Source organism: Globicephala melas, chromosome 14 (genome assembly GCF_963455315.2).
Source record: "Globicephala melas chromosome 14, mGloMel1.2, whole genome shotgun sequence".
NCBI classification, from domain to species: domain Eukaryota; kingdom Metazoa; phylum Chordata; class Mammalia; order Artiodactyla; family Delphinidae; genus Globicephala; species Globicephala melas.
In genome coordinates, this window is record NC_083327.1 from 49030500 (window position 1) to 49318857 (window position 288358).

The following is a 288358-nucleotide window of genomic DNA, read 5'->3' on the forward strand; positions in this document are numbered from 1 at the left end:
ACATATACATATGTCCCCATTTCTCTTCCCTCTTGCATCTCCCTCCCTCCAACCCCTCTAGGTGGTCACAAAGCACCAAGCTGATCTCCCTGTAGTATGCGGCTGCTTCCCACTAGCTATCTATTTTACGTTTGGTAGTGTATATATGTCAATGCCACTCTCTCACTTTGTCCCAGCTTACCCTTTTCCCTCCCCGTATCCTCAAGTCCATTCTCTAGTAGGTCTGTGTCTTTATTCCCTTCTTGCCCCTAGGTTCTTCATGAGCATTTTTTTTTTTTCAGATTCCGTATATATGTGTTAGCCTACGGTATTTGTTTTTCCTCTTTCTGACTTACTTCACTCTGTATGACAGACTCTAGGGCCATCCACCTCACTACAAATAACTCAATTTCGTTTCTTTTTAGGGATGAGTAATATTCCATTGTATATATGTGCCACATCTTCTTTACCCATTCATCTGTTGATGGACACTTAGGTCGCTTCCATGTTCTGGCTATTGTAAAGGGAGCTGCAATGAACATTTTGGTACATGACTTGTTTTGAATTAGAGTTTCTCATGGTATATGCCCAGTAGTGGGATTGCTGGGCTGTATGGTAGTTCATTAGTCATTAGAGAAATGCAAATCAAAACTAAAATGAGATATCATCTCACACCGGTCAGAATGGCCATCATCAAAATATCTACAAACAATAAATGCTGGAGAGGGTGTGGAGAAAAGGTGGGAATGTAAATTGATACAGCCACTATGGAGAACAGTATGGAGGTTCCTTAACAAGAGATTTTAAAATAAATACTATTACAAGAGAAAAAGAACGACACTACACAATGATCAAGGGATCAATCCAAGAAGAAAATATAACAATTGTACATATTTATGCACCCAACATAGGAGCACCTCAATACATAAGACAAATGCTAACAGCCATAAAAGGGGAAATCAACAGTAACACAATCACAGTAGGGGACTTAACAACCCACTTTCTCCAGTGGACAGATCATCCAAAATGAAAAGAAATAAGGAAACATGAGCTTTAAATGACACATAAACAAGATGGACTTAATTGATATTTATAGGACATTCCATCCAAAAACAACAGAATACACATTCTTCTCAAGTGTTCATGTAACATTCTCCAGGATAGATCATATCTTGGGTCACAAATCATGCCTTGGTAAATTTAAGAAAATTGAAGTCATATCAAGTATCTTTCTGACAACTATGCTATGAGACTAGATATCAATTACAGGAAAAAAATCTGTAAAAAATACAAGAACATGGAGGCTAAACAATACGTTACTAAATAATCAAGAGATCACGGAAGAAATCAAAAGGGAAATAAAAAAATACATAGAAACAAATGACAATGAAAACATGATGGACCAAAAAATATGGGATGATGCAAAAGCAATTATAAGAAGGAAGTTTATACCAATACAATCTTACTTAAAGAAACAAGAAAAATCTAAAATAAACTACCTAACCTTACAGCTAAAGCAATTCGAGAAAGAAGAACAAAAAATCCCGAAGTTAGCAGAAGGAAAGAAATCACAAAGATCAGATCAGAAATAAATGAAAAAGAAATGAAAGAAACGATAGCAAAGATCAATAAAACTAAAAGCTGTTCTTTGAGAAAATGAAATTGATAAACCGTTAGACAGAATAAGCAGGAAAAAAAGGAAGAAGACTCAAATCAACAGAAATAGTAATGAAAAAGGAGAAGTAACTGACACTGCAGAAATATGAAGGATCATGAAAGATTACTACAAGCAACTATATGCCAATAAAATGGACAACCTCGAAGAAAAGGACAAATTCCTAGAAAGGCACAACCTTCTGAGATTGAACAGGAAAAATTGAAAATATAAACAGACCAATCACAAGCACTGAAATTGAAACTGTGATTAACAATCTTCCAACAAACAAAAGCCCACCACCAGATGGCTTCACAGGTGAATTCTATCAAACATTTAGAGAAGAGCTAACACCTACCCTTCTCAAAATTTTCCAAAATATAGCAGAGGGAGGAACACTCCCAAACTCATTCTACGAGGCCACCATCACCCTGAAAACAAAACCAGACAAAGATGTCACAAAAAAGAAAACTATAGGCCAATATCACTGATGAATATAGATGCAAATATCCTCAACAAAATACTAGCAAACAGAATTCAATAGCACATTAAAAGGATTACACACCATAACCAAGTGGGGTTTATCCCAGGAATGCAAGGATTCTTCAATATACGCAAATCAATCAATTTGATACAATATTAACAAACTGAAGGAGAAAAACCATATGATCATCCCAATAGATGCAGAAAAATCTTTCAACAGAATTCAACACCTATTTGTGATAAAAACTCTCCAGAAAGCATGCATAGAGGGAACCTACCTCAACATAATAAAGGCCATATATGACAAACCCACAGCCAACATCATTCTCAAAGGTGAAAAACTGAAACTATTTCCTCTAAGATCAGGAAGAAGACAAGGCTGCCCACTCTCACCACTATTATTCAACATAGTTTTGGAAGTTTTAGCCACAGCCATCAGAGAAGAAAAAGAAATAAAAAGAATCCAAATCAGAAAGAAGATGTAAAACTGTCACTGTTTGCAGATGACATGATACTATACATAGAGAATCCTAATGATGCTACCAGAAAACTACTAGAGCTAATCAATGAATTTGGTAAAGTAGCAGGATACAACATTAATGCACAGAAATCTCTTGCATTCCTATACACTAACGATGAAAAATCTCAGAGAGAAATTAAGGAAACACCTCCATTAACCATTACAACAAAAAGAATAATATACTTAAGAATAAACCTACCTAAGGAGACAAAAGACCTGTATGCAGAAAAGTATAAGACACTGAAGAAAGAAATTAAAGATGATATAAATAGATGAAGAGATATAGCATGTTCTTGATTGGAAGAATCAACACTGTAAAAATGATTATACTACCCAAAGCAATCTACAAATTCAATGCAATCCCTATCAAACGACCACTGGCATTTTTCACAGAACTAGAACAAAATATTTCACAATTTGTATGGAAACACAAAATACCCCAAATAGCAAAAGCAATCTTGAAAAAGAAAAACAGAGCTGGAGGAATCGGGCTACCTGTCTTCAGTTTATACTATACAGCTACAGTAATCAAGACAATATGGTACTGGCACAAAAACAGAAATATAGATCAATGGAACAGGATGGAAAGCCCAGAGATAAACCCATGCACATATGGTCACCTTATCTTTGATAAAGAAGGCAAGAATATACAATGGAGAAAAGACAGCCTCTTAAATAAGTGGTGCTGGGAAAACTGGACAGCTACATGTAAAAGAATGAAATTAGGACACTTCTTAACACCGTATACAAAAATAAACTCAAAATGGATTAAAGATCTAAATGGAAGGTCAGACACTGTAAAACTCTTAGAGGAAAACATAGGCAAACACTGTATGACATAAATCACAGCAAGATCCTTTTTGACCCACCTCCCAGAGAAAGGGAAATAAAAACAAAAATAAACAAATGGGACCTAATGAAACTTAAAAGCTTTTGCACAGGAAGGAAACCATAAACAAAACTAAAAGACAATCCTCAGACTGAGAGAAAATATTTGCAAATGAAGCAACTGACAAAGGATTAATCTGCAAAATATACTAGCAGCTCATGCAGTTCAATATCAAAAAAACAAACAACCCAATCCAAAAATGGCCAGAAGACCTAAATAGACATTTCTCTGAAGAAGATATACAGATTGCCAACAAACACATGAAAGAATGCTCAACATCACTAATCATTAGAGAAAGGCAAATCAAAACTACAATGTGGTTTCACCTCACACCAGTCATCATCAAAAAGTCTACAAACAATAAATGCTGGAGAGGGTGTGGAGAAAAGGGAACCTTCTTGCACCGTTGGTGGGAATGCAAATTGATACAGCCACTATAGAGAACAGTATGGAGGTTCCTTCAAAAACTAAAAATTGAATTACCATATGACCCAGCAATCCCACTCCTCGGCATATACCATGAGAAAACCATAATTCAAAAAGAGTCGTGTACCACAATGTTCATTGCAGCACTATTCACAATAGCCAGGACATGGAAGCAACCTAAGTGTCCATCGACAGATGAATGGCTGAAGAAGATGTGGCATATATACACTATGGAATATTACTCAGCCATAAAAAGAAATGAAATTGAGTTATTTGTAGTGAGGTGGATGGACATAGAGTCTGTCCAACAGAGTGAAGTAAGTCAGAAAAAGAAAAACAAATACTGTATGCTAACACATGTATATGGAATCTAAAAGAAAAACATGGTTCTGAAGAACATAGGGGCAGGAGAGGAATAAAGATGCAGATGTAGAGAATGGACTTAAGAACACGTGGAGGGGGAAGGGTAAGCTGGGACGAAGTGAGAGAGTGGCATGGACATATATACACTGCCAAATGTAAAACAGATAGCTACTGGGAAGCAGCTGCATGGCACAGGGAGATCAGCTCAGTGCTTTGTGATCACCTATATGTCAGCTCAGTGGGATAAGGAGGGTGGGAGGGAGATGCAAGATGGAGGGGATATGGGGATATATATATGCATATGGCTGATTCTCTTTGTTGTACAGCAGAAGCTAACACAACATTGTAACGCAATTATTCTCTAATAAAGATGTTAAAAAAATAAATAAAAAATAAAAACACAACCATTAGAACTGAGAGCCTGGGTACTCTCTCTTCTGCCTCTCCACCTTTAAGCTCCTAGGCTTTTAGATTACAAAGTGGAAGGTCAACCTCCTCCCAATGTCGTTTATGCCAAAGAAAAGCCCTCACTTCAAAAGAGGCTTATTAGAAAGATAAATGGCAAAGATTACCCATTGTCTCGGGGAACCTAGTGCTTGTGTCTTAAGGCTTCTCACCTCCTTTATTCTCAGTTTAACTAAAGGGGAAGCACATTAGGTCTGGCCTTTGCACTTCCCCAATACATCTTACCATATACAGAAGCCAGTATCTCCAGGTGATACAAATGCACAGGCCAAAACTGTACTGAGCACAATTATCTCAAAAATATTACAATCTGAAAAAATACACTATCTGAAATAGAACTAGTAGAACAGATGGACTTGGTGTCTTAAATCAACTTCCTCAGAAGCAGAACCTGAGATAAAGAGTCTTGTGCAAATGATTCTCAGGAAAAAAACTGGTAAAAGAGTTGGGGAAGTGGGACTTCCCTGGTGGCGCAGTAGTTAAGAATCTGCCTGCCAATGCAGGGGACACGGTTTCTAAGCCCTGGTCCAGGAAGATCCCACATTCCGAAGAGCATCTGAGCCCCTGTGCCACAACCATAAGCCTGTGCACTAGAGCCCGCGAGCCACAACTACTGAAGCCTGCAGGCCTAGAGCCTGTGCTCCACAACTAGAGAATCCACCGCAATGAGAAGCCTGCCCACCACAATGAAGAGTAGCCCCTGCTTGCTGCAACTAGAGAAAGCCTGCACGGAAGACCCAATGCAACCAAAAACAAATAAATTAAAAAAAAAAATAGTTGGGGAAGTAATAAGGTGTGGTGTCAGGCAAAACACTGTAGATTGTAGCTTCAGTCTGATCCTTTGAAAGTCACCACACCTCAGAGTCCTCCTGACTCAAGACAAGGCAGAAGGACCTTTTATAGTCACATCTTTTATGGGGAAGGAGAGAGAGGGAAAAGGCAATTTGTACCTCATCTGGCTCTCCATAGGCAATGGACTCGGTATCTAATAGCAGTCCTCTGAAAAAGAACTGTGGATGCTGCCTGTTAGAAAACTTGCCAAATACGAGGGGATCTGAGTGGAGCGCTAACATTATGTACTTAAATTCTCCTCTTGTACCATTCAGATACCCTTGCATCACACATTACATTTACTCCATCCTGTCATGGATTGAATGTTTTTTTAATTTTTATTTTATATTGATGTATAGTTGATTAACAATGTTAAGTTTCAGGTGTAAGGTGATTCAATTATACATATATATGTATCTACTCTTTTTCAAATTCTTTTCCCATAGAGGTTGTTAAGAATATTGAGCAGAGTTTCCTGTTCTATACAGTAGGTCCTTGTTGTTTTTCTATTTTATAGATAGTAGTGTGTATCTGTTAATCCCAAACTCCCAGTTTATCCCTACCCCCCACCTTTCCCCTTTGGTAACCATAAGTTTGTTTTCTAAGTCTGTGAGTCTGTTTCTGTTTTGTAAATAAGTTCGTGTCTTTTTTTTTTTTAGATTCTGCATATAAGCAGTATCATATTTCTTTCTCTGTATGACTTACTTCACTTAGTATGATAATCTCCAGGTTCATCCACGTTGCTGCAAATGGCATTACTGCATTCTTTTTAATGACTAATAGTCCATTGTACATATGTACCACATCTTCTTTATCCATTCATCAGTTGATGGACATTTAGGTTGCTGCCATGCCTTGGCTATTGTAAACAGCGCAGTGAACACTGGGGTACATGTATTCTTTCAAACCATGGTTTTCTCCAGATATATGCCCAGGAGTGGGACTGCTGGATCATATGGTAGCTCTATTTTTAGTTTTTTAAGGAACCTCCATACTGTCTCCACAGTGGCTGTACCAATTTACATTCCCGCCAGCAGCGTAGGAGGGTTCCCTTTGTTCCACACCCTCTCCAGTATTTATTGTTTGTAGAATTTTTGATGATGGCTATTCTGACTGGTGTGAGGTGATATCGCATTGTAGCTGTGATTTGCTTTCTCTAATAATTAGCAATGTTGAGCATCTTTTCATGTCCCTCCTGTCTATCTGTATGTCTTCTTTGGAGAAATGTCTATTTAGGTCTTCTACCCATTTTTTGATTGGGTTGTCTGTTTTTTTTTGATATTGAGCTGCATGAGCTGTTCAGGGTCCAACCACATAGTAATTTGAATAGGGTGAGACAAGAATTATTCATTGTAATAGGGGATTGGGATAACAAAGGATTGGCTAGTGGAAGCAAAGAGAATACTAAATAATATAGGAATGCCAAAAATAAGGAATAGCTACTACCACCAAGGCTGAGATAGAGCCCCAAGGAAAATCCTACTTAATATAAATTCATGAGCATTTGGGAGAGGATAAGGAAGAACTAGACACATTTAGAAAATAATAAACTGCTTTGTTAAAAGAGATATAAATATTAATTTTTAAATAGGCAAAAAAGTAGAAAAAACAGGAAGAATGGGATAAATTAAAATAAAAATGTAAGATTACAAATATGCAAATACATAATCATTGTCAGTTTACACTGATTTAATTAAAAAGCTCATGCTGTCAGATGGTATTTTTAAAAATCTAGCTACATGCTCTTTATAAAAGATACATCTAAAACATAGATTATACAAAAGTTGAAAGTTAAAAAATGGAAAAGTATGTATCAGGAACAAATGAACAAATCATGCTGCCCTACTAACATAAGAGAAAACAACTTTAGATCAAAAAACTTCATTAGAGTCTCTAAATAATACTAAAATATTTAATTCACTGAGAATATATAAAACTTTCTAAATATGCAGGCATAAAATAAAATACCCTCAAAATATAATAAGCAAAAATTGAATTATAGGAAGAAATTAACAAATCTACCATCATGGTGGGTGATTTCAACATAGCTCTAAATTACTGATGTGTCCTAAGAAGATATATAAGGAGATTAAAAATATATTTGTAAACTACTAACAAGCATAATTTTATACACACACATTCACAAGTATGAATCACATTCTCTAATGACAACAATTGAAGTGGAAGTTAATAACAAGGTAAGTTTTTAAAAGCTCTATGTATATTTAAGATTATAAAAACTTAAAAACTCAGTAATCAAACTATTATAATGTAAATTTAAAAATCCACATAAATAAACGATAATGAAATACTAACATACCACATCTTTAAAGGTACAGTGATAGCAGACCTACAGGGGAAAGTTTTATCCTTAAATGTACATTTTAAATAAGAAATTCTGAAAATTAACAAACTAAGTATCTCACTTATAACTTAATAAAATAAAAAAAGAATAAATTTGAATAAAAGAGAAGGAAAGAAACAATATAGTTAAGAGCAGAAATTTTTTTTTTTTTAAATTTTAGAACAGGTTTAGATTTACAGAAAAACCACAAAGATAATACAGAGAATCCCTATATACTCCATGCCCAGAAGAGCAGCATTTTTTTAAAAATTGAAAACAAAGACACATTGCAGATGATCAACAAAGTCAAAAGTTGGTTCTTTGAAAAGGATAATACACTAGACAAACATCTGGTAAAATCTTATGAAAAAAAAAAAGAGAAGAGAGAGGAGGCACAGATAGCATTTTAATGCAAAAAGAGAGATAACTATAGAAACAGAAGAATATTCTTTTTTAAATAAGAGAAAACTACTAACTATTCTAGTACAGTTAAATGCTTAGTAAAATGGACATATCTCTTTAAAATATAACTTAACAACTTACAAAAGAAATAATAGAAAGCAGTCATTACAAATTTTCCCCAAAGAAACCACCTAACAATTACAGAGGCAAATTTTACCAAATTTTCAGGGAAAGAGCATTTCAATTTTGTACACTTCCAAAAAACAGATAAAAATAAGTTTCAGTTATTTAATTAATCCAGAATAATCTAACAATCTTAATTCAAAACTGAAAAAACACATTATAAGAAAGAAAAAGTCCTGACCAATCTTTCACATAAATATAAATGCAAAATCACAAACAATATTTTGGCAAACCAAGTACATATATTTATTGAAAGAATAATATGTATGCCCAGTAGGATTTATTCCAGGAATTCAAGAATGGTTTAATATTAAAAAATAAAACAAAGTAGTTCTCCAGATTTACAGTATTAGGGAAAAAAAATCCATCAATTGATGAAGTAGAACTTAATAAAATTAAACCTTATTCATGATTTTTAAAAAAAATTGCCCACTAGGGGAAAACATGAACTTCTTTTAAACTGAAAAAAAATATATCTACAAAATCCTACTGTAAATATTATACTAAATAGTGAACATTTAAAAGATTTACTTTTATAATCTGAAGCAAGACAAGGATCTCCACTGTTGCATGTTTTATTCAGCATGATACTAGGTGCTCTAGCAAATTATACTAGATATCCTAGCAAGAGTGTAAAAAGAAAATAAATAAAAAGTCTGAAGATTGGAAAGTTAAAAATGAAATTTCAGTTCTAATCATATCAAAGATGATTGTGTATAAAGGAAATCACCCCCCCCAAATACACAGATAAATTATTAGGATAGATTGCTGGATAGAAGGTTGTTTTGCACAAATCATTTGCATTTTTACATACTGGCAGGAAACAGAAAACTAAATTCAAAAAAGATTTCGGGTAATGTGAAAATATTAAATACCTAGAAATAAACAGATCAAAAGTTGTGTGAAATCTTGATGCAGAAATTTATAAAAACTATTGAGATTAAGAGAAAAAACTCCTAAAGAAATGAAGCGATTAGAAGATTCAATATTATGAATATGTCTCTTCCCCCCAGATTGATCTATCCATTCAGTGCAATGCCAAACACAACCTTATCGGATTTTCATGTTGGGACTGGGATAGAACTGGTAAGTTGATCCTGAAATTTGTATGTAATGCAAAGAACTAAAAATATCCAAGAAACGCTTGAAGAACAAAGTCAGATAAAATTACTTGCTCTACTCCATATCACACTTTTTTTTTCTTGATGATGAGAAACAATGCCGTATTTTATTTTATTTTATTTTTTGCGGTGCTGGCCCCTCACTGTTGTGGCCTCTCCCGTTGCAGAGCACAGGCTCCGGACGCGCAGGCTCAGCGGCCATGGCTTACGAGCCTAGCCACTCCGTGGCATGTGGGATCTTCCCGGACCTGGGCACGAACCCGCGTACCCTGCATCGGCAGGCGGACTCTCAACCACTGCGCCACCAGGGAAGCCCCATATCAAACATTAAAGTATAATAACTAAGTCACTGTGGTATTGGTGCAAAAATGGGCAAATATTCAAGAAGCAAATAGGGAGCCCAGGAACAGACCATAAACATACAGAGCACTTGATAATTTATGAAAATGTCACTTTAGAGCAAAACAATTTCTATAAATCAATAATAAGATATGCAACCCAGTTGTAAACAAAAAAAAGGGCAAGAGGCTTTAACACACAATTTACAAACAAAAATATACACACAGCCAGTAAATACATGAGAAGTTTTCCAACCTCAATAGTAAACAGAGAAATAAAAATTAAAACCTTAATATACAATTCCAGTTTTGGGGTTAAGTAAATTAAGCACACTCCACTCTGTCTCTCTCAATGAATACAGCTATAAAAGGTTGGTAGACTATGTGGAACAGCAAGACACATAAAATTAAATATCAGAGGAGGATTGCAGAAGAAGACCAAAATTAAAAGTGCTACTGAATTGTCAGTGAGTTTGACATTTTGTTCTTCCAGTATTCCCTGACTTGAACTCAAAGCACTGACAACCCCCAAAATGGGCACCTGTTGAGAATCTCTCTGGTTCTGGCTCAAGGAGCTGGAAAAGGAACTCCTAATGCTCAGAGACAGGGCACAGCACTGTTTTGTTCTGTTTTTTTTTCTCTTTTATCTCAACCGTTGTTTGGTATTTCAGCCCCCAAGCACTACCATGGTGATGGTGTTGGTGTCAGTGACTGGTAAAGAGAATTCATAGGAAACAAAATTTGATAATAGGTAACTTCCTGTCCAGTTGGTGAAGCTGGGGTTCCAAGAAAATGGAGCCAAACCCCACTGTGTATTTTCTCTCTCTGTCCTCCCTCGATCAATCACTTGGCCCTAGATGTGAACACAGTTGTGAAATTACCCAGTGGAGGGGATTGTTAGTTAAACCCCAGACTCCTAGCCAGAAGACCAAAAACAGTACTTGACTACCAATAGCAAAAGTAGTAGCAATGTAGTAAAATGTGTGGCAACATTCTAAGAAGGATGGGAGGAATTGGGAATATATGGTCATAAATTCTTATACTATATGTGAAGCAGTATATTATTGGAAGGTAGGTTGTGATTAAAGATAAAAGATACATAAAACTACTATATATATAGTTATATATAATATAGTTATATATGTATATATACTGATATATATAAAACTAATATGACAATATTATATATATATATATATATATATATATAACTATATATACTGCTATGTAAATAATAATGTGACAATAGTGGAGATAAATAAAACATGAAAAATATTCAATTAACCAAAAATAGGCAGAAAAACAGGTAAGTTAAAGAATAGAATAGAAAAAACTAGCAAGATGGTAGGTTTTCATCTGATTATATCAATAATTAGATTAAATATACAAGAGCTAACCACCAACTGAAAGAAAGTTTGGATCGAAAGCAGGACTCACCTACATGCTGTCTACTAAAACCTCCCATTAAATACAAAGACACAGATAGGTTAAAAGTAAAAAGAGAGAATAAGATATACCATGCAAAACTAATCTAAAGGGAGCTGGTATTTCTATACTAGTAAAAGGCAAGGTAGACGTGAGAACAAAGAATGTTATCAGGGATAAAGCGGGATATTTCATATACATAATGGGGCTAGTTCACCAAAAAGACATAAAAATCCTAAATGTGTATGCATCTAACAACAGAGCTTCAAAATTCATGATAGAATTAAAAGCAGAAATAGGCAATGTAGAAGTATAATTGTAGATTTTATCATTCTAGCTCAGTAATTCATAAAACAAGTAGATAGAAAATCAGATGGTATATAAAGACCTAAACAAGACTATGAACCAAATTGACCTAATTAGTATTTACAGGACACCTCATCCAGCAGCATCAGAGTATACAATCTTAAAAATTGTACATGAAACAATCACCAAATAGTCCATATACTAGGCCTTTAAAAAGGCTTAACAGATTTTAAATGATTAACATAAAAGATGTTCTCTGATCATAATGAAATTAAACTAGAAACTAATAACTGTAAAATATCTGGAAAAATCCCCACATATTTGGAAATTAAACAGCACAGTTCTAATTAATTCAAGGGTCAGAGGAAGGCAAATGGAAATTAGAAAATACTAATTTTATTTCTTGAGCTGGGTTATGGTTACCTGGAGTTTCTCTTTATGAAAACTCATAAGCTGTACATTTTGTTTTGTGCACTTTTCTGTATGTGTGTTATATTTCTCAATAAAATGAAATAAAAAATGGGCAGGGCTTCCCTGGTGGTGCAGTGGTTGAGAGTCCGCCTGCCGATGCAGGGGACACGGGTTCGTGCCCCAGTCTGGGAAGATCCCACGTGCCGCAGAGCGGCTGGACCCGTGAGCCATGGCCGCTGAGCCTGTGTGTCCGGAGCCTGTGCTCCGCAACGGGAGAGTCCACAACAGTGAGAGGCCCGAGTACCGCAAAAAAACCCAAAAAGGACAAATTCCTAGAAAAATATTATTTAGCAAAACAAAGTCAGGAAGAAATAAAAAGGGAAGTTGGAGCAAGACTGAAAGCTATAGTGGGCAGCCTCGTTGGGTAAACTCCCAAACCTCCTCAGAATCCAAGTAAATAAGATAGCAAAGAAAAAAATCCACAGACAAAAGCTAAAAACAACAAACTAAATGACTTATCACCACAGACTCCAAAATATAAGTAGGTGCAGCAAAACAGCTACAGCAAGACAAGTGTGTTATTAGTGAAATGCCCAACAAAAAACAAAGGTAAAGCAAAAAGACTTCTAAGAATCCCAGAAACTAAATTGTTAGCATGTATTCACTTCTAAAGCAGTGTCTCTACTCTACAGAGAAAGCTCAGCTGACTGATCTGAGAGGAGCAGACATATCTATAGTAGAGCTAATGGGTAAAAGCCAGTGGAACACAAAATTAAATTCAGGTGGTGGTGGAGTGATATGGGTTGTAAGAACTTTTGAAATTAGCCAAGTGAAGCTCTCTTCTAGGACAAAGCCCTACAAACAGGAGAGCTTACTCAGAGAATCTAAATTGAGCAAGACAGAGACAAAATGGCTAAGAAAAGGGACGTTACAGATAAAAATGGGGAAGGAGAGGAGACACATCTCCGAAAGGTCATGCTTTTGAACACCTCAGAATAACCACAGGAGAGGAAGCCGGAGAGAGCCGTGAAGCTAGGAGCGTCTCCTTGCCCACACTTCACTACTGAGTACAGGGAAATCATCTTGCTTATACTTGAACAACAGAAAAAGATGATGGCCAAATCCTGAACAGAGCTATGTAACAAAGTTATGTAAAAGTCTCCCTTTTAAGAAGACTAGAAAATTATCAAACCAAGGCCTTTATTAAGTGGTAACAATTTATTGTGTTATAAGATCATATGACACAAGAGAATGATGATGTGTTGTGTGGAGCTTATTAGCATCCACTGTTCTCAAGTTTTGGCAAAAAAAAAAAAATACTAATATAACTACCATAATATACATAAAACTTAGAGAGGTAGAATTTTTGCTCGGTGATTTCTCATAGTTAAAACGCATCACTGGGTCCGTAAAATATCTTAAAACTTAAAGAAACTTTTCATGATAGTAGAGAAGATAGAAGATGTTTGCACAGTGATGGATGACAGCATAAACCTAGATATATTAAATTCAGGAACGTGCATCACTAATGACAGTAATTATTTCAAGCAGAGGAAAAGTGATCTGAGCCACTACAGAAAACAACATAGCAATAGCTTCTGGCCATTATACAGATTTACAACTCTACACACACTCATTAGTTTCGGCTTTTCTGTTTTCTTCAAACACCTATGGTGAGTATAATGAAATTGGACTAAACAGCCAAAAGAAATAGGCACACACTGGTAGGGGCAGTTATAGGCAGAGTTCAGGTTTTGATTGAATATGAAGCCTTTGACTGTGTTTCCAGCCATGCCCTATTGAACTTCCATTTTTCCAGGCTCAACTTCTGAAATTTTCAGCTTACTTTTTGCTTTCCTCTTAAATTTTGTTGGTTGGTGCATCTTTATTAAAAAAGGTATTCCTTTTTGTTAATTGCACGAATATGAGTCTATCTGGTGTGACTGCAGCACTTATGTAACTGCCAAAGACAGTCTTGTCAAAATAGATGTTTGAGATAATTATATAAACTTAGATATCAAAAATATATTTAAAATATTTAATATGCTAATAAAAGCATAGCATCAGCAGTAACATTTTCAACTGAGAACAGATGATATCTGTTTTATATCTGATATAAAAAATGATTAAATCCAGTGATAAAAATTCTGAAATAATGACTCACTGTTAAGGTTTTGATAAGGTATTAAGTTACTCTTTGTAACTTTTTTTTATCGTTTTACTTTTTCCAATTCCAATTTTCCTTTGATATATTAAAATAAAAACTTTTTATTTCAAATAAAAAAACAGAAAAGCAAAATCTTTTGGCTTGGACTACTGAAGTAGCCTATTTAATCTCCTCACCTCCGTTTCTGCCTCTGCTCTACACTTGACCACCATCTATTCTGTTACCAATATAAGGTATCTTCCTGTCATATTTATTATCCCTCCCTCCAAAATCGCATCAAAATAATAGCAAATGGGTAAAAAAAAAAATTTAGTCCGTAACAGTTTTGTGGATTGGATTTGGGAATATCAGAAAACCAAAGGATCAAGATGATTTCTGCAAGATGAAAAGAAGGGACTATTGAGAGATAAGCCAGGGTTGTAGGTAAATCTCGGATACAGAGAAAGATGGATTCATCGAAAAAGCTATTCCTGATCCAGTCATCAGGTATGGAGGGCAAGTTAGGCAACTGGAACATTGTACTCAGGAAGAGCTAGGGCTCCTGGGTTGGGGGCCAGGTGTTAATGCATAGTCAGTCTACCTGCTTGGTTCATACTTGCACAAAGTAAAATCTGCCAGTGGACAATCTTAATACATATTTGTTAAACAAATTAATAAACAAATGCAGAAATATTACTTCTATTATACACTAGCCATAAGGAAAATCACTGACCTGAATTGCAATCCTGGAAGCACTCAGCTCCAGACCCACCGTTAGAGAAATTTCAACTCCACTCACTCCTTAAATGAGACTGGAAAAATCAGGAGAAAATCCTCATCAACAACCTTTTCTGAGGGTTCATATTATCTCAGTCCCCAATATCAATTCACTATTGCTCCTAACCTTCTACTCCCCCGCCTCAGGCATTACCGCTGTAGTAGTTTATGACTCCTCTCCAGTTGCTCCTAATTGTTCATTGTTGTAGGTGCTACCATCCTTCTCCAACGCATGCCCTGGGAACCATAGCTCCTTCCACTCCAACAGAGAAATTTCTCTCAATGTGACACTGATTTCAGTCACCTTAGGCAATTGGATTTCTAAGTGATGAAACTCTTTTTTCCACCCCAAGTAGCTATATTCTTTTAGGAAGTTATGTCACATGCCTCAAGAACCAGGCTTGAGCTGTGTAGAGTACTTTGCCCTGGTCTTGGCCAAACTTTATTACCCAAGACCCTTAATCCTGATATTTGCACACATGATCATCAGTTTTAGTCTTTCCTTCACTGTTTCTTCACACTGCCTAGTGAATCTTACGCACAGAGAATTCCAGTGACCTGCTAAGATGACGCAGATTTCCTGAAATGAATGGTCCCTCTAAGGTAAATTAAATAGTTATCATTACCATTGTCTACTCCAGGTGTTTGGAAGTCTTCCATTTGAGTAGCCTGCTAACTATATAATTTTCTCAATGACTAGAACTATTTTAGTATCTGATAGAAGATGTTTTCACATATTGAGGCATAGGGAAGTTATTCTGGATTATACATGATATAACTTAAAATTTATGCTTATTAGAACAGCCTGTTTTGTGGCTTATTAAACATGCATTGTACATCTGCTTTAACCATTAAATAAAACAATGCATTTAAAAATCAAAATGGAGTAACTGTGGTTCAGGCATTCAAAATGGATCTAGGTGGCCATTGTGGATGTGATTTGAGACATATTCCTGTATCACTGAGAATCTGAATTTTCTGAACTACATCATACTCAAGGACACCACCAGCCATTCTCAAAATGATATCTGCTAGTATAGCTGCAAGCTGCAACATTATGGTCTCAAGTTCTCCCCTAGGAACTACATAACCATTTCAAACCCCGACTGATCCTTGCTTAACATGCACTCTTAATTCTTGCCAGATCCAATCTTAATTCTTGACACACAATTTATGTAATTTTGTGGTTTTTGCCTTTATAAGACTCCCCCATTTTGTAGTCTGGTGGAACACAATTCAGGTGCTTCTTGAATCTGTGTCTCCAGGGCTACAGTCCTCAGTTTGGCTCAAATAAAACTCTTTTCTATTCCTATTACAGATTGGTTTATCGATTATTTTCATCGACATATCGATTACTTCTTTACTCTTGAAAAACAATTATATATTATGAATGTAATTAGTCTGGCTTATTCACTTGAAGATATTGGTTCCCTTTCTTTTTAGTCATACCATGTTATTTTGACCTCAGATCTCCCATTGCCTTCCTTTATCTCACTTATCTAATTTTTTTCACCATGTTCCAAAGGTTAACATTTGTCAAGCCAAACTGATCGTGGCCGATAATTCTCAGTGGTTTAACATTGGTCAGTCAAAACAGGAACTTTTATAACTTAAAAACTTGCAAGAATATCTGTGAGAGAAACTTGAGCCAAAAAATAAGAGTTGATGCTGTGAATTTTGTGTTTCTTGATTTTTTATTCTGCTGCTAGAGACTTTTTCACCTTTTTGTTTTTCCCTTCCATGCATATCAGAATCCCTGCACCCTCCACCACATTGATGCTAACAACGTAGGTTGTATTTTTCTTTGTGTTCATATAACAATTTACACACACATACATGTATACGCATACAGGTTTTGTTTAAAAAAATAGGTTCATACACATATTTTCGTGCATCTTGTTTTTTTGCATTCAAGAATACTTTATGAAAATCCTTTAGGTTAGCTGACAGAGCTCTAAGTCATTCATTTTTTAATGGTACAGTGTGTAGTTGCACTGTGATTTAGTTAGCCCTTCTTCTGTTGATGGGCATCTGCTTTGTTTCCAGTTTTTCATCATTAGAAACAATGCTGCCATAAATATCCTTGTACTAGTGTCTTTCACATGGGCACCTTTATTTCTGTGAGAATCAACTCCTAGGAGAGGAATTGCTGGGTCTATAGGTATAGGTATTTCTAATTTTAATAGATGTTGCCAGATTGCTTTCCAACACTTTGCTTCTCTGCCAACTATACACAAAACGTATTGCTCTAAAGGTTTTCCTTCTTTCAAAGTACAAAATTTTAAATTTCTATCTCATTAAACTTCAAATGTTCAATATTTTTAAAGGATGAATTGTTACTGATATTGCTTTTCATTAAACATGGTTTAATATAAAATTTATGAATCTAAGTACTATAGTTTCTCTTAATTTTCCAACCTTATCTGCATTAGCAATTTTGCCATCAAATTTAGAAAAGCAAAGGGGACTACACGGATGCTCTTTTCTACTACTTTCCTGGGCGCTCAATATCCTTAAAATTCAGTTTACTGCCAAAGTTACTCTAATGGTTTAAAATCTTGCCTTGCAGGATTCAAGTAAAGAATTAGCTCCCCTCCCTATCTCTATGCTAAAAATGGTTTTCCTGTTGATTAGGGATTTTATTTAAACTGAAATTAAGGAGAATAGGAATAAGATGAGGCCACATAATAACATCTCAGTCACAATGTATTCTCAATATAAGGGATTCTAACTGGCAGAAGTTTTTCACTGTTGTCTGTACCCAAAGGCAAACTGTTTTAAGACAGTCTTTCTTGCTTAATACCTGGGTATCATTTTTGAAGTGTCAAATGCCCATTAAGTACTGGTTAATTATAATTATAGACCAGATTCAAAGAGAATACAGATTTGTTTCACTGATATATCTGTAGAAAAAGAGTAGCTCAGAACTATCTTATTCTCACAAATTATCTTAAAATGTTTTATTTAAACTAAAAAATATATACGTATTTATGTAATAGGTCAAGTTTCCATGACTGCACAATAAAGATATCATCTCTGTCAGTATTCTACATTACTTATAATTCTCGAGTTTTTTTTAAAAAACAAGAAACAACTGAGGAAATCCATATTTTAGTACCTAGTATGTCCACAACCCCTACTGTTTTATAATCTCACTTGATGTTCTTTTTTTTTTAATGTCAGTGGAATCTGGGAATGAGACCACTTGAAACTTTGATCAGCAATCTGTGCCTCACTATTAACTAAGCTTCAGTAACATGGCACAGAATATTAGAACCAAAAGTTAGACTAGGATGACCCCAAGAAATCATGTACCCTCGTTCTACACCAGAAGAAATGAGGTCCACAAACATTAAGGTACTGAGATGACCTGGTTAGTTGTTTATGGTACCAAGACTAGAATACATGCTTATTGATATTTTGTCCTAGTGTTCTTCATTGCACAATGTAATATGATGAAATATGAAGAGGTTAAAGTTAGGTAAAGCTCTAGACTGTGAAATATAGAACAGAGGTGACTTAGAAGGAGAACTGATAGGATCAAATTAGTTGGTTCCCTTAGGAAAATTACTGGCAAAGAGGTGGAAGGGTGATGGAAAGAGGTATTGATAAAAAATTTCCTAAGTGACAGCTTTGTCCAGGGCCAATGCTGCAGACATATAGCATTTTAAATCAGCATTAAACCTACTATAAAGACTCTCACAAGTAAAAATAGTATGCATGGTGGTCTTTCAAGGTTACATCCTTTCATCTACTCTCTATGGCTGTTTTACAGCACTCAAGAGGATTCTGTACAGTGCTTTATTTTAGCTTTGCTCTCATTAAGGACCCATAAACTTAATTACTTAATATTCCTTAAGAAACACAGCTTGAAATAATTACTTCATTAGAGAAATTTAGCAGTGTTCAGACTCTCTTGAATAGATTCTTGCTCTAGAGTTGCTGAAGGTTTTATTTGTCCTTTCGTTTTGAATGCAAACTTTTTAATCTTCATATCGCCTGTACAATTGCATTTCAAATACCATTTAAGGAGAAATTTTTTAAAAACCTGCAGTAAGTCATTTTGAAGGATGTTCCTTATTAGCATAAACCACAGCTTAAAAAGTTCTAGAGATGTGAACTATTGGTAACTACTATGAGCTATATGGTATATGGTAAAAGAATAAAGAAAAAAATTGGTTTTAAATAAATGGTTTTAAGCATAGCATTTCATTTATAATGGATTGATATATTTAATGAAATTTGTGGAATAAGTAAAATACTACATCATGTTACTCTACTGCTGAAAAATCTTCAGTATTACTTACAACCTACAGGAGAAAGTCTGAATTATTTGGCCAAGCTTACCTTCCAGTATTTTTCCTTAAACAAAACCTCCACTCTAGCCAGAGGGCTCTACTGAAACCTCCACTGCTCCTTAAGGCTCTCGCTGCTCAGGCTACTCTCAATACGCCCTCTGCAGCTCCATCCTGCGCGCTCCCTGCTGTTTTGCTTTATTCCTATCCCTTCCAGATGAAAATCCTGCCCCTCCCATGATCAGCTCAAGGTATTGCCTCCTCCCTCTGAGTCTTTCTACCACCTATTGCTCTTGATATTGCTCAGGATTTAAAAAATAGGAACCTGTACACTTGCCTTTTCTGTTGTATGAGTTTTACGACTCTCAGTCATAAGCACTTGAAGGAAGAGACTGTCTTATACTTGATGTCTGAGAGTAGACTCTCAAATACTCATCAGTTTGAAATTTATTTCATTACCAAACAATCCTATAATATGGAAGTAAATAATTTCCATGTACAGCAGGTATGAGTTTAAATATTGATCACTGCTTATATTGTACTATTAATAAAAATAAACAAGGAATTTTAAATGATCTATATAATATGATCACAATTTTGTCCATATATAAAGATTACATTTCACTTCATGAGAAATATTGGAGATATGTATATATAACGTTAAAAGAGATATATTTGGGTGGTAGAGTTGTTATAAAGATGAAATATGCATACAGGTACCTTGAAAACAATAAATCACTATACAAACTTACAGAGTTTTTGACACTTTTTTCTTGGAGTTATTCTGTCTTTTCAGTGATGATATTAGATGTATTCTGTATACTCTTCTAAACTTGTCACTTCTGTTTCCTCTTTTTTTTTTTTTTTTTTTTTTTTTGCATTTAGCTCTTTGGGAATTGGGCTTTCTGAAATCCTGGTGAGCCTAAGGCTGTGATGCTGCTCAAGTATGTCTGAGCCCTGATTCAGCTTTCTTCCCTAGGATGAGGATGTAGCCTGGATGTAGAGTTTGGGTCAAGGACCAGCAGAACCAAAGACTGTAAACAATTTCTTTAACCAGAAGAACATGAATAGTTTGAGCAAGCTCTTTCTGAATAATGATATGAGCTCCAAGAATAAAATAATGGTAACAAAAGAAATTGAGCTTTTTGGAATCTTAGACCACATTTTGCAGATTTGCTGGCAGATAAGCTTCTCTTGTTATTGACTTAGGGGTAAAGAAAGTAGAATTAGGTTATATATACTAAAAAGTTATCATATAGAATAAGATTCAAAATACCTAACTCTGGTCAAATTTGAGTTCACTGATGAGACTGATACCCTAATGGCTATCTTTAGATGTCCCAGCCTTCATCTATAGAAACAAGGCTTCCTTGATAGTACACATATCTGCTAGTCAAATGGTATCTATTATGTCTGCAAAACTGTTTGCTGATTGCTAAAAATATCAATGAAGGGTATGATGAAACTTTCTTAATTGCTTTTGTGCTAGACAATACACTTAGATTTTCAATATGAAATCCCATAAAACACTATGAAATTAAGAATATACCTATCTAGGATCATCAAAAATTATTCCGAAAGGGGAGCAGAAATGGGGAAACTCAAAGAAGCTGACAGGGTATTTAATGCTAGATACCATTAAAAACAAACAAACACACAAACAAAAGCATGTGATTTCAGTCACTTAACGCAAGGTTGATTTTTTCCTCTGGTCACAGTCCAATGACCGTTGATAGGGAGGTTTTGTTCTTCACAAATTTAAGCATCCAGGCTCTAGGGGCAAAGAGAAAGAGAGCTCATAGAGAAGGCACACCTGTCCTTTATGCTTTGGTCTGCTCACTTAACATTGGTTAAGCTGATTAAATGACCTGAAATATACTTAACCCAGAAAGAGGAAACCGATTGGTGAACATTAACTAGTCTCTGCTGTACCCATCATCCATTCTAATGAATTTTTTTTCAAGTCAAAATAATTTGATAGCAAAATGATGGTAAGCAAAATACTAATTTGAAATTTTTTCTCTAAGGAAAATAATAAGAAAAACGTAGGCAGTTATGGAGATAATTTTGGTTTGGAGCATTTTGGTTTTCATTATCTGATGATTTACAGTGAAACTGTAGTTAATTTTATTTGATGTTGTAAGAGGAATGATTACATTTTAGAGGTGCTCTGAAAAGGATGAACTTTAGCATTTTAGGAAAAGGCTAAATGTAAATGTTATTCAATAAAGAACAGCTGACACATATTATAATGAGAGCAGATAAATGCTTAAATCCTGGATTAGATGATCAAATGTTAACAGCCAACATTTTAATAACTGTCTCCCCCAATGTATCTCAAAAGCACTCTATTAGCAAACATGACAGTCCAATTATTTCCATGGTGCTCAGTATTTCATGGTGGCCTATTGCCAATGGTAGAATATGGGGTGGGCAGTGTGTCAAAGAAGTGATTTTAAAAGGTAAAATATTGCTAGTGCTGAAAATTCAGGGTTTATGTGAGGCTAACCGTCCTGACCCTGTTTAAACTCATCAGATAAGTAAATACATCAGCACCTACTTAAGTAATAACTCTTTTAATATTCTGCGGAAAAAAATGTAGGTAAGTCAATTTTGCTACAAAAAACATGTCAGTAAAATTTTATGTCACAAAAAAGGAAACATTTGTTTTACCTGAAGATAAAACAATTCAAAAATACATTGATAATCCCTTATACATTGATCTGGTCTATACTGCTACATCTAGAGTATAAAAAATTTAACCTTTCAAAACAGGAAAGAAATATAGGAAAATGGAATAAACTACAAAAATGTGTCATCTTGGATTGTATAGAACTTTTATTTCTTTCTTGCCATTTTATAACTAATAAGGAAAACATAAATAGGAAAATATAATGTTACTCTTGGAAAAGTTTGAAGGAGGGAAAAGATTAGAACCATACCTAACAGAGTGCCTAATCTACAGTAGGAATTTAAGAAAGGTATACTGAATGACTAAATGAATGAACAAATAATAAGAATTGAAAGAGAACTGAACTTGAAGTCTGAAGAATTAGGCTCAGGCTATGCTACCACCAGCTAGCCACACAAGAGCATATAATAATAGCTATAACTTATTGAATGCTTACTAAGGAGTTCTTACAAACACATGCATTACATCATAATCCTATAAGGCAGGTACTACAGCTATGCGCATTTTACCAAGTAAACTGAGGCACAGAGGAGTTAAATAACTTGATGATGAAGACAGACATGGGAACTAAATTCAAGCAGTCTGCCTCCTGAACTTTCATTTTACCCACTGCCTTACATTTCCCTTCTATATGATCTTGGGAATTCCTCATCACTTTCTGAGTTACAGCTTCATCATCCATGAAGCTAACTAGGTTATACCATCTAACATGGATTTGGAATTATATGTGTAATTAGTACTCTAAACCAGAGTTGGCAAAAGTTCCCTGTAAAGGGTTAGATAATAATAAATATTTTAGGTTTTTCAGGCCATACAGTCTCTGTCACAACTCTTCAACTCTATCATTGTAGCACAAAAGCAATAGATAATAAACAAATGAGCACTCTGTCCCAAAAAAACTTTATTTACAAAAATAGGCTGTAGTTAGTCTCATGTCTAAAGTATCATATGTAATAAAAGAATAGTAAGGCAAGATCTAGCAAGAACCTAGCATTGTGCTAGGAGAGATCTTGACATCTCAGATATTTAAGTCTTCTGCCTTTAGAACTATGTCATTTAGGCATATAACTATCTGTCCCTCTGATGGTTTCTAGGAAGAGAGACTATACAGATTCAAACACCAAATTCATCTGTCAGTTTCTGTAAATACAAGATAAGAACACATTTGCAAATATGATGTATTTCAAAAAGGTGTAGTCTGGTTTCCAAATCATGGTTAGATTCTCAGGCTAGGTCTCAGAAGCTTATCAGACACAAGTTATAGCCAAAACAATACCCGTAGGCAATAATACCCTCAAACACATGCAAACACTCATGTGCACACATACAGAAGGAAAACTCTTATACAGAACACATTTTAGTTACAACCTTTGCTAAAGAGAATTTAGTGAACTATTATTTCTACTAAATACACATTCCACAGTAAACAGAAAACATATTTGCACCAAGAATGTTGTATGTTATTTCCTCCCTGCTGTACTGAATCAAGGATCTGTGGGGGAAATTTGGTTTAATATCTCTAACTCTGTTTTTTCTGTATCAATGTCATAATTCAAAATAACTTTTATATTTCATTCAGCAAATAGTCTGAAACTCTGCTCTGTGCCTAGCACTAGGCTACAATTTCTGGGAGATAGGAATTAATCAACTTTGTCTCTATCCGTAGGATGCTTACACTACATACATGCACCCATATGTTCATAGCAGCACTATTTACAATAGCCAAGACATGGAAACAACCTAAATGTCCATCGACAGATGAATGGATAAAGATGTGGTATATATATATATATGTGTGTGTATATATATATATACACACACACATATACACATATATATATACACACACATATATACATATATATATACACACACACATACACACAATGGAATCTTAGCCATAAAAAAAGAATGAAATAATGACATTTGTAGCAACATGGATGGACCTAGAGATTATCATACTAAGTGAAGTAAGTCAGAAAGAGAAAAACAAATACCATATGATATCATTTACATGTGGAATCTAAAATATGACACAAGTGAACTTATCTATGAAACAGAAACAGACTCACAGATATAGAGAACAGACTTGTGGTTGCCAAGGGGGAGGGGGGAGGTTGGGGAAGGATGGACTGGGAGTTTGGGATTGGCAGATGCTAGTTATTATACATAGAATGGATAAATAAAAGAATCCTAAAGTCCTACTGTATAGCACAGGGAACTATATTGAATATCCTGTAATAAACCATAATGGAAAAGAATATGAAAAAGTATATATATATATGAAACTGAATCACTTTGTTGTACAGCAGAAATTAACACAATATTGTAAATCAACTATACTTCAATAAACTAAATTTTAAAAAATCAATGAAGGGACTTTCCTGGTGGTCCAGTGGTTAAGAATCCAACCAGCAATACAGGGGACGCGGGTTCAATCCCTCTTCAGGGAACTAAGATCCCACATGCTGCGGGGCAACTAAAGCCCGTGCGCCACAACTAGAGAGCCCGTGCACCACAACTAACGAGCCTGCATGCTCTGGAACCCACGTGCCACAACTGCAATGAAGAGCCCATGTGCGCAACGAAAGATCCTGCATGCCACAACTAAGACCCAATGCAGCCAAAAACATAAATGAATAAATATTTTAAAAAATCAAGGAAAAGGAAAACTTCAAAAACAGGAAAAAAAGTTTATACTTAATTTTGATATGGCATTCCCAAAGAAAAGTGTTTATTAATGATACATTTTTGGAATAATAATGCTGGCATTAAATAACAATGAGAGTTAAAGCTTTTTTTAATTATTATTTTCAAAAAAAGAAAAGAAAGAAATACATCTAATAAACTAATGAAGGACATAATATGAAATCAACTAAAACATTCAATTAATCCAAAAGAATGCAGAATAAAAAACAGGGAACAAAAACATCTGGGACAAATAGAAAACAAATAGCAAGATGATAAATGTAAATATAAAATATGAACCCCCAAATATCAATAATTACATGAAATGTAAATGGTCTAAACATCCTAATTAGAAGGCATGATTTGCCAAATTTGGGGGGGGGTGGGGGGGGTGGGTAAGGGAAACCCAGAGCTAATTCCTTGCTGTTTACAATAAAAATCACCTTAAATATAAAAATACATAAGGGTAAAGTAAAATAATGGAAAAAGGTCATGCAAATCCTGAACAAAAAACCAAAAACCTAAATATCAAGTAGATTTTAGAGCAAAAAAAATTACTAGAGATAAACACAGTCACTTCATAAGGATAAAGAAGCCAATTCATCAAAAGGATATAATAATCATAAAAGTTTATACACCTAATATTGTAAATTTGAAATTGAGTTTCAAAGTACATGAAGTAAAAACTGATAGAACTAAAAGGAGAAACAGACAAATGCACAATTATGGTTAATCTCAACATTACTCACAATACTTGCTAAAACAGCCAGAAAGATCAGTAAAAATATACAAGCAACAGTATCAAACAATTTGATCTAATTGAGATTCATAGACCACTCCACACAAAAACAGCAAAATATATACTCGTTTTAAGTATACATAAACCTTTTACAAGGTAGATAATATTCTGGGACACAAAACAAGTTTCAATAAATTTAAAAGGAATAAAATCATATAAGGAATGTGTGACCACAATGAGACTACATTAAAAATCGATAACAGAAGTAAACTTGGAAAATCCCCAAATATTTGGAAACTAAATTACATACTTCTAAATAATCCACAGATCAAACAGAAAGTCAAAAGGTAAATTATAAAGTATTTCTAACTAAATGAAAATGTATAAACAACATAACAAAATTTGTGGATGCAGCTAAGGCAAGTACTTTACAGGGAGTTTTATAGCAATGAACACCTATACTAGAAAAGAAGGATTTCACATAAATGACTTTAAGAAACTAGAAAAACAAGAGCAAATGAAACTGAAAGTAGAAGAAAGGGAATAATAAAGTTCCGAGTGGAAATCAATGCAACAGAAAAATAGAGAAACTGATGAAACTAAAAGCTAGTTCTTTGAGAACATCAATAAAATTCATAAACTTCTAGCCAGACTGAAAAGGAAAAAAAGAGAAAATACAAATAAACAAAACCAAAAATGAGAGTGGTGACATCACTACAAATTCTACACGTATTAAAAAGGGTAGTAAGTTTCTATTACGAATAAGATGATGACAATAAATTTGACAACTTAATGAAACGAACAAATTCCTTGAAAGAAACAAACAAAAGCTTACTTAACAAAAAGAAACTTTGAATAGCCATGTATCTATTAGGGAAATTAATTTTGTTAGAAATCTTATCACAAAGAAAATTCCAAGCTTCACTGGAAAATGCTACCAAAGCTTTAAGGGAAAAATATCATTTATACACAAACTTCTAGATAATAAAAGATAAATACTTCTCAACTCATTTTATGAAGCCAGCATTCCCTGATATCAAATCAGAAAAAGAAAACTACAAATCAGTATCCCTCATACACATATATACAGGGCTTTGCTGATGACACAGTGGTTAAGAATCCACCTGCCAATGCAGGGGACACGGGTTTGAGCCCTGGTCTGGGAAGATCCCACATGCCACGGAGCAACTAAGCCCTTGCGCCACAACTACTAAGACTGCACCCTAGAGCCTGCAAGCCCCAACTACCGGGCCCATGTGTCCTAGAGCCCATGCTCTGCAACAAGAGAAGCCACCACAATGAGAAGCCCACGCATCACAACAAAGAGTAGCCCCTGCTTGCCGCAACTAGAGAAAGTCTGTGTGCAGCAACAAAGACCCAACTCAGCCAAAAATTAATAAACTTAAAAAAATAGACATAAAAATTCCTAATAGAATTTTAACAAATCGAATCTGACAACAGGTAAAATTGATAAAATATCATGACCAAGTAGAGTTAATCTTAGGAATGCAAGGTTGGTTTAACATTTGAAAATGTCGGTAAGTCATCATATTAACAAACCAAAAAAAAAAAACAAAAAAAAGAAAACTCATGGTTGTTTTAATATAAAGTATCTGATAAAAATTATTTTACAGTGGAAATTCTATTCCTGCGACTCCCACAAAAATAATAGAAAGGATCTTCACCTACCTGATTAAGGCATCCACGAAAAACCTACAGATAACATAATAGTTAATGCTGAAACTCTTCCATTTTAAACTGTCTCCTCTTCTGTTACTTTGAATGAAGCGTCCATGTTCCAGGCAAAGGCTAATTCCAAAAGTTATTAACTAGATACCATTCCCCTACCACTTATCATGACATTCACTCTAGCATTTCTCTTTTCAGCATCATCAGTTTTTCCTTCCTTACTACATCATTTCTACCCACATGTTTCCCTTTCCCATCTTTAAGAAGTCTTTTGATCCCATGCCTACTCTAGCTACCACATGCATTCTCTTTCCCTGTAACAGCAATACTCCTAGAAAGAGCAGTTTCCAAAATCTTTTCCCTCAGCATCATTTAAACCGGCTCCAAACTTTTGCCCTCACTACTCCATCAAAACTACTCTTATCAAGTCAACAAATTCAAAGGTCAATTCTCATTTATCTTTATAACTGTATTTTCAGTTTTAAAATTATTCACCTTCACACAAAGACAGTGGACTCTCTGAATGGAGGTGCTGTATCTCATTTATCCTACCTTGAATATTAAAAATATTTCATTATATGTGTAATACTCACAATATGTCTGTATAATGAATGACCAAAGAAATTTCCTTAACATCTTGGAACTGGAAAATCAAACTAGAGCACACCATAATTTAATAATCATAAATTTAGGTAGAATCCTGTTAGCAAGTTTAGATGAATTTCTGAGACTTACTTTACTTTCACAGATTCTTTAGATGCCTAAACATGCAGAGGCAGAACTACAAAGATGCAATTTTGAAAACAGATATTCGAAGATGTATATATGAACACTTAAATTTTTCACAAATTTGTTTACATTGTATTATAAAATATAACTATAATAAATCCTGTAAAATGTATAAAGTCCTCCTTCACAAATTAGAAATAAGTCCTAAGAACTTACACTTTAAATAATTAAAAATAAAATGGAGAAGCAAGACAGGGCTGTATTTATTTCTACTCTAAAGAGTATTCTTAAAATAAAAATAGGTACAAAAATAATTCACAATGGTAGCTACAAGAACTACCATATTTTATAATGTTATTTCACCAAATTGCTAAGTCATTGTTCATAACATATTTATCAAATGAAAATGAAAGCCTTCTGGCTCCAGCTGAAGTCACTTTTCCACAATGTAATGATTATCTAGATCTTGCTTCAGTTTTCAATCAAAATCACCAATGAATATTATAAAATTAAGTTATAGTTCCTTCTCCATTTGTATTTCCAATTACCATGTAAGACCTTTTAAAAAGAAATAAAGCTGCAAGTTTCTCAGGACCAATAACAACGTCTCAGGAACAGAATGGGAAAAAACAGAAACAGGTACTACAGGTTCTGTGGAACAAGCTTTTCAAAATTAAGTTTGAAAGTAGACAAAACTTGGTGTTTTGAGTAACCTGGGGTTTTCTTACTTAACTCACATCAGCCAGAGCTAAAGTGAGCAATATGTCAAATTAACTTGCCCAATTTTCTTTTCTTAACTTTTTCAGTGCCCTTTAGGAACACCATTACTGAGAAGCTGCTGTTGGCATTTACAGCACAAAAACTGATTTTGGAAGGTTGATACTACAATCGCCTAAATATCACAAAACTGAAAACTGTATGGTACCAGTTATTTCAACATACTAAAAGGAAAAATAGAGTCTGTAGATAAGCCATTTTTGGTTGGGGGAAAAAAAGGCTCCAGAATGGTTTTAATGGTTGATTTATATTTAAATATAAGCAATGAATACAAAATGACCTCTACCTATAATTTTTAAAACTTGTTGAAACTGCTGACTGAAAAATTAATATTTTTGTGTCTTATCTTTCATATATTAAATGTGATGGTTACAAGAAAATAGAGCCTAGCATATTAATCTCACTGGAGCAGAGCCTTCTATTTAAATAAAACACTGTGTTGGTCATTTAAAATAATTTACAAATCTATTCTCTTTAATGTTTTCAAGTTCAGTACAAATCAAATCTATCACTGAGTAAACCACATAACAAACGAGAGTCAAATGCGTATCAGTAAGAAATAACCAATCTATCTTTTAAATGAACCATGTAGAGACTATATTTCATATGAAAAATTATAAATTGATATAGGTATCAAAAGCAATTCCTAGAAAAACAATTATGTCTGACGACGACAATTTTCCTACTACTTGCCATAATATCATTTGTTCCTCCATATGTAAAATAAGCAGTTATGGTTTTGCCTATTTTCCTTTATATGTAAAGACATAGAAATGAAGAAAACAATTGTCTTCCTTGTCTCTATGGAATCTCTCTGGCTGGTCAATTATTTACAATACTGCTGCTACTTTCCAAACTCATTGGAAAAAAATATTTTAGTCATCCTGGGAAGAAGGAAATGTAGGTTAAGACTAACTCTTAAACATAAAGAAGTATAAATAAGCTAGATTTGATTCTAAAACAACCTTACACAACAACAAATTTACAAAAATGAATTCACTTCAATTGAGCCGATAGCTACTGGAATATATTATTATATTCAAAAACTCTCAGTACTGATTTACAATACTGTGTATTCACAAAGCATATGTTGTTATAGACACAGACAGAAAAGTCAAGTCCCTCTGTCTCCTTTAAAAATAAATAAAACATAAAATTAAATTGCGTGTTCCATGATCTATGTGCTTTGCACTCTAATGTTCCACATGTCTCTCAGCAGCACTGGTCGGTAGTTTTGTTCCAAAATTTCCATGTATTCAAAGTAATCACTCACTCGAAACCCATGCAGTGATTCTTCCTGTCAAAAAATAGAAAGAGATGTTCATTCGCTTGGGTAAAGACACACAATTCTAAGTTAATGTGTTTTAACCAGTTAATGTATCATTTTTTTTCAGCTATAGATGGGGGTTTTATGTTTCTAATAAACGTGTAACTGCTTTTTTATTTAGTAGGCTATATGTATATGATAGCAAAAAACCATGTCCCTATGAAACAAGGTTGCCTGTTTTCAAAACCAAAAATGTTTTACCGCTAACAAAAAAACAAGATAATGAAATCTTCCTAATATTTAAGATATAATAGTTTCAATTACAGAATGATTGTTCACATTTGTAATTAGTAAAGACTCTGAAGCTTATCAAAGGATACTTATAATGTAAGAAATATCAGTTCTACAGCTACTGTTCATAAAATCTCCAACAGTCTGCAGTTCATAATGTTGGTACTATGCATGTCTATACTAATTTGGAATTTAATGGTTAGTGTCCCAAATAAGGCACTCAAGAATGAAAAATAGTAGGAGCATCCATTTAGACTCTTAGACACTTTTAGGAAATTTTATGACTATTTCTTTTAGTATCTCCAAATACTCGCTATGCAATGCCTACCCTTCAAGGTAACAACAACAAAATTCTGCAAAAGAAACATGATCCCTTAAAAAAAAAAAGAAAAAAGAAACATGATCCTTGATTCAATGTAATGTATTATGTTAGAAGTTTTGGAGGTTATAAAAAATTTGGAGCAATTCATGCCTTTCTGGAGAAAATAGCTTAAAGGCAAAAGCTACTAACAATAAACAATTCAAAGAATAAAATATAAGATATTATCATATACCAAATATTGTGTCAGAGACAGTCTGTAGATGAGAGACATCAGTGTAGGGCAGTTAGGAAAACACCACAAATTCTCAGTAAGAATGGATGTTTTTAAAGGCCTCAGATGTCGCTAGTCACTACTAGATTAGTAGTAGTTCACAGCTTGCACATAATGGGAGAACAGTACACTTACTTGCCACATACCACCTGAAATCTGGGTAATTTGGGGGAAAAGTTAATTGGTACTTTAAAAAAAAGTATTATTACTGGTCTACAAGGCTGATACTATAATTAAGAAAACTAAATGATGTTAAGTTATATGCATAAGATTACACCTTTAAGACTAGAGCTAATACCCTCGAACATAAAAATTTGAACTTTACTCTTAATTTTAAAATACTTGTGACGTTATCCATTTCTTCATTTCTTCATTCATTAATCTCATTCATTCCCTTATTGTATGTAAAGTTCTTGGTTATACAGTGAAGACCCAAAGATGAATGAGACGGGTCTCTGTCCTAAAACATTAACAACTGAAGTATATATCATATCTCCAGTTTTATGTATAAGCAACTGAATCAAAAGGAAGATGTTCATTTTATGAATAGCAGAAATACTATGTAAATTTCTCTCTATCAAACATATTTCACTTTGTTCTTTGGGCAAAAAACAGGATTGAAGTAAGACCAATCTTACTGTTCAAGAATTCACTTTAAACGGTTAGAGTTGTAGTCACGGAACTATTTATGAAGTTATGCATTCTCTTCATTCAAATTATATGTGATTTGACATTAATCACCCTTTCACTAAAACTATACCTAACTTGGAAAAGAATTATAGTAACGTGTTATTCTAACCAGAAGAAAAAAAACCTAATGCCAGAAAAATTGTCTTAGTACATATTCATGATTTTTAAAAGAATGCTTATTGTTCATTAAATGTGAATTACAATAGGAGATGACAGCATTTGAACAATACCTCTAATAATTCTTTCTGGGCAAAAATAAGCAAAACCTATTTTAACATCTTTTAATTATTGCTCCACTTTAACTTAAAAATAAAAACTACCTATGGAGAACCATAGCTATTACTTGGTTTAAAAATACTTTTTTCCTTAAAACATGTTTTTTGAATTATGGCTTCCATTTTGGACATTAATTTTAAAATAAAGAGAAAATACTCTGATAATTATACTGAAGACACACCCATAAAATGGCAAGTAAAGTTGAGGTCTTATTTCATAAGAGAAAGATAAGGCTATTAAGGTCTTATTTCATAATGAATTAAATATTCATTTTAAAAGGAATGTTTTTAAATTATACAGATTATTTAAAATTCACAGGCAATTTTAACTCTGAATAAAATTTTAGAATCTCTGAATTCCACTTTGTCTTCAAAGTGGAATATGTTTCCTTTTATCTGAAATGTTCTTATAGCCTTTTCAGTGAATTAATTTTCTTTGTAATTATGACCATTTAGACTGCCAGCTTATCATTCAAGTTATAAAGGACCATTTCCTCAGAATACTGCTTTATTATCATTTCATTTACAGACATAAGTATATTGGACTCTAAAAAAATATGAATTCCCTTATTCTTTAAATAGGTAGGCATATGTAATTATATAAGGTAACATTATTCCATTTTATATAAACAGTGCACTATTTGTTCAAGTTTTGTTTTAATAAGTAGTTTGTCTTGGTTGGGAAGTCCATAATGAGTATACTGCATTTTCTTTTTCTTCCTAGTGGCTTTTCAACCAGTGTGCCTTCAATGATTTGCTTTTTTTCATTAATGTTGGGTTTCAAATGTTGAACCATCAGAAAAGCATTAAAAATCACCATCTTAAACCACAATGCTGTGTGTGTATTCAATTATATAATATGACATATACACAGTTTCCCTCTCTCCTTTGTACCTAGAATCTAGTTTCAAGTATGTATCCACTGGTTTTCTTTTACTACTGAGAGCACTTAATTAGAAGTTCCACTGAATTTAGGATTTTTTTTTTTTAAAGTAAACAGACTGGTCAATAATACACTAGAAAGATCACAGGATTTGGATTCAGACCAAAAAAGGGTAAAAACTCACCTATATTAGTTACTAGATGTATGAACCTGGGAAAGTTTACAGATTCTCTAAGCCTCAATTTTACAAAGGCTGAATAACAGCATAAATTATGTTGTCTGAACTCTTTACCATGAATTATAAAGCCTTATGTGATCTGACTCCTGTCTGATCTCCGACCATTCTTACTCCCTCACCTCGTTTTGGCCACAATGGTCATCTTGACACTTTCTAAGTGGGCCAAGCTCATTCCAACCTCTGAGCCTTTGCACTTGTCTTTCTTCTCATGTAGAAGGATTTTGTACAGAAATCTGTGCATTGCTTTTTTTCCTTTGCTTTATTCAGGTTTCTGATTAGCCTCACTGGGCTAATTAGCCTCAGAGTAGCCTTCACTGGGCTCTTTATCTAAACAGCACCTATGACTCTCCCTCTCTGACTCCCTTACTGTGTTTGATTTCTTTATAATAAGATCTATCAATACCTGAAATATTATATATTTATTCACATATTATTTATCTACTGGTAGAATGTTAAGGTCAATTTGGCAAGGCCATGGCCTATTCTTGTGACTACAATGATGCCTGGGACACAGATGCTGGACGATGGTCAATGAGTAAATGAGCAGTACCTGTTACTCCCTTTGCCGAGTGCCTGGCATTCAATAAGCACTCACAGTATTAACCGTGGTCATAATAACGTTTTTATTAACCTTTCTCTGAAATGGCTGAGCTAGATTTTCTTGATTGAACTGCCAATTTGTAACGTTAAGTGTGGACAGGCCCATTAAAGATTATTGACTCTAGTCTCTGCTCTTCAACCCCTTACCAAAAATGTAAGAGAACAATTCACTTAAAATATTAAGCTATTACTGTCCTTTCTTGCAACTTCTCAAGAATATGCCTATTATGGAAATCAAGCTATACCTATAATTTCAATCATCATTTTTATCAAAGTTTTCAAAAACAGTTTCCAGCAGAAATGTTTTTAGACCTACTGCAAGCCCTGTAAATTTGGAATTTGAATTGAAGATAAGGACTTTCAGGGTGGTAAATAGATACAAAGCATGAAAAGATGAAGTGTGCTACCACGACATGCCCTAGTTTTAAGATTTTAGGACCAAGTTTAGGTATTTTCTGATATACCGTTTCCCTAATATTTAATTATTAATGCATTCAAAAGGTGATTTTAAAAAAAGATAATAGCTCTTTAGAGCGTATGGAGGAAAAAAAGTAAGATACATCACTTTGGGTTAAATAGGAACAAAGACTCAACTAATTAATAATCACCAGGAGGCATATAAAATAATTTTGCCACAAAAGGTATATAGAACTTACTATCCACTAACTTAACAAAGGATCCATATTAATGTCATCTCTCACATAGGAAGCACCAAATTATACAGTTAGAGTTACATAAGAGAAGGGGTTTTGTGAACTTAGTTCTGCTCTTTACCCTTGCTGGAGATGACCTCTTGTGTGTTATGTCTGAACTATGATATAAAAAAGGATCTTCCTTCCTGGTCAAAGCGGTAGAAACACAAACAACCTGTAAGTCACATTTCTTCTAGTATATTCTTCCTAGAGTGTTTGGTATAATTAGAAATTCCTGGACCCAATATTTCCCAAACTTCTGAATCCCTCGTGTTCAACCTCCAAAGGTAACATTTTCACATATTCTAAAGGTTGCAAGCTACTTGAGATTTTATACTAAAATGTGACAACGTAGTTCTCTGTCATGAAAACTCTGTCTTAGTAGGTCTGGGAGGAATCTAGGTATATCAGTTTTAATAAGGACCCTAGTGATTTTTAAGATCAGGAAAGTTTAGACAGAAAGTGTAGTTCTGGAGAGAACACGATGTTCTTAAATATTTAGGATAAAGTATGCATTCGTAAAGACTTTAACTCAGCTGAGGGGTACATGGCATATGTGATGACTACAGAGATGATTAAATTTTGGCTGGGTAAATGAGGGAATAGGCCTTGATCAGATACAACATAAGAGAATGTTCCTGACATAGATCTGCAGTACATGCCTGGTATTACTACATGATGTAATACCAAGATGTCTCAGGAGCTGGAGAAGAAAATGGGAGCAAAACTATACAGTCTAGCAATGGATCCAGGAGAAAATCCTGTTTCCTTTGCTGTGTTGTTTGCACATTTTTTAAGTAAAAAAAAAAAAAATACAAGAGAAGGATGAACAGGGATGTAGAAACTCAAATAACTGCTACTTTTTTTTTTAAAGCACTTGCAATGTGTCAGATAATGTTCTAGAAGTATTTTACAGATATCATCTCATTTAGTTCCTCAACAACTCTATGTGATAGGTATTATTTCATGCCCAATTAGACAGATGAGAAAACTGAAGCATGGAGAGGTAAGCAACATGCCCAAGCTTACACAGAGTGGCAGAATTTAACTTGAGGTGGACTCAAGTGATATAAGGTCAATGCAGAAAACATAACTGAAAACCACAGTTGAATAATACTGAGCTTGTTGTGTCTGATCCTTTGGATGGTGAATTATTTTTAATACTATAAACACTTTTGTCTTTTGAGAGCTTAGAATACAATTATTATTATTATTTTCAGTCTGATCTCCATTTCTTACCCTGTCAACATGCTCAGGTAACCACAGCTGCAATAGTAACAACAACAAAAAAACCCTCTTGACAATTTACTGATGGGTTGAAATTAATCTTATTTTTACATAATTGTAAATTGATTTTGCCATAATATGCAGGATTTAGTTGAATCATTTTAATTAAGTATTTTGAGTCTTCACAGACTGATTTTCACTGGAAGGCAATCTTCTCCTAGCCCGGCATTTCAGTGATGTTTGTCCCCAGGCTGAATTCATAAACTAAAACCTAGATCACTGTCAGCCTATTACCATGCAGAGGAATGCAATACAGCCAGTCTGGTAAAACAGTGGGTCTTCTGAAGTACTATCAAAGTAATTCTCCCTACACTTGGTGCTTGTGTGTGTGTGGGTGCATGAGTGAGAGAGAGAGAGAGAGAGAGAGAGATCCATCCATCCATTAAAAATAAACCAACCCAACTTTAGACTTTCAAGTCTGAGATATTTGAGAATATTTATTTTGTCAGATGATGTTTTTGTTTCTGGATGTTTGATGACTACAGATTTTCTGAACCATCATCTGTCACAGAAAAACATTAGGTCCAAGGACTAAGCTCTTCAGCACACCTTTAGAAGTTGCCTTCTAGGTCAGCACTAATCTATCAGTCACCACAGTGTGGGAATAATGCACTTAGCTGCTCTATTATCCAACCCACATTCTTGTTGTGCCTAAAAAGATATTGTGAAAAACTCAGATAACACCTTGCTGATAAACTTATACCCATGGCATTCATCTAATCTTTTAGTGGTTTAATCAAATGAGGAAACATAAACAAGTTTTATTGCTTGCTTTTTTTAGTAAACCTGAGTTAAGAAATTTCAAGTCATCTTTTTAATATACTGATCAGGAAGAATTGTTCAGTGGCCTACCAGAAATGCAAACACTGAGTCTAGATTCAATTACCTGATTTAAAATCTTGAGCCTAAACCAAAATGAATACAGAATGGGTTGGTATTTTGTCTATACTACATGCTTCAGAAAGATTTTTATTCCTAAAGTAATATTTCCAACATGCCCCTTCTGTCAGTGCATGAAACTTAAAACCGGGAAAAGAACTCCGTATTTTCAATTCTGGAATCATCTCATTATCTCAAGTTTCTCAGGATAACTGATAATACTGTAACTGAAAACATGCTTGTGGTTTTTCAGTAGTTTGGAAACTAATTCAATTGGGCCTGATTATTTGAACTTATTTACCACAGTCAGATGCTTGTTCTATCCATTTTTATATAATGATTAATATCTTCCTTTTAAAAAGTAGTTTTATTACAAAAGAAGCACGGTCCCATTATTTAAAAAAAAAAAAAGTCCACATAAATATACTCAATAAAAAGTAAAAGTCCCCTGTTTTACTCTACCTCCTCTTTCCTCTCAGAAGCAGTCATTATTAAATATGTAGAGTCAGGGCACAACATGTAATCTATGTAAGAATATTATTATGGCTGTGGTATGTAGTTATATGGAGAATTATTGATAAGTATTTTTCCTTTTGAACAAGTCTGAGATTTTGGATCAGATATAAAACATAATTTCCAAGGTTTAATCTCCCTAACTGTAGTTTAATGAGGACTTTTAAAATCATATATCTTTCTGACTAGGGGGATCTTTTGAGGGGAGGAAGAATAAAAATCACTTCCTTAATCAAAATTTCATGATTGGGTAATATGTGAATAAGTGAAAAACAGTATACATATGTTTACATACTTTGCAAAGAAGAGATTATAACAGGGCTTAATGGAGTACTTAAAGGGGTATGTAAATGCATATTTCAAAATTAACTACATTGGAATTTATCTCACAAGAAAAATACCCACCAAAAGAAATCAGTGACCGTGAGACCTACCTGCTGAAAATAAAACAAAAAATACAGTGAAGTCACGGTATTAGAAAGGTATTAGAAAGGCATTTTTCCTAATACCTCAGATGAATGCAAATAGGAGGAGTAAGAAGTAAGGTTAGTTCCAGGACAAGTGCTAAAATTAATTCTTTGCCAACATGTTCTTAGTTTGGATTTAAACCAATTCAACTAATATTTTAGTAATTTAAATAGGACTTAGGTAGTAAAGATAATCTTTTTACCCTCACTTTAAAATTCTTTAAATTTAAGTTTTAAATTGACAGCATTATGCTCAGAACACAACAGAGTTTGGGAAATATTTAAAGAGGTCACCATTTGTAAACCCTATTATAATTTTTCCTGGCAGTAATCAAGAAAGGGATGAAACTGCAATAATCACCAACATCAATCAGATTTAAAGGTCATGAAATATAAGGATATCCTTCTGGTAGAAAGGAAGATGTTAGTAATGTTTGTTATTCAATGCGAATAAAAACTAAGTTCATTCATCTTTCCCTTTATATTTATTTACATTCTTTGTTTACTCTATCCACAAGTATTTATTGAGCACTTGCTCTGTGCCAGGTGCTGTTCAAGGCACTGAAAAATACATTAGTAAACGAGATAGACAAAATCACAATCCTTGTGGAAGATTACACATTATACTGGGGAAGACTGACAAAAACATATCTAAAATAATTTCAGCCAGTGACAAACACTATAAGAGAAACTAAAGTAGGATAAGAGGTTAGATAATTATAAGTTAGGAGATATAAAAATATAAGAGTTTGGGGAAATTTCAGACTGAAATCTCTATAACTGACCACTGCAACTAATGAAAATGTCCCTTACTGAAAAGGAACCCACATTTTGTCCTCAACATAATTCTCATTTACTTAACCATCCCTGTTCTCCAAATTACCTCTTACAGACCACTTTTTTCTTTTTCTACCTAAGTTTTCCTTCTACATGTATGACCATTGTCTTGTTATACTTTATTTCATTAAAAATGTTTCTAAGATCATAATTCTATTGATGTATGTAGAAAGTTTGAGACCTTTTGAATTCAGTATTTATGAAGTAAAAATGCTTGATAGTTTCGCAATCTTAAATGATCAATAACATGTACTTAGAAAAAATCATCATTAAATGAAAAATAACTGATAAGTATCTAATGGTAAAGAATAAAGATAAAATTAATTCACGTAGCAATTATCTGTCCACCTAGAAAAAACCTAATATTGGTTTTGGTGTATGTATGCATATGCGTGCATATGGTGTCTGAGGGTAGCAGGGGGAGGGAAACATATTTTAAATTCAAGGAAAGATTTTAACTTAAAACAAAAAGTTGGATTTCCAGGAAGAATCACACATAGAGATATATTTATATATCTTGCATTTTCTAAAGTCCAGAGCTTCAAAAGTCCCATTATTGTGAGAAAGAAAGCAGCTATATCTTGCTTTAAAATATTAACTTATATATAGTAGTGACTTTTTTAAAAAGAGTGTTATGATAGAATCTTTCATGGAAAGCCTTTTATAAAAATATTTGATAGTTTAGAAAAATACGAAGGTATAGGCAACTACATTAAATGTTTTTAAAAAGTATCAAAGCTCTGTATTAACACACAGTAACTTGAACTTTTATTGACTAAATAAGATATAGGAATATCCAAAAAAAAAAAAAAAAAAAAAAAAAAAAAAAAGCCCTTTTGGCACAGCATACTGGCTGAAAGCAAAATTTTGTAGCCAGGCAGCTTAACTTCATATCCCAGGCCCACCACTCTCTAGCACCACTCACCAGCTGTAAAATCTTGGGTAATTTACTTAACTCAGTGCCTTGGTTTCCTCATCTCTAAAATAAAGATAATACCTACCTCTCAAGGTTGTTTTTAGGATTTCATGAGTGTCTAGAAAAATATCTGGCATTAGACACACCATCAAAGTTGACCATTAACTTTCAGCCAAAATTTTTCCTCTAGAAGTAAAGTTACTTACTTTTAGGAAAACCTGCAGATCTTGAATCTGAGTGTGCTGTAGAATGTCTTGTTGTAGATGTTTGAATATAGCTATACAGATATACACTTGATAATCAGGACCAAGGAAAATACAAGTAGCAATATAATGGCAGATTTCTATCCAATCTAAATAATTCCAAAAACACTGAGTTATCCATTGCAGGCAAATCTAGGGAAAGAAAAAAAAAAGAATTTAGTTCATTAGAAAGCTTATAAAGCCATATTTGACTTTTAAAAAACAGTACCCAATAACTCACACAAAACCAATGAAGAGCTTAGCATTTAATCAAAATAGAAAGACATTTTGCATACAAGAAGCCTAATAAGGATGCTTCACCTATTTGCCTAATGTGTGAGAAGTTTCATGGCCTAGGGATTCAGGACTTAGGGGTAACTGTATGGTGTTCACACTGTTCATATGCTATTGCTAAATGCCTTCTTTAGTCATATTTTCCTCCTCTTACCATAACACCAGTCTGCTCTCTACAGATAACAAATGCTGAGACTATTTTAATTCAGCGATGGGAGCTTTTTCTATCCTACCTATAATCACAGCTGTATAATTATGCAGATGATGATTGCTAAATATGCATATGGACTCTTGGTGAATCAGAAAACAATTTAAACCAACTAGAATTATACAACATAAAAACTGAGAGCTAATGAATAGAATTCAAAAATGAGACTTTTTACAAAAATCATTTACTTTACTTTCTGAATAATATTTTTCAGATTATAAAAGTAATACATACCCATCACAAAAACAAACAGAAAACTTAAAAAAATACAGTGATTAACATTGTTAATATTTTGGTACATTAATGTTGCAGGTGGAATTGTGTCTCCCCCCCAAAATATGTCAAAGTCCTAAACCCCAGGACCTATGAATATGACATTATTTGAAAACAGAGTCTTTACAGAGGTAATCAAGTTAAAATGAGGTCATTAGGGTGAACCCTATTCCAATATGACTGGTATCAAGGAAACTGAACAATCTGAACACACACAGAAGGCAGAAGTTGAAAGGACACACATGGAGAATGTCACGTGAAGACAGAAGATTGGAGTGACGCATCTATAAGCCAAGAGATATCTAAGGCTACCAGAAGCTAGGAGAGAGCCCTCAAACAGTTCTTTCCCCAGTGCCTTCAAAGGGAACAGAGCCTTGCCAACACTTTTATCCCCCAAAACTGTGAGATGATAAATTTGTTGTTTTAAGTTACTGACTTTGTAGTACTTTGATACTACAGTCCTGGGAAACTAAGACACTTTCCAATATTTTTAATTTATGGTTTACAATTTACCACTGAGGAAAGATTTCTTTGATTGAACCTCTCTTCCCTATAGTTTTGTTCTTTAGAGGTGGGAAGGAACGGAGGAGATATGGAGGCTTATCTCACTTTGTCATAGATAAAGTACACATACACAAATTTTCCTTTTTTGTTCCACTGTTTTGACCTTTAAAAAGTATATTATTGAACAGTTTCTAAAATTTGCTTTTATTTCGCTGATTCAGTTTAGAGGGATGCTGCTTCTGCTTTTAACTGCCTTTATCAAGGTGTATTGGTTTGCTGAGGTTGTTGTAACAAGGTAACAGACTGGGTGACTTAAACAACAGAAATTTATCTTCTCTAGATTTTGGAGAAGCCCACGGTTAAGGTATTGGCAAGGTTGGTTTCTTCTGAGGCCTCTCTCCTTGGCTTGTAAATGGCTGTCTTCTCCCAACGTTTTCACATGGTCTTTCTCTTGTACGTGTCTGGTGTCCAAATTTCTTCTTATAAGTACACTGATAATATTGGATTCAGACCCACCCTAATGACCTCATTTTAACTTAATTACCCCTTTAAAGACTCTGTCTCCAAATACAGTCTCATTCTGAGGTACTGAGGGTTAAGACTTCAACATATGAATTTTGCAGGGGGGGTGCAGGGAGGGAAGGGCACAAACCAGCCCATACCAGATGGTATCATAAAATTTTTGTTTTCCATACATCATTACTCATGTCAACCATTAACCTTTTAATTTCAGGCTATTATAGGCATATCTTTTCATCTCATTTTCTGGTCATATTTCTTATTATTGATAATGCCAACTATACATGACCAAATATTTTCTTTTTTTATTTTTAACTTTAATTCTGTTTCAGGTATCGGATTTTCCTTTACAAATATTATGTTCCCTTCTATTATGTTTCAAAATCTTTTCATAGAGCCCATGGGTTAACTCAATATTGAATTAAAATATATCTGTGAACATCCAATATTTGTCAACAGGAAGGATATATTTAATTTCCTTTGGGCACAACTTTACTTTTCACTTGGCAGCAACAGGATTCTTCTCCTAGATCTTGACCTGGAGGGAAGGTTGGTATGCAAAGCTCATCACCAACTTCCACTGCCTAATCAAGTATCCACACAGTATAGCTCAGCTGCCCTGGGGAGGAAATATATCTCTTGCTCCTACTTGACTAGATGGCTTGAAAGAGTCAGTGGTTCTTTGACTAGAAGCAAAATGTTTTTAATTCCCTAATGCACTGCTGCCAGGCTTCTGTCTGTTCTTTGCTACAGATGCTAATACCAATCAACTTAGGGCCACGCTTTGTTAATGAAAATGAGAGACTCTGGATAAATGAAGAAGGAGAAACAACCGAAGAGTGAAAATTAATACAAATGATCCAAGTAGCCAGAGAAAGCAGTTCCCATTCAGTTGTCAGCTTCATAGGTGACTAGCAAGTCGACAGTAATGAAGGGGTAACGGTTTCTATCTTCTTTCTAGTTGGCCTATTCTACAGGTTGAATGGTGTGGAACTGTTGATCGTCAGCTCATTTTGACCTTTATGCCTAGCAATTTTATATGATTCAAACAAAGATATCCGAAGTCAAAATACTTACTTATCCATAAAGCTTTACCCATATTGGTTAAAAAAAGTTGCCCCTAAATCTGCAATTACTTATTTATTTACATAGTTTCTAATGCAGTGGCAATTTTCTGGCATTTACGCAACATTCATGCAGTGTTTTCTATACAATGTCTATTTTTTTCCATTAAATGGAGAATAATACCAGCCTTTTCTACAGATGGGAAATTTAGGAAAGGAAAAAGAGAGATTATAATTGAAAGCACTCTGAAAATATATCAAGTGCTATGTAAATGTTTTTCTATAACAAAGGTACAAATGTTTATTATTTAACGAACATTTATGTACCTAATCTACAAGTGTTATAATTCTTCTGTGAACAAAAGACATTTAGTTCCTGCTCTCATGGGACTTATATTTAAAGAGGAGACATACACTTTTTAAATATATGACCTTCTTCACTTGGTAGGAACTGTATCTGCTATTGCTATTATATATGTAAGATACTCCAGAATTATTAAATTGTAATAGAATTCTAAAACACTATTTCCCTGGAAGAATGCTGAACCATGAGTTAAGGAAGTAACTTCTCTATATTTATAAAATGAAATAGTCCGTGAATCAGCTGACAGTCTAGGACTCCAACAGGACAAAAGAAATAGTATGTGTCCAAATAGACATGATGAACTTTTTTCTTTAACATTTTTATTATGGAATTATTCCAAATATACATAAAAGGAAAAAAGCAGTACATGAACCAGACTCATCAAAGCTTCAAAATTCTGACTGGCTGATATGTCTGAAGTCCATTTTCCTGTATAGGTTTCCCCTCTTTAAAAATTTTAAGATAAAACACATCGTAAATTCCTATATGTTACATCTGTGTTTGCTTTAAAACAAACTGAGTTAAGTTTTCATTTCATTTACCACACATGACAAAAATAACAATCCAGAATAATAATACTAACATGACCACAAGCAATATAATTACTTAAAACAGTAGTATTTTTGCTGTTTTATTTGTCATTTAGACAATGTATTACTTGGCATGTACAGTCAAATTACTGTGCTTTAAATTGCCTTTTAGGGTGTGGAGAAAAAGAAACCCTCCTATACTGTTGGTGGGAATGTAAACTGGTGCAGACCCTATGGAGAACAGTATGGAGGTCCCGTAAAAACTAAAAATAGAGCTACCATATGATCCAGCAATTCTACTCCTGGGCATATATCTGGAGAAAACTCTAATTTGAAAACATACATGCACCCCGATGTTCACTGCAGCACTATTTACAATAGCCAAGACATGGAAGCAACCTAAGTGTCCATCGACAGATGAATGGATACTGAAGATGTGGCACATATACACAATGGAATATTACTCAGCCATAAAAAAGAATGAAATAATGCCATTTGCAGCAACATGGATGGACCTAGATATTATCACACTAAGTGAAGTAAATCAGACAGAGAAAGACAACTATCATATGGTATCACTTATATGTGGAATCTAAAAAAAACGATATAAATGAACTTATTTACCAAAACAGAGACTCACAGACATAGAAAACAAACTTATGGTTACCAGAGAGGATAACAGCAGGTGTGGGAGATAAATTAGGAGTTTGGGATTAACATATACACACTACTATATATAAAACAGGTAAATGACAAGGACCTACTGTAGAGCACAGGGAAGTATATTCAATGTCTTGTAATAACCTATAATGGAAAAGATTCTGAAAATAACATATATATATACACGCACACATATATATGTATGTATAACTGAATCACTTACACAACATTGTAAATTAACTATAATTTAAAAATGGTTAAAAAAAATAAAGTGCCTCATAAGGTTATACTATCAAGTGGGTACTGTTAGGTTCATTTAATTATATGTGTTTATATTATTATATGAACTATTTAAATGACTCCAAAGTAAAAAGACAAAGTAAGGTATATTTCCTGATTCTTCAGCTTATTCTTTTCCCTATCCCTATAAGAAATCGTTTAACAAAATATGATACATTCTTTCATATTTTTAATATAAGGATATTTGTACATGTATTTATATCTCCACCCTTTCTCATACAAATAGTAATGTACTAAACACTCTTTTTTGTCTCCACCTTTTTCTCACTTAACAAAAGATCCTGTATATCACTCCATGGCAATATACAGAGGTACTTCTCATTCATTTTTATAACTGCATAGGGCTACCCTGTGGATAAACCATAACTCATTCAAGAATCCCGTTTATGGACACTTGCATTATTTCTAGTCTTTTGATACTATATGCTATAAAAACATATTTGTACACATACATTTTCAAAATTTTTGTCCGTGTATCTCTGGGATAGATTTCTATAAATGAGACTGCTGGATGAAAGGGTAAATGCACATATGTTTTTGCTAGATACTGCCAAATTCCCTCTTATAAGTCTCAAAAATACACTATATTTTCAAAACCAAGCAGTTGAGGCCTTACAGTCATTGAGAAAATATTATTAGTAGTTTATGGAATAGGTTACAAAGAAAGTGAAACAAACTAATTATGTTTTTATAGTAAACCAATGTTCCTTACACTGAATTATAATTTGAAACATTTGAATGTCTTTTTAGGATAAAGAGGGAGGAAAATCACTTATACAATATGCATCAAAACGTACCATAGCCTTCCTAGAAAATTTTGCTCCTTAATCATACTTAAGCTTATGCCAAAGCACATTAAGATGCAACACTAAGACAAACATAATTATTTTAGCTGAGGTAAATTATTCTCACTTGTATCTAGATATAAAAAAAAATCTTCAAAATATTTACTTAATTCTTAAGTAAAAACATTGGTTAGAACAATTACTTATGGATACCTGATTAAGTCAAAATAGGTATGCTCTAAATGATCAAGTTTTATGATACAAAGACACTTTTTAACAGCTCTTCTGGCATTATTTGTTCATCATAGAAAGAATATTAGTAAAGTAAGATGTGGTTTAAAGTGAAGTACTCGCTATCAGGGTGATATCAGTAAGTCAATTAACTCACTTCACTGATCCTGAATTTCTCCATTTATCATGAAGTTAAAATTTTAAATGAAATAAGATCTGGAAACACACTTTTTATACTGCAAAAAGTTGTTATAAATAAAAAGGTAGTATTTTTGTTGCACTTCTAGACAAGACACTGTGTCAGACACTTAAAGGACTTGAAGATAGGTCAGGCACACGTACCTTTAAGGAACTTCAACTAGTAAGAAAGAGGTAAACACACAAATAACGATTCCACAAAGAAAAAGATATATTTCTACCAGAAGAATAATACAGAAACTGCATACAAATTCAAAGCAGAATCATCTACTTGTAGGTGATCCAAAAAGCTTCCATTTGGACAGATATCAAGGATAAATACCTGACAAGTAAAGATGGGGCACAAGGAGGGAGAAGGTATCATTTTAAGTAGCAACATCAACAATGTGAGCAAAGGGGAAGCTTGGGGACATGCACATTTAAGAATGTGACTGAACAAGGGGCATTCCCAGTCTTGAAATTTAGATTTACATTTGTATAATTTTGCATTTTACAAAAGCACTATGTCACAAAATATGAAATAATAAAACAGTTTTCTTTAATCCTGCTTTCATGGTGGGGGTAAATATATTCAGAGGATTATCCATGTTAGCCCACTTGCTGACACAGTACAGTACAATAATCACTGATACGCAGAATCATGACCCCAAGGAAAAAAAGATAAATCATTAAAGATAAAGGGTACTTCTTAAAGCACGAAAATTACTAAAATACAATAAAGGTTTTTTTTAACCAAAGAATAAAATTGGTCAAAAAGTTAGTTAGAACATGTGATTTTCTGTTCATTTAAAAAGAAAAAATATATATTTGAATTTTGATTTTCCTTCCAATCTCAGTTACTCAAACTCTAATCAACAAATATATATTTCTAACTACATTTAATTTTTTGTATTCTAGTTAAGCTTATTATTTTTACTGTAGAGATCTGTATATTTTATTTAACAACCTGATCACAAATTCCTTCATTAATCAACCAATTCCTTAGTGTCTATAAATACGCAACTTCAAAAACCACCGCTCCTAATTAGATGAGAATAAATAAGCTTTGAAATACAAAATTTGTACCCAAATAATTACTTAACCACATATACCTAGTTACTTAAAAGCTGTTCTCATAGTTCATAATTAGCAATAAAATGGCAAATAATATAAACAAAGCAATGATACACACTTAAGGCACAAAATGATTAGCTCACATAAGGAGCCATTAGAAAGGCATTTTTACATTAGATAAATTTAAGAAACATACTAACATTACTACTCAGAAATAATGCAGTAGTTTTTATTAGGTAAACCTGCTACATGTATGCAGTTTCAAATTGATAAACATATATCAAATTGTTAAAGAGATGCCAAAATGATAAAGAGGTACCAAATTCATATAGTGGGGCCTTAGGTATTGAAAGTTTTTCCCCACAGTTTTTAGTAGTCCATTCTTAAAGGTTATATGTTAGCAATTTAATAAATGATTGGAGATATTAGACAATATACATCATATTAATCAAGACTAGAATGACACAAGGAACTCTCAGGAACATACTGCCCCCCGGCTTGAATTATTAAAAAAAAAATAGAAAGAATGGATTGTTGAGCTTATAGTAAATATTTAAGTAACTACTTCCAAGCAGAATTAAACATTTTCTGTTTCAAAATTCTCAGAAGTGTTTTAGGTACATACACAGTAAGAGCTAGAATTGGCACAGAAAGAATTGGCTTTTCCACTACATGCAATTCCTCTGTTATATTTAGACTTCTTATTAAACTTCAGGAAATTTAAAATTCAGCAGGCAGAGTAACCTGATGCAAGTAGATGTAATAAATGACATAAGGTCTCTTCAAAATAAGTATAAAGGCACATATCATAATGTCAGGAACTATACTGTCTAGTTAAAAGAAAAAGACCTCCAGTAGGACAAATCCAAAGGAATGCAAAGATAGTTTACTATTAAAAAATCTATCAACATGTCCTATAAACAGGTCAAATAAGTTCCAAGATCAAGATAATCTTAACCATAAAGGAACTTGACAAAATTCAACATTCTCACGTGATTAAAGAAATCAAAATTCAATACCTTACATAGACTAGAAAGATTCTTCCATAGCATGACAGGGAAAAATACTCTCCATAAATAGTTACTACTTAATGGTGAAATGCTGGATGAACTCCCAGTAATCATTCAAGTCTAAAACAAGTAAGCCACTATTACTTAGTATTATACTGGAAAATTTTCCAAAAATTTTCTGTTGAAGTATAGTTGACTTAAAATGTTATATTAGTTTCAGGTGTATAACACAGTAATTTGATATTTTTACAGATTATACTCCATATAAAGTTATTCTACAATACTGACTATAATTCCTATGCTGTAATCAACAAATATATATTTCTAACTACATTTAATTTTTTGTATTCTAGTTAACCTTATTATTTTTACTCTAGAGATCTGTATATTTTATTTAACAACCTGCTTACTTAGTCGTGTGCACTTCTTAAACCCCTTCACCTATTTTGCCCCTCCACTCAAACCTCTCCCCTCTGGTAACTACTAGATTGTTCTCAGTATATGTGAGTCTGCTTTTGATTTGTTATATATGCACCTTAATGTTCATATTCAGCACTATTTATGATAGCCAAGAAATGGAGGCAAAATAAGTGTCCATCAACAGATAAATTGGATAAAAAAGATGTGGTACATATATATACAATGGAATATTATTCAGCCATAAAAAAGAATAAAATTTTGCCATTTGGGACAACATGGGACGGACCTGGAGGGTATTATGCTTAATGAAAAATTACATAATTAAAAAAAGAATGAAAGAGAAATAAAGTATATTAGAAGGTTGGAGGAAAAAATTAACAAAAATCTAGAAAAAACATATAACCAAATTAACATACAAAAGCTAATGACTTTACTAGTTATTAATAATAACCAAAGAGAAAATAGAACTGAAAAAGAGATCAAGCTAAACTAATTAGAAATATCTGTAATGAGAAATGTACTACACCTCTTTGGAAAAAGCTTTACAACTTTAGTAAAATATAACATAAAGAAAATAAATGTCAAAGCTTACCATGTTCCTAGATAGGAAAGTTGAGTAAAGTGAGGATCTATAGTTTAACATAATAGCAGTCTAAATTTCAAACTCAAATGCCCACTTTGAACTGGGAAAAATTACCTTAAAGTGCACATAGAGGAACCATTAGGTAGAAATAGCTAAATTAACTTTTTAAGGACAGAGTTAGGAAGGAAATGATAGGCTTACTCTTACCCCACTTTAAGACACAATATAAAGTTACAATAAGTAAAATACAATAGTAAATAAGTAAATGGCCAATATATTACAAAAGTAAATACGTAAAATATTTATTACTCAACAATTGAAGAGATTTGGATAGTGGTAGTTACATTTAAAGACTATTTACAAGTTAATAGGAAACACTAAGACAGGTGGGCAATTAATAAAAAGATACATCTAATTAATAAAGCTGTGGAATTATAATCAACCTTATTAATGTTTAAAAAACTCCCCAAACCTCCCAAATTTTAAAAATTTAGCAATTAGCTTTAAAAAAGCCAAATACATGGTCCTGAAGGACAGAAAGTCTCTTCATTTTTCTTAGAAGAAAAATCAAAGCAATTTGATAATATGCATCAAGAGCCTTAAAAGTGTTCATATCTTTTTGATTAAGTATTTCTACCTTCTGGGACTCTGACCTAAAGATTCTAAAATTAGAAAAAAGGTTTAAGTTCTACAATATTAAACTTGAGCCTGATAACATAGTGAAGAAACAATCCACACTCCACCAATGAAGGACTAACCATGCACAGGAGGGAGACATCTGTGGCTACTGCATATGACATTTCCAATTCCAGGCCCTCAAAAAATCATTAAACCTTCCCAGTACCCCAAAAGCAGAGACAAGAACGCTAATTGTTAGATAAGATACAGTATCTCACATACCAGATACACAGTGGTGATGAGAATTCTTGCCCTTAGTTACCCTACTTAATCCTTACAGAAGCCTTATGGAGGAGATATTATCATCGCCATTAAAAATGCAAATGGAAATCAAAAGAAAGCTGGAGTAGCAATTCTCATATCAGACAAAATAGACTTTAAAATAAAGACTATTACAAGAGACAAAGAAGGACACTATGTAATGATCAAGGAATCAATCCAAGAAGAACATAATAACAACTGTAAATATTTATGTACCCAACATAGAAGCACCTCAATACATAAGGCAAATGGTAACAGCCATAAAAGGGGAAATTGATAGTAACACAATCATAGTAGGGCACTTTAAAACCCCACTTTCACCAATGGACAGACCATCCAAAATGAAAACAAATAAGGAAACATAAGCTTTAAATGACACACTAAACAAGATGGACTTAACTGGTATTTATAGGACATTCCGCCAAAAAAACAACAGAATAAACTTTCTTCTCAAGTGCTCATGGAATACTCTCCAGGAAACATCATATCTTGGGTCACAAATCAAGCCTTGGTAAATTTAAGAAAATTGAAATCATATCAAGTATCTATTCTGACCACGCTATGAGACTAGATATCAATTACAGAAAAAAATTTGTAACAAATATAAACACATGGAGGCTAAACAATACATACTAAATAACCAAGAGGTCACTGAAGAAATCAAAAAGGAAATCCAAAAATACCTAGAAACAAATGACAATGAAAACACAATGACCCAAAACCTATGGGACACAGCAAAAGCAGTTCTAAGAGGGAAGTTTATAGCGACACAATCCTACCTCAAGAAACAAGAAAAATATCCAATCAACAACCTAACCTTACACCTAAAGCAGATAGAGAAAGAAGAACAAAAAACCCCAAAGTTAGCAGAAGGAAAGAAGTCATAAAGATCAGATTAGAAATAAATGAAAAAGGAATGAAGGAAACAATAGCAAAGATCAATAAAACTAAAAGCTGGTTCTTTCAGAAGATAAACAAAATTGATAAACCATTAGCCAGACACATCAAGAAAAAAAGGGAGAAGACTCAAATCAATAGAATTAGAAATGAAAAAGGAGAAGTAACAACTGACACTGCAGAAATACAAAGAATCATGATACATTACTAAAAGTAACTATATGAAAATAAAATGGACAACCTGGAAGAAACGGACAAATTCTTAGAAGAGCACAATCTTCTGAGACTGAACCAGGAAGAAATAGAAAATATAAACAGACCAATCACAAGCACTGAAATTGAAACTGTGATTAAAAATCTTCCAACCAACAAAAGCCCACCACCAGATGGCTTCACAGACAAATTCTATCAAACATTTAGAGAAGAGCTAACACCTATCCTTCTCAAACTCTTCCAAAATACAGCAGAGGGAGGAACACTCCCAAACTCATTCTGCGAGGCCACCATCACCCTGATACCAAAACCAGACAAAGATGTCACATAGAAAGAAAACTACAGGCCAATATCACTGATGAACAAACATGCAAAAATCCTCAACAACATTCTAGCAAACAGAATCCAACAGCACATTAAAAGGATCATACACCTTGATCAAGTGGGGTTTATCCCACAGATGCAAGGATTCTTCCGTATATGCAAATCAATCAATGTGATACACCATATTAACAAACTGAAGGAGAAAAACCATAGGATAATCTCAAACGACGCAGAAAAAGCTTTTGACAAAATTCAACACCCATTTATGATAAAAACGCTCCAGAAAGTAGGCATAGAGGCAACCTACCTCAACATAATAAAGGCCATATATGAAAAACCCACAGCCAACACTGTTCTCAATAGTGAAAAACTGAAACCATTTCCACTAAGATCAGGAACAAGACAAGGTTGCCCACTCTCACCACTATTACTCAACATAGTTTTGGAAGTTCTAGCCACAGCCATCAGAGAAGAAAAAGAAATAAAAGGAATCCAGATCAGAGAAGAAGTAAAGCTGTCACTGTCTGCAGATGACATTGATACTATATACAGAGAATCCTAAAGGTGTTACCAGAAAACTACTAGAGCTAATCAATGATTTGGTAAAGTAGCAGGATATGAAATTAATGCACAGAACACTCTTGCATTCCTAAACACTGACGACGAAAAATTTGAAAGAGAAATTAAGGAAACACTCCCATTTATTACTGCAAAAAAAAGAATAAAATACCTAGAAATAAACCTACCTGAGGAGACAAAAGACCTGTATGCACAAAACTATAAGACACTGATGAAAGAAATTAAAGATTAGAAAAACAGATGGAGAGATATACCACATTCTTATATTGGAAGAATCAACATTGTGAAAATGACTATACTTACCCAAAGAAGTCTACAGATTCAATGCAATCCCTATCAAACTACCAATGGCATTTTCCACAGGACTAGAACAAAAAATTTCACAATTTGTATGGAATACACAAAAGACCCCGAATACCCAAATCAATCTTGAAAAAGAAAAACAGAGCTGGAGGAATCAGGTTCCCAGGCTTCAGACTACACTACAAAGCTACAGTAATCAAGACAGTATGGTACTAGCACAGAAACAGAAAAACAGATCAAAGTTACAGGATAGAAAGCCCAGGGATAAACCCACGCACAGTATGGATACCTTATCTTTGATAAAGGAGGCAAGAATATACAGTGGAGAAAAGACAGCCTCTTCAATAAGTGGTGCTGGGAAAACTGGACAACTACATGTAAAAGAATGAAATTAGAACACTCCCTAGCACCATACACAAAAATAAACTCAAAATGGATTAAGACCTAAATATAAGGCCAGATACTCTAAAACTCTTAGAGAAAAACATAGGCAGAATACTCTATGACATAAATCACAGCAAGATCCTTTTTGACCCACCTCCTAGAGAAAGGGAAATAAAAACAAACATAAAGAAACGGGACCTAATGAAACTTAAAAGCCTTTGCACAGCAAAGGAAACCATAAACAAGACGAAAAGACAAGCCTCAGAATGGGAGAAAATATTTGCAAACGAAGCAACTGACGAAGGATTAATCTCCAAAATATACAAGCAGTTCATGCAGCTCAATATCCAAAAAACAAACAACCCAATCCAAAAATGGGCAGAAGACCTAAATAGACATTTCTCCAAAGAAGATATACAGATTGCCAACAAGCACATGAAAGGATGCTCAACATCACTAATCATTAGAGAAATGCAAATCAAAACTACAATGAGGTTATCACCTCACACCAGTCAGAATGGCCATCATCAAAGAGTCTACAAACAATAAATGCTGGACAGAGTGTGGAGAAAAGGGAACCCTCTTGCACTGTTGGTGGGAATGTGAATTGGTACAGCCACTATGGAGAACAGTATGGAGGTTCCTTAAAAAACTACAAATAGAACTACCATACGACCTAGCAATCCCACTACTGGGCATATACCTGGAGAAAACCATAATTCAAAAAGAGTCATGTACCACAATGTTCATTGCAGTATTATCTAAATAGCCAGGACATGGAGGCAACCTAAGTGTCCATCGACAGATGAATGGATAAAGAAGATGTGATACATATATACAACGGAATATTACTAAGCCATAAAACTAAACGAAATTGAGTTATTTGTAGTGAGGTGGATGGACCTAGAGTCTCTCATACAGAGTGAAGTAAGTCAGAAAGAGAAAAACAAATACCGTATGCTAACATATATATGTGGAATTAAAAAAAAAAAGGTTCTGAAGAACCTAGGGGTTAGGGCAGGAATAAAGATGCAGGCATAGAGAAAGGACTTGAGGACTTGGGGAGGGGGAAGGGTAAGCTGGGATGGAGGGAGAGAGTGGCATGGACATATATACACTACCAAATGTAAAGTAGATAGCTAGTGGGAAGCAGCAACATAGCACAGGGAGATCAACTCCGTGCTTTGTGACCATCTAGAGGGGTGGGATAGGGTGGGTGAGAGTGAAGCGCAAAGGGAGGGGATACGGGGATATATGTATACATATAGCTCATTCACTTTGTTAGATAGCAGAAACTAACACACCATTGTAAAGCAATTATACTCCAATAAAGATGTTGAAAAAAAAAAAGCTACATGTCATAGACTTTCAGAATGTCTATCTCTTGAATAGCTGAAACAGAACTCAACATCCGTGAATGCCAGGGATCTACAATAAAGCAAACCTATATGTTATAAAAGACCTGGGGGAAAAAAGCCAGTTTAAAGATTTAAACACATAGAGACGTATGACTACTTACAAAAATGACGTGATTAATTTCAATGTATTTCCTATATTTGATGAGAATGTAATTTTCTTTAAATACACTGAGATCTTGGAGTTGAAGAAATACTATTTCCTATGGATTACCTGTGATGGTGCAAAACCAGACATGTGAAAAGCTGAAAATACAAGTGGCACCTCTGCTTTCAGTAGCATTTCAATATAGTGAGTGCTGCAAAAATATACTGGATGAATGCCAGATTCTATAGTGTCAATAGGTAGGTACCTCTGCATAAAAGAGAAAAATTGAGAATTAATGAACATGCAGCTAATTTAAAACCAATCAAATTCATCTAAATCTTTTGCTCTAAATTGCTACTTCAAAATTATCATGGTGGCATAACAAGCTACTGCAAATTTTATGTAAGTTAAAAAGTTAGAACATTAAACACTATAGAAAGATAAAAACTCGATAAAGGCAGTATGATATACCTTCCTTCCAAGATAAAGGAATAAAATTAACACTTTGTAATTGTGACATATTGAATCCCTTATGGAATAATGGAGATGGATGTTGCATGAAAGAATAAATACATGGATGAGTACATGAGTAATAAATGCTTTACATTTTAAAACTAAGTATATTTCAATACGCTTATATATCCTTGGATTTAGTCAATGACTCTAAAACATCAAAAAGGTTTATTTAGTCTGTCAGCTCTTGGTATTTGCCTAATCCACTTTTTCTAAGTTAATGTTAAATAACCCAAATCTAAGCTCTAGTTACTAATAAGTGAAATTGGGAAATCCATAAGAAATTCATATCTAAAACTGTGATGCATTCCCATCAAAGTACTCAGGCTATCTATTTACAAATATATAAAATTTATTTCATATATTTTTATATTTATTTATATGTCTATGTATACATTATATACATGTATAGATACATATACACATATATTTACAAACTTGCATTGCATTTTTCAGCCATTTCTTCATAAAGTCGGTTATTTTTTCAATTTAGTTCTTGGGTACAATTTATCATGAATGCTCAATGTTTTAATGAGTGTTACTTTAAACCCAACATCTAACCACAATAAATTTTTTAAACAAAGAATAAACCTGAAGATGTACTTTTGTGTCAAGAAAAACTATTAGACTAGCAATTATATCCTACAGACTTATAATAAACATTGATACTCAAATTAGATCTGACTTCTAGAGAGCCCTTTTAACGTTTTTACCTTTACTGGGCAACTCAAACTTTTTTAATAAAAGAAAGTTAATACTTTAAAATCAAACTCATATATGACAATTACATAAGAGTTAAAATAAGGAGGATTTTTTCAAACTTTATACTGCTAAACCGTCTTTAAGGATTTAGGTTTGAGTAATATATGAAAATTTCTGAAATCAGTGAGTTGATTTATCAGTAGTTTTTGTGTTTTATCAGTATGATAAATGGTTTACCATTTCACATTGTAGAAATATATATTTGTGGGAACATATAGGTACAAATATATATTTTATGATAGGTTCTTAGGGAGATATCTCACAGTACACAAAAAAATATTATATACTGACAACTGAAGACATACATAGCATATTAAATGAACATCTTGTAGTCAACTTCAGATGGATGTGCAGACAAAAAATTACTTTTATTAAGTAGTTAAGAATAATAATATGAACTGAATGAGAATTAGTACCCTTTGATTTATCTTTTGTTGAATACACAATATGTTTCACTAATTACTATTTGTAGAGTAGAATTAATGAATCTAATAAATATATGTAAAAGCAAAATAAATCAACTTATACATACGTAATACTTTAATTTTCAATGCAAACTTAGCTAATAATTTTCTGAATATATATATATAATAGTGTAAGAATTGTATATATTGGAAATATTTCTTACACAGTGTTCTCTAATTTGCATTAAAGACAACATATTTAGAATAGGTTTGTATAGAGATGGAGATAATAGACTAATTAATTACCTTCTCAAAGAAAATAAAACATTATTATGTAATGGATTCCCAAAGATAAGGCAAGAATTCTTCTACTCTTATGAATTATACTCTGTTAGAAGAAATTATGCCATAAATTTTGGTAACCAACACAGCTCCTAGCGCCAAGCCCTGCACAGAGTAGCTACTCAACAAATTGACTGAATGACAACAACATACTAATGATTGCACACTGTAATCACAGGAAACTTTCTTATAATAAAAGTTTTGTTAGTTGGCCTATTATTATTTCATAACTCTAATTTATAGGAAATGGTATTCATAAAATCAAATCAATAATGACAGCTCTGAGTCACATGAATATAACAAGGAATCTTCTGAATCATCAAATTATAAATTATGTTTGTTATACTTTCAGTGTTTTGGTATATTTTGGTTAGTCATAACTCTTGGAAAGCATGGTAATGCTTAATAAAAGGTAACTCTAAATAAAATTCAGAATATAGGATTAAGCAGGCCACATATAGGATCACAGCGCTTAATAGATCACCTAAGTAACATATACCCTAGGCCAGTATCATGCAAAAAATTATCAGTATCAAAATGTTCATGTTATGCCACTTCTTAGAGTATTTGGCTTTAATGATTAAAAATGAAAGATATGTGCTTAAAGAAATGAAACACAGTAAGCAGCCTTAGTTTTTTTCTTCCACTAGAGGTAGTTCTGATGAGTCATTTTATTCCTGACACTAAGAAAAATCTATGGAAATTAAATAGAAAGACCCTATTAGAAAAGACAAACTCTCCAAACCAATCCAAACTGATCCAATCCAATCCAGTCCAGCCCTCCACTCTAGGGTCCTGTGGGCAGAGAACAGGCCGTGTTTCATTGGCAGTGCTGCAGTGACTCTGTGCAGCATGGCATCATGCACATCGTGCAGAGGGGCGAACAGAAAACTCTGGAGATATCTTTTTAAACTTTGATTCTATAATTCTAAAAAACAAATCTTTCTCCTCTCAGGGAAAAAGAAAACACATAGGAAAATGGAATCTTCAAATATGATTAAGATTTAAAGTCGCATGTAAGAAAGGGAAGGGGTTTTGACACCTGTCCTCTTTCCAAGCAAGTGACTGGTTACATGACTTAACCATTGCTAATGCCCTGCAAATGGATTACAAATGTGCCATGACATAATGGTTGTAAAATTAAAATCAAATGAGTATTTCAATGCTATTAGAATTTTTAACTCCAAACTTCCCGCGTTAGGTAGTTATTACTTTATTTTATGAAGAGGAAGATATAGATATTCGCACACGCTCTTATTTTATCTATATAAATAATATAATGTATATAAAGTAAGTGTCCCATGATACCTTCCTGTTGAACTACAGTACTTCATTCAAATGCCACTTCAGCCTGGTTTATCATCAATGGAGTTTTGGTTTTATGTGCATTAAAATACTTCAGTTTTTATTTCAATTTAATTTGTTCTATTTCATATGTTTCTACTAACAGAGAAGGCATATATAACTGTAACTTTTATTATAATTATTGTTTGAGATTAGGTATTCCTCCACGGAAATAACTGATTTCTTGATTTTTCTTAATCTATATTTATTAACAGCTTTGATGTTAACAATTAGTCAAACTGATTCTTGATGAAATTCCATAAAAAATGATTATTTTTATCATTCAGGAAGGATTTTCTTAAGGACAAATAAAATTGGAAGATAATTTAATTAAATCAATACATTAAAGAGTTCTTCTGGTCTAAACAGCTTAAGGACACATTTTTCAAATTATTTTTATCTCACAATAATAGTAATAGTTTATAAAATTTTGAGAACTTCAAATTAATATTTCATTATGTCCTATACTGTTTATCCTAGGCCAAATTTTTAAATCTTTTTGGTGCAATTTGCTTACAACACTTTTACAAATGTAGAGGAGCTCTCTTAAATACACTTCCTAAAGTAATAAAAAAGCCTACTGTCCTTTACAAATTTCTATTTAAATATTAATTCATATATTCAGCACATTTACTAAATAATTATGATGGGACATAGTTTGGGACATGTCAGCAAACAAAACCCTGCCCTCAGAGAGCTTATGTTTAAGTGTATAAATAATAAACAAATACATAAATTAAGAAGCATAGTGGGAATTGATGTAGGCTATGGAACAAAAGGAAAAAAATAGAACAGGGTAATGAGGTAGGGGAATGGGGGACTGGGGGAACAGGTTGAAGCTTTTTTGAGGTGGATTACAAAAATGTGGTATTGTGCTAAAGATGGTGGACAAGTCTGTGCTATTAATGGCTAAAGCTAAAGTGTCTTTAACATGTCTTGTGGCAACTGCAGATTTGCTTAAGTTGTCAACCTGCATAGAAAGTGTCAGTGTAATGTCTGAGGCCAATGGAACAAGCATAATAGAAAAGGACCACTTTTTAAGTAATATATTAAAGTCTATTACTGCATGCAGTAACAAGGAAAGTGGCACAGCAAAAACACCAATCCAAAAGATTACTAAATCAAAAACATTTAAACTATGGAGTACTGACTATATGGACATTAGTAACTGCACTTAGCTAACAGTTCTAGATAGAATCCTTGAAGAGGAATGTTTAGCAGAATGTTATTTGTTTTACAAAGAAACAGTAAAACAAACTACTGGTAATAAAATAAATAAAATATTCAACTTGGTATATTTGTACTTGAAAAGGAAAAGAAATGATACTACAGAAGGCACTGCATGAGTCTTCACTGATGATACAGATGCACCAACAGAAAGGTGTCAAGGTTTTACATCGAGAGCTCATTCTAAAACCCCTGAGGAATAAGTCACTCCATTCCATTCACGGATCTATATTCCATATTAAATTGATGCTATCAAAATGGCAAATCTGATAAACTCAAAGCTGCTAGAGTCCTGCCTGATTTCAGTTTTATAGGAAGAAATGCTAGTGGAGCACATCACTCTTGTTGTGTTAAAAATAAAATAATGTGTGAGAAAACTAGGTTTATAGCGTCAAGGCAGAAATGCAACTTTACAAAATTATGGTTGAAAACAGTTCATTGGTGATGTCTGACTGTGTCACACTCTGAACACTAAAGTAGAATACTTAAGACTAGTGGCATGTAGGTATCATTTTAAAATACTTGACATGAAAATGTGTGATAGACTTAAAATTCATACTTATTATCAAAAGAATGTTCAACATTACATTTGTAAATGAAAGAGTGAAAGACCTTTAAGATATTTTAAATCTTCACGTACAATTTAAAGAATTGTTCAAACTCTGGTTAACAGAAGGAAAACAGTTCCATTGATTGGAGAAAAGCTAGTACATAGCTTTTTGCCTTTTGCTTCCTGCTATTCACGTGAGCAAATTTCTCATTATGGTGAAGTATTATTCAGGAATTACATACAGCTATTTCAAGCATAAAATCATAAAATTTCAATATTTAATGTACTCCTTGGTGCTTTCTTTTCTTTATCACAAATACATATTGCAAAAGCATGTCATAAATGCTTTCATTTAACTTGACATTGATACTCTCTAGCCCCCTTAACAACTTATCCTTGGGTACCGTGTAATTCTGTTGTCCAAGGATAACATGTCATGAAAAAGGTTTGGGAAGCATTAGCATGGCTTATTTTAATGGACAGTTTCCCCAAGTTGGAGGTCTTAAATGCAATAAGTACATAAGTAAAACAAAATACAGAAACTTTAATAGAGGGATGCACTTACCTTTAAACTTGGATCTCATGGAACTAGTAAAATCTTTAAAAATACACTATACTACCTTAATCAAAACTCATCATAGATTTCCAAAGTTAGTGTGATTTTCCTCTATACAATATGGATACAATTCCAACTTATTATTTTCTCATACTATAATTTAACCAGAGATTCTTTCTAACAGAACAAGAATAAAAATATCCATTCAATAGTTTTCTTTTTATATATGGAACTTTATAATTTACTAAATGACAAGTTTAAAATTTAATAATGCACCTATTATCACTAATCTTTCATTCAGTTACCATTAGGTAAGACAGCAAGTATTCGAGAAAATGCCAAATCTATATCTTCAAAAGGAATCGCTCAAAATTGCATTCAGATAGAAAACGAGTACATAGCGCACTCTACAAATAAAATAATAAGATCCCAATGAATTTAAATAGGATTTTCCTTAAAATTTAAAATACTCCTTTAAAAATAGACTAAAAAGTCTTACAGAAATATGTAGTCTTGGCAACCAAAGGAAAGCAGAAGTCAGAAGCCTGGAGAACTGCTGAAGAAATCGGAATGTTTTGTCTTTGTCCCCCAACATTATTATGAACAAAGAAGATACAAACCAGTCATGGCCAGTGTAACTCCCCTGCAAGCAGACTGAAAAGCACAGTTAAGGAACTTTTATAATAGTTTATCTTAACATGGTGAGATATAAGAACTCCATAAATATTCATTTCTAGAATCTCAGGAAAGAGATATTAAGGACAGTTAGTTCTTTTGTCTTCAACCAATTTATAAGCTATTGATATAAAATCAAACTTTATTAATAAATCACTTGCACAGTGACTATTTTAATGTTAACATGTGTGCTGACATGCCCAGTGGAGGCCAACAGCACCAGCAACTGGAGGAAAAACTATCTGTTCCGTGGAAACACACTGTTCAAGTCACTAACACAATAGTACCATCCTTTCTCTAGTTTAGGTTATCTGCCAAATTATTAGCATAATCAAGTATAAAAAAAAAATCCACATATGTTGAGAATTCAGTAATGCAAAAGATCTGTATACACTTTTTTCTTAAAGTCAAACCCTATTTCTGAAAGATAACCAATTCAAATAAAATAAATGCATGTTTTATTCTTATTATAGATTTACTAAATCTAGAGTATTATTGATTTACTAAACCTAAAACTTCCTTATATATAACTGAAAATACATTCTAATAACTTTACTTATTTATTTAAGATTCAACTAATAAAATTTAATAATTACTACTCAGTCTAATAAAGTACATATTTAAAATATAAAATTAAATACCATAAAGGTGTATCGTAACAAATCACTAATATAGGTTAAAGTATTCTTTTCCTATTAATGTATTAAAGTACCCCATCAAAGGATTCTGAAAAACATATGAAGAGAGCTCAAGTACTGTCAGTTATTTGAAAAGGATACGAAGAGAAGATTTTACAGAAGCTTGCTGCTGTTTCAGGAATCTCTCACAATGCTTTAAAACCAAGGTAAGATCATTTTCTGCATCATCTCTTAACAGATTGAGGAACTTGCCATACCTGTAAAAGCCCAGAAAACATAATGAAAAAATGTCAGGCCCTGCATTGTAAATTCATTTTTTAACATTCATCAAAGTGTAGTTCTCTTGAGATCTCATGGTTTTAAGTTTTCAAATTTCTACTTTTAGCGTAACTAGTTATACAAAGCACTTATGAAAGAATAACACTCAATATATGTACCTGATACTTATGATCTATTGGAATTAGCAGTATTCATCTGGTAAATACAACAACTTTAAAGGAAAATGAAATGGTAGTGAAAGAACAAAACATGGATACTATAGATGAGTAGTAGAATATAAGCATTTTTTCCTGAACTTAATCTAAAACATGGAATGTTCATAGGCTAGATTGACATAATGTTAAGTTTAGAAGCAATTTTAGAGTTCATATAGCCCAATGGTCCTATATGAGGGTGGCACCTCCCCCAGGGGCTAGTTTGGAAATTTACGGGAGTGCTTTTGATTGTCATAGTGACTGGGGGACTACAGATAGTTGCTGAGTAAGGGCCAGGAGGTTAGACATGGGACAGTCAGTCCTGCACAGTAACAACTTGTAAATGCCCTGCTTGTCATTTGCATAGATGAAAAATCTATTTATAATTATCTGAAACTAATTCTGTTTCATATAAAATCATAAAATATTAGTCATATATTTTATTATACACTGAATGAAACCATGTGTAAGTTAGGGAAAGATAGTTCTTTTGCTTTGCTTGAAGCCTTACTAAGACTTGTTCACCATTTTGCAAAGTCACTTTGCCAGTGGCAACCCTCTTGTAATATATGACGCACCAAAATAAAATCAGTCCATTCATAGCTGCCACAGCTACAATGATTCTAAATGGGTGCCAGCTATTGTCTCACTACTGGCACCGCAGTAGTATACAAACGTTTCATTATAAATCACTTCGGTTATCTCTTAACAGTAAGACATTATGTTGAATTAAAAAAATATATGTGACTAGACTGCTCATATTATCTATGGTTTCCATTTCAGAATGGAAATAGGTCATTACAATATAAAAGGCGGGTGCAGGGTCACAAAACATAATCAATGGGTTATATACCCTATGTGATATAGGTGGGTGAGCTAGAATTACTATCATAGTTTTTGTTATAATGCTATGGATTTACAGAGTCTTTTTCATTTTTATTTTTATTATTATATATATATTTTTTGCTGTGTTGGGTCTTCGTTGCTGCACGCGGGCTTTCTGTAGTTGTGGTGAGTGGGAGCACTCTTCCTTGCGGTGCGTGGGCTTCTCATGGCGGTGGCTTCTCTTGTTGTGGAGCATGGGCTCTAGGTGCATGGGCTCAGTAGTTGTGGCTCGCGGGCTCTAGAGCACAGGCTCAGTAGTTGTGGCGCACGGGCTTAGCTGCTCTGCGGCATGTGGGATCTTCCCGGACCAGGGCTCAAACTCGTGTCCCCTGAATTGGCAGGCGGATTCTTAACCACTGCGCCACCAGGGAAGCCCCAAACAGTCTTTTTTAAAAGCTTTCACATGCATCTTTTTTACACTTGATTCTGAAGATGACCCAATGAAGTAGACAGAATGGGACTATCAAGATTCCCATGTAATAATCAAGAAAAAGAGGAGTTCAAGGACTCAGACCTTAACTCCCAGTCTGTTCTGCTTGTCCATTTCTTTTGAAAATTATAATTTCAGTACAAAAAATTCAAACTACTATAATTGGTTTACTCATTTTAACTTCTGCATCTACATTAAGGTACTTTTGTACTCATAACTATATCCTGACAGTAAAAACTAAACATATTTTAGAAAATGGTATGATTGTGCTACCAATGTGCTGATTTTTAAAATGTTGTTTTTGGAAAAAACCTGACAGTCATAGAGACTTAAATACGTTGTAGTTAGCCTATGAAGTAGTAATGAACTGTAACTGATTTACCTGCAAGGGTAATTCAATCATATGCCAATATTCTAAAAACAAAGTTATTATTTTCTGAATGACAAACTCTGCATTTAAAGCATACAAAATAGTTGATTGTTAAATTAAATACTATTAAGCACACATCAGCTAGACAAAACAAATTCTAGAAATGCACAGGGAGATATTTCCCTATAATATACCTGACAGTCATTTTAACGCCAAGCTGTTGCACAGATGAAAGATTTTCATTCTTCACACTTGCATCAGTAGCTATAAACAACAGAACACTGGGTTATAAAAATGTATAAAACTCTGCATAATAATCACATTTTAATTGAAAATTGATGACAGCAATATTTTTACATATTTTAATGTAAATTTTGAAAACACACTGATGAATCCTGTTCTTTTAAGAGCTGTCAGTTACATTTTTCAAAGGAATTAACAGGAAACTTTTTACAAAATACCTTTTCTCTTAAAAAAAGCATTTAGAAGTATATTAAGTACAAAACAAATAATCATAGTTTTAAAGCAATCTACTTTTACTTGGTTTTCAGGACACAAAAGCTGTTAACACAAAAATGGTCTAGAATACTGTACTCTCATCAAGCAATGCATATATAAGATTTTGAATTACAAATATAGATAAGTATGTCTGTTTACTTCTTAAAGATTTACACGTGAGTGTCAGGAAGGAATAATTGATATTATTCTACATATAACGTACAGCAATGTACGAGGGTGGACTGAACAAGTTTCTTCCCGCAGGCAGATTTTCTCTGTGAGGTATGAAGTGTGATCATGTACCAAAAGTGAAGGGGTTGCACAGTACAGAGGACTACAGGAGAGGCTGAAAGTTTGGATTAGTCTTTGACAACACTGGATGACCAAATTAAGCATGAACACTCAAAAGCATCACTAGATAACAAGGCGGATCTAGCTGAAACTTTCCATTTTTGCCTGAAGAAATTATAGTGTGTGCACAGTGTGTGTGTGTGCGGATACACACACACACAAATAAGGAAATTGTCCAAAATCACAGAGTTATCTAGTGATAGGGAGGGGCAAAAGCTAGGTTTTCTGAATTCTGTATCAGCAGTTTTTTTTTCCCATTACACACTGGTACATCTCATATTATTAACAATATACCTACTTAACTCATGAATTTATTCATTACTTTTAATAAATCCCTTCTTATAAAGTGTGGAGCACCACGCTAGAATCTATGAGGGATAAAAGATAAATCATACATCATGCCCTAAAAGAACTTTGCCTGTAGTGTCAGAGATAAAATGTGTATATAGATAACTCTGACAAAGATGTTTTAAAGCACAAAGTGGAACAAGAGTGGTACAGATAAAGAATTACATGAATTCACAGGAGGCAGAGATTGGGAAGAAGTGGCATTGAAACTGAACCTTAAAATATGGGTAGCCTTGAGATCTGCAGAGATAGGGAAGAACAAAGTAAACATCACGGTTATCAAACATCTACTCTTTAAAGCAACAATAATTTATCTTTCAGCACTCTTGGTAAAGGTAACCTACTTCTAGTTTGCCTAGGACTTGCATGGTTTTAGCACTTAGTCTCATGCCCCAAGAACCCCTCACAGTCCCAGGCAAACCAGGCTGGTTGGTCACCTATCTAGCCTAGAGGGGTGATTTCTTAAAGAAAAATAAATAAAAAATTTAAAAGATAGGTGTCAGTTAGTTTCTTGATAAGCTACATCTGAGTTTTACTTATCTAGATCAGAATACGATCTCAGCAATATTGCTGAATTTCACCTATAATGATAATAATTAAGCTACAGTTCATATAGCTTAGAATTCCTTGCTATTCATAACTCTTACTCTGCTAACAGATGTACCTTCTGTCCCTAAGGAAGAAGGATACCAATTTTGTCCTTCTCCTAGCAACAGGCTGAGCAATGTCTTCTCCAGATTTTTCAAACTAGCGTGAAGATGGTATTCCCCCACAATGCCCTCGCCTTTAACTACAGGGCTATGAGTACTCTGTGTCTCCAGTAGAGAAAAATGAATCCAATATATTCAATACAAGGAAAGGGAGAGACATAGAAAGGAGACAAATTGCTAAGGACAGCTTTACACTATTACTGAATACTATGAGCCAAAGATTCTGCCTCTTTTTCTGCTTAGACAAAAAAAGAAAAAAGTCTGATTTGGGTTTCTATCACTTGGTACTAAAACATATACCACAAATTATTCTCACTCACAAAATAATGACCAATATTTAAAAACTATTAATCATCATTCATATGCTCACCATAATTTCAAGTTCTTAGTTTCCTAAGTTGAAATAATGTAAAACTTTAGTGCAGTAGTGTCAGTGACATTGGCTGATTTTGCAAAATTTCAATAGTTTCAATAAAATAAACATTGACTTTATATATTGCTAAAGCCATGGAACAGACCTACTTATCAACTATCATAATGTGATATAATGACGAAAGTGATTTTATAAGCTACTACCAGACAATGTTAAGTTAGATTAGATGATAACACTTAGAATGTAGTACACATAAAATTAGATTATTAAGCATAAGAAATATCTTTGTTAATATGTAGATTTGTATGCTTAAAATAATACTTATGTTTCCCTTTTGGAAAGTAGAATACATATAGATATCTTCACAATAGAGGAGAAGTATGCAGTGAACTAAGAGTGCTAAGAATGGGCATTCCCAATGTCATGGATTCTATAGATCAGAGTACCTTCTACCATTACAGTAAAGAATGGAATAAAGTCAAGAATCAAGATGAGAGAATTTGCCCAAAAAGACTATGACACTGAATATTTACATAAGGTTCAAGTTCTTAGTTCTTCACCATGGAAGAATAGCGTCTTTCCAGAGTGGCCTAGCTGTCGGCCTGAGATGACAGATAAGTTTCCTGATGTTGTAGGAATAATTTCCCAAGTCCATTCCCTCTAAAAGCTTATGATTCTGTACCTTCAGAGTAAAAACTTAACTCTGCACATTTCAACAGGTAATGTTTTCCAGTTGTGGCTGTATATCAAAATCCTCGGAGGAGCATTTTAAAAGTGAAAATAAATACTCCAGACTACTGAACAAGATTGCGGAAGGTGACTGTTCAGTCATTTGTCTTTTTAGAAGACCTCTAACAGCTTACTTCTTGTGCATTGAAGTTGAGATCCACACTTAAAGGAATAAAACTGAACTTTAGAGACAGTTATAATTGGACAGTGATACCTTGCTCCACACATTTCACTTTAAAGAAGGTATCAGTTAAATCTCCAAAAAGACTTTTAAAGGAGAATATATGAGGTATTAAGCAGACCAAAACAAATATCAAATATCCACTCAAAAAATCACTAATCTGATACAGATGTAGGTGACTTGAGAGTGAATAAAATTCCGTTAGAAAAAGAAGAAATGAAAAGTTTCTTGAAGCAGTAATGAAGTCAGAAAATGGTTCACAGGTATATATTAAAAAAGAGGCTTCATATTTTAATCTGTATTTGACATACAATATGACAACCTGACAAGTAGAAATGGATCTTGGGCTACAAAAGTTCAGTGAAATAATCTTTGTTACATTTAATCTGGACTAAAAACAACTTATGAAGCAGAAATTAAAATCTTCAGAAATAAAATTGATGGAGCAAAATGATTAAGTAAAATTTAATGATAAAAATGGATGTTTTCAGGGGACTCTGATGCATCACTGGTAACCAGTGATTTACTGAAATGTGCACAATAGTGTGTGGGATATGTAATAAGTGCTTAACAAACACTGAGTGAATGAATGAGTAGATGAACGAATAAATGAACAAACATCCAATGAACAACAAAAATTGTGCTTTACGTATCAAACTAGAAGCAAGGTGGAGATGGAAATAGATATGAACTTAAAAATTTTTTCTGGGGCTTTCCTGCTGGCGCAGTGGTTAAGAACCCACCTGCCAGTGCAGAGGACATGTGTTTGAGCCGTGGTCTGGGAAGATCCCACATGCCGAGGAGCAACTAAGCCTGTGCACCACAACTACTGAGCCTGTGCTCTAGAGCCTGTGGGCCACAACTACTGAAGCCTGCGCGCCTAGAGCCTGTGCTCTGCAACAAGAAGCCACCACAATAAGCCAGTGCACTGCCAAGTAGAATAGCCCCCGCTCGTCACAACTAGAGAAAGTCAGCATGGAGCAACGAAGACCCAATGCAGCCATAAATAAATAAACAAACAAACAATTTTCTGTATATTGAAATCAAGAAACAAAAGGATACCCCAGAGTCACTGTGAAGCACAATAAGTTACTGAATAAAGGCCAACCAATGACACCTATAGCATCAGACTTACCCTACTCAACAATGCCTAATTCAATCTCAGCATTAATTATTTGCAATAACCAATCATTTTAATTATAAATATAATAGTCTCAAAACAAAATGAGTTGAAAAAATTAACTGAATATTGACTGAAATCACTCACTTTGGTAACACATTCTGTTCTACTTTTAACTTGGAAAGCTAGCACACAGAGCAGTGGTAGAAGAAATTAAATCTATTCTGCCTGGCACTTGGCTAATAGTGCAAAACTAAATAATTTTTCAGAATAGTAAACCATATCTCCCGACAAATCCAGTATTAGAGAAGCAGTTACAGCTTGGCTGTTGACTGACTCTCCTGAAGCCCTGCTATATCAGTAGTAAAGCCAGAGAACTCTCACCACCCAAAGAAACCAACCAGTCAGTCCATTTCTTCCTACCTTCCTCCTTCCCCAAAGTAAGCCTGAAGGTTCTGTTGCTTCTTTTTTAACATGTGGTTGTTATCTATCCATTTTATTCAATTTTTACTGCCATAAAATTTAATTCCTTACGACCAGTAAACTAGCCTAAGTCTCAGCATCCTACGTGATATAGTCAGCACTATTTGGAGAAAAGCATTACTCTTTTCCACGTCTTTGATTATACAATTGCCCTTGCCTGCAAGACTCTTCGCCTCTCCTATTTCTTTCAGCTGTAATGGCCCAGGAGGCTTCACTAGTGCCACTCCTCTTGCTCTATCATTGCTTCCTCCCCTAATCTTCCATAATGGCATTAGTCAACACTAGTCACTCTTTCCACTGAACACCTGTGGCACATACCACACAACCCCTCATTTGACAAAACCTCAATTCAAATAGCATACTTAAAGGCTCTAGCACATTGCCTGAAACAAAGTAGCCAGCTGAAAAATGTCAGTTCTCCATTTCTTTATTTTCTATTTTACCATACGCTGCAAATTATTTAATTCATCATTTTAGGTATATGTCCTATTTCCCCTCCTTGAGGACAGGGTCATTCATATTATATACCTCCTTGCCAATTATTGACCATACTCACAAACACGCTCCATAAATGCAAAACAGAAAAGAGCATATTTGCTGAATACCCAAAGGAAGTATAATGGATATTTAACTGTATATATTAATCAAAAGATGAAACAATGATATTCTGATATTTTTTCCAACCTTTTGATTAATAACATAAAGAGAAAAAGGATAAAATTAAAATATTTACCACCCTGAAAGGACTACTTAATTTATCATTTCAAAGAAGCAACTGCAGAAGAAAAAAACCTCCAACTCATCCCAGGGAAATGAGCTGACAAATGGTTAGTGTCTGTTAGGATTTGGAAAGATACTTGTATGGAGTTACAAACTGCAAGTGTGCAGAACTTTATCTGTTTGTCCTCTTTCTTTAAGGTGATAAACAGCCAAACTAATTTGATTTTTCCAGAATTTGCAAATTTTATAATGGATTGAAATCCTGAGGGAGCTAACAACAGATGGATGACTGTGTTATTCTAATTTCAGCTACCTTAGGGTTTAGCAAGCTGTCATGTTTAAGAAGCCAATCAATTTCTCATTTCAAGAAACAAGAAAAAACATTGAATATATCTATCCAGTGTCTGCTTTGAAACATCTTTTATATCAAAACATGGTTTTTGGTTATTTAAAGTAAATAGAGTGAAATTTTATAATAGCAAACCACTGTTCCACCAGCCAAAAAGTAAATGATAAAGGGTAACAATCAATCAACAGGAAGCCACTTTATTTTCATCTGTGCTCTACAACGCCAGTGGAGAGCTGTTCCGCTGGAGCCTTTAAAGGATTTAAATTCACATTCAGGGTTTATCTGTCTAGTTAATACATTCAATGAAGCCAACATCTGAGATCTCCCTCAGCATAATTTAGAAATATAACAGAGGGTAGTAAATGCATGCACACTGAGCAATCAGCCTTGTTGAGTATTTAGATAACATATACAACATAACGTTAATTTTAAATTATCTATAGAAAATACGACCCAATAGAACAATGTGCCAAAGAGAGCTGCAGAATTTGAAGACCATCATACTGAAGACGAGAGATACCCACTTTTTTTTTTTTTTTTTGCGGTACGCGGGCCTCTCACTGTTCTGGCCTCTCCCATTGCGGAGCACAGGCTCCGGACGCGCAGGCTCCGCGGCCTGTGGGATCTTCCCAGACAGGGGCACGAACCCATGTCCCCTGCATTGGCAGGCGGACTCTCAACCACTGCGCCACCAGGGAAGCCCGATACCCACTTTGGCCATGCAAATCTCCATGATCACCACTTCTTACTTGTTTCCTTTCTTACTCACAGACTTGATCATTAATCCCTGTATGTTTTTCACACTCTTTTTAAGGTTTGTTCATAAAGTTGTAACTTTCTTCACAGACGCTTTTCCTCAAAATTCTCTTGACAATTTCTCTTTTCTTCCCTCTGAGCCTCAGTTTCCTGATTTTAAATGTGATGAGTAGGCCTACTTCAGAGAGTACAGCTGACCCTTGAACAACACAAGGGTTAGGGCGCCAACCCCATGCAGGCAAAAATCCGAGTATAACTTTACAGCTGGCCCTCTCTATCCTCAGTTCGGCATCCAAGGATTCAACAAACCATGGATTGGTAGTACTGTAGTATGTATTTATTGAAAACAATCTGCCTGTAAGGGGACCTGCACAGTTCAAATCCATGTTGTTCAAGGGGCAACTGTAGTTACAGGGTTGAATGACATGATGCACATCAGGTGCCCCAGCACTCTATTTAATTCACAAGCAGTGGTCAATAGTTACCAATGCCCTTCGCCTACCTTAATCTCTGTTTAATTCTGCCTTGTATTTTCCTCTCATTTCTTTGCTTTCATTTTCTTAGGATCACTTTTATCCCTTTCCCAAATCTGCATTAGATGTCACTGTGATTTAATTAGGTACATGTTCCTATGTATTTTTGTAAATCCCAATAGCTTTAGGATTGTTATACGAATGTACTGTGTGAATATGGACGCTATGTGACAGTATGTACATGTAACCCAATAAAAATATCTCAAATGCCATATTAAAGATACAGAGGCATTTGAGACCTAATGAAATAATTTAAGTTAGCCATATACAATATAATAAATATCAAAATGGTAGTTTAATGTGAATGCAACAGGAGCACAGAGGAGGGACTTCTGACTGGGAATAAGAAGGTAGGTGACATTCTAGCTGCAACTTCACAGTGCAGTTGGACATTATCATATGGGTGTCATGGGGAGGAAAAGGTTTATCCAGAGGGAACAGTAGGAACAAAGGTTCAGTGATATGAATGCACAGGATGTACTGGGGCAGTGATGAATAACAGAGCTAAAAAAATTAGTCTGAGCCAGACTGAAAATGTATCTTTAAAGTTTTTTTCTTTTTATGGAGATTTGACACATTGTGTCTAACTTGAATAAATAACACATATTTGAAGGATGGTTTCTTTAGCAAACAGAAAAGTCATGTTACCCTTATGAGGAAGAGGGGCAATATCCCATGATGATCTATTATCATGAGCCTATGCTACCTCTCTGCTTTTTCTTCACTGTGTCTTCATTTACTGAGCCCCAGGCACTGGATATTCACCTTTGGGAAATTTTAGTTCTTCACCCTTTACACAGTTACTAAATTCATTGTCCTAAGGCACAAGATGAATCAATGCTCAGAAATCTTAAATGTTTTAATTTTAACAGACAATAGAGTAAACCAACTGGTTGACACAGTATACAAAGCTTTTATCCTTCATTCTTCTATCCATTTTTTCCTTTATTTTTTATTTATTTATTTATTTTGCGGTATGCAGGCCTCTCACTGTTGTGGCCTTTCCTGTTGCGGAGCACAGGCTCCGGACGCGCAGGCTCAGCGGCCATGGCTCACGGGCCCAGCCGCTCCGCGGCATGTGGGATCTTCCCGGACCGGGGCATGAACCCGTGTCCCCTACATCGGCAGGCAGACTCTCAACCACTGCGCCACCAGGGAAGCCCCATTTTTTCCTTTATTTGTCAAACATTTATTGGCACTGTTACTCTAGGTGCAGAGGATACGACAGGTAAGACAAGGAAACTACCTTACAGGAGTGTGCTGTCACGTGAGGAATTAGACATTAAGTCAGAATATGAGAAAAACATGACAAAGAGATGTGTATTGGCTTTATATACTAAGCTGATGATTTAGTAATTTGTATTTTCAGCCCTACCTTCTCCCTAAGTTCCAGATTCAAACAGCCAACATGTACAGAGCATGTCTACTTAAATGTGTAATAAGTATTGGAAACATAACATAAAAGCAAGCTCCTAATCTCCTCTCTGAAACCTATTCTTTACCCATTCTTCGCTATCTCAGTGTTTGGTAATCCCATCCTTCCAGTGGCTCAGATCAATAACTTGGGTCTTTTGACTCCTTTCTCTCCCACCCCATATTCAGTCTGTTACTCAATTCTGTTGGTCCTATTTTCAAAATATACCTAGAATCCAAGTACTTCTAACTCCACTGACATCCTCATCCAAGCCACTGCCATTTCATCTTTTCAATAGCCTCCTAACTCATCTCCCTGCTTTAGCCCTTTGTTCTTCAGTCTTTTCCTGATACAGCAGCAATAGTGATCTTTTAAAAATGTAAATCAGAGCATGTCACTCCTGTGTTCAAGACCTTGCAATGACTTTAAAAACCCTAGATCAGGGAGTTCCCCAGCAGTCCAGTAGTTAAGACTCCGTGCTTTCATTGCCGAGGGCACAGGTTCAATCCCTGGTTGGGGAGCTAAGATCCCACAAGCCACGCAGTGTGGCCTAAAGAAAAAAAAAAAGAAAAAACAAAAAACCTATATCATCCTCTCCTCTCTAACTTCAACACCAACAATCCTTCCCCCATACTCCTTCTGAGCTGTACTAATCTCCTTCCTAGTCACTTGTTGGAAGTCTCTCCCTCTGGAAACATCCATGTATCTTGCTCCCAATTTCTGCTGGTCTGAACACTATTTAACACTGGAACCGCCACCCCCAACTAGCACTTCCTAGACCCCTTCCCTGCTCTGCATTTCTCACTTACCACCATACCACTTGACATACTGAATCTTTTTACTTATTTATTGTTTGTCTTCCAATCAGAAGGTAAACTCTGTAAAGGCAAGACTTTTTTTCTCTTTTGTCCACTGATGTGTCCAAGTGCTTACAGCAGTTCTATTATACAGCAGAGGAAAATATCCATTTGTTGAATAAATGAATGTGTATTTGGAGAAGAGAGGGTGAGGTTGGCAATGCTGCTAATAGTTTAGTGCCCCTGAAAAACAAATATGAGGCGTGGAGAGAAAGGGATGATGCTAGAGAAGAAAGGAGAAGAGCAACATAAGGCCTTGGGTACTATGATAAGAAGATTAAACTGTATGCAGTGGTCAATGGTACGCTTCTAAGAGGTAGAGGAAAGAGCGGGTCAGATTTACACTTCACAGGTCACTCTGACAGCAGCATAAAGAATACCTCTGAAAAGATGAGACTCCAATTAGAGACATCAGGTAAAGAGAATGTTGTAATAACCTAGGCAAAAAGTAATGGTGGCCTAAACTAACATAAAGAAGAGTAGAGATAGATATAAGTAGATAAATTTGAGCTATATTAAGAACACAGAATACAGTTTGGTGACTGGGGGGGAACCTGGCTTAGATGGACAGATGATTGCACTGCCCACAAAAATAGACAGTGTAGGAGGAGGATGTATCTCAGTGACGTATGAGAAGGTGGACATTTTGAGCTTGAGGGTTCTTTAGCACATCCAGGTGATGTTTACCAATTAAGCATCTGGAAATATGAGAATGAAGCTTATAGATCTTTGCGTAGAAGAGGTATATTTAGAAGTTATCAATATATAAGGTGGGTAGAACAGTACAAGCAGATGAGATCACTAGGAAATCATCTCCTAGTGGATAAAAACAGAAGAGTAAAAGACATTGGAAGATACTGCCTTAAGGAAAAACAATTTTTAATGGGTAGACAGAAAAAAAAAAAAGAGCTCAAAAACGAAGCTAGAAAGTTACAAGGAAACCCAGACATTTGCACAGAAAAACTGAAAGATATCTGGAATGTATATGGCACAAAGGGAGAGATTTTTTAGGGTGAAAAAACCTTGTGCATATTTGTGTCTAATTACACTCCTCTATGAAACATTATCTATTTGCACACTGAGCACTTTCCAAAATACAAAAATGTTTAAACTGTACCTGTATATTCCACTGAGGGGAAGTAGCATTCAGATGGGCTTTCAGAGAGATGAAGGACAAATTTTTCAAGTAATTCTACTAAAGCTGTAATAAACAAGAGAATAATTAGGATGTTAAAGTCATCAGAGCTTCTTCACAGTTATGCTCTTAAGGGGGGCCAATTCAAAACATTATTTTAATATTCATAACAATGTTTCCAATGTAAACTAAATTTTAATAGCTTCACTGAGAACCTATTCAATGTAAAACTGGAAAAGAATCGTCTGTTATCTTTAGATCCTCTAAGGATTACTTCAGAATTTGCTAAATGATTTCAATTCAGAAAAAAATCACAAACTAGGCTATAATATCTTACCATCATCATTCACACATGCAGAAAAAAAATCATGTGAGCTCCAAGACCAGAATCAATGCATAGCTCACATCCCTTTCAAAGCAGGACATATTATGTGTTTTATGTACTTTGCAACAGACAGTATCTGTTCAAGGCAAGCAGATCAAAAGTAGGCTTGTCAGGGGTTGGGGAGAGGGAAGGATGAACAGGCAGAGCACAGTTTTACGGCAGTGAAACTCTTCTGTAAGACACTACAATGGTGGATACGTGTCATTACTATGACACTTGTCAAAATTCATAGAATGTGAAACATCAAGAGTGAACTCTAATGTAAACTTTGGACTCCTGATGATAATGATATGTCAGTGTAGGTTCATCAGTTGTAACAACTGTACCCCTCTGGCGTGAGACGTTGATAGTGGGGGGAGGGGTTGTACATATGTAAGGATAGAACTTATGTGAGAACTTTCTGTACTTTCCACTCAACTTTGCTGTGAATCTAAAACTGCTCTAAGTTTATTAAAGAAAAGTTGAATGTAAATAGTCAATGTAATAGTATATAAATAATGCCACAGTATTTGCACATATTACTTCCCAAACAGATATAACCAGGTGGATTATAATTAATATGCAATCTAGAATTATTTTTGCTGGAAAGAAATATATCTGGAGGGTAACTGATATGCTTACACTTACAGAAAGTAAGTTTTAGTCACCTTTTAAAATTGTGCCCTAGTTATATTCAGGATTCTGACTATGGCCTGTATTAACTGAATGCACCCTTTTTCACATCCAAGTGCATTTTAAAGATATAATTCATGAAGGAAAATTAGTGTTCAACATGTCAAAAATATAAAGTCAAAGAAGAATAACATATGCTTTCCAACAACTATAGGTCTAACAAGCTACATCTCATGATATAGCTTGAGCTATATCTCAAGATAAAAATGAAATTTTTTATTCATGGAACTCTATTCATATTCTGATTTCAAGTTGAAATGAATATTTAAAAGTATGAAAATGCAATAGTCGAGGATCAGAAAGGACACCAGTATTGTAGATTATTTAAACTTATAGTTGTTTAGATTGGTTCTATCTTCACATACATAGGCACAAATTCTCCCACTCTTAGAGAAATCTTTCAAAAGTTTTTTTCTATGAACCTATATGTAAATAATGGCCCTTAGGTGAGAGCTTTCAACTTCTACATGTTTGTTTATAAGTCACCTACTGCTGTCTCTTGAGATTATAATTTTTCAGAAAGAGTGTGTCGATGAAATTTAGATACAATCATTCCTAATAAGGTGTGAGATATACATTAGTAACAAAGATTATATAAAAATTTTAAGTGGAAATGTCCATTTAAAACTCAACTATAATTATTCTCATTTTAGCACAACCATATGTTTGTTACAAATTATGGATTTAAGCAAAGTGGCTGAGTTAATGGGAAAAGTCACAGCACACTGCTGAACAGTTATTTGAATCCAATGCCTGAAATCAGGTTTAGCCATCAGACAGCTAAACATATGTTAGTGAAGACAAAATACACATCTTTGAAGCTGCTAAAACGCAATATGATTTGAAACTTAAGAGTCACCAGACTAACTGCAGACTTTGCAAAGCATACTACTTTCCAGCAAGCACTGATCTTGAAATATGAAATTATGTTATTAGATCAATATATTGGAGGCTTATGAAGTAATTCTATGCATCCTATATAAGGATGACATCACTGAACTACCTAGAGAAGGTTCTGAATCTCTGCTGATTCCAATATTTTTGCTTTTCCCAGCAACCCATATGAACGGCACTATGCACTTCCAAATATTTTGAGGGATGAGCTAAGCCATGGAACAATGTTAAAAACCAATCCATATATGGTAATTGAAGCCATGGCTACAATTTACTGGTATCATCTTTCTAACTAACCAAATGTAAGTGTAGCTAAACTGCATAATTACTACAGTGGCTGTCTCAGTATGACTGTCAATTCACTAAAAATTCCATTATCTGTGACTCAAGGAAATTAATTCACATAAAACATTTCTTAACTTCAAGAGAAAATTAACTCCAGGATATTACTATCCAGAAAGTAAACCTCAGAATATTGTTTTAAATGGATTTTTATTTTAAATGACAGACCTGGAATTTCAAAAGGACTTTAAATTAGGAGATGTCCTTTTAATTATACTTATTCCCTAGGGTTGGACTATGACATTAGTAGACTACGAGACCAAGGTTTATAATACGTATATAATAAAAGAGGACACGGGTTTTACTGATGAGGAAAAACTGAAGGCAGCTTATTCAGGGATACTTGGATATTGACTGTTTTCTCCCTTGGCATTGCCATCACAACAGCAGCTGGTTCCAAAAAGTTCAATGTTTGAAAACATAAAAAATTTCTCCAGGATTCACTCTTTAATTCTTTCATCTTTTATCACTGCTGGCACATCACCAGATCACAAGACAATTACATTATGCGTGCAATTTTTTCCCAATCACCATCCTTCATGTAACCACCAGATGTTTGTTCCTGAACACTTCAGTATTCAGAACTTACAATTCTCATCTCTCTACCCTCCATGAAGTCAGAACTCTACTAATGTGTTTCAAGCACTTTACAATCTCACCACATCCAACTATGTTCACTTTTTATACAAATTATAAGCACAGACTATTTTTCTCAATGTTCTCAAGTAGTTTATATTCATTCCTTGTTTTTAAAAGAAAGTTTGTACAATTATAGATGAACAGGAGGTTGCAGGAACATGACAGAGGTAGAAAAATTCCTTTATTCCTTTATTTAGGGTAGGTCTGCTGGTGACATATTTTTCACCTGAGAATGTATTGATTTCCTCAATATTCCTGAAGGCTACTTTCAAAAAACACAGAGCTCAGGTTGACAGCTCTTTGCCTTCAGCTCTTGAATAATGTCATGCCACTTCCTCTGTCCTCCATCTTTTCTGGGGAGAAGTCCACTGTCATTTGCATTGATTTTCCCTTGTAGCTATGGTGTTGTTTCTCCCTCTCTGCTTTCAAGATTTGTCTTAAATTTTCAGAAGTTTGACTATACAGTTGACCTTTGAACAACAAGGGCGGATTGGGGTGCCAACCCCCTGCACAGTCAAAAATCATGTATTGGGTTGGCCAAAAGTTTCCTTCGGTTTTTAAAGTAAAAATAAGATACATTTTTCATTTTCGCCAAGAACTTTATTGAGCAACATATTCACCATTTTGTTCCCCTACCGTCTGCCATTTTTCAGGCAGCTTCATAATTCCATCTTCCCCAAACTTTTTATCTTTTTGAGCAAAGAACTCTTTCATGTGCCTTTTACAGTCTGCCAGGGAATTGAAAATTGATCCATGAAGAGAATTTTGTAAAGACCAAAACAAATGGAAAGCTGAAGGTGCAATGTCTGGTGAATATGGAGGATAAAGCAGAACTTCCCAGCCAAGCTGTTAACAGTTTTGTCTGATCATCAAAGAAACATGCAGTCTTGCATTACCCTGATGGAAAATTATGTATTTTCCGTTGACTAATTCCAGATGCTTTTCTTTGAGCGCTGCTTTCAGTTGGTCTAAATTGGGAGCAGTACTTGTTGGAATTGTTTGGTTTTCTGGAAGAAGTTCATAATAGAGGACTCCCTTCCAATCCCACCATATACACAACATCACCTTCTTTGGATGAAGACCAGCCTTTGGTGTGGTTGGTGGTGGTTCATTTTGCTTGCCCCACGATCTCTTCCGTTCCACATTATTGTACAGTGTCCACCTTTCATTGCCCATCACAATTTGTTTTAAAAACAGAATGTTTTCATTACATTTAAGTAGAGAAGCTCACGTGGAAATACTGTCAAGAAGGCTTTTTTCGCTTATGTGGAACACAAACATCAAAGCGATTCACATAACCAAGCTGGTGCAAATGATTTTCAACGCCTGATTTGGATATTTTGACTATGTCGGCTATCTCCCGTGTGGTATAACATTGATTGTTCTCAATTAATGTCTCGATTTGATCGCTATCAACTTCAGCTGGGCTACCAGACCCTAGAGAATCGTCCAGAAAAAAATCTCCAGCATGAAACATCGCAAACCACTTTTGACACATTCCATCGGTCACAGCACCTTCTCCATACACTGTACAAATCTTTGTTTGCATTTTGGTTGGGTTTTTACCTTTTGTGAAATAAAGCCGAAGATGTGGCTTTTTTCTTTCATCTTCAATATGAAAATGGCTACACAAAAATTCATCAATTTTGATAAGTTTTGTTTTTAAATGCATGCTGATGTGACAGCTGTCACAATACAGTCTAACAAAATTGTTTCAAATGAAGTTAAAGACAACTAAGTGCCACTGGAACTATCTTATGGAAAAAACCAAACAAACTTTTTGGCGAACCCAATATAATTTATGGTCAGCCCTCCTTATCCTCATTCACAGATTCAACCAACCTCAGATCATCTAGTACTGTATTTACTACTGAAAAAAAGTCTGTGTATAAGTAGACCTACACAGTTCAACCTTGTGTTGTTTAAGGGTCAACTGTATTGTGTCTTGGTGTGGACTTCTTTGGGTCTTTGGTCTTTGAGGTTCTAGAATCCACAGGCTTAGGTCTTTTGCCAAATTTGGAAAGTTTTCAGCCATCATTTTTTCAAATACATTTGTAGCTCCAACCTCTTTCCATGACTCCAATGACGCAAATGTTAGATCTTCTGTTATGGTTCCACAGAACTTTGGGATTCAGTCTATTTCCTCTCTTAATATCTTCAAGTTCACTGATTCTTTCCTCTGTCCCCTCTATTTTATTGTTGAGCCCATCCATTGAGCTTTCTATTTTGGGAATGGAATTCTTCAGTTCTAAAATTTCCTTTTGGGTTTTCTTTATATATTTCTTTGCTGACACTTTGTATTTTAAAATTTGTTTCATGTGTGAAACAAATACATGTGTGGAGGGGAAGGAGAGACGGTGGCCTTATTACCATTGGGTGATGGTGAAATTCCTAACTCTCTACCTAGGTCTCCTCTGATACCATCCTACCAGGGAGAGGCAGGGGTGCCTCATTACTGGCAGCTGAGAACAGAAGTCCAGGCTGAACCCCAAGTCTTGTTGGCAATATTTTCTAAAGTGGTGTTTGTCTCGATTAAAGTGGTCACTATCTACAAATTTTGCCTTGGTAGACTGCCCTTTTCCTGGTCCTTTGGTTAGAGAGAGCAGGCTTTTACTGCCCAGCCCTCATTTTTCTTCCTGCATCTGTTGGCAATCTTAATTACTCAGCCTAGGATATACAAGGCAAAAAGAAAACCCAAGAAACATCACCTCTGAGTTGTTCCTTAGGTCCCAAAGTCCCTAGCCAGTCTGCCTTCTCTCCATCTTCCAGAGTCACATATAAAACATAAGATGATATCCAGAAATCTTAGCTGTACACAGGATGAGGGAAAAGGGAAAGATCATCTACTCCATCTTTTAAAAGTAGAAATCATCTCTGTACTTTTTTCATTATGAATGTTTAGACTCCTTAAAGGCTGGATGTAAGTTCCATCATATAAATTAGACAATCACACGTAAAATTTTTTTATTCTTAGCCTATTTGAAATCATTCTTTATTCTTATATTATTCATGTGATTAATATTGAGTCTTAGTGAATTATCTGCTTGTACCAAGTACAACTGCTTTATAACCATAAGTAGATAGAAGACAGGCCAATTTAAAGTCCATGGGTACAAAACAACTTTGAGTTGTTATGGTATAGCTGAAGCACAGAAGGATTCAGAAGGTGATGGATTAGAAATTGTGCTGAATTCCTCTTTCCCTTGGTTAATTATGCCAAGAAGAGGGTGGATGAAAAAAGGAGCTTTGGTAAAAGAATCACACGATGGGCAAATACCACAGGAAGAATGCCATTAAGGCTAGACCAATAACGATATATGATGGTGCTCACAAGGTTAAAGTGAGTGGAAAAACAAAGGAATTGATGCTTTTGCCCCTTTAGCATCAGCCATTAGGGATCCTCCTTTCAGGCCTCAGGCTTTTATCATCATAGCACCTCTTATGCTTTCTTTCATGAGCTTTAATGTCTCTGTTTCTGCTTATAGCAGGCTGTATATGTCTTTTTTTTAAGTGATTTACTAGTGCTTTGATATTATCAGATAATCTAAATTATTAAAGATTTTGGTCTCATTACTGCATATTTGAAACAGTAACTGGCTAGGATCCCAGGAGGTCAACTGAGATAAAGGAAAGTGTTATAGGAATCAGATCCATAGATAAATGAGTAGACTGACAAAGTGAAAGAGTGGCATGGACATATATACACTAACAAATGTAAAATAGATAGCTAGTGGGAAGTAGCCGCATAGCACAGGGAGATCAGCTAGGTGGTTTGTGACCACCTAGAGGGGTGGGATAGGGAGGGGGGGAGGGAGGGAGATGCAAGAGGGAAGAGATATGGTAACATATGTATATTTATAACTGATTCACTTTGTTATAAAGCAGAAACTAACACACCATTGTGAAGCAATTATACTCCAAAAAAGATATTAAAAAAATTACTTTGTATAAGCACATTCACTGACATGGAAAATTCTGTACAACACTGTATTGAGTGAAATGGCAAAAGAAAATAGTATGGTAGGTATTAAATCTTTTTGGCTAAAAATAACTTAGTGCTAACCTTATCCTTCAGAGATTACAGGTAAATTTAACTTTCTTCATTTTGTTTATAATTTCTAGTTTTCCTAAAATGATCATGTATTTCACACAATAATTTAGTTGCTAAATGATTAATACTTGAATTAAAGTAGTAGCAGAGGACATGGATGAGAAAGAAAGATTAAAAAAAAATTAAGAATAAACTCTAAGACATGGTAACCAAGTACATGAGAGTCAGAGGATGAAAGAAAGAGAGAAGTCAAAGGGAACCAGGCTGTTTCTTTCAATTACTGTACTAGGTATATACTAGTGACAGCAGTCAGAAAAGAGAATGCAAGAAGAATACACTTTAATACTTTCCATGGCATCTCATATAGATAAAATCTAAATGGCAGGACAAAATGAGAAAACTAGATTAAATGCTCAGAGGAAAATTAAAAAATATATATAGCCAGAAGTAAATTTGAAACAAAAATACAGCCCCCACTTTTTTTTGTTGTTGTTGTTTAAAGAGGACACTTGACTCATGTCATCTTATCCTAAGTGATTATGTGGAGGCACCTAATGCACACTGTTGCTCAAATTTTGCCCCTAATGTTATTCTCCCCACTGAAAGGAACCAGAATCCCTTGAACTATGTTTAGGAGCTGAAAAAGTGAGTCTAGATGACCTCATTGCTGTTACTATGCCAGGATTCTTTCAGAGGAAAACAGAAAAAATAAATTAAAATTTAAAGGACAAAGAGGCCAACTTAAACAAAAACTCTTAAGAGTCCAAGTTGTGATAATTTGAGCATTTGAAGTATACAGTTATACAAAATGTATTATAGTTATAAAGCATACCAGTTTCCAACACTGTCTATCAGACATGTTGTACATGTTATCTAGTGACCAACTCAAATTATATGAATCCTACACTAGAATTCCAGTTATAAACTATATTATCAATATTAGAGAACAGAAATAGGAAGAACATACTTGGAACCTATTTAAAATTGTATATTTAATTATTAGGTCACAAATAAAAGATTAGTGGAAAACAATGATTAGAAGATAATGTGAGAAATAGAAGCTTTTTTTAATACGGAGACAACTCTACAAAGACAGATATAAGAGTAGAAATTAAACGTGCAATTGATGATGGAATCCAATGTTTAGAATGGATAGACAACAAGAGGCTAGGTTAGTAAATTCAGGGGAAACTAGAAGTCAATCAGACCTACAGAGACCTTCCTGACAAGAAACTATGTTCTCTCCCAGAGCTGAATGAAATAAACACATGAAAATGAAGGAAATTTATAGAGGTTCAGGGAACATGTCCTCGTTAGTTCTATCCTAGGAAAAAGGTCTCAGATATAGTTGGGGGTAGGGTGGAAAATACTCACAGACCAAAAATAAGGTCATGAAAAGGAAAAATCTGACTCATGTTTTAAAAAATTAACTTCGGCCTGTGAGCTCTAGGTCATATAATCTATTGCTTCTCCGAGTGACTCATTACAAGTGAGTGCAGGAATGTTAGGCAATTACACATCTACATTGTCTCACTTGTTCTTAAAAGCTAAAACCCGGGAAAGAAAACTCTGGAAACAGCAGGAGCTCAAGCCAGAGAAAGTTGGAAATTTTCTCTCCTGATAGCTGTTTAGATGCCCTGGGTTTAAATCAATTTGGGAAGACTACTGATGGATTGTTCGCCCCCTCCTTACCATTACCTACAAAGGACAGTAGCTGCCCATAGTGGGGAGCAGAACAGGGGGTCAACAAGTAGGTTCTCAATAAGTTTCTTGTTAACTGAATTTCCTTTGTCTACCTCCTTTTGGATTCAGATCGTATAATTTATAGAGAGGTTAAGACTAATTCATTCACTCAATATTATAATTATGAAAAAATATTAATGAAGGTACATGGTATTTATTGTGCACTGCAGAGTCTTACGTAGAGATTTTGGGGAGAAAATGCAGCATAGGTAATGATAATTTTAAAATCTTTGGTTCTTGATAACTGTAGATTGCTTGTATTTAAAACCCAAGTTGACCGAGACTTTCAAGACGACAGAGGAGTAAGACATGGAGATCACCTTCCTCCCCACAAATACATCAGAAATACATCTACATGTGGAACAACTCCTACACAACACCTGCTGAATGCTGGCAGAAGACCTCAGACTTCCCAAAAGGCAAGAAACTCCCCCATGTACCTGGGTAGGGCAAAAGAAAAAAGTAAAAAACAGAGACAAAGATTAGGGATGGGACCTGCACCTCTGGGAGGGAGCTGTGAAGGAGGAAAAGTTTCCACACACTAGGAAGCCCATTCACTGGCGGAGAGTGCGGGTGGCGGAGCCGGGTAGCTTTGGAGCCATGGAGGAGAGCGCAGCAACAGAGGTGCGGAGGCCAAAGCGGAAAGATTCCCGCACAGAGGATCGGTGCCGACCAGCACTCACCAGCCCGAGAGGCTTGTCTGCTCACCCGCAGGGGCGGGTGGGGGCTGGGAGCTGAGGCTCAGGCTTCGGAGGTCAGATCCCAGGGGGAGGACTTAGGTTGGCTGCGTAAACACAGCCTGAAGGAGGCTAGTGCACCACAGATAGACGGGAGAGAGTCCGGGAAAAGGTCTGGACCTGCCGAAGAGGCAAGAGACCATTGTTTCAGGGTGTGCGAGGAGAAGGGATTCAGGGCACCACCTAAACAAGCTCCAAGGCTATCAGCTTGGACAGCAGAGATGGGCATGAGATGCTAAGGCTGCTGCTGCTGCCAACAAGAAACCTGTGTGCAAGCACAGGTCACTCTCCACACCTCCCCGCCCGGGAGCCTGTGTGGCCCGCCACTGCCAGGGTCCCGTGATCCAGGGACAACTTCCCCAGGAGAACACAGGGTGCACCTCAGGCTGTTGCAACGTCATGCTGGCCTCTTCTGCTGCAGGCTTGCCCCCCATTCTGTACACCTCTTTTCCCCTGGCCTGACTGAGCCAGAGCCCCCGAATCAGCTGCTCCATCAACCCTGTCCTATCTGGGTGGGAACAGACACCCTCAGGCGATCTACACGCAGAGGCGAGGCCAAATCCAAAGCTGAACCCCAGGAGCTGTGCGAACAAAGAAGAGAAAGGGAAATCTCCCAGCAGCCTCAGGAGCAGCGGATTAAATCTTCACAATCAGCTTGATGTACCCTGCATCTGTGGAATACCTGAATAGACAACGAATCATCCCAAAATTGAGGTGGTGGATTTTGGGAGCAACTGTAGACTTCGGTTTTGCTTTCTGCAGCTAATTTGTTTCTGGTCTCATGTTTATCTTAGGTCAGTATTTAGAATTTATTATAATTGGTAGATATGCTTATTGATTTGGCTGCTCTCTTCCTTTTGTTTTTAATATAGAGATATGTATTTTTCCTTTTTCTCTTTTTATCAGTGTGTATGTGTATGCTTCTTTGTGTGATGTTGCCTGTATAGCTTTGCTTTTACCGTTTCTCCTAGGGTTGTGCCTGTCCTTTTTTTTTTTAGTATAATTTTTAGCGCTTCTTATCATTGGTGTATCTGTTTTTTCTTTGGTTGCTTCCTTCTTTCTTTTTTTTTCTGTTTTTATTACTTAAATTTTTATTTTAATAACTTTATTTTTATTTTTTCTTTCTTTCTTTCTCCCTTTTCTTCTGAGTTGTGTGGCTGGCAGGGTCTTCGTACTCTGGCCAGGTGTCAGGCATGTGCCTCTGAGGTGACAGAGCCGAGATCAGGACACTGGACCACCAGAGACCTCCCAGCTCCGTATAATATCAAACGGTGAAAGCTCTCCCAGCAATATCCATCTCAATGCTAAGACCCAGCTCCACTCAAAGACCAGCAAGCTACAGTGCTGGACATCCTATGCCAAATAACTAGCAAGACAGGAACATGACCCCACCCATTAGCAGAGAGGTTGCCTAAAATCATTATAAGGTCAAAGACACCCCAAAACACACTACTGGACATGAGCCTGATGACCAGAAAGACAAGATCCAGCCTCATCCACCAGAACAGAGGCACCAGTCCCCTCCACCAGGAAGCCTATACAACCCACCGAACAAACCTTAGCCACTGGGGGCACACACCAAAAACAATGGGAAATACAAACCTGCAGCCTGAGAAACAAGACCCCAAACACAGTAAGATAAGCAAAATGAGAGGACAGAGAAACAAACAGCACATGAAGGAGCAGGGTAAAAACCCACCAGACCAAACAAATGAAGAAGACATAGGCAGTCTACCTGAAAAAGAATTCAGAGTAATTATAGTAAAGATGATCCAAAATCATGTAAATAGAATGGAGGAAATACAAGAAATGTTTAACAAGGACCTAGAAGAACTAAAGAGCAAACAAACAATGATGAACAACACAATAAATGAAATTAAAAATTCTCTAGGAGTCAAAGGAAGAATAACTGAGGCAGGAGGACAGATAAGTGACCTGGAATATAAAATAGTGGAAATAACTACCGCAGAACAGAATAAAGAAAAAAGAATGAAAAGAATTGAGGACAGGCTCAGAGACCTCTGGGACAACATTAAACGCACCAACATTTGAATAATAGGGGTCCCAGAAGAAGAAGAGAAAAAGAAAGGGACTAGAAAATACATGAAGAGATTATAGTTGAAAACTTCCCTCACGTGGGAAAGGAAATGGTCAACCAAGTCCAGGAAGCGGAGAGAGTCCCATACAGGATAAATCCAAGGAGAAACACGCCAAGGCACATATTAATCAGACTATCAAAACTTAAATACAAAGAAAAAATATTAAAAGCAGCAAGGGAAAAACAACAAATAACATACAGGGAGTCCACAAAAGGTTAACAGCTTATCTTTCAGGAGAAACTCTGCAAGCCAGAGGGAGTGGCAAGACATATTACAAGTGATGAAAGGGAAAAACCTGCAACCAAGAATACTCTACCCAGCAAGGATCTCATTCAGATTCGACAGTGAAATTAAAACCTTTACAGACAAGCAAATTCTAAGAGAATGCAGCACCACCAAACCAGCTTTAAAACAAATGCTAAAGGAACTTCTCTAGGCAGGAAACACAAGAGAAGGAAAAGACCTATAATAACGAACCCAAAACAGCGAAGAAAATGGTAATAGGAACATACATGTCGATAACTACGTTAAATGTAAATGGGTTAAATGCTCCAACCAAAAGACATAGACTGGCTGAATGGATACAAAAACAAGACCCATATATATGTTGTCTACAAGAGACCCACTTCAGAGCTAGGAACACATACAGAAAGTATGGGGAAGGAAAAAAGATATTCCATGCAAATGGAAATCAAAAGAAAGCTGGAGTAGCAATTCTCATATCAGACAAAATAGACTTTAAAACAAAGACTAGGGCTTCCCTGGTGGGGCAGTGGTTGAGAGTCCATCTGCCAATGCAGGGGACACGGGTTCGTGCCCTGGTCTGGGAAGATCCCACATGCTGCAGAGCGGCTGGGCCCGTGAGCCATGGCTGCTGAGCCTGCAAATCCAAAACCTGTGCTCCGCAATGGGAGAGGCCACAACAGTGAGAGGCCCGCGTACCGCAGAAAAAAATCCCGCCCAAAATCCCCCAAAAAACCAAAAAAACCCAAAGACTATTACAAGAGACAAACAAGGACACTACATAATGATAAAGGGATCAATCGAAGAAGAAGAAATAACAATCGTACATATTTATGCACCCAACATAGGAGCACCTCAATACATAAGGCAAATAATAACAGCCATAAAAGGGGAAATCGACAGTAACACAATCATAGTAGGGGACTTCAACAACCCACTTTCACCAATGGACAGATCATCCAAAATGAAACAAAATAAGGAAACACAAGCTTTAAATGATACATTAAACAAGATGGGCTTAATTGATATTTATAGGACATTTCCTGCCAAAACAGCAGAGTACACTTTCTTCTCAAGTGCTCATGGAACATTCTCCAGAATAGATCATATCTTGGGTCACAAATCAAGCCTTGGTAAATTTAAGAAAAGTGAAATTGTATCAAGTATCTTTTCTGACCACAACACTATGAGACTGCATATCAATTACAAGAAAAAATCTATAAAAAATACAAATACATGGAGGCTAATCAATACACTACTAAATAACCAAGAGATCACTAAGAAATCAAAGAGGAAATCGAAAAATACCTAGAAACAAATTACAATGGAAACACGATGACCCAACACCTATGGGACGCAGCAAAAGCACTTCTAAGAGGGAAGTTTATAGCAATACAATCATACTGCAGGAAACAAAAAGCATCTCAAATAAACAACCTAACCTTACACCTAAAGCAATTAGAGAAAGAAGAACAAAAAAATCCCCAAAGTTAGCAGAAGGAAAGAAATCATAAAGATCAGATCAGAAGTAAATGAAAAAGAAATGAAGGAAACAATAGCAAAGATCAATAAAACTAAATGCTGGTTCTTTGAGAAGATAAACAAAATTGATAAACCATCAGCCAGACTCATCAAGAAAAAAAGGGAGAAGGCTCAAATCAATAGAATTAGAAATGAAAAAGGAGAAGTAACAACTGACACTGCAAAAATACAAAGCATCATGAGAGATTACTGCAAGCAACTCTATGCCAATAAAATGGACAACCTGGAAGAAATGGACACATTCTTAGAGAAGCACAACCTTCCAAGACTGAAACAGGAAGAAACAGAAAATTAAACACACCAATCACAAGCACAGAAATTGAGACTGTGATCAAAAATCTTCCAACCAACAAAAGCCCACCACCAGATGGCTTCACAGGTGAATTCTATCAAACATTTAGAGAAGAGCTAACACCTATCCTTCTCAAACTCTTCCAAAATATAGCAGAGTGAAAAACACTCCCAAACTCATTTTACAAGGCCACCATCACCCTGATAGCAAAACCAGACAAAGATGTCACATAGAAAGAAAACTACAGGCCATTATCAGTGATGAACATAGATGTAAAAATCCTCAACAAAATACTAGCAAACAGAATCCAACAGCACATTAAAAGGATCATACACCATGATCAAGTGGGGTTTATCCCAGGAATGCAAGGGTTCCTCAATATACACAAATCAATCAACGTGATACACCATATTAACAAACTGAAGGAGAAAAACCATACAATCATCTCAATAGATGCAGAGAAAGCTTTCGACAAAATTCAACACCCATTTATGATAAAAACCCTGCAGAAAGTAGGCATCGAGGGAACTTTCCTCAACATAATAAAGGCCATATATGACAAACCCACAGCCAACATCATCCTCAATGGTGAAAAACTGAAACCATTTCCCCTAAGATCAGGAACAAGACAAGGTTTCCCACTCTCACCACTACTATTCAACATGGGATCTAATGAAACTTGGAAGCCTTTGCACAGCAAAGGAAACCATAAACAAGACGAAAAGACAACCTTCAGAATGGGAGAAAATATTTGCAAATGAAGCAACTGACAAAGGATTAATCTCCAAATATACAAGCAGCTCAATATCAAAAAAGCCAACAACCCAATTCAAAAATGCACAGAAGACCTAAATAGACATCTCTCCAAAGAAGATATACAGATTTCCAACAGACACATGAAAGGATGCTCAACACCACTAATCATCAGAGAAATGCAAATCAAAACTACAATGAGGTATCACCTCACACCAGTCAGAATGGCCATCATCAAAAAAATCTACAAACAACAAACACTGGAGAGGGTGTGGAGAAAAGGGAACCCTCTTGCACTGCTGGTGGAAATGTAAATTGATACAGTCACTCTGGAGAACAGTATGGAGGTTCCTTAAAGAACTAAATATAAAACTACCATACGACCCAGCAATCCCACTACTGGGCATACACCCTGAGCAAACCATAATTCAAAAAGAGTCATGTATATACACATACATATAGGTGATTCACTTTGTTATAAAGCAGAAACTAACACACCATTGTAAAACAATTATATTCCAATAAAGATGTCTAAAAAAAAAAACCCAAGTTGAACCAGATTATAGAGCCAGATGTACATGTGCATGCACACAGACAAATAAGCATGCCTGCCTTACAAAAGCATTTATTTGTTCAGTATTTCTGCAGCTTACCCCCCAAATTAGTTCATCTTAGCTTATAGACAGAAAACAAGTATGCTATGAGACTGGAGATATTAAAAACTTTTATCATCTTCTATCTCAATCAGTATTACGCTCACCTGGGTTTACTTAATAAATGTTGTTTGCCTCCCACGTGGAAAATATTAGGTAGTAAAGAGAAGGTGCAAAGAGGTAGTATCGAAAACTGATACTAAGCACGAGTTTTGGATTCAGATTGCTTGAATTCACTTCTTGGGTCTGCCACTGTGAACTGAGCTGGTTATCTAACATTTCCTGGCTTTTGTTTCCTTATCCATAAAATGCAGACTATCTTATAAAGTTGCTGTTAAAGTAACTGAGTTTTGTGTAACCTACTAGACCTTGCTGGGCAGAGAGGTCAAGATCTACTTTTGAAAGTAGCTCAAAATCTAACAGTGGACACGGTATCAGAGTAATGTAGAACTAAGGTCAAATCTTGTGGGAAATGCCCCAAGATTCCAAATAGAACACAGTTTTAATGGTAATGTTCTACTTGTTTATGTTGTTTCAGAGTCATGGATAGGACCGAACAGGTGATTTCTCTCCTGTCTTATCACCATACCTGTAAGAGAGAAACTCAGAAAACTACACCTTTACTTAGGGTGTTTAAACTGAACAATATTCCAAGCTGCTCCTTTCTCATTTTGTTCTGTACCTTTTGGCATTTGCAAAACCTATTTTAAATATTTTCTATTATGCAACCAGTGATAAATATATATTTCTAATACCTATTTTTAAAATATTTGGGGGCGTATGAAACAGGTGAACTGCTCATTTTACACTAAAATTTTGGAGAATAATGTTTGATTTCTTGCCCATATATATCATATTCCCTGAAAATATAATTTCTCCAACAAAATATAAACTTATTTTTATTTCCCATTTTTAATTTTACAGCAAATGATACAAACATGAAAACCATAAAGCATGGCTGATAAAGAGGACAATCATTTTCAAATTATAGCTTTCAAGAAATCTAGCTTATATTGACATTAGAACTTTTTCTTAGACTATCTTTATTTAAGATAATGTTAATTAAAACATAATTTTAGGAAGCATGCATGCATATAAATATCTGAACATAAAACAACTTGCTTGCTGGTTAGACAACATAGTTATCCCCACACACACACACCCATATTTCCTTAAAAGTCACTGAATTTATTTGGCTAGATGTGGCGGAGTTTCAAAATATGTCAAAACATTCAATAAAGTTCCAAAAACATAGCAGTATGGTATAGCTAGGTGAAAGCTGGTGAAACCAAGCAAACTGTTACCTAGGCAAAGGTAGATTTAGCTTCCAAGGCCTCTGAAACAGTACTAAAAGAAAGCTGAGTAATTTCTCAAATTTTAATTTTTGTTCTCCAGGACCACAAATTTCTCAGAAGTCAATGGACTTCTGCAATTAATATGTATTCTAGATATGATATGCCAGTACTAGTCTTCAGGAAAACATAGCTTCTGCTAATATACTCTTCAAGCCAAAAAACCCACAAAAATTAAAACATACTCACCACCTCCACTGATTATATCAGGTTTGGCCTTCATCATTTTGCAAAATTGTCTTCGGCAGTTTTCTATCCACTCAGTTTGCTTATCAGACATTTTGAAGTGCAATAGAAGTTTGCCAAGATCATTGTCTAATAAGAAAGATGACTTGTTATGTTAACAAAACATGCTAGATACACTGAAAAATAAGTATTCAACTTAATTATGTAAACAGTTACAAGTTCCAGAAAAAGTATTTTATTTTATCTAGACAGACAAGGTCACTTGCCCTCATGAAACTTACATGTCATAAAGCATGTGTGTGTGTGTGTATGCCTGTGTGTATGCATATACTATATATACACAGATAGGAGTATAATTGAGCATAATCAAGACATACATAAGAGGTGTATATAACAACAACAACAACAAAAAAGACATACATATTCCAATGGTCTAAACTGGTTTTATTTAGTCCTAAAAAAGCAGCTACATATCCTCACACAGTCCTCATGGTCATCATATATAAAATTATATGATTAAGTATATAAATCATAATTTATTCAACTTTCCACATTTGACAATTAGGTCACTAAAAAACCTTCTCATATCAAAGCTACAGACATATTCTTTCATACAATCATCATGAGTATATAATTATACCAAACATATGCACACTAATATACACATAAACCAGAAAGAACTGTTTTGTTGGAAGAGTGTATAATTCTGATATTTAGTACTAATCTAATCTATTCTCTTTAAGTATCAAGACCAGAATGATTCTGTAATATTTCATAAATGGCCTCAATCAGAACCAATATCTAGAGAAAAATGAAACTGATTTAGTCAAAGGAGAAAATTATTATTTTTAATAAAGATTCTCAAAACCTTTAAACAAGAAATATCAAAGCTGATAATTTTGTTGAAAATTATATTATTAACAGCAGAGTATTAATGTTAAATGCATCTCAATATAAGTTAGGTAAAAGACAACTGAACAGCATTAAAATGGAATTTTTATAGTTTCCATTTAGAATATCTACATTACTTATTTCCCAAGAACAAACTATCTAGAACCTATTAAGAATCACTAATGGTTTGTACCTCTTAATCCCCTTCACTGATCTTGCCCCACCCTCCATAGGTGTAAAGTAAGATAAAAGGATAAAATTACAGCAGAGAATGTAGCCAATATCTTATAAAAACTTTATATGGGGCATAATCTATAAATATACTGAATCACTATGTGGTATACCTGAAACTAATATAATACTGTTAAGAGTCAGTTATACTGCTATAAAAAATCACTAGTGGCACATGACTGGAAAGACAAATGCAGTTTGTTTTTCATCTTTGTTTCCTTCTGTGTCATTCTTTCTATCCATCTGCAAGCCTGCCTTTTATAACCACCACCATCTCCTTCAAATAGAGAATGTCCATACAGCTCTTCTGTAAATTACCTACTTTTTAAAAATCCTGTTATCTTTTGCCTCTTCCCTCCGGCTCTACAGCCTCATATTGCTCTCCTGTCTCTCCTTTCACATTTGCTATTCTATTTTGCTTTTTCCTCTCATTCTAAGGAAAAGAGCACAGGCACTAGAGTGTAAACAATTCTGAAGCAGCAAATGTGGTATGCATCTGAATCTACCAATTGGTAGAAAGGCTAAAGGGCCCAATTTAGTACCTGGAAATTTGATTTGAGACAATAAACAAATGCTGAGCTGGAGACAGAGTGCCTGCAAGACTCCTAGAGAGACAACTTTGTATGCTCATAACCTCTGGTTATCGTTTCCCTCAGCTCTCAGTGGAAGCGTGAGCTCTTCAATATGCAACGTCACGACTAAAAATATTTAGTGATTTGATATGTTTATTGAAAATTTGTATCTGTGATGTTACCAAGTTTGAGGGAAACAGTTCCTTTATTCCCCCCCTCTAAATTTGGAACCAAATGAAAAGTAGACAGGAGAAGATAAATGGAGTTCAAAATATCAGTGCTAGTACTATAACAGCTAAATTAGGCACCATAACTTGGATCTCCTGCCACACAGACTTACAAGTATCTCCCCTGCACTGAATATATTCAATTACAGACAATGACAGACAACCAAAGGCCTCTGCTGACTGCTCTTGTTAGGAAAGGTATGAGTATAATCTAAAGATAAGCTAACTTAAAAAAACTTTTTAAAAACAGAAAAAATAAAACGGTAGGCTAACTTGGAAATACAGCCTTTAAGTAGGCTAATCTAAGATTTTCCATTCCTTCTCCAAAATTCACCTAACAAACATTTTTCTTTCCTAACTTTGTACAGAATAAGTGAGGAAGTCCAGAGAGAGGCTAATAATCTTACTCCAGCAAAAGCCCTTGGGCATGGAGAATGAGGCAAGGGGAAACGGAATCAAAGGAATGCTACCATAGGAATACAGTAACTCTGAATCAGTGATTTGGGGAGTAGAACAACCATGAACGATACACAGAATTTCATGTTTGCCAAAATTTCTATGTTTATAATCACACACAAAAAAATAAAAACCAAAGTCCTGCTTCTGGCCATGATGGAGGAACTAGAAACAGACTTGCCTTCCTGCCATAAACAACTTGAAAAATGGGTAAAATATACCCAAACAGTTTTCAGACACTGGCCAATAGGCAGTACAGGACCGTCATGTCTGAGAAAAGGGAAACTAATGAGGTAACTTTTACACTTGGGCCTTGTTTTTTTTCTTGAATCACTTTCAAGATCACTGTGCAGGAAGGGGGATGCCCTGGAGGTCTGGCTGAGTTAAAGAGACAGAAGTCAAATTGCAGAGAGGCTGAGGAGACTAAAATTTGTGGATCAGAGTACTGAAGAGGATGAACAAAGGAAGAACTCCAGAAATCTGTATAAGTCTTTGTCAAGTTGGTTGCAAAGAATCAGCTGTGCAGTTGAAGAGTGAAGCTCCACAAGACTGGGTAAAGAACAGCTGAGAGCTGTAAAATGAACAATTCCCAGAGGATACATAGGGTTAGAAGATGTCCAAGTTCCAAACAGAGTGTGAAGAGTCCTCCTTAATTACCAGAGTGTTCCACAGACCAGAAGAGTCACACCTTAGTAACAGAGTTAAATTAGCCATAAAGACAACTTTGCACCTACCCTAACAAAAAAATGAAAGCCCTGAATGATCAAACTGATCCACGAGTAACTTGACTGCATGCCCAAAAATGTCCATTACTCTTTAAAGACAACAAAATCTAGCACTCAACTATGTAAAATTAATAATGTTGAATATTCAATTAAAAATTACTAACATGAGAAAGGGGGAAAAAACGACTCATAACCAGTAGTTAAATCAGTTAATACAAAGACTCAGAAAGGACTGAGGTGATACAATTAGCAGCCCCAAATTTTAAAGCAGTTGTTTTTAAGGATTTTAAGAAAATACAAACAAAAAGTGATGTTTAACCAAATCGTAGTTATCTACACTGGTATCCTACTTAGTAAAATGATACAACCAAGTGGTACATGTAACAAACTAGATGAATCTCAAAACCATTATGCTTAAAGAAAGCAAGCACAAATAAAGTATCCTATGTGATTCTATTTGTATGAAGTGCTAGAATGGAAAAACGAATCTATAGCTATAGTTCTCAAATGGACTAAGTTTTGCTCCCCATATTTCAGTACTGTCTATAGACACTTCTGGCTGTCACAGCTGGGCGGGGTGGGTGCAAAGAGAGAGTTCTATGGGCATCTAGTGAGCAGAGACCAGGAGGCTGCTAAAAATCCTACAATGCACAGGACAGCTCCCTCTGGCAACAAGCAATTAAGCACTTACTACCACTGAGTAAAATGGAAGAAAGGAAAATCATCAAGTTTCATGTTTACAAAATTCAATTAGAGTCAATATTTCATACCTAAACTCTGAAATTCTTTGTTATGGTAAGCACCATAATCTTTTCATACTTGATGATATTGTATAATTTATTTCTCAAAAGATTATTATATAGAAGTAAAGATTATACTTATACTATAAATAATGTAAAAAGAACCTCAATTTCAAGGGGAGGAAAAATGTAAGCTTAATATAAATGCAAAGAAAATCTATACAGAAAACTTTTAGCACTTCTTTCTGAGGATATCAGACATTTTAAATGCCCATTTTATACAGAATATCATAAACAACTGCTACAAAAGAAACAAATAAATGGAAGATTTCATAAACTAACTAGCAATAGATTCCTAGGCTTAATTTGGAAAGTCACCCTTCTTTCTATTAGACTGAAGCTCATTTGTGAAATATTTGCTTCCAATTTGTGTTTTCTGCTTATCTTTTCTTTTTCCATGTATATTAATAGAGTTATTCCAGCTTACTCTTAATACAATAAATAAGAAGACTCTGTAGTGGTCTCCAAGAAGCAACTAGACAGATGCTTAATATTAGTTCTTCCTACATTTCTAAATGTGAGAGTATCTAAATTCTTCCATGTCTTTATTTTGTTTGAACTGTGAGTTCTTAAACCCATGACAGCTATATGTTATATAGATTATTCCTCACTTTGGAAATATCATATCACTTTTCCTTTTAATATGTGATAATTAAGCATGTACTATAAGAGAAATCAGTGAAAAGTTTTTTAAAAAAAATAAGGAATTAGTTTTCCCTTATGACCTGCACCTAAACTAGCAGGTGATCTATTTCTGCTGGTTGCCATTCATGTTTATTGCAAACATGAAAGTAAGAAGCACATGAAGAGTTTTATCATTCAAAAGTAAATACTTATTCTGATTTTTAAACTAAGTATCTCAACAGCTGCAGCTCAAGATTTACTACACTGGAAAGAAACCATAATCTTATATCCCTATTCTCAGTTAACAGGATGATGCCAAATCAAAGCCATTTACCTTTACCTGCAGAAAATAAATTTTAATTCCAAGGTTAGAAACAATACAGAAAGAAAAAAGAAAAACTGTCTGACTTGACATAAAGGCCTAGATAAATATTTAATAAAAGGGAGAATTCATCACTAAAAATATTTATAGACTATATGTGTAAGACATAATACAAAAAGGTTTTTAAAATCAGAATACCCATCATCATGTTGCATTACATTTTATGTAGTATAATATTATTTTTCAAAGCACTTTCAATTTTTCCCATGGGATTCTATTTTTAGTTGATTGGAGGAAGAGTGGTAATCCTAAATCTTACATAATTTATCAGACTAGAAATAAAAGCAACCTAGTCTACTCATTTGTTAATTTGGCAATTTTCACTCTTTTATTAAAATGTAGTTGCCATTATAGGTCATCTCATTCTCCCTTTTCTCCTCTTAAGTTCAATTCTACTTACTATGCAGATAATATTCCAATTTTGAATCTAACTATTAGGATTATATAATGATTGTCATCCCATTTGTAAGTTAAAAAGACATGAAGATAATTCATAGGGACATGGGCATGAACTTAATGTCTGAAAAGACAGAAATTACCAAAGGGTCAGCAAGGAGCAGCATCAGTGAATAAAGAATTAAACCCAGTCGTGCCCTGGTCCGGGAGGATCCCACATGCCGCGGAGCAGCTAGGCCTGTGAGCCATGGCCGCTGAGCCTGCGCGTCCGGAGCCTGTGCTCCGCAACGGGAGAGGCCACAGCAGTGAGAGGTCCACGCACCGCAAAAAAAAAAAAAAAAAAAAAAAGAATTAAACCCAGTAAGATAAAAATAAAAATTTGGTAAACAAAATCAATATAGAGAAATGAAAACTGTCTTTTAAAAATAAGGATATTATTCTAATGGCAAAATAACAGTATTTGTAGTTGAAAAGGCTAAATTTCAACATCTTTTAATGCAAACAATTTAAAATAACATCAGCATGTCTTGAGAGCTAGAATATGTTGGCATCCTAAGACTGTAACTACAAAAGCTATCAACTTTATTGCTCATTCACTCAACACTGAATAACCCCAGAGACACAAAATATGGTGCTGTTGTTCTACAGCTCCATCTCTAATGTAGAAACTTTATCCATATTTGTTTTCTTACTGACCAAAATGCATTGCAATGATTAACTTTCGATAAACAGTAGGCTCCAACTATGAAATATTCAAAGTAGACATATATAAAAATACTTAGCAAAAAGCCTTTTCCACCCCCCAACATATTAACACATAATATGTTTTAATAAACATTGCCAATGGTTTGAATGTTCACTTGCGCCTTTATAAAGTATCAAATCTATGCAAATAATACAGATTTAATACAGTGACTTAGATTCCTGATCTTCACCTAAGAACATCACATGGTCCTTGTAAGCATTTGATCAACACATAGAATCTAACGATTCAACATAGATTTTATACAAAGTTCACTCAGAGTTGAAAAATTACAAAGTGTGAAAAGCAAGTTCTATCTAGAACTCATTTCAATTTTGTATGACAATCTCCCTCTTTTTCTCATTTAATTTGTAAAAAGAAAAACAACTTCATGTTGAGGCAAAAAGAAAAAAAAAGATACCATAGTGAGATTTATCTCTCATATAAGATTTAAAATGACCTGTTTTCTCATATACGTATAAAGTCACCTAAAAATATCCAATTACAATATCTGAATAATCAGAGAGTAACGATTTTAACATTATTTTGTGCTTTCCATTAAAGGGAATGATTATCACCATGGAACTTACTCTTTTATACAGTACTTGAAACAGAATGTTTTTGCCAGTCAGAAAATCAATTTCCTATGAGATAAGTAGAAATGCAGTAGAGGAAGTGGTAGAGTTAAGACACTGAAAGCTATAAAAGATTAAATTGGATGTAATCACAGAATAAAGGTTGTGCATTTTTTTGGTTTTTTTTTCAACTGTGAAAAAATGAGATGTAATGCTAACAATGCATACCTTTCATGTGCTATATATGGGTAAAGTAGTACTTTGTAAATGATAAAATAAGAATAATAAAAGTGACTCCTTCATGAATGATATATGTAGAAGTCTAGCTCAAGGAGCTTTCTAACTGCAAAGCCATTCATTCTCTAAAAACTGAGTCAGATCAGAGGTTATTCCAGGTATAAATTAAAATTTCTAAACTTACTTCAGATTAGCCTAGAAGGAATTCCCAGTGCCCTCTGACAAAGATTTGGAAGACAGAGTTTGATGATTAGAAAAACAAAGGGAGAAGAAATCCAATATTAATTCCCCCATTCATTCAATAAATATTTATTATTGCCTACTACTTTAGACAAAAATGTTCATGGAGGTGACATTCTAGAGTAGCAGCCAGTGAAAAAATAAATACATAAGTAAACTTCATAGGTAAACTATAAGTGCTGTTAGAGAAATAAACAGGGAGCCAGAGAGAGAAGCAAGGGAAGAAGTCTATTTTACATAACGTGGAAATTACTTCTATGAAGAAGTAACATTCAGACTAAGCTTCAAAAGGTTTAGAAGGAATTACCCAAATGAAGAGTAGGAATTAGTACTCCAGGAAAAGGGAATATCAAGAGCAGAGGCCCAGAAGCACAAACAATGTATTTTAAGGCATGAAAGAAGTTTCTAAATCATATATTTGATAAGGGACTTATACTAAGAATATGTAAAAAATAATAAAAAGACAAATAACCCAATTGAAAAATGGGCACAGGATCTGCATAGTCATCTCTCCAAGGAAGATATACAAATGGCCAATAAGAACATGAAGAGTATCACTTATATGTGGAATCTAAAAAATAAAACAAACTAGTGAATACAACAAAAAAGAAACAACTCACAGATACAGAAAACAAACTAGTGGTTACCAGTGGGGAGATGGGGACAGGGAATCAGAGAGGTACAAGATAGGGACAGGGGATTAAGAGGTACAAACTACTGTCTATAAAATAAATAAGCTACAAAGATATACTGTACAACACAGGGAATATTGCCAATATTTTATAATAACTATAAATGGAGTATAATCTTTAAAAATTGTGAATCACTATGTTGAACACCTAAAATTTACATAATATTATAAATCAACTATACCTCAATTTAAAAAAAGAACATGAGGAGATGCTCAACATTATTAGTCAGCAAGCAAATGCAAATCAAACCACAAGGAAATAGCACTTCACACCCAGTAGGATGGTAGAATCAAAAATATCAGATAACAAATGAAGATGTGGAAAACATCAACTCTCATACACTGCTGGTGGGAATGTAAAATGGTTTAGCTGCTTTAGAAAACAGTGAGGCAGTTTCTCAAACTATCAGAGTTAACATATAATTCAGCAATTCCACTCCTAGGTATAACACTCTAGAGAAATTAAAACATGTTCATGCAGAAACTTGTACCTGCAGTTGCCTGGTAGCCTAGTGGCTAGGATTTGGTGCTTTCAGAAACTTGTACTGGAATGTCTGTAGCAGCATTATTATAACAGCCAAAAGGTGGAAACAATCCAAGTTTGTTTCACAAAATACCGCATACTATATTATTCCATTCATATGAAAGCTCAGACTAGAGAAATCTCTAGAGACAGAAAGATTTGTGGCTGCTCAGAGCTGGGTGAGGAAAGAGGGGAAAACAAGGATACTGGGTTTCTTTTTGAGGTGATGAAAATGTTCTGAAATTTGTGGTGATGGTTGCACATACCTGAATATAATAAAAAGCACTCAACTGCATACTTTATATGGGTTAATTGTATGGTATATTAATTATATCTCAATGAAGCTGTTTTAAAAATTTTTCAGGGCTTCCCTGGTGGCGCAGTGGTTGAGAGTCCGCCTGCCGATGCAGGGGACACAGGTTCATGCTCCGGTCCGGGAAGATCCCACATGCCGCACAGCGGCTGGGCCCGTGAGCCATGGCCGCTGAGCCTGCGCATCTAGAGCCTGTGCTCCGCAATGGGAGAGGCCACAACAGTGAGAGGCCTGCGTACCGAAAAAAAAAAAAAAAATTTTTTTCAAAGACCTATATGATTGATGCAGAATATATAGGATAATTACCATAAGAAAGAGAAAAGACAAGAGATGAAGTAAAAGACAAGCAAGATGAAAGAATGGGAAAGTAACATATTTGTTATTAGCGTTCACTCTGTTTACTTCTTAGACAGCACAAAGGAAGGGCCTCCAGAGGTTTGCATGGGTAAAGAGTGACTACTGAGGAGCTCTTGGAACATTCAAGTTTACTTACATCAGGAGTTACTAATATGTTTGAAGCTTTCAATGAGCAGCCATGTGAATTTCTAAGATCAAAGAATAGCAATCATTGCCAATGGCCTGGCAGTCAGTAACCTTGTGAGTTATTGCTGTGCTTCTGCTACTCTGTTGGCCCTGTTAGGAATACTAGAAACACACAGGCAATGACCACCAACAAAAAAAACCAAAACAAACAAAAAACAAACAAAAACCACCACCACCACCAACTTACTCTCCACTTTGAAGACACCAGCCCCAACGAAGTAAATATATTTCCAAACAGTTTCTTGATAAAGACAGAAATTCTACAGTAGTAAGGTATATAGGATACAGGCATAATCTAGACTGCTGATTTTTATAATTCAGCCTGAATAAACATTATAAAATAAAAAATAAAGTGAATGGAAGATGCTAGAAAGGGAAGTAAGAAGAGCTTAGTTTTCATTTTATTAAGATATTTCTCTCTGATGCTTTCAATACCCAGAGTACACTATCCAACTCCTCAAGCTATTTTTATTTCCCAGTATGGAAGTACTGAATTTCCCTTCCTCCTTAGAGAAAGAAGTACCCATCCTGAACACATCAAAATGGAACATATACTAGTGGCTAGGGATGTTATAACTCCTGGGAGATCTAATTTTAGCTTAGGAAAACAAAAACAAAACAAAACAGATTGCTATCTCACAATCTTCCTGCTTCGTATGGGAAAGGAATTATGAGTTAATCTCTAGTAGTGCATGCTAACAGGTACTTGGTTTTAACCACCATACAAACTCTTCTTTCTCCGACTCCCCTTCCCTCTTTCTTATCTTCTGCACAGGAACAGTAAGTTACCATACTAACACATTTCTTCCTACTTTTCTCAACTCTCAGATAACAGAGAGATGATATTTTGGAATAGATTTTTATGTATGATGATTTAGGTATGTTCACATATGTGACATATGTACATAAATAATATTAATCAGCTTTTAAAGGGCTTTTACATTTTAATATGGTGACCCTAAAAATGAATACAAAGAAAAATAACTGAACCAAATGATGTCTCAAGATTCTTATTCACAGATGAAGATAAATCATCTAATAGCTAACACCGATGCCAAGGAACTAACAAGAGGCAATTTAACAGATGAGGAAATGCTAAGTGTAGCAAGAAGGATAAATCTAGAAGCTGGGAGACAAATTAGGTGAATGTCACCATGTGCACACAACTACAGTGATATTTTTTCCACAACGATGAAATGATATCCCAAATATTGAAGTGCAAATGACTAGAATAACACCTATCAGAATCAGTGAATTATTACCTCTAAATCTAAAAAGCAAGTATATGAACGCTTGCTTTTAAAATAGCTATTTGTATCTTAAAGTATTGCTTAAACAGTTTTTTTTTTTTTTTTTGCAGTACGTGGGCCTCTCACTGTTGTGGCCTCTCCTGTCGTGGAGCACAGGCTCTGGATGCACAGGCCCAGCGGCCACGGCTCACGGGCCCAGCCACTCCGTGGCATGTGGGATCCTCCCGGACCGGGGCATGAACCCACATCCCCCGCATCGGCAGGCGGACTCTCAACCACTGCGCCACCAGGGAAGCCTGCTTAAATAGTATTTTTAAATGCATAATTAATGTTTAACATTGAAGAGTTTAACCAGGAACATTACTTTCAATTTAGACTTGTATCTGCTAGAAATACGTTTGGCTCCATTATTCTCACTGAGGTTACAGAGATATCATCACTGTATTCTCTTACGTACTATCAAAATCAGACGTGCTTCTGATTTCCTCTCCCATTTTCTGCCATTCTTCTACGAGTATAGGGTGAGTGATACATCGGCAATACCAGAATGACATATATTTGATTCATATTTGACTCAGTACGTACCTATGCAAAATCGCTTCCTGAGGTACCTCTTTGGCTATCCACTGACTGGTACCTAGATCATTCTCTCCTGCTTAACAAGAACCACAATAATGCCAGGACCACTATTAGGAGGAAGTATTAGGTACTGCTGTTAAATTGAGAATAATGTCTTATTCAAACACTTGTGTTTTAGGTACAAACAGAAAGGCAGCTAGAAGTTGCTGTTCAATATGGTGGGAAAATATGAAGTTAAATAAAGAAAATTGAAATTGTACTAAATTAAAACAGAACATGTGACAGAAAGGCAGGCACAAATGAGTTGGGCCTTGTAGGCTATAGTGGAGTCATGAGAGGGTTTCAAGTAGAGGAGTTAAATGATCCAACCCACATTTCAGTAGCCATTCCTGTGGCTGCTGTGTTGGAAACAAACTGAACAGGTTACTACAATAATACAGGTGAGAGACGAGGGTGGTAGTAGATGAGTGAAAAGTGGTTTTATTTCCGATATGAAGGATCAAGAGCATTTGCTGACACATTAGATGTGGGGTTATGAAGACAGAAGGAGTCAAAGAAAACCTTCAGGTTTATTGCCTAAAGAACTGGAAGCATAAAGTTGTCCTTTTTGAAATGAGGAAGAATACCACGTATCAGAAATTTATCTCAGACGTGTTAAATTTGATATGTTTATTAACCGTCCTAGTAAAGATGTCAAGTAAACTGATATGAGTACAGAGTCAAGTAGAAATACGGGTTTAAGATATAAATCAGAGTGTACTGGATGGTATCTTAGTCATGAGACTAGACAAAATCCCCAAAAGAATAAGTACAGACAACAAAAAAAAAAGAACTGAGACCTGGGGCACTCCGAAGTTTAGAGGTTGGACAGATGTGAAAGATCCAACAAAAGAGATGAAGAATTTGCCAGAAATGCAGCAGGGGGTAAGAAAATTAGATAATGTACTTTCTGAAAGCCAAATAAGAAAATGTTTCAAAAAAGAGAGGCATCAAACATTTTAAGTTTTATTTATTTATTTTTTTTTTGCGGTACACGGGCCTCTCACTGTTGTGGCCTCTCCCGTTGTGGAGCACAGGCTCCGGACACGCAGGCTCAGCGGCCATGGCTCACGGGCCCAGCTGCTCCGCCGCATGTGGGATCCTCCCGGACCGGGGCAGGAACCCGCATCCCCTGCACCAGCAGGTGGGCTCTCAACCATTGAGCCACCAGGGAAGCCCCAAACATTTTAAGTTTTAATGCTGGGTGTAGTAGGATGAGGATGAGATCTGACCTGTCGATTTAATCATGGTAGAATGGTAAGAGTGAAAGCCTGATTAGCTTTCAAGTGGATTCAAGAGAGCATGGAAAGAGAATAACTACAATATTAAGATTAGACAACTCCTTCAAGGAATTTTGCAGGAGAAGGACAGAAATGGGATTGTAGAGAGGGGAAAGTAAATTCAAAAGAAGATATTTTAAATATGGAAAAATTAACAGCATGCTTGCTGGCCTGTAGGAAAGCTATAGTGGAGATCCACACCCAACCCCCACCCACAAAAAAAGCAATAAAGAAAAAGGGAGAACTGTTAAAAGCAATATCTTTGCAAAAAAGAGGATGGAATGCAGGGCACAAATGGAGAAACTGGACTTTGTAATTAACATTTGCAGTTTTATTCATAGTAATACAAAATCTAAATTGGCACAGATGCAGCCGAGTGAGCTGACATGTATCAGGAGCACATGGAAGCTGACTGTTTCTATTTCCTCAGTTTAAAAAAAAAAGGAAACAGAGTTATCATCTGATAGGAAAGATTGGGAAGAGGTTAGGAAGGTTTGATGAAAGGGAATATTTGAAAACAGTCATCTAGGAGACTAGGAGAGTAAATGGACCTGTGGACACACTATATGACTGCCTGGCAGCATTACAGGCTTACTAGAGGTTAATAACCATTCTGCAGTTATCTTCTGGGCTAGACAGATAAGCTTTTATTACTCCCTTTTCTAAATCACTTATAAGAGTAGAGCAGGGAAAAAAATTATACTCCTCTGAGCACCGATTCCTAGGAATCGATTTTTTTTTTTTTTCCTTCTCAGGGAACTATCCATTTAATCTTACTTTCTGATTTGTTTGCCTTGGTCATTTTAAAATAAAGCATATATTTTTTTATCAAACTATTATACTTTGAAGAAACAAACTATCTAATATGGCAGTCACAAAGTAAGACTGACAATGAATGAATTTGCTGTTCAAAAGAAAAGATATATTTGTTTCCAAGTGAAATTTAGCAAAGGTAATGATGCTATATGGTAACAAGGAAAAGGGCTGAATGGTTGAGGCACGAAGAATAGATCATATGCTATACATCATCTTATATCTGGTGCTTAGTGAAGTACCTGATAATCAGCACTCAAGAAACATGTTGAATAAAGGAATGAGGAGGCAAATACATAATGAAACCTAAAGACAGAATGACAAAATATAAAGACTGATTAAAAAGACTGAAAGTAGGAGAGGAAGACATAAAAGACTGGGTTCACTGAAAGATGCAAGTCAGTGGTAAGAGTCCAAAATGATATTCTTTTAAGAGTTTCTTCTTGAAAAATACTTAATATTGCTCCCACATCTCTGAATTAGGTCACACGAGAAAAACATACGACAAAATTTTAAAAGTGTATTAAAAAGACAAGTATTAAAAACTTTTAAAAATCCCTCACATTCTCTTTCCCTAACCTAGGTAGACAGAAAACAAATAGAAATTTGTCTCCATGCAATTGTGAGATACACAGTGTATATCTTAAACACTGGATAGAAATAAAAACATGTATCAATTGATGGCCTCTATTGATTGATTTAAGGCAAGTAAACACTGGGAAAAGTAAGTGGCTTATGAAGCCTCACATAGAAGAAAAATTTCTTATTTTTCAACAACCACTCTGTGGAATCTAACCTACATGAAATGAATTATATACGTTATTTCTTTCCAATGCAAGTTTGATAGTACAAGGAGATCATGTTGATATTAAGATTTAACTTCTCAAATTAATGGTTTAAAATCTTCATATTTCATCTTAGAATTCTCAAGTCTAAAAACTGCTTGAATTTTTATTGCTCTTATGATAAAGTCTAAATACCTGAACTTGAGGTACCCTGGTCTTACGGCTGAACTTGGCTTACCTGCCTAAGACTTATCTCTGGTCACTCTTGTCCTCACAGTCCAAATCTCATACATCCTTGAACTACTCATGTTTCTTAATATAATTTGCTCCTTTTAGTCTCACTGCTGTTTCCTCTGTCAAAAACGCTCTTCTAATACCCAGAAAACACCTACTTCACGTCTCACTTTAAACTCAGTGCTCTTTGGAAGAGCATCTGCTTATGTGCTACCCTAGCAGGCTACACATTTTTCTATATATTTAGTTCCTATCACACGGTACTACCATACAATTGTCTAATTACTTGAATGTATTCCCTAAAAGGTCAAAAATATCAGAATTTTAATTTTATTATATTTATATAACATTTATATTTTAAGTCCTGAGCACACAGGACTTACGTATGGCACACAGATATTAAAAAATATTAATCTGTGGAATAAAGTTCTACGTATCAAGAATTAATTCATCAAAAATCACTAATTCCCTTTTTTAAAGCAAAAAAAAAGGTTCTGATAAGAACTATTCAGCATCATACAAATATTCATTTAGTAAGGAACATGTGAAATCATGAAAACTTACAAAGAAACAGACATATATGGATTCAGGTATATGAGCTGAATGAAAAATAGTATTAATCTCCCTTCATAATACTTTATCTTTTTTCAAATTATAACAAAAATAAAAAGCAGTAAAACATGGCACTTGATGGTAAATGTTTTACCTTGTTTTAGATCAGCATTTCTCGTAACTCTGCCTGACAAATAGCAGTCTGGTAAAGGGTATGATGAAAACATTGGCCAAGGATATGGATCATCACCCTAAAAAAGAAGACAGATGACTTTAGGAAGTAGTTTAATATTAAATTTTAAGACTTTCTGAAATATCACTTAAATTGGCTTTTGTTTCATAAATTCCAGAGTTGTAGCATAACTAACCAAAAGCTATCTGACATCATAATTCAACACTCTAATGGATACTAACTAAAATGAAATATAGAGACAACGTTAAATAAGTACTAAAGACAAATATGATAACTTGTTGTAGCAACTAGACTGCTCACAAAACTATTTCTCCTATGCTGTCAATCATTTCTAGCTCACCATTCTTGGAGTGAAGTACTTAATATAACAACAAACAACAGTAAAAATAACAAAAAAACCCTTCAAGAGAAAACCAAACTCTATGGATACTGATGAAACGAGAGGTACTCAATATAACCAATGAAACACAATGAGAATTAGTCATCTAATAAAAAGCAGGTATCATGAAGGGGAAAGATATTAAAAGTGAAAAAATTTTAATATGTGTTCAAAGACACACAAGGAAAATGACAAGTTTTTAATAAAAGAATATCCTACTCTGCAACACAAACTACCACTCAAGACACCTTGCCTTGAAGAATGCTATTTTCATTAGAAAGTATTTACTTGCATCCTAAAGTTTTTCTAGTAACAAAAGTTCAATTCTGTGATGTGGATATTCAGAAGTTGTTTATTGTCACTTGAGCTGGCTACCTTGCTTCAAAATGTCAGAAAAACATTCCCCCCTCCTCTTTACCCCACTTACCTTCTCTAGTATCCTTGGAGGCAAAATTCGTTCCATTGGCCCCCCAATAAGATTTATTCTAACAAGAACATGATTTCTCTCCACTGATAAGCTATCAATTATAAAATCTCTGAAAAATAAATATATCAATTGTTACTGCCTTAATTGAATATGATTTTATTTTAAGATCATGTCAGTGGAAAGTAGAAGAAAAAAGCAATACAATTTCTATAGAAGAGTCTGAAAAATAAATTCACTTTTTATCTTACAGCTTTCTTAGCTACAGAGCAAAGAATTGGAGATATAATTCATATAATGAGATGAATGAGATTAAGAATATTTCCTTGATAAATGTCACATGTTATAAAGAAATGGGATTAAGATGTGCATTATTTCCACACCAACTCTATCACATTTTTAGATTTATTCATTTTATTTATTTTTGGCTGCGTTGGGTCTTTGTTGCTGTGCGCAGGCTTTCTCTCTAGTTGTAGAGAGCCGGGGCTACTCTGCCTTGCGTGGGCTTCTCATTGCCGTGGCTTCTCTTGTTGTGGAGCATAGGCTCTAGGCGTGCAGGCTTCAGTAGTTGTGGCACGCAGGTTCACTAGTTGTGGCACACGGGCTTAGTTGCTCCGTGGCATGTGGGATCTTCCCGGACCAGGGTTCGAACCCGTATCTCCTACATTGGCAGGCAGATTCTTAACACTGTGCCACCAGGGAAACCACATTCTTAGCCAAAGTTCCCTTAAGTTCTAGATCCAGTGACTTAATTCAAATTCTTCACTTTGTATCCTCCACACTTCCTGCAGCTGTTAATAATATCCTTCTATATCAAACCTAGAGTATTCAGTAATGTGGCCTGGTATTCTGTACTATTTTTCCAAGGTCTAGCTAGAGTGGAGGCACACTTTTTTTAAATTACAGACACAAAAACAATGCCAGCTATTGAATGTGTGTTCAAGATATGTCAACCGAATCAAGGTAATAGTAAGTATGACATATTAATAGAAAAAAGTTTTCAAGATATTACCATAACCTCATTTTGCAATAATCAGAATTTATAACTATGAACTAACATAATTAAGAGAATGAAGTAAAAATTGCCTCTATAAGGGACACAAAAATCAAACGTTTTGTTTAATGAGTCATCTTTCACATGAGTCTGAATTTAAAGCTGATACAACTTAATAAAGTTAGGACTTAACTAAAAAACAAAAAACTAAACAGAAACTTAAAAAGTAGTACTCTGTAAGCTGTCTCCAAGAACATTGTCTACAATCTTTTTAACTGTGACATTTATGCTTTATTGCCTTTTACTCTTATTTAAATCTACTGAATTCAGATAATGGAAAAACATTAAATAAACTGTACAGAAAATTACTGCCTCAACAGAACATCTGTAAAGAAAGCTGTTATTGTCTCTTAATTATTTTATTATTATTATTATTTTTTTACCTGTGACTGTCAGAGGTCTCTAAGGTATTTTCTTCTTGAGCATTTAGTAACATTTCAGATACTTGATACTGAGCCTCCAATAGGAGAAGAGTGTCTAGATCACAGCATACCACACTTAATAACCTAAATAAAAAGGAACAATAAAAGTAGATTTTCAAAAATATATCCTAAAAGTTTAGAAACTTTCTTGGTGTCTCAAACCAAGAGAAATGGAAATAAAAATTTTGTAAGAAAAATCAGGTAGTTATTTCAGATATATTTTTAATCATTTTGAATAATTGACCTCAAAAAATTTTCTAATTGAAATATCATTTAAAGACCATGGGTTATTTCTAATCTAGTTTAAAAATTTATCTACATCTAGGAATAATAAATTTTATTCTCAACTGATACTTAATTTAAAAATTAATTAGGGAACATTAGCAAATCTATAAAAACTACAAATTGCCACCACTTTTTACTCAATTAAATACAGAAGGAATGACAGAATCATCTTGCTACCAGTCCAGGAAATATTTATTAGGTGAAATGTCAATGGCTAACTTTATAATTGTCAGATAAAGCTGAGAACACCAAAACACAATGATCTATCTTAACATTACTAAAAGTAGAAATCATGAGGCTCCTATTGTGATGCAAGAGGATGTACAGTGAGTGCACCATCTACAAAATATTCTTGCCAAAAAAACAGAACCTGAAACTAACCAATCCTAGATATCTCATTATCAGTTTATACTGATACAAGCCTCAGAGAAATATGTAAAAAGACACCACAAGAGGGAAACAGTCAACACAAAAACCAGAATTTGGAGAATACTACACATTATATATTTCTTCTGGAAAAAAAAATGTTCATAAAAAAAAGAGGGGATAAAGGAAGTTATAAATTAAAAGAAAAATAAAATGAATGTGAAGATTTTGTTTTGATCATGATTCAACCAAAAACTGTGAGAATGCATTTTGAGTCACACAGGAACTATCTCCAAGGTATGTTAAGTAAAAAAGAAGAGGCACAAGACGTGCATAGTGGTAGCATTTGAACCAAAATGGAGAAACATTTGAATACATATTTAAGTACATATTTGTTTCTACGTAGAATCTCTCTCTAAAGACAAAAAAGAAACTGGTAAGAGTTGTTAGCTGGGCGGGGTGGGGGCGGTGGTTGGAATCTGACAGACTGAAGGGAATATACTTCTCACAGTATATCTTTTACAGTTTTTGAATTTTGGTGCAATCACATGTTTTATCTAGTCAATAGCATCCATAAATAGAAAAATGTTTGGTGGATGCATTTAACAGTCAAAAATGGCAATTCAACATCACTCCCCAGAACCTGGCTAAAATAACCAAATTTATCCAAAACTAAGGGAAAATCTACTATCAATTTAGAGAAATGTTCCATACTTAGTTTATAAAAGTAAGAACATTTGTGCTAGATAAAATGAAAAGAATACTTAGACTTCTAGTTTAAAGATGGTAGTGTAAGTTGGTATTTCCCTTTTCTCAGCCTAGAAATAACCCCAAGGATTGAGAAGGAAGGAAAAGATCATAAAAATGTTTAGCCACAAAATGAGCTGAAGGACAGTCAAGGGCAATCAAAATTGGGCAAAGACCACTATGGGAAGGAAAGAAACTGAGAAAGGATGTCATGGCTGCCCATGAAAAACAACAGAATTAATTTCTCAAAAAAATTCATAAAAACAAAATTTTCAGAAATGAGGAGTATACTCAGATGAAACTCTCTGTTTACAATAGTGGAAACAGGATACACGAGACAGAGGCAGGAAGATCCCTGGTCCTATTATGGTTCGTAGTAATAGAAGAAACAAGGTAGAACATGGAGTCACAGACAAATCAATTATTAGTTATTGGTTACAGGTTATAGAGACAATTATTAATAATTAAAACTGACTACACGCATAGTGAGATTGGCAGGGACAACACAAAAACATACACAGACCAAAAACTCAGGCCCACAGAAAAAGTTCAACTAACTGGGAACATGACCATAACTTCTCTTCAACACGAGTCTCATGTAAACAGCTGATGGTGAAAGAACTCACACTCCTCCAAAAACAAATACCACAGGACGCACACAAAGGTGCTCCAAGAAAAAGGAGGAAATAACAGGATGAGCAGATGGCAAATACAAACACACAGGGCAGCCATTATACACTCCAAAACTATGACCAAATAATTGTCCGTGAATTCTTTAAGTTATATAAATGTATCAAATCAACAGGTTGTATAACTTACAGAATATTATATTGCAATTACCTCTCAACTGAAAAGTTTCACAAAGCAGTAGTCTCCAATAAGCTCTTTGCACAAAGTAGAGCTGTATAAGCACAGGAAAGAAACAGCAAAACAACCAGAAAAGATAAAACATGAACTGGCAGAGCTAAGGAAAGAAGCAGAAGAACAAAAGTGTCACAGAAATTAATGCACAATTAGAAATAGCAAAAAAGAACAGATGCTGCTAAAAGCACAATAAATGATACAGGGAACAGAATGAGAGTGTGAAAAACATAATGAAAATAAAGAATTTAAACTACTGATTTCTTGAAGAGAAAACAAATAACCTAACAGGATACATCTTTAGAGATACTGGTCAAATTCCAGGAGAAAAGCAACCATGACAGCATGTCCAGGGTAAACTGAACCAAAAGAGTCAACACTGAGACAGAGCTATTAGACTTAGAGAAAGAACCACTGGGGTATCCAGGGAAAAAGGTAAGTCACTAACAGAGTTGGGGTTGGGGGGAAGGGAATCAAGCTGTTCTCAGATATACCCACAGCAACATTCAATACCAGCAGGACAATGAAGCAATACTGGGAGGAGGTCTAACACCAGATACTAACACACATTACAAAGCTGTGAAAATTTTAAAAGTGTAGTAATGGCATGAATAAACAAATGAAAATTCAAACAGATGCAAATATATAGAGGAATTTAAAATATGTCAAAGGCAGATAGAATTTCCTGGTGGACGGAATATGTGGAGCAAAAATAAGAAAGATACCAAGGATGACTTCAGATGTTTTGTTAGAAAAATAAGAAGGATCAAGTTGTCACCAACTAGGTAATAAGGCTTTAAGTTATAAAGGTTTAGGGAGGACCTAGTAACCTTTCTACTTTCTTTAGGTTACTAAATCAGTGAACAGGTAATGAAAATAACCTCAACATCCTCTAGTTTATGATTTGAAAAGAGGAGTCTATAGACTCTAGATGGACAATTAGACGATCCAAGGTGAATTAGAGTAGCTCTGAAAGCAGATCCATGCCTGGACTGAATTCTCATTAGAGAATGAGTAAATAGACACTTTAACAAATGATGTAAGACTTTTAAAATCCTACAAATACTAGGAATAATGTAAGGTTAGCAAATTGGATGCAGCAGTAAATTAAAAGAATAGCATACTGTGATCAAGCACCATTCATTCCAGAAAGAAAAGGATAGTTTAATATTGAAACATCTCCTGATATAATGCATGACATCTATATGTAATAGAAAATATATAATCATCTGACCAGATGCTTGAAAGCTACTTAATCTAAGATTCAACATCCACCCTCTACTCCCTGTCCTCCAAAAAATAGCATTCCCATTAAGGTCATGAAAACAGCAAAACTGTCCATTATTTAGCATTGTTTTAGAAGTTTAAGCCAATGCAAAAAAGATAAGAAAAAGAGGAATGCTATCTGAAAGGAAATAATGATGTTCATTATCAGAAGATGATAAAACTGTTTATTTGGAAACTACCCTTCCCCATGACATAAAATTCAATTTACTTGATTTTAAGAAATATTGGTTGAATACCTACTAAGTGCCTATTACTGTTTTAAGTGCCAAGGATACCTCACTGAACACACATGCACAAAAATCCCAGTCTTTATGGAATGCTAAACACTAGAGGAGGGGGACAGTGAACAACAACAACAACAAAAACACAGCATGGATACAACTAAAGCAGGGAAGTGAATAAGGAGTTGTAACAAGAGAGCAGTGGGGATAGATCACTGTACGCAATTTCAAATCAGGTAGTTAGGAAAGACCTCAGCAAGAAGGTGACACCTGAGTAAAGACCTAAAAGAAATGAAGAAACAAGCCATGGAGCTATCTGAGGGATAAACGTTCCAAGGCAGAGCAAACAGCTTGAGCAAGGGACTGAAGGTTGAGAGCATGACTGGCATGTTTGAAGAACAGTATGCCATTCTCGCTGGAGTCTCTCTACTCTGCTGGCTTTGAAGAAGCAAGCAGCCATACTGGAGAAACCCATGTGGCAAGGAACTACAGGTAGCCTCTAAGAATTGAGGGCAAACTTCAATTAACAAAGCTGCAAGGGCTCTAGCCTCTAAGCAGCAAGAAAACACGACCCTCAGTCCTAAAACTATAAGGAACTATATTCTGCCAAAAATCTGTGAGTTTGGAAACAGATACTTTCCTGATTGAGCTTCAAAAGAGATCACAGCCCCATCTGACACCTTGATTGTAGCCTTGTAAGACTATGAACAAGGAACCAAGCAGAGAGAACCAAGTAGAGAGAAACTGAGGTAAGTGTGTGATGTTTTAAGCCACAAAGTTCGTGGTAAGAGTTCAACAAAATGGCTCCACTAACAACCTAAAAGCATTTAAAGGAGAATAGTTAAATGAATTAATAATTGGTATATCTATACAGTCTCAGACATTTATCTCAGATATGGTGCTTACCACGTCCTAAATTTATGTGACATATTTAGTCTCACAATAACTCCAAGGAAGGTAGAGTTACTGTCTCCATTTCACATATGAAGAAATGGAGGCATAGAGAGGTTACGAATCTTGTCTAAAATCACTTTGATGATGTGGTTTCAGAGTCCATGCTCTTAAACCACTGGGTGATATTGCCACATACTGTAGTATATACTGGGGAACATAAGGCTACAAATATTAAATTAACAAAAGATATATAAGACCTATGAAAAAAACCCCAATGTCCTAATGAGAGTAATTAGAGAATACTTAAATAAAATGGAGATATATACAATGTTTACAGATTGGAAAATTCAGTATAAAGATGTCAGTTCCCTCACTATTTATCTGTAGATTCAATCCAAGGATAATTAAAATCCCAGTGGGCTGGTTTGTGTGACAAGATGATTCTAAAATTTGTATGGAAAAAAAAGGACTAAAAGTAGCCACGATATTTTTGGAAAAGAACCAAGTGGGAACAATCACCCTATCAATTATTGTAACATATTATAAAGCTATAGTAATTAACAGAATCTAATATTTGTACAAGGATGAACAAAATCCAACTGAATAGAATAGGAAGTTCAAAAACATACCTTTGAATATTTAGATACCTTTTCTGTAACACACAAAAAAATTATGTATATATATATGCACACAGAGATACGTAGCTAATGTTCCACGTGTAGTTGTTTATAATAGCCAAAACTAGAGAACTATAAGTATCTCAAATGTCTGCTAGTAGCATAATATATAAACAAAACACAGTATACTCATGCTATGGAATATCATATAGCAATGAGTATTGACCTTAGAAACATAATGCTACATATAAAAGGTCAGATGTCACAGAGTATACAGTCTATGCTACCACTAAAATAAAGCCCAAAAAGCAACAAAATTAAATGTATTTTTTTGGAAATACATAACTAAGTAGTGAAAATATAAAATAAAGTAGTAAATACCATAAAAGTCAGAATAGTGGTTACCCATTAGGGAGATGGGAGGCAGTCATGATCAACAAATGCAGAGTACTAGTAAGTTCTCTTTGTTTACTTGACGGGGATTTTATGTAGACATTTATTCTACAACACTTTGCTAAATTTATATTTATATTTTATGCAGGATTTATATTTTTAATATTTCATAAAAAACTTGTGTCATGCTTGGGTGGATAATGGGAAAAAGTATAGCATTATATCTATAAGAAATATAACATGTGTTGCAATAAATGAACAAATCGAAAACACCAATAAAACAATGCATAAATAATTATTAACAATATTTACATAAATATTACATACACAAATATTTACATAAACAATATTTACATAAATATTAACAATAATTAACAATGCATAATAATTATGCATAAAAGCCTTGATAACAATGAGTGCCATTTACTACTCAATCATGTAATCATCTAATAAACAGATCTTAATGTTTCATTAATTATATCAGCATATTTGTATAAGCTAGCAGCTACAGTAAACATGGAAGAAAAAGCCAGTTGAGTAAGACCATCTTTTTAGCCTAACCATGAGGCTAGGTTTACAAAGTGAATTGGAGTGTTGTGTGCAGATTATTTTATATCCATTAATTTTTGAAAAGTGACCATAAAAACATGTTTCAAAACTTACATATTATTAGGCTTACAAGTAACAAATTGTGAAGTTTAAGTTTTGTTGGCCCCAACCCAAATTTCCCGAAGTTAAGAAAAAAATCTGCTGCTTATTTCAAACATAAAGTTAGTTATATCAAGAAGTATTCCAAAGAAAATCAACAATTATCCAAGATGAATCCAAATTCATTACTGGAATAAGTGCTTTAATGGTATATTTTCAGTTTTTTATGGACAGATAAAGTATTAAAAATAAAGTTAATGTAAAGATATCAACGGTAAGTTTCACAGAAGAAATTTCAAAGTGTTTGTGAATATGTATGTGTATCTCTCCTCAGAAACACAGAATTAGATGGAGTCTACCTACCCCAGGCACAAACCCCCTCAGGTTGTTAGGTGTTATAGGTTACTTTCATCAAAATAAGAGAAGTTTCTGTACACCAAAAGACAGACAGTAATCACAGACCTTAGCTGTTCATTCTCTATTTCATACAATCCTAAGCAATGTGCAAATATTACAGACACTATTATAAGCCTTATGGTTCCCAGGAACCCAAACAGTCTAGCACTCAGGGATATGGTGTTTGCTGTTTGAAGGTGGTGAAGACATAAGAGTTTGTCTGCCTGCAGCAAAGCTTTTGGAGGCATGACATGACTATTTAAAGTGGGGAAAGGATCCAGGCCCCTGTAGTAACTCCATGAAAGGAATTTGTATACCTGTTGTTGATATTCAATCAGATCTACTGCCTGGGCTTCCCTGGTGGCGCAGTGGTTGAGAGTCGCCTGTCGATGCAGGGGACGCGGGTTCGTGCCCCGTTCCGGGAAGATCCCACATGCTGCGGAGCGGCTGGGCCCGTGAGCCATGGCCACTGAGCCTGCGCATCCGGAGCCTGTGCTCCGCAACGGGAGAGGCCACAACAGTGAGAGGCCCGCGTACCGCCAAAAAAAAAAAAAAAAAAAAAAAAAAATCTACTGCCTTATTTGAGTCAGGTTTATTGATGACATCTAATAACAGCTTTCTCATCTCACCTCAGGCACTGAAGGCTAAGTCCCTATCTTTATTAGACACTTTATACTGCATTGCTCAGTCTGCACATGTTTCCTGCCTTAGTGTATCTGTTAATTATATGTAACAAAAGACATAATCAGGATGAAGTCTCCTTAGGAGAGTAAATTAACAAAGCCTCTAACTGAGAAGATACTGCTAATTTGGCCAATGTGAATACCAGGAGCAGTCTGCTTTCACCCAACATGGACAGTAACACATCTTTCATTGTAACAAAATTTAGTCCAGGGCAGCCTTGACTGTCCTATCATCCCTCAGGTCATCATGAAAAACTACTCTACCGATGATATGTTAACTGGACCTAGGTGAAAAGGAAGTATCTGGCATTCTACATGTTTTAGTAAAAAAAAAAAAAAAAAAAAAAATAGGTGTGCCAGAGAGTGAGAGATCCAAAAAACTGGGACATTTCATTGGCATCTCAGTGAAGTTTCTGAGTTCTAGTGCCCTAGAATGTCAAGATATCACATGTAATATACATGATGTATTATTAAATCTTATACTATTTACCACCAAGGAAGTGACATAATGCATGATTTTAGCCTCTGTGAGTTTTAGAAGCAACACCTACAATATTTGGGTATGCTTCTCTGATTTATATCAAGTAACCCCTAACTATCAACTTTATGTGACCTAGAGGCTAGAATAAGATCTGAGGCAGGCTCCAAATCTAGAAACTCTATCACTTGAGCCTTTAATCCAGCAGATTCAATGTTCAAACTTAATGGCTGATTAGATACTATACGGAGCTTCTAGCAAGGGGCAATACAAGATACACACATGGTCTCCTAACATTTTGGAGCAAATCCATGTTCTCTTTGTTAAATAAATATTCCTGTTTTTTGATCCTTATTTGATAAACAATGTCTAGCCCCTGCCACCATGTCTACTTTGGTCATAAGCCCAGCTGAGTAAGCACTAGGGTAGCTGAGGAAAGAGGCGGAGCCAAACAAAAGGGATTATTTTACCTCCTTTGCAGAAGGAGAGATCAGAGCATTGACATGAGTCAAAAATACTCCCTCAATCTGAGTGTATTCTCAGAGGATCATCTATATACCTCTTCCACCAATCTTCTTAAACCAATCCTCCAAGTGCTTAGAATAATACCTGACACACAGTAAGCACTGTCATATTTGACATTATTATTATTATGCTTTTGCAGGAAAAGTCTTGAGATATATTACTGGTAGATACATAGGGAAAAACTAAGCAGATGGAAAAATAATGCCTTATTAATGCTAAGAAAAACAAATTTGGGGAGGAGAGGAAATTGAATGATAATATATCTCTTGAACTGACAGATAATAACATTTAATCTTTTTCAACACAATACCGCTTCCCTTAGCTGCACTTGTCTCTGATTCACGATTTCCAGAAGGTAAACCTCCAATGTTCTGCCGAAGTTGGGAAGAACAGTAACCTAGGCTGAGTGGGTAGGAATTGAGAGAATGTGAGGGCATATCTAAATCTTATAATTTGAACTAATCCTATTATTGAAAATCTTAGACTTTCACACCTAATCCTCTATTTTCATCTCCATTTTCAGTGGTGTCTCTAATTCCTAGTGTTTCTAGAATACTGTGATAAAAAGTTGCTTCTGGGCATTCCCTGCCAATTTACTTTTAGCTTTGCTGACCTACTAAATCAGTTACAACTTACCCATTTGTTTTGTAGCTCCCGACATTATATTGTGAATATCTCCATCCCCCAATCCTTTCTGAAAAAGTTATCTCCATCAAAACATGGGAGTAAGCCAAGAAATAGGAAATTAAATCCCAGGTAAAAGAGAATCCAAATCAGAAGAGAGAAGAAGCAATTCCCAGGATGACGGTGAAGGGAAATCCCAGGAAGGCTGATATACAAGGCTAAAAGATCCTCCAGTACAAACACATGTGATATAAGAAAAAAAGATAAAATATTACCTGATGTCCTTTAGTTTATTATTCACAAATATGAACAGGATATGGTCCCTGCCTTCAAGAATGTAAAAACCTTGAGACTATAAAATATAATCGGACAGAATGGTTATAAGGCCCTTGACATTTATGTTGCAAAACAGCAGTCCCCAACCTTTTTGGCACCAGGGACTGGTTTCGTGGAAGACAATTTTTCTATGGACTGGGGTGTGGGGGGGAATGGTTTCAGGATGATTCAAGCGCATTACACTTACTGTGCACTTTATTTCTGTTATTATTACATTGTAATATATAATGAAATAATTATACAACTCACCATAATGCAGAATCAGTGGGAGCCAAGAGCTTGTTTTCACTTGCCACTCACTGATAGGGTTTTGATATGAGTCTGCAAGCAATTGATTTATTATGGTCTCTGTGCAGTCAAACCTCTCTGCTAATGATAAACCTGTATTTGCAGCCGCTCCCCAGCACTAGCATCACCGCCTCATATCGCCTCAGGCATTAGAGTCTCATAAGGAGCAGACAACCTAGATCCCTCACATGCACAGTTCACAGTACAGTTTGAGCTCCCGTAAGAATCTAATGCTGCCGCTGATCTGACAGGAGGCGGAGCTCAGGCGGTAATACGAGTGATGGGGAGCAGCTGTAAATACAGATGAAGTTTGGCTCGCTCACTGCTCATCTCCTGCTGTGCGGTCCGGTTCCTAACAGGCCACAGACCGGTACCAGGGGTTGGGGACGCCTGTTGTAAAACAATGCAATGTATGGGTCAGGCATTATATTCTCTGGAACCAGACCATCTGGGTCCAAATACCAGCTTCATTAATTACTAGGTGTGTCATCTTAAAAGGCTTAACTTCTGTGGCTCAGCTGAGTCATTTTAAAAAATGAAGCTAATTAGAGTACCTATTTGATAGGGTGGTTCTAAAATTAAGAGATTTAAATGTGAAACTAATACCAGTACCTGGGACATAATGAGCACTATACAAGTGTTATGCAGCAGCAGACGTAGTATATATATATATTTTTTTAGGACAGTCTGGAAATACATTAGTAGATACACAGAAAATGAAGCAAATGGGAAAAAGCCATGCAATTGTTAACTTCAGAAAAAATAAAGTAGGAAAAAGGAAATAGTCATAGTATACTACTTGGTCCATAAATGAATAATATTTATATAGACACAATAATGTAAACTTCCACTAGTGATTTAATCAAGATTGTGATGAAATTACAGAGCAGGGAGAGAGGGAGAGCAGAGGAAACCTAAGTCCTAAGACTCGAAATTCTTTAAGACAGGAGATCAGGAACTTCTCTGGTGGTCCAGTGGCTAAGACTCCACATTCCCAAGGCAGGGGGCCCAGGTTCGATCCCTGGTCAGGGAACAAGATCCCACATGTCACAACTAAGAGTTCACATGCCACAACTAAAGAGCCCGCATGCTGCGACAAAGATCCCACACGCAGCGACAAAGATCCCACACGCAGCAACAAAGATCCCAAGTGTTGCAACTAAGACCCAACGCAGCCAAATAAATAAATAAAAAATTTAAAAGTATTCAAAAAAGAGATCAAATCTAAATTTCAAAAATCAAGACATAGTATATAAGCATGTTATTTTAAAAAAACCAAATAACTCAGATACAGAGAACAAACTGGTGATTGCCAAGGGCGGGGGGGGGGGGCGCAAAATGGGTGAAGAGTGTATTCCGTATTTGAAAGCTGCTAAGACAGTAAATCTTAAAAGTTCTCATCACAAGAAAAGAGATTCCTGTAACTATGTATGATGATGATCTTAACTAGACTTTTGTGGTGACCGTTTCACAATACATACAAGTATCAACTCATTATGTTACACACCTGAAATTAATAGGTCATGTTAATTATAGCTCAAATTATCGAGGACAAAAACCTCATTGTGCCTTAATTAGTGCCCTTAAAAGACAGGTGTTCAAGAAAATAATTTGCAGCAGCATATAATAAGTGTACAGCTTTCTTTAAAAAAGTTTCCAGGCAACTGTTTTTAATCAACAGATTTAGCAAATGAATGTTAAACAAATAACCAAAAAGTACTTGGCAATGTGGTAGACATGAAAGTAAAAGAAAATGATACTCCCTTGGGAAGTTTAAGTTTTAGTCAGAGACAGAAATAAAATTAAGAATGTGTGAATGACAAAAAAGGCAAAGGACATTCAGGAAAATTATCAGAGTGTTCTTATAATAATAAGTCATGGAGAAAGTAATTCATGAAGCAAGCTTTTCCTTGAAGGATGATCCAAATTTGTACAAAGACAGCAAAAGTGAAGACAATATTCAAGACAAACAGGTATAGAGGCAATAATAAACACTGTGCTTGAGGGAGATAAGTCTAACTTACTCAGAGCATTAGTTCAGGCTGAGTAAGGTGGAAAATATTATACACAGGAAAGGTGGAGATATTCTGGAGCTCCTTGACAGGCCCATAATAGAGTCTGGAATTGCCAGTTATTTAAAATGGGAAGATGGAGAGCTTTATAAAGATGCTATTCTCGGGCTTCCCTGGTGGCACAGTGGTTGAGAGTCCACCTGCCGATGCAGGGGACACAGGTTCGTGCCCCGGTCCGGGAAGATCCTACATGCCGCGGAGCGGCTAGGCCCGTGAGCCACAACTACTGAGCCTGTGCGTCCGGAGCCTGTGCTCCGCAACAGGAGAGGCCACAACAGTGAGAGGTCCGCGTACCGCAAAAAAAAAAAAAGATGCTGTTCTCTTCTGCATTAATTACCTCACATTTTTCATTATCTTAAAATCCAATTCCTCACTAGGTAGCCAAGTTAAAGAGAATGAGAACCACATCACATTTACACATTATTACATCTCCCACATGTAGCACAGAGCATACTGTCTAAAAGTGAATTATAATGCTCAAACTACTTGAAGTGTTTTACATAATCTTTGTTCTTAAGCTCTAGGAAATGCTGGGGAAATAATTACCTCTGGAGTGAAAAAACAGCTATTTGAAATTCAGCAATTCCTTCTGTTTCACTAGGGTTTCTTTTCCTTTTCTATAAAATTCATTTAGAATTTAAAATAGCAACCATATTATGATTCCATTTTTATAAAATATTTCCATATAGCTATTCTTCTGTCTGTATATGAATATAAGACATCTAGAATGATTTTCCTCAGTGTTAATATCATCACTTTCAGAGTTAGGAGGAATTTCATTTAATTTATTGTATTTAATTTCCTGCATTGGTTAATTTCTTTATAATAAAGACAAATTATTGTTTGAAACACAAAGAAAGAAAGTTAAGATGACTCAATATTGAACAACTAAATAGATAGTTGGGCCACTTAATAAGATGGAAATGAAAGATTTGTTTTGTTTTTGTGGGAGAAGACCCAACAGTTCAATTTTAGACAAGTTTGTGATATCTGAGAAATGTATGAATTGAGATATCAGGATGCAGTCATATATTATGAGTCTGGTAGCTCAGAATGATAGTTTAGATTGGGGATATAAATTGGGGCATCCGTTGGCATACAGATGATACTTAAAGGCAAAGGAATAAGTGGATGAACTAGGGGCAGCGTGTAAAGAAAAAAAGTGGACCCAGGACCAAGCCCTGAGTATTCGAACATTCAGAGGTTGCTTAGAGAATGAAAAGGAGGAGAAACTGCAGCCATAGGAGTATGTGGTATCACAGAAGCTAAAAGAACTTTCACATAGAAATGGCCCATTATGTCAAATGTTACTTACAGTAAGATGCGAATCAAGAGAAGAATCCACTAGATTCATCAGCATAAAAGTTATAAGCGACCTTGAGATGAGTAGGATGTGCAGTTCTGACAGAACTGTAAAGTCAGTGTCAAATCTAAGGGGGCTGAGGAGTAAGCAGAGGTGAGCAAGTAGGGACAGTTCGTATAGATACATTTTGCTGCAAGAGGCAGAGAAATAGGACAGTGACTGCAGAGAGATGTGATGTCAAGGAGTTTCTCCGTGCGTGTGTTTTGTTTCATTTCATTGTAAAATGGGACATGTGAAGGCATGTCTGCACACTGATACCAGTAGTAGAAAAGGACAGGTTGGAAGTGGAAACAAAGAGGATAGGAGGGCTAATCAAAGGAGCAAGCTTCTTGTATATTAGTCATTTACAATATAAGATTTGTAAGAAGATCTTGGCAAATAAAAATTCAGAAACTTAAATAGAATGTGATGCTGTTGAATGTGAAAATCCACATTTCCTTAAGCCCCAAATTAGCCTCATCTAAGAGCTGTAGTAAACCTAAAGAAATTGTATCAAACTTACCATCATGCTAGTCTAGATTTCTGAAGCAAGGGGAAAAAAAATAAAGTGAATGGAACAAAGCAATGCTAAATGTAGAAATCAAACACATTAATGAGATGACTTACTGGGAGGGAACGGTACAATTAAAAACAAAAAATTGTGGGAGTGAAAGAAAATGATACAGGCAAAAATCTGAAATACATAGAAACATGAGATTTATATAATACTAAGCTATGATTTAAATTATCACCACTGGACCTCAGTGACCAATGCTAGACTGAAACAGTAGACAAATGAAAGTAAACTTTCATAGACAAATGAAAGTTTCATTTAAAAATGAAAGTAAACTTTCATAGAAAAGTGAAAGTTTCATTTAAAAAATGAAAGTTAACTTGAGATACATAACTTAAAAATACAACTGAGTATTATAAGAATGGACTTCAAAATACCATGAAATTTCTTGTCAAAGAAAAATCTGTTAAAAGACACATAAAATTAAAATACAAACTTTTCCTCAAAAAGTGGTTTTGTCATTTTCTTTGTCTGAATGCTGATATTGTAAACAGCACATTTCTTGGCAGATGTGGAAGACTACTGAGATTCTGAAAAAATGAAGTCAATTTATTTCCTAAGTAAAACTCAAAAACCGTATACAGCAAGTAGACAGATATAAAGAAACGAAGTACTGCTACTTTATATCTATTACTAACATTTTTATAGTGCTTGCTATGTGCCAAGCACTGCTATAAGCCCTTCTAATTTTTCATATGTAAGTCTCATGGTAACTCTGTGAGGAAAAGTATATAGTTATCCTCCATTTTACAGATGGGTAACTGAGATCTCACTTCACAAAACTAGTAAACAGTAGGCAGACTGACTCCAGAGTCCATGTTGCTGACCACTATATTGCACGGCTATTATAGGTATCTACAATGGGATGGCAAATTTTCTAGTTTCCATTTAAACATTATGAGAAAGCATACACTATGCAAATTAATATATTTTATTCCCAGGAGCATTTTACTTCTTGGATTGCTTTTTACATGACTTAAAATCCTACTGCTAAATATTTTGCCAGAAGAACACCAAAAGAAAATATTACTCTACAAAAGAAAGAAAACATACAGAAAAAAAAAATTTACTCAACATATTAATAACAAGAGACCAAAATCTATGTTCTATAATTAGAAAACTCAGAAACATACTTGCTATGCAAAAGGAGATTCTACTGATAGGTTTTCCCCAGAATTCCTCATCACTGCTTGCTATATGATTATCTGATGCTATTCACAGAAAGGTAAAATTTAATGTGAAAGTACGTTTTGAGATAAAGAGCATACCACCACAAAGAACTATAATAGCTGCAGCTTTTTTTCCTACCTTCTTTGAACTATAAATCCAAAAATGAAACTCAGCTATTAATGAATGTAAAAAAAAAAGGCTTAAGACTTATAATATACACTACCATTAGAGAAATCTAATTTTAGAAAAGTAATTGCTTTATTTCTTAGGTAGAACATTCTCACTGACACCCTCCCCCTCATACTTTTAAAAGTTACTTTGCTAGTAGAAAGGAAATCATGAACCTATGAAAGTAAAAATTTTCTTTAATTCAGCTGCTTTTAAATGTTAAGGAATATAAATTCAACCAGAAAAGATTTAAACCTTGGGTTAAAGAGTATGATTAACATTGAGGAGCAACATTTGGGCAAGATAAATCATCCATTTCCAGGCCTCTTTCAAGACTACATTATGGCAGGAGTCCAATCCAACACCAATCCAGGGAAGCCCCAGTTGACTCCTGAGTAAACTGAATAGTCCACAGAATGCCTCTAATGAATCGAGCAAAAGTGAAATACACTGTGATAGTACAGAACCTAAAAACCGAGTGACTATATGTAAACGTAAAAATCTAGTGACTATAATTTACTTTGTAATATTACAGGAAGACAAATTACATTTAAACATGCTTTAAAAATTAGCTTATTTTAAATACTTTTTTAAAGGATATAGAACATATCCTTAACTGTTTTTGCAATAAGAAAACATCAAGTGAAATTCAGCATCTTACCTTAGACCAAAGATGTGTGATTGTTCATAGCTGAATAAAGAACGAATCTTGGCTTCAGAATTCAAAATTATAAGTCTGTCAATAATATCCTGTAAAAGAGACTGAGTTAGACTGTTCTTGGCTGAAACCATTTAAAGAAAATCAAATCAACAAATATTTATTTAGATTTGTGGTTCTCAAACTCGGCTTTGCATTTGAATGTAGGGAGCTGTTTCAAAAAACATTTTTTTAATTAAGCCTAAATCTCACCCCTAGAGATTCTGAATTAATTGGTCTGGGTGTGGTATGACAATCAAGACGTGTAAACATTCCTGAAATGAATCAAATGTTTAGCCAAAGCTGCTTATTGCAGCCAGTTAAATACTGTTTAAACTGCTAAAAAGGTAAACTACCTTGAAAAACAAATATGAACTCTAAAAATGTGAAGCCTGAACAGTGGATTTAAATAGTTTTATCTAGGAATTATTTGAGATTTTGTTAATAGATATTCTCTACTCATGTAAAGCAGTGGTTTCCAACCCTGAGCAAACACTGCAATCACCTAGAGAACTTAAAAAGTAAATATAGGGCCTCCCTGGCAGCGCAGTAGTTAAGAATCTGCCTGCCAATGCAGGGGACACGGGTTCGAGCCCTGGTCCGGGAAGATCCCACATGTCACGGAGCAACAAAGCCCGTGCACCACAACTACCGAGCCTGCGCTCTAGAGCCCGTGAGCCACAACTACTGAGCCCGTGTGCCACAACTACTGAGCCTGCTCTCTAGAGCCCGCGAGCCACATCTGAGCCTGCATGCAACAACTACTGAAGCCCGTGCGCCTAGAGCCCATGCTCCACAACAAGAGAAGCCACCACAATGAGAAGCCCGGGCACCGCAACGAAGAGTAGCCCCCGCTCGCTGCAACTAGAGAAAGCCCATGCACAGCAAAGACCCAACACAGCCAAAAGAAAAAAAAAAAAAAAAGTAAGTGTAATAGCTGTCCAAGCTCTATCCCAAAGCAATTAAGTCACTATCCCTGGGGTATGATTCTGGCATTAACATCCTTGTAAAAGCTTCCCACAGTTGTTGCAATGGGTAACCATGCTTAAAAATCACTGATGCAAGTACAGAGAGAACCTGATGCCTAGGTGCCATCAATTGTCCCAAGCACTGACAATTTAAGCCTATCACAAAATTTTGAGCATTCTCTAAAAGCCTTTCTTTCTATAAGACCTCGCTTTTGTGCATATCTTTGGGTTCAGGCCTAAGAAATTTATTCATAGCAAATACTTGTCTCTCTCATTGATCATTTTCCTGATCAAGAAACTTGTTACTTTCCACGAGTTTAAATTCAAGGTATTTCTGTAACCAACAGGGCAAAAGAGGAATGGTTATTCTAGGGAATAAAGTCACATAATATTTCCTGAGGTCTATGTAGATGATAGTACAAACATATCAAATACGTAAGAGGCCAGGAAATAAGACTGTAAGGAGGAGGAAATAATGGATCTAAAAATCACATCTGAAAAATACTAAACAAGACACAGGAAAAACTGGATTTTTTATGCTTACCAACTGAAACTTTACATGGAACACTTAGGAATGCATTTACCATTCTACAAACGTCTTGTAAAATGTGTAAATAATATTAGCACAAAGAGTTTACAATCAGCAAATATTAAATAAACTGCCTAACAATGAAGAATGAAAAGATTGCTATCTTAAACAATCTGTCCTTGTTGGCTGCTACGTAGCTGGACACTCATTTCAAAACAGTACATGACACCTTGTGACTCCAAAGTTCTAGTTCTGAATCTAAGTACTAGATACTGTAAGAATACAAGGTAGAGAATGTATTACCAACAAGCTAATAGCAGCTATCTATCAATGATAATGCATTTTCAGAGAACAAATGTTACAGTAAATAAATTCTTCTTCAAAGGGGATTACACTGATGGATCACCACTTAGGGAAGTAAACTCCCGGGAAGCCCACCTTATGGAGAAATTCAGTTTGTAAGCACTACAATGTGTGTCAATAAGGCAATCAGTTTCCTAAATTAAGCAACAGCTTCTGAGAAATAAGTTACTGCAAGTAAGGCTTGGGACTCAAAAAGGAGTCTGAAACTCTGTGCTTTTTTAAAAGCATATTGTCTAGCTTGGGAATATGTTCAGTAATCTAGTAAGCCAGAATGAAACCACGACTGGAAAAACAAAGAGGAATATGCATTCTCTATAAATCAATATATGTTTGAGTGCCTATTCTGTTTACAATTGTCCTAATGGCTGTGTTTGTGCTATCTGATCCCTTTTACTTAAGAAAGGGCCAAGTGAAGGGTGAGGAATATGTCAACCATAATGCCAATACTCCTATACCTGCACTATTAGGAGTGGTTTGTGATTGGTTAGTCCATAAACATCCATGAACAAAACTCAGTCTATTAAGGTCCTCCCTTGGGATTTTTCAAAGTGGGGAGTGTCTTAGTCCATTCTGGATGCTGTGATAGAACAGCACAGACTGAGTGGTTTATATGTAACAGAAAGTTTATTTCTCACAGTTCTGGAGGCTGGTTAGTCCAACATCAAGTTGCCAGAGATTTTGTGTCTGGTGACGACCTACTTTCTAGTTCACAGTCAGTCATCTTTTTGCTGTGTCCTCAGATGGCAGAAGGGGTAAGAGGTTTCTCTAGGGTTTTTAATAAGGCACTAGTCACCCCATAAAGACCTTACCTCCAAATATTATCACACTGGGAATGAGGTTTCAACATATGAATTTGGGGGTATACAAACATTCAGTCTATAGACAGGAGGTAGAGGAAAATGCCACTCTGGTGGTGTAGCGAGTTGAACGGTGACTCCCTCTAAAAAAAAGATATGTCTATGTTCTAATCCCCAGAACCTATGATTGTTACCCTATTTGGAAAAAGGGTCTTTGCAGAGGTAATTAAATTAAGGATCTTGAGAATAAGATCATCCTGTATTAGGCAAGTGGGCCCTAAATCTAATGACAAGTGTTCTTATAAGAGAAAGACAAAGGGAGATTTAAGAAAGAAAAGGAGACGGCCATGTGAAGATGGAGGCAGAAATTGGAGGGATGCAGTAACAAGCTATGAAATGCCTGAAACCACCAGAAATGAGAAGAGGCAAGGAAGGATTCTCCCCTGGAAACTTTGGAGGGAATGTGGTCCTGTTGACACCTTGATTTCAGACTTCTGGCCTCCAGAACTGAGAGAGGATAAATTTGTTGTTTTAAGCCACCCACTTTGTGGTAATTCGTTATGGTGGCCCTAGGAAACTAATACAAGGGGGGATGGTGAACGTGTCAGTATGGAATGACAGGTAGTCCCTCCCGTGTGTTCCTCTATAGAGGACACCATCTGCAGAAGAACATATTAATAATAATTACAGCAAACAATTATATAGCACTTATCTGCCAGTCAGTGATTTAAACTTTTATATTTAATTTAGTTCAATTCACTTAATTCTTACAACAACTCTGAGATACTAACAGTGTTGCCCTCTTTTTAACAGAGGAGAAAATGGGTCAAACTTGTCCAAGGTCACAGAGCTTGTAAGAGGCAGAACAAGGAATCTAATCCAGGCAGTCTGTCTTCAGAATACAAACTCTTAACCACTATACTATGTATATGCCTTTCAATAAAGTCAAAATGGAGAGCAATAAAAAGAAAGGGAGTGGGGAAAGCAAGAGAGACAGATGTCGACCTGACTGAATTCAAAGTTCTATTTCCACTTGTCCCTGATTTTATTGCAAGATGGTAAGTCGATTCCTTTTTTGCCTAAACTAATTCAAATTGAGTTTCTCCAATAACTAAAGGGGTCCAACCTAATATACAATGTATATAAATAGAAAAGAAATAGAAAAGCAATTGAAAAATATATCTGTCAGAGGAAAAGAATATTTTGTGTCATTCATCTTTAATATACACAAGTACAAGTTAGAAGTTGTTACAGGGCTTAGAATTTTGGTAGATATTCAATAGGAAACCATGAAGAGTGAAGGCCAAATATTCTTAAAGTATAAAGAATTTCTTAAAATTGAGAAACATAACACAAATAGAGAAAAAGCAAAAATAAGTTGAAAGACCACTATGAGAAGAAGAAACGTCAATGGACATTAAACACGTGAAAAGATATTCTGCTCATAATGAGAAAAATATAAATTAACATTTCTTTCCTGTCAGACAAATATCTAAACCACCGACCACATTATCTTCTATGAGCCTGTCAGGAAACAAGCACTGTAATATCTTATTGATGGGAATGCAGAAAATTATTCCCTGTGGTTGGAAATCTAGCAATACATACCAAAATTACATATGAATTTACCTTTCAATGCAGGGATCCCACTTATAGAAATCCAGCCCAAAAATCAGTAGTAGGCAGAATTCTAAGATGGCCCCAAGATTCTCAGGCCTTAAACACTAATGTATCAATAGGTAGTGCTGTAAAGAGATTTTGCAGATGTAATTAAAGCCCTTAATTAGTTGATTTTAAGAGGAGATTATCAGGGTGGCTCTGATCTCATCACATGAGACACTTAAAAGCAGAGTTTTCTCTGACTGGTCACAGAAGAGGAAGTCAGAGAGATTCAAAGCATGAGTGAAGTTCTTCAATGCTGACATGGAGGGAACAATCCGACAAAGCCCTGAAAGCAGCCCCCGGCTGACAGCCAGCAGGAGATCAGGCACTTCAGTCCCACAACTATAAGAAACTGACTTCTGCCAATAGCAAGAACGAATTTGTTATCGTGGATTTTTCCCCAGAGCCTCCAGACAAGCACTCAGCCTGGCCAACATTTTGATTTCAGTCTTTTTAATACTCTGAGCAGAAAACCCAGGTGCACAGTACTTGACTTCTGACCTATAATAAGTGGGTGTTTTAATTTGCTAAGTTGGTAGCAATTTGTTATGCAGCAATACAAAAAAAAAAAATTACAGACATACTGGTAAACACAAGATAAGCCAAGGCTATTAATTTTGGCATAATTGATAATAGTAAAAGACTGAAAGAAACCAAGGGTTCACCAATAGACAACTGGATAAATAAACTCTAGTACATCCACACAAGAGCACTATGTAACTGTAAAAAGGCATGAGTAAGAGCTCTACGTACCACTAAGGAGTAATCTCAAAGACAAAGGAGCAGGACTTCCTGGTGGTCCAGTGGTTGAGAATCCATCTTCCAATGCAAGGGATGAGGGTTCGATCCCTGGTCCTGGAAGGTCCCACATGCCACAAAGCAACTAAGCCCGTGCACCACAACTACTGAGCCTGTGCTCTAGAGCTCGCAGGCCACAACTACTGAGCCCGAGCACCACAACTACTGAAGCCCACGCGCCTAAAGCCCATGCTCCACAACAAGAGAAGCCACCGCAATGAGAAGCCCGTGCATTGCAATGAAGAGTAGTCCCTGCTCACCGCAACTAGAGAAAGCCCGCACGCAGCAACAAAGACCCAACGCAGCCAAAAATAAATAAATAAATTTATTTAAAAAAACTAAAAGACCAATCCTAACATAAGTGGAAAGATATTTCTGACTATGCACTGTAGAACATCCATGAAAACTTGAGAACAAACATCCAAGCGATTGCGCTAGATTAAATAATTCATTTGTACTTGTGTTCCATAACAGATTTCAATAAAGGTAATAATATTAGAAATATTTTTAAAAACCATTCACTGGATATCTACTATGTTCTATATGTAAATATGACTAAGATATCCTACTTGCTCTCAGGTCCTCACAGTATAGTAGGGAAGACAGGCGCATAAATGGCTAATTATAAAACTACTTAAGAAGTGCCAAGATACAGAAATGGAGACACAGATGTAGAGAACAAACGTATGGACACCAAGGGGGGAAAGCTGCGGGGGGGCGGGGGTGGGATGAATTGGGAGATTGGGATTGACATGTATACACTGATGTGTATAAATTGATGACTAATAGGAACCTGCTGTATAAAAAAATAAATTTAAAAATTAAACAAGCAAAAAAAGAGAAGTGCCAAGATACAAGTAAGGATAAGATAAAATTGGAACACTTCAAGAATATAAACGTTTAATGATAAAAATACCTATCTTTATATTTCATTCACATAAATCATCAAAAATTTCCCAAAGTAGAGAAAGTTTAAAAAAATAAAATGTTTAGGGTCAAAAGAATTAGAAGAATTCAAAATGTCAAAACCGTAAAAAAAAAAAAGACAACACACAGGACAAAGTGACCAGAAATAAAAGTAATGATTAACAACAGAATTTCAGAACTAAATAATTCTTTACTGATGCATATATACACATATTTATGTGTGTTCAATTTATAAACTTACCCAAACATGAGGAACTAAATGTCTCTGAATGATTAAAACAAATTACCCATCTTAGAGTATGAATATAAAATAAGTCTCAAATTAAATAAATATGTATATACTGCCCTCATGGGGCAGTAATATGTAGTTCATTTAAAATATAGGCAGAAAATGCATTGGACTCCTTCGATACAATTTATTAATGTAAGTCACCTAAAAATAATTCATACACATACTTCTATATATGCCAAATCTCTTTCCTAGTTGGGAAGCCTTAACCTTGTTATTTCAATAGGTGCCACCACCATTAGACAGCGGATCAAAGATCCCATTTACAGATAATTCAGAAGCTAACATTCTATAGGTTAATAAATCAAACAGTCTTTAAATGTGATTTAGTATACCTTTTTTTCTGTTAAATTGCATTTTTACTACAGATCTTAAAAAGCGGCACTATAAGAGTGAAAGATTAAAAGAAAATGACTTACAATAACCCTCGTTGGGACTTCACGAAGAGAATATTCTTCTTTATTAGGAAGACCCTGATTGCCTACAAGCTCATAAACAGCAGGATAAGATAACAGGTTCACCAGTGCTAGAAAAGACTGGGGTGGGGGGAGGTGGGAGGGGGAGAAAAAACCAGTCGTTCAAAGGGTTCATTTTTTTTTAACCACATCCAAGGAAGACTCATTAATGCGAAGGGCAATTTTTAAAATAAGCCTAATCAATCCATATAACTGAAATATATGCATCTATGATAAGTACAAAATAGTTAACGTCAACAATAATCTATGTCCTAACAATACATAACTGTAACAAAACATAAATGAGAACTGGAAAATGCTTTAAAATATCACGTATCTCTTGAAAGTTAGGTTCTGACAAAAAATGAAATGAGCAATCATTCTCATTCTTTGCACTGTTATATCTGATGCATAAGAAAATATAAGAAAAATACTTTGGGGCTCTGGAGCAAGATAATAATAAATTCTATATATTACAGCACTCAGGTCACAAGGCTATCTTTATCCTTTAACTACATTCACTGGAAATTCAAGTAATCTAAATATAGTTATTAGAAAAAGCCATGGCTTTTCCTATCAAAACCCGCTCATTTTCTGGTGCAATCTTACCAAATTAATCTCTCCATGAAATTTTTAAGCTCCTGCTCTTGTCTTATCAACAAGAATCTGAATATTTTTCTCCAGCACAGTTCATTCTTTGGATCCCCTATGCAGAAGCACGCAGTGGTTGCCCATTACTAAACATCAGGTCTAAACTCCTTAGCATGACTTTCAAGGCACTTTACTAATTGACACCTTTCTTCTCCTCAGTGTCAAATCTTCTGCCCACGCCCTCCTTCAAATAATCATGACAATTTTCTATTAGATTTGAGTCTAAGTGTTCAAGGCTTTCTTAGGTTTGGTTGGTTGGTTTTTGTTTCAGCTTTGTTTTTTACTTCCAGTTTGAGGTAATTGATATGTAACACTACATAAGTTTAAGGTGTACAGCATAATGATTTGACTTACATAATCAGGAAATGATTACCATAAGTTTAGTGAACATCCATCATCTCATATAGATACAACATTAAATAGAAAAAATAAATTTCCTTGTGATGAGAATTCTTAGGATTTACTCAACAATTTTCATATAACATAAAGCAGTGGTAATTATATTAATCATATTGTACATTACATCCCTACTACCTACTTATAACTGAACCTTTGTACATTTTGACCACCTTTACCACCATAAAGATATTATACTATTATTGACTATATTCACCACTATACATTTCATCACGTTGACTCATGTATTTTATACTGAAAGTTTGTATCTCTTAATTTCCATCACCTATTTCACTCATTCCCCCACCACACTTCCCTCTGGCAACCACCTGTCTATTGTGAATCTATGACTGTTATGTTTGTTCATTTGCTTCGTTTTTTAGATTCTTCATATAAGTGAAATCATATGTTAACTTTTTCATCTTCTACAAATTAGTAAATGATGTTTCTTCTTCACATATTCACATTCATAGACAGTGCAGCCTTGTTGCTGTAGTTGTTCATATTTGACCAAATACTATTCAAATTAATATTAACTTCATAATATTCAAAAAAAATATTTTTTGAATAAAGCAACATATAGGAAAAACCTTAAACATAAAGATAAGTTTTGTGGATAGTTAGAAAAATCTCATTTTACAATAAATTCCAGAACTTACCATACAAAAAAAAAAAGTGAAATCATATGGTATTTGTCTTTCTCCATCTGACTTATTTCACTTACCATAATACTCTCTAGGTCCATCCGTGTTGTCATAAATGGCAAGATTTCATTCTATTCTATGGCTGAGCAATATTTCATTCTATGCCTATACCACATCTTCTTTATCCATTCATACATCAGTGAATTGAGAATTTCATAAATGTTGAAATTTGTCGAACGCTTTTTCTGTATCTATTGAGATGATCATATGATTTTTATTCTTCAATTGTTAATGTGGTATATATTACAACAACTGATTTGCAGATACTGAACCATCCCTGCATCCCTGGGGTAAATCCACTTGATCATGGTGTATGATCCTTTTAATGTATGGTTGAATTTGATTTGCTAGTATTTTATTAAGGATTTCTGCAACTACATTCAGTGATATTGGCCTGTATTTTTAATTTTTTTTCACAGTCTTTTGTTGTGGAATCAGGGTGATGCCGGCCACACAGACTGAATTCTGATGCATTCCTTCCTCTTAAACTTGTAATAGTTTGAGAAAGAAAAGCATTAACTCTTTACATGTTTGGTATAATTAACCTGTGAAGCCATCTGATCCTGGACTTTTGTTGCGAGTTTTTAAAAATTACGGATTCAATTTCACTACTGGTTATCTGTCTGCTCATATTTTGTATTTCTTCCTGATTCAGCCTTGGGAGATGGATAAATTCCTAGAAATATACAATTTCTTCTAGGTTGTCCACTTTATTGGCATATAATTTTTCATAGTAATATCATGATTTCTGTGGTACTGACTATAACTTCTTTTTCATTTCCAATTTATTTGTCTCCTCTCTTTTCTTGAGAAGTCTGGCTAAAGGTTTATCAATTTTCTTTATCTTTTCAAAAAACCAGCTCTTAGTTTCACTGACCTTTTCTATTGGTTTCTTAGTCTCTATTTCCACTTTGATTTTTATTATTTCTTTCCTTCTATTAAATTTGGGTTTGTTTGTTCTTTTTCTACTTCCTTTGAGTCGGCATTTGTTGTTTTGATTTTTTAAGATGTCTGGTGTGTATTGTTTATTAATTGAGTAAAATTATAGTAGGAATATCCTAAAAGAAAAACGTCCTTGCAAGACAATTCACAGGGAACACTGGTATTTGTCTTTTACTAAGTTTATTTTAAAAATAAAAATTTAGAAATAAAAGAAAGGAGGGAAAAAAATTAGGAAAGGCTGCTGGTTGTAACTGAATATAGATTAAGGTCTGGATGAAGTAACTTGAGAGAGATATTTCAAATCTATACATTGTTAGTTAAATCATTTCTTACCTTTTGACAGCTTCGGTCAATAGGGTCCACTGGAGTAGATTTGGGATGGGTTACCCTAACATCATCTCTTCCACATTCCAGATTGGCCCATAATTCAGTTAAGAGTGCATTAATAAACCCTAAGAAGAATTTTACATCATATTTATAATATACTACTTCTTTGGATCATGGAGGCAAGACATAATTATCCTTCTAACAAGACTGGTCCACACTGACAGAAGACATACTTGTATCCTTGGTGCCATTATCATATAACTGTGGAATGCCTAAACTCTCAAAGACTATTTCCCTAGAGGACTGAACTTTGAGCCCCAGTTTTTATCCTTTAGCCAATGACCTCTCCGAGCATGTTTTCGTGAAAAAAATAAGGTTTACATGTTACTCAGCAAATAAGCTAATAGTGAAATGCAGCCTGAAAGCTGGGGTGTATGTGTGTAAAGAAGGAGGTATCCTGGAGGCACAGTAAACAACCAAAGAGTGTGTGTTCCCTTTCTTTAGTGTAACAATTTTTTTGCATTTCCATATGCTTAGAACATTTCTCCACTTCATACAACTTCTGGCTCTATACAGTCTTTAAATTCTCCTGAGTCAGATACTATAAATCTAAATGAAAGTGATTATTAAGCCCAATTATCAAATTCCTTTATGAGGAATCAAAGCATATGGAAAGGTGCAAGACAGAACACCTCATCATAAATCAGTAAGTTCGTAATAACACATTAGAGCAGAAAGGGTCCTCTGGTACAATGGAAAACATACAGGCTCTGAAATCGAAAATAGCAGTGTTCAAGTTACAAATCTGCCAGCTTGTTAGTTACATGTCCTTGAATCTTTTGACTTCTAAGAGCATCAGTTCCCGATTTGAAAGCTGAGAAAAGTGTTGCATTTGAGGGTTGCCATAAAGTATAAATGGGATGATACACACAGAGGTCCTAATATAGTACCAAGACATCAGAGGAACTCGAGCAGTGTTAGTCTTCCTTCCTTTGTCCTATGAAAAACTGCATTTAATCCTCTCAAGAAAAGTTGGATATATGAGGTTTAGAAGCTTAATGACTTGAGCAACAAGAAAATCTGGGATTGAATCTAGTCTTCAAATGCTTCCATGAATGTGTCCCTCAATACTATAAATAAATTGGATTTTATTTTAAGTAAAAAAGTGGCTCAGCTTAGGGCAGCTTCTGCAAGAAACGTGTTTCATAAGTATTCCAAATTAGTCCAGCCAAAAAATATTTAAGATACACTATAGAAAAATATTTACATTTGAGGAGAGAATCAATAGTGACCACTGATGTTATGATTCTTCACTTCTAAGACTTAAATATAATCACGGCATCTCTATTAGAGATTACATCTTGTCTCTGGTTCAGGGTTCAGATAACCTTAATATACAATATATTAAATCTCCCAATGTTAGAATGTCTTAAAAATCCAATCTGTAGTAGATAATATTCAATACATGCCAACTACAAACTCCAAAAATAGTGGTGAAAATTAAGTGGGTGAGAGAGAATCTTTCAAGAAAGGAAGAGAAAAAGGAATAAGAAAATGGCATGTATGTGTGATCATTATGACTGGAAATCTTGATTTATATATAATTTACTGAAACTGAGCATTAAATCCTATCAGATGCAATTATACCAAGAGAGGATGACAAACTTTTGATTTATAAGATGAAGGCTTCTTAAAGCCATCGAATATAACTCAGTTTAGATCATTATGCACTACGGTTCTGAGGAAAGAAAGAATTTATATATTTTTTTTACAGAGAAAAAAAAAATTCCTAGTGGGATTGCACGGAAGAGAAAAGGTAAAAAGGAAATCCCAATAACATTCTTTTTACCTAAGGCCTAACTTGGGAAAAAGAACTTTTGAGTGAAATACCTGATACTTGATCATGGCAGTTAAATTTTGTATAGACTCACTCATTTTATTTAAATTATAATTCTAAAGAGCTTACCTGAACTTTGTAGTGCTACTGCACCTGCTGCTGTTGATGCCACGTGTGTAACCAGAACTCCATAGCCAAACTTTTTATGCCTGCTGACCTAACATAAATAAGGAATAATGAGAAGCAGGAAAACACAGCATGCTAATATTTTACTTACATGTTACATGTAGAGTTACTGATTTCTTTATTAAAATGCTGGACAGTCTTTCAAGAAAAGATAACAAGAGCAGAAAAAAGTCAAACTATAACAATGAGTGAGTTAATACTAATGTAATATTTTTGATAATCTTGGTTCAGAGATCTAGGTTCTGGAACCAGCCCTAAAACTATGTTGCTTCATGACCCTAAACAAGTCACTATGTCTCTAAGTCTCTTTATATATAAAATAAGGGACTTTGGACCAGATGAAGAGAAACTCCTTCCAATTCTAATTTCTGTTATCTTACTATTTTATTCTTTAGGTTGGTTCTTTGATAATAAATTCTCATTAATTAATCTGTATTGACTGCCAGTTTTTTAACTGGGCTTTCAAATAAACGACTTTAAAAAGAATAATGGTATCTTCTTAAAAATGACAGTTTTAGAGGCAATGTGATTTTTTTCCTAAAGAAGGAAGTTATATACACACACACGCGCACACACACACAATCCTCATTTAATATACAGGTTTCTAAACAACATTGTAGAAAACCTTAAATAATTTGTTATTTCACAAAGAATATCATCCATGTATTCATGGTAAAGTTCAGAAGTATCTCTCAGCAGAAATCAGAATAAGAAAATAAAGATGTTATAAAATATTCCTCCTTCCTCAGACTTTATAGGTCAGCCTGACCTTAGACAAAGTGTTTGACTTCTAAACAGAGCTAACCATTTAGAATTTGTATTTTTCAACATTTCATTAAAAGGATAAGGATATGTTTTTATCAAATTTTTAAAATATAAACTATACATTCCATGTTAAGGGCAAAAAAAAAAAAAAAAGGCAGGGGGGGACTAAAAGACCATGGGAAACAATTAGGTTTATTTCTTAAAATTTTTTGCTGCTCATCTCTCTATAAATTTGCCTTCCTTTTCCATTTTTATTACTCTTATTTTCCATTTTCCTTAATTTATCATCCATTAGTTCTGCAGTGGGATAACACAGAAGTACAGCAAGATAAATGTCTATCTTTTTTCCCACTTGCCTTCTTCCATGACAATGGGAAAAACACCTTACTCATCAATCATCCCAAAGGACACTGCTGATTCAGATATTAGCAGCCACAGGGGTCTTCCAGATCAACACTAAATACTAAAAAGGAAGGGCAGAGGAAAACTTCAGAGAAGCTAGAGGGGCTTCACTAAACAAGACTTAGATTTCACGGACACTGTTAAGACTAATCTGAGTTCCAGTATTACTACCATCAATAACTACATGTGTGAACACAAGCAGATCATTTATAACCAGCCTGGATCTCCAACTTCTCTTCAGCAAAATTAAGGAAAGTCTAGTTGCCTTCTTACAAGATAACTGAGAATCTAAATGTTCAAAAAATGTCTTGAATGGTGTAAATCAACATTAAACTACTGTACTAAATTATATGGTTGTAAGTTACTGATGTCCAGGGAACAACATCTTCTATTAAAACGAACAGTATATTAAAAGGAAGATCAGATTGTTTTAAAATTTATGAATATAAAAAAATGACATCTAGTCCTAGGTGTATTATCACAACAGTAAAAAGCTATGTCTATATGGTCTCAAGAATCTGAATGAGAAAGAAAAATCTCTCAGTCACTTGAATATTTTCAAAAATGGAAAGAAAAAAAAAAAGGGAAACCCAAATGGTTAACTAGTACACAAGGAGAAATTCAAACTCACCAGCAGATCAAAACACAATTTATGTAAACTAAAAGCCTGAAAACCTTCTATATTTGCTATAATCTGAATGTCTATCTCCTCTCAAAATTCCTATGTTGAAATCCTAAGCCCTGTAAGTAATGGTAGGAAGTGGAGCCTTTGGGAGGCTATTAGGTTGTGAAGGTAGAGAGTGCTCACGAATGGAATTAGTGCTCTTATAAAAAAAAGATCCCCAAGAGACCCTAGCCCCTTCTGCTAGGCTACAATAAGAAGTCTGAACATCAAGAAACAATAGCTTCCAGAGATAAAGATATGCTTTTAAAAGCATATCTATGGATCCTAAGAAGCCCTGACATCTAGGGATATTTACTGTAACAGCAAAATGATGAATATACCTCAAAGATCTCTGTCTGATAAAGGGCTAAATTTATAGTAAATTTTATTTAATGGTACCAATAACAAAACCCCTCTACAAATATATTTATTTCTTCCAAAATGTGAACCCCAAACTCCCAATGACACATACACTTAGACCCAAAAGGTTTTTCTCCTGGAATTCCACCGAGTTTTAGTATAGCCAGATGTTTGATACCACATTTATAAAACATCTAGATGATTAACTGAGTTTTTCAATTTCATCCAGTTGTTTCAGCCTGTAAAATACTCACAGATACCAACATCAACTCTCTAAAGCTTTCCTGAAAAAATATCATTAAATATTACAATGCTATATGGTTTTTTAATTGAGGTTTAATAATCTCTTCACACAAAGAAAACAGAATAATGTTCTTAATGGCTTTTACAGAAAGGAAAGTTCCTTTTGCCTGTGGCAGATGGTAATTCGCACCTCTAATTCTTTTGCGTATTGGCTGAACATAAATGTCACACATTCACTGATGGCACCTGTTCTTTGAAGAAGTTGTAGTCCTTTGGGAGTGGCAGCAAAATTTAGTAAATCGTCTAACAAATTCTCTTCGCAAGCCATACTGAAACAGGTAAAAAGAAAGGTACGAACGTCTTTATTGTACTCAAAACTGAAAACAACAACAACAACAAAAAAAAACAGCTTAATACTACTAATAATTAAATTTATAGAGTACACATTGGCTACAAACTACTCAAATGTTTAAAAATAAGATAAACATCATGGTTTCCTTGACAGTGAGTTGTTTTTCTTATTTCTTCTATCCAATAATTTTCCTTCACTAAATGAATCAAGTATTAACTGAACATGTCAGCATTTTCATTACACCTAGATTCTCTCAACCAGGTCTTAATTTCATTCTGTTTTCCTATTATAATACTGCTGTGCCTGGATTCCCCAAGCCCCAACTCTCCATTATTTCTATACTTGCTTTTCATTACGGAGTATCTGTCTTCTGACTTTCTAAAGCATATCAGGCATTTTATCTTTATTGTCATTGGTTCTTAGTCTTACTTTTGGAGAATAACATTTTTTCTCAAAATAATTCTAAAAGGCCAGTAACATTCTCCAGAGAAAAAGAAAGGACAAAGAAAACAACCTGAAACATTCAGAAGACACACAGTAAATAGGTGAGTCAGAGCTAGCAATTTGGAAACACAGGAGAGGATATCAGCACTTCATCTGAAGTATCAGATGTAAGAGAAAATTTTCTACCCACCCTACTGGATATTCCTACTTGCCTAGAGAAAAAAAAACTGGATATTAAAATAGGTCAAAATCAAATGTTTATATGCACAGTGAAACAGAGCATGGAAAAGTGTGCCCTTTTTTGCCCAAGGAAGTTTCAGAAGTATGTTTTGAAACTGGTAAGAGATTTGAAATCCAGAACTTTTCTGATCAGAAAAGGAACAATCAGTACATGCAGACACATTATCGATCAGTGATCACACAGCAATGGCCAAAGATATAACTATGTTCAAACACAAAATAAATATCCCTTGGACCAAGAAGTAGGGCTAGTTCTGAGGCAAATGCAAGCAATGGAAACCAAATTTGGCTCCAATAGGATATAAAAGACTCAAAGAGTTGCATATGAGATGTATGACCAGCAGTAAGCTCACTGCTTAAGATTCATGACTGGGTAAGACTACTAAAAATAATATATGTTTAATTAAAATATATAATTTATATACATAAATATATAAACAAAATACTTATATATGTATAAAACTGACTAAAATTGGGGCTTTTGACAAGCCATAAGCCTAGGGAGACTTGAAGATACAGAGAAAGCTTCATTTCTAGAAATGAGCAGATAATCAATTCATCTTCTAACTTTTAACAGTATATGCAGTATCCTCATCATCACCGACAGGAGCCTCAAAATGCCAATACAATGTTTATTTAAAACATAGGGGTAAAAGAAAAAAACATAAAACTGCTGGACAGGGAAGAATGAATATAGAAATAGAAAGTGGGGGAAATGAGGGAGGGCAGAAGGGAGGAAAGTAGTGAAGGAAAAAAAGACTCATTTTTAAATGCACTTGAAATCAAACTTCAAAAGGCATCTAAAGCTAAGAGCCAGCAGAATCAACATTCGTTAAATGAATCCATTCCAGCTGAAATAATTTAGAAATAATGACTAGCTTTATTTATGATACTCAAAGGAAATTTTTTAATCTTCCATTAAAACTGAAGCAAAAAGCAGAAATGAAAAACAGGTAGATATTTTTTTTAAAAACCCATTGGAAATCTTGGAAGTATTTGTTTAAAAACCCACTTAAAAAGCAAATAGGGGGACTTCCCTGGTAGTGCAGTGGATAAGAATCCGCCTGCCAATGCAGGGGACACGGGTTTGAGCCCTAGTCCAGGAAGATATCACATGCCGCAGAGCAACTAAGCCCATGCACCACAACTACTGAGCCTGTGCTCTAGAGCCTGCGAGCCACAACTACTGAAGCCTGCACACCTGGAGCCCATGCTCCACAACAAGAGAAGCCACTGCAATGAGAAGCCCGTGCACCCCAACGAAGAGGAGCCCCCCACTCGCCGCAATGAGAAAGCCCGCGCGCAGCAAGGAAGACCCAACACAGCCAAAAACAAATTAATTAATTAAAAAAAGCAAATGGGAAAACTCTCAGCCACAAAGAATTATTGAATTGAATGGTAGCTAGATAAGAAATAAATGTTTGAGAAAACAGATGAGACAGAACATACTAAAAGTTTTCAAATACATCTAGTAAAAGCTTCAAGAGAATTGAAGAAATATTTGAAAAATACTAAGAATTTTCTAGATTTGAAGAAAGATGCCACTCCAGTCTCTCAATCAAAAGAACATTCAAAGTACCAAGTAGGAGTTAATCAACTATACTCCAAAATAAAATAAAAAGTAAAAAAAAAAGTACCAAGCTGGATAAACTTAAATCACACAGAAATAGCAAACATCCCCAAAAAGAAATTAAAAGCTATGAAAGAGAAAAGATATGACCTATAAAATAAAAGTGATTATACTAACAGGCTTATCAGTTACTACTTATTCTAGAAGACAGTGGAGTAAAGCCTCAAATAATAATAGGAAATGATTGTCTATCAAAACTTTGATACCCAGATAAACTACCATTTAGAGGAGAGAGAATGTGAGCCCTCAAAAGCTGTGGACAGGGTGGGGGTGGTTTGTGTGGGCTGGAAGGAGAATAGCTACTATCAGACACAGAAAGATAAGGACAGTTTACTACCCTCAAACCCTTAAGAACAATTAAAGGATAACTATATTTAGAAACTTAGTAGGGAAAAAAGTGAGCTTATCAGAAAGAATGGCCTACAAGTTTCAACAAATGACCTAAAATAATAAACATGTCAAAAAATTTAATATCTGTGTGAAGAAATAAATCAGGTGATTAAAAAATATAAAACCAAAATTCTAGATAACTATAACAAGACAGTCATGGAGTATTTAAAGGAGCAGCAACTGGTCAAAGTATGCTAAACTCCATAATGCTTTTCAAAACATGATATAAATACCCAATTACTTCTTACTTTCTTAGAAAAATATATGGTTAAATATGTATATTGAGAATTAGGAACAACCACTTAAAAAAAGAAACAGAACAGTGACTTATAAAGTCAAAACCAAGGGAAAAACAGGATAAAATTTATTGATCTAAGATAAGGCAATAAAGGGAGAAAAGCAAAGAAAATAGAATAAAAATAGTACAAAATAAGAAAAATAAGCCCCAAATATTAGCATTGCAAAAATGTAAAAAACTTCAATTCATCTAGTAAAAAATAGAGATTATCAGACTGGATAAAAATTCAAAATTTACTGCTCTGAATGATAGGAAAAAAAGAGATGAAAAATATACTTTGTGTTAACAGGCTGACCCAACCTCCATCTAAACTCCTTTTTTATCAACTCCCATCCAGCAAGAAGTGGCCATACAGCAAATCCAGTAAGATGTTCACAAAAATGTTAATGAGAAGAGATTTCTTTCCTAAATAAAAGACAAAGCATCATGAAAAGAAGCCATTTGTCTCTACAACCTTTTTCCTCTTCAAAAGTGCAAACTTGAGGGCAAACCCCCCCCCCCAAAACATTAATAATGAAAAAGAAGAGGAGGCTGGGTCTCAGACCACATCAGTAAGTCAATGCCTGGATAGTATTCCATGAGACTTCTTGCTTTATGAGAAAAAGAAAGTCTTACTGAGCTATCTGCAATCAGACACATTCTTAACTCATGTACTCTGCAAATACTAACTAAAGCCAAGTATATTTAGCAATATTAGTAACATACAGGATAAAACTTAAGGCAAAGCAGTAATGAAATACTATATAATAAAAAGTTCCCAAGAAACAGTGAATTATGTTCCTAATAGCATAAAATATAAGTATGTAAAACAAAATCCCAGAATTACAAAAGAAATGGACAAATCAACTTTTATAGTGAATGATTATACATATGCAGACAAAACAAAATATTGGTGGAAATATTAAAAACTTAGAATATCTCTACTTCCAATAAAAAACATAAAATAGTCTTTTCAAGCAAGGACAGATTTTTGTTTTGATTGACCCTGTACTACAACACAAAATCTCAACCAACCTAAAAGGATACATATTATGCAATCTATATTTTCTGAAAAGAACAGAAATGAATTAGAAGTCAACAGTAAAATATAGTAGTAAAAAACAAACAAACTACGTTTGGAAACTTAAATGTATTCCAAATATTTCATGGATTTAAAGAGTAAAATCAAGATAGAAATTTCCCAATATTTATAAGAGCTTAATAATGAAAGTACTACATATCAAAATGTATTAAAGTTAGAATGGCTGATGTAGATTCCTTCTTTTAATATCCATTCTCAATCCCCTTTCACTTGTTTTCCTGTACTACTAAAGTGAGGGAAGGAGAGAAGATAGAGAGGGAAAGAGAACATTAGCAAAATCAAAAACTGGTCTTTGAATAAACTAATGAAAATAAATTGGTGGGGGGGGGGCAGCAAAAAATACTAAGAATCAAAAAATGAGAAATAACTACAGGTAAAGAATTTTTTTTAACATCACAAGAATACTTTGTACAAATTAACACCAAAAAAGTAAATATTGATTAAAAAAATACGTTTTTTAGAAAATATAGCAAAAGTCACTCAAGCAGAGATAAAAACCTTGAATGAACTATTAGCCATTAAAGAAATTATTTTTTAAAAGTCTACCCTGACTCCCCCCAAGTAAAAACACAGGTAAAAAACTTACAGGTTGTGTCATATAATTCTGAGAAAGTTAATATACTTTAGCTTATCGTTTCTCCTATTAACCTAGCATTTAATTCTCCCTTCAAATTATAGTGAAGACACTCAATGTTTCAAAACAGAAGGAAGATCTAAGCTACTGAATTTGTTTATCATCCTTGAAGAACCCTTCCCCCAGGACAATAGGCAACGATCACACTGCTTTATTAGCTTATGAGAACTCCATTTTTTGAATGATTAGATGTTATAGAGTGTATAGCACAGACACTCTCATGGCAATTAAGCTTTAGGTGTTTATTTCTTTGGGATCATAGGCTGTTTTTGCAGATCAAAGATTCCCCCGTTACTTCAACATCTAGTTTTACCAAAGGTCCCTTGGTAATTGGTTGGGGCAGGTTGGGCATCATTGGTTTTTTTGTGATTACATTCTTCTCTACCATCACCCTAAGGATGGCCCCTAAGTAATTTGCAGTCACTGCAATCACCAATATCAAACTAGCCTCGTAGAAATTTCATCTGGGGTTGCATTTCAAAGTCTAGATTTAAGACATACCCTATGATGACTACAAAGCAGCTTCTATCTTCTCTATAGTATTGTAAGCACCAATAAATGAAAGGATGAAGAGGAAATCTCCAACATATACTGTCAGAAAGTAAGATCAAAATGCCTAACATTAGCCTGTCAGAGGCTCAAAAATATAGATTATAACAACTTACTCTTCATTTTACCCTACTCAGTAAGACTAAGATCTCAGTCTTACCATCACTGTCCTTATTTAGAAACTAGTGCCTGGTGGTAGGAGAAGTGTTATTCATTCACTAATTCAACCAAGCTATCAAGCACCTGCTACATGCTGGAGACAAGCTAGTCTAGTTAACTGGCCAAAATGATTTTGTTCTCAAGTTTTACCAAACTACAATGGAACAAATAATGCCCATCTCATACCAACTTTTCAATCAATGCAGAAGATATTCAACAACTCCATGAGATCATTTGATTTTGATGACAAAAATGAAAACAGTTCTACTTTATCAAAAACTATTAAACCTTTGTTTCTAAGACAGTAATATCAGATACTGAAGGAACCTCCTTTTCCTCTAGCATCAAGTTTACACGTGGAGCACATTCCCCAGTTTAACACTGCTTGCCTCTCTCCACCTAATCACTCACTCCTCCCCACTGAAGAAGGGACTTAGGAAATTTGTAGGATGACCTAAGCATGATTGGCTAGGCAATGCCTGTCCACCAGTCCACCACTTCTTTGTGACCCAGCTACCTGTAGGAAGCACACAGTCTGCTTGGTTCTACTACATGGTTAAGTTTGATCTTTGTAAGCTCTGCCTCTGGGGGTGATGGAAGCCTATCCACTGCTGATAGTGAAAGAAGGGTAAATCTGTCTAATTCTTCTGATCTTGGGAAGCCTATGTTATTCAGTGTTTTGATTTCCTTGACTTCTTTATCTCTATTAATTGGTTTACAACACAGGAGAGAAGGAGTGACATATAATTAGTTACCTCAGACTCTAACATCAGAATCTAAAAATATTACTGACAGTAAAACGTGTTAAATACATTGACTATGTTCTCTCTCACTGCTAGTCTGTTGACCACACTATCTCTTCCACCCGAAATAATGTTCTCCCCTTTTTAGACAGTTAATATCCATGTATCCATTTTAACTTAGTTTAATAACTGCTTCTTGGGGAAAGATTTCCCCAAGTTAGCTCCCAAAGGACCCTGATGACCCCCTATCATAAATTTAGCATGCTACATTGGACGCACTGTATTAACTTATTTGTATCTTACACTACACAATAAGTTCTCTAAGGTATATAGGTATACTCAGAACTCAGCAAAGTACTCAGTCCAATAAATGGCTGAATGAATGAGTAGAAAATGAATGCATGAATGAAAATGATAAATCATAGATCGAAGAAAACAGACCTAGAAATTACCTGAAAAATGAATTGCAGCAACATTGTTACTCACCCCCTCACGCAAAGAAAAAGATGGCAGTTGATTTAAGTTTCACAACTATATCAGAAAAAAAAACTATAACTGATTTTTAGAAAATTAACTATTTGTTGAACGATTACATCATTAAGGAAATGTAAAAGGCTTTGTTTGACTTTTTTGTTTTTGAGTTAAACTATGCCTACCTAAAGAAAAATGGTGACTTTTTAAATTTCTCTTAACTAAACATCACTTAAAGTTCTAATTATCTTTGTAGATTATGCCAACACTCAATTAAAAAGAGACTCCAGGAATACATCACCAGATCTCAATTTAAAATATATATATATATTCCCCATTAATCTGACTCCATATCCTACTGATATTTGTGAAAACAACATGGAAACATCTAAATTAAAAAAATTACTATAAATACTGATTTAAATAATTCTCCAATGCCAAAATCTAAAATGTACCCCACACATTTTGGAAAGTTATAGTTTAAATGTAAATGGACTTCACTGGCATTTGAAAACATTCTACTTCTACTGAATTTCCAATTTTAGTATTTGGTAATTCTCCAAGTTTTCTGGAAACACTACAACATGTCACATTTCCTAACCCAAAATGTAAATACAGGTTGAAGTATAATAAATATTGCTATTTTTTCTTCTTTTAAAAGGTACAAGTATATATGATTGCTAAGGTTCCTCCTAGGTGTACTTTTCCTTGAACCTATATTATATTTATATACATCTAGCTTCCTATAAAATGTTTTTGCCACAGTATTCTATTACATTTCTCATTTTGAAATTATTTCAGCAAATGTGAAAAAACAGATTTACTTACATGTTCTGGGATTCCTGGCTTTTCGAAGAAACAGAATCAGAACCCTGTACTGGAGTAGGAATTCTTTCTGATAGCAAACTTGTCTAAAATATAACAAATTTACATTTTTTTTTTTTTTACTGATAGTGTTATTCATAAGCTCTCATGCAACATTTTTATATTTGACTCAATGTAATTAAAAATTAAATTACCTGCAAATTTTAAGTTATTTAATTCTTAACTATAATGTAAAGTATTTCATAAATGAAGCATATAAATGGGGTGGGGGGAAGATATTGACATATACTATATGTCATATATACTATATTTGACTGTTGCTACATTATGATCTCCAGTGTATGAAACAAAAACCCAGGTATCTGTAAAAATTGCTCAGAAATAACTTCCAAAGGGTCAGTGTATGCAGAGACAATTTATTCAAAGGCTCTCTTTTCAGAAGAAAAGACTTTGTAGTGCCCAGTTAGGTCATAGAGCTTTGTGCTATGGGGAGAGGATGTACTGAAGTCATGTTGTGCCAAATAAGAAAGCATTATGTCCCCTGGACTACTGTGGTGCTAAAGTCGTCATATGTGCTCCAGTAAAATATTTTAACTGTAGTATGATATTACAATAGTGACTGTATTTGAAATAAAGATTTGAAGAGAAGAAAAAAAGTTTGAAAATACTTACCTTCTTCCATGCCTTTGCTATAGATTCATGCAAATTATAAGGAATTAAAACCTGCAAGCCTTCACATGTACCATATATTTGACGACACACAGAAGTAAAAGCTCCTTTAACCGCAGGAAACATTTCCGATCCAGGAAAAATAGAAATATCTTCATCAAGAACTTTTTTCGAAAACTGGGCAATTATATGAGCACCTGTAGGACTAAAAGATGATACCTAAAAGCAATGTACTTCAAGTGACCTAATCTGACTGAAATGCTTTTCTCTGCATGGGTATATCACTAACTTGACTGTTTGGTAGTTAAGTTCACTTATTTCCATTTGTTTGAATTTTTTTTTAAGTCTACTTTTTAACTTTAACATTTAGTATATGAAACAGATACATGATTCCTAAGTTAAACCTAGGTACAATCAAGGAATAAATCCCAGGTGTCTCATACCGATACCTCCCGATCCATATACTTCTTCCCCTCCTCTAAAACTATTACTTTTTAGCTTATTCTTTTATCATTTCCTTTTGAAAAAGCAAATATAATTGTATTTATTCATATTCCATCCTACTATACAAAAGGTAGCATTCTATAAACATTCTTCTGTTTTGTTTTTTACTTCATATATTCTGATAATTCTATAGCAGTACATAAAAAATTCCTCATCCCCTTTTTACAGCTGCTAAGTACTCCTTTGTATAAATATAATTTAATCAACTAGCCTCTTATTGTTGGACATCTGAGATATATCCAGGTTTTCACTAATAAAGTTAGAAACTCTTCACCACTGCACAATGAGGATTCAGAAGAAGTTCTAACGTTTTATGCTTTATCTGTTTAACTTCAATGTGAGGGAGACACTTTAAAAAAAAAATCTAGAAATCATAAGGATAATGATTGGGAAAAACGACTACATACAATTAAAGGATGTCTACATAGCAGAAAAAAACGTAAATAGAGAAGTGATGGACAATAAAAAGAAACCTTAGAACTCATGACAAAGGGTTAGTCTTCATAATTTTAAAAGAATTGTTATATATGGATAAGAAAAAGACTTCCAGGTTAACTATGTCAGATTGAACACATACATTCACATCTGCTCCCTGCTGAAATATTAAAATGTAAAAGTAAACAAAATTTTCAGAAGGCTCTTGCAGCCGTCAAGGACAAGGAGAAAAAAAAGGATATGATAGTAACAAAGTTTGGAACCTAGAATAAAAGAATAATTCAGAGCCTAGAAAAACTGAATGATCAGCCACAGTATAGAAAATGGAATCAACATGATCTCATAGAACCTCTCAAAAAACTCAAATTGGTGGCACCAAAAATCTCTATAATTGGGGGTACCAGTGGGACTTAAAATAGAGATGCCTGAAACTCAGTTTAAGAAGGAATTTGACCTCCAGATTCTTTTCACATTCCAGGTAGTCACCCCTGTACCTCTTGGAAGTTAGGCAGAGATTAAAACTGATAGCAAGCAGCACAGGATTTAATCAAGTTTTATATACTAAAGCTTGAGACCCATCACCTTTTGCATTCAGTGGTCTTCTCTCACTAGGCTTATACTCTCTTCAGGCAGCTAACTGTAAGAGCCTTCTTCAAGGACTCTGACCAGAACAAAGACAAGACTAAAGATACTTACATTAAAGGTTCCTCAAACAATACCATGGCAAGGTTCCCCTTCAGCAAAGGCCACAAGTGACAAGTCACACTTCCCTGCATGAGTTTCAAGCAGCTTTTTACTAACTTTAATATACTTGAAGAAACCTGATTTAAAAAGTCAGAGACCAAGATAACAAATACAAAAGTCTATTTGAACATAAAAATAAAATGACAAATGAAAACTTCATTACCTTCACAGAGGTAAGAAGAACTTACACTCATGAAACAAGAATAGGATGCTAGTAAGAACACTCTTGGACATAAAATCATAGCAATATTTTTTTTGATCCATCTCCTAAAGGAAATAAAAGCAAAAATTAACAAGTGGGACCTAATTAAACTAAACAGCTTTTTGCACAGCAAAGGAAACCATCAATAAAATGAAAGACAGCCTACTGAATGGGAGAAGATATTTGTAAATGATATGACCGATAAGGGGTTAATATCCAACATATATAAACAGCTTATACAACTCAACATCAAAAACAAACCAAACCCAGATTAAAAAATGGGCAGAACTGAATAGACATATTTTCCAAAGAAAAAATGCAGATGGCCAATAGGCACGTGAAAAGATGTTCAACACTGCTAAATCAACAGGGAAATGCAAATCAAAACCACAATGAGATTTCACCTCACACCTGTAAGAATGGCTATCATCAGAAAGAACACAAATAACAAATGTTAGGATGTAGAGGTGAGGATGCAGAGAAAAGGGAACACTGCTGGTGGGAAATGTAAATTGGTGCAACCACTGTAGAAAACCATACAGAGTTTCTCAAAAAAATTAAAAATAAAACTACTATATAACCCAGCAATTCCACTCCTGAGTATATATCTAAAAGAAACAAAAACACTAATTTGAAAAGGTATATGCACCCCAGTGTTCATAGGAGCATTATTTACAGTGGAAGCAACCTAAGTGTCCATCAACAGATGAATGGATAAAGAAGATGTGGTGTGTGTGTGTATACATATACACACACACACACACATATATATATACACACACACACACACACACACACACACAGTGGAATACTACTCAGTCATAAAAACAAATGAACTTCTGCCATCTGCATCAATATCCATGGACTTGGAGGGCATTAGCCTAAGTGAAATAAGTCAGACAGAGAGACAAATACTGTATGATATCACTTATATGTGGAATCTAAAAAATACAACTAGTGAATATAACAAAAAAGCAGCAGACTCACAGATAAGAGAACAAACTAGTGGTTACCAGTGGGGAGGGGGAGGGGCAATATAGGGGTGGAAGAGTGGGAGGTACAAACAACTACTGGGTGTAAGACAGGCTCAAGGATGCATTGTACAACATGGGGAATACAGCCAAGATTTTGTAATAACTGTAAATGTAAAGTAACCTTTAAAACTCACATAAAATAAAAAACAAATTAAAATAATAGGGCAGTAGAGTAAGAATGTACTCTTAAAAAAGAAGTAGAAATAAAAATTTCAGTAGAAGTGCTTAAAATAAAGCAAGCTGAGGCAATTTGCTAGAAAGTTAAAAAACAAAACAAAACAAAAAAACATGCATAGAACAGATAGGGAAGTCTAAATCCCAATGAGAGTTTAAGAGAAAACAGAAGATCATTGCCCCAACTTTTGGCCCCCAGCAACCACAAATTCACTTTGTTGCTATGAATTTGTCTATTTTTCACATTTCATATGAATAAAGTCATATTATGTAAAAACAAAGACAAAAAAGAAATGAAATCCAACTATTTTTCTTAAACTGAAAGACATAAATCTTCAGATTAAAAAAGTCCATCAAATAGGTTAAGAATAGAACTTCATCAAGAAACATCATAAAATTTCAGAATACTAACAGGCAACAGAAGACTGAAAAGCTTCCAGAGGAGGTGGGGAAAAAGTCATCCTAGTGATGATAAAGGTCATTACAAGGATAAAAGCTATGCACCAGACCAAGCCAGGAACTAGTCTGAATAAAGTAGATCAGAAGGCTAAAAAAGTCTTTGATAAAAATTGATAGAATTTGTCTAGCATTTGAATATACTGCAAGAAGATATAATGTTAGGAAAGTTAAGTACACTGAAAATTAATGCCAACAAAAGAAATAAAACTAACTCCAAAGAAAACAAGTTGTGAAAGTAATGATATGGCTGGGCTGTGAAGGTTGCTCATGGTAGGGTAGATACAGTATGATTCCAACCAAGACTATTGGCTCAACTATATTGCACTGATAGAGGGAAGGGAGAGACTAAGTGTTGTACATGCAGGTGGGCTGGGGGAGATAAGGAGAGAGAGATATAAATCATTGTAATAAGTCAATGAATAATATGTTAAACTAAAATCTAAAAGTATTATAAGTGCATTATTTAATGATCTAGATGTAAGCTCTAAAGGAAACATCTAAAGCAGCCAAAAGTAGCTGCCTCTGGAGAACAAGGAAGGAACTTTTTATAATAAGCTTTGTATGTTCACTGTGTGTAAACGTAACTCAGAGTCGGTGAAAAAAAATCAAACTAAAAGAGTGGGCTGAAGCTATGAAAAGGAATCATTCCTATATACCAACAATGAAAGGTCAGAAAGAGAAATTAAGGAAACAATACCATTTACCACTGCAACAAAAAGAATAAAATACCTAGGAATAAACCTACCTAAGAAGGCAAAAGACCTGCATGCAGAAAAATATAAGATACTGATGAAAGAAATCAAAGACAAAACAAATAGATGGAGAGATATACCATGTTCTTGGATTGGAAGAATCAATATTGTGAAAATGACTATACTACCCATAGCAATCTACAGATTCAGTGCAATCCCTATCAAATTACCAATGGCATTGTTCACAGAACTCGAACAAAAAATTTTACAATTTGTATGGAAACACAAAAGACCTCGAATAGCAAAAGCAATCTTGAGAAAAAATAAAAAAGGAGCTGGAGGAATCAGGCTCCCTGACTTCAGACTCTACTACAAAGCTACAGTAATCGAGACAACATGGTACTGACACAAAAACAGAAATACAGATCAATGGAACAGGATAGAAAGCCCAGAGATAAAACCACACACCAATGGTCACCTAATCTGTGACAAAGAAGGCCAGAATATACAATGGAGAAAAGACAGCCTCTTCGATAATTGGTGCTGGGAAAACTGGACAGCTACATGTAAAAGAATGAAATTAGAACACTTCCTAACACCATACACAAAAATAAACTCAAAATGGATTAAAGACCTAAATGTAAGGCCAGACACTATCAAACTCTTAGAGGAAAACATAGGCAGAACACTCCTTGACATAAAAAAACCACAGCAAGATCTTTTTTGACCCACCTCCTAGAGTAACAGAAATAAAAACAAAAATAAACAAATGGGACTTAAAAGCTTTTGCACAGCAAAGGAAATCATATACAAGATGAAAAGACAACCTTCAGAATGGGAGAAAATATTTGCAAACGAAGCAATGGACAAAGGATTAATCTCCAAAATATACAAACAGCTCATGCAGCTCAATACCAAAAAAAACAAACAACCCAATCCAAAAATGCGCATAAGACCTAAATAGACATTTCTCCAAAGAAGACATACAGATGGCCAACCACATGAAAAAATGCTCAACATCACTAATTATTAGAGGAATGCAAATCAAAACTACAATGAGATATCATCTCACATCAGTCAGAATGGCCATCATCACAAAATCTACAAACAATAAATGCTGGAAAGGGTGTGGAGAAAAGGGAATCCTCTTTCACTGTTGGTGGGAATGTAAATTGATACAGCCACTATGGAGAACAGTATGGAGGTTCCTTAAAAATACTAAAATAGAACTACCATGTGACCCGGAAATCCCACTACTGGGCATATACCCAGAGAAAACCATAATTCAAAAAGACACATGCACCCCAATGTTCACTGCAGCACTATTTACAATAGGCAGGGCGTAGAAACAACCTAAATGTCCATCAACAGAGGACTGGATAAAGAAGATTCGGTACACACATACAATGGAATATTACTCCGCCATAAAAAGGAACGAAATTGGGTCATTTGTAGAGATGTGGATGGAGAGTGAAGTCAGTCAGAAAGAGAAAAACAAATATCGTACATTAACACATATATGTGGAATCTGAAAAAATTGGTATAGACGATCTTATTTACAAAGCATAAATAGAGACAAAGACGTAGAGAACAAACGTATGGATACCAAGGGTGAAAGGGGCAAGTGGGATGAATTGGGAGAGTGGGATTAACATATACACACTATTGATACTATGTATAAAATAGATAACTAATGAGAACCCACTGCATAGCACAGGGAACTCTACTCAGTGCTCTGTGGTGACCTAAACAGGAAGAAAATCCAAGACAGGGGATATATATATACATATAGCTGATTCACTTTGCTGTACAGTAGAAACTAACACAACATTGTAAAGCAACTATACTCCAATAAAATTTTTAAAAATAAAAAGTAAACTGAAAAAAAAAAAAGAAATGGAAATAGCCAAAAACCGTATCTCCATAGGAGCAATGAGATGCTCAAACATAACAAGAGTTGGACAATATGAATCAAAACAAGGTCTTTCATCCATTAGCTTGCCAAAATACAGTCAAACTGATTATGTAGTCTTGACAAGAATATGGAAAGAAGGGTACTCTTCATGCTTCTCACACACTGCCAGCAAGAAGGTAAAATTCTACAACATTGGAAAATCATCTGGTAGTACCCATGTAATATAAAATATACATGCTGCTCTGACCCAGCAATACCATTTTTAGGGCAGTCTACTTTGAAATTTAAAAAAGCCTAGTATATAAGGTACTTCATAAAGAATACAAATTTTTCGTGTATTACTAATTGACCTAATAGATAAGTTTTTTCAGAATAATAATTGCAAACAAGTATTTGATGATTATACCTGTGGAATAGTGAAATGACAACAAAGTTATAAGGGATAGGAAGGAGGAGCTGCGAGTATTCTTATAAGGTTCTTGCACTACCTGTTAAGTGGTATAGTGTTATTTGAAAGAAGATTTAATACCAGTAGTTACAGCTAATTCAGCTGTAAATATGTATTACAAACGTAAGGGCAACCACTAAAAAGAAAGAAAAAGAAAAGTATAATTGATATGCTAGGAAAGAAGAAGACTGAATCATAAAATGCTCAGCTCAGTTAAAGCCAAAGAAGGTATACGCAGGTGTCCATACACATCTGCCTCCCATTGCTCAGGAGAGCCCAGGAAAATAAGAATACAGTTGTATAAAAGGGAAAACCCCTGAACAATGGCAAGAATGGGAAGAGAAAGAGGTTTTAAAGACTTCTGGGAGAAGGCAGACAGGGAGGGAGCAGCTCCAGATTACAGAGGCAGAGGAACCCACAGTATAAAAACCCTGCCTGGAATGCAGAAGCGGAGAGCTCATGATGGAGCTCTGAGCTCAGAGTCAGCAAATGCAGTGGGGCCCAAAGTGGGGAGGAGTCTGATCTGCCCCTGCCCCACACTCACCTCAGAAGCATGAGCAGCTTTTATACCAAGGCAGAATTCTGAACAAATGTTTAGGGAAAGTGAAGGCTTCTCCAGAGAGAGAAGTGAACTCCTAAGATAAAAGTCTTCTTAATTCTGGCATCTGAAATGTCCTCAATATAATAGAAAATTCCCAGCAATGCCCTTATTCTCTCAGAGAAAATTTGCCAATCAACTCACCACACTGGTCCACACAGAGCTGCTGATCAAAATCCCGTTCAGGAAAGGTCTAGCTGGAAACTCCCCAACTTAAAAAACTAAGCGGCAGAGCCCTTGTCTACATCCATTTTGTCTTAAAGAACCAATAACATGAAAAGCTGAACCCAAAGAAGAGAACTCAAGCAATAGAGAAGAACGGCTAACTACTGGGCTGAGAGTGATTTGGGAAGAATATCACAGCAAATAAGAATAGAAGATCAGGAAAACGGATTACTCATGGAAGATTAGACCACATGCTTATCTCAGCACCCTCCCCGCCGAGCCCCAGAAAAACAGGGACCAAGAAATAAAGAGATATAAACCCACAATGGAAAAGAGAAGAACAATAGCTAAAAGATGTCAGCAGTGACTTAGAGGTGGAAAGCGGCAGTGAGACATGTGGTAACTGAGGAGCAGCCCAGGAAGAAGCAGACCTGCAGAACTGAGCAGAAGCAAGGCACAGCCCAAGCCCAGAGGTCTCAGGCACCAGGAACAGCCCAGGGCAGGATGCAGGTGGGGCTGAACACAGGAGTAGTAGTCTAAGGTCTCCCAACCCATAGCCCCAATTCCCCATCCTGCCAAAAGACTAGAGGTTTATTCTCTAGAGTGGTGAATACCATAGCCATTAACCACATTTAATTTTTTTAATTTAAAAGCAAGTAAAAGTTACAACTCAGTTCTGTCACACTAGCCATATGTTAAGTGCTCAACAGCCATAAGTGTCTAGTGGTAACGTTACTAGACAGTTCAGGTCTAGAACATACCATCATCACATAAAGCTCTACCGGACGAAGCTGCTCTGAAGAAGATAAGCCTAACGGGCTCAGAGCTGGAAGCCAGGCATAGCTGAGGAGAGCCATGAGGTGCCCAACTAGACAGGGAGTTCGAGAGGGGCTGAAGTCAGCATTCTGGACCAGAAGGGCCCCTCCCCAACTAAACTACAGGATCTGGGAACCAGGCATGGAAAACCTGGCCCATCCGACGAGCTTAAAACATATCAAACCAAGTATTAGAAAGTAAAAATCACTATCAAAATAAATCCAAGAACATCTCCTACGTAACGAAAAAGATCAAAAAGGCAGGACTATGAGGGAAAAGCTAAGGGACCCAGAGGATCACACCTGGAAATTCAACAACCAATTCACAGGAGCACCAAAAAGAGAAAACAGAAGCAGAGAAAGTGATCAAACTCACAACAGAAGCAAAGTCCCCTGTGCCAAAGAATGCAAGTCCTCTCCCTAACATTGTCCAGCTAATGCCTGAGAAAAGGAAAAAAGGCCCAGCGTAAGTCATACCCTCAAGAAACATTAGGTCCTGGAAAGTTTCAGAGGTAAAAAAGCCTCCTGGGGACTTCCCTGGTGGCGCAGTGGTTAAGAATCCACCTGCCAATGCAGGGGACACGGGTTCAAGCCCTGGTCCGGGAAGATCCCACATGCCGTGGAGCAACTAAGCCCATGCGCCACAACTACTGAGCCTGCGCTCTAGAGCCCGCGAGCCACAACTACTGAAGCCCGTGCACCTAGAAGCCTGTGCTCCACAACGAAACAAGCTATCGCAATGAGAAGCCCGCGCACTGCAACGAAGAGCAGCCCCCGCTCACCGCAACTAGAGAAAGCCCATGCAGCAACGAAGACCCAATGCAGCCAAAAATAAATAAATAAATAAAATTCATCACTTTACTCCTTTGTAGTGGATACTGTAAAAAAATTTTTTTAAAAAAAGGCTCCTGAGAAAGAAACTCAGCCATGGAACTTGGCAATAGTGGATGCAGGAGGCAATGTAACAATGTTTCCAGTCTCCCCACCTAGCCAAGCTATCAACCAACTATGAAGATGTATTTATTCTGTTCAAAGGTAGGAGTTCAGAAAGCTTACCTTCTACAAAACGTATTAAGTACTTGAACACAAGGCACAAGCCCACTTTTTATAAGGCACATGTGCACACACTAAAAGCTAACTAACCCGTACTGCCTCACATGTAGTAACTGGCTTAAAGTGTTGACAGCCCTGTGAGTCAGGTAGTGCTGATTATCCCTAATTCACAGGTGAGGAATGACTGAGCGGTGGAGCTAGGATGTGACCCCAAGTAGTCTGAACCAGGGCTCGTGTGACTAACCCTCACTCAGTGCTGCCTCTCAATTTAGTTACTAATGCTCCGTTCCTCCTTCCCAAGTTCACTGTCCGGAGTATGTGTTACTTTTGTATAGCAGAGAAAAGAAATTTTTCATTAGTGCAAAATAGGTCAAAAAGAAAAAAAAAGAAAAAAACTACTTCTCTTATACTAAATCAAAGTTATCGAAAGCCAAGCCTCAAAGTCTCCATCTATATAATGAAGATGACCACAGAGGCCCCCTCCTTAGCCACTGTGAGGATTAAACGGTGACCCAACAAAAGACCTTGGTCTTGTGTGACTATTATCAGAAAGACAGTATGTTCCCAGATGTAAACAGATTAAAACACACGATGGAAAAAAAAAAAAAACAGATGGCAGAAAAAGTGCGGAACACACACAAAAAAGGAAGAATAAAGGCAAAACAGAAAACAGTAACAAATACGGTAGATATTAATCCAATCATATCAAATCACTCTAAATGACAAGAATCAATTAAAAGAAAGACTGTCAGACTAGATTAAAAAACAAGACTCAGTTATGTGGTATCTATAGAAGTGCATTTTAAATATAATGACAAAGATAGATTAAAAGTAAAGGGATGAAGGGGCTTCCCTGGTGGCACAGTGGTTGAGAGTCCGCCTGCCGATGCAGGGGGCACGGGTTCGTGCCCCAGTCCGGGAAGATCCCACATGCCACGGAGCGGCTGGGCCCATGAGCCATGGCCGCTGAGCCTGCGCATCCGGAGCCTGTGCTCCGCAATGGGAGAGGCCACAACAGTGAGAGGCCCACGTACCGCCAAAAAAAAAAAAAAAAAAAAAAAGTAAAGGGATGAAGAAAGACATATGCTGACAATCAAGAGAAAGCTGGAGTAGCTATATTAATTTCAGACTTCACAGCAAGGAAAATTATGCAAAGGGCACATTACATAATAAAGGGGGTCAATTTTCCAAAAGGACATAACGATCCTTAATGTGTATGCACCCAATAGTATCAAAATACATGAAGCAGAAACTAACAGAAATGCAAGGAGAAAAAGATGAATTCACTGATATAGTCTGAAATTTCAACACCCCTCTGTCAGTAATTGACAGATCCAGCATGAAGCTAGTAAGCACAGAGCTGAACACCACCAACTACCAACAGTACATAACTGGTATGTATAGAATACTTCAATAGCAGAATATACATTTTTCTCAAGCTCACATAAGACATAACATTCACTAAGAGACCACATTCTGGGTCATAAAACACATGTTAACAAATTAAAAATATAAATCATACAAAATATACTCTCTGACCCATAAATAACTCATAGGTCAAAGAAGTCTCCAGAGATGTTTAAAAATATTTTGAACTAATGAAAAGGAAAACACAACTCAATTGTCAGATGCAGCAAAAGCAGTGCTTAGAGGGAAATTTATATCATTGAATGTACATATTAGAAAGAAAACCTAAAATTCAATAATCTAAGCTTTCACCATGGAAAATGAAACTAAATCCAAAAGGAAGAAGACAATAAAAACTACAACAGAAGTCAGTCAAATTAAAAACAGGAAATGAACAGAGAGGGGGAAAGCTAGTTTTTTAAAAAGATCAGTAAAATTGAAAAGCCTCTAGCCAGGTTAGAGGCAGAAAAAAAAAAAAGTAGAAGCAAATTAACATCAGAATTAAGAGGGGCCGTCTCTACTAATCCCATAGACTTTAAAAGGGTAATAAAGGAATACTGTAAAAAAAAAAACAAAAAACAAACAAACAAAAAAAACCTCTATGCCCACAAATTTAAAACTTAGATTAAGTGGACCAATTCCTTGAAAAACACAACCTGCCAAAATTCTAACAATCTGAACAAACCCATATCTATTAAAGAAATAGAATAAATAATAATCTTCCTAAACAGAAAACACCACACCCAAATAGGTACACTGGTGAATTCTATCAAACATTTAAGAAATTATGCCAAATCTCTTCCATAAGATAGACGCAGAACGCTTCCTAACTTATGAGACCAGCATTTTACAGTAAGACCAAAGATCACAAAAACTACAGACCAATCTCTCTCACAGACAAAAATCCTCTACTAATATTAGCAAATCAAATTTAACAATGTATAAAAACAATTATTCTAGGTACGCAAAGCTGGTTCAATATTCAGAAAGTTAATTAATGTAATCTACCACTTCAACAGGATAAAAGAACACTCACTGTGGTGTTATTTATGAAGGCAAAATCCTAAACAAACTTGATATCCAATAATTGGACAGAAGTTTGAATAAATTATGGTAAAGCATACAAAAAAGTATCATAGAGCTATTAAAAATGTTTCATTTACCTAGGAAGATGCTTTGGTTACACACAAAAAAAACTGCAGAGTAATGTATACACCATTTTTGAAATGAGAAAGAATTCTATAAACATGAACATATATACTTGATGCATCATTATAGGTGCAGAGAAAGTCTGGAAGCATAACCAAAATGTTACCATTGGCTAAGCCAGGAGATAGAACAGAGTAGGGGTTAGAGAAGGAAGATGTGGAAGTAGTCAGCATTTCCATTGTGTGGTTAACTTGAAATCAATCATGTGTGGCTTTAGAAGTTGAAAGAGTACAGTCCAAGGAAGCAAAAAAGATCCCATGTAGAGTGAACCCTCCTATTCTTATTTTGAAGTTGCAGACATCAAGACCTACTCTGCCTGTATAATCCATAATCCTGGTTACTCCTGCAACTTTCTGATGATCTAATATATTAGCAGTTGATCAGGAAACCTAACTATATCTAGAATAGTTATCCTGATTTTCATTAATATATGACAAAATTTTGGGAAACTTTAAATCAGGTATGAGAAAATATGCTAAAAAATTCCACAAATTCAAAACAGAAACATACCTTTTTTCTTCAGGAGAGCTCATATTTTCTCCATAAAGTAGCAGAATAAGTCCTTCTTCTACAGAAGCAATTCTTGCCAAAATATCAGCTACATGAATTAAAGCTGTTTCAGAGCAATTTGGAGCAGCCTGTACATTAAATATATCATATAATTTTAAGACACACTAACATATCACAGACTAACATTCAAGGGTGGTCATGTAGTCCAATAAAGTTATATTACCACAACAAAAAAAGTTGATTGTTTGGCTGTGAAATAATGTCTGAATTAAATGTGTCATTAGATTATATTCTCGTACCAGCACAGTTGATAAGGCAAATACGTACACACTTTTTACCCAAATCAATTATTGATTATTAAGACAGTTGAAAAAATTGCTGCTATCACAGTTTTATATGTATATAATTCTAATTGACAAATGCAGTAGCTCTTCTTCTTTGCCCTTTACTTCTCACTCACTGGGTTCCTGTATATCCAATCTAATTTTATTATACATGGTATCTAATATACTACCATCTCTTCTAAGGGATACCATCCCTTCCTACACCTGGTTGTTGGGTCATGAGTTGTAGGTGTGACTAAGGACAACTAATTCATGGGCTGGCAAATAGCCAATGATGTCATCTAATGAGAAAACATAGGTTGGACCAATCATATTTCCCCACTTTTGATTCTTAAAAGTACTAAAACTAGCTTTACCAGTACATACTGGTAAAGAAAGATGCCAAAAGAAAACAGAAAGTTAAAGATAGATGTATGAAGCAAAGAAGCAAACAACAGCTATGGCTCAAGATTCAGGAGTACATTTCTCAGCTCTGGTATGTGGTTTACGTTTCACAATTTACTTCATGGCATTCTATAATATTCAGTTGTGTATTATGCTCTATTTGTTTCTTCTCTGCTCATCTCGTTTCCCTGAGGTTGACTAAGGTCAAAATACTTTCATTATATCTACTTACTTTCCCAGAATTCCATACTTTGTACTACATTCACATAAATGCTTAATGTTTTCTAAATGAGCAATAAATAATGAATACTTGAATGGGTGAGCAGCTGCCCAGCCCATTGAGAGGTGGGCAAAGGGAGACGAAGCTAATAAAAACACTACAAAACACGGACATGGAAAGGCAAAAACCTGTAGCCTACTGATAAAGCTTTAAGTCATTCCCCAGAAATTTAAGTCATAAAAAGTGGAGAGATATATTAGACTGCACTAGTGGTAGCGGTACCAACTCTTCCACCTGTTAAATGTCTGACATTACGCAATTTGCTTCTTTCAGCCTCAGCTGTGAAAGTTAAGTTATAGAATGTAAGGAAATATACTGTACAACCTGTAAAGAGACATATACGTATGTTCAGAACTGGGATAATTATAAGTTTTTCTAAAGTAGTACTTGTTCTTCATGTAAAACAAAGCTGGCTCTTCAGGAAAATATTTCCAAAGGCTATACAGTTGCCATTAAAACAAACAACAGAACATTCACAAGACTTATTAGATTTGCAAAACAAATAGCTTAATATAGTAACTTTAGTCCTTACAATCTAAGCCTGACCAAAAAAAGTTTAAGATGTTATATGTACTTTTCCCCCCACATTGTCATAACTAAAATCAACTGATTGTATAAACTAAGATTCAAAATACATTTACAAGGAAAATGGTATAATACTTCAGATTATCAAATTTAGAAGTCCCACTGAATATTCACTAATATCCAATTAAGAGACTCTTTAATACTAACCTTAGTTCCTTTCATTAGGTTATGAATAGGTTGAAGAAGCGCCTCGATCACAGTGTTGTTATATAAACATTCAATTGCACATTCTTTTTGATCACAGAGTATACAAAGAATTTCAGTTACCATACTTGCAGGAGAGTAATTCTCTGATAAAAAAGAAGTATTTTTTGAAAATTAAAACTTAGAACATTATTATATCTTTTATTTCTGTTAACTACTGCTGTTCCAAAAAGCTCATCAAGGTTAATTAAAGGATGCCCAAAGGATGATTTATTACCAAATTATGACCTTAAACTTAAGACAATGTTAGCTTAACTTATCTTCAAGTTAATAAAAGTGAGTAAATGATAATATAAATACCAAAAGACACCACGAGATCATTTGCTGTTTGACATTAAAGCTCTGCTTGATAGTGAGAATGTGGTCTGAAACAAATTTACAACTTCTCCCCTCCTGGCAAACACCTTACTTATTGTATTCACTTTTCTTCTTTTTCTTAAAAAAGAAGAAAGTGTCTTCAGGTGTCAAGCCTCGTAGAAAATTAGAGTCATTAAGACAAAACACAGACAAAAAGAAGGCAGAGGAGAAACTTTAATGGAGACTAGAATACTTCTTATGTTACCATAAAACCAATGAAATGAATGAGAATTTTTAAGACTTTGTTTTAAAATATATATATAGGAAGACACAGATACAAATAAATATAATATGGGGAACAGTCCCTAAAATAAATATGGTATTTTTAGTTTCATAAATTAACATTTCCAGACACTTGAACTCCTAATATACTGAACAAAATAGTGTTTTACATGAAAATAATAAAGTTTTAAAAAACAGTGCTTTACAAAAGTTAGTAATGTAAGGTTGTCCTAGTAAGATACAAGACTAAAACACCAAAGTTCTTAATTTATACTACAATATTCCATACTCCATAAATACACTAAGCAAATACTTGACAGAAAGGGAAAACAGAAAAGTTCAGTGATTTTTTTAACCAGCTCAAGATGAGAAATGCTGTTTGCAGTGAGAGACTACTGATGAGCATCTGACCATTATTCATTCATTCATCCAACTTTCTGCTACTTTTGAGTACTACGTAGACAAAGAAGTAAATAAGACAAATAGTTCACAAGATGGTAAACCAAGACATTATCAATTATAACAAAGGATAATATTTTTCATAAAGGAAGCATAGTATGCTGTAGGAGCATGTAGCAGGGGTACCTAACCTAGTACTTTATACATGTAAATATCAATACCTTAAAGGCAGAAAAAGTATGAGAAACGTTGTTAGGACTAATAGGCCGTTATAATTGCATGGATAAAACCTGCCAATTGATAGATGTATTACAACACTAATATATGACCCAAATAATTTTTTTCTGTGATTCACCTGTGTTCCTCTAAGAATTTGTACCATCATTTCTAAAGTAACTTCCACGTTTAGAATGTTTGAGTCTATAAATCGGGGGCGGGGGGAGGCGGGTTGTTATTAAGTGTTTTACTTTGAAAACAACCTTTTTCCTTTGAATATCAATACAAGTTATCTTTTAAATGTTAACATTTTTAAAAAAATTTTATAAGTCAGCCAACAGTTATAAGACTAAAAGGTATTTTTCTGAAAAAAAGAAAAGGTTTTCCTTTGCTTTATTCTTCAATAAAAGACGACCCTGAAAATAAGTACTGGATATAAGCTGAAACAAGCAAGCTGATCAAAACACCCAAGAAAATATAAAGGATATAAAATAGCAATAAAGAACACACTAGTACCTATCGAACTTATCTTAATATCGTTTAAGAACATCTTGATCTTAAACATCAGAATTCTCAGCAAAATTGGTTCTAAATAAAAATATACACCTTAAATATCAGTGAAAAAAATTAAATTTCATGGTTTACTTCCAGGACCAAGGTATTTCCTTTTTTTACTTTTTTTTTAATAGATCTTTATTGGAGTATAATTGCTTCACAATACCCTGTTAGTTTCTGCTGCACAACAAAGCGAATCAGCCATATGCATACACATGTCCCCATATCCCCTCCCTCTTGAGCCTCCCTCCCTTCCTCCCTAGCCCACCCCTCTAGGTCATCACAAAGTACCAAGCTGTACTCCCTGTGCTACACTGCTGTTTCCCACCAGCCAACTATTTTACATTCAGTAGTGTATATATGTCAATGCTACTGTCACTTTGCCCCAGCTTCCCCCTCCCATCCCATGTCATCAAGTCCATTCTCTATGTCTACCTCTTTATTCCTGCCCTGCAACTAGGTTCATCAGAACCATTTCTTTTTTTTAGATTCCATATATATACGTTGGCATACAGTAGTTTTCTCTTTCTGATGTACTTCACTCTGTATGACAGACTCTAGGTCCATCCACCTCACTACAAATAACTCAATTTTGTTCCTTTTTATGGCTGAGTAATATTCCATTGTATATATGTGCCACATCTTCTTTATCCATTGATCTGTCGATGGACATATAGATTGGTTCCATGTCCGGCTATTGTAAATAGTGCTGCAATGAACACTGTGGTACATGTCTCTTTTTGAATTATGGTTTTCTCAGGGTATATGCCCAGTAGTGGGATTGCTGGGTCATATGGTAGTTCTATTTTTAGTTTTTTAAAGAACCTCCACACTGTTTTCCATAGTGGTTGTTATCAATTTACATTCCCACCAACAGTGCAGGAGGGTTCCCTTTTCACCACACCCTTTCCAGCATTTTTTTGATAATGGCCATTCTGACCAGCGTGAGGTGATACCTCATTGTAGTTTTGATTTGCATTTCTCTAATAATTAGTGGTTTTGAGCATCTTTTCATGTGCCTCTTGGCTGTATGTCTTCCTTGATGAAATGTCTATTTAGGTCTTCTGCCCATTTTATAACTGGATTGTTTTCTTGATACTTGAGCTCCATGAGCTGTTTGTATATTCTGGAGATCAATCCTTTATCTATTGTTTCATTTGCAAATATTTTCTCCCATTCTGAGGGTTGTCTTTTTGTCTTGTTTATGGTTTCCTTTGCTGTGCAAAACCTTTTAAGTCCCATTTGTTTATTTTTGTTTTTATTTCTGTTACTCTAGGAGATAGGTTAAAAAAGATCTTACTGTGGTTTATGTCAGTGTTTTTCCTATGTTTTCCTCTAATAGTTTTAATAGTGCCTGATCTTACAATTAAGTCTTTAATCCATTTGAAGTTTATCTTTGTATGGTGTTAGGTAGTGTTCCAATTTCATTCTTTTACATGTAACTGTCCAGTTTTCACAGCACCAGTTACTGAAGAGACTGTCTTTTCTCCACTGTATGTTCTTGCCTCCTTTGTCGTAAATTAGGTGCCCATATTTGCGTGGGTTTATCTCTGGGCATTCTAACCTGTACTCTTGATCTATATTTCCATTTTTGTGCCAGTACCATATTCTCTTGATTACTGTAGCTTTGTGGTATAGTTTGAAGTCGGGGAGCCTGATTCCCCCAACTCCATTGTTCTTTCTCAAGATTGCTTTGGCTATTCGGGGGTCTTTTGTGTTTCCACGTGAACTGTAAGATTTTTTGTTCTAATTCTGTGAAGAATGCCATTGGTAGCTTGATAGGGATTGCAATAAATCTGTAGATTGCTTTGGGCAGTAGAGTCATTTTCACAATTTCGATTCTTCCAATCCAAGAACATGGTATATCTCTCCATCTGTTGTATCATCTTTAATTTCTTTCATCAGAGTCTTATAGTTTTCTGCATACAGGTCTTTTGTCTCCCTAGCTAAGTTTATTCCTAGGTATTTTATGCTTTTTGTTACAATGGTAAATGGGAGTGTTTCCTTAATTTCTCTTTCTGATTTTTCGTTGTTGGTGTATAGGAATGCCAGAGATTTCTGGGCATTAATTTTGTATTCTGCAACCTTACCAAATTCATTGATTTGTTCTAGTGATTTTTCTGCTGGCATCTTTAAGATTTTCTATGTATAGTATCACATCATCAGCAAACAGTGAGTTTTACTTCTTTTCCAACTTGTATTCCTTTTATTTCTTTTTCTTCTCTGACTGCTGTGGCTACGACTTCCAAAACTATGTTGAATAATAGTGGCAAGTGGACATCCTTGTCTTGCTCCTGATCTTAGTGGAAATGCTTTGTTTTTCACCATTGAGTATGATGCTTGCTGTGGGTTTGTCATATATGGCCTTTATTATGTTGAGGTAGCTTCCCTCTATGCCCATTTTCTGGAGAGTTTTTTATCATAAATTGGTGTTGAATTTTTTCAAAAGCTTTTTCTGCATCTATTGAGATGATCATATGGTTTTTATTCCTTAATTTGTTAATGTGGTGTGTCACACTGATTTACGTATACTGAAGAATCCTTGCATCTCTGGGATAAATCCCACTTGATCATGGTGTATGATCCTTTTAATGTGCTGTTGGATTCTGTCTGCTAGTATTTTGTTCAGGATTTTTGCATCTATGTTCATCAGTGATATTGGTCTATAATTTTCTTTTTTTGTGATATTTTTATCTGGTTTTGGTATCAGGGTGATGGTGACTTCGTAGAATGAAGTTTTTTAGAAGAGTTTGAGAAGGATCAGTGTTAGCTCTTCTCTAAATGTTTGATAGAATTCTCCTGTGAAGCCGGCTGGGAGGACCAATGTAATTTCTTATGAATAATGCTGCACCTTAATGAAACCTCTTTACTAAACTAGGTCCATCACTCAAAACATCCAGAAAATAGAATATTTTTAGATGGTTTCTGTTTCTCTATTTATAGTAACAATAGAAGCAGAATTACCTAAATGACCAGGTGATGTCATCTTTGGACAACTTGGTGAGTAATAGATAAGTTGCGTAAACAGAACCAGCAGATCTGCAAGGGATACTGAATCTTCAAAAAGGAAGGAAAAAAAAAGTTATTTTCTAGCATATGTTTACAACTTAGAAAAATTTTAACTAAGCTTCCATCCTCCTAATCTGAGGTTTCATAAAGACCATGGTACAATTAGGGAGAAAGGGGCTATAATCCAAGATTATATCAGGAAGAATAAATTAGACATAGTAAATTAAAAGATAACAAGGGTAAATGATGCAATATGTGCTATGTGAAGGTGTAGTTTTACCACTTATGTTGAACCAATCATTTAATATAAACCTACCATAGAAAGATCTATGAATCTGATCAGCGCTGTTTCAGGTTATTCAATTAGGAGCAGTAAAATTCAGCTTAACATGTTGGTCCAGCTAACTTACCTATATAGCACTGTAGAATAGAGGTTAGCAAACCTTGACCAGATAGTGAATAGTGTAGGCTTTGTGGCCAGTCTGTCACAAAGATTCAGCTTTGCTCTTGATGCACTAAAGTAGCCATAGACAATTTGCAAATGAATGAGTGTGGCTATTTTCCAAAAAAAATTTATGTATGTTGAAATTTGAATTTTATATATTTTTCCCCACCACACATTAAGTTTTCCCAATAATTTAAGAATATACAAGCTAATCTTAGCTCAAAAACCATACAGAACAGTGTATCAGATTTGGTCTATGGGCTGTAGTTTACCAACACCTGTTATAGAAGCTTACATAAAAAATTTCTGGTGAAAGCACATGTGAATTAAAAGTGAATGCTGACCTATACTAAATACAGTAGGATAGATGTCTCAAAACTGAGTTTTGAGATGATCTGTGACATCTGATAGGCCAAAATGTTGCTGTCAAAAGTCAATTAAAAATGCTAAATAAGTTGGATGATAGACATAAATTTAAGTTAAACACCTGAAACATCACAAATATACATTAATCTTTCTATTTCTGTAAAGTTAACAATATCCTATACAACGGCAGCTCTTTTCTTGAAAGTCATTTCTCTGCATGCCCACTATACGTAGGATTATATGGCAGTACTACATAAAAGTACATAAAACACTTTTTCTTAAGGAGTTCACAATCAACTTAACCATGGAGAAAATGTTTAAGTAAAACAACTAGGAAACAGTATAAAATGTTCAAAATGAAGATACTTTATAACAGGAATGGGAATATATAGCCATCATATCCTAATTTTGTAAGGCCTGCAAGCTAAGAATGATTTTTCCATTTTTAAAAGGTGTGTAAAACATGTCAGGGTCCTCAAAACCATTCCCAGATTCACTAGGAAGACTCAGAATTAAACATACAGTAATACCCCCAGCTATGATTTATTACAACAAAAGGAAACAAAGTAAAATCAAAGGGAAAAGGCACATAGGGTGAAATCAAGAGCAAACCAGGTACAACTGTCCAAGAGTCCTCTCCCAAGGAATCACACAGAATACACTTAATTCTTCCAACAACAAGTTGTGACAACACATGTGAAATGCTGTCTACCAAGGAAGGTCATTAGAGAGTCAATGTGCAAAGTTTTTTATTGGAGACTGATCATATGCATAAGCACTCTCTGCCCAATACATACCAGGATTCCAGACACCCAGAAGGAAAGCAGGTTTTCAGCTTAAAACACATTGTTTGTATTAAGAGTGGCTCACTGTGCCTAAAATGTTATTAGTTCTGGCAACAGTGAAAAATCCAAGTTCCTAGATGCCAGCCAAAGTCCAGCCTTGCAAGCAGCCCTTTCTAAGGATAGTGGTCTCTTGCCTAATGCGTTAACTTTTTTGCACATGCATGCGTGTGCATATATACACACACAAAGAATATGCAACAGAGACAGTATGTGGCCCAAAAAGCCCAAAATATTTATTATCTGGCACTTTACAGGCAAAGTTTGCTGATCTCTACTCTGTACTATATTCCTAGAATAGACAAAAGTTTTAAGGAAAGTAAGGAAGACAACTAACAGCATGTGAATTCTGAAGGAGAAAACTTTAAAAATGGGACTTAGGGTAACAATAATATAGTAATATATCATATGGTACAGGGCTTTGCAGTTTATAAAATACTATTCCCAAACCTCTTCTCTGTGATCATCTCAAATATTCCCTGAGTCCAGCACTGATATTCTAGTTTTTACAGATAAAGAAACGAATAGTTCAGTGATTTGCCCAAAGATCTCAGCTAGTTTTTAGGGGAACCAGAACTTAAACAAGGACTGCCAGCTCTGTATCCAGATTTGGATCATCCAGTATATCTAGGATTTTGAAGGTCAGAGAAAAAATAAGGAAAACATTAAAGACAGGGAAAATAAAATTATACATATAGGAAGAAGTACATACTGAAAAACAAAAAAAAATAATAACACTTCGATATGTAAGCCTGTCAGCAGAACAAAAGGTACGTTGCTCAGTACCCTAGGAGAGACCAAGCCAAACCTCTAAATTTTAAAAATCCATAGCACAAATCTTACCATACCTGAACATATTCATATCTAATTGCACTTACCTTTTCTATTCTTCAGCTTTATAGGAAATAGCTTTCTGCCTTGTGTATAGATCAATAATCTTCCTAAAAGGCACAGTGAGTGAATGAAATAAATATATTGTAATTCTTGTCCTGAGTAGTAGAAAGTTTTCTGCTTATTCCCTTAAAAGAAAAACAATTACATTTGTTTTAATGTCATTATATTTTACAGTAGTTATTTCATTAAACAAGGCTGAATATTAAACAAGGCTGCAGTCTATAATGGAGACACTCGGTGTAAGTTTTTTTAAACATTCTTTACTGTTTCCCAAGAGACTTTAAGACACCTAAATCTGAAGAAAAGCATTCATAATAAAATTTGTCAAACCTCAGAAAAGTACAACATGCATACAGTGTTCATTCTAAAACAAACACCATAAGATTGTTAGTTATCTCTCATTATAAAGATACTTCAAGTATCTTTATAGGAATATAAAACATTACTTATTGTTTAATTCTACCAATTAAAAGCCAGTACTACAAACGATATTTATAACCATGTTTGCAAAAGAAATTACAATCTCTAAAATACAGACTCCTTCTAACATATATCATTTATTCACTCATTCATCCATACATTCGAGATCTATTGAGTACCTCTTTTATTTAAGACCCTGAACTATTTGCTGGTGTCAAAAACCAAGAAGCAGCATGAAACTGGGCTTCCAATTCAGAGTACGGCAAACAGCCTGATATACACAGAGCATAGCGAGGACAAGTAGGAGAAACAAAAGCTAGAAGGTAGCTGATCACATACGACTGAGCTGCAGAAAGAGTACGGGCTTTATTATAGAGGCAATTGGGATGATATTAAAGGGTTTCAAGCAGGAAAGAAATCAAACATGCATGTGGAAAACTGACTCTGATGGCAACATGGAAAGGTGAATGGAAGAAGGCCAAGGCTTAAAGTAAGACTCATCAGGAAAATCATGAACAAAAACCTCCATAAGAGAAAAGAATGGAGAACAGCAGACAAATGTTTAAGGAACTGAAATCAATATGCCTTAACCAGAATTACATGCAGACCATGAAAAGATTAAAAAATTTCTCAAGTTCCTAACTCAAATATCTGTGTACATAGTAAATTCTTCTTCTATTTAATTCTGAAGAAAAAATGTTTAGAAAGAGAATAGTGATTTCAGTCCTTGATATTTTAATATTGAAGTTGCCATGGATCTTCCAGATAGAATACTAAATATAATGAGTACATTGGTCTGGAATTCATGAAAGGAGTATAGACTTAAATATTTCGGAGTCATCACATATATATAAATATGTAATATTTGAAACCATGAGAATGAATGGGCTCCTTCAAGAAAGAACAGGTAGACTAAGCTGAAAAAAAAAATAAAAGGCAAAACTTTTGTGAGTACAGACATATAAAGAAAAGAGCCTTTCAAGTGACTAAGAAAAACTTATTAGATGAGAATGAAGAAATCAAAGAGTGGTACTAGGAAGATGAGGGAAAGGGTCAAGAGAGGCGAATGCTATAAAATGAGGGCAAGAAAGAAGAGAAAGTTAATAATGGGAAGATCACTGAACCATAGAAATAAAAGCCTCATTTCCATGGTTGAGAAGTGAATAGGCGGTAAAGAAATGGGACCTGGGTACATATTAAACACTTGGAAGGCCTTTTCTCTTAAGGGAAGCAGAGAGATGTGAGGTACATATGAACTTGCTCAGTTTTTTATATGAAAGATATGAGTAGGTTTAGAGAATGCAAGGAAAGGTACCAATAGAAGGGGAGACAAAACAACAAATGAAGCAATGTCCTGGTTCTTAAAAAAAAAAAAAAAAAAACACCAGATGCAAACAGAATCAAGAACAGTCGAATAGATCAATCTGGAATGGAAGGATTACTCTTCATTGTAGCCTGGAGAAGGGAATACTGATAAGGGCATATAAATATGCATCTGTAGGTATAGATGCAGGACATTTGGGGATTTCATATCCAAAATGTTCCATTTTTCTCAGTAAAGTAGGATGCAAGGTTTCCTCGAGAGAAAAGTAGGCAGGAACAAGGCAGGGGTTTGATGGGACTGGTGGAACACTGAAGAAAGAATATCTAAGTTGATTCCAAAGCAACACAAAGAGCCAAGGAAGCCAGAGAAATACATCAGTGCACCATCAATTTAACATTACAATGCTCTCTGTTCAATTTTCTGAGGACCAGAGATGATCTAAAGTTGAGTAAGTGCAGGCAGGAAACTCTGAAAGAAAGCAAGAATTTTGAAAGAAATGTCAAAAGAATGCAGTGAAGCACCCAGAGGTCTTCACTAGACAGGGAAAAAATCAAAGCCATGAAGGGCTGGGAGAGTGGTAGAGGGAAAAAAAAGCTAGATACAACATTTTAATACTAGATTAGAAAAATTTATGAATTTACAGATGATAGAATATATATATCAACTTATATACCTTTTTTGTCTCTCGAAGTTCTGGCTTCTGTACTTTCTCCTCTACTACAAAATACTTATCTATTGAAACCTGTTAATAATTGGTCTTTGACCATTTTCCTTGAGTTAAGAATTTACTCAGGGATAAAGAAAATTATAAGATATCTTCATATTCTCAAAGAACTTAATATTTGCTTAGAGAAGTGACATAAAATAGAATGATAAAAGACATCAAATTCACATGGCAAGTTGTGTGACGTAAGCAAAAGGGCAATAAAAATTCACACTAGGCAAAGGAAGCTTCCTGAAAACAGTTTATTCTTTCACAATAAGATTTATATCATTGTAGGGGATTATGGATAGTGGCAGCTGGAGTAGGAATAACAAAGTATACAGGCACTGGTATGCCTTCTAAGAGAAGATTCATTTTAATCAATAACTAGATATGAGATTGGATAGATATATTAGGGCCAGGTTATGAAATAACTAGGATATTTTAGCTCAGACTGAGGATAAGCAGAGAAGAATCACAGAGTGGGGTGACATGTCCAATAATAAGACAGTATTTTATAAAACAGAAACTTTCCTCCCACTAAAATGCATAAATGGCTGATATATTCATTCTTTCTTCCTCTAGTGTATTATTGCAGCATAACACACTAGGACATACACCGTGGTATGAACTGAAGAACTTCAGATGGTAAGATTCACTACAATAACCTCAAATGTAGATCGGCTATAAAAAGTCATCATTATGGTATATCTTAAATTTGTGGAAAGTATTTTGTATTAGCAAAAGCAATCTAATTTATCATGATATTAAAAAATAAATTACTAAGCTATTTTTATTAACAAAATTTACCATTTTTAAAATGTAACAAAATATCATACTTACCACAAGGCTTTGAATGTCCCAAAACCTCATCAGCTTTCATGGTCTTACACAACTCAAAGTACTGAACACACTGCTGAACTGCTGTAGTTATCTAATAAAATAATAGCTTATTAATTCCAGAAGTTTAAGTCCACAAGTCCATGTATTAAAAGAAGTTAGTCAAGGCTATAAAATATGCTGGGAAAATATTTAAGAAAAATATTCAGAAAATCTAGAATAGCACCTTTCCAGGCCATTAAAGCTCAGTCTCCCCAGTTACATTTTAACTATGGCATCATTCTGGGAAACACAGAAAATATTTGTAAACCAACAAATATAACATTGTCACAATGTTGGTGTCAAGGCAAAAATACAACTGTCCTTTACATTTTATAGTGAAAGATGCAAAAATTCTGGCCATGACTTTAAAAATTATCTTGCCAATATCCCCAGCTCCCTTGCCTTTGAGTTTTTTCTTCCTACTTAGCCAGCAAAATGTGAACTGGATCTAGCCTTCATTTCTATCTTAGATACCAGAATTGCTAAAAACTATTAAAAAAAACTCAATCCAAAGAACAGTCATAAAAATTGACCTCCAACTTCTATACCCAGCGATTCTCTGATAGTCTTTATTCTACCTCCTTCTCCCATTCTCCTCAAGCAGAGATTTCCGATCTTCTCCCTTTCTTCTGCACCTACATACTTCCTGTAGATGCCCTCTCATTCTAACTCTCAAATAAAATAGAGGCCACCAGTGAGACAAGGAGTGATAACTGTTAGATCTGGTAATAAGAAGGTTTTTGGTGACTTTGAAAAGATCAGTTTCAGGGGAGTTTGGGGAATAAAACTATAAGGAATAGGAATGGAAAACGTAAAGACAGCTATAGTATAATTTTCATTTACAAGAAGGCTGGTTGTAAAAGAAAAAAACGAGTAAAACATAGGGGTGGGATCTTAGAGTCAAGAATGAATTCCTCAGGTTGGAAGGATATGGTCATGTTTAAGTAAATAGAAAGTTTGACTATGCAGGAGAGAAAGGATAATTGACAGAAAGGTGTCTAAGAGCAGGAGCAGCTAGGACCTAAGTGGAAGGAAGGGTTAAGCTTTAGATGGGAAAAAGATGGAGGTTGTGTGGATAGAGGCAAGTTCATAATCATGGAATCAAGGAATTGATAGATTTCCTAGTCTCATTCATTCTTATGGCCTCAGTTTCATGCAAAAGAGTTAACACGGCAGGATTTCTATCATTAGAAAGGCCTGCTTACAAGATTGGTCCTTAACCAGCATCTGGGAACTTGGATTTCAGGAGCTTCCCCCCATTCTAAGAACTGTACCTAAACTGTACAAACAATATGGTTTATGCTGAACGTCTGTTTTCCTTCTGGGAATGTGGAATCCCTGGTGTGTAGCAGGCAGAAGGTGCCAACATGATTAACCCCCAATTTAAAAACAAAATGGGCACTGAGTCTCTAATGAGCTACCCTGGTAAACAACATTTCACATGAGCAGTCACAATTTGACACTGGAGAAATTAAGTGGAGTCCTGTGTGACCCCACTGGCAAAAAAGACTCTTGGAGGCCCATGCTTGGTATCTTCCAGACTTTACCCAATGCGCCTCTTCCCTACACCAGTTTTGCTTTGTATCTTTTTTCTGTAAGAAATCATATCTGGGAGTACAACTATGTGCTGACTCCTATAAGTCCTCCCAGCAAATCATCAAATCTGGGGGTGGGCTTAGGGAACCCCCTTCCATATCTATGTCTCATCTAAATCAAACTTTAGGATCCAGATCAATAAAATGAAACTTCCCCCCAGAAATCTGGATCTCAAACTCGATATGACCAAAGAATGATAGACATTCAAATGAGTAAGTCCTCACCGAAACCCCTTTCAAAAAGCCAAGTCCTCTAAAACCTACACTCTAAATATTGTACTCCTGAGTCCACCCATTTATCCCAGTACACTGTCATAGCCTTAATTCATGTTTCCATCATCTTTTGCTTGGATTACTGCAAAGCCTCTTAGGGGAGAAGTATTGAAGTAAAAACTATCTCCACCTAGCACCTTCAGCCCATTTTCCAAATTTTCCAAAGCCCTAATATATTACTTCAGTACATGAAAATCTATCAGTGGCTCACTAAACCTCCAGAATAAAGGCCAATCTCCTAAATTTGACAATAAGAACTTTTTAATGATCTAACATTAGTCTTATTCCTCTCATCCTCCAGATGTCCCCCTCCGCAGCCACACACACACGCACAGAGAAATACATTTACCTGTGTAAAAGTCTGTCACCAAAAGCCAGTTCAACATGTGACCAGTCAAATGACCAATTCATTAAAAGCAAATCCACTAAAAATCTCACCAGTCAATGCACACCAACTGAATTTGAAACACATTCGAACCTGAAATTAACAACAAACTCATTTTTATCTGCAAAAGGGAAAGGGCTTAAGATTCCCCTTAAGTAGCTCTTTCCTATTTTTAATGGAATTATGAGGCCCTATCCTGCCTCATACATGAATGAAACAAACTGAGGTCAACTGGCACAGACCCAATTTAAAGCATCTAAGAACTTTTCAAAAAACATCATCCACTTAATATTAGCTTTCAGGGAACTGATTTTCAGGAAATTTCTCTAATACTAGTTCACATTTCTCTCACCAATCTATGTCCAGCCATATGAAATATGTGCAGTTTCCAAGTGTACTATGTGTTTTCCAATCCCTAAAGCCTTTAAACATGCTATTCCATGGCCCTGAAATATTTTCCCACCACTACCTTAACCACCACCCCTCTTTCCCAGAATAACACCTACTCATTAATAAAAAAATTTCCCACTATCCTTGAAAATGAGCAATTGTTCTATAGATAAAAACCAGAACCATATTTCTATATAACCATGGTTAACAGGTATCTAGAACAAGTTTAAAACCTTGTTAATCATGACATGTCAACAGATCTCAATGAACATACTTTTGTAAGCAAACCAATCAGTTAGCCCCTTTCTTCTAAAAGTCAGCCAACAACAGACACATTCCAGGAAATCTACAGTTGGCATGAACTCACTCTCACCTCTGAAAGCCCAACCTGAGTTCCAAGTTTTCCCCGAAATTTTATATTAACAATCTGCTTTGCATAATTAAGTAAGCAATAAACTCAGTTTTATGCATTGTTTCAGATACTGAACAGTGGTCTTAACCCTCAATGATTCTGGAGCTTACATTGAGATTACCTTGAGGATTCTCATTTGGCATCATTCCATGGGGTCCTCAAAGAAGAGTGTTCACTGGGTCCCCAAGTCCCATACTTTGATAATCCTTCAGATCTGCCACCACATGAGTCTGTCTCAACAATGATCTAAGCTTCAACTTGCTTCACTGAGTTCTCATTGCTAGATTTTATTTTCCTTGGATTTGTAATGAAATAGGTCTTTGTACAAAGTGGCCTTTTGTTTTGGAGGAGCACCATTTGGTCAATAGTTCTACTATTAACCTGCTTATTCTTCTGTGTTCATTTTGCTTTTGTTGTTATTTGTAGACTCTGAACTCCTGTCTTCTTTTGGTTTAGCTTGCATCTACTGAATATATAAGGGAGTGTTCATAGGAAACAAAAGGAGGCACAGTCCAGAAAGTCTCTAATCCAGTCAATCAAATCCAAGCCAGCCCTGAGATGAGTGGCTACCAGCAACAAACTCATGCAAAGGCAACTGGTCAAACTGCCTTGGGACTTCTACAAAAATTTCATGAGGACACTCCCTGACTTGTCAATTCTTGAAAGAGGGGAATCAATGATCATCATGTCACCAATCACACAGCCCCTCCCTAGCTTCTGCTTAGTCAGAACCTGAGACACCATTCATAAGCACACACTTTTGCCCAAAAGTATAGTGATCTGTTTCACGTTTGTCATAAGTTTATCTAAGGTGCAACCTCCTTGACAGAACTACTTCCTAGATGGACTTACTCTTAAGATCCTAATTCTTACACATAAATTGATAAATAGCAACAAAAAAATGACTTTGAAAAACTGCCATTTTGGAGAACTTTTGACGTGACAAATATACTTGAGAGGCTCTAAAGAATTAGAAGGCAAAAGAACAAATAGCGTCTCTGAGAACTCAAAGTACTATCTCCAAGATAATCTTTCTCACTCTTTAGTTTACTTCCACTCAAACCTTCAAAAACCCACTCTTCCTTGCACTCATTTCTACTCACCTTTATCTTCACTACCCACTTAAACCCACTTCTGTTCCTTCTACTCCTTCCCATTACTTCTTACACGTGCTATCTTTTATTTGAGAAGGGGTAACAATCACAGAAAAAGGTACATCTTAGAAGAGGGACAATCACATGATATAATACTCCCTTTAAATTGCAGGAGCAAAAAGCAGATCTAGGGCTTCCCTGGTGGCGCAGTGGTTGAGAGTCCGCCTGCCGATGCAGGGGACACGGGTTCGTGCCCCGGTCCGGGAAGATCCCACATGCCGCAGAGCGGCTGGGCCCATGAGCCACGGTTGCTGAGCCTGCGCGTCCGGAGCCTGTGCTCCGCAACAGGAGAGGCCACAACAGTGAGAGGCCCGCATACCGCAAAAAAAAAAAAAAAAAGCGGATCTACAGTAGGTAAATTTAAATATTAAAGAGTCAAGTTGAGGGTATAAAAAGCGATTATCCTAAACCTTAGGAAAGACAAATTTGCTGTAAAATTCAGTATTTTATTTCATACTTATTCTCCTGCACTAGGAAATATGTACCAGCCAGCTCACTTAACTGTTAACCCCTAAGACTGGCGAGGCGGGGTGGGGGAAATATAAAAAACAGTAAGGTAGGGAGACTTTAAATAACCTAGCTGTCAATATTTTTTTTAAACGACTTTAAGAGGGCAAGAAAAATAGGAAACGTACTACGTAATAAAGCCATTTCAGAAGTCTTTCCCTTAAGGGTAAACTGGACAAAAGATTCAAATTGTTAAAAATAATAGTTATGCTGATAGCCAAAATGCTTTTCAATCAGTACAGATATTGCTTTAAAAAACTGATAGCACATACACAAATTATTTGTTGCCCAATGCTACCTACTGAAAATGTCATATATGCCACAGACAGAACAAACTGCACAAAAGAGTAGCCACTAACCCATATTACTTTTAAATTTAAATTAATTAAAATTAAAGAATCAATTTAGGGACTTCCCTAGTGGCACAGTCATAAAGAATATGTCTGGCAATGCAGGGGACATGGGTTTGAGCCCTGGCCTGGGAAGATCCCAGGTCCCAAAGACAAATCCATGGAGTGGTCCAAAGTTCCCACTGCAGATATACAAATTTTTTTTTTTTTTTTTTTAGATATACAAAATTTGATCTTCAATTCTGAAAGGAAAATGGGAACAAACAAACATGGCATCCATTTTCCCCAATGTTTCTTTTCAAAAGTTGGGTTTACTTTTTAAATTTTATATATATATATATATATACACACACACACACCATTAAAAAAAAATCTCTTGATATTTTGGTAAATTTAGGAAAGCTTTAAGAGAAAATGAGGTTTAAGATGAAATCTCATGCAAGTTTGATTAATTATGAACATGAAATATTTGAACAAGTTGATAGAATACTGAAGTTGATAATGAAGTAACTATTTGTAGGCTAAGAATTGATTATAGTATAATTCACTTTCCAAATAAGGAATGGATTTTAAGAGTTAATCTACAAGAAACATTTGAAATACATCCACTAGGGCCTATGTCATACCAACAGTTATTTATATGTCAAACCATAAGAGGAAAAAAATTCTTGGTTTTTTCTCCTTTTTCTATTCTAGCAAGATCACTCTAGGCTCATACGGCAGTAACAAATTTCCAGTTAAAATGGGAATGAGAGAAATGTGGAAAGACTTTCAGTTTCTCTAAGGATTTTTAAATACCTATTACCTCTACAAATAAATTCCCATCCTAATATTCAACATCTCCCTCTTCTCCTTTCTGAAGCCTAATTCTCAAACACAAAACAATTATTATTCTCCTTTCTTCAATTTATGTTCTACTGCAGTCTTCCTAAAATTCACAGTTCTAGGAATCTTTCCCTTTACCTCACTCAACTCAAGATTCTACCTAACTACATAGAACGTATTTATTATCTCAAAGTCATATTAGTATAACTTTAATTTCACAATTTTCATGTTTGTCAATTAATTGCTAGACTTGCTGATTTCAGTTCCTTTCAGTGCCCTAACATGTTGTTCTACTAATAGCAGTAAATGCAGAAAATTTTATGAATATATTTTACAGTATTAGTTTATATTTAGTGTAACTTGAATCAATTTTTGCAACTACAAAAGCATTTACCATTCTGAATTTTATCATGCAACTTTCAGTTAAAAGCATGGGTAAATTTTATAGAACAAACTCCCCTACAAACAACTGATCTGAATTAAACTATATGATAATATTGGGTTGGCCAAAAAGTTCATCTGGGTTTTTCCATAATGTTACAGAAAAACCCAAGCGAACTTTATGGCCAACCCAATACTTAATATGGCTTATCCCAAAATAGCTAGTTACCAGCCCAATTTACTATGAAGTTATATATTTCCTAACTGTTATCCTGACAGTGTTTTAAGTCTCTACTTTTATCCTTTTATGTTCACAGAATGGTAGTTTAAAAGTCACATAAAAGGGGGACTGCTTCATTATCCGATATTAATCACTCAACTTTGCACATTCAAGTTATTACATCAGATATCTTTTTCTGATAATATTTCTCAAGATAAGAACAGAAATATAGACTTACCAGAGATTTATATTTCTTTTCAATAAGTCTTAGTACTGCAGTTCTGCTGTAATATGCATGCTAAAATTAGGAATAAAATGGTATTTAATATTCAAGCTATACCATTCAAAATCTATTTTTCCTGTAACATTTCTTTAACATAAATTACACAATAACTTAAATTATTGTAATCAGGGTAAAACACGTTTTTCTAAGTACAATGGATTATGAGCATAGCAGTCATAAGAATGAAAATTATATTAAAAACTGGAGCATTTACTGACAGACCAATAGAAAACAATCTACCCCTCAGTTGTGTCCAGTTACCATGCTAAATTACTTTAAAACCAAAAAAACCGTGTCTGACTACCAGTGTATGACAGAGCCTAAAGTAAAGATTAAGAAGTGAGGGCGAGGGGGGTCGGGGGAGGAATCACAACTCTCACAATGAAGAGGGTACTGTACTGTTTACACATGCAGAAATCTGCCAAGGTTGAAATGCTCTGAAGGGACAGTATCTTAATCATTCTCTGCCAGTCATATTTTAAAAATGATTCGAAGTGCCAAAAAACTCTCTCCTTAGAACTAAACATGGATGAGATTAAAATATGATTTTTATGCATTGTACAAAGGGGAAAATTTACATGAATATTACTTATGTTCGATATCATTAGCCTTCAATGTAGTTTATTTTACTTTAAAAAATTAAATAATAGTCTGTAAAAATCTATCAAAATTCTGGGGAATAGAATTTAATTAAGTGGGGTTTGGGTTAATTGAGGGTTAATCAAAACCCTGTGTGTTTTAACCCTTGTAGCTTAAAATGTTTTAAAAAAAACATTAATCTTTTTTTCAGGTTTAGTAAGAGAAACATATTGACTTACAATTAAACTACTGATCATGTTCTAAAACGAAAGCCTCATAGTACATCCCTTAGACTGGAGTTGACACACCACAACCCTCAGGCCAAATTCAGCTGTCCCCTGATATGGTAAACAATGTTTTATTGTAACATAGTCACATCCATTCATTTATATATCATCTATGGATGCTTCTGGGCTACTGAGAACTGAGTAGTTGCAAAAGAAACAGGACAGCCCACAAAGCCAGAAATATTTACTGCCTGACCCTTTACGTAAAGTTTGACAACTTCTGCCTTAGATGAGTGGAGGAGAGAGAATGTGATAAATTTTAATAATACCAGAACACACTTGGGGAGCTGATTTAATAATTTTCCATTGGTTAGTTTTCCTGTAATGTGCATCATTCTCTTAAGAATCAAGTGCTGACAATAAAAATGTTAAGTAAAAAAAGTTAATTATAAACACTTAGAATATGATTTGTTAAAATTCACCTGTTTAGGTCTTTTTTAAAGCATACAACCACATAAAACAAAATCTTAATAGCTGTTATCCCTGTGTTATAGAATTAGAGAAATGTAATTTTATTTGTGCTTTTACATATTTTGTATATTGTCTACAATAGTGGTGTAATTTGATAATCAAAAAAAAGAAAAACGTCAAATGTCAGATGTGAGGAACAAAGGGTTCAGGTAAAATTAAGTTGAGCAAGCATTTATCAAACATATACTATATGTAGGCCAGGTAAGTGCTAAGCACCAAACAGAATTATGTTTTGGTTAACTGGGCATTATTATACAGTCTAGATAAACGGCAAAAAAAAAAAAAGCAAGCCATCAGCTAGATAACGTCCAAATCGTGCTCAGCAGTAAATGAACATGTTGCTGCTTTGCTTTGCATGGTTTGCATGGCAAGTCATGGTCCCATTCCCATCCTTCCCCACTGCAACAAATACAGGTTGAGAGGGACCAAGATGTGAGAACGCAGGCCAACACAGCTATGACTACTGCCAGACACAGATCACTCTTATTCAACAGCAGATGAGGGAGGCAACAGTGTAAGAATCTTTTAATATTAGTTTCAGTCCTAAGATAGTGATCAACTCCACAGGAAGTCATGAGCATTCAGGCATTAGACACATTTTACAAACTGCAATTTCATTAAGTGGCAAATGAAGAGATGTTTTCAGACCTCTAAGCCAGAGAAAAGTGAGCATTGAACCCTTATGTTCTACCACATCTGCTTAAAAATTTCGTAGCTTTTAAACTAAGACATGATTTTGGATAGGTCATCAGTTTAACAGATTCAAATGAATTACCATTAAAATCCTTTTCTGACTCTGTCACCTAATAGGTAAACCATCTTGAGCAAGTTACTTCTCTATCCCTCAGTTGCTGCATCTGTAAAATGGGATAATAATACCACCACCTATATCATAGATCGTTATAAGAATTAAGTGAGTTAACATGTGTAAAAGTGATAGAACTCTTGGCACACAGTAAACATTCAAACAGCAGCTATTCTTTGACACAGTAGAGCAATACACAAAGAAAGGTAATAAAACATTCCGTATTTCCTTACCATCCACTTTTTGAACCACACAGCCTTGGTATCAACCAATGCAAGAAAGTATATTGGATCCAAAATCTTTTGTGAGACAAGATGGCTTTGATCATGTTTAACTGATAATAAAGACAAAGTACTCTCCACAATTTCTTCCATATACCTTAAAGTTTGGGAAAGAAGTTATTTTTAGAAAAAAACAAATGCTATATATATGTAATAGTGACATTTTATATTTATGGAATGATAAAGTAATAGGTAATCTTTAGAAACATCATTTTTTAATATTTCAGTAAATAGCAGGGGTGAAATTCACCCCCAGTTTTCTCTGCTCTAAAAACTTATGTTCTACTTCAACACCGGCTGTCCAAATTTAACTTTCCTTTTTAGACCCACAGTTACTCTTACAACCTTATTAAAAATCTTAGAACTAAAAAGGGAAAAGTTTAAAGAACATTCAAGGAACTTGACCAAAGTAGCGAAGACCAGTAATGAAACAGCCTGAAGCTACAACAGCCTCTTACCTTGTTGTGATAATTAAATGGTATAAAATGGTACTTGCATAGAGCCATTCACGTAGCTAAGTAAAAAAACATGAAAAGCTAAAAAATAAACTAGTAAGCCTTTCCCAACCACGTAAATCAGTTAAGACTGTCTCTACTCTCTTTGAAATGTATATGGACAGTAACACTCCTAATTTTACAGTGGCATAAACTAGGGGGCTTACTTTTCTGGGTGTCGAATCCAGAAAGATGGAGCCTCTTTCTGATATTCATTTAGAAGACGAACCTATAAAACAGTGCATAACCGTTCTCAAGAAGTTAGAATTCTTAAATATAGAATTAAACAGAAATAAAAGCATATTATAGAAAATGAATACCTTTTTAAGTAAGTGGATCACATTAGGATTAGTTATATCTATGCCAGTTGAAAGAGTAGGAATATGATTTTCTCTAGAAAGAAAGTATAACTCCAAATATTTAGCTAAAAAGAAAATATAAAAATAAGGTTGTAATACCATTCATTCACAGTGCTTTCTGAAACAGTTAATTCCTATCCATTTTCTTAAGTACAAACTTATAAATTTTAAAAATTATATAATAAACATACCTAAGCTTTTATAAATTTCCTTGGTCATATGTAATGGTGAAAGTGTAAACGTCTGTGCATAGAATTTTAAAATCCGGTCCTATGGAAATGAAACAAGATTTGTATCCAATATTCTTTCATCATCTATTTTTGTAAGAATCGTTTTCTACATAGTAAAAAACTTAATAAACACAAGACCATTCAAAAATTTCAGTAGAAATGTAATTAAAACGGCGCATTCTTGTGTTGGTTGGCAAAACGTAAAGTCAACCAAAACTAAGAGTCAACCTAATACAGCAGTATATTGTTGTAAAATCTGGTAATAGCAGATACAGACATGGGGAGATGGGGTGAAGAAAGGAAACAATATAATTTGTTACAATATAATTTGTTACAATTTGACACAATGTAGAGGAGTCAAACGAAGAAACAGTAGGAGTACTAAATGTAAAACAAAACAAACAAAAAACCCCACTCCTTTCCAAATCCACTATTTGTTTTTGTTTTAATTGCTCACATAGGAAGATTAATTAGATTGTTAGGACTTCAATAATTTTGCCTATTCCCAAGAAAAATATTATATTCCAAAATTTTACATTATTAAAACGTAAAGTAGAAACTACCACAGTGTAAATGAATTAAATGAGATAACAGATGTAGTCAGTACCTGACACTCGTAGGTACCTAGAAATGACAGCTTATCATTTTAATTATACCAACTTTGATGGGATTGAGCCTAACAGTGAAATTCAGTTTCCCATTAAAAAAATAAAATTCCCTCAAATGATCTACTCTGAAGAAAAAAAAAACCTTGACTATATCAAATATTAGATGAATACACTTACAAAAAATGGTTACCCAAGTGACTAAAGATATATTTCAATAACCCAAGAGGTTCGTACTGAACACAGGATATTAAATACTTTGGGAAGTTTTCATATTTGCAGCAATTGGTAAGTATTTGTCATACTTTTCGAACACTATAGGCTTCACTCAGTTACATGTAAGAGTCCTTTAGAGCAGCATTCCCCAACCTTTTTGGCACCAGGGACCAGTTTTGTGCAAGACAATTTTTCCACAGACAGGAGGGCGGGGATGCTTAAGGCCATAATGCGAGCCATGGGGAGCGGCAGATGAAGCTTAGCCGCTCACTGCTCACCTCCTGCTGTGCGGCCCAGTTCCTGGGGGTTGGGGACCCCTGCTTTAGAGTAGAAAATGAAGAAACAGAATCAAACTCAAGAATTTGGGTAAAGCATAAATTCTAGATGAAAAGAACACCATACCTTGTTTTCTATTCAAGTTGATTGGTTTTATTACCATTTCCCCTCTATGACAACGTCTTCCAATTTTATTGCCTTAAGTATCCACACTGACTCTTGCTGAATATAATGGACAAATCAGGCCACTTACATTGACCCAGTAGGATCTTTACCATATTTATAAAAGGAATAAAGGAAACCTATTAGACCACTATTATGTCTTTAAGAGGGAAATTTACAATTTCCTGTTAGAATGCCTTGAAATGTTAAAAGATAACCCTGAAATATCTTTCTCCTTTGAAGTTCCTGAATCCTTGAGTTTTTAGAGAAGTCTGCCTCACCCTCTGGGGTTAGTATGGTTGAACTGCATCCAGGTATTGGGTAATTAAACATCATTTCCCCCCTTATAAAAATAACAAACGACTTGTTTCTAAACCACTTCTGTTTACCAGTATATTTTCATTGATGGAAGAGTAATTTTAAGTAGTAAAAAGGTACTGAGTTTTATTTTTATTTGTATTAACTGTTTACTGTCTGTCTCCTCTTCTAAAGTTCTATGAAGGCAAAGGCTTCTGTCTTGCTCAGTGTTCCCAGCATCTGAACTAGAATGATGTACACTGTAGGTATTCAGTGCATATTTGTTGAAGAGCTGGAAAATTTTCTTTTTTACTAATACCTTTAAAAATTCTATATAAAAAAACCTTATCAATTTTAAAGCTAATGTTTTTCTTCACTGACACATCATTTATGAAGAAAAAGACACTTAAAAAAACCTAGTTTGGGGGACTTCCCTGGTCGTCCAGTGGTTAAGACTCTGTGCTCCCAATGCAGGGGGCCCAGGTTCGATCCCTGGTCTGCGAACTAAGTTCCCACATACCACATCTAAGCCCGCGTGCCGCACTAGAGAAGCCCATGCGCCACAACAAAGACCCAGTGCAGCCAAAATAAATACATATGTACATACATAAAAAATCTAGTTTGTAGTTAAATGTGATGCTGGAATACAGTCAGGATTTTTTTTAATCCCATATAATTACTGCACTTTTTAATATAATCTTACTTTTCAACATAGTGTTTCTGAGAAGTCATATGTGAATCATTTTTTTTTTATATATAAAATAACTCTCTACTGACTAACTTTACAGTTTTGGGAATTTTCTACATTAGTTTTATAATTCATCTCAATTATCTTCTAAAGTGTTAGCTTTACAGTTTTCTAACTTTTCTTTTTAAGCAGTTAAGCAATCTCTAACACTTAACTGCACAGGGAAAATGCTTATTAATCCTTTAGAATAAATTGTAATCATTGTAAGTTCAAGTCTTCATATATCATGAATTCTTTCAAAAACACACTCTTTGTTTTAAAATATTTTTCTTAATTCAAAAACATTGACACAGATACTTGGATATCCCTTTACAAGATAAAACAAAATGCATAAGCTAACATAGCCTATTATTTGGCAATGAAGTATGACACTGACCAACCATACTTTGAACCTAATCATGACATAGTAAGTTAATTCCTTTAAAAAAAAAAAAATCTTGACAATTCAAAAGCTGGAGCTGAAATTATATTTGTGTTACTATTAAATATTTGAGCTACTATTAAAGAAAATTATATTCCATTTGCTCCTAGAATAGTAGGAAAAAAACCAGGAATTCTTAACACTTCTGTAGGCATTTCCTTACACTAAATACAGGATCAGGATCTGAAAGATACACTGTCAGTTTCTCACAGAGAGTGGTCCAATTTTCACAGTTCAGTACGTCAGATGGAGGAGCTGAACATAACGTTTGCAAGGCTTCATATCTCACCTATAATTTTTTAAAAGAATTTTTATTAATACTCAGCCACCAAAATAATAGCAATTCTCCAAATATTTAACAAACATTGAAACGCAGAGTCTGGATAACTGCTCTGAAGAGCCAGTTGAAAATCAGAGGCCCTTTTATAAAACAATTCTTGATAACTCATTTTTTAAACTGTTAAGCAGAGAAACTAGTGTTTTAATTTTTGCTTTACATAAAATAACCTAACTATATTAGGAGATTCAAGGTCACACGTCTAAGGGGAAGAGGAGAAGGGATGGTAGCCAAATCTGAATCACCAGAATAAGGTATTCCAGTGTCTCCTCCATAGACTTTCCTCACTTGAACAGACCCCATAGGTGGTCCCACAGTTTGAGGACTCTAATTCTAAAACACTGCCCAGTTATGTCCCTGGTGAAGCATTCCCATTCTAGGATATATGAGCAATTCTCACAAAGCAATTAATTTGAACTTCTTTTTGCCGCTACACCATATTTTCTGACCTTCTAACCACTGAGATAGGGAAAAAAAAGTGATTCAGCAATGTGATGCAAAATTGAATTTCTGAATTTTCACAGAAATCTTATTAAGCATTCTTCTCAAAATTCAATCAGAATTCACTCAGGACAGTATGACCCAAGGGACAGCAGTGGCAAATAGCTCTACTCCAATCGTAAGTGGAGTAAAGCTTCTCCCCCGCTCACTCTCCAACTAGTGAGTAATAACACACTGATTCCAACCTGTTCCTCAAAATTTGGTTGTTCCTCAGCTGAAATAACTGAAACCTAGTGAGGGGGAAAAAAAAATGAAGAGTCAAAGAGCTAAGACCTTAGAACACCAAGCACTCTGAATGTGTCAAGGTGTCAGTTTTCAGGGTGTCAAGTTTTAGGTGAAACAAATAGAATATACATGTATTTAAAATGTCTATATATTCATATGAAAAACTCTTAAATACAATTTTATTTGGGATAGGCATTAGGGGGACTATGAAGAGAGTTTAAAAACATTAAGTAAATTTCTCCTTTTCAGTTAATTTTTAGGACAAAACTCCAATAACAATTTACTATTTGCAGAAGTAGAACAAAGGTTTCTGAACAAGTATAGATTTCCAAATAATCCACTTAAACTAAAGTCAATAATATTGTTATCATATAAAGTCAGGTCCCATTGCCAATCTGTTGAAACATTTACTAAAACCTAGAAAATAAATCAGAATGTGAAATGCTGAGAGGAAAAAAAAAAAATCAGTGGGAGTAAATCATAGCTATTCACTTAATTTAAAATGAAAAGTTGAAGAAAAACAACGTATTTCAAAAACGAGACCAAATGGCAAGATATAACAGATGTCTGAGGTACTTCAAAACTCCTATAATTTTCTATTTCAAGTGAAACAGAATGACTTTCAAATGAAATAAAACTTCATAAACAGTAATTTATACAATTATTACAATATAAAGAGGCTCAATTCAATAAAATTGCTTTTTAAAAATATTTTCTAATAAATGAACATGTGTCAAAGTTGCTCACGTTTTCCAGAAGTAGAAAGAGGATTAAATGAAGATTATTTTCTTCAAAGAAATCACTAAAATGTCACATACAAAGCAACAGTGAAGGAACAGTTTGGGAGAAACTGCTCATAAATTCATCCCTTGAAAATTGAAACTAGAAATAAAAATTTCCTCTTACAAACTGTGAGCACTCTCTAAGGAGAGCCTCTCTTACTCTGTGACTTTTCGTTTCAAGACTAGAAAGTCTAGCAGGGATATCAGTCTAGAACTGCCATGATATTAAAGGACTATCTTCAAGAGAAATAATCCAGCTGCTACTAATTATAATCTATTTATATATATATATACATATACACATATACACACACACACACATATATATATATATGACTGAACTTAACAGTTTTCCTTTAAACTTACCTCTTTAGGTTGCCCAGGATCCAACTGGTCTAAAATTAACTGTAATTTTCCTTGACAAAATTTATAACTCTGTAACACAATTAACAGAACGTTAATTCCTTCATTAATTTAGTAGACTTTTAGAAGTATTGTTATAAATGATTTTTCATATAACTCCAAGCACAAAACAAATTCTGAAACAAGAGAAGGGGATGATCTATTTTGATTTAGCAGCAAACTTAGAATTTTTGTATCCCAAGGCATTTAAATGAGAACTTAATGTCCCAGTAGGACAGTAGGACATATACTTTCATGTATATGAGGTTATCATTTGCTGAGCAAATGCAACATATAGAATATGACTCAAAAGATATAAAGCTAAAAATGTTTTGTACCCAGGAATCTGAAATGTATGAAACAAAGGTAAAACAACATAAACAAATAAGAAGGCATTGATGGTACCCTAAGCATAGCTATGATGCTGCTTGAACTTTTCTGTTCCTTTTCTTCCCTGTGCTTCTCCTTAAACTTTCTCCATGTCTCCTCTTAGGTGAAGAATTCCTAAAGTAAAAACTTCTATCTAGAAAAAAGTTTATAGTAGACCATAAGCTGTTTTAGAAAAGGAATCTTCTTCTTGCCAAAGCAATTTAAATAATACCTTAAATAACCACCTAAAAATAAAACTGCCTTTATTATGTAACAAGCCTCGTACTACCTCAATTCACAATGACTCTGAAGTATGAGAAATATGAAAACCAAGTCACCCAGCAATCAGAACTCAGATTCCCATCTTCATTAGAGACCCTCTTCTCTTCACTGTCTATACTCTCTTGAGGTGTTCTCATCTAGTTCTTAAATACATCACAATGACTAAAATTTATCAGCCACTTCATCTCCAAGGTAACATATATAATTATCCTTTCAACACTTCCGCTGGATGTTTAATAAGCACCTCAAACTTAACATATCCAAAATAAAATTCTTGATTTTTTTATTCCAAACCTGCTCCTCCCTCAAACTTCCCCATCTTGGTAAATAGTTCTACCATCCATCCATATTTTGTCTTAAGTCAAAAATAGGAGTCAATCTTGACTCCTTGCTTCCTCTCATTTCCTACATCCAATGCCACGACAACTCCCAAGTTTCACATATCATAACTCTAACTACCCATTGCCACTTCACTGCTAAAACCTTAGTTGACACCATCATCGACTCTAGACTACTTAAATTCATCCTAACTGGTCTCCCTGCTTCTGCTCTTAAACTCATCCTACTCTACCCCATCATCCATTCTCTAGCAATAGACAAAGCTTCTCAAAATTATAGATCAAGTCTCTTTATCTCCCTTACTTCAACCCCACAAAAAGACTTCCCGCTTTACTCAGAATAAAATATAAAAGTTTGACTTACACGATCTGGCCCCTGCCTACCTTTCTCTCATACCACTCTGCCCTCTGCCATGTAGGTTTCAGTCATGCTGGCCTTTTTTCCCCCATCCCTGGAAGATGCCATGCCCACTCTAGTCTAAGAACCTCTGCCATTGCCACTCCTGCTGCCTGGCAATGCTATTCTTCTAGAGCTTTGCATGGCTGCCTTCCAATCACTTAGTCTTTTTGATCTTTTTGGTCTTTTTCACTATAGTATCCTCAATACCTGAAACAGTGCTGGATACAGAGTCGGCACTCAATATACATTTGTTAAACTCGAGAATGATTCCATAGCCAGTCTTCCTACCATGTTACATTGTCTCTAACAATACAGGGTACATATTGCCACTTGATAACAAACCCAAAACAGCCTGATATTTCAGATCCCTCAACGTAAGTTTTCTTAAAAAGCCTTAAAGTGTCCTCGGTTTTACTCTTTTCTAAAGGTATATAGTTCATATACCCAGAGAAAACCATCATTCAAAAAGACACATGCACCCCAGTGTTCACTGCAGCACTATTTACAATAGCCAGGTCATGGAAGCAACCTAAATGCCCATTGACAGATGAACAGATACAGATGATGTGGTACATTTATACAATGGAATATTTCTCAGCATAAAAAGGAACGAAACTGGGTCATTTGTAGAGATGTCGATGGACCTAGAGACTGTCATACAGAGTGAAGTCAGAAAGAGAAAAACAAATATCATATTAACGCATATATGTGGAATCTAGAAAAATGGTATAGATGAACCAGTTTGCAAGGCAGAAATAGAGACACAGATGTAGAGAACAAACGCATGGACACCAAGCAGGGAAAGCGGGGGTCGGGGGGGGAGGTGGTGGGATGAATTGAGAGATTGGGACTGACATACATACACTAACATGCATAAAATAGAACCTGCTGTATTAAAAAAAAATTAAATTAAAAAATAAAGTATATAGTTCAACTGCTGAAGTCTGTATATACTACTTTTTAAAATTAGAAGTACTGTATATTAAATAATAGAGCTTTAATTTTGAGTTTTCATTATACAACAATTAAAATACTAAAATGTATGAGTGGTAACTACTAAATAAAATGTAAGTATATATAAGTGCAGCTTGTCTTGTCTAATGGGAAGAAAGTATACACAACACAGGATATCTTACATAGTATACATATACAAACTTTAAGATATATGTTGTGTGTATATAGATATAAGTATATATGTCCATATGTGTATATAGTATGTATATAAGTATATAAAGTACATATACACACTCATTCTACTGCTAATTACACAAGCTCTTTTCTTTAGCCTGGCCCTTTTGCCTCTTCTAAAATTGATTTCTTCTCGTCCTCCCACTTCCACTATCATGACTTTTATCAGATTATCATCGATGTCTAAAATGTCCTGCCATCCAACTCATTAGCAAATAAGAATATCAAGGACATGAGTTTTAATCAGACAGAAGATTAAGCCAGGTTTTAAAATTCTAACTAGCTATGTGTCCCTGGAATCTTTAACCCCATCCGCAGTTTTCACATCCACCTCCTAGCATCACTGTAAGAATTAAACGAGAACAAATGTAGTCTTTTTGCTTTATCATTATTAAATTTTAAAATTTGAAGTAAATCTCAAATTTACTTCAACCAGGAAATTTTCTATCTGAAAATAGAAAACTGAGTCCCCCCTACCTACTGCCTATTCAAGATCTATAAATATAATTCATTGATTTCAGATTTCCATTCAGCTTCTTTTCTAAAAGAGAAGTCACGTTCTACAACAGCCCTGGTAAATGCAGGGTCAGATACTGTTTGAACATTTGCAACTACAGGAGTTCATATTTGCTGAAACAACCAATATTATGTCAAGTAGCAGTCAAAAAAGATAATACTTAGATCTTAAAATTCATTTGCTTAAATGCTCCCCCTAACAAAGACTTTTTTTTTATCTCTTTATGATCAATACCTCAGGCAAGCAACCCTTACTTTGAAAATGTCTTTGCTTTTCACTTCACAAAAATGATCGCAACTAATCAGCATGATGATCCCTCAACTTCCCTCCTCTTACTCTCAACATTATTCTGTGGTGAACAGTTAACCACCAAATCCAAAGATCTTTTCTTAGTCCTTATCTTATTTGACTTCCCTCTAGCCTTCATCCCCCCTTAACCTCCTACCCAGTGCAATATGGTTTGGTACCCTGTCTAACCCATTCTTCCATTTCTGTCTGCCCTCTGAAATGCATTTCCTAAGATCTTGCTTACTTAGGTGGCTTAAGTAGCAACATCTCTGCACAAATGACTCACGTTGTTATCCCCAACATTTCTACCAAATGAATCCTGCATGTTCAACTACCTGCTACACCACTGGGATACCTTACTGGTGTCTCAAATTCAATATGTATACCCAACAACAACAACAAAAAAGAATAAAAGAAGAACCCACCACATTCTTCTCCACATCTAATTCCTCCCTAATTCCAGACTTGGTTCATAACATCATAGTCTCCCAGCTACTTTGGCTTAAAAAAAACATAACTAGACCTTTAACTTCTACTTCCACTTTGCACTACTCTCTCCAAAACATATCAAAAATCAAGCTTAATGATCCTACTTCTGCAATAATTTCACATCAGTCTCTATTCCTACAAAGCCTCCTCAGTTCAGGTCCTCATTACTTTTTACTTAACTACCATGATAGCCTTCTAACTTATCTCCCTACCTCCACTTTCTCCCCTTCCCATGCCCTTCTGTATACAACTGTTAGGTAAGTCTGACACACATTTTCCTGTTAAGAAACCTAAAATGATTTCTCTCAAATTACAAAACAATTAAATTTAGCTTTTGAATGCATCCATTTATTCCTCAAATATTTATTCGGCATCTACTATGTGTCAGACACCTACTATGTTACCAGGCACTATGATTTTATAGCTAGAAACAATAAATAATGATTAAGATATAATCCTTACCCTTATTCCATAAACTGCCCTTAATCTAACCTTCCAATTTACTCCTTGCAAACTCTGTCCTAACCCTTCACATAAACTACTCAGAGCTTCCCAGGTATGCCACATTCTTTGTTGATGCAGAAATTTTGAACTTTCCCTTGTCTGAAATACTTTCCTCTATAGCTCTTGGATATTCTTGGTTATAAGGGCTGGTCTTTGAATTCCCATGACACATTACTTCTACTTGCAACTTGGTTATTTATGTACATATCCTATCTCTTTACTCTCAAGGAAGCTCCTTGAAAAAATAATGTATATCTGATTCATCTTTGCAATTTTATAGTGCCTGACACAAGATACTGTACACAGCATATGTCCAATACATATCTGTTGGTTGAATATGTATCCAAACAGTTGAAGTCCCTTAATTCTACCATGTTTGCCTTTCCTCTCAGGTAATAATGCATATTAGAAAAGCATAGCCTTTAGTAGTTATCTGATTGGAGGAGACTCATTAATATGCTTAGTACCCTATAAGATTCCTTTGTCTTCTTAAACATAGTACAAATTACTCTTAAAATGTTACTTAAGCAATGAAATACATACTACACTAGAAATGAGAATAAGTCTAATACCTACCTTAAAGGTTACCTATATAGGTTTTTAACATTTCTGTGTGTTATTGTGTATCACTGGATGGACAAATTTCCATTGCAACTAACTATAATAATTTATTGATACTTAACTGGAACATGTAGATAACATGTTCCATTGACTACAACAGAGTTAGAAATATTTAGAACAGCTGAAATTGTTAGATTAAAAATTCCTAAGGGGAGCAGTGTCTGCCAACTTGATTGGTAAAGCAACGCAAAAGAGACCTGTTGCTGATATCAATACAGGTAGATAATTCCAAAAGGAAAACATTTTTAGACATATTTACATGTGTGAGAGTATAAACCAAGCAAATAATTTCTGAGCAAATGCTACAGGGAAAAGAGCAAGAAGTAGAATAGGTTGATAATCTAAGATGGATTTTGGTCCTACTGTATGATCATAAGGATCCTAATTAAAGGTCTTCAGATGCTAAAATAAGATTTGTATACATTTCTGTAAAATTCAGTATACCTAAAGATAGTGAACATAAGATGCATTCTGTAACTTTTGTTGTTTTAAAGAGATATATTCACTTTATTACAACATATATTGGAGAATATTCACATTAGTCAATAACTACACTTTAAGTTCAAAAATCATACCACCCTCAAATTACTCTAGAAATCTCTATTTTAAATATTTGGTTTGTAAACTATATAAACCATTGAAATACAGCTAGTCAAAGAAAGACAACTATTACTGTTGTTCAAAGAGCTATGGGAAATATAAAATATTAAACCTAATGATTCTTTAGGCTTTAGTATGTGTAACTGTACAATGATTTCTTTCCTGTTCTTACAAAAGAAAAAGAACCACCACCCAGTGATGATGACAATGATAACAGCAAACATTTATATAAGAGCTTAATATGAGCCAAGTACTGTTCAAAATGCTTTACATATATTAAATCTGCAAGGCAACATTATAAGAGTAAATACTATTACTATCTCCTCTATAACAGTTAAGAAAATTGAGGCACTGAAAGAGGTTAAGAAGACAAAGCCCACAGCTCATCAATGGCACAGCCAGAGTTTGACTTGTTTCCAAGATTCAGAATGAGTTAGCTTCATGCAGAATAGTTTTTTTTAATTGTAGTGCATCTAAAACTTCTTAAAATTATGAGCCCGGGCTTCCCTGGTGGCGCAGTGGTTGAGAGTCCGCCTGCTGATGCAGGGGACACGGGTTCGTGCCCCGGTCCGGGAAGATCCCACATGCCGCGTAGCGGCTGGGCCCGTGAGCCATGGCCGCTGAGCCTGCGTGTCCGGAGCCTGTGCTCCGCAACGAGAGAGGCCACAACAGTGAGAGGCCCACGTACCGCAAGAAAAAAAAAAAAAAAAAAAAAATTATGAGCCCACTCTTCATTAAGCCTTAAATACAGAAGTTATTAATTCAAAACAAAAATAAGGTTTTAAAAATATTTTCAAATGATAAAGTTCTTAATTTCCTAGATGTTTAAATAATGTTTTAACAAAAAAAGAACTTCTGCACTTTTCTTTAAAAGTGCTACCATTGAGAAATAATAACAAAAATCTATTAATATTTAAAAGTATAAAGAAACTTAGGTATTCATAAAGATATTAGCATTGTTAATCAGAGAAATTAGTTTTTCTGGTGTCAAATTGTCTCAAGACATTACTATTAAACAAGCAAGCAAAGAAAGCTCACACCTGCACCTACCCAGTTCTTCTCCCAAACCAGCCCCCTGCTCAAGCTTAACTCTAGGCAGCTGCATTATCAATATCACCGTGTTTTTTCCCCTACTCTCAGCTGCCTTTCCCTTTCCCTTCTACATTTTTAGGATTTTAGGTTCCTATCTTTTTCTGTTTATAAGACAAATAATAATAATAAAAGTCTTATCAATTAAGGGTAGCTCGAGATGTTCTGAATAGTAGTTTGGGCTGTGGCTATCCTACTGTTCTGGCCGATGTTGCTGAACAAGAGATGAGAATCTTGTAATTCCTCAGCAGTAGTATGACATCCTCAAAAGCAGAATTCCTCACCAAAAAGAGCACTGTAAAAACTTTAAAGATTTTAGGAGAGGCCAGAAAAGGGGTTGAACTCAAGATATTCTAAGATTTGAGAAGTTAGGGTAAAATGTAAATTAGAGTGGTTGATAGCACAGCACATACTCAGAGACAGGGGAAAGGCCTCAAACTCAATAAAAGGAAAAAGCTACTCAAGAAAAGTCTTACTGGAAGAATTCAAAACCTAGCAACAAGATGGAATTCAAAGTGTTCCCAGGAGGCAGTTCAAACACAAAGCTTCTTTTCCAGGAAGTAAATAACAGAAAAAGATCCTGGCCTTCAGGTGAACAAGTAGCAACAATGGCAAGATATTAGTTTCCTCACTGCTACTGTAACAAGTTACCATAAACTTAGGGACTTAAAGAAACACAAATTTATTATCTTACAGTTCTAGAGGTTAGAATACATTGGCAGCCACTCTGACATCTACTTCAGCCTGCACAGCACCTTCTCTGCCTCTGACCCTCCTGAGTCTCTCTTATAAGGACGCTTGTGATTACATTAGGCTCACCTGGATAATCCAGAATAATCTCCCCATCTGAAGATCCTTAAATTAATCACACTAACAAAGTCCCTTGGCCCATGTACGGTAACAGGTTCATAGGTTCTGGGTATTAAGACATGGATGTCTGTGAAAGGGCTGTTATTCTGCCTGCCATAGGTACCAAAGGATGGGCTTCATGGGGAGGTTACCATGAAAGTAAAGAAACAATAAATTCCTTAAATAGGTTCACATCATTAAAGAACAGCTGGTGACTGTTATCCTAAACTCACCTTCTCCATACAAAGGGTACATCTTGGGGTTCCCTCAGAACGTAGTAAAATATCGATAGTTTGCACACTACAAAAAAGCATAATGTAATGCCTGTGCCATATTACAACTGAATACTGTCGGGGAAGAGAAAGAAAAGCTGCAAGAGGAAAGGATATTAATTTTGAAAGCTTAATTAGAGGTAATCCTCTAATCTTCCAGCAGTAGAAAATGACCCATAGAAGCTCAGTTAGAAACCATACAGGACTAGAGCTGGGAAATTTTCTATTTGAGTATGTCTCTCAATGGTATCCATTTCAGCATATCCTTCAAGAAATAGCAACAATAATAAAAGCTAACACGTACAGAGCAGCAGCAATTATTAAATCAGTTAATCTTCTCAACAGCAGGATGAGGTAAGTGGTATTATCATTCCCATTTTAAAATGAAAAACACTACGTCAGGGAAGTTAAGACACTTGTCTAAGGTCACACAGCTAGTAAGTGGTAGAACAAAGATTTGAACCCAAGAAGTCTCCAGGTAGTGCAGCACAGAACAAAGAGAACAGACTATCAAGGGTAAGAGACCAGGCTTAAATTCACAGTGGAAGCCTAAGGAGCAACACAAGTTTTACCTATTATCATAAGCCTCGCTTTTTCCTGTAAAGTAGGCTGGTAACACCTATAGTGAATATAAAGCCAAGCAAAGGGACCAACATATGGCAGCAATCTCAATAACAGATATCTAATATTATTATTTTTATCTTTCTAGCATTATTTTGCAGACTTTTTCCAGGTTTAATCACAGTGCCAAATGCTTTCAGTGAATGCTCTGCTCACAACGATAGTAAAAACCAGCCAACTTTATTCTTTAATATGCTCAAACTTACACAAACAGTCTCCAAGGCAGTAATGTCCAAAGTTTTTCAATACTGGGTCAGAAATCCATATACAATCAGGACGCAATGTTTAAAATAGCAATGAAATAAAGCCTACTCTATTCACAAAATACAAGTGTTCTAATATCAAAACAGCAGCATCAAAATTGTTTACTGAATGCTATTCATAGAACAATTCAGTTTTTTTAAAGCCCGATGCAAGTAACATCAATTTTGAAGGCATCAATAATAACATCAATATTTAATGGAATGAATGATATATTTTCAGGGATCCTTTCAATTCTGAACCTATTAATTCAGCCTCTCTTCGGTCAGTTACATGCAAGGGAGTCTTTTTTCACTAAACAAAAGCATACGCAAACATCTTAGAGTCTGGCCACACTGAAAGAGCTTTCAGGACAGTTCTGGCATTCATCTGCTTTTTTCCAAAGGCCCAGGGATCCCACACCTTGTTGGTGGGCATACTTCACTTTCAATTCAATTAGTCGCTTCTGACACAAAGTCATATTCATAAGGCAGGCACTTGAAAATGCAGATATACCCTGTGGACATTCCAAAGGAAGCCATATAAACTCAGAGCATGATCCTTCTCGAGAATCAAAACAAAATAAAAAACAAGAATATCTTCTGAAAGTATGACTCCATCTCTACCAATGCTGTGAATTTCTTCAAAATTCTATGATTCTATGACTGGAAATAAGTTGGTGCTTACCTAGCACCTCTTAACTGCCAGCTACTCAATCAATCCTATTGAGATCTGAATACTTGTACTTCTTAGAACAAATTAACAGTGCTCCACTTTTTTTCTCTTGTGGTTCGATTTCAGTGTATACACATGGTTCATCAAATAACTAAGAAAGTATAATCTTATGATCCCTCAGAGTCCTAAAGTTGGGTTTTCTGTGCCTTTCATTTCCAGAAAGTCCTTGATCTGAAGAAGCAGTTCAGTAAACCTACTGAATAAGCCATCTGATTGTATTAAGCTGAACTAAAATCTCTACAGCCCAGCTTCTTCCAAAGAGTACATCAACAAGGGACGATTAAGAGCCAAAACATGAAGAAAATTCAAAATCTTTGTCACTTCCTTCCTCACATCAGATAATTAACCTGACTTGTAAAATTTAAAACTCAGCACAATATCTCCTGCTAAATGATGCAGTGATAACTTTTACATTCTGCTTTGACTAATTCCAAAACCATTTTTCCTTCAAAAGTGCAGTCTCAACTGTGACTAATACACACACGTATTTCAGGTTTCACCCAAACTCCACAAATCCCTTTTTGCTATACGTTTAGGATCTACGTTATAGTTATGTCCCTATGTTAGAACTAATTAGGTGAAAATGTTTCACTAAAAATAGCAGGTAGGATTCACACGAAGGTCAAACAGATTCCATTTGGCTTGAAATTTTCTATGTGGAATTTCATGGTGCATGCATGGGCTCTACTCTATCTAGTTTCCTTTGTCTTCTATTAGGACTAATCTACACATTGGCCTTTCCCTTAGCTCTGCTGAAGCCAAAAGACAAGGATTCCAATAACCTGGAAAGATAAAATATAAAACCTCAAATCTTTTGACATGAAAAAAAAACTTAATGTGTTAAAACTAACAATTCACAGCAACCTTCACAGAAGATAAATAAGGGAAATGTTTTATCTCCATATTCATCTATAATGTAGTTAAATTTTGATTAATAAGGATTAATTGGGAATAAGATCTTTAACTAAAGTCTAAGCAGATTTGTTTCAAGTGTTATTATTTTTAATCCAAAATCCACTAGTTTATTTCCTTACCTCATTAATAACTGTTCAGATATAATTCACTGAACATATAATTCTAGAAGACGTTATTTCATGGACTAAATCTTTAATATTAGATTATGTTATTGTTTATTATCCTTCTGAATCTTAAAACTAGAAAGTGGAAAAAAGTCTAGCTAATAAAGAATGTATTGAAGGTAATGATTATTAAACACCATTTCAAGACATAAATGCAAAACTAAACAACATACCTGACCGAATGACGAATCACTATCAGAGCAATTGTCTGTGCAGTAACTATTGCTTTTCTCCTTTTGGATTTTTTTCTGCCTTTCTTGACTTTGCATTTCATCTTCTTCAAACTTGTTGATCATAGAATCCACCACTATCATCATGATGTTCTTCAGGGAATGCATCATTTCTTTGTATCTTTAATTCAAAGCAATCTTTGTAAGAGAATGGCTATTAGCACAGATTAAAACATTCAACTAAATTAAACTACCTGATTATTTTTTTTCTTGTAAAGTCCCTTTAACAAACAATTCTAAAGAGAAAAGACAGTTTTTCTGAAAGAATAAATGGCACAACAGAATCCACACAACAGGAAAAAAAAATTAATAGGGAATCTAAAATGTGTTATTTCCCAAGTTTTTCCATCTGGTTACATGAACCAAGGCAGTAAAATTAAAAGAATCCAAGGCAAGATGTTCCAATGGCATAGATTCCAGTTATTAGTAACAAAGTCAACTATTAATATCAAACTACCAAAACCCAGCCTACTTTACACATCACTTTTATTCCTTTTATTAATTTCTCTTTCTCTATCCTCCCTTCCTCTATTTTCTTTGCTTCCCTTCTCTCCTGCCTATAATTTATGTGTATAGACATCCATCACCACAATTGAGACCTAAATAAGTATTAAGAGATCAGTGGGTCCTTTCAAACAGAGGCTAGAGAACCCATTGTCAGAGATGTTAAGAAAAGGATTCCTGAAATTAGTAGAAGTTTGAACTGGATAATTTCTAAGATCCCTTTCAGCTCTAGTGGGTCTAAATATACATATATTTTAAAAACTTATAATAAATTTCTCCATTTATTAAGTGCAAACTCTCAAGCATCCATACTAACATTAGACTGAGATCCTCCAAAACCCAACAAATAGAATTTTAGAGCTAGATGGAAACAAAAATAATCTAGTCTACCCTTTATTTTACAAATGAGGAATATGAGATGTGAACTATTGAAATTTCTATATTTAAAATAAAAAGGCATGAAGATTTAAATAAACATAGTGAATAAAGTACTAAATTTGGAATCAGAAAACCTGGATTAGAAACCTGACTACTTTACATACAAGCTCTGTCATTATAAATAAGTCTATTTTTCCTCAACTATATATGAGATAAAAAGAATACAATCTAGGAGCACTCTTCTATTTACTAGATGGGATGCTGCCCAATTTATAAATTACTGAATAAAGCCATTTAGATCTTCAAATTAAAAGAAAAATACAATCTAGCTGATCTAGTTCACATAGCCATAGCAAGAAATAAATGAGAATATATATCTGAAAGTTCTTTGTAAATATAAAGCATGATAATATGTATGTTTATTGTTTATCATTATAACACTGGAAATACACTAGAAAATAAGCACAGAAACTTCCCTTTCTTTATATTTCTGGTTAATGCATCATATTAACTACATAAATCAGAGAAAGGATACTTCTCTCATAGAAGTAATAAAATCATGCTGGGGGATTTGGCTAAAAATAGTGGACTGAGTTTTTAAAGTTTAAAGAAATTTTTTGGGACTTCCCTGGTGGTCCAGTGGTTAAGACTCCATGCTCCCAATGCAGGGGGGCTCAGGTTCAATCCCTGGTCAGGGAACTAAGATTCCACATACCACAACTACTGAGCTTGCATGCTCTAGAACCCATGCACCGCAACTAGAGAGCCCATGTGCCACAACTACTGAGCCTGCGTGCTCTAGAGCCCACATGCCACAACTAAAGAAGCCCATGCACTGCAACAAAGACCCAGAGCAGCCAAAATAAATTACTTAATTTAAAAAATAAAAACAAAATGAACTTTAAAGAAATTTTAAAATATATTTTAAATTATATATTATATACATTGTTATTAAATATATGTGATTTCTATATGTAATTTAAAACACATTATATATTTAATATTATTTAACAATATATAATTTATATATTATATAACTATAAGTAAATTGAATATAATACATATAGCTGTATATGTACATATTTTTAAAGTCCCAGAAATTATGAGAAAACACAAAAATATTAAAAGAAAATTAGAATAGATTAGGAATGATACAGAGGGAAAACACATACAGAAAAGAACCGCTATAGAGGTGAAAAACAGTCCAGGGAAAATTCAAGTTTAAAGTAAAGGGATATAAAGAGCAAGAAGGGTAACACAACATTGTTAATCAACTATAATCCAATATAAAATAAAAAATTTTTTTAAAAAAGCAAGAAGGAATTGAATCCTAATACACTCATTAGACTAACTGGTGAAGTACATGTAGGAACCGAGTGAGGAGGCCCCAGGCTCCTCCTCTACACATTCTGAGCACCAAGAAACAGGGAAGTATAATGATGCCCCAGTAGCAATCAACAGCTATCCACCAGAGCTGCTCTCCCCTTCCATAGTAATTGGATTATAGCTGGGAATAGGAGTAAACTACACTCCCCAGACTCCGTTCCAGTTAGGTATAGCCATGTGACGAACATAAACTCCTGTCCCCTTAAAATTTACAATACAGTGATTTAATAAAGGAATATAAAAGTAAATCTCAGGGGGAAGGGTGGGGGGAAGGGACAGTTAGGCAGTTTGGGATTGACATGTACACACTGCTATACTTACAATGGATAACCAACAAGGATCTGCTGTATATACAGGGAACTCTGCTCAATATTATGTAACAACCTAAATGGGAAAAGAATTTGAAAAAGAATAGATACATGTATATGTATAACTGAATCACTTTGCTGTACACCTGAAACTATCACAACATTGTTAATCAACTATACTCCAGTATAAAATAAAAAGTTAAAAAAAATGTAAATCTCAATGATTTACAGGATAAGAGTAAGGGTTATTAAAATCCATAGAAAATCTGTAAGTTTCATTTTAGAAATACTTCCTCCAGAAAACATAAATTTCTTGAAACCACAAACATTAATTCTTCTGCAAGAAATATCAGCAAACGAGCTAAAGGTAGATAAAAGAATAATACCTAAAAAAACAAAAAACTAGAGAGTAAGGCCCTGAATATCAAGAGTTAAATAAACTAGAACTCAGTAGCAACTGCAGATTTGAAAAAGCCAAGGAGAGAATATGGACACCATTGAGAAGATTCCTTCATACTCCAAGAAGTTAAAATAAGAAAAAGCTCTAAGAGGTAGTGAAAAAACCCATACCAATTAACAATGAAAATACACATTGCGAGTACTTCCACTTAATATATATGAGAATGTATGACAGATGCTACAAATGAGCTGTTTCATGTACAAACCTCTATTTAAAAAATAAATATCAAAATGTGTAATTAGGAAAGCAATTTGAAGTATTACAGTAAAAATGTTTTTAATAAATGTACTGTTGACACATTAGCCCTAAGTAGTTTCTAAAGAATCACACACAAAGAAAGAAAGAAAATAAGACTCTGTACAACTTAAAATCCTTCATCCATGATTCACAAAGCAGAAGACATTCATTAAGACATTTAAAATCTTTTTGAGGTAATTATTGTTGTATTAATTTTTACACATGAATGAACTAAAACACAAGAAAATTAAATGTCTTACCCAGAGACAAAAAGTAATTTCCTAACAATCCCATGTAAAACTTTGCTTTTAGCATTAAAAAGCTTTCATTTTCTGACTAATGAAGAGTTTTAGTCCCCCTTTTAGAATAAGCTTAATGATACTGTCAGAAATAGACTACTAATTATAATAAAGTAGTCCCTCCTTATCTGTGGTTTCGCTTTCCACAGTTTCAGTCACCCACAGTCAACCGTGGTCTGAAAATATTAAATGGAAAATTCCAGAAATAAACAATTCATAAGATTTAAATTGTCTGCTGTTCTGAGTAGGTGATGAAATCTCGAGCCATCCAGCTGCCCAGCATGTGAATCATCCCTTTATTCAGTCCCGCCTATTAGTCACTTAGCAGCCATCTGGCTTATCAGATCTACTGGTCAAGGTATCCCAGTGATTGTGGTCAAGCCATCCTCATTTTACTTAACAATGGACCCAAATCGCAAAGAGTAGTGATGTTAGCAATTCAGATATTCTCTTACTATGCCTAATTTATAAATTAAACTTTACCATAGTTATGTATGTACAGGAAAACACATAGGATTTAGTACTATCCATGGTTTTAAGTATCCACTGGGGTCTTAGAATGTATCCCCCTGTAGGAAAGCAGGGATACTGTATTATCCAAAGATGGAAGTGGCTCTAGTTTTGTTTTTTCATCAAATCAGTAAATAAGAAATCTTGATCTCCATGGCTTTTAACTTAATATATATTGTGGTTAGAACTTGCTAAATTTATTAATAGCTACACACTGTCACTTTGTTCATAACATGTTTAAACAATCAGTTGTCACAAGGGGAAAGAGGTCTCATCCAACATCATAAAGAAATGTTTAACAATTTCAAAATAAATCAAATAAAATTTTTAAAATATAATAGGTAATATAAGCTCAGGTATATATTTCAATTTTTCTACTACTTGAAAGAGGGGCTGTATCTCAAGCTTCAGCACCTGCCTTCAAACTGCAATAGGAAGCAACCATGATGGTCCAGCATGGAGAGAAACCAGATGCCAAAGGCACTTAAAAACATCACATAAATCCAAGTCCACAGTCTAGAATTAACAAAGCAAATGTCATGTGTCCAAATCATCACCAAAAATAAATTTTGGGGGTCCAAATTTTTAAAGTTTTACTGTGCATAAAAATTATGCAAAATTTTTATCAGAATAAAAAATCATTGCAATCTAGCTTCAAAAAGCAATTTTTAACATTAGATAACATTAATATGCTACCTACCCTAAGAATTAGAAACTAAATAGAGCTACACTAATAAGTATGAATTAAGAAGAAAATAGAAATTTATGCTCTCTACTTGCCCATTCTGCCCTTTATAGCCCTAAAGAATCTTCTGTTATGTTACATTTCATGCGGGGCAAGAGGGGATGGGGGGGAGAACCAGACCTTCAATCATCAATCATATGCCAGTGTTGAAAGATAATTAAAGTGAGAAATACCTAAGTAGCTGAGTTTAAACAGGAGAAGGAAATTTCAAATCTTCTTTCATCTCAATTACTGCTCTGTATTAAACTGTTTTCTGAGTGAGAGTCAGGCATTTTGTCATGCTATCTCACTGCTCAAGAACTCAGAGTGGCTGAGACCTAAAAAGAGTGAAGAAGCATTAGGAACAAGACAAGGATGTCCCCTCTCCCCACTGATTTTCAACATCCTACTGGAAGTCCTAATTAATGCAATAAGACAAGAAAAGGAAATAAAAGGCAAACAGACTGGGAAGGAAGAATAAACTGTTCGCAGAAGACATAATCATCTATGCAGAAAATCTGAAAGAATTAACCGAAAAACTCCTAGGACAACTAAGTGATTATCGCAAGGTTGCAGGATACAAGGTTAATATACAGAAGTCAATCACTCTCCCACATACCAGCAATGGACAAGTGGAATTTGGAATTAAAAACATAATACCATTTATATCAGCACCCCCCAAAATTAAACACTTAGGTATAAACCTAACAAATATATACAAGATTTATATAAGGAAAACTATAAAACTCTATTGAAAGAAATTAAAGAAGAACTAAATAAATAGAGAGACAGTCCATGTTCAAGGATTAAGAAGACTCAATTCTCCTCAACTTGATCTACAGATTCAACACAATCTAAATCAAAATTCCAGGAAGCATTTTGTAGATATCAACAAAATTATTCTAAAATTTATATGGAGAGACAAAAAACCCAGAATACCCAGCACACTACTGCAAGAGAAGAACAAAGTTAGAGGACTGACACTACCCAACTTCAAGACTTACTATAAACCTACAGTAATCAAGACAGTGTGGTATCGGCCAAAGAAAAGACAAATAGATCTGTGGAACAGAATAGAGAGCCCAGAAATACCCTTAAATATAGTCAACTGATCTTTGACAAAGAAGCAAAGGCAATATAATGGAACAAAGATAGTGTTTTCAACAAATGGTGCTGGAACAACTGGACATCAACATGCAAAAAAAAAGAATCTATATATGTACCTTATACCCGCACAAAAATTAACTCAGACTGGATCACAGACCTTAATATAAAATGCAAAACTATATACCTACTAGAAAATAACATAGGAGAAAATGTAGATGACCTTGGATTTGGCATGACACGAAAGATACTTCATTAAAATTAAAAATTTCTGATCTGCAAAAGACACTATTAAGAGAATGAAAAGACAAGCCACGGACTAGGAGAAAATATTCGCAAAAGACATACCTGACAAAGGACTGTTATCCAAAACATACAAAAACTCTTAAAACTCAACAATAAGAAAACAACATGATTAAAAAATGACCCAAAGTTCTTAACAGATAACCTCACCGAAGAAGATAAACAGATGACAAATAAGCATATGAAAAGATGCTCCACATCATATGTCATTAGGCAAATGCAAACTAAAACAACAATGATATACCATTACACACCTATTAGAATAGCCAAAATCTGGAATACTGACAACATCAAATTCTGACAAGTAAGTGGAACAAGAACTTTCATATATTGTTGATGAAAATGCAAAATGGTACAGCCACTTTGGAAGACAACTGGGCAATTTCTTACAAAACTAAACACAATCTTACAATGTGACCCAATCATGCTCCTAAAACCCCGCACACGATGTTTATAGCAGCTGTATTCATAACTGCCAAAACTTGGAAGCAAGCAAGATGTCTGATACATTCAAACAATCGAATTTATTTAGGGCTAGAAAGAAATGAACTATCAAGCCATGAAAAGTTTCCATGGAAGAAACTTAAATGTTTTTTTAATTGAAGTGTAGTTGATTTACAATGTTTCAGGTGTACAACAAAGTGATTCAGTTATACATATATATGTACATATATATATATTCTTTTTCAGATTCTTTTCCACTATAGGTTATTACAAGACATTGAATATAATTCCCTGTGCTACTTAAATGCATTTTATTAACTAAAAGAACCCAATCTGAAATGCTACATACTGTATAGTATGTATGACATATGTCATACTGTATGACATTCTGGAAAAGGCAAAACTATGGAGACAGTAAAAAGATCAGTGACTGCCAGGGGTAGGGAGGGGGAAGGATGAACAAGCAGAGCACAGAGGATTTTAGGGCAGTGAAACTACTCTATATGATATTATAATGGTGAAAACATGTCATTATAAATTTGTCCAAAACCACAGAATGCACAATGCCAAGAGTAAGCTATAATGTAAACTATGGACTCTGGGTAATAAAGATGTGTCAATGTAGGTTCCTTAATTGAAACAAATGTCCCATAAGCTGTGTAGTGCAGCCCCTCCCCACAAAAAAAAAAATTTGTACCACTCTGGTGCAGAATGTTGATAATGGGGAAGTCTATATATGTGTAGTAGCAGGAGGTATATGGGAAATCTCTGTACCTTCTGCTCAGTTTTGCTGTGAGCCAAAAATTGCTCTAAAAATAAAGTCTATTTTAAAAAAGTGAAAAGTGAAGGAGTAAGCGACACAAATATTTAGGGAAAGGACATTCTAGGTAGCAGAAGCAACATAAATACAAAGAGCCCTGAGGGAGGACTTTGCTTGGCTTGTTTGAGAAAAAACAAGACCAGTGTGGCTGGAGCAGTGGAAGAGGGAAAATGATAAGAAATCAGGTAGGAGAGGGAGCAGAAGGCTCATGGTGGGCCTTGTAGGCGACAGAAGAAACTCTGGATTTTATTTTGAATGAGATGAGAAGCCTTCAGAGAGTGTTGCGTGGAAGAGTGGCATGATCTGAATCACTGGTTTAAAGAAGCATTCTGGCTGCTATGAGGTGAAAAGACTGTAGGGGACATGGGTTAAGGGTGCTTTCAAGGAACGCTGTTGAGAGAAAAATTACTTTAAAATATTACTGTGGGCATACTCACTCTTTAGATTCCTGAGTTCTTTTAGTAACATGCTGTACCACTGTGTCATAGCCAAATTCCTCACCCTGATTCTGATCAGATGTCCATTTTTCTATTTCTTCTTCAATCATAGATCCCAAAGTATTACATATATACTGTCTAAGGTATTTCACAAATTCATAGCTGAAACAAACATTTAAAAAATAAATGCAGTAAATATCATGAACTCACTTATCAACCATACCCAGAAAAAATGTTAGCACAGAAAGATTTGTAACATATAATCAGATTTCTTACCTTAAACCAGGATTAAATTAGTCATTCATCCCAAATCATATAGCTAATCTAGAATTTTGTTGTTTTTTTCTGAGACACTTGGAAAAGATCACATTTAAAGATGATGACAGTAGACAGCAAATTTCAGGACCAGCACAAACTTTAGGGGGTTAGGAGTCTTTTCACACTTTTTTTTTATGCTCATATCTTTTACGTGTGATGCTTAATGGTAGGGAAAGCAGTTGTTAAAGATTTTCACAATTGTTCAAGCTGATGAAGAAAACCACACTAGATAACAGTAATTATAAAAGAATAAATAGGAAAAGGTTAAGCTCCAATCGTCAAGAGTTTTTTGTACATTTGTAAATTGTGTTCATTTTGAACTGACCTAAATTCCACCTAATCAGCTTTTGTCTGACTATGTTCACAAGAAGTCGCTCAGACAATTCAATACATTGGACCTTCTTCTTCATACTGTTAGGTTGATGCTAACATTAAAATCCATTTGCAAACTCAGACAATAAGCAAATATGAGAGGGCAAGAGTTACAAAAGTGGATAATTATATTATGAAACATGTTTACTGAAAATAAAGAGCAACGATTATAATTAATATCTCGATTTAGAAAGGTTTAAAAAGTTTTTGTGGTCTCTTAAATGACAAAGATAATTTAGGACGGGCCATTTTTGTAAATGCCACTATGTTCAAGACTTGTAGTTTGAATATATCACTGTATAAGAGCCTTGCATATATGCAGTACAGGACATCAAGGAGAGCCTGAATAATTTTCTTCACATAATTATAAGTCCATCATGGTATCCAGCATACAGTCTTCAGTTTAATATTTATTAAATGATTGTATGTCCTCTAAAGAACAGCCACCTTTTACCCAGGTAGCCAAAGGATCTCATTTTCAATTTTAACTGCTTTTGATTTGGATTTTCTGCCCTACCCGTTTCTCCTCAACTCTGAACCCATTGCTGCTTCCTGGAATCTCCATGGCTGCTTCAGTAATGTAAGTGGCAGGCCTGCCATAGACGATGCAGGCTCCAAAAGTCAAGCAGAGATACTTGACATGAAACCATGTAGTATTATAGAAAAGGTACAGGCTCAGAGTCAAAACGGCCTGAAGGTCAGCTCAAGCTCTACCACTCTAGCTGGAGTGGCCTGGGACAAGTCTGTTTTTCCATCTGTAACTTGGAAATGATCATGTCTGCTTCATTCCACTATTTTAAATTCAGGAGGCAATAGACAAGAAACTTAATCATTATAAACAACAAAATTAAGAAGGATATTCTCTACTCCAACAGTGTCAACTTCAGACTCAACACAAACAGGTGATTCCTTTAGTTCTTTCATCAGCCAAAATGTCTCCCCAGAATCTAGACCTATACAGGCATACCTCGTTTTATTGCACTTTATTGTGCTTCACAGATATTGGGAGTTTTTAACAAACCGAAGGTTTGTGCCAACCTTGCATCAGAGCAAGTCTATCAGCACCAACAGCATTTACTCACTTTGTGTCTCTGTGTCGCATTTTGATAATTCTCACAATATTTCAAACTTTTTCATTATTATTATATTTGTTACAGTAATCTGTGATCAGTGATCTTTGATATTACTACTACAACTTACTGAAGGCTCAGATGACGGTTAGCATTTTTAGCAATCAAGAATTTCTTAATTACAGTATGTACTTTTTTTTACATAATGTTATTGCACACTTAATAGATTACAGTATGGTGTAAACATAGCTTTTATATGCACTAGGAAACCCCCCAAAAAATCATGTGACTCGCTTTATTGTAATATTTGCTTCATTGCAGTGGTCTGGAACCAAACACGCAATATCTCCGAGGTATGCCTATATATTAACTACCTACTGGACAAGGCTACTTTATGTTTTTTTCACCGTATCAATCAGCACAGTCAATACCAAATTTATCATCCTTACCCATCTGCTCACAAACCACGTTCTCTTCTGACATATATCTTTGTTAATGGTACCATCCTTCAATCAGATACCTGTGTATAGCCTCAAACAATCTTCTCTATTACACCTCAGATCTAATTAGTTACCAAGCTCTGTAATTCTGTAAATTCTTCCTCCACAACTTCTCTTTCCTTTCCCACTGCCATCGGACTAATGTTCACATCTTCATAACTTTAGCTAAACAATTGCAAGGGCTCTCTTAGGTCATCCTATAAATCAGTGGTTCTTAAAGTATAACATGGGGCTTCCCTGGTGGCACAGTGGTTATGAATAAGCCTACCAATTCAGGGGACACGGGTTCGAGCCCTGGTCCGGGAAGATCCCATATGCGGTGAAGCAACTAAGCCCATGCGCCACAACTACTGAGCTTGCGCTCTAGAGCCCATAAGCCACAACTACTGAGCCCACATGCCACAACAAGTGAAGCCTGCGCGCCTAGAGCCCGTGCTCCACAACAAGAGAAGCCACCACAATGAGAAGCCACACACTGCAACGAAGAGTAGCCCCTGCTCACCGCAACTAGAGAGAGCCCTCGTGCAGCAACAAAGACCCAACGCAGCCAAAAATAAATTAATTAATTTTTTAAAAAAGTATAACATGGATAAGAATCACCTGAAGGGCTTATTAAAACACAGATTGCTGGGCCCCACTCTCAGAGGTCCAATTCAGGTATACTGTGGGCCCAAGAATTTGCATTTCTAACAAGTTCCCAGGTGATGCTGACGCTGTTGCCAATGCTGCTGGTCCTAGTACCATAACCTGAGAAGCACTGATCTAGATACAGATTCTGTATTCAGATAGCTTTTAAACTAGCCTAAGTGTCTTACAACTCTGATCAGCAGATTCCTACAATGCTGTGTTAGTTTCTGGTGTACTGCAAAATGATTCAGTTATACATATACATGTATATTCTCTTCCATAATCTTTTCCATTAGAGTTTATATATTATAATTTATTAGATCCATCCATTTTAAATGTTGACTTTTTTGTTTAGGGTATTTCTAAACCAAATCTTTGCATATTTTATACAAAATGGTGAAAACTTACACAGCCAAGATATCATAAAGGTATCACTGCTTTCTTTGAAATGACTTTGAAAATGAAAAGGATCCAGATAACCCTTTCAGCCCAGTGTGATCTCACAGCCAGTCTCTTACTACTGGGAAAGAGAAGAGAACAGTGAATGTGGAAGAAAGTGAAGAGAGAGACGAAAATTCCGTAAAAATAATTCTGATCCTCTTCACAACCCTGCCCAAGGCTAGTCAATCAGACACATCAGTTTTCTTCGGCATCTCTGAGATATTCAGTGAGAAATGGAAGGTGGGGCAAGCCTGAGTTATTTCCCTGAAATTGAAAGAAGAGCCTTTCTGAGGATGAATCCCACCATCAACACCTACTATGGAATGGCAGTATTACCCTAGTCCCTTAGTTTCATCAGCCTTATCTCTGTGCCACAAATCAGACAATTAGGAGAAACGAATATTTAACTGAGAAATATAACTCTTGTGTTTGCTTTGTTTAAAGCCCAATCTGTAAGTAACAAAAATGATATTTTCATAACAAAGGCAGTAAGAAAGTATAATGCAAGCCCATTAACAAAATGTATTCAAGAAAGTTAAGACAATATCATTCTAAAATAAAAGACATATTTTTAAAATCCCAACTATTTAGCATCAGATGTAAATAACAAATATGCTGGGAACATTTTTAAATCTGTTCTTTGGGAACTTAAGTAACCACACACTTTTTTTTTTTAATGACATCACTTTGACCTATGACCACAATAACATCTCCCTGAAGACCCCATTCAAAATGCTTTAAAGTTTTGGTTCATTTGCCAAGTTAAATTAACCCAAGGACCCCAAGTCTGAATCTTGCCTTAATGGGTTACTGCTCTTTTCAAATGAATCTTTTAAGAAAAAAGATCTCTTGAGAGGTCAGGTCCTCTATCATGGGAGGACTACCAGGCTGCCTATGACCTTAGGATGCTCTACTGATGCACTGATCATTGGAAAACTCTGAGAGTCTCCAATCCCAAATTAGTGAAAATAGTCATTTCTTCAAGTGGGCCCTTCTACTCCGTGGGTAAGAGTAATCCACGTCTTCAAATTCCCATCCGATAATTCATTTTGTGTTGGTTCTTTTACCATCTGAATTCATGGCAATACCCCAAAAAATCCTAGAAGTAAAATACACAGCAATGTGTCTGATCATTCTGCTTTACTTCTGACAAATATGAAATTTTTCACATTTACACAGGAAAATTTTATTAAGTTGAGTAAAAGAACATTCACTGTTTTCCATTCTTCTTTCCTCACCTTTATTACCTAGGAAAATTTAAGGATTTTTTTCCCATGATGAACTTCTGACATGTTCAAATGTTGATATCAAAATATACAGAGATTACTATTACAGTATAAGGACATAAAAAATCTAATACAAGTTTGTTTGAGGAAATCATCCTCTTAGCTATTTAAAAAAGAACTTTTTCAATAATATACAGAAAAATTATCAGTAATGATATGTTTTAAAAAGATAACTTATTAAGTTATGAATTATAATGCTGATATTTGGAATCCTTAAAATGGATTATATTTCAGGATTATAGGACTTATTATATGATAAACTTAACTTTATACATATTAGTGTATAAAAAGCTATGTTAAAAAAAAGAATGAGTATTTTATACTACCTACAATCTTTTAGGTCAAAGAATAAGCCTCTGAATCATGATAAACAGTTACTAAATGCATTCATTAATTATGGAAGCATACATATAATTCTTAGCGATTTCTTCTATGCAGGGATAACACTTTACATAATGGATGTTTTCTTGAAGTTAAACATACTAAAGTTCACTAATATACTAGAGTTCACTAATTAAACATACTAGAGAGTTCACTAATTTAGAAAGTCACTGGTAGATTCTTCTGTAAAAAAAAAAAAAAATCCCAATTCAATAAATACAATTGTGCTCCTTCTGTATCAAACCAAAAATATATCAGATTAGAGGGCTACAAAGAAGAGCCTCTGCATTAGAGACTGTTACAATCATTAGGGTTGCTAAGTATTTATATACTTAGCAACCCTAATGATATATATATATATATATATATGTATATAGCAATTCTCATTGAAATGCAAGTAAGTATTTTCTAGCTCTGTGGTTCTCAACCCTGGCTGCATATTAGAATCACCTAGAGAGTTTTTCCAAAAATACTAAGGCCCAGTCTCTACCACTCCCCCTCTGCCAAGCCCCCCAGGAAATTTGGATTCACTTATGGTTAAAGTTCATCATCAGTGTTTTTTTAAACAAACTCCAATCAATCCTAGTGTAACCAAGACTGAAAACCAGGGCTGTTGTTTTTTTTTAAAGGAAGCCAGTCTAAGTGTAAAAATTTATACAATACACAGACACATAATGAAAGCAATGTCTTTTTCCCTACCTCTCACCCCTCCTGCAAGCCTCAAATCCTAGCTGCCACTTTCAAAGAAAAGAAAGAAAGCTTGGATCTTTTAGAGAAAGTGTACAGTTTAGGGTAAAAAAAAAAAATAAAAGAGGCTATGGAAAGCAGAGATAGGTTAGGGCAGCTGCACTGTGGGGCAAATCCCCAGATAGGGCAAATCCCCAGATAGGGCCATTCTGCCTACACTATGGTTTCTCTCCAAATGACTGCTTTCTTCCCCCACTTTATTATACTACCTGAAATTCCATCATTCATGGACTCAATTGTTTTAACAACCAGCTTCTTACAAAAATGCCAATAACCTAGAGATACCAGTTTCCCCTATAAAACTATTTAATAAGATTATTTTTCTTGCTATTATACCAGGACAACATCGGGTGGATTTAAGGAACCAATGTTCTGATAGTGGAGATGGGATGACAGATAATTCTGGTGTATGAAACACTTCGGGAAGCAACATATACCTAAGTGACTCAAGAACATTTAGCGTTCAAGGAGAGTTAGGTCAGTGAATAGAAAGACAAATGAAAATATGAGTACCTGGACTGACAGTTAGGATCTCATCAAACTCTGAGACTGTAAGATACTACGAAAATACCAAACACAAGCATCTCCTCCTCCTCCTCTTTCCTCCTTCATAAGGAGTTCCTTCCTCCTAAGACACAGATCTCAGGCTAGTGCAGCTAACACATGAATTTTATTATCTATATTTTTAAGACTAAAAATTACTCAAACTACTTTTAGAATTATAAATATTAATTTTAAGACTACAAACTTTTATAATTTGAATGTGTCTGGATTTTTTAGGTAGGCCACAAGTAAATCTCTTTATTAAATAGTAAATATTAACTATGCAATTAATCGGCAGGCCTTTAATCTATCTAATAAACTGTTGAAGAAGAGTTAAAATTAACACAATAGTCATTACACTGCTGAAAGGAACCAGAATGATCCAACTTTAACTTGAAAAGCATTTAAAAATTGACACAGCTAAAGCAATATTTATAGGCAAATGTGTAGTCTTAAATGTTTACATTAAAAAAAGAAGAAAAGCTGCAAATAAGTGAGTTAAACATTCATCACAAATTTTAAAAAGTGTCCCAGGAAGGGAAAAAAGAAGAGCAGAAATTTTAAAAACCATAAAATAAATACATAATAGAAAGGAAAATTGAAGTTAATAGCTAGTTCTTTGAAGACTAATAAAATTAGTCTAAATAAACCTCTAGCAGAACAGATGGAGAACAAAGGAGGAAAGGCATAAATTTAAAAAAAGAATAAAAAGGGGACAATTATAGATACTGGAAATATTAAAAAAGTAATAGGATATTAACAAAAATCTTTATACAAATAAATTTGAAAATCTAGATTAAATGGACAAATTCCCAGAATATGATCCTAGCAAAAACTCAATAATCTGAAAATATTTTAAACAAGTATTTACATGTGAAATAAAAACCAGAAATTAAACCCCAAATTTAATGCTTGATGTGGATTTGTTTAAGGTAAATAAGTATTACCTGAGTATAATAAACATTAACAACCAAAACTGAATTTGAGAAAGTTGCAGTTTTTCTATATTCCTCTGTTTAAGTAATAAATCAATAGCTAACCAATAAAAGCTGGTCTCTGGTATCTCCAAAATAAAGAATATTATCATGCAATATCAGCTCTTAATAGTGGACTTAATGAATAAACAGGAAAACCATGGAAATACAAAAGAAAGCATATGTATAACCAGAAATACTAATTAACAAAAAAATTCCGTCCACACCTCTTAAAACTCCCTTGAGAATCTGGTGAAAACTGTAATGCTCTCCCCATAAAACTGCAAGTAAACACAAACTTTTGTACAGAATATTAAAGGGTTCAAGGATTCCCCTGATGCCCACATATGAAGCAGGTAGGAATTCCAGATAAGAACTTCAGGGCATGCAAAAGTCAGTAAAGATAACATAACAAGAAAATTGTTAAATGTCATCTTTTATGAGATCAAAATGAAAGGCAAACACTTAATTAAAAATATCATTACTGGGGCTTCCCTGGTGGCGCAGTGGTTGAGAGTCCGTCTGCCGATGCAGGGGACACGGCTTCATGCCCCGCAACGGGAGAGGCCACAACAGTGAAAGGGCCGCATACCGCAAAAAAAAAAAAAAAAAAAAAAAAAAAAAAAATTACTACTAATAATAAATTGAGGCACCTGGAAGTAAACTTTTCGATGGAGAGGCTTAATTTAAATTACACATGACTCAAATCAAAAGAAAAACACACGTCTCTAGGGAAACATAGCCTTCAAGATTTACCTCAAATGGTAAATCTTCTTATCTTCCTACGGTAAAACTTCCTATCTACTGCTCCCAAACCCAGAGCACTCTGTACTTCTATAGCACTTATACTCCTGACATGTATCACAGGCATTTGAGTATGCACCTTATCCCTCTGTAGGAACTTAAGCTATTCCATAGGAAGTTAATCTCTCTGGAGTGTTCCTGTCGTGCTCAAAATGCATAATTGGTGCAGCCACTGAAAGATCAGATCAGCAAAGCAACAGGGATCTTGGGAACTCAATGCTTTTGAGGTATAGTGACAGAAAGCCCTTGGGATGATAGAATTATTCTCAAATGAACAAGAATAATTTACAACTAATGTTACTATGTTGCCCAGGAGAAAAAAATAATAATTAGGATATGTCGGTTGTGTCAGTAAAAACACAGAGGAAGCATAAGGTTTGGAAAATGAGAATATAACATAAATTCGGTATCTGATTAAATAAAGGAAATCATGAACCTCCAACTTGGGCGCTATTTTGACAACAATCAAGTGAACATTCTTTTTTTTTTTTTCCTTTTTTTGCGGTACGCGGGCCTCTCACTGCTGTGGCCTCTCCCGTTGCGGAGCACAGGCTCCGGACGCGCAGGCTCAGCGGCCATGGCTCACGGGCCTAGCCGCTCCGAGGCATGTGGGATCTTCCCGGACCGGGGCACGAACCCGTGTCCCCTGCATCGAGCAGGCGGACTCTCAACCACTGCGCCACCGGGGAAGCCCCAAGTGAACATTCTTTATCCAACTACATTTTGATCTTTTCTGGATCAGCTGGTTTGTTTGCTTAAGAAATCAAAAGGAATTTTACTTGTGAAAATTTTCATCAGTTTCCTCCAGATGTAAGAGGATCTCCTCGGCGCACTCCAGGGAGGGAGCCCCCGTGATTTTCTCCTTCACGCTCTGGAACAACTGCCTCAGCATCGCCTGCAGCATCACTTCGACCTCGCCAGAGACAAGGGCCATCCTCTGTCAGAATCAAACGCCCATGCCCTTTGCTGAGGGTCGCAGCAAATGCCGCGCCCTGCGCAAGCGCGTCCCCACCCAGCCCCCACCGGCGCACAGCGCCGTTCCCCGGGAGACCGCGGCAGGCGCTTAGGGGCGGGCCCTCGGCTGCCGGCGCGTCGTCCAGAAAAACAAGTTACCTTGCGTTGGGGAAACAAGAATCCTCGAGGTCCCGCCTTTGGAACTCGTCGCTGCCGCCCTTCCGGGCCAAGAGGATTCAAGCTGCACCGACTAAGAGCAAAAAAGAGATCCCAAAGGCTCTGCGGGTGGACTTGACGGCGGGACGTCACCGCTACGCGTGACGTCCGCACGTTGACGTGACTTTCCAGATGGGAGGGAGGGCCGCTTGACAACCTGCCCGGGCTTCTAGAGGAAGTTTCAGGTGCGCTCGCTGAAAGGGTTGTAGGTGGGAGGAAGAAAAGGGTAGGAGGAGAAAGGGGTCAATAAAAGAAAGATAATAGAAGTGAAACTGAAAGCAGCTTGAAAAGTTTTAATTGAGTGAATGGTATTGAAGTGTTGCAATTATCTTTCCTTCAAACAGCTAACACCTATTGACTCCTACCCTTTACCAAGCACCTTGCTAGGAGCTGTGAAGAAGAGGACACTGTCACATTCTAACAAACAAGAAGTCAGCGATTACAACACAGTGCAATTAAGTGTTACGATAGAGAAATGCGCCAGGTAGGTGCTGTGGAAACCTAGAATCACCTTTTAACCCAAAAGAAGAGTCAAGGAAAGAAGTGAAGAGAAAACAAACTGAACGTGCAAAGGGTAGGGACCTGAGAGAGTGTAGCATATTCCGGTACTTGAATTTTGAGAATTAGAAAGAGGAGGAGAGGGGTCTAGAGAAGTAAATGGACCACATCGGAAAGGGTCATATTTGGCACTTTTAAGGGATTAGAGGTTTGTCTTGAAAGTAGTAGAACACAATGGGATTCCAGAACTAAATCGTGAGATATCATATATAAAGATCACTCTGCAGGAAGTTGCAATGGATAATCATGGTCCTTCATACAGTTTCCAATCTAGGTAAATCCCCAGTCCATGGTCATGTCCAAGCTGCAAGGTACCAACCCATCAGTGTTGGTTAGGATCAGATCCTGGTGTCTACAGAATAGTCAATCCCAAATCACTGATATGTGGTTCAATGTCAATAAATTCTCCCTTATCCAGCTTTATATTTTATGCCCCTGGTCCAACAACATGATTCACTTTACATGTTAGCCAGGATCAATGATTTCTTTGTCTATGCTGTTACTTCCAGGAGCAAAAGTATGATATATCTTTGCCAGCTCTAGCAGCATGTTTCTTGGTGAAATATATGCTCAATTTTGGTTGTCTTATTACCACATTAAGAAAAAAACAAACTGGCAGAGTAGGCATACTAGTACCTTTATTTGTGGGCGAAGCTATAAAAGCCAATACCTGTATGTGCGTAGAATCACCAGCATGTGACAACTGCATTTTCAGACTAACACAGGTGAATTATATTGGCAATTCAGACACCAGGATTAACATAGCCATTAGCGATGTAATTTTTTGAAATGGTAGACTGTTATTGGTAAAATTCAGAACAAAATAAGATATACTCTTTATTTACATAGTTTTTGCATTCCTAGAAAAGTCAGTGTATTAAAACTGTGCCAAATATTATTTTTATATAAATGGAATCAGTTCATGGACTCAGATACTTATCAAGAGCGTTTTAATCTACATGAATGTCCAGCAGGACTGTTGAAAGTCATATGGGAACTAGAACAATTCTTTTGTGTGGGAGAGTGTCCTGTGTATTTCAAGATGTTCAGCATCCCTAGCTCACACTACAAATACCAGTAAATGCCATCAAATTATTGTGATGACAGAGTGTCCCCCACATATTTCTAAAATGCTTTCTTGGGAACAGTGTGGGGAGATTTGAACTGCACAGATTGAAAACCACTGTTTTAAAGGATATACCTTTGGAAGAAGGAAAAAAAAACTTAAAAGAATACCTGATATTCAAAAAGGAAAATTAGCCAAGAAGGGGGTGAGGGGAGTAATGTATTTAAATAAACCTCAATAAATCTTGTCTGTATAAAAAAGTAATTTATAATATTCTAATTTGTGAAGGTGAAAATGCATAGTATTAAAATACTATAAACAACCCTGGGTAAGTAGGAAATATAATAAGTTGAAGTATTCTGCAATTCTTGAATTTTTCTGAAGGAAGTTTAAGATATTAAACTTGGTCAGGTAGGCATGGTGAAATTTCAGATGTAACCATTAAAAGACTAGATATAGAGAACTTAAATTCAAAAAATGGAGGGAAAATGATATAAGGAGATTTAAGGATAGAAAAACAAAAACCCAATCAATTGGAAAAAAAATCAAGTAAGAAAACAGAAGCATAAGAAAAATGGGAAAAATTTAAAATATACAAAGATACATGACAGATAAAGTACAGAACATTGCTAAATTTAAATGAACTCAACCCTCCATTTAAAGGAACTGTCAGATTAGATTTTTAAATAGCTAACTAAATGCTATTTATAAAAACCCTAAAAACATAGAAATGTCAACATTAAAAAGGTGAGGAAAGAAAAACTAGGTGAATATTATCCAAGAAAAAGTTGTTGAAGCTATATTTGTGTCAGCAAAAATGAAATTTAAGAAAAAGAGATGTTAGGAATATGGCATGTCGCTTCATAATTTTAAAATATTAATTCAACGGGAAGATATAGCAATTTTAAATGTAAAGTAAGTAAGCAAAACTTCCAGTCTCTCCAAAAGTCTTTAATTTCCCAGAGAAGGTTTCTGCACATGTTCTTACAAAATATCCTTGAATAAGATACACTTCAGAGTTGAATAAAATCTTTTTTTTTTTAGATTTGCTTTTTTGGATTGCAAGATACAGGTAAAGAAAATACAGTTGTCTCAGCAATACACAGTTAGCATTTATGCAGGCCTGCATATCATTATCAATATCATTATCAAAAGCCTCTCAAAATATCCAGAAATTGTTGTGCCAACCTAATTATTTGTTATTCAGACTGTAATAATCCTATCATTTTCGTGACTCAGTTTATCTTGTTTTATCATCTCTGTTTCTACTGCCTCTGACCATCTTTTCTCAATGCCTCCTGCATTCAAAACTCCGTAAGACTCTGTAGAGGATGCCATGGCACACAATAGACCATGCAGCTAATTTTTGCTTCACTGTGAACTTTCAGTAAGTTTGCTAATGCTTTTTTTTTTTTTTTTTTTTTTGCGGTACAAGGGCCTCTCACTGTTGTGGTCCCTCCCGTTGCGGAGCACAGGCACCAGACGCGCAGGCTCAGCGGCCATGGCTCACGGACGAAGACTAGCATTACTGGCTAGTCTTTACATGAAAAAAAAATCCTAAAGCAAAGCAATTTTAAGGATTAGCAAACTGGGCTTCCCTGGTGGCGCAGTGGTTGAGAGTCCGCCTGCCGATGCAGGGGACACGGGTTCGTGCCCTGGTCCGGGATGATCCCACATGCCGTGGAGCGGCTGGGTCCGTGAGCCATGGCTGCTGAGCCTGTGTGTCCGGAGCCTGTGCTCCGCAACGGGAGAGGCCACAACAGTGAGAGGCCCGTGTACCGCAGGAAAAAAAAAAAAAACTCCTCTGAAGTATTAAAAAGTTTAAATTAGTGATATAGCTAAGTATTAAACTGAAGAAATTAAAGTGTTATGTAATAATGAATAATAGACATGAAAAAATCTTCAGCCACACTGGTTAAAAAAGAAAAAAATGCAAGCTAAAACAAGGTAACCAATTTACAAAACTAGCAGAGTTCTAGAGCATATATATATTTAGGATTGAACAATATGCAGTGAAATGATTACTCTTTTATTATGTTATAAGGAGTACATGTAAGCAAAATCTTGGAAATGAAACTGGCAATATATATCAAGAACTTTTGACTCAGTAATTTTATTTCTAAGAATCTACTCCAAGGATCAGAGATGCAGTTGATAGATTTATTATGAGGATGTTTACAGACAGGTTATTTGTAACTTTAAAAAACAGGAAAAGCTCCTAAGTATTTCATAATAGGTTGAAGGTTAAATAAATTATGGCATAGGCATATGCTGTTAATATCAGCCATTTAAAAATATGTTTCCTGTGAATGTTCAATAACAAGGGAATTATTCACATTTTAAGTGGAAAAGTTTGAACCTAAAATTGTATACATTCACTCTATTTACTGAGTGTCTGTAATGTGCATTGCATGATTATATATTAGGCAATACACACATATCTTACAATTACGGATGAAAATTTCTTCTACCGTAATTATCATATTAGTATATATAATGCTAGACCTAACAAATTCTTAGTCCAGGTATAGAATAAGTGCACTAAATCCTCCTGCACTATAGAAAGCCAATGGATTATGTCTGAAGTTGATAAGTTGATAAATAATGGCATGGTTATATTATATTGAATTAATGAGAAAACTATCAAGACAATTAAAAACAAACATTTGAATATGGTTGCCTCTGAGAGGTTGAAACTCCAATAGGGTTGGGGCAGCAATGAGGCAGAAGCACTTGCCTTTTGTTATAAGTTCTACTACACTATTTTAGTTTTATTAATGCATATTTATACTTTCATTTTACAAACAGAATGCCCTTTTAGAGTTGGTAGTACATGGGGTCACAATAAATAGCGCTCCTCTTTCCCACCCAAGGTCAGAACTGGGAGGCAAACATAGGAGTCCAACAGCTGAAGATAAAATACCAACTTCATTAAAAGTTTAATTGAAAAATGTGACTTACGTTTGTGGCACAACAGCCTTGCTAATATTTCACCACTAAATTAGCCTTTACCCACCCAGCCATTTGTATAGCTATAAAATAGCAGGCCACCCCCAAGGAGGTAGACAGAAAGCAGAACAGAATGCATGCATCCTGCACATAGGCTGAGGCTAAAAATCAAAAAGAGAAAGGAGTCGAGCAGACATACTCTGTTTCTTTTTCCAGAGTCACTGATCATCTCTATAAAATCACTCACTAGCCATCTCCTAATTAAACACATATAAGATATCTGCCATGTGCTAGGTACTTTGTTATATGTTATGGTTGGATCAGTGAACAAGTAAGATAGGCAAGACAAGTCTGTTGTCCTCAATAGCTCAGTCTGGTGAGATAGACATGTAACATGTAAGGGAGACATGTTTATAAATAATTAGACAAGGTGCTACATATTATCTTGAATGATTTCCTCCAGTTCTAAGAATCAGCATTTGGAGAGTCTGTTCAGTTCAATTATTTGTCCATAGTAGTTTTGGTGATTTTCTTGTAATCTTGGCATATAATACTTGCATTATCTAAGTGAAGCTATAATAGTCTAATTCAAATTCTTCAGCTGCCTCTGTTTATCCCATTATTACTTTTGAAACTCTTTTGTTTTCCAGGTCAGTTTTTTCATATACAGATTTAAAAATAGCCTTTGTATTCTGTAATATTTAATATTTTTAGTGGTAGTTTCAAATTTATTTATATATGTCCTCAACAATAAAATTAAGCATATCCTTTCTTTTTCCAGGTACTTTTCCTATTTATACTAACCATGAACATTAGGATAACACATTTTAAAGGTAGAAAGGCACTAAAATAACATTTGAATTGGAAGAAGAATCAATTTAATAGAATTTGGTAACTTGAGGTTTTCTTTAAAAACTGTTATCCTTTTTCTAATACAGATATAAAAAAATTACTAACAAAATTCCATAATACAATATTCTAGTGAATTACAAAATTATAGTAAAATGTCACAAGTACTGTTAGACTACCAACAGTAAGCACTGAGTAATTTTTAAAGCCTTTTTAAAAAAATCATTTTAAGAAACATTTTGCTATTAAGAGAAGTTGCCTGTACAAAATACATTTGTTATAACTAGCAACACCCTATAAGAAGCATTTTACTGGATTTAAAAATTATTTAGCCTGTTAAATATGGCAACTTGAACATATGCATTTATTCCTGCTCTATCCAGAAACCCCACTAAAATGAGGATAAAGAAATACAAAAGACATAAACCCCCAAGGACAAAGAGAATGTTGAGAAGAGATAACAGAGAATTTGGTTTATTCTGTTTGTACACTATAAGTGAGGGTTTACCTACTCGAACATAGGCTGGCAGTTCTGGGATGAATCTTTAGAAGTTGTGGGTAAGGATTTAGCTTGAAATCTCACCTTGTTCTATGCAAGGAAGCATAATTTAAGAATACTTATAGTTCATGTAGATAGGAATTTTCCATAAGTCGAGCTACATTGTAAAAGAAGACAGAGTTGGGTGGAGGCCTTATGTGTGTTCTGAGTGGGCAGGGGTTTATTGATAACTCAACCTTCATTATACACCAAGAAACAGTCAAGGGAGAAGTTTGTGTCCTCTGAGTGTGAATGAGGTCTTATCCTGAAATTAGACCTCATGAGACATAGGTAGATGTACACAGAGGAAAAACCTTTGGTGTACAAGGAATACAGGCATGAGTTTAGTGAGATGTCAAGGGCGTACTAACTCAAGAGAGAAACCTTATTTTTTTGGGGAAGGGTGAAATGAGTCAGAAGACATAGGTTTCCAAACTCAGGCAGCTACACTCTACAAAGACTTAAATGAGCCATGACTTTAAAATACCAAGTATACCATGATGACTCCCTCACTTTTATCCCCAGCCCTAACATTTCACATTTACTTAGATTCTTATATGCAACTGCCTATTGGACATTTCCATCTGGATAAATGATAGGACTCTAATAATTTAACATTTCGAAATCCAACTTTTGAAAATACTCTTCCCCAAAAATAAAAAAAATAATTTTCTTTATTTAAAAAGAAAGAAAATACTCTTCCTCCTCTCACTTCCTGAGTCTCTCCCATCTCAGTAAATGACCCACCCTCATTTCCAATTGCTCAGCCTAAATTTTTTAAATTATCCTTGATTCCTCTCTTTCAGTCATATACCATACCCAGGCTTTCAGGAAATTCTGCCAGCTCTACTCTCAAGCATGTGCAGAATCTCTGTATTTTACAACATCCAGTGATACCACCCCAAGTCAAGACATCATCTGCTCCCTCTCTGATTTCATTCGCATCTAATCTTCCACCTTCCCCTAGCCACTTTGATGCTTACAAGCTTTCTTGCTATTCCTAAAATGCATTAAGCATTCTCTTACCTCATGGCCTTTGATGTTTTCCCTCTGGCTGGAATGTTCTTGCTTTCAGATATTCATATAGCTGATCTTTTTACTTTCTTTAGATCTCTGCCAAATATCAATAAAGTAACTAGTGTTCAGTAAAGAGAGATCTTTACTCTCTTATATTTAAAAAAAATACTCTTTTCTAATCATTCATCACAAAGTTCTCTCCAACTGTTACACAGATTATTCCCTAAGCAGGTAAAGAATCATGCAAAAACTTTTCAACTCTCTCCTTTGAAAATTTTTCTTTTTTTTGCGGTACGCGGGCCTCTCACTGTTGTGGCCTCTCCCGTTGCAGAGCACAGGCTCCGGACACGCAGGCTCAGCGGCCATGGTTCACGGGCCCAGCCGCTCCGCGGCATGTGGGATCTTCCCAGACCAGGGCACGAACCCGTGTCCCCTGCATCGGCAGGTGGACTCTCAACCACTGCGCCACCAGGGAGGCCTCTCCTTTGAAAATTTTAATATCGATCTTTTATTTCATTTTGGAATTTCATATCTAATGTACCTTAGTGACTCAGTAGAAACTTCTAGTTTAACATCCTACTATATTTTTTCATGTTATGCTTCTCTTACTGGAATTTTTGCTCTATAGAAGCAGGGACTTCATCTTTTTTCATTGATATAACTCCAGTATCCATAATACTGCCTGGTGCATAGCTTTCCAGAATATCTGTTGAACGAATGAATGCATACAGAAGAGAACTAAGGGAATGATCTGGATGATGGCAAAGAGAAATATCAGAATGGCAGACTTGATAGAGTGGAGTGAAACCCCAGCTACCCACAAACAAAAAGAGCTCTGGGAGAGCTCTGGAGTCCAACTTTAGCAACACAGGAAAACAAACAAACAAACAAAAACTCTGAGAATAACTGCACAAAAAATAAAAGAAGATGGCTTCATTTTGCCTGCATCATCCCATCCTCCAAGCTGTCATTGCTCAGCAGGAAGAGGGAACTTCCCAGCTAGAAAGAGTTACCCTCACCAGGAAAGGAAAAGTGGAATGAGCAACCAGCTGCCCCATCCTTTGGGGCACCACATGAAGGTCCCCTTTCAATTTCACCCCACCCAGACTCAGCAAAGCTGAGACACATATAGAAACAATAGAGATGGCTAGGGACAAGGAAGAGAAACAGAGGTTACCAATCGTAGCCATGCAGTAGGAGAGACTGTGGTTTACAGTGACCTGCTCTGCAGACAAACAGGGCAGATTTTACTAATGAAAAAAAAATACAATAGACAGCACAGCTGCTGCACACCTCCCTGCAGTGCAGCTCTACTGCAAGATGACAGCCTAGATCCCTACAGTTGACTCCTACCACCATCTGCAAACTTGGGGCTAGTCCCTCAAGCTGTGCACTTTCACACTGCCAGCCTGACACTTGTCATCAACATCCACTGCAGTGCACATGTGCAGACATGGGAGAGCATTCCAACAGCCAGGGCTGCACAACTGCTCGTGGGCCTGGATCAGGCTTTGTCTTCTGTCACTGGCCTGCACAACTGTGTTCCAGTGCCTACTCTCACCACTCCTATTCAACATAGTACTGGAAATCCTAGCCAGAGCAATCAGGCAAGAAAAAGAAATAGAAGGCATTCAAATTGGAAAGGAACAAGTGAAATTGTCTTTGTTTGCAGATAATATGATCTTATATACAGAAAATTCTAAAGATTCCACCAAAAAAACCTGTTAGAACTAATAAACAATTCAGTGAAGTTGCAGGATACAAACTCAACATACAGAAATTAGTTGTGTTTCTATGCTCTAACAATAAATTATCTGAAAAAGAAATTTTAAAAAAATAGTCTCATTCACTATAGCATCAAAAATAATAAAATACTTAGGAATAAATTTAACCAAGGAAGTGAAAGACTAAAAATTGTAAGACTCCAACAAAAGAAACTGAAGAAGACACAAGCAAATGGAAAGGTACCCCATGTTCATGAATCAGAAAAATTAATATTGTTAAAATGTTCATACTACTCAAAGCCATCTATAGATTCACTACAATTTCTATCAAAATCCCAATTCATTTTTCACAGAAATAGAAGAAACAATCCTAAAATTTGTATGGAACCACAAAAGACCCTGAATAGCCAAAGCAGTCCTGAGAAAGAACAAAGCTGGAGGTATCACACTCCTGATTTCAAACCATACTACAAAGCTATAGTAATCAAAACAAAATGGTACTGGCATAAAAATAGTATAGACCAGTGGAAAAGAATCTAGAGCCCAGAAATAAGCCCTCACAGTACAGTCAACTAATAGTTAACAAAAAGAGCCAAGAACAGGCTCTTCAATAAATTGTATTGGGAAATGGATAATCACATGCAAAGAATAAAATTGGACCCTTATCTTATACCACTCACAAAATTTAACTCAAAATGGATTGTAGACTTAAACATAAGAGCTAAAACCATAAAACCCTTAGAAGAAAATTTGGTGAAAATCTTCTTCACAAGATGTGTCAAAGATTATTTTTTTGTATATGACACCAAAAGCAAAAACAAATAAGTGGGACTACATCAAACTAAAAAGCTTCTGCACAGCAAAGGAAACAGTCAAGAAAATGAAAAGTCAACCAACAGAATGGTAGAAAATATTTGCAAATCATGTCTGATAAGGGATTAATATACAAAATACATAAATAATTCATAAAACTCAATAGCAAACTATCCAATTAAAAAATGGGCAGAGGAACTGAATAGATATTTTCCCAGCGAAGACATGCAGTGGCCAACAGATACATGAAATGGTGATCAACATCATTGATCATTATGTAAATGCAAATCAGAACTACAATGAGATATTATCTCATACCTATTAAAATGGCAATCATCAGAAAGACAAGAGATAACAAGTGTTGGTGAAGTTGTGGAGAAAAGGGAACCCATGTGCACTGCTGATGGCAATGTAAATTGGTTCATCCACTATAGAAAACAGTATGGAGAGTCCTCAGAAAATCAAAACTAGAACTACCATGTGATTCATCAATCCCACTTCTGTGTATTATCCAAAGGAATTGAAAGATTCTTTTTTTAAAAATCTTTATTTATTTATTTATTTTTGGCTGCATCAGGTCTTAGTTGCAGCATGCAGGGTCTTTCGTTGCAGTGTGCAGGCTTCTCTCTAGTTGTGGAGCGCAGGCTCAGTAATTGTGGTGTGCGGGCTCAGTAGTTGTAGCACACATGTTTAGTTGTCCCACAGCAAGTGAGATCTTAGTTGCCCCAAACATCCCCTGCATTGGATGGCGGATTCTTAACCACTGGACCACCAGGGAAGTCCAAAAAGATTCTTAGAGAGCTCTACACTCTCATGCTCATTGCAGCATTATTCACCATAACCAAGATATGGAAACAACCTAAAAGTGTCTGTCAACAGATGAATGGATAAGGAAGATGTGGTGTATATATACAATGGAATATTATTGAGCCATGAGGAAAGATGAAATCCTGCCATTTGCAACAATATGGATGAACCCTTAGGGCATTATGCTAAGTGAAGTAAGTCAGACATAGAAAGATAAATACTGTATGATATCACTTATATGTGGAATCTAAAAAATCCGAACTCAGAAATAGTAGAGAGATGGTTATCAGATGCTGGGAGATAGGGAAAATGGGGAGATGTGGACAAAGGGTACAAAGTTCAGCATGGTGATTATAGTTAACAATACTGTATTACATAGTTGAACGTTTCTAAGAGAGTAATGTCACAACAAAAAAGGACATGGTAATTATGTGATGTGATGGAGGTGTTAGCTAGCATTATGGTAGCAGTCATTTTTCAATAAATAAGTGTATTAAATGAACACCTTAAATTTAAACAATGTTATATGTCAATTATATCTGAATAAGGCTGGGATGGCGGAGGGAGAATGGCAGTCCTAAAGAGCAACCAAATTGTAATCAAAGGCAAAGTGGTACTGAAATGATTTCTACAAAATAAAATTAGAAATGAGAAATTAACTGAAGTGTTTGATCACATTGACATATCTTGCTTACAATGATCTTGGAGAGTTTGGAGAAAATTAGTGGTAAGAATATAGAAAAAAAACCCAACAACAACACCCAACCACAGCCACAATAATAACAACAAATAAGGCAACCATTGACTCCTGGAGAAACAAAGCATTGTACAGAAAAATAATTATAATCATAGCATACTATCTGGCTTGCTATTGAACAGTATTTTCATGTCACAAATACAGACATAATGGATACAAATTTTACCAAAAATTGTGATATAGCTATACAAGCAGATGAACTAGCAAGTATAAATATATTATTATAGAGCTACGTCCTTGTTTTCCATATTATGAAGTCAATATATGCTTTAAGTTGAAAAAAAAAGGATGGCAATATATTGTATTTAAAATATGGATGTAGGGCTTCCCTGGTGGTGCAGTGGTTACGAATACGCCTTGGACTTCTCTGGTGGTGCAGTGGTTAAGAATCCACCTGCCAATGCAAGGGACATGGGTTCGAGCACTGGTCTGGGAAAACCCAACATGCTGCAGAGCAACTAAGCCCGTGCGCCACAACTACTGAGCCTGCACTCTAGAGCCCGCAAGCCACAACTACTGAAGCCCGCGTGCCACAACTACTGAAGCCCGCGTGCCACAACTACTGAAGTCCGCTCACCTAGAGCCCATACTCCGCAACAAGAGAAGCCTGTGCACCGCAACGAAGAGTAGCCCCCGCTCGCTGCAACTAGAGAAAGCCCACACGCAGCAAGGAAGACCCAACACAGCCAAAAATAAATACATAAATTTAAAATAAAATAAAATAAAATATGGATGTAAATAAGAGAAAAAAAATTAAGTATTGAAATTGCTTACCTCTCAAGGAAATCACGTATTGAGGTTTGAGAGAGATAGGGCTGAGCATTAGAGCTTATTGATTAGAAGCTTTGTACTATTTGCTCTTTTAAACTGTATAGATGTATTACTTTTAAAAATAAAAATTATATTAAGAATGTACATTTTTAATTGTAAAATGACTACATGTAAGGATATAAAAAGGTAACATGTAAAATACAGGTCTGTAGGACCAGAGTCTACAACATGTTTATCTAAGATGAAATTCTCAGAGCACTTTCAGTGAAATTCAACGCCAAATTAAAGTTCAGAATTTCTCCTACCAAAACCATATTTACTATCTCTACTTTTGTGATAATCATGCTCTCACTTTTCTTTTTTCTCTCACTTTTCTTTTTTTTTTTAACTTATTTATTTAATTTTACTTTTGGTTGTGTTGGGTCTTTGCTGCTGCGCGCGGGCTTTCTCTAGTTGCGGCAAGTGGGAGCTACTCTTCTTTGTGGTGCGCAGGCTTCTCATTGCGGTGGCTTCTCTTCTTGCGGAGCACAGGCTCTAGGCGTGTGGGCTTCAGTAGTTGTGGTGCACGGGCTCTAGAGCACAGGCTCAGTAGCTGTGGCGCACAGGCTCAGTTGCTCCACGGCATGTGGGATCTTCCCGGACCAGGGCTTGAACCCGTGTCCCCTGCATTGGCAGGCAGATTCTTAACCACTGCGTCACCAGGGAAGTTCGCCCTCACTTTTCTTTATCTTTGTACCATCAAAGGTTTTATCCCTAACCTACAGGTTAAGTGTTGCCTGTTTTTGACTGTATCTAAATGAACCCTACTGCATATAGTATGCTATAACTTGCTCCATTTTCTAATACACATATTTGTGAGGTTGACCCAAGAAAGTGTGTTGCTGCCAATAATTTTTTCCACTGTATTCTATTTGCTTTTGCCTATACCACATTTTTGTTCAAACTACTCTTGACATTTGAGTTGTTTCCGTTATTTTTGCCGTTACAAACAAAACTATCAAATCATATAGAATTTCATTTGCTTTATGCAAATTAATTTTGTATCCAGCAATTTTACTAAAATCTCAATTCTAGTAATTTATCTCTCAATTTTTTCTATGTCTATTTATAAAATCCACAAATAATGGCATCTTTGCTTTTTTCCAATCCACATCTCCTTTATTTATTTTTCTTTATTACTAATACTGGACCTGTGGTACATATTGAGCCTGCCAATCAGATTGTGGTTCAAATTCTCAGTTACAGCTTTTTACCCTTCTCAGCACAGAACTTATGTTCAAGAAAGTTGATTTTCCTTGTTATCTTCTGGGGTATGAGGTAGGGAGGGCAGGTTTAATCCTGGCTCACCATTATACATTTGGCCATTTGATGTCCTAGTTTTATAGGGGAGACGTGTCTTCCTATTAGACTCCTTCTCTTGAACAAGTCTTGGGCTTTGTTTCCTGTTGCCATATCCTGTGGGGCCATGGAGAAACATGGTTAGGGAATAAGCCAGTTCCATTTCTCAATTTACCTATCTGAGCTCTTGACTTAACTTAGGTAAGACCTGAAATTTTCTTACCTTATTATTAGTTCACTGATACATTTAAGGAAATTTTATTAAATATATTTTATGAGAACTGTTTAGTTGTTTTCATTGGCAAGTCAGTCCAGGCACCCAGCCTGCCATGTTAGCAGAAAAAAAGCAGATGAGTTGAAGAATTATGAAAACAAACTAGGCTGCTGATTCTTCAGACAGGATGCAAGAACTAGTTTAAGTGTACCCTTTGAAGTAAGGCCAGTTTTCTAAACAATTTTTAAATCCTTTCTCAAAAAGTAATGACAATGCCAAGACTTTTTTCCTTTTCCAGTAAAAGCCATATACTACATTTCCGACAGTAGGTAAAAATATCCAAAGGGTGCATTCATTGCACCCTGATGTCATTTCTCTTGGTGAAAACACTATTGCGTTTCTTTCCAGAAAAACTATCTCCGTGCCAACACATATTATGCCAATCAGTTACACATCAAGTTTTGAACTCCAAACACCTACACAAAGTTCTTCATGATTGGCTGTCACTTCTCAGAAATAACACAGTAATGTTCCAGCGTTCCTGAGAGATCATAGTATTCTTTTACAGTCCGTTTGATGTATGTTTCCAAAATGCCAGACAGAAACCCATAATGCCTTCAGAATTTGTGCCAAGTACACATAGCTGAGATTACTCAGATAAAGTCATATTAATCTTAAAGACATTTGCTATTTTTTTAGAACGACAAAAGGGCATTCATAAAATTTTATGTGTAATTTACTTTGTTTATTCTATGGATGTGACCCTTAATTGTTTGTTTTGCTATTTAATTCAATGTTTGCTGAACAAAATGACAGGCATTTTGAGTCCCACTTTCCTGCATCCAGCATAACTGAGGTTATCAGACTGGATTCGCATATTCAGAAGAGGAAAACAGTCACTAAAATAAGGAGGCAAGAACTCCTTTTTTGTATCCATAACGTCTGGCAGTACCCGTGGCATGTGGGAGAAGCTAAATATTTATGAAAGGAATAATAATGTTGAGGGATATTAAATAGAATTCCCCACTTGTGCCAGGAAGAAAATGACAGAGAAAGAAGACAGGCTCTGGGGTTCGATAGATCTGGGCTTGTATTTCAGCAACGTCAGTCATTAACTTCCTGGCACTAACAAGTGAACATCAGTTTCCTAATCTGTAAGGAAGGGATAATGCCTAATTCACAGGGCCGTGAATTGTGGGGATTAAGTGAGATGGCACATAAGCAACTAGCATAGTTCCTGGCACAAAGTTGTTATTCCGTAAGTTATTTCCCACTTTTTCAAATATTGTTTAAAAATTATCGCGAGAGAACAACGACCACTGCTGAGAGTGCGAGCGACGCGCGCGCTGAGTAGGGGGAGGGGCCTGGCGCGTGCTGAAATGGGACTGAGAGTTGTCTGCTGGTTCTCAGCTTGAAGAAGATTCTACAGTCATTATTGATCCGTTTTCTTGGCATTACCATTTTTTGAAGCAAAGTTAACCTAGTTTTCTAGTTTGAGCTTTCTTTTTAGCCATCTTTTTTTAAAAAAAATTTAATCTATAAACTAGACAAGAGATAGTTCTACAATGTCCCAGTCATTCCAGCAGTCGTCTCTTGGTAGCGACTCGCAGGGCCGTGGGCGTGACCTGTCTGCAGCAGGAATAGGCCTTCTTGCTGCTGCTACCCAGTCTTTAAGTATGCCAGCGTCTCTTGGAAGGATGAACCAGGGTACTGCACACCTTGCTACTTTGACAAATCTTGGAATGAGTTCTTCATTGAATCAACAAGGAGCCCATAGTTCACTGTCTTCTGCTAGTACTTCTTCCCATAATTTGATTTCTGTATTTAACATTGGAAGTAGAGGTCCCCTCCCTTTGTCTTCTCAGCACCGTGGAGGTGCATACCAGCCCAGTAACATTTTGGCCAGCTTTGGTCTGTCTGCTAGAGACTTAGATGAACTGAGTCGTTATCCAGAGGACAAGATTACTCCTGAGAACTTGCCCCCAATCCTTCTACAACTTGAAAGGAGGAGAACTGAAGAAGGCCCTACATTGAGTTATGGTAGAGATGGCAGATCTGCTACATGGGAGCCACCATACAGAGTACCTAGGGACGATTGGAAAGAAAAGAAGCACTTTAGAAGAGATAGTTTTTTTTTGTTTTGGGGGGGTTTTTTTTTGGCTGTGTTGGGTCCTCTTTGCAGTGCACAGGCTTCTCATTGCAGTGGCTTCTCTTATTGTGGAGCATGGCGGGCAGGCTTCAGTAGTTGTGGCTCACGGGCTTAGTTGCTCCGCAGCATGTGGGATCTTCCCAGACCAGGGATCGAACCTGTGTCCCCTGCATTGGCAGGCGGTTTCTTAACCACTGCGCCACCAGGGAAGCCCAAGAAGAGATAGTTTTGATGATCATGGTCCTAGTTTCAACCCAGTGCTTGGTTATGACCGTGGAAGTCGTTTGCAATCTGGTTATTATGACAGAATGGATTATGAAGATGACAGTTTAAGAGATGGAGAAAGGTGTAGGGATGATTCTTTTTTTGGTGAGACCTCACGTAACTATCATAAATTTGACAGTGAGTATGAGAGAATGGGACATGGTCCTGGCCTCTTACAAGAGAGATCTCTGTTTGAGAAAAAGAGGAGTGCTCCTCCAAGTAGCAATATAGAAGACTTCCATGGACTCTTACCAAAGGGTTATCCCCATCTGTGCTCTATATGTGATTTGTCAGTTCATTCTAATAAGGAGTGGAGTCAACATATCGATGGAGCAAGTCACAGTTGTTGATGCCAGCTTCTTCTTGAAATCTACCCAGAATGGAACCCTAACAATGATATAGGACATACAATGGGTGATCCATTCATGTTGCAGCAATGTACAAACCCAGCACCAGGAATTCTGGGACCTCCACCTCCCTCATTTCATCTTGGGGGATCAACAGTTGGACCAAGAGGAAGTCTGGGTGCTGGAAATGGAAACCTGCAAGGACCAAGACACATGCAGAGTGGGAACTAGCCGAGTTGTTCACATCATGGATGTCTGGCAAGGGAAAAACTTGAGATATCAACTATTACAGCTGGTGGAACCATTTGGAATTATTCAAATCATCTGATTCTAAATAAAATTAATGAGGCATTTATTGAAATGGCAACCACAGAAGATGCTCAGGTTGCAGTGGATTATTATACAGCTATACCAGCATTAGTATTTGGCAAGCCAGTGAGAGTTAATTTATCCTAGAAGTATAAAAGAATAAAGGCCTTTATTGAGATGGAGACCAGAGAAGATGCAATGGCAATGGTTGACCACTGTTTGAAAAAGGCCCTTTGGTTTCAAGGGAGATATGTAAAAGTTGACCTGTCTGAAAAATACAAAACATTGGTACTTAGGACTCCCAACAGAGGCATTGACTTACTGAAAAAAGATAAATCCCGGAGAAGATCTTACTCTCCAGATGGCAAAGAATCTCCAAGTGATAAGGAATCCAAAACTGATGGTTCCCAGAAGACTGAAAGTACAACTGAAGGTAAAGAACAAGAAGAGAAGTCAGGTGAAGATGGTGAAAAAGATACAAAGGATGACCAGTCAGAACAAGAACCTAACATACTTCTTGAATCTGATTTGCTTGATCTACTTTGAGTGAGCTTTTGGTTTTCCAACTGTGGCCCATTGACAAAAATATTTTAAATCTTAGAAGCCTGAAACACTGCGTCAGACCTTATTGTCACGCTGTAGTAAATTCTCCAAGGTAGTGCAGTCCTGTGAGGTTTCTTGGCAATCAGCCAACTGTAGCTCACCTTCCTTGACTCAATAATATTTATTGATTTGCTTATTTGAACAAATTATCTCTAAGATAAAGTCTACAGTAATATATTTACTTGTACAAAGAAAATCATATAAGCCCTGAAGGTTTTAATAGCAGTAAAATATGAAAGGTGGTCACTGAGTTTTGCTTCCTCAACCAATTTTTTTTTTAATCCAAGAAGTGATAGCAAGAAGGACATGAGAGTGGTATGAATAAAATTATAAACCTAGCACTTTTACAGTTTACAGATTACAAAGATAGTGATAGAATCCAAAATCTCTGTATTTTTAATATATGTAATAGGTGTCACATTGGCTTCCTGTGTAGTTTTGTCCGAATCATGTTTAGGCCTTACTTCAACTCTCAAGACATAGAATACAACAACAATGGTCATTGATACTCATCACCACTTCAATTGCTTGCAGTAGACATAAGGAAAAGACTAGCATAGTATTATAATTGCATTCAAGTAGCTACAAGCCATGGCATATGGAAAGAAAAAAGTGCTTTTAAGACACATAAAATACAGTGTTATCCACTTACTAACTAAAGAATCAAGAACCCCAAAAAAGCAGTTAAAAAAAACAAACAAAAAACTCGGTTCAAATGTTAGAATAAAAGCATAAGGTAAAAGAAAATTTGTTCCTTCAAATTTAATCATTGTAAATGCAAACTTACACTGTTCTACCTAATGTCACATAATTAATTTATTCTATCAATACTTCATTATTTTTCTTAGCTTGACAGGTTGGGGAAGGATGTTATAATAATTCATAAAATCTTTGATAATGTCTCTACCTTGTCCAATAGTCAGTGATCTGGAAACATTATTCTCCAAGTTAGTAAACCAATGAAAAAAAGCAGATTTTATATGTTCTTCTGTTGCTTGCTAATTAGCCTAAGCCTACCAAAAATCTGGTCCTACTTTTTGATATCAAGACAGAGCTTCCTCAGGGCAAATTTGTTAGGGCTAGTGATTTCTTTTTCAGTAGCACTAGATAGACTTAAAGGAAGGAATAGAATCCCAGTGAAGAAGATACCCTGCCATCAGCTACTTCACATTTCAGAACAGAGCAGACAACCTCAGGGACCTGTGGGTAAACGGTAAATGACAACCAAGATTCTGCCCATTATTAATTCAGTATCTTGCTGTTTGGTTTTCGGCAGAAACAAAACACATAATTAGTCTTGGCAGTTGAGAACCACAATTGCCTCTCACTATGTTGAACTCTTTGCTTCCCTTTTATTTATTTATTCATTAAAAATATTTATTTATTTAGGCTGCGCTGGGTCTTCATTGCGGCACGCAGGATCTTCGTTGTGGCATGCATACGAGATCTAGCTCCCTGACCAGGGATCAAACCCGGGCCACCTGATTGTCCTTGCTTCCCTTCCACAGGACCACAGGACCACCAGGCAAGTCCTTGCTTCCCTTTCCTTTAAGTATTACAGAAGAATAATTTCATATGGGTGTAAAAAGCAGCCAATAGAAGAGAAGCATAAAAATGCCTATTAAATTGTATCCTGTGTATTGTCACTCCTGTGGTAATGACCATAATTTATGACACAACTTTATATTCTGCATATATCTTCAGAAGCTACTGAACGTGACTAACAGTAATTAAGCATAGCCCTGTGGAATAAGTCTTAAAACATTATCTGACAACTTGGCTAAGGGTACAGAATTTTCTCTAAATAGCTCAGATTTTATAATAGTACCTAAATGAGAACTTATCCTCTCATGCAGCAACAGTTTTGTTTTGCTTTTTTAATGTATTTATTTATTTTTGGCTGTGTTGGGTCTTCATTGCTGCGTGCAGGCTTTCTCTAGTTGCGGCGAGCAGGGGCTACTCTTCATTGTGGTGCACAGGCTTCTCATTGCTGTGGCTTGTCTTTGTTGCAGTGCACGGGCTCTAGGCACATGGGCTTCAGCAGGCTCAGTAGTTGTGGCTTGCAGGCTCTAGAGCGCAGGCTCAGTAGTTGTGCACGGGCTTAGTTGCTCCGCAGCATGTGGGATCTTCCCGGACCAGGGCTCAAACCCGTGTCCCCTGCATTGGCAGGCGGATTCTTAACCACTGCACCACCAGGGAAGCCCATTGTTTTGTTTTCTGGGCTAACTTTTCTCATAGTTAAACATAAAGCACTACTTATACTCACTATGAAAAACTGTTAATATGTAGTTGTGGTGGAGACAATAAGTTATACAGGGAAGAACTGAATGATTTATTTTTTCCCAAAGGTCTAATCCTTAGATCTACTTTAAACTGTTGTCTAAGGCAAAAAGTGAAGACAAATAATGCATTTTGATACATAGCTGGTAAGGCTTTGAATAAAAGTTTGATAATTTGCAGCAAAATAGTCAGATACTAGGCTGAGGTTCAGAAACTCTTGCTATCGATTGTGTTCGCTTTTATTTTAGAGGACCAATGTATTTCAGAAAAATGCTTCCTTGTGGTAGAGAATAACAACATGCTCATAACTTTCTTCTAAATATTCAAAGGTATGCTCAGAGAAACCTGTATTTTTGACCCTTCAATAAGTTGTTTGTAAATATGAATCAAAAGAAGTGTCAGTCTCATGCCTAGGATAAAATCCCTAGCTTTTTTATATGAACAATATTTTCAACTATTGATTTATCTTCATTTAAACCTCAAACATTTTTCAAATGACTTCACAGTCTATAACATAATATAATACCTCAAAATGTATTCCTAATCTAAAAACTCATTTTGGGATGTGTTTAGGCAATAATATAAAGCAATCAAACATTTTATCACTTGGTAATAACATTGTATCAAATTATCCACTCCTGATTATACTTTCTCATGATGAAATGAGGTATCAGAATAAGTTGTGTCAGAGAAACTGGAAAGTAAATAAGATTTACTGAACTGGGTACTAGTCAGTATTGCTATTCTGACCCTTCCTTTCTCTTTCACTTTCCAATAGAATGTTTCAAAGTAGCAGAAATTCTTTCTTACTGAATTTTAAAAAATCACCTGATTGATAAGGCATTAAGTTCTCCATTCTTTCATTTTTGTTTAAACAAAATAAGGAATATCATTCAAAAAATGATACAAAGATTCAAAAAGGGTAGCTCAACTAAATATTCTGATGAAACAGCATTTTAATATTATTTTTGTCAACTTTTGGAGTTAAAGGACACTATCCAAAACACATGCTTAATTATACTTACCACTAATATGTAACTATTTTAAGGTGTAAAATATCATTTTTTGACTAGGATCAATTGATCCTCATTTTCTTTCTGAAAGTAGAGCTTAGTCTTACTAAGCCTGCCATATGTCTAAAGAAGCCACAATTTGTAATTACAGTTATTTTTCCATATTTATTTTGCCAGTTGAATAGTAAGCATAATTGAGGACTGGATAATTAATATATATATATAAGTATACGTCTATATTAATTATCATTTATTCTGATTTTTTCCTGTTTTACAACTCCATTTGCTGCAGAAAAAAAAATAATAAGATATTTTCATATCCTCTTTCTTTCCCTGCCCACTAAAAATATTTCTCTTTTGCCTGTTAAATTCCTGGGTCTTAGGCAGTCAAGTTACCAGGCAAGGGAAGAATTGAAAGGAGTCAGAGCCAGTTGGATTGCTTTAAATTGGAGATGACAAAGATTTGCAAAAGAAAATTATGGAAAAGAAGAAAAAATAAAGGAATGGAGGGCAAGAAAGTTAAAGATCAATCCAGACTCGCTTTAGGGGATGTTTGAAGCATTGTGGATGAAAGTTTAGGTTGATCTTCTCTACCATGTGGGGCAGGACTCTAAAAGATAGGTAAAAAAGAGGATTCAAAGAACTTTGTTGGTATGTTATGACTGAATCTCCTCTTTGGCGGTTTTTTGGGGGGGGGGTTACATTGGTGAATTAAGTTGCTTTTTAAATTTTTAGGAATGTTGTATTATGTTTTTCATTTGTGTGTTTGTTTTCCAATTACACACCATGTTCAGGTTGATTTCAGAGTGAGAACAATAAGGTCCAACTTTATATGGATGACAACATAGATTATGGATTATTGTTCTATGAGGTGGTAGATATTTAATTTATAATTTCAAAGAAAATTAGTCTTATTTTTCATTTTCTTCCAAGTTTTATTGTAAGCCCTAACATAATAATCCAGATGATTAAGAAACTGATATATTCAGTGTCTTCTATTGGTTACACGTACTGAATAGTTCACGCAAATTAAAACAGATTGTGGCATTGTAAGACCGCAGTAATGCGTAACTAACATTATTAAATACTTATTCCGTGCCTGGCTTTATTCAAACCATCTCACACACATTAATTAATTTGATAAGCTCACTACAACTCCATGATGTAGAATTGCGTTTTTCCCTACTTTTCCAAAGAGGAAACTGAGGCAGGAAAAAGATAAATAACATGCTCAGGGTCACACAATACGAGCTGGTAGATAATGGTGCTATGTTCAAAACCATGTAGTCAGGTTTCAGAGCCTGCCTTCTTAACCTCTAGATTATACCATCTCTTTAATCAAGGCTTATATTTAATCTCTAAACAGTAAAACATTATATTACTGGTAATTGCCCAAATAGAAAAACATATTAAGGCATGTAATAATTAATAACAAAACATATGAAAGGAAATCAATTTTCACAGTATGAAGTTTAAAACAATCCTATACTCAATAATACAAATAATATATTTGTACTGTATTTTGTTTATGTTCTACCCAATCCACCTACTCACCTTGCTTTCTGGCTAGAGCTGTCATTATTACAGCTACTGAGTATTGCACACATAAATCTTGCTGCAATTTATTTGAGAAAAAATAGAAAAGTCACTTTTTTCTACATTTTCTCTTAAGTGAGGAAAAACGTAGTGTGTCAGGGTGTTTCAGACTTATAAAGGGAAAATTTGGACAAGGGCGTCTAAGAACATGTAATTTCTACTCACATATGCTACAAAACAATGGAGGCTGTCTGCAGAGAGTAATGATAAATAGATTGATGGAGAAATATATATTGTATACTGTAAATTATTTAATATATACCATATATATTTGGCAACACTAATAGATATGTCATATTGTTGAATCAGATTGATAGATAATTATGTTATATACTGTAACTTATTTAATATATATTATATGTATTTGGCAAAACTAATAGATATAAATCCTATTGTTGAATCTGGTTGCTTCCTGAGAAAGTTTTATCAGATTTATCCATTGTTGCTCTAGGGACATAATAGGGCTGATGGGTGTGAACCCTAGGGACACAGACATATCCATTAAAATTCATGGTCACCTTAAAAAGTAACACATGGGAAATGATCCCAGCAAGGCACTAAAAGGGCCAATCTATGAAGAAATCTATCCAATGATCATCATGTAACAATCGTGATGGGGTAGCTATGGAGCAACATTTCCTTCACCATCTCAATAAGTAATTCTCCTGAGGATGACCTATACTGAGGCTTTAACAGGATCATCCTCTGTAGTTGAATGAAAATTGCCACTTCCATAGGAAATTACCTAGAAAACAAATTTCTCATAGAACAACAACCTAAATCACTTCAAAATGTAGTACTTAAGGGACTGTTTTGAGAATGGTGAGAACATTACTAGCATTCTAAGAGGGTGTTCCCAGAATCACCTAGACTAGACTGATTTCTAAACCATCCTATTGTGTTTTTCCAAAGGACTCCCTAAATGTGGAATTTAAAACCCAAGAACTTTTCATTGTGTGGATGAGTTCATCCACAAAGTTATTTAGTTGACTCTGAAAATATTTTGTAACTTTTTGTGTGTGTATGAGTGATCTTTTTAGTGCAAAGAGATGAATGTCTTACGGGAGACCCTCAGAAAAATCTCATTTGCGGAACTTGAAATATCTGCCACCACCAGGTAATGATTTCTTTCCTCCACATGGGATGTAGGTGAACTTAAGGAGCCATGATTTTTGTCTATTGTTCTTACTCAGAGAAGTATCAACATCTATGGCCCTTTCCTAGAAAATAGGCTGCTATCTCTGCTAGGAAAGAGAATTTCTTGCAGTGTGTAAATCCTCAGCTCGTAACAGCTTGGTTTAGGTATCAGTTTTGTTTTTTCTGTTTCTGTGAAGGGTAAGGAGAAACTTGCTCCTAGTGCCCCAAATGAGGTGTGAGGATTATGAGTGGGTCTAACCACCACGGGCCCACAATTTCTTCCCTGAGGAAAGTAATAAAAGGACTTGGAACACCTTCACGCCTTCTGACATTAACCCAATCCTGTTGGTAGAAGCTCCACTGTAGGTGTTCGGCATGTCGTTTGTCATTCACTCCCACCTCTGAGACTCCAAACCATCTGAAAAATTAAAGAATCCCACTTCAGGCAAAGGGCAGGAAAAGTATAAGAGAGGATGAGGGGGAAATATGCTGACCTGAGAACTTTGCAAATATGTGGAGTTTGTAAAACTAAAGGCAAAAAAAAATGTACATAAGCAATTCACTCTAGTTGATAAAGTTTTTTTCTCCACAGTGGTATAGGTTAACAATTTAAATACTGCTATCCATTACATTGGAATTGAAAAATTAAGTAAATAGATGGCAAGTGGTGAGAGCCAGTGTCTCACTGCTGAAGTGAGAGTTTACAGATAAGTAGGGGAGGCAAGGATGATCCATGTGGTAGTGGATTAAAGTTGGAGATATCAGTATGAACTCATGTTTAGCTTAATATAGATACAGACGGTTACATATAGAAATATTTATTAGATATGTATATATTCACAGGTCAGTATACACATAGGTATTTCCTTGCTCTATCAGCTGAGAGGGCCTGGAAGCCATAACACCTCAAAAGCAAAGAGCACAACTAGCACTCAGACCTGGTTTCTAAGATCCTTCTCCAGTAAAAGGAACAAGAGATCGTTGGATAAATGGCTGATTCTAGGACTGGCTTAGGCAATAGGCAACATGTACTGGATTATCTTGTAGTGTCAGAAAGTAAGGAAGTGCTCAAAATAGAACAAAAACCTGCAATGATGGGGGTATGTCAAAGGGACACAGAAGCCAACTAAAAGATATCCCAATGGCCCAAATTGGCACAATTTGAGCAATAAAATAGTGTTGGATTATAACACAGTATAAAATAAATGTCTGTAAGTTCATAATAACATAAATTAATGATTGAATAAATAAATAAGTGGGGGAGAAGACACAAATCTCTCATGCATAAGAATTCCAAGTAATTTATGTAGATACTTTGCCCTCAAGGAGAGAGAGCATGACTCCCACTCAAGTGTGGGCTATTCATAGTGACATCCTTCCAAAAATTACAGTATGGAAAGAGAGAAAGAAGAGAGTCACTTTACTGTGGAGAAACCTGACAGACACTGGCTCAACCAGGTTATCAAGGTCAACATCAGTAGTTTAAGTCATGTTAATGGTATGTACCCTTGATATGATGCAATGAAAACAGCACTTTAACTCTGTAGTCTTCCTCTCAAAACCCACAATATCCATCTAATAGTGAGAAAAATATCAGAAAAACCATAACTGAGGGACATTCTAAAAAATACCTAAACAATACTCTTTAAAACTGTCAGGGTCATCAAAAACAAGTCTGAGAAACTGCCACAGCCAAGAAGAGCTTAAGAAAATATGACAACTAAATATAATGTGGTATCCTGAATGCGACCCTGGAAGCCTTTGCACAGATGAAACTGTTCATAGTGCTCCATGTCAGGGTAGTTCTGTGACCTTAGCCATGTGACTGAATTCCTATACCTGAGGTTTCTTGTTTTTATACTTGAGATAATTACAGTTATATATCTCATGGAGCAAATTGTGAGAATTAAATTAGACAATTCTAAAGTGCTTACATATTTAGTAGTAACAGTAATAGTTAATAGTAGTAGTACAAGCTCAATATGTCAGGTTCTTTTCTTCATTAGTTAAGGAATTGACAGTTTAACCTTTGTGTCAAAGCTACAGTTTTATCTCCTGATTTTGTATCTTATTTCTCTTCATTAACACCCGAGAAAGGAGATGAAGATGACAGCTGCAGGTGTCTTCTCTTTTTCCCCCTTCTCTAATTTGATTTAAGTGTATATTACCAAGCATTCAGCATGGTGCTATACCCTATGAGAACTAAAGAAGAATAAAACAATTTATGCGGAGGTGAAAATTGGGGGAAGGAATGGAAAGGCATTATAATCAGGAGACAAAACATTATGTACAGCATCCCAGACCCTTCATAGCAATCTCATCCAAACTGTCAAGCTCCTAGCCTCTCTTCTTGAGATGTACCTACTTCAGCCACATGGGAAGGCTTTCCATGCCCCAGACTTTCCAATATCTGTGCAGTTGCTCATTCTATTGTTTTTAACTATAATGTCCTCTCTTCTCTACCTATCAAAATGCTACTCACTCTTCAAGGACCGTCTCAAATGTTACCTCCTCTGGGAACCTTTCCCTGGTTCTTCCAGGTAAGATTAATTACCACCTCTCTCTGGCTCCACAGCTTGCTTATAGCACTACAGTAGCCCCAAAACTTCCTGAAAATGGGATCTTGTCTTATTAATGCATTTATCCCTAGCAAGAAAATTCAGTTAATTTTTATAGAAGATTCAAAAATAAAGATCTATATAGCAAGCATCCTACAGTCACATTGTTCTTAAATTTATTTTAATAATATTTTATGATGTTGAGTGCTTAAAAGGTATTTCTTCCAGCTTGCCTACATAGCACCCAAATTTTAAGATTCCCTCATGTAAGCACAGTTACTAACAAGAAAGAGAGAGGTTTGGAGAAAACACTAAAATGGTAGACTGGAAACCTGGTTCTATCCCAGCTTTGCCACTCACTAACTGTATCACCCTGAGAAAATCATGTCTTTGTATCACAATCAACACATTTGTAAAATAAGAAGTTAAGCTAGATGACTTCTAAGGTCCTTTCCAGCTGTATAGTCTACCATTCTACAAATACCAGTCCTCAGGTCTTACCATTACATTGCTTTCACCCAAGGATTTACTGATAATACTGACTTTAAGTAAAAGCTTAAAGTAAGATGAGGGCGGTGACTTCAAAACAACTGGAGAATAGTTATCTGCGGGACTTCCCTAATGGTCCAGTGGTTAAGACTTCGCATTTCCACTTCAGGGGCACGGGTTCAATCCCTGGTCCAGGAGCTAGGATCCCGCATCTGTGCGGCCAAAAAAAAAAAAAAAAAAAAGAATTATCTGCGATTGGGATGCTGTGCCATTCCTTTTTTTTTCTGAAAAGCTTGGGAAAGACACCAGTGTTTGTAACCAACAGCGGGGTCCGACTGCTCGCCGCTCAAAAGCCAATAAAGAGGCCAGGTTTGTGGAAAGGAAAGTTTGCTTTATTTTGGATGCTGGCAACTGGAGAGTGGAGGGGGGGAGGGTGGACACCTGTCCAAAGGCCAACTCCCCCTGACCTTGACAATCAGGGGACAAGAGCTTTTGTAGACAGAGGGAGGGGGCTACACGTAGAAACGGTATAGTCAGCTCTGACAGTCATCATCAGTGGTCTGACCAGTGTCATCTTGACTGTGTCAGGTACAGTTAATCTTCAGTTCCAGGGTCAGTTTGTTTCCATTTCTTTGAGGCCAGTTCTCGGAATTGTGGCATCTTATGTCATGGCCACAGCCTGGTCATCATGTAGTTAACTTCTTCCACCTGGTGGGAGTTTCAGTATCTATAAGACAGCTCACAGGATATGGCTCAGAATATTATCTATAGCCCTTAAGGAGGAACTAAATGTTCTTGACTATACTTAATGACTAAACTATTATTATTTGGTCTCCTTTGACCGTTTTCCTTTGTTCCTGCATTTTCTCACTTCTCTGATTAAACTTATTCTTTGGCTAAAGTTTTTCCACAGAAAAAAGGAAGGCTGAGGACATGGGGTGGGGAGGGCAAGGACCATAGGTCCTGCTCCATTTCATGTTGACATGTGGTCTTGGTAGCTCTGAGTGTGCAATCGATGAGACCACGTTCCCTAGAAGAGTCAGAGGTGGAGATACCTGTTCAAATGCCTTGTTGGAGGAGTGTTCTCAGGAGTGGGGTGGGGGGCGTGAGGGAAGAGGAATAGGCAGGGAAAAATAAAGCTGGCAGGGACGTATTCTCAGCTAAACAATAGCTTTGATCCCATGGAGAAGCTCTGGAATAGGAATTACACCACAGATTTCACCTTGAGGTGAGGGGGTTGACATTTGGTCTCCTGTGTCAGTCAGTCACTGGCCAAGTTTGGGAAGGTATAGCCTCCAAGGCAGGTCAGGTGGCTCCTGGCTGCCTCTTGACCTAGGGCAATTCTCTGTAAGAGAATTTCTCTATAAGAGAAAGGGGAAGCTTTGATTTGTTAGTAGTTAACACCTGGAGCCCCTGTAGGATGGGTGCTTCAGCTAACAAAAGGAATCTAGGCAAGCACCAACACCATCCTCTGATTAAAATTCCTTTACTTCCCAGAGCAGAAGCAAGTACTCAAAAAAGTAGAAGTAGACATATACTAGAATATTCTAAGTTCTGAATGTAGCCATGCATGTACTCATTCATTTCTTCATATAATCAATTAATAAACATTGAGTCCTGCTTACTCTGACCTGCTTCAGTAAACAATGCAACTATGTTCAAGTCAGACGCCCTTGAATGTACCAAACTAATGGTTTTTCGTGATTTGGTATAAGAAATCGTTTTTTTTTTTGTTGTTTTTTGTTTGTTTTGTTTTGTTTTTTGGGGGTTTTTTTGGCTGCAAGGCTTGTGGGATCTTAATTCCCTGACCAGGGATTGAACCCATGCCATTGGCAGTGAAAGCACAGAGTCCTAACCACTGGACAGCCAGGGAATTCCCAAGAAACCGTATCTTTTTAACAAAAGTGTTCATCACTGGATGGGATGGATCCTTACACTATCCTTTCTTCAAAGGGCCTCAGGAGAACTGAATGGACAGCTTAGACTGAGCTGTCCACCCAAGGCTGGACTTGACCCTACCAGGAGCACCAACCACTGGCCTGTTGGTGTCAAAACCCAGGATCCATGGATATTACCTTTGATATAAACAGAGCTCTTGGCAGTATGAGTCCCTATATGACATAAAAGAACATGTGGGGCTTTGAATACATTTGCTCTAGAAGTTATATATTATCGGTTTGGTTTTGTCCTCTTGCATAATACGTGTTTTTTCCTCTTGATTAAACTTCTTTTGCATTATATGTGGCCAGTATGCTTGCAAGTAAGGAAGCTGTAGCCATCCTGCTGGAATATGCAGAGTTCACTACAACCCTCAATGTAAGCTAGGTTCTGTGGGTCAAGAATGTATCTAATAGCTATGGAAACATATTTAAATCACTTCTCTCCTGAAGGGAGTGACTGCAAAGAATGACTCCAAGGATTCTAGCATAATGGAGAACAGTACTGGCAAGTGAGACAGAAAATACTGGAAGAGGAAGCTTGTGAGACAAGAGTTTGAATTGGCTCAGAGAACTTAGTCCTTTCACATGCATGCACATGTCTCTTAAGAGTTCTCCCATTGTGGAAGGCTTTGCTTCTTCTTCTTCTTTTTTTTAAACTTAATTTAATTATTTTTTATACAGAAGGTTCTTATTAGTTATCTATTTTATACATATGTGTATATATGTCAATCCCAATCTCCCAATTCATACCACTACCACCACCCCGCCACTTTCCCCTGTTGGTGTCCATACATTTGTTCTCTACATCTGTGTCTCTATTTCTGCCTTGCAAACTGGTTCATCTGTACAATTTTTCTAGATTCCACATATGTAAGTTAATATATGATATTTGCTTTTCTCTTTCTGACTTACTTCCCTCTGTATGACAGTGTCTAGGTCCATCCACATCCCTACAAATGGCCCAGTTTCAGTCCTTTTCTATGTCTGAGTAATATTCCATTGTATATATGTACCACATCATTATTCATTCATCTGTCGATGGGCATTTAGGTTGCTTCCATAACCTAGCTATTGTAAATAGTGCTGCAATGAACATTGGGGTGCATGTGTCTTTTTGAATTATGGTTTTCTCTGGGTATATGCCCAGTAGTAGGATTGCTGGGTCACATGGTAATTATATTTTTAGTTTTTTAAGGAACCTCCATACTGTTCTCCATAGTGGCTGTATCAATTTACATTCCCATCAACAGTGCAACAGGGTTCCCTTTTATCCACACCCTCTCGAGCATTTGCTGTTTCTAGATTTCTGATGATGCCCATTCTAACCAGTGTGAGGTGATACCTCATTGTAGTTTTGATTTTCATTTCTCTAATAATTAGTGATGTTGAGCATTTTTTTCATGTGTTTGTTAGCCACCTGTATGTCTTCTTTGGAGAAATGTCTATTTAGATCTTCTGCCTTTTTTTTTTTTTAACATGTACATGAAATATTTTTATTGTTGCTAGTTTTACAAAATTCTGCCCATTTTTAAAATTGGGTAGTTTGTTTTTCTAATATTGAGTTGCATGAGCTGTTTATGTATTTTGTAAATTAATTCTTTGTCCATTGATTCATTGGCAAATATTTTCTCCCATTCTGATGGTTGTCTTTTCATATTGGATTACTTTGGATAGTACAATCATTTTCACAATATTGATTCTTCCAATCCAAGAACATGGTATATCTCTCCATCTGTTGGTATCATCTTTAATTTCTTTCATCAGTGTCTTATAGTTTTCTGAGTACAAGTCTTTCACCTCCTTAGGTAGGTTTATTCTGAGGTATTTTATTCTTTTTGTTGCAATGGTAAATGGGATTGTTTCCTTAATTTCTCTTTCTGATCTTTCGTTGTTAGTGTATAGGAATGCAAGAGATTTCTTTGCATTAATTTTGTATCCTGCAACTTTACCAAATTCATTGATTAGCTTTAGTAGTTTTCTGGTGGCATCTTTAGGATTCTCTATGTATCGTATAGGGTCATCTGCAGACAGTGACAGTTTTACTTCTTCTTTTCCAATTTGTATTCCTTTTATTTCTTTTTCTTCTTTGACTGCCATGGCTAGGACTTCCAAAACTATGTTGACTAAGTGGTAAGAATGGACATCCTTGTCTTGTTCCTGATCTTAGAGGAAATGCTTTCAGTTTTTCAACACTGAGAATGATGTTTGCTGTGGGTTTGTTGTATATGGCCTTAATTATGTTGAGGTATGTTCCCTCTATGCCCACTTTGTGGAGAGTTTTAATCATAAATTGGTGTTGAATATTGTCAAAAGCTTTTTCTGCATCTATTGAGATGATCATATGGTTTTTATTCTTCAGTTTGTTAATATTGTATATCACATTGATTGATTTGTGTCTATTGAAGAATCCTTGCATCCCTGGGCTAAATCCCACTTGATCATGGTGTATGATCCTTTTAATGTGTTGCTGGATTCTGTGTGCTAGTATTTTGCTGAGGAATTTTGCATCTATATTCATCAGTGATATTGGTCCATAATTTTCTTTTTTTGTAGTATCTCTGTCTGGTTTTGGTATCCGGGTGATGGCGGCCTCATAGAATGAGTTTGGGAGTGTTCTTCCCTCTGCTATATTTTGGAAGAGTTTGAGAAGGATGGGTGTTAGCTCTTGTCTAAATGTTTGATAGAATTCGCCTGTGAAGCCCTCTGGTCCTGGACTTTTGTTTTTTGGGAGATATTTAATTACAGTTTCAATTTCATTACTTGTGATTGGTCTGTTCATATTTTCTATTTCTTCCTGGTTCAGTCTTGGAAGCTTATACCTGTCTAAGAATTTGTCCATTTCTTCCAGGTTGTCCATTTTATTGGCATAGAGTTGCTTGTAGTAGTCTCTTAGGATGCTTTGTATTTCTGCGGTGTCTGTTGTAACTTCTCCATTTTCATTTCTAATTTTATTAATATGAGTCCTCTCCCTCTTTTTCTTGATGAATCTGGATCAATGTTTATCAATTTTGTTTATCTTCTCAAAGAACAAGGTTTTAGTTTTATTGATCTTTGCTATTGTTTTCTTTCTTTCTATTTCATTTATTTCTGCTCTGATCTTTATGTTTTCTTTCCTTCTACTAACTTTGGGTTTTGTTGGTTTTTCTTTCTCTACTTCCTTTAGGTGTAAGGTTAGATTGTTTATTTGAGATTTCTCTTGTTTCTTGAGGTAGGATTGTATTACTATAAACTTCCGTCTTAGACCTGCTCTTGCTGCATCCCATAGGTTTTGGATTGTCGTGGTTTTGTTGTCATTTGTCTTTAGGTATTTTTTGACTTCCTCTTTGATTTCTTCAGTGATCTCTTGGTTATTTAGTAACGTATTGTTTAGCCTCAATGTGTTTGTGTTTTTTACATTTTTTCCCTGGTAATTGATTTCTGATCTCATAGCATTGTAGTCGGAAAGGATGCTTAATATGATTTCAATTTTCTTCAATTTATCAAGGCTTGATTTGTGACACAGGATGTGATCTACCCTGGAGACTATTCAGTGTGCACTTCAGAAGAAAGTGTAATCTGCTTGTTTTGGAGGGAAAATCCTATAATTATCAAGTTAATCTATCTGGTCTACTGTGTCATTTAAAGCTTCTGTTTCCATATTTATTTTCATTTTGGATAATCTGTCCATTGGTGTAAGTGAGGTGTTAAAGTCCCCCACTATTATTGTGTTACTGTCGATTATCTCTTTTATAGCTGTTAGCATTTGCCTTATGCATTGAGGTGCTCCTATTTTGGGTTTATATATATTAACAATTGTTATATCTTCTTCTTGGATTGGTCCCTTGATCATTATGTAGTGTCCTTCCTTGTCTTTTGTAACATTCTTTATTTTAAAGTCTATTTTATCTGATATGAGTATTGCTACTCCAGCTTTCTTTTGACTTCCATTTGCATGGAATATCATTTTCCATCCCCTCACTTTCAGTCTCTATGTGTCCCTAGGTCTGAAGTGGGTGTCTTGTAGACAGCATATATATGGGTCTTGTTTTTGTATACATTCAGCGAGCCTGTGTCTTTGGGTTGGGCCATTTAATCCATTCATGTTTAAGGTAATTATTGATATGTATGTTCCTATGACCATTTTTTAATTGTTATGGGTTTGTTTTTGTTGGTCTTTTCTTCTCTTGTGTTTCCCACTTAGAAAACTTCCTTTAGCATTTGTTGTAGAGCTGGTTAGGTGATGCTGAATTCACTTAGCCTTTTCTTGTCTGTAAAGCTTTTGATTTCTCCGTTTAATCTCAATGAGATCCTTGCTGGGTAGAGTAATCTTGGTTGTAGTTTCTTCCCTTTCATCACTTTAAATATATTGTGCCACTCCCTTCTGGCTTGTAGCGTTTCTGCTCAGAAATTAGCTGTTAACCTTATGGGAGTTCCCTTGTATGTTGTCATTTTTCCCTTGTTGCTTTCATTTATTTTTCTTTGTCTTTAATTTTTGTCAATTTGATTACTGTGTGCATAGGTGTGTTTCTCCTTGGGTTTATCCTGCATGGGACTCGCTGTGCTTCCTGGACTTGGGTGGCTATTTCCTTTCTCATGTTAAGGTAGTTTCAACTATAATCTCTTCAAATATTTTCTCAGGTCCTTTCTCTCTCTTTTCTCCTTCTGGGACCCCTATAATGCAAATGTTGTTGTGTTTAATGTTGTCCCGGAAGTCTCTTAGGCTGTCTTCTTTTCTTTTCATTCTCTTTTCTTTATTCTGTTCTGCAGCAGTGAATTCCACCATTCTGTCTTCCAGGTCACTTATCTGTTTTTCTGCCTCATTCATTCTGCTATTGATTCCTTCTAGTGTATTTTTCATTTCAGTTATTGTATTGTTCATCTCTGTTTGTTTGTTCTTTAATTCTTCTAGGTGTTTGTTCTTTTATTCTTCTAGCACTTTGTTAAAAATTTATTGCATCTTCTCAATCTTTGCCTCCTTTCTTTTTCCAAGGTCCTGGAACATCTTCACTATCATTATTCTGAATTCTTTTTCTGGAAAGTTGCCTATTTCCAATTCATTTAGTTGTATTTCTGGGGTTTTATCTTGTTCCTTCATCTGGTACAAAGTCCTCTGCCTTTTCATTTTGTCTGGTGTTTTTCTGTGAATGTGGTTTTCATTCCACAGCCTGCAGGACTGTAGTTCTTGCTTCTGCTGTCTGCCCTCTGTGGATGAGGCTATCTAAGACACTTGTGCAAGCTTCCTGATGGAGGGACTGGGGGTAGGTAGAGCTGGGTGTTGCTCTGGTGAGCAGAGCTCAGTAAAATTTTAATCCACTTGTCTATTGATGGGTGGGGCTGTTCTCTCCCTCTTGGTTGTTTAGACTGAGGCGACCCTGCCCTGGAGCCTGCAGGCTCTTTGATGGGGCTAATGACAGACTCTGGGAGCAGTCACACCAAGGAGTACTTTCCAGAACTTCTGCTACCAGTGTCCTTGTCCCCACAGTGAGCCACAGCCACTCCCTGCCTCTTCAGGAGACCTCCAACACTTGCCGGTAGGTCTGGTTCAGTCTCCTATGGTGTCACTGCTCCTTCCCCTGGGCCCCGAAGTGCACACTACTTTGTGTGTGCCCTCCCAGAATGGTGTCTCTGTTTCCCCCAGCCCTGTTGAAGTCCTGCAATCAAATCCCGCCAGCCTTCAAAGTCTGATTCTCTAGGAATTCTTCCTCCTGTTGCCGGACCCTCAGGTTGGTAAGGCTGACGTGGGGCTCAGAACCTTCACTCCAGTAGATGGACTTCTGTAGTGTAAGTGTTCTCCAGTTCGTGAATCACCCACCCAGCAGTTATGGGATTTGTTTTTATTGTGATTGCACCCCTCTTACCATCTCATTACGGTTTCTCCTTTGTCCTTGAATGTGGGGTATCCTTTTTGGTGAGTTCCAGTGTCTTCCGGTTGATAATTGTTCATCAGTTAGTTGTGATTCCGGTGCTCTCACAATAGGGAGTGAGGGCACGTCCTTCTACTCCGCCACCTTGAACCAATCTGCTGCTTCTTTTTTTTTTTACACATTTGTTTTTTAATTAATTAATTTATTTTTGGCTGCAATGAATGTTCATTGCTGCACACAGGCTTTCTCTAGTTGTGGTGAATGGGGGCTACTCTTTGTTGTGGTGCGCAGGCTTCTCATTGTGGTGGCTTCTCTTGTCGCGGAGCATGGGGTCTAGGCGCGCGGGCTTCAGTAGTTGTGTCTTGCGGGTTCTAGAGCACAGGCTCAGTAGTCGTGGCACATGGGCTTAGTTGCTCTGTGGCATGTGGGACCTTCCCAGACCAGGGCTCGAACCCACATCACCTGCATTGGCAAGCAGATTCTTAACCACTGTGCCACGAGGGAAGTCCAGGCTTTGCTTCTTGAGCCTGATAACTCCTTCTTGCCTAACATCATTCCTAACATCCCTTTGGGTTCAGTTCTTACTTTTTTCTCCCTAATTGCAAAATTTCAACCTGTTTCTTGCTTCCTTATCCACTTTCACTAGTGTTACAATATGTGTTGTTCTGTATCCATGCTTCATTTATGCACGGGACTAACCTCATTTTTCCATGCATAGCATTGAATTGAGGAATTCCCCAGTCACCAGGGAGAGGAAATATTTTATTTATCCTGGGGCCTCAAGTCTTCAGGAGATTTTGGATCTCTGAGACAGTGGTTCTCAATCAGGGGCAATTTTGCCCCTGGAGAGACATGTGGCAATGTCTGCAGATATTTTTGATTTTCACAGTTGGAAAGAGAGTGCCACTGGTGCCTAGTAGGTAGAGGCCAGGGATACTGCTAAGCCTCTAATGGTGCACAGGACAACCTCCAGGAACAAAGAATTAACTGGTCTAAAATGTCAATAGTGCTGAAGATCAAATCTAGGATACTAAGTATATTAGCCTCTCTCACTTCAAGGCTCCACAACTTGGCTCTTCTCTTTACTGAGGTTGCAAAATCATCTCTTCCAGGTAACAAGAAGACATCTGTCTTTACTAACAAAGGGCTCCCCAGTTTCTGCTCAGGCTACTTCCAGCTGCCGATGAATGAATTGACCAAGGAGTTCCTTAGTGGACTTGCTGCTCCTCTCCATGGTCGGATCCCTCCCTCTAGTGGTAAGCATTGCAAATGCAGCTGGAAGGACTGAATTCCCCATGTGCTGGCACCAATACAAGCAGGGTGGTATTGGGAATTGGATTATAATATTTAACAGACTATCCCCCATGCCCAAAACTTCCAAGAACAAAGATATTTTAAAAGATGCTAAACACATCTTAAAAGATGTGTTCTTTTTTTCTTAAAAGAAAAAATAAACACATCAGGTAAGCTTGAAAGAAATTTCATTTATTCAGTTTCAGTGTAAAAATTATGCATTTTTTATGAAGATAAAAATGGAAACCTACCACTATCAAGTATAACTCATCTGTTTCCTTTCAGCATTTTAGAAACCAACCCTGGGATTCAGAGCATGAATTTGAGCTCAGGCATTTACTAACTGTGTGATCTTGGTCAAGTAAATTTTCAAAGCCTCATTTCCTTCATTTGTTAAAAAAAAGAAAAAAAGCTCCTTCATTTGTATAATAGTACCTATCCTATAGGGTTTAGTGAGGAGTAAGTGAACTGTTGTGTGTGAATCACTAAGAATTAAGTTATCTGGACACGCTAAGCTCTGCGTTTAGATGGGCAGCATTTGTCACCTTCTTGCTTTGCGTTAGGTGGGGAAAATTATAAGCATGCAGTGCCTCTCCTCTGTCCTGCTCAAAAACTACTCCAGGCCATTGCAGCCTGCTTTGTGACACTCTATAAAAACGTTCTCTCACAGTTACTGTTGACAACCCCATCAGAGGTTTCAACCTGGAAACCTCTGCCTACATCTCTTTCTTGTGAGAGTTGGCTGCAGCAGTCTCCTTGGAGGTTTGGATGCACTGCCTCCCCAAATAATGTCCTCTCATGATCTGAAATTTCAGGGTGTGGCAGCCACAAACTCCCACCAGAAGTTCCTTTGGTCAGAAAACTTTGTAACCTTTATCCCACTTGAGCCAGCAGATGGAATGAAAATTATTCATAAATAAATGTGTAGGAAATAAACTCTGAATATATTTAATGTGTATATAGTATATATATATATATAATGTATACACATTATATATTTAAACATTAATAACAGGAATTACAATAATTCCAAAATCTTGCAGAAAGACCATTTACATAATAAATGATTTTTATGATTACAATTGAATGCTACTATACATGAATATAATCTCTTCACACACAATGGCTTTGACATAATTGCTGACATTCATGTAACTCTTCACTTACTTAAAGCAAAGAATAACTAACATATTCTAATCATAGCAAAAACCTGTTCACTGACCTATGATAATTTAAAAGCTTTCTTACCTTTCCAATTTTAGGAAATTTAGGGGTTATTTTTTAATCCCTTCAACAATTCATAGGTGGTGATTGGATGAATGAACAAATGAATCACTCTATCAATCAACAGATTTTATTTATGGCTCCTATAGAAGAAAAATACTCTCGTGGAGCAAATAGAGCTGACAACTGATTTCATAAGGGACACATTGAATGAGACAGTGTACCTGAAAGCATGATGAATGATGTTTGGAACATGGTAAGGATTTAAGTAAGGTTATTAGAATTTCAGTCTAAATGTAATGCACCTCTCAGTTGCTTATTGTAACATAGGTAAAAATATGGAAATTATAGAGACAACAATATTCTGAATAAAAATTCCTGCCATAAAATAAGCATTCCAAAAATATTTTTATGAATAAGTGAATTCCAACAGTTCTTAGAACTAATTATTATTTTAATAGGTTTTTCCTCATTTTTTCTGCACATTTTTTATAGAGGTGAGATCATACTCTATAAATTATCTCATATTCTGCTATTATGGCTTTCTATTATAAAATGTTCTTTCCTCATAAGCACTAAAAACCATTTGAAAATATTATTTTAATGACTCCCTAAAACACTTTATATCCCTTAATTTACAATTTCCATGTTGTTGGACAATAAGATTGTTTAAGTTTTCTTGTTTTCTGTTTTTTAGCATTACAACTAAAGCTGTAATAAACACTGATGTAAGTCTGAATCTATTATTTCTTAACATTGATTCATAGGAGAGTTATTAAAGGGTGAAATTATGTAGTATCTATTGATTTTTCCTGACTGGCCTTTTTTCCCCTTCTTTTGGTGGCAGCACCTCACTTTGTATCCCAAGATGTTTGAGTAAAGTCATCTCCATCCCTCCTGGCTGCAGTTACTCATTCAGGACTGAATGGGAGACCCAACACAGGCACCGAGATTCAGCCCTGGTTTTTCTAAGAACTACTGTGGAAGAGTCATTCCCTTTCATTAGGGATTGCTAATGTGATCTGATACAAGCCCAATTTTCTATTGCCACCGGAGAGAGCCAACCTTGGTATGAAGCTAACACAGAGGAAAGGCAGAAGCTAGAGATTTAAAAAGGCAGATTCCTAATAACAGAATTTCAGTAGCAGATTCCATCCTAAAACTAGGACATAATAATTTCTTTTTTGACCTAAGCAGGTGTAAGGTGAGAGTTTCTACAACTTGCAATCCTCAGAGACCAGACTAGTTAAAAGAGTGTAGCATGTTTAAGATTGATGCTTTATTGCTACTTTCAAGAAATTGTAATTTATATACACAGTACCATTTAATGAGGGTATCATCATATCAATGTTTCACATTGCTATTTTTAAATCTCTACTAATTTTATAGGGGAAATGCTATTTTATTTTAATCTATATTTCTTAAACTAGTGGTGGTAATTTTTAAAATGTGTTAACCATTTTAATTTGTTTGTTAATCAACTTTTCCCATTTATATATGATGATTATTGATGGGGTTTTATGCAACCTCTATTAGTTTTATACAAAGTTTTCTAGCTTTTTTTCCCCATATGTGTTACATTTTTTAAAATCTATTGCTTAACTTTTAGATATGTGATATCTATTTTTTCCCCTAGTGAAATTTCTCCAATTCAAACTTGAGAAAGAGAGAGATTGGGTCAGGATGGCAGAGTAGAAGGACATGCACACATTCCCTCTTGCGAGAGCACCAGATTCACAACTAACTGCTGAACAGTCATCAACAGGGAGACACTGGAACTCACCAAAAAAGATACCCCACATCCAAAGACAAAGGAGAAGCTGCAATGAGATGTTAAGGGGGGCTCAATCACAGTAAAATCAAATCCCATAACTGCTGGGTAGGTGACTCATAAAGTGGAGAACACTTATATGACAGAGGTCCACCCACTGGAGTGAAGGTTCTGAGCCCCACAACAGGCTCCCCAACCTAGGGATCTGGCAATGGGAGGAGGAATTCCCAGATAATCAGACTTTGAAGGCTAGTGGGACTTGATTGCAGGACTTCGACAGCACTAGGGGAAACAGAGACTCCAATTTTGAAGGGCACACACAGGGTACTGTGCGCATCGGGACCTGGGGGAAGGAGCAGTGACCCCATAGGAGACTGAGCCAGGCCTGCCTGCTGCTGTTGGAGGGTCTCCTGCAGAGGCGGGGGGTGGCTGTGGCTCACCACAGGGACAAGGACATTGGCAGCAGAAGTTCTGGGAAGTACTCCTTGGTGTGACTGCTCCCAGAGTCCACCATTAGCCCCACCAAAGAGCCTGCAGGCTCCAGTGCTGGGTCGCCTCACAAACAACCAACAGGGAGGGAACCCAGCCCCACCCATCAGCAGACAAGAGGATTAAAATTTTACTGAGCTCTGCCCACCAGAGCAATACCCAGCTCTACCCACCACCAGTTCCTCCCATCAGGAAGCTTACACAAGCCTCTGAGATAGCCTCATCCAGCAGAGGGCAGACAGCAGAAGTGAGAACTACAATTCTGCAGCCTGTGGAACAAAAACCACATTCACAGAAAGATAGACAAGATGAAAAGGCAGAGGGCTATGTACCAGATGAAGGAATAAGATAAAACCCCAGAAAAACAACTAAATGAATTGGAGATAGGCAACCTTCCAGAAAAAGAATTCAGAATAATGATAGAGAAGATGTTCCAGGACCTTGGAAAAAGAAAGGAGGCAAAGATCGAGAAGATGCAAGAAATGTTTAACAAAGACCTAGAAGAATTAAAGAACAAACACATAGAAGGATTAAAGAACAAACAAACAGTGATGAGCAATACAATAACTGAAATGAAAAATACACTAGAAGGAATCAATAGCAGAATAAATGAGGCAGAAAAACGGGTAAGTGACCTGGAAGACAAAATGGTGGAATTCACTGCTGCAGAACAGAATAAAGAAAAGAGAATGAAAAGAAAAGAAGACAGCCTAAGAGACCTCTGGGACAACATTAAACACAATAACATTCATTATTATAGGGGTCCCAGAAGGAGAAGAGAGAGAGAAAAGACCAGAGAAAATATCTGAAGAGATTATAGTTGAACATTTCCCTAACATGGGAAAGGAAATAGCCACCAGAGTCCAGGAGAAACAGAGAGTCCCAGGCGGGATAAACCCAAGGAGGACCACGCCAAGACACATAGTAATCAAACTGACAAAAATTAAAGACAAAAGAAAATTATTGAAAGCAACAAGGGAAAAACAACAAATAACATACAGGGGAACTCCCATAAGGTTAACAGCTAATTTCTGAGCAGAAACTACAAGCCAGAAGGGAGTGCTATGGAGAACAGTATGGAGGTTCCTTAAAAAACTAAAAATAGAATTACCATATGATCCAGCAATCCCACTACTGGGCATATACCCAGAGAAAAACACAATTCAAAAAGACACATGCGGGGTTTCGCTGGTGGTGCAGTGGTTGGGAGTCCACCTGCTGATGCAAGGGATGCGGGTTTGTGCCCTGGTCCGGGAGGATCCCACATGCCATGGAGCAGCTGGGCCTGTGGGCCATGACTGCTAAGCCTGTGTGTCCAGGGCCTGTGCTCCACAGCGGGCGAGGCCACAGCAGTGAGAGGCCCGCGTACCACCAAAAAAAAAATAATAATAATAAGACACATGCATCCCAATGTTCATTGCAGCACTATTTACAATAGCCAGGTCATGGAAGCAACCTAAATGCCCATCAACGGACAAATGGATAGAGAAGATGTGGCACATATATACAATGGAATATTACTCTGCCATAAAAAGGAATGAAATTTGTTCATTTGCTGAGACGTGGATGGATCTAGAGACTGTCATACAGAGTGAAGTAAGTCAGAAAGAGAAAAACAAATATCGTATATTAACGCATGTATGTGGAACCTAGAAAAATGGTACAGATGATCCGGTTTGCAGGGCAGAAATTGAGACACATATGTAGAGAACAAACGTATGGACACCAAGGTGGGAAAGCTGTGGGGGGGGGGTGAGGGGGTGATGAATTGGGAGATTGGGATTGACATGTATACACTGATGTGTATAAAATTGATGACTAATAAGAACCTGCTGTATAAAAAAAAATGTGATCAAATGTATTCTATTTTAAAGAAGCAAAAATAGACCATGTTTACTGTCTAAATTATATAATAATTTAATGATATTTAGCATCTGTTGCAGATGTATTTATTATTGCAGATTGTATTTGCTTTATCAATGTCTTTGCTTTTGTAATTAAAATAAAATAAAGTAAAATCTGGAAAAAAAAATGGAACACTTCATGAATTTGTGTGTCATCCTTGCGCAGGGGCCATGCTAATCTTCTCTGTATCATTCCAATTTTAGTATATGTGCGGCCAAAGCGAGCACTAGACTAGGTTTTATCATTTAGTACTGTGACTTCAGGCAAGTTACTTAACTTCCCAGAATATCTGTTTGATCGTCTGTTAAATAGATATATAATGCTTACCTAATTTAAGTAGTATGAGGATTAAATGAGATAGCATATTGACATGGTAAAAAGGAAGAAGGGATTATGTTCCTGTGTTACATAGCAATCTTTCTAGATTTCATTGACATCTACTTGTCATTGTTCAATAATGCCAGGACTGTAGTGAGAGAGTCAAACACATTACCAAACCATTCAGTTATAACTAGCAGTCAACTGATGAAGCTTTTTGGGGGGTGAGAGGAAAATTTTATTTATTTTTTCGGTAAAAATAATTTTTCTGACCATCCCGGTCTTAAAAAAAATGGATTCATGATTATTCTTCAGAGGAGCCTCTCCTTTAAATGCTCTGGTTCTAAACATTCCATTAGCTCAAGATTGGTAATAGATTTTGTGTGCCAAACAAACTAAAATGCAGCTTTTTTTTTTTTTAAGACACCTTTTATAGAAAAATCTTATGGAAGCAGTTCCACTTCTAATGATGATGGAATAAGATCAAACCAGACTGAATCCTCCACAGAAAACAACCATAAAATCTGGACCTAATACAAATAGCAGCTACGTGAAGCACTGGAAAGTAAACAGAAAAAGATCGACTATAGTGGATTATACTTGTCTAGAAAAGTGGGGTCCTCATTTTTTGAAACTTTTAGCCTGAGACCAGGTGCAAATTGTGCTGAAGGCAGTGGGGACGTGATGGAAAATGGCCTCTGGTAAACCAGAATACTGAAGCCAGAAAACTGTGAGAATAAGTAAACTCTGGAAGAAAAAAAAAATCACAAGAGCGTTATCAAATTCTTCCCTACCCATATCTTTGACCCATTAACCACACATGCATGAAACATAGAAAGCATCTTGGCCAGTAGTAATCGAACTGAACGGAGACTAAAGCTGCCACCCAAGAAACAAAGTTTGCATTTTCAATTTTGCATAGATTGATAATTGAAAGGATTTATCAGACTCCACAGAGCACACAGTTGGCCCTCTCTATCTGTGGGCTCCACATCTGTGGAATCAACCAGTCGTGGATTGAAAATATTCAGAAAAAAAGAAATTCCAGCAAGTTCCAAAGAGCAAAACTTGAATTTGTCTTGTACAGGCAACTAGTTGCATAGCATTTACATTGTATTTATAACTACTTACATAGCATTTTCATTGTATCAGGTATTAGAAGTAAATGTACAGATGATTTAAAGTATACCAGAGGATGTGGGTAGGTTATATGCAAATACTATGTCATTTTATAAAAGGTAATTGAGCATCAGTGAATTTTGGTATCTGCTGGGTGTCCTGGAACCAATCTCCCGTGCATACCGAGGGATGACTGTACTCATGTAAGACTTTTATTAAAGGCAGAGGATATTGTATGTCGAGAGGAAAAAAAGTTAAAAAAAAAAAAAAGCACTGAGGGTGCTTGAAACCTCCAGGCACAGCTCCCCAGGGTCTGTTATGTTCACAAAATGAATATGTATTTCACCTTGGGATTGAATTGCCAATATTTCTCTGATAAATCTTGGTTTCAGGAGAGCTGCTCAAAAGTTTCTGGCAGACTCTTTTATGCTCTTCTGGGTATAAAAGCCAAGCCCAAAAGTTTAAATGGTCATGTCAGGTGTAATTCATCAATAAACAAGCTGAACTTGGGTGCCTCCGGGGAAGTTTTGAACTTAAAACAGAATATTATAAATCATTGGTTAGCTGACTGATCTTTTCTTGGCCAGGATAAGGTGCCAAACTTCCAGATGTCCCTGGAGATAAACATAGAGCTGTTCTAGTCCAGATCTAAAATAATTTTATCCTACACAAATTCCAATAAGATAATTGCCTGCTAAAACAAAAGAAATGACACACATCGGGGGAAAATAATAGAATCCAGAATCTCAACAACTTAACGTTTATAATCCCTAGGGTATAATGAAAAATTGCCTGACATATGAGAAACCAGATAAATGGAACATACTGCCAATAGAAAAGAAAACCAATTAAGAGCAACTCTGAGATGACACAAGTGTCGGTACTAGAAATTAAAGGTTTTAAAGTGGCTATTTTAACTTACCTCAATGAAGTAAAACAAAATATATTCACGATTGAATAAAAAGGTAGGAGATCTCAGCAGAGAAATAAAAATGGTAAAAGAAAAACCAAATGGAAATTTTAGAACCAAAAAATATAATATGTTAAAAAAAATCACCAATGGTTGGACTTAGAGGAATGGAGATGACAGTAGAATGAATTTGAAGATAGATCAAAAGAAATTAGCCAATATGAAGAGGAAAAAAGTAGAGAGCCTCAGAGATCTGTCAGATGATAGCAAATGGTTCTATATGCATAATGGTTCAAAAAGGATATGAGAATGAAACTATAATAGAAAAAAATTAATTGAAGATATAATGGCCAAAATTTCCCAAATTTGATGAAAGACAGAAATTTTCAGTTACAGTAGTTGCACTATTGAAAATGAAAGATAAAGAGCAAATTGTGGGGAAGCAAGAGAAAAATGACATTTTACATATAAGAGAATAATAATCCAATTAATCAGCTCACTTCTCATAAATTATGAGGCCAGAAAAGAGTGGAACATTATGCATGAAAATACTTAAAGAAAAAACTGTCAACCCCAGAATCTATAACCAGAAAAAATATCCTTGAAAATAAAGGCAGAATAAAAATCTATAGAACCATCTTAATGCCATCTCAATCAAAATCCCAACAGTTCAATTTTCTTGTTTATCTTTTAAATACTTTGTGTGTATGTGAAAACTGAGAAGATGGTTTTAAAAAATCATATGGAAATGCAGAGCCAAGTACAGTCAAGACAATCTTGAAGAAGAACAAAGCTAGAGTACTTATACTATCATATATTAGGACCTATCATAAAAGTATAGTAATTAAGGGAACATGTTATTGGTGCAAAGATAAACAAACTGACCAATGGAACAAAATACAGAGTTCAGAAATAGACCCAGATATGTATGGTCACCTGATTCACAACAAAGATAATACTGAGAAAAGGATGATCTTTTTAATAAATGATGCTGAGTAGACTGAATTTCTATAGCAACAAAAATGTATTCTGACCCCTAATTTATACCATACACAAATTCAACTTCACAGGTATTGTAGATCTAAATGTGAAAGATAAAACAGTAAAACTTTTAGAAGGAAACATGAGAGTATCTTTTTTTAAAAAAATATTTATTTGGCTGTGTCAGGTCTTAGTTGTGGCACAGGGGATCTTCGTTGCTTCGTGCAGGATCTTTAGTTGTGGCATGTAGGATCTAGTTCCCTGGCCAGGGATGGAACCCAGGCCCCCTGCACTGGGAGTGCAGGGTCACTGGACCACCAGGGGAGTTCCTAGAGAATATCTTCTTGATTTTAGTTGGAGGAGGCAAACATTTCTTTAAAAGATTCTAAAAAGTACAAACTGTAGAGAGAAAATTTGACAATTTAGACTATATTACATCTACAATTCTTTTTTTAATCAAAAGAAACCCTTAAGCAAGTAAAAAGGCAACCCAGAGAAAGAAAAGCTATTCACAATACACTTACCTGACAAAGGACTCATAGACAGAATAAATAAAGAACTCCTACAAAATGACAGACAACTCAAAAGACCTGTACTAGAATGTTCAGAAGATTTGTATTTATAAAATCCTCAAACTGGAAATTACCCAAAAGCCCATTAACAGTAGAAAAGATAAATAAATTGTGATATAGTCATACAAGGGGATATTACACATCAATAATAATGAATGATCTATGACGGCCTGCAAGAATATGAATGAAAATGAAAGAAGGCAGACACACAAATAAGTTAACACATTAGCATTATTTTATAATCATAATAAAGTTTTTAATAATCCCCCCAAAAAAGCCAGACACACAAAATAGTACATTCTTTAAGATTCAACTTGATTATTAAAGAGAAGGGGAAAAATAGGAAAGAATTAATAGTGATTATGCTTATGGAGGAAGTATTAATGAAAGGAAGGGCCTTCAAGGAAAGCTACAGGGATGATACTGATGTAATTTTCCATTTCTTGATATGACTGCTGGTTAAACAGGTGTATCTGATTTGCAAAAGTCCTCCAAACTTTACATTCAGGATATGTTCCCTCTTCTTTAAGTATGTTATACATCAAAAAGTTCGTATAAAACAAAAGAGAGGCAGAGGGAATTATCCAAAGCAAAATTAACTAGCAAGTCAGTGGCAAAAGAGGAGTTCTAACTTCTAGCCTGGAAGATGCAGATCCTTTCACTCAGAGGCTGGGGACAGAGTGGGGGCTGGACAAAAAGGCCATTATCAGAAGGACCATTTGGTCTGGACCTCCTATTCAGGAAGGGCCCCAAATGTGAAGTTTTTATATCACTTCCAAATAAGATTATACATATAGTTAGGAGATAAACTGACATTTTGAAGAGTATGTTCATCAAGAATCTTTAAACATTACCAGCTCATCCTACCTTATGATAAACTATTAAACAATTATATACTGTTTTAGTAGATCCTGTAATTTATGATATGAATAGCAAAGTTATATATCTTTATGGGGGCTTATATTAAAGTTATTAACTAGTTAATTTAAATTTCAAAGTATATCAAGCATTTTATAATATGGCTTTGGCATGTCTTCATTTTTAAGGATATCGGAAGCCCCTCCAAATGAATCTGACTTATTAGAATTGCCTGTACGTAAAACCACAAAAATATTAAAGAAATAATAGGGTTTCCATAAATGTTTCTTGAATCTGAATCCAAAATTGCAGTTTTCATTGCCTAATTATGGTCTAAAATAAAGATTGATTCTATGTCCTATCTGGTTTAGTGGTCAATTCATTAAAAATTTCTGTTAAAACTGGCTATAATTTAGAATTTAGTCTAAACACACAATATGCTATCTTTTTATGGATGAGTGTAATTGAAAAGTCTGATTCACAAACCTGTAGTCTTTTCCCCCAATGGATAAACTGTTTCATAAAAAGCCAAGAAAGTTACTGAAACTCTTTATATAGAAATCCATAAAAGGAGAATCATATCTCTGAGCTATATCCATTGCCTCTATTGATGCTTTGGAATTTAAAACAAAAACAAAAAAAACTTCTATAATCTATAATAATCAAAGCTTGATTTCTTTCACTTTCCACACGTTAATATTTTGAACTTTAATATTTAAAATCCATTCATACTTTATTCAAGAATGAAAATAAAAGAACTACTAAAATTATTGAGGGGAAATCAGTTATTGGAATGAATCCCATCTAATAGATTTAAAAAGTCACCTGAATCTTCCAAACACATCAAGTTTGCTGTTTTGACTGGAAATTTTATAAAACAGGATTGCCAGGAGAATACTGAAGACCAACTGTTGCTGATGCTTGTAAGATCAGAAGTTAGGTGATAACAACCTCCTGTCGGTATTTCAACATGAGTGGCCCAAGGCCAGGAAAATGACAGGGGTGCAGGGGTGGACTGAAGAGGGTCAGCGTGAAACACAAAGGAAAGCCCACTGAATATGAATCAGTCTGAACTTCACATGATGTAGGATTCAAGTTACTTATGAAGCAAATATTTAGAAAGCATTATGAAGCATTAAGAACACATATTAACTTCAAACAAAAAGCATTTAAAATAGCTATGCCATTTTTAAAGGTAGATATATAACGTCTTGAGATGGGGCCATTCAAATGTAAAATTGTTAAAATATCCCTATATGTTCTTAAGATGCTCCAATTCTTCTGGTATCTCCTTTCAACTCATGGCTTTTGCTTCCATCTCTTAACACCAGGAAGCCAGGAGCTAATTCCATTTTCCAGGGTACTAAGTTGCAATATAAAAGCAATACACAGTTTCCCTGTTTTATGATGTCTGTAATTTACTTTTAAAAACTTCAGCAAAGATGCAGTACTATAAACGTGTGTGTTGGTTGGTTGCATACAGAGTTAGTTACATGTAGAGTATGGGTACTTAATCAAGAATTCATGGCTTAGCATGGGTGGCAAACATACATCAAAAAGGCCACCTCAGAGAGGACTACAAGTGCTTCTGTATTCATGTCTTTGAAACACACCAGATATTTGCTAATTAGCATCCTGAATGTCAGATATGGATTTTTACTGATGAAATTAGTGATTTGTTAATTAGCATAATGGTTGGTAGAAACAGCCTCTCCTTGGCGAAATGAGTGGTATTCAGTTTGCGTAGATTGGCTATAATCTAGAGACATTTGCATGAACAGAATTTAAGAAACTATTTACTTGACCCCCAAATGGTCATGTATCCAGTCATTGGTTGGGAGGATATCCGGTGGCTGAGTCTTTCTATTACAATCAAGTGCTGTTTCTGGAATATTGTCGCTTCTGCTTTAAAAGAACTTTTCGGGCTTCCCTGGTAGCGCAGTGGTTAAGAATCTGCCCGCCAATGCAGGGGACACGGGTTCCATCCCTGGTCTGGGAAAAATCCCACATGCTGTGGAGCAACTAAGCCCGTGCGCCACAACTACTGAGCCTGCGCTCTAGAGCCTGCGAGCCACAACTACTGAGCCCACGTGCCACAACTACTGAAGACCGGGCACCTAGAGCCCGTGCTCTGCAACAAGAGAAGCCACCACAATGAGAAGCCCGCACACTGCAATGAGTAGCCCCCACTCGCCGCAACCAGAGAAAGCCCACATGCAACAACGAAGACCCAATGCAGCCAAAAATAAATAAATGTATTAAAAAAAAAAAAAGAACTTTTCATGCAAGGTGGTAGTCTCAGCACCTAAAAAGAACAGAGAGTTGGGACGTTGTAGAGAATACAAAGCAAGTTGTATGAAATGTTTAGAGTCTGCTTACTAATAGGTGTTTATTAAATAAGTGTCTAAATGTGAAGCCAAACTTGGTCTAAAGCTTGTTTTGTTTTGAGCTGGTACTGGTGTCATGAGGGAGTAGCTTTAATACACCTCAGTCTTTTGTGATGTGCACTAATAGGTGCCAAAAAGAACTAAAAGTCAGTTCTATCAAATTTAAGTGAGTTCACAGGCCCCTTGATTCATTTCTGCTCATTCCCATAAGAATTTATATCCTCAGGCTTTTCAAACTGTCTTTGTAAGTCACAACAGTAAACTAATTTTTGTTAATTTTTCTTTTACCCTTTCCAAGAATATACTTTCATCTCCATTTTCACCTTCTTAAAACTCCAGTGTCTTAATCCAAAGGTGGAACTTAATGATGGAAAACCTAGCCTCTACAGGGAATGAGTAGGTTGATGGTTTTGGTCTGAAAGAGCTTTGCATGTCCTTAAGCTGTACTTCACTGGGTGATAATATTCTGACTTTATATTGAGCTGACCTTGGCCTCTAGTGTTTTGTTGTAGGTGACAACATGAATCTCCAAGAATTTAAAAAGTCACCTAAAACTTCCAACAGATTGGACCTTGTTTTTATATCAGTAACCACTTTCCTGCATAACTAACAAACCCTCAGTAGCATAGTTCCTGAGACATAAATATTTGCTAAATGAATTAATGTAAATATTCACAAATGATCCAAAAAATTAACCATGCTTAATGAAAAAGGTGAACAAAGTTAAAGTATTAAATAAATGGTTTACCAGTTACTTCTTCTGATGCTGATTTTCACTCTGTACAGTAGGTGGAGCCAAAGACACATTTATCTACTGGCTGGGAGTCTTTCCCATTAAACAGAACAACACAAAAGATTCTTCCCTTGACAAATACTTGGTGTGTAGCCTCACAGAAAAATTCACTTGGAAATAGGTGTAGGCTAGAGAATAAGTTCAGATTTTACCCAGGTTGAGACAACCTTTTAACCTCAAACCCCTCTCAAGGATGACAGAATGATAAATAAATGGCAAGCAAGTTTCAGTTAAGTGAGTACTCTGGAGTTCCGAAGTAAATTGTCAGACCCCAGAAATATATCTATTGAAAAAGGAGTCTAGGGCTTCCCTGGTGGCGCAGTGGTTGAGAGTCCGCCTGCCGATGTAGGGCACACGCGTTCGTGCCCCGGTCCGGAAAGACCCCACATGCCGCGGAGCGGCTGCGCCCGTGAGCCATGGCCGCTGAGCCTGCGCGTCCGAAGCCTGTGCTCCGCAAGGGAAGAGGCCACAGCAGTGCGAGGCCCGCGTACCGCAAAAAAAAAAAAAAAAGAAGAAGAAAAAGGATTCTAGCACAAGTGGGTAATATATTGGGAAATCTACACTATTCCAAAGGAAATATGGTTGACCAACAGTCACTTTAAGAACTCATTTTCTGGCTGGTTTTACCAATTTGGGTAGAGTATTTGCGAATTTGCATACTTTTGGGGTTGCAAATTAACTTTTTCTCCTTCCTTACAGTCCAATAAACATTAGATAAAATGGAAATTTGGTACCTGGTTAGAATTATTCTGATGTTAATGAAAGGAAATCCATAAGACAATGCCATCTTAATCCAATACAAAATCATCCTAGACCCTCCCAGTCTTTGATAATCCTTTTATTCTTCTACAGCTGCCTTTGAATTCCCACAGAGGTATTGCAAACTTCAACTCTGATCAACTTGTTCTAATCTGAGAGTCAGCTGATAACCTCATCTACTTTATTTGAGAAGTTACTTTTAAACCTTAGCTTTCTAAAGCACATACTCTCTACTTTAAAACATTTTTTTTTTCCTTTATGGTCTTCATTCACTCTTGTTTGAAAGGAGTAACTGCTCTTTTATCCAAAGTTAAGACTCCCCCAAGTACCAGGGTGATATTTTCCTTACAAATAAACCCACTTCCCTTTACCTGATTCTACCTTGCCTCTTTCTTCATTCTTTTTCTTTGCCTGTATTAAATGAGGAAATCCACTGAGGCTGTGTGAGTGCTGTCTTTTTGGCACACTGCCTACATACCATCTCAGTTATAATACCTGTACCTGTGGTTTCAAATAGCAATTCTATGAGTAAAACCCCACATCTCATAGCAATTTTAAACTGAACTCCACAGCCCATGTTTGAAACTGCCAGCCAGATATCTTCACCAAGATGTTTCAGTTCTTCATACCAAATTTTCCGAGTTGAAATCATTAAATATCTTTCAGCAAATCAGTTCCTCCTCCGGACTTCCTTTATGTGTGTGTGTCAGTAACATTTTCCCAATCAAAACTCCAAAATCAGTTTCCACACTCCTCTCTTGTCCTCCCCATTCAATCTATCATCAAGTTCTGGTAAATCTACCTTCTTGTCCTTTCTTACTCCTAGTACCCTAGTTCAGATTCTTATAACTAACTCACTCCTCTACCATTACAATATTCTCCTTACTAATCTTCAATCTTTATCCATCAATTATTTTTTAACATCCATGCGACGCATTGAAGTGGGAGTAATCCATCAGAGTTTGTGTGAGATAAGCACTCAAAATCCTTAAAAATTAATCCATTCATCTCTTAAAATTTCAAAAATTGCTATTTTGAAACAAAGGTAAAAATCAAAAAACGCAGTTGGTTTTCATATTAAGAAATACTTCACACGATTCTGAAAAATAGTCTACTCTTCACTGTGCCAATAATGTGTGTCTCTCAATACACAGAGCAACATGGATAAAACGGAGTCCAAGGCCTGGCTCATGGTGGCACCTAAAGAAATTCTGCAGAGGACAGAACTCTAAGTGACTGTCCCTCATCTCTCAAAGAGCAGTGTTGCCTAGCACATCAGGCCGCATCCATTTCTTCTGCATAGACAGGGCCTGGCAGTCAGAGAATATACAGTTCTGAAAAGTCAGTGTTTATATTAATGAAATGGCATTGGCATTTTTAAGAATATGAGAAAAACATTAAAAAAAAGCTATCCCACAATTTTTGCAAAAGATTCTGATGGAGATAAGCTTCTAAGGTCAGATAAATGGGATACTTTTAAAAATGTATATTATTGGTCAAAATACAACTCACCAGCACTGCTACAGCATGAAGTATAATAGGAGTTGCTGCTAGACATTTGGAGAAGCTTCGAGGGGTGCATGAAAGGTAACTGTTGTCAATATTCCAACAAGGAAGCCATTCAGCGGCCCAGGTCTTCTTGAGCACTCTTACTCATAGGATCAAATCTTGGTGGCATTATTCCAAAAGAAGAGAAGATCACATAGAATGTCTTCATCTTTTATGAAAGATTTTGTGGAAATCACTTTAGAAATAAAAGATATAGTACAGTCCATATGTTAGGAGAACTTATTATTTAATTGCTGGCTAATGCTATGACTAATCTCTTTGGCTTAGAAAATGGTTCAAGCAATTTCCATGAGTAACTTATTTTGGTATAAAGAAGTTCTTTCTTTCTCTTTCCAGTTGGTCACATAAGCAATAGACTAAAAGAAAAGGTTCCAGAATAGTTAGATAACAATTTCATTTTATACACCTAACAGAATTGGAAACAAACACAATTTTTCATTAAAAAAAACCCCTGTTATAGAATAGCCAATTGCAACTTTTCTTTCATGTAACTAATTCTGAATTAGCATTTTAGGAAATTTTAAAAAATAAAATGGATGATTTCAGTAATCATTGCACTTGATGCAATCATTGCATTGATAAATCCTTTTACAAAAGTAAACCAAATATTTACGTAAATTAAATAATTAGGACAAAACAATAAACTCATTTGAAGGAAAGGACAATGTAAATCCAAGACCAAAACAATATTTATGGATTGCTGAGCATGAAAACTTGAAAGTCAGACTATAATTTCCATTTCTTTTTTCCCCTTCTTTAACATAAAGAAAAATGTACCCTTAGAAATAACATAGCCAGCAAATAAGAGAGCAAAACTCTGTCTTAACACTACAACATTTCAAAAGGTGTTTTATTACTTATTTCAATGAATTGAAACTTAGGGAGAGGTATCTATCAGAAAATATTTGCCATCCTCTCCCTTTCTGATATCTGTACTACTGAGAAGAGGAAAGAGTATTAAGGCTGGATGAGTTTGCTTTGTTTCCAGAGAATAATGGCCAAGAGATTTCCCTGCCCAACCTCAGGAGCATCACTGAAGCCAGTTTATGGGAATTGTCCTACCACACAGCCCTCTAGTATGGCATCTGGAGAGTCCTCAAAGGACCTACCCACTCTAAGATTGAGGCCACATGACTCAGGCTATTATAAACCCTAATGCAGAGTGCTGAAGAGGGAGGACCATGGAAGTAGTGGAAAAGCACATAAAAATTATATGCAGACCTCTGCGGTCATCAGGCAGAAAACTATCCAGTGGGTTTTAGAGAGGGAGATGGTCTCAAGGAAGGTTGATAGTTTCGGGACCCACTTGATGCCAACTTAACATATGAGTATTTCATAAAAATATCCTGACATTTCACTACAAAAGAGATTTCATTTTTAGTGAGTTGGCATGAATGGGGCTGAGATATTATAAATCTTCAGTTCCCTGGAGATCTGGCAGAGGTTAGATATCAAGATTTTCACAGTCAAAATGTATTATATATTATACAGTTATAACTATTGTTACATAAAACTACATTGGTTTTGCTAAACTGCAGTAAAGAAAAAAATTCGAAGCAGTCACGGGGATGGAAGGTGGATTTGGGATGGGCATACCACCATAAAATGTTCATTTCTGACATTTCTCTCTCCCATCTCCTTTTCCTCTGTTCACTCTCCCTACTTAAACTAAGAGGAAAGGAATTAGCTCATCAAATAACTCACTCACACACACCTTTAACTTCACACACCTTGGCCAATAGGCAACAAGTATGCCTTGGCTATACTCTTTTCCACCACATTAATTTACTGTAATATTACAGTAAGTAAAATTTTAGAAAAGGTAGTAATATTCTAAAATACACTGCTTTTTATCATCCCTGGACATTTGGTGAAAAAAGCGCTAACTAAAACCCATAATTGTTTTTGTAAGGAGCAACTACAAGCAGTGGAACTCACGTCTCTAATGCTATTTCATTACTCTAGTCAGCAGATTTAAAGTACAGCTTTATCCGGGCTGGTTACTCCTCTTTGCTTCTTCTCCCCCACCCGTCCACGTTGGCCGGCCTCCTCTCCACTCTCCTGCCCGCCTTTCCTCTTCCCCGCCCCTTTCTTTTAGTCCCTCCTCCTTGTTGAGTCAGTGGCTTGAAACTTTTAAAAGCTCTGTGCTCCAAGTAAGAAAAAAGCTTTTATGAGGTATCAGCACTTTTCTTTCATTAGGGGGAAGGAGTGAGGAAAGTACCAAATAGCTGCAGACTTTTAAACTTTAAATAGACAGGTCTGAGGGCCTGGACTTGTTTTCGCATTTGACTTCATTCTCTGAGGAGTTCAATCACTTGGCGTGACTACTTCACTTCTTTCAAGAGAAACAGTAAGTTTTTTAAAAGATCTTTACCTATTCCTTTCTTTTTCTACAAGAAAAACTTTTCTAAAGTTTTAAAATTTGTTAAATGTAGCTTTCACATGATATTGTAAAGGGAATGATGAACTTGAAAGTGTCTATAGTTTTAAACTTAAAATTGAACTTACGGTATTTACTTTTTGACTGTTAAAAAGTTTTCTTTTAATAATGCAACAGGTAAATAAGATTCAGATCTTTCTGATTAGAATCAGAATATTAGAATAAAGTTACTGGATATTTGGTTCTCCATTTTAGAGGATAATTTTACTTTTTTGGGTAATCAGTAATAGTCTAGGTGCTTTGTAACTTTGAGGGGGGCGGGGTTAGGGGGCCTAGGTTGGGGGGTTTGACTGACAACAGCAGAAAAATCAAAGTGCAAATTTGCTTAGCGTGCTTGCTATAGAATTCTACTCTTTGTACTTTTTCATATGGAAATCTTGATTGATGTTCTATAGCCTTGCAAAGCAAACTTCTTAACAAAGTGCTTTGTTAAGACGTTGCTGCTTGACTTCCACGTGGTCCCTTCCTAGAATTTTACCCGGTAAACAAAAAGGTATAAAAATCAGAGCTGTAATATTGGGGTTCTTAAAGCAACAGTAAAGGGTTACTTTGTATTAGCACCCACTATGCAAAAATCTTGAGACCCTCAGGAGAGCCACCACTGAGTCGACCACGCTGGCAGTTCCGGAGGTGAAATCCCTTGAATGGGTGGTGGTTACTTAACAAAGCATTACCAGAGAGAGAACGGACGTTTAGAAGAGAGTATATGCCAGGGTGCATTTCCAAAACGGTCTCCTAAGACAGGGGCTCCTAGAAAGAATAGGAAACGAAATTTCTTAAATCGGCGCCTTAGAAGGAGCTACCTCCCCCCAGCCCCACGCCCCCGCCGCCTTCCGCTTGTCCGAACCTGTAGCAGACTTCAGAGCTCTTGGGCAACATTTTTGAGTTTGAGCCGCAGGGTGCGGTGCTGCCAGTAGGCAAAGATAACACTGATTTGTTATTTTAAAGGGCTCAATTTCTTACATGCTCTTATGGGTAACACACATTCTGTTAGCCAGAAATGCAACCGTGGGTTTTCGTGTCCGGTAGGGATTTTGTCTGTTCTAACTCCACAGACTAATTAGTTTAAATTCTTGGTGTGACCCTGCAGTTTGAAGTATTTGCACCAGAGAATGCTGAAAAGCAAATAAAAATGAAAGCTTTGCGGAACGAGGACGGGGGCCTGGTGCCGGGCGGGCTCGGGGAGCCTCCTGCCATCTTATCATCTGCCCGGCTCGCCCGGGGCTCCTGCACTGCCGAGCCTCCGCGCTTTGGAAACGTTTGCTGAGAAGTTTCCCTCAAATCCTCACGGTCAAACCCAGCGCAGGTCCGAGTTCCGCCACTGGAAAGGAAGGGGGAGGGGGAGAGAGGCGAGGGGGGGGGGGGGAGAGATGGACTGTGGCCAAATGGTAAAAGAAGAGCAAGTGATTAATTGAATTAAATGTGTCAATCTAATTTCCCTTCCAAAACCCGCACCCGCAGTGTCCTTTTTTTTTTTTTTTGAACTTGTTGAATCCTACTGTATAAAGCATAAGGAAATCTGAGTACCTTGGGAATTACCGTGCTTAAATGGCACTTGTAACTCTTCTGTAAGTTCTCAAAACTTCCCAAGAATAGGGATGGGGTGGGGAGAGCGGAGGAAGCCCCATAATGAAATGAGTAAAGAGCTCATGACGTGTCCAGAGGCAGATCAGAATTCGGAAACTCAAACCTTGAGTTCCCAGCAGCGGCTCACCCACCCTTATCCTCTTGGCTGGCCATCCAGGTGTTTACAGAGCATCTCTGATAAAGCTTATCAAAAGCTCTCCTTGACCAACCTCATCCTCACCCTCAACCCTAGGGCGTGCCTGTGTTTCTCTCCAGGAGTACAAAGTGGGGGTGGGAAGAGGAGAGCTACAAACTGTTGGAAAAATAGACGTGGCTTTATTTGGAGGTGGGTTTAATTTCTTCTGCTTCCCAAACCAAGCTGGTAATGAAAAGATGCTTAATCTCACCCTCTGATAATTGGGCACACTTGAACTCAGTCTAAAATGCCTCAGGCAGTTTGAAGAGTAGATTATGAAAAATTTTTAAAAAGCCTAACTTATACAAGGATTGCCAAGAATAAAATCCTGCAGTAATGCAGATACCTCGTTAAATTAACCCTGTCTCAAAGAATGAAAAAAGCCAAGTAGAAAACCCTTCAGGAGAAAGGGTAATTCTATGTAGGCCAGATTGCCAGAAGGTTATTCTGTCCTAGCAGTGTGTATGTCTGGTGCTTTGTAGTTTCCAAAGTCAGTATAGTTATCACCTGTCCTTTGCCTGGAAAATGCAGTGGTAATGCTTTGATCCTACTCTCTTCACTGTTTAAATATGTTCCACATTTTTCTACTACCTTTTATAGTTTATCACTGCCACCCCATCCACTCAATTCCTGGCCCTTTACAGTGTAATTCTTACATTGCTGACCCTGGGAAACACAGTTCCAAGCAAGTGTCTGAAAGGGTGTGTTTTCAGATATCGAGAGTTGTTTTGTTACGTACATGTTTCCAGTTCCTGCGTAGAGAAGGATGGAAACCTCACATTACAGTGCATTCCTTCATTTCACTGATGATATCCAGAGGGGTAGCTTGGTATGAGGCTCAGAGGCTCTATGTATGATACTGAGGGAAGGAAATGATAGGAAAGTCACCAGTGATTAATACCTTCTACTCCACCTTTCCTGTTCTGATCTGACTTCCCTTCAAGATTCTTAATTGTTTGAATAGATTGTTGGAGCATATTCACACACGTTAAGTTGGTTCAGCTCTGGGGAGACAAGTTATTAATTATTAATTATCTAGTGTTTACCATTAATGTCAATATTCAGTATAGATAAGTCAAGTTTAAAAAATTATCCCCAGAATTTCTCAACAGAAGTCCCCCCCCAACCTCCTTCGGGTAACTACCTAAATTCTTCACTTTGTCTCCACTTTGCCTGTCTAGATTCACCATTTGGCTATGTGTGTACATACTGTCTTTTGCCAAAGTTAAAACACAAACCAGGGTGAGCCATATATATATATATATATATATACATATATATATATAAATTTTTTCTTTAAGAATTTCTTAACTTTCAATAACTTTCACATCCAAGTTTTCCTAGCTTTCTAAATCGTTTCTTAAAAATATGTGTTTTGGGACTTCCCTGGCGGTCCAGTGGTTAAGACTCCGCACTTCCACTGCAGGGGGCACGGATTTGATCCCTGGTCAGTGAACTAAGAACCCACATGCCACGCAGGATGGCCAAAAAAAAATGTGTTTTATGGAATGTTTAAAATTTACAGTAATATAGAAAATATATAGTGTTTTTTAGCAATTTCTGTAAGGCAGATACATTCTATAGTACATGACTTTTTCCATGATTTAGAGGAGATGCCTCCAAATAGAAACACAAAGACCCTCTTCATGGTCCTTTCTCCCTATTAATTGATAAAGGGTAAATTCCTCCTTCTCATAAATCTCTTTGAGGTTGCTAAAATAGCAATATTGTACTCATTACAGGAACATCTAGAAAACTAATTTTGATTACCATTAGGCAAATGTTAATCACTTCTTAGTTGCTATTTTGCTAAAGAAAGGATGCCAAAGTTAGAAAATAAGTGGGCTATATCTACATCTAAAATTAATTTAAAGAGTAATAGCTAAACTTTATTGAGCTTTTATTAAGAGCTTCATGTGCATGAGATATTCATTTAATGCTCATTAAGGAAAATAGACTGTTCTTAATCAATACACTTGTGAGGGCTCTAAGAGTGTGTTTATATGATGACAAAATAACTAGGCTGTTCAATAAAAATAGTAAATTTGGAGGTGACATTTGGGGGAAGCACCAAAACTGATAGAAATAGCGTTATTTTAAAGTCCATCCAATCACAATCTAAGAACATGGCTTTTAGCCTGCAGCTTCTGACTTAGGCTCTTTCCTCTAGCACCCCTCAAGTGACCATTAGAAACTTCTGTTAGTAGGGGAGTTGAGTGGTAGCTATTGGACTAGGGGAGGGGATTGTCTCTTTGGATGGAGTCCCTCACTCCTCAACTCCCATCTCATCTCATTGTTCTGTGGAGGCTGATGTGTGCTGACAGGGTGATGAAAAAGGGTGAGGGCCGTGGAAAGAAGGCTTGTTAGTGTGTTCCCCATCCTACCTCCCTCAAAAAAGCAATGCCACACACATCAGATACCTGCAGAAATGTAGCAGTATTTCAGTCTTTACAAAGGAATCTAAGGATAATCAGGGAGCCATGAGACAGAATTTTAAATAGAACAGAGGTTTACACGGAATAGGTTTGATACATCACAGAGTTAGGCTAACTACCCAGGTATAAGGAAGCAAAGGTTGTATATTACCTGATGAACTGGGAAGATACATTTTCTATGGTACCTGATTCAAATCACTTAACTGCCTAACATACACTCAAACTATATAGAGATGTTATATTAACCAGGGTTGATATCAGCTGTTATTCTTCCGTTCAGAGCCCAAATCTTACCCCGAGATTTATCATTCTTAAAATATACACAAGTTTAACAGATTATTTCTTCTATTGCAAGACACTGTGGGGTCTCTTTCGGCGACAATTGAATTGTGTAGTCCAGTCAGAATTAGAATACTGCAGAATTGGACCGAACAAGTTTTTTTTTTGGTGGTGTTGTTTTAAAATCTTAACCTGTGAAACAGCATAATAGTGAAACTGCATAAATATCTATGATACCTGGTGCAGTTCTGCAAGAATCCCAAATCACTATGACCTTGTGTAATAAATTCAAGACCTTGTTTAACAAATTCTTTGTTAAAGAGTCTGTTTTCTTAATTCAGTCATATTGCCTGTTCAGGAATCATTTAAAGTATGTTGTTTCAGACAGTTCTCTGTTACAGCAATTATCACTTGAAAATTTAATAGTCCGTGTAATATGAGATGCTGACAATTACCACTTTTTTTTTTTTTTACTGTGGAAGTCTCTTTTTAATTAATTTGAAACTTCAGAAGTTTGGGATATATAACTATAATTAAGAGAGTCCCAAGGAGATAGTAAACAAACAAACAAAACTGGTGAAACCTAGTACCTTTCTTTGTACAAGCCGCTTTTAATTCATTCAATAGATATTCACTATCTCTTAACTCTTTTAAGCACTGGAGATACCGCAGTGGACAAAAGAAACTCCCTCATGGAGCTCACATTCTAGCTGAGGAAAGCAGATAGTGAAAAGTCCTTGTCATGGAGGCAGACAAACAATAAACAAGTAAATACATAATGTGCCAAGTAGAGCCAAGGGCCATTAAAAAAACAAAAACAGAACAAGGGGAGTAGCAAGTGACAGACCTAGAGTGCTGGCTGATGAGGTGATACCAGAACAAGCCATGGAGATGGAACCAAGCTGATCAAGGCAGATCGGCTTGTTAGTTTTTCAAGACTGACTGAGGAGAATAGATTGGCGAGCAGGGTAACTAGGGTCTTGACATATAACCTGAAGAAAGGTGACAAGTAACCTGATGATGGCTGAGATCAGGCTAAGAGCAGGGGTGGTGGTGAGACTCAGTCTGTTTTGGGTGGAAGATAAAACCTATAGAATTTGCAGACAGGTTGAATGTAGATTATGTTAATTATGTGTGGGTATGAATATTACCAAAAACACATCTGGCTGTTGTAACTATAGAGGAATGGTCACAACTGAGCCCACTCAAAGACATTTACTGCAAGGGAGAGGGGTTCTTACAAAAATTAAAGAAAAACATTAGGAGAGTTTACAGTTTAGTTTTGGGGCTTATAGTTTTTTTTGTTTTGGCCGCACCCTAGGGCATGCTGGCTCCTAGTTCCCCAACCAGGGATTGAACCTGTGCCCCCTGTGCCCGGAGTCTTAACCACTGGACTGCCAGGGAAGTCACAAAAGGCTTATAATGTTTGGTTTAGGATATTAGAAACACACACAGTACTTCTGCCCCGCCCCACCCCCCAAATCCATTAAGTGGATTTTTATCAGGAAGCACTCCTATTTACCTTTATTTTATTTTAGTTCCCCACTCTCAACTCATTACAGTGTCTCTTCTTGGGAAAATCTTTAAAATTGGGAGTAAAATATATTCTAATTCTCCTAATAATTATTAGAACATTAATGACACAGCAAAGTGTCTAGCTTTGGCACAGTGATTTGTTTATATGGCTCTGGAACAGGGGACGGTCAAAAAGTAACTTAAAATAGAAGTTTTTTTTTTCATTTTGAGTAAAGCATTTGAGTCCTTGTGCTCTTGGGGAGCAGCCGATGGAGGTGGAGGGACAGGGGGCTGTACAGTAAAGGGTAAGCTCAGTTCCCAGTTGCCCAGAGACCTCTGCCCCCCATACTAACCCTGCCCCCCCATCCCCTTGACCTTTTTAGACACTCAATCCCTTTCTGCTCTCCTGCCATTTCTCCACTCCTAAATATTTTGAATGAGAGACGAGACAGAGCACCAAAAAATGTCAAGAAACATTTGCCTCTTGGCCTGAAAACTTACTTCAGAATCACCTGGTGCATTTGTTTAGAAAAAGAAAAAAAAACCAAAAGAATGATTCACAAGCCACCCCCCACCCTCACCCCATGATATTCATTCAAAATGGTGAGTGTCAGGAATGTGTGTTCTTAACACATGCTGCTAAGTGATTCTGATGCCCTTTGGGAACCTGCAAAGGGCCCAGAGGGTCCTTGGGCGGGTCACACCTGGCGTGACTGGTTTTTGGCTTCTAGTCTAGAGGGCCATGAAGAGCAATGGAAAATGTGATCTAACATGGTACATAGAGGACACAAGAAGGACGGTCCAGCTACTGTCAAGCATATGCTCCTAATAAGAAGTTTGTACAACTCCTTAACCTAGACCTTAATCTACATATAAATTTCCACCCTGGGAACCTAGAGGTGAAGGCATGAATATACAGGATATATGCTCAACTGCCATGATGTTATCATATATCAAATAAGGAATACACCTGTCTCATACTAGTGAATGTGAATGGGGTATATAGTCTATAAATCAATGCTAGGGATTCTGTAAACATAATTATGACCTCTTCTTATAAAAGGGCATTACTTTTTCAATTATGACTTGGAAAAATGAAAATGATAATGGAGATGAGGGGACAACCGGTTGATAGAACTTTTAATTCACAGCAAAGTGAATGACTACCAAAAAGATAACGGCATTATAAGCCATCACATTAAACATTATCTGATGGTCTCTATGATAGTGCTAATAACAGGTATCTACATGTTGCAGGATACTAGGTGTCCAATTGGATAATTCAACTCATTCAGGTAAAAGAGTATAACTCAGTTAATGCAAATGACAACTGGGTGGCTGCTTAAAGAAAAGACAACTTGGCTACTACCTAGAGAGCTGTCCAGTGACCCAGTTCACATACTGTGGCACTATAGGGTATTTTTGTGGAATCTCAGAATTATAGGAAACTCAAGTTTTATTTTTCCATAGAGTGTAAAGAAACTTAGTAATTAATTGCCACAAGCATCTACATATTTTACTTTGAATAATAACGAAACACTGACTAAAATGACAACTTCTCAGTGTACCTGAAGCACGTTAAGTTTTTCTTGAGCTCGATCATCGCGTGAATGTGAAGAGATGTGTGCAGTTTATCATTTTATACTTGATTGTTTTTGTCATTCATCCCCACCCCCACCCCCCCAAAACTGGAGTATTGAGCAAAAGCAGATGACACTGGCAAAATATTGTAATTCTCTACACAGAATTGGGACCAATTTACACATCATCACATCGAAACTGTCTATTGATAGAGCTTCAAAAATTCTGTCCTCACGGACTGTGCTTCTTCGTTGCCAGTGTAGTATCTTCTGCTAAATTGTAGTTTCTTTCTTTTACATTCTGTCATATCAAACCCTCCGTCAAAGCTAAATTACTGCCTCACTTCAAGCTTCTCAAGCTTTCCCCTGGCTATTTCACTCTCTTTGTCAGTCCTACAAGCCTTTGTTCTTGTTTGACTGCTTTCCATACATCAATTTCACTTTCGATTCACAATCTAAAATGGCCCTTCCTAGAGGTGAAGCTTCCTTTTTTATGACCACTGGCAGGGTCATAAAAAAGTTATTTACTGTAATTTGCCCACCCACCTCCAACCTTTACCACTCACCTCCAACCTTTACCCATCACCCACCCCCCTTTCTTTGGCACCAGTCTCTGGGCTGTCATCAAAAATACTCACTGACTGCTAATTTAGATAGCTGATATATTTTCAGTTTATGAATCAGCCATCTCTTCTTTGTTCCATCCAGGAAATCCCAGGCCAGTATCCAATTCATTTTTTTCTGCCCTCTATAGCCAGGAGGTACAGGCATTAGACAGAAATGTAACATTGCTTGGTGGGGAAGAAGATTCCCATGGACCTCATTTACTTCCCACAAGGAGAAGATGGCTTATAGTTTAATACCAGGTGAAAAATTCTTTATATCCAGACAACAAACATATTTCTAGGAAGTCTATATAATCCTACTTTTAGTTATACTATTTTTTTTTTTTTTTTTTTTTTTTGTGGTACGCAGGCCTCTGTTGTGGCCTCTCCCGTTGCGGAGCACAGGCTCCGGACGCGCAGGCTCAGCGGCCATGGCTCACGGGCCCAGCCGCTCTGTGACATGTGGGATCTTCCCGGACCGGGTCACGAACCCGTGTCCCCTGCATCGGCAGGCGGACTCTCAAACACTGCGCCACCAGGGAAGCCCTAGTTATACTATTTAAAATTCAGTAAGCTCCTGAAAAGTCTTTGCTTTGCTTGTTTTTAATGATTAAATAATCTTTGACTACTTCATCCCATTCTGAACCCTCCAATTACTCTCTGCTGAAAATTAGACTATATTCTCTCTGGCTGCCACATGCAATGTTATTCATTTCTTACCAGATTTCAGCCCCCGCTAAGATTGTATATGTTAAAGCACGGAAACATTTCTAACGTTAACCCAGCTTTGCTATAATTTTAAGACCAGTGTCATGCATTGGGAAGCCTTGGTCTTGGGATTGAAAGTCTTTTTCTGGCTCTACGGATAGCTGAATATTTCCTATATACTTAAGACCTCAATTTTCATCAGTTAAAAGGACTATTGGCATTAGAAGAATAAATTGAACTAAATAACTTTTGGGATTCCTGTCATATCAGCCCCAATAATGGGTAAGTCCTAGGCTTGAGATATCTAGGTATTGATAGGAAGTTAAATAGAGTGCGTGGGCTGAGGACCCAAAGCCCAGTAAAGGAACTTACTTGTACAGCAATCCAAAGATTAAAACCAATCCTTTTTACTAGAGATAACACTAAAGTTGTCTTTTTATTTCTCAGGCTATAATTAGTATCGAGGTCAATTGAACTCTTACTTGAAACGTGATGTGCATTTAGTCTTGTTTTTTGAAAGTACGTTCCTGCATCTAGGGACACAGTGTGTCAAAATGGTGTGTTTCAGCACAACGTATTTTCCTCTGGGCAGAAGACAGACTTCTGAACCACATGAGTCACTGCTTAAGAAGAAACAGAGAAGTATAAATGACTACACTGTAGAGTATGCACAAATGACACTTGAATTACCAAGGAGAAACATTTCAGGATACAATTAGGAATAAAGTACTATATGTAATAGGAATGAGGTTTGAAAACAGGTTGCATGCATGTGCCTGGGTATGGGTGTTCTTACCTCAATTCTTAGGTACCCATGCTTTTTGAATACCACATATCAGCATTTTGCTTGGGTGTGCATGCAGACACAGGCCTATCAGGTAAGAACAGTCCTCTAATTGGACCGTCCAGGGGGATAAAATAAGCAGAGACACTTAGCGCACACAACTTCTCAAGTCACGTGGTAAGACAGTGGTTGAGCAAGTAATACATCTTCGCAAGGTTAAGATCGCAATTTACTCTGCACATAGGCTCTGCTGTTTCGAAGATTTAGCGTATCTCAAGAAAATTTGAGAGCTCTTTTCAGGGGAAAATGGAAGAGTTTGCACTTGTGGCTTTTTTGTTTGTTTATTTGTTTGTTTTTGAAGAGTGCTAGAAAGATAGGAGATCTTTTACGGTACTTTGACTGCTGGCTGAAAGAAACTGTATATTAAACTAACAATCTGTGGCCTATGATCATTTAGTTGTCTTTTTCTTTTCAGGTGGTGCCCAGGCAACATGGGTGACTGGAGTGCCTTAGGCAAACTCCTTGACAAGGTTCAAGCCTATTCTACCGCTGGAGGGAAGGTGTGGCTGTCAGTCCTTTTCATTTTCCGAATCCTGCTACTGGGGACAGCAGTTGAGTCAGCCTGGGGTGATGAGCAGTCTGCCTTTCGCTGTAACACTCAACAACCTGGTTGTGAAAACGTCTGCTATGACAAATCTTTCCCAATCTCTCATGTGCGTTTCTGGGTCCTGCAGATCATATTTGTGTCTGTTCCCACACTCTTGTACCTGGCTCATGTGTTCTACGTGATGCGAAAGGAAGAGAAACTGAACAAGAAAGAGGAGGAACTCAAAGCCCAAAATGATGATAGGAATTTGGAGATGCACTTGAAGCAGATTGAAATAAAGAAGTTCAAGTATGGCATCGAAGAGCATGGCAAGGTGAAAATGCGAGGGGGTTTGCTGCGAACCTACATCATCAGTATCCTCTTCAAGTCTGTCTTTGAGGTAGCCTTCTTGCTGATCCAGTGGTACGTCTATGGATTCAGTTTGAGTGCTGTTTACACTTGTAAAAGAGATCCCTGCCCGCATCAGGTGGACTGCTTCCTTTCTCGTCCCACAGAGAAAACCATCTTCATCATCTTCATGCTGGTCGTGTCCTTGGTGTCTCTTGGCTTGAACATCATCGAACTCTTCTATGTCTTCTTCAAGGGTGTTAAGGATCGCGTGAAGGGAAAGAACGATCCTTACCACACTACCAGCAGCCCACCGAACCACGCCAAAGACTGTGGATCTCCAAAATATGCTTATTTCAATGGCTGCTCCTCCCCAACCGCTCCCCTCTCACCCATGTCTCCTCCCGGGTACAAGCTGGTTACCGGAGACAGAAACAATTCTTCCTGCCGCAATTACAACAAACAAGCAAGTGAGCAAAACTGGGCTAATTACAGTGCAGAACAAAATCGAATGGGGCAGGCAGGAAGCACCATCTCTAACTCCCACGCACAGCCATTTGATTTCCCTGATGACCACCAGAATTCTAAAAAGCTCGATGCTGGCCATGAACTACAGCCTCTAGCCATTGTGGACCAGCGGCCTTCCAGCAGAGCCAGCAGTCGTGCCAGCAGCCGACCTCGGCCTGATGACCTAGAGATCTAGGTCCAGTCTTGAGAGCATAAAGATTCCACTCAGTTGTGGAGAAGAAAAAGGTGCTATAGAAAGTGCACCTTAGGTGTTCATTTTTTTTCCAGTGGAGGTGGTACTCAACAGCCTTGTCACGAGGCTTAGAAAACACAAAGACATTAGAATACCTGGTTCACTGTGGGTGTTAGGGATAGGCAGGTGGAGAGGGAAGGGATGAGAGAGGTACATGTTGGTATTTAATGTAGTTGATTCAAAGAACTTAAATTTTAAATAAAAGTTGCATTAGGTGATCCATAGTTAAGGGCTTTTTCCTCCCCACACACCCTTAAGAATACTTCTGTGTATGTGAAAGACTGGGTGGGTGATATTTTTGGTTAAATACTTTTTTGTTTTACCAAGAAACTGAAATAACTTTGGCCAGGAGAAAATACTTCCTGAACATCCTACTTCTCTTTATCAAGAAGACAGAGGATTGTCCTTATGTCCCTGCTAAAACATTCCATTGTTAAAATTTGCACTTTGAAGGTAAGCTTTCTAGGCCTGACCCTCCAGGTGTCAGTGGACTTGTGCTACTATATTTTTTATTCTTGGTATCAGTTAAAAGTTCAGACACGGCCCACAGAAGAAGACTTTCCATGCATTTGCAAATCTCAGCCAGTTTTACGTACATTCTTTTTTACATCCACGTTATTATTACCATCACTTTGCATCATTCCTCAACTACTATTCACATTCATTTAATGATTTCTGTAGACATTTAAAAAACAGTTGGGATATCACTTACCATTTTTTGAGTTAAAGTCAGGGAAGCAAGCCATGCTCAATGTTTAACAATCACTTGTATGTGAATGTGTGTGGAAGAGTGTGTTTTATTTGTCATGTATTGGTACAAGCAGATGCAGTATAAACTCACAAACACAGATTTGAAAATAATGCACACATGGTGTTCAAATTTGAACCTTTCTCATGGATTTTGTGGTGTGGGCCAATATGGTGTTTACATTATATAATTCCTGCTGTGCAAGTAAAGCACATTTTTTTTTTTTTCCCCTAAAATGTTTTTTCTCCATGTATCCTATTATGGATACTGGTTTTGTTAATTATGATTCTTTTTTTTTTTTCTTTTTTCTTTTTTTAGAATATAGCAGTAATGCTATTGCTGAAATGAATGATTTTCTTTTTCTGAAATATAATCATTGATGCTTGAATGATAGAATTTTAGTACTGTAAACAGGCTTTAGTACTTAATGTGAGAGACTTAGAAAAAATGCTTAGAGTGGACTATTAAGTGTGCCTAGATGAATTTTGCAGTAACTGGTATTCTTGGTTTTGTCCTACTTATGCACATTAATTCAGAACTTTTATTCTATCATGAGTTTGACAGTCTTTTGGAGTAACCAGCAACTTTGATGTTTGCACTAAGATTTTATTTGGAATGCAAGAGAGGTTGAAAGAAGTTTCAATAGTACACATGTAACTAATTTATTTGAAATCTATCCTAAAGAAATCTACCAGTTTCTTCAAATGTCTTTTTAAAATTCATCACGGATGATTAGTGAAAATGCAGAGTATCATACTTTTCTTCTTGCATGTCAACTACATAAGCAGTTTTGTACAATGAGAAATACTAATTTGTTTGACATTCCATGTTAAACTACTGTCATGTTCAGCTTCATTGCATGTAATGTAGACCTAGTCCATCTGATCATGTGTTCTGGAGAGTGTTCTTTATTCAATAAAGTTTTAATTTAGTATAAAGATAGCCTTTATATCCCAGGTGATTTTTTAAAACTTTTATTGCATCAATTCACAATTATCAAAGACATTTCCATTGGTTATGAGGATGTGGGCAAATAAGATTCACAAGATTCCAGAATCTTTAAAAGAACAGTATTTATTATTAGCTAGATTCAGTGCAACATTGATGAACATATTTGGATATTTATTCAACAGAGAAGGTAAAGTATTAGAGTGTTGAATTTGGAATATAAAATTAATGAGATGTGTGATAGAGTCTAAAGTGAGTAATTTAGTAGATCCATACATGACAGAAGTAAGCATAAAAAGATGAGGGTGCTAAAATTTTAAAGCTATAGGGCCTCCCAGATATAAAAGAATAATGCAGGGTTGGTTTGAGTATGGTTATGCTGTGTGACAAAAGAATGAAATAGATCTATGATTCTATTTTTCCAAGACATTGTGAAAACACAGAAAATATGAATTTTTAAATTCTTAACACCCAAGAAAAATTGAACCATTCATAGGGACAAGAACAATTCTGGGCAACTGATAGTATTGCTGTAGTTTAAAATATAAAATGTATTATCACTTTTAAGTCACATTTCAACAAAGTTTTTTTTTTTTTCCACACCATGTGGCATTTGGGATCTTAGTTCCCAGACCAGGGATCAAACCCATGCCCCCTGCAGTGGAAGCACGGAGTCTTAACCACTGACCACCAGGGAAGTCCCAAAAGCTTTTAACTTACTAACATTGTTTACATGAACACATCACAAAGCAAACTAGTAAATGCCTGGAACATAAAAATATTACTAGTTTAGAAATAAACTAGTTCAGTTCAGTGGCTTCTTTTTTTTTTTTTTTTAATTAATGAACAAATGTTACAGGATGCGCCTAAAGTCAAAGGATTGTCTACTAACCAGTTTCTGAGTCAATATAATTGGTAGTATCAACATGTCTTCAAGTATTACCATTGTCTGGCTGAGAATCTGAAGGGAGAGGCAAGTTTTCTCTGTGCATGTATGTGTTTGCATTTACTACGGGGAATAAAGAAATGTGGTTTATTTGAATGTGTGTGTGTATTCACAAACAGTTCATAGGGTACAGATGGACAAATAGACTACTGAATGTAGGTTTCTGATGTACGTGTGTGGAGGTGGGAGGGCAAGTTACATCTTTAAAAAATAGTCCATCTTAAACATTTCCCAAACTTTAAAGCTTCTCACTATTTAAAAAAATAAAATCTAAGTATATTATAAATATACAGTTTTAAACTACAGTTTTAGTAGACGAAATTGAAAATCAAACCTCAGGTCTCCCCATTCTCCAACAGAGACATCAGCGAAGTTCTAATTCAGAGGAAATCACTGTTAAAAATTTGAGACACCAGCCATATATCAGACACTTTGTTAAGTAGTGGTGATTATTAGAATGACCAAAGAGTCCCCTGCTCCATGAAGCTTACAATGTGAAGCCTTCCAGAAGTTTTAATAATGATGTTCCACTCCGTTTTGCTTACCTTAATTGGCTGCCTATTTTCCACAACTAAAAATTAAATTGAGCTGTGTTTTAAAATTATGAGAAAACTATGCAGTTTTATTCCACAAATTTTTATGAGATACTCATTTTTGGCATAAAATTTCAGGTTTAAAAAATGGGAAATTTTTGAATCTTCTAGAAGCAGTAGAACTTTCTGTTGTGGAAATGTTCTATTCTGTGCACTATGGTAGCCACTAGCTACATGCGGCTATTGAAACACATGAAATATGGCTAGTGAGTCTGAAGAAAAGGATTATTATTTTTTTAATTTAATTTAATTAATTTATTTTTTATACAGCAGGTTCTGATTAGTCATCTATTTTATACATACCAGTGTATACATGTCAATCCCAGTCTCCCAGTTCATCACACCACCACCCCCCTCCCCCACTTTCACCCTTGGTGTCCATACGTTTGTTCTCTACACCTGTGTCTCTACTTCTGCCTTGCAAACAGGTTCATCTGTACCATTTTTCTAGATTCCACATATATGCGTTAATTTATGATATTTGTTTTTCTCTTTCTGACTTCACTCTGTATGACAGTCTCTAGGTCCACCCACATCTCTACAAATGACACAGTTTCGTTCCTTTTTATGGCTGAGTAATATTACATTGTATATATGTACCACATCTTCTTTATCCATTCGTCGATGGGCATTTAGGTTTCTTCCATGACCTGGCTGTTGTAAATAGTGCTACAATGAACATTGGGGTACATGTGTCTTTTTGAATGATGGTTTTCTCTGGGTATATGCCCAGTAGTGGGATTGCTGGGTCATATGGTAATTCTATTTTTAGTTTTTTAAGGAACCTTCGTACTGTTCTCCATAGTGGCTGTATCAATTTACATTCCCACCAACAGTGCAACAGGGTTCCCTTTTCCCTACACCAATTCCAGCATTTGTTGTTTGTAGATTTTCTGATGATGCCCATTCTAACTGGTGTGAGGTGATACCTCACTGTAGTTTTGATTTGCATTTCTCTAATAATTAGTGATGTTGAGCAGCTTTTCATGTGCGTCTTGGCCATCTATATGTCTTTGGAGAAATGTCTATTTAGGCCTTCTGCCCATTTTTTGATTGGTTTGTTTTTTTAATATTGAGCTGCATGAGCTGTTTATATATTTTGGAGATTAATCCTTTGTCCGTTGATTCATTTGCAAATATTTTCTCCTATTCTGAGGGTTGTTTAGAAAAGGATTATTTTAATTTTAATTTAAATAGCTATATGTGGCTAATGGCTATTGAATTGGGAGGTGCAGTTCTAGAATCTGCTGGGGAAAAAATAATTAATATTGGGTGGAAATGGAGGAAAGGATGGTCATGTTAGAAACTGGAAGGAGAAACTTCAGGGTCATTTTTATAGTCTTATAATAGTGTTTCTTACTCTGTAAACAATAGGAAACTTATTTAAGCAAAGCCTCTGATTTTACATGAAATTACCTAGTCTTGTTAGATAATCATATATTTTATATTACCATCATTTTACCTCAGAATTTCATGCACAAACTTATGCTACCTATTATTAAAAGTGGTAGGATTGCCCCAAGTCCTTAAATATTGGGAAGAAGTCTAGTGAACCCTCTTGGTTCACTGCATTATCATCCTAGCCCCTGTGGGTCCTCACGAAGCTTCTAGGCCATGGGCTGTTCTTTCGCCTTATTTTGAGAAACTTGCTGAACCTCTACCTGCCCAGGGTACTAGGTCCTTGCCCACAAACTGCCTCTCCTAAAAATTCCAAACTTCATATTCCGACATGCCAAAACATCTGTGCTTTGTACTTGGAGGGAGAGCAAAATAATGAAGTTTGGGGGCTTATTAAAGTCTTAAAGTGGGTTCTTTTTATAAACAGCACACCCAAAGTATAGAAACATGTTTATAATCTTTACTGGCTCCAAGATTCTGTTTTTACCTTTTCTTGCTTGGGCAAATATAGCTGAGCCCCTTGGCATGTCAGAATTTGCAGCTGGCAATTTTCAGAACTCAAGAGCAGACGTGGAACTTTGCTTCAAGGACAGTAGAGTAACAAGAATATCACATAAAGAAGAAAGAAAATTTGGAGGAAAATGTTTGCATTTGTTTCCTGGTCTTCAAAATGTTGAAATTTTAAGTCAGATTATTTCTTCTGGTCTCCGGATGTTTCTCTCAAATGACCCAATGCTTATTTGGGCTGTGACGTGTAGAGTAATTTCAATGCCCACACACTTTCCTGTTGAATATAAAATCTGTCTCAAGAGGCGCCCACTTTAGAAAGCCAACCCTGGTCTCAGGTCTTATTTAATGTAATGAGCCATCTGTCCCTACAAGACATGGAATGAAATGGAGTCTGGGCGGGTATTTGTGCTGGAATCTCTTAGTCAGTTACTTTTTACAAAACTGTTCATCAGAATTAGTATAGACAGTAAGAGAGCTTTTAGTTGCTATGGTAGCAGAAACCATGAGGGTTATTTTATTTTAAAAGTAAATGGAGAGAAATGTAAGACTGCCTTCTGCTTTGAAAAGCTTGGGTCAGAGTTATATATTTCATATATTCAGGTATATTTATGAATTCTGAACACAGTTAACTAATTTAGAAACCCTTCCCTGAAAAAATTTAAACTGACCTTAAGCCTGTGAGAAAACAACTTCAACTGAGGTTAACTCAAAGAACTCTGGAGGGTAAAAGGTATATTTTGAGATTCTCTAAAACACTACTTGAAGTCTCAACTCCACCCAGAGTCCTAGAGTATAAATTGGCCATTGCTTTTGAAGACTTTGATGTGACTGTGGCTCACACTCAAGTTTTTCTCAACTCAGAGCAACTGGAATTAAACTGACCTTTATAATTCGTTAACATATTAATTTCTAATCATTCAAGCTACTCCCTATATAAAGACATTTTCAAAGGTAGACACAACCAGAGAGCTAGTTAAAGAAAATGTTTATTCTGAGACAATTTTTCATATTTTAGCCAAGCTTGTCAATGACTGCCCTTCCTTGGGCAGGTTAATTCAAAAATATTTGGGGGAACCATGAGTTTCAAATTTCAGTGAGACTGAGTAATTTGGAAGTTAAATGTAACTATATCCAGCATCCTGTCATTTATAATTCAAGGCAAATATAAAACTATAATAGATATTTTCCTGTTATATTATTTCTGTATACTTGAAATATCATATAATTTATAATTTTATAATTCATAATTTGTAAAATAAAAATGACAGCAGATGCAATCAATTATAATGTTATTGAAGTTATTTCTTTCAGTTTAGAACTTTCAATCATATTTCTTCTCCATTTTCACATTCTTTATTTCTCCAGTCTAATCTCTCACTAGAATTTTCTGACTTGTGATAGCTTAAAATATAATATATACATTCTATTCCTCTCAGGTTTTGTTCATAGCTGGAGTTTCAACTATGGAATTTGTTTCCTACCATGAATCTACAGTAGAAGTTAAAACAATTTCGGTGATATAAAGCTTCCACCAAATTTCTTTCTTTCTTTTTCTTATACACATTTAGAACAGTTTTGTTGTTGGGTTTTGTTTGTTGATTTTTGTATCAAATACTTCCTTTTGCCATATATAACTTATAGCTTGTTCCCTTAAATATTTACCTTTTAACAAACTAGTGCAAGTTAAACATTTAGATAGTAACTCTGGAATAATCTAGCAGAAGTTTAACATTTGTAATTAAAGAGTGTCATCAGAAACCATCAAAAAAATTGTTTAATGTTCATTTTTACTCTCGTCCTCACTTGTCTGGAGGACTTGCAACACTTTATGATTAAAGAGTGTAAGAGCTGTACGTGATGGTTATCCAAACTTCCAAACGCGGCAAATGCGGGAAGCAGGCTACCATTTGGCATTTGACCAGTCTTTTTAGTCAGCATTATAGCCAAACTCTGCCTCTAAACTGATGATTCTACGTGATAAATAGCTATGATGTGTGAGAGAAAAAGAGCTAAAAAAGCTATAATGTGTTATAAGTAACATCAAACTAAAGAAAGATTTCTGTGTGGGAATATGTTCATATAAAAGTATTCTAATCTTGTAAGATAAAGAAGAGTAGTTCTAAGAGAAAAAAAGTGTAGTTAGCTAGTTGACTAAGGAACTTACTGCTTTTTTGTTTGCTTACAGCAGCATTTTAGCTTTGGAAATAAATTATTAAAACAAAATTTCACTCTTTCAATTTGTTATGAATCAGTCTACCATAGTGCTAACCCCATAGTTTGTGATGACAAAAATAATCTGATTCGTTTAGGTATTTAGACAGGGTTTTGTTTTTCATTCAAAAAATATTTTGAACAATCCTCTCAATTTGTGGTTAGATGCAAGATGACCTTTAAAAAGCAGGCACTGTTTTTAAAAGCCACATTACATTAAAGCTGCAAATGTTTTCAAGAATTAGAAACAGGAATGTCTTAAGATTTTCCAAAATTCCCAGGACTTCTGGGGAATTTCCAATATTTGTGAGACATACACTCTGTTGTCTCTTAAAAAGTATTCACAGAACTTGGATAATCAATAAAAATGTGCTCTGTGGTGAAATGATATGTCAAGCAAAAATGATGTAAGTGGAACTAGATGAGAAATTTATAAGAAAAGGGTGTCTGAAAAAATTCTTACCACATTAAATAAGATTTGGTCTTGTGTTCATCCTTGCACGCTACACATCTTTAAAAGATGCTGCTTTAAACAAGACTTCTGCCCTTTCTTGTTATTTTTAGTATCTCCTCAAACCATAAATACAACCATGTGTCAGGGCAAAGCTGTACTGATGGTTTGGACGTGGAGTACTCACTTTTATTCTAACCATTCAGTTCCATTTATAGCAAGTAATGTGTATTTTTCATCAATGATCAGATTTTGCATATTTTTAGTTGTTTGTGGACCAGAGGTTTGAGGAGTAGAATACTCTTCCTCTCACCTTCTTCAGTGCCTATAATTTCAAACATGAATTTTTTGAGTCTAGGAATACTTTTTAAAAAAAATTTACATTTATGGTTCTAGGGACTTTTGAAGTTGGCAGAAGCACAGGTAAACTGAAACTGACGATTTAGGGAAGTGTTTGTCATTTATTTACCGTGTGACCTTGAACAAGATATATAACCTCTGAGCCTCAGTCCCCCAACTCTAAAGAAAATAGAAATTCATTCCTGCAACGTTATTGTGATGATTAAATGAGATGTGAGTGACGTGTATAGGACAGTCCTTGACAAATGGGTGGCATTAACTAATGGCTACAATTTCTTTCAAAGGAAATGAACAAAGGGAAAATTAGTATGGCTAGGAAAAAAAAAATCCAGCGTGGTCAAATTCTGAATGTCAAAATATTACCTCTGTGTTTTCTACTTCTGTAAAAAACTGTAATAAGTAAAACACTGATAGGACAATTTGTGTAATCAGAAGCCATTGAAAAACAAACCTTAGTGTCTGACACCACATTTGGTGATATACATGAGGTCTAGAAAATTAAGACCATTACAAATATGAAAAGAACACAAGGTGAGAATACTTTAAATAAATTCAGTTCTTACAGTAGATAGGGACACATGGTCACTTGCAGAACTCTGAGAATTTGATGAATAAATATTAACCTTATAAAGAATAAGGGTCAGAATGTGTCCCCACCATAAGACAGCTAAAAGGAGTATTATTAACATAAAGGAAAAGAATGGAGAAGGGAGACAGCATGAATTTCCAGTTTAGAAATCTTTAACGACTCCTTTTGTCTTTGTGGAAATGACTGCAATCCCTCAGTCTGCCTCTAAGCAGACTGGATCTGCTGGATCTGACATTTTTGCAGTCTCATCGCTCTTCATAGCCCTCTGTCACAGCTGTTCTCGACTTTTCCTAGTACCTCCAAATCTCTCAGTTTCTTCTCACCTGTGGTCCTTGCACAAACGGTTCCTTCTGCCTGAGTCACACTCCTTCCCTTTGTTGACCTAAAGCTAATAGACCACCAGTTATTTCTCCAGCAAAAATGGGTTTATTTGGGATCAGCAGAGAATTGCAATTCGGGGTCTGCAACCACAGGGAGCCACAGGCAAGGCCCACACAGCAAGGGAAGGAGGATGCTTTTATAGAGGGGAAAAGGAAGTTGGGAGGGCTGTAGTAAACCAAGAGTCCATGGTTTTTCCTTGGCTGTGTTGTTGTCAGGAAAGAAGAGGAACCTTTCTTCTTCCTGTTGGGCTCTGCTATTGGAGCTGGGTGTGAGAGTCTTCTGACTTTATATTTAATTGAGGTTTCTGCTTATTAATTTCTTACATCTTTCACTTAGCTAACTCCTACTCACCCTTCAATTCTCAACTGAAATGTTGCTTCCTCCTGGGACCTTTCTCTGATTTTCCGGGGCTGCCCATGTTATACTCCCATGGCACCTTGCTCTCTTCTTTACAATGTGGGCTGAATGGTTTAGTGTTTGACTTCCCTAATACAGATTTTCCTTGGCTTAAGATGGGGTTACGTCTTGATAAACTCATTATAAGTAAAAGTGTATTTAATATACTTAACCTACTGAAAATCATAGCTTAACCTAGCCTAACTTGAACACGCTCAGAACAACCTAGTCTAACTTAAACATGCTCAGAACACTTACGTTTAGCCTAGAGTTAGGCAAAGTCATCTTTACACAAAGCCAATTAAAGATAAAGTGTTGAATACCTCACATAATTTATTGATTACTGTAATGAAAGTGAAAAGCAGAATGTCTGTATGGGTACAGAATCGTTGTAAATGTATTGGTTGTTTACTCTCGCGATTGCGTGGCTGCCTGCAGCTGCCCAGCATCATGAGGGAGCATTGTACTGCTATCGCTCACTTGGAAAAGATCAAAATTCAAATTCTGAAGCACGGTTTCTACTGAATGCGTATCACGAAGTAAAACAGTCATAACTCCAACCATAGTAAGTCAGGGACTCACTATGAAAACAGGAGCCTTTTTTTTTCTTTTTCTCTGCAGTATTGTTACTGCCTAGTGTTTTGTCTGGCAAAGTAATAATATATTGACTGCTAATTAATGAATGCAATTGTAGCAGATACACTTCTCTGGCTCTAAGTCAGGTATACCTCCATTAGGGAAATAGACATATAGGTTGAAACTAGCCACCCACATCAAATTCTTCCCCCATTTTCTATGCTCATCAAACTACCTCCTCTGTATATTCATATATGCTTTTCTGCACAACAAACCTGAGAGA

General features: G+C 35.8%; 2 protein-coding genes, 1 non-coding gene and 1 pseudogene across 10 annotated transcripts; 2 read left to right on the forward strand and 2 right to left on the reverse strand.

Moving 5' to 3' along the window:
• Window positions 1-27016: 27016 nt before the first annotated feature.
• Window positions 27017-213365, reverse strand: TBC1D32 (TBC1 domain family member 32). Of its 8 annotated transcripts, none has more exons than XM_060283764.1 (34): window positions 213233-213352; window positions 212899-213056; window positions 204057-204218; window positions 196086-196263; window positions 185396-185464; window positions 183348-183473; window positions 180421-180499; window positions 180191-180294; window positions 180038-180099; window positions 179329-179473; window positions 176909-176968; window positions 170140-170230; window positions 166834-166974; window positions 164258-164350; window positions 159488-159630; window positions 157748-157875; window positions 145387-145588; window positions 144718-144800; window positions 137089-137227; window positions 134408-134495; window positions 132448-132566; window positions 129386-129502; window positions 122598-122686; window positions 106923-107045; window positions 105489-105597; window positions 104644-104740; window positions 89793-89918; window positions 73189-73272; window positions 62844-62913; window positions 60633-60748; window positions 59678-59832; window positions 53658-53747; window positions 39307-39495; window positions 27017-29969 (listed from the first exon to the last, which is right to left on the reverse strand). In XM_060283764.1, exons 2-34 carry the CDS (start codon window positions 213051-213053, stop codon window positions 29850-29852), a joined length of 3852 nt encoding a protein of 1283 aa, XP_060139747.1. In that variant the 5' UTR covers window positions 213054-213056; window positions 213233-213352; the 3' UTR covers window positions 27017-29849. The 8 variants fall into 8 exon arrangements, with proteins under 8 accessions (XP_060139747.1, XP_060139744.1, XP_060139745.1 ...); XM_060283761.1 differs by having other exon boundaries at window positions 53607-53747; XM_060283762.1 differs by having other exon boundaries at window positions 53607-53747; window positions 212899-213032; window positions 213233-213282.
• Window positions 213366-228226: 14861 nt separating this feature from the next.
• LOC115851555 (matrin-3 pseudogene) lies at window positions 228227-230305 on the forward strand (annotated as a pseudogene).
• A 23715-nt stretch (window positions 230306-254020) lies between these two features.
• On the reverse strand, window positions 254021-254127 carry LOC115851560 (U6 spliceosomal RNA). Its single transcript, XR_004038838.1, has one exon. It is a non-coding gene; the product is annotated as a U6 spliceosomal RNA (small nuclear RNA).
• Window positions 254128-266314: 12187 nt separating this feature from the next.
• Window positions 266315-279658, forward strand: GJA1 (gap junction protein alpha 1). Its single transcript, XM_030853570.2, has 2 exons — window positions 266315-266516; window positions 276750-279658. Exon 2 carries the CDS (start codon window positions 276766-276768, stop codon window positions 277909-277911), a length of 1146 nt encoding a protein of 381 aa, XP_030709430.1. The 5' UTR covers window positions 266315-266516; window positions 276750-276765; the 3' UTR covers window positions 277912-279658.
• The last annotated feature ends 8700 nt before the right edge of the window (window positions 279659-288358 follow it).

Excerpts from the sequence above, each read along its gene's own strand:
- GJA1 (XM_030853570.2), top strand. The coding sequence starts at position 276,766 with ATGGGTGACTGGAGTGCCTTAGGCAAACTCCTTGACAAGGTTCAAGCC.
- TBC1D32 (XM_060283761.1), bottom strand. The coding sequence starts at position 213,053 with ATGGCCCTTGTCTCTGGCGAGGTCGAAGTGATGCTGCAGGCGATGCTG. Across the intron at positions 132,567-134,407 it reads AGTAGCACTACAAAGTTCAG|GGTTTATTAATGCACTCTTA; the intron begins GTAAGCTCTTTA and ends AATTCTTCTTAG. Across the intron at positions 62,914-73,188 it reads CCCCTCAGTGGAATATACAG|CTACTGATGCAAGTGTGAAG; the intron begins GTACAGTTTAAA and ends TGTTGTTTATAG.